The sequence below is a fragment of the Falco rusticolus genome, chromosome 1, assembly GCF_015220075.1.
Source record: "Falco rusticolus isolate bFalRus1 chromosome 1, bFalRus1.pri, whole genome shotgun sequence".
NCBI classification, from domain to species: domain Eukaryota; kingdom Metazoa; phylum Chordata; class Aves; order Falconiformes; family Falconidae; genus Falco; species Falco rusticolus.
The window spans coordinates 113,550,606-113,816,272 of NC_051187.1; the positions used below are offsets into that span (position 1 = coordinate 113,550,606).

Sequence of the window (265,667 nt, forward strand, 5' to 3'; positions counted from 1 at the left end):
ACCCTGTGGTCTTGCAAACTCAGAGCAACAGGGCAGCTTAATGTATATGATAACTTCATTTATCTCAGCTGCTGCAGGGCATTGGGCAACACCTTCCCCAGGTGTAAATGAAGGCTGGTGCCAGTCAGTCAGATGAGCATCACCTGACAGGAGAATCAGAACCTAAAGCAGCAGTGTGCAGAGTCAAGTGTCTGGTAGTCAAAGCTAACTTCAGAGAGTGGAAGTTTTAAAAAAGCACTGGCAAGTCTGTGAAAACGAGTGTCTGTTACCAGTTATAGAGGTAGGCAGCTTTTTTTTCTATAGGCTTAAATGATTTTAGTAAGTTTTTTTCTCAGCTTTTGTACACCTCTAAACTTGGGGAGGTTTGTTTTACTGATAACCTAACTGAATATATCTCAAATTAGTCTTAATTTTTTTCCCTTTGCTTAGCTTCTATTTCATCTTACAAATAGGTTTTGTTTGTCTTCTGGTGTGGGGTGGGTGTTTTCTTTATCTTTTTAAATTATGTGACGAGCTAAAGTGTTTGTGACTATTGAGAAATAAATACTAGGGGGCACAAATGATGTAATGCTATTTTTATTAAGGAAGAGAACAAGAAAAAGCTCTGTAGCATTCCATTTCTTAGATTATTTTCTGATAGAGAAGGCAAGTTTGTTTTAGTTGGAGCTTCTACTGTGCTGTTGTTGTGTTCCTAGCTAAAACCTGCCATGGTAATGGCACAGTGCAGAGTATTCTTTTGGCATGTGCTACAAACCAGCAACTTCCTAGGCACTGAACCCTTAGAGGACACCACGAGAGGTCTGATTTCTAACCCTGGGAAAAGCTCACTGCTTCTCTGCAACAGTTAGTTGTATTGTTTGTGGATGGGAGAGAAGCAGTCTCCTTCGTTGGTACCACTGAAGTTCTTTGTGTGCCCTAGGGCATGTGACATGAACAGGTGAATCTAAAGCAAATTTGGACATCGCACAGCATTTTAAAGTAGTGCAGTCATATTCTGACTCTATCACCAAATAAATCAGTATGGCTGTTAATTCTTACTGATTAAGCTATTATCAGGGTTAAGGCAGTGTTTGTGTTTTGTAGTCATAGTGACTAAATTTGTATATTACTTTTTTTAAAATTCCTACAACTATATGTGACCATTTAAAAAAAAAAATTAAAGCATCAGCTTTCAAAGACTTAAGCTGTAACTTTTTTTTTCCAAACTTTGTTTATTGTGTAAGTGGGGGAATTGCTTCTGATTGGCCATAGTGACTGTAGGATTATACAAATAAATACTGGTTGGTTGGGTCTGAGTGCCTGAAAATGTGTGAGGCTGGCTAAAGGAGAGAAACATTAAATTACAAGCAACTTAGAATATATTTTCATTTACAGTTTGGTGCAGTGACACTACTTTATACCTCCTGAGAGCCTCTTACCATTTGTGTTAACCTTGCTTATGTATCAGACACCTTGTGCTTGCTGCTGTACCTGTGCACAGCCAGAGTTCCGCTTAAGCCCCTGGTTGCTCATGTGTGTTTAAGCTGCCTGTGAGCCCCTGGGGTGTGTTGTGGACCTTGCAAGTTGCTATCAAGTATGGTCCATAAACTCCTTGTCCCTATCCAAAGAAGTGGTTTCTGAAGATGTAAGATGATTGTTTCAGTCTGACATTGTACTTAAACAATTTTTTACTGAGGTATGGAATCAATAAATGGAGACCTCAGTAGTATAGAATAAAGAGCACTAATAATGTCAAGAGCCAAATCTTATTAGATTATTCTAAATTCACTATGTTGTATTTGCTATGTTGGTATTTGTCTTTCTGTTTATACTGGCAATGTAAAGTATTGTATTGGTGAATGCTCTTAATCTTAAACTTCATAGCTCCTCCATTGAATTGTACCAGTTAGCCTTGAAAAAGTATTCCAGACTTAAAATAAGCTCTCCAGTTGGAACAGAAGTGTTCTTGTTGCTGCTGGAGCTCCTATGAACTTCCTGGTTATCAGATTACACCCTTTGCTGCTGCAAAGTGGTGTTAATGAGGATTTTAATATTAGCCTAGCAGACTTTCTGATCTTTTACTAAAGCTCAGAGAAGCACTTTGCTCTTAAACACCGTCTGCAGTTCCTACCGTGAAAACTTTCATGTGATATTTAGAGCTTTGTATTTCCTGATACTTACCAGCTTCAACACAGTGTGGCAGGATAATAGAATATGATCCTTTAACAGTTTATCTTGGACTTTTCTAATATTTTATAGTTTAAGTTGAATAATTACAACTCTACACTGAGTTCTGATAAGATATATAAAAATCTAGAGGTAGCTTTCAGTGCAGTTTTCCCCATGTATGTATTCAACATAAAGCACTTCTGTCAGCTTACAGACCATAAAATTATCAAACTTAAAAATAATCCCAAACATGAGATTTTCCAATATTAGGAAGAGGAGCAGTTGTTCAGAAAAAAGTGATTGCTACCTCTGCATGGCGTTGGACTCTGAACGTGTATTTGAGACTTATCTTGGAGAGACGAAATATGACACCATCCATGATAGTAAACCAAACTGCTAAATGCTAACCTCAAGAGTATTGCTGAAGTATATTAAAAGTCAATCAATCAGGAGCACTTGAAAAGAGTGTTATCTTTATGCTTTTATTTTTTTGGAGACCAAACTGGCAATCGGAGTTAGATTTAATGTAGTGCTGTGTAGATATATGCATTGTGGAGGGACTACCGGTAAATATAAGTTATTATTGCTCTATTGATGGTGTCTACTTTTGGACAGAGGACTTGAAAGAAAGTAGGACTGCTATGGGAGGCTCATACAATGCCTGTAGTGTCTAATTAATCTCCTGTTTTATTACTACACTTGCTATATATAGTCAATACATGTATATTGACTATATATATAGTCAATTACTTACATATTGACTACCTAACAATATAGTACTGGAGAGATAGGTTGATGGATTTGCTTCTACCTTAGCTGGAGACTTAGCTTTTTGCTTTCCATGCGTAGTTGCAGATCATGGGAGAATTCTGACAGTTTTGCGCATAGTGTCTTATATGTGATGCTTCGATCAATAAGTGGCGGTGCCCCCACCAAAGCAAAACTGCTTAAAAGAGGTTTCTTGCTTCAATAGGAGAGCGCTCTCCCTCTTTTCTCTCCCTTTTTTAAATTCCTTCCTTTCTAACCTTGTCTTTGTTTAATCTATTGTGAATAGTCTTCATTTTCACAAAGTTGCCTAGCCTTTACTTCTATTCTGTCAGTTCTTAATAGAAGAATGATTGTATAAAAGAAGCATGTGTGTGTGTGTGAACTTAGATGTACTCCTTAAAAGGTGAAGGTGGCCTTCTTGGGGAGGCAGTGTGGAAAAGCAAACAAAATAAGACATGGCACTAGTTATTTCTTCTGTGTGTGCTGTCACTGAGCAGAATTTTTCTAGTGATGTTTGCAAGACCTGTACTTCGTGTGCGCCTTGACATGTGCAACAGCTAATTAGACTGCATGAATATCCTACTGCGGACATTCATGTCAACAAATATGTATCCTGTATATGTTTTTTTGCAGACTTTATAGGTTTGGTCTTCTAAAAGGCTTAAGTCATAAACTATTTTCCTAAAGTTGGGGTATGGAAAAAGTGAATATTTTAAAATCTCTTGCTGTTTCTCTACAGCAATGTGGTGACCAGAGTAGGCAAGAAACTGCATGCTGAGATGTCAGAAGGGGAAAAGCCTTAATAAGATGTGTTATGCTGTGCTAAGGGTAACCTGAGCAGGGTGGATTCACCTGATCTAGTCTAGCCCTAGATATTAATTCAGGCTGTGGGAGACTTGTGTTCGAGTACCCACTTTGCCTTTTGCCCCGGGCGGCCTGGGGGACATATGCCACAGATTTTCTTTTTGGCACTATCCTCCCATGTAGCTGTGCTGCCTGGAGCCCAGGCTTGAACCTGTCCCCTGAGTCCTGTCTGGAGTCAGTTGGTTCCACTGGCTGAGTGAGTGCTCTGCATCATAAGTATCCATTTCATACTGTGGAAGTAGCTGTCTGTGTTGAAAAGCTTTTTCTTTTTCTTTTTTTTTCCTGTCAAATCAGTGCTTTCCTTTGGAAAAGAACCTTTTTGTCAAAGAAGAAAACAAGCAAAACCTCCAGGTGAACCCTGGTCTACACTTACTTACACGACATGTAAACCCTGAAAAGTGGTTTTATTGCTTTCGTTCTCTGCTCCTCTGCGCTGTTTTGAGTAGCTTGATAATATTACAAGCACCTACTTTCAGTCTCTTTTGTCCTGTGAATCTGAATAACATTCTCATTTAGCATAAACAGAAACAATGCAGTAAGAAGAAGATTAATTCTAGAATCTTTTAAAGATTACATATGGGTCGAGGTATTTCGGGGGGGGGTGTGAAAAAGGGAATTATTTTTCAAATAGCATCAACAGTACTTTTATTTTTCTGCTTTACAAGGAAGCTAAATAAGTAGAAACAACTTCTCACTTCACAGAACAGGAATTTCAGAAAAGTACTGCTGTAATCTAGCAATGCACTTCTGCTCTAATTTTTTTAAGGGACACAAGGATCTTTGTCCCAGAGAAAGATATGGATCAGATCCCCTGAACATTGGAGTGTGCATATGACTCCCTAGAGCAGAATGGCATCACTGACTAGGAGCCAACTAAATCCTCTTTATATTTAACATACAACAGCTAGAATTTGAACTTAGATCCTCTGATAACTCTGTCAGAGCAGACGGTGCAGATAAGATGCTACCCGTCTTGTTCCATAGGTCCTAAGCAGGCATATCACTGTAGCAGCACATCACATGCCAAAAATCCCCAGTATGTTGTTGAAAAGAAACCTCTGGGAAAAAACTTTGATACAAATACAGGGCAACTTCAAGTCCATTCCTTGTAGAATATTGAAGTTTTGGTTTCCGTTTCTGTAAGCTGCTTCCATATTTCTTCACCAAAATAATTTGAATAGTTGCTATAGGGCTTGGGAATCTTCAGGGGCAGATTCATTTCAGATTCCTAAGTTCGGTTTCCGCTTAGGAAAAGAATAGCAGCACTAAAACATAACAGTACAAGGTGAAAATGGTGGCTCTTACAAACAAAATGGGGTTAACTTGATTTCAGTTTGCTAGGACTTCTGACCAATCCCGCTGCTTTTCCTATATGTTACGTTCTTGCGCTGGTTTTGGCTGGGGTAGAGTTAATTTTCTTCACAGTAGAGAGTACGGGGCTGTTTCACACTTGTGCTGAAAATAGTGTTGATAATACAGATACCTTCTCATTATTGCTGAGCAGCGCTTACACAGAGTCAAGGGCTTTTCTGCTCCTCGTCCCACCCCACCAGTGACCAGCGAGGAGGCTGGGGGGGCACAAGAAGCTGAGAGGGGACACAGCCGGAACAGCTGATGCCCACTGACCGAAGGGATATTCCATGCCATATGGCATGCTCAGCATATAACTAGGGGGAAAGCTGGCTGGGGCCAGTGCTGGGGAACTGTCTGGGAATCATCTGGTTGGTAGTGAGCAATCATTTTTCATTTGCATCACTTGTCTGTCTTGGGTTTTATTTCTCTCTTTTTTTTTTTTTTTTCTTTCATTACAATTTATTTAATTTCAATTGTTAAACTGTTCTTGTCTTAAACCATGGGTTTTCTCATTTTTACCCTTTCAATTCTATTCCCCCATCCTGCTGTGGGGGCAGAGTGAGTGAACGGCTGTGTGGTGCTTAGTTGCCAGCTGCGGTTAAACCACTAGACTTCTTTTAATCCATCAGCCATCAAATATTATAAAAAAAACCATGCGATTTTCTCACTTAAAATATGAGAAATGGCCAATTCTTGGAGCTGCCCAACTGCTTTTGGTTTTGTAAATGCAGGGAGCAAGTCTCCAGAGTGGCAGTAGCTTCTAACAATTGTCAGTGAAAAAAGTTACCAAATTTTATTATGCTAAATAGTGGATCTAAATAAAATTTTGCTGGCTTTGTAGTAAAGTTACTAGGTTGCAGATTTGATGAAAATAAAATCAGTTTATAAAATGGGCCAGATCACCACAGAAGACCAAATTTATGTAATCCATCCTGATTTAGAATGAATTAGAGCAATGATAACAGAGAAATTATTTGGCATGTCAGCCATTTTCATTTCATGTGGAATCGAATTTACAGTGACAAAATCCAAAAAGATGTATCAATACCTTATAACTTTTTTGTATGTGAATTAAAAAAAAATAATTATGTCCATAAATAACAGATGTAATTTACTGCCATGTTTCTGTATTGTGGTAAAATACATGGCATTTGCTTTAGCTTAAGGTTTCTTTAACTTCCCTTGACCTCATTTCTTGTCTAATTTTCATACCTACCAAGTTCCATAGGTGGTGAGATGCATTCTAAAATTGCATGGTTTCTCTTCTGCTAGGGCAGCAGCTAGAGGAACCCACACCTCTCAAATAAACCTCTTAAGATGAATACAAATGTGCTCCTGGTCTACTCTGCCTTTTTATTTTTTTTTAATCTGTTCCACACACAGGTGAACAGGAAACTCCTCTGTGTGTGAAAGAGTTAAAGCTTTCTAGCCATTTCTCTGGTCAGAGTGGTTTTGCCTGGAGCACTGTGGGCTGCTTGCTTGAAAGGCTGGCTAGTCTACCTGAGCATAGAGGGCAGCTATTGATTCTGTAATCCTCTCTGATGTTGGTAGTGCTCATGTGAACAACCTTGTTGACCTTTTCCTAGTTATTCTAGAAAGTATGAAGAGGTATTGAGAAGAGAAGAACTAGCCTATTCATTTCAAAGAACCCAATGCATCGTTTGGGATTTACTTATTTAAGATTGAAGGAAAATTATAGGCAGTAGACTATTAGATAAATTAGCAACCTGACCTACCTGGGCAAAATTTTGTCTGTGTATCTTCTACAGAATCAGGAAATGTCACAGGAGGAACACCTGCACCATGGCGTGAAGGAAACCTGTGCCATGCACTTGGTAAACATGCCTGGGTTGCTTCTTGGTCACCAGAAATCAAACACAAATGAAGTGTGTGTACGCTGAAATGTTTTTGAAACTTGAGTGATAAGAATAAAGGGCTACTTTCTGTTTCTATACTTCTTCAAAGGTGCACATAAGCATTGGGATCTCACTATGTTTGTATATAGATACAGTTTTAAAAGATGGACATTATAAACTTTTTAGAATATCACATTTATAGAAAACATATTTTTTATGAAATAGCCTTTGGTCATGGTCTTAACTACTTTCTCTTAATTGAGGTGTAAGGCAATACCTGTTTCTGCTCTGGACTATTATGTGAGGTTAAAGAATTTATCCCTGATCTTATTTTCATGGGTAGTCACTGGATAGGCTCATCTGGTTTTAATATTATGATAAATTGATTGGGAAATCCCATTGGCTCAAAACATGCCTCTCCCAATACTGCTGTCTAGTTCTGGCTTTGTGTTCTGGGGCAAGTATTGTTAGCTCTGTAAGATGTTAAATTTCTTGGAGAGAAGAGGAAGGGTCGGTTTTGTTGTTACATACCTGTACTAATTGGGCAGTCTGGGAATGCATTTAAAGGCAAATGCTGCTCCTGCTCGCTGTACAGGATAGAACAGTTATGTGTGCAGAAGCACATGATTTTGGATGACTGCCTTTCCCCTTTAGTCTGCGGAACCTGTCTCTGTGGCGGACAGGGTAGAACTGCCCAAGGGTGTACCTGGAGCCTGTAGACTTGTTGTTTTCCCCTCTCCTTGTGGTAGAATATACTGTTTTGGTGGGGCAGAACGCTTTGGATCTGATGCTACTCTTTATGCAAGTAAAAAAAAAAAAAAAAAAAAAAAAAAAGGTCTTTTCAAAATCTGTAACTGCAAGCCTTGTCTGTGTACCCCAGAACGCTACTGCAAATTAGCAAAGGGACAGCAAAGCCATGAGTTTGGGAGCCTTGTGCACAGGGGAGCTTCCTTGATGTTTGCATGTGTCACTGCCCAATTGCTTCACCTTGTCAATCAAACTCACTGTAGCCACTGGCTTTGTCATAGGGGAGAGTTATTGTATGAAATGTCTATTGGAGCATTCCACAGGGAGCTCCTGGGCTTCATTTGTGCTCTGCAGCTGCAAGATGGAGAGGGTCTAAAGAGGTCCTGAGGGTGGCAGCTGAATTGTTTTTCACCCTGTTTAAATGGAATAGACTTTTCTAAAAATTGATATTGAAAGTGACAGAATAGTATTCAAATTGCTACCTGGTTTCTTTTTTTAATTACATCTTACTAAGAACTAACCTGTCTATGAGGAAAGGAATATTATAGATGGACTACTTAGTGTTTATATTTTTTATGTTGGTATACAAGTGAAAACATGTATAAAGCTTTAGCTGGTCATACACTGCTTCGGAAACTTCATCATAATGTTTGTGACTGTTTTGTAATAATTACAAAGTTCTTTAGTAGTAGTGGTATTTTTACAATAATATACAAAATTTTCATATGAACATCATGAAGCCCTTGTATGATTTTGTACAAAGTTGGAAGATTCTCAGTTCTAAGTGATAATTGACCCCTCATAAATTTATTTAAATAAACTTCAGAGGGAGCTCTCTTAATCTACATGTGGATTTAAATATCTTATGTCCTCATAGTAACACTGTGATTTATCCCTAAAATAATTTTACATCAAAAGCTTCTAATTAGTGCATTTGTTAGCTTTCATTTATAATATCTGTTCATCAGAATGCAAGGAGCCCTGTGCTTTAACGTGAAGTAAGTCAGCACTTCAGCTGATGGGGGGGTTGCAGGTGTTGCATGAATGATCCTTTCTGATTCCATGACACCCTGCCTGTTTGAAATAAACTTGGGGAAGCCAGCCTTGGCAAATACCCTTGCATCTTGGCAGTATCAAGTTAAAAAAGTGTCTCATGGATATGGAGTCTTTAGTGTGAATGGCCTCCTTTGAAGATAAACGTACCTAAGGACTGTTATCTCAAGCATTATAGTAAACCCTTGTTGATTTATAGGGAGGGGAAAGAATGAACGAGTATGCAAGGTTCCAGTATCTCTCAATATAAGGCTGATTTTAACTTGAAAATGTTACTCTTAAGGCTATTGCTATTTAAAGAGCCTCTTGGGTACTTTTATTTTCTTCTAATTATTTAAAAAGTGAGATTTCATTACACTAGTACAACAAAACACACTTTAAGTATCTGCTGAATCACCAGTTGTGGAATTTTTATTTTTTTTCAAGTGAAAAATAAAACTATACAAATTAAACACTGTACAAATTAACTTGATCTTTGTTAGGGTTTTTGCAATAATTTTCCTTTCTCTGCTGTAAGTAGATTTTTACTTACTGAGGGTGTTCTTAGCATTCCACTTAGACGTGTAGTGTTAGCCCTGTGTGAAATTCAAAGGTAGTGTGCAGATGAATGCCGGTATGCATGCAGAAACCCTGGCTGTGCAGTGCCAGGGGTTGGTGCACTACTCACAGCCTCTGAAAATGGATGTTTAACACTTGGTGCATGGGCAGAAGAAAGGTAGATTACACAGCAAAAGCTCCCATAAGATATGGAGCAAGGTCTTGATACTTCCAAGCCAGGGCATCTCATCTGCATAAAGCAGAATTTTTTTTTAAAGGGAGCCCCTGCTGACTTTTCTTGTTATCAAAAGCTTGTTAAGTGAAATTAGCACTAGTATGCTCAGCCTTGCAAAGCAGTGTTTGTCTGACACTACTATGGAATTAAAATCTCATTTCTTCCAGGGTGGGGGACGGATATCCAATTTGATCGTTGCTGCATCTCATACTGCCATTCACAAATGAAATGTATTAAAAGAAAAAGCAGATGATGTTACGCACTAAGCAAAACAGTTATATTCATTAGGTTAAATAAATAAATCATTTATTTTTATGCTTTACTTTTTTTCAGATTCATTCATGTTTTCAGATTTGAATACCTTCTTTCCCTTCAACTAGTGTGTCCAAGATCAATCCAAGAAAACACGTCCTCTTACCTCACTTCAAGGTCAGATATACAAAAAGATGGACTAATGCTAGTAGCTGAGTATGCCCTTGATTTTTTTTTTTGAAAACTTGAAACCAAGCTAGATGAAAAGGACTGTTCTGAAGCACCGAAGGGTCCAGAGAGTAAGACCAGCGGCTTAAACTGGAATAAGCTGGAGCCATACAACTAATAGTGAATTCAGAGGCAACTAGGCAACAAACTCCAAGGTAAGCAAAAATATCAACCTATTGTTGTGTCTCTGTATATTTCCACACATTTAACTGATGCTTGTTCCGGCTTGCTTATCGTGCTCACTATTAAGCATGAGAAATAACCTAACCATCAGAAAAAGTTTTTGGAAGACATACTGTCTGTTTTTACAGTGCTCACACATCAGTTACGTAGCAAATATTCACTTAAACGTCTTTCTGGTTGCAATTTTAAACATATTTGTGTGGCTGTGAAAAAGGATCTTAGTTAGTCTAAGTCTAGTTCTGTGGAAAGTCTGTCTGCTGTTATGGGCTGCGGGTCATAATTTCCATGGTAATTGGTTCTGAGATCTTAACGCCCAACACAACACAGTTGCCACAGTGAACTGTCAGATTGGCTCAACTACTTGACTACTAGAGGTTAATGTGCATTAGTGCTTGTGCATCCAAAAGAAATTATAGTTGTGTGATTTTATGAAAAGTTTTGATTCAGAAGGGAACACTTGCAAGGATTTCCTTAACTTCACTTTTTTTTTTAAAAAAAAGCAGTTTGCCACTTAAACTAAGATATTTAATGGAACAGGTGGAGACTTTCTTTTCCAGCTTAATGAACCCTCTAAGCAACTATATATATATATTTTTATTATTTTTAAATGACACAACTTGAGGACCTAGTTGTGTATGTTGTGCTGCACCAAGGTTTGGACTGTCTTCTAGCTATGAATGCCTTATGCTCTTATGTGAATGTAGAGTAGAAATGTTCTTGAGTCTAATCTGGAATCAGGAGTATTAAAAAAAAGGTATGTAGGACATAGAGGAAAAACTGGCAACTTCCAGTTTTTAGTTGTAGTTATGCTACCATAACACTGGACTAACATGGTGATAAATCAAGATCTCTAGAATCTTTCACTGATATCAAGCATCTGTGTTTTATTGACTGCCTGATCTCTACCATTAGTCATAACTTGCTTTTAATATTGGAATATGGAGCTGGGGGGGGTTTCCACTGGAATATGACTTTAGGAAGGAAGCCACTTGGCTATGTTTGAGGCACAACGAAGCTACCTGAGCAAGTAAAACTTATGTTTAACAGTTGTTTGAACTTGATTCTAAATATCTTGTATAACTAACATTCATCCAAAGCTCATCAGCAACAACTGAAAGGGAATTGCAGGACTTAAGAGGGCTTGGAATTGAGTCCTAAGAGCTGGGAAAACAAGCTCCTTTTTTGCAAATATGTTTGAAAACATTTCCACCATTTTTAACATGTACTATGAGCACCTATGGCTACATGCTTATAGCACTGGGCTTCAGTGACATAAGAAAGATGCAACTATTTCGAAAGCTAACAAAACAGAAAAAAACCAATTCTTGTACTGTGCGTGGTCAAGAATAGGTATGACTAAGGCAGTCAGAACCATTGCATGTGGTTTGGATTTAGCTGGTCAACACTTTAATGTCAGGTTTCCATAACTTCATAATAAATCTACTTTTTTCTGGTGTACACTCATATTTATGGTAAATCATACTGCCTCATAACAAACTGAAAGATAGAAGCAGGTTGAACACAAGTACATGGGAAAACAATTTCTCAATTTTTCCTGCCCAACACATTCTTGAGATAAAAATTGTAATTGAACACATACCTCATGCCACTTATTTTAAAGGGAAATTTTCTTACCTGCCAGGAAACTTGATGGAAATGGCATACAGTCTTTGAGTTTCACACAGACCTTGTGTAGTGGCACTGTTCCTTATAGAATGCCTAGATTTGATTAAGGATTGCAAAAATGCAAATTGTGTGAACTTTGCATGCTTTTATATATATGTAGATGTACACACAGGTTTCAGTGGGTAACTTCAGTTATTGGTTACACAGTTCTACCAAAGAGCAGAACTTGGCATAATGACTTTGAACGTATCAAGAAAAAAAAATCCCTTTCCATCTGTAAGTTATTATTCAGCAGTGGTTTTGTTACTAATTAGTCCAATTCTATTTGCCCAGAAATGTCCTGTTGGCTTCAGGAACCACATTTAGGTTCCTGAAAGTCCCAGTAAAAGTTTGTTAGTGTCAACCACACCAGGGGTTCAGTCGTCATCCAGACAGCACTTTCACAGAGTACAGAACTGCTTTCTAGTGTACGTGGAAACTTACATACCAGAAAGTCATCTTTTTGCTTAAAACAGCCATTGATAAACTAATAGCATATGATTGTATAAACCTTGTACCAAACCAGAGAAGTATATTTGGTTTCCCTATGCACTTTATTTTCAGATATGTGCTGATATTAATAAAGATACCAGAACACAAGCAAAACACATAAGAAAGAAAAGCCCAGTCCTATTTTATGGTAGTTGAGCAGGTAAGCAATTGATCTTCATGCACAGTGGAACTTGGTAAGGTGCTGATATTTTTCTGAAGAATTTGGAAGAAAACCATAAGCAGTAAATAACCAACTTGTTCCTTTAATGAAGTAGTAGGCTAAATATCCAAAAATACTAAAAAGGGCAGTAGTAATTCTAAGGGAAACCTTGGGTTTGTTTTTTTTTAAAATGCAGTAGCCTGAGCAAGGACTGAGCACCTGCAAGCGAAGCTAATAGGAAAGGTCCCAAGCAAAGTGGAAAGCGCATAGGCTGCTTTCCTTTCTGGAGCCGTGAGAAATTGCTTAGCAGTAAGTAAGCACCCTAAAGTCAGCACAGTTTTGCTGATTTCCTCCTCCCCCCCCCCCCCCCCCCCCCCCCCCCGCTGTCCGCACATCGCATGAGCTGTATGCCAGGTTTGGGGGTGAAGGGAGGAAACCTCCTGCGTCTGTAAGAAATGATGAAATATCACTAGCCCCTTGGAACACGGAGGGATGGTCGTGTTGGCTTTGAAATTGTGCATCTGCCCCTCTCCGCGCTGAGTTCGCCTCCCCTTTGAGAGAAAACTGGTATTTGTGGTTTTCAGCTGGAGAGCCGCTGGTGGGCAGGCACCGGCAGGGGCTCGGGGGGCTCCTCTGCCGCGGCAGCGAGGCGAGCCCCGTGGCTGCTGCTGGCCGCCTTCGGTGCCTGCTCCCCTCTGCCTCTGCTTGCGTCTCCTGACCTGCTCGCTCCCGCTCTCCTGCCGCACCTGCCGCTCCTTGTTTGCCGCCCTTAACCGCTCCGCACCCACTCGCCGTCGCAGCGACCGAGGGAGCGGGGCTGCGGCCGTGCCCGCGCCGCAAGGGGTCCGGGGGCGGGCGCACCAATCTGGGTGCGCGGGTCGCTCGGGCTTTCCGCCGCCCCAGCGCGCAGCTCGCCTAGGGGCGCCCGCACCCCCGCCGCAGCGCCGGGGGAGGGCCCTTCTCCGCCCCCCAGCCCTCGGGCGGCGCCCCCGCCCCGGCCCTTCAGTAGCCACGGCGGGGCGGGGGCCGGCGCAGAGCGCAGGGCGCTCCGCAGCAGCCGGGCCATGGCCGGGGCGCCCCGGGGGGGTCCTGCCGCGGCGCTGCTGCTGCTCGGGCTCCTGAGCGCGCAGGGGGCGGGGGAGCCCCCGCCGGAGCACGAAGCCTCTGGTATCCTGGTCTCCCAGCGGGGGCTGCGCGTCCCCCTCGGCCGCTCCGTGTCGCTGGACCCGGCGGCGGAGCTGGTGCTGCGGGTGCGGCCGGGGGACAGGTGTGCCGTGGCGGTGCTGGGGAGCGGGCCGGGCCCGCAGCCTGCCGGCGCCCTGCATCCCCCGCGCTTCCCCTGCGCCTTCGCCCGCGGGCAGGTCACGTACACCCACTTCGGGGCCCGCAGCCCCAGCCGGTATCGCCTGCGCCTCCAGCTCCGTTACGACTCGCCCCGCCGGACCCTTGTCGTGCCCTTCACGCTGGAGGTGGAGGTGCTCTTCCAGCAGCTGCGCCTGCTCAGCCGCAACCTGCCCCTGCCCGTGGAGAAGCTGCGGGGGCTCAGCGCTCCCCTGGATGACAAGGTGCTGGGCTTCCCTGAGGGCGAGCCCGGCCGGCGCTGCCGCCTCACCCTGCTGCCCCCCGAGGTCGCCGGCGCCGCCCCCCTTCCCGCCTACGGGCGGCTGCTGGACGCCGAGGGGCGGCCCCTGCCCCCTGGCTACAGCGGCGGCTGCTCCGCCGTGCTGCGAGCGGGGATGCGCTACCAGCACACGGCGGCCACCGCCTCCCCCGGCCGGGACTGCATCCCGGCGCGGGTGTCCGTGCAGCCTGCTGCCGGCCCGGAGCAGCGGGAATACTTCCAGGTGCTGGTGCGGATCCTCGAAGGGGCCGACAACAAGCCGCCCAAGCCCAGCTTCCTGGCGCTGCTTATGATGGAGGTGGACCAGTTTGCGCTCACAGCCCTCACCCTGGACATGTTGGCTGCTGAGGACCTGGAGACGCCCCCGGACTTCCTTATCTTCAGCCTCACCTCTGTCTGGCCCAGTGACCCACGGCAGCAAGGCTTCCTGCTCAGCACCGATGACCCCCGACACCCCCTCGTTTCCTTCTCGCAGCAGGAGGTGAGGGAGTTGAAGATTGCCTACCAGCCCCCTACCCTGGACTCAGACCAGGAGAGGCTTTTCCAGGTGGAAATAGAAGTGCTGGACTCTGATGGTGCCTCCTCAGATCCTTTTGCTTTCTTGATCCTGGTGAAGCCCATGAACACATTGGCCCCTGTGGCCACTTTCAGTCGCGTGGCTGGCCCGCAGTTAATGCTGTTTGAGGGCCAGTCACGACCCCTGTCTGGTAACTTGGAGATCAGTGATGAGGACAACCTGAAAGAGGTGAAGGTCTGGGTCATACGGGGCTTACAGTATGGGAAGCTCAAGGTACTGGGTGTACCGCCCGGTCGCAAGTACTTCACTGCTGCAGAGCTAGCAGCAGGGCAGGTGATTTACCAGCACGATGGCAGCGAGCACAGCTACAGTGATAACATTGTTTTCCACATGGCAGATGGGCAGCACCAGGTTGAGTTTCTGTACCCCATCACCATTGCTCCTGATGATGATCAGCCACCGCTGCTGAATGCAAATACAGGGCTGGTGCTGAGTGAGCACCAGACTGTCCAGATCTCACCTTTTGTCCTCAGTGCCACAGATGTTGACTCTGATGATACTGCTATCCGATTTGTCCTAGCTGGGGACTCTGCAGTGTCCCTGCTACACTCCTACCACTTTGGTGAGCTGCTGCTGCGTCAGGCAGAGCAACCAGCATCTTATGAGAGCAAAGGAAGTGAACCAGGGTTGGAGAATGATTCCTCTTCCTCCCCCTGGCACTTTGTGGAGGATGAACACGTGTACGAGAGGGTGGTGAACGAGTGGCTGCAGCAGGACATCCTGGATGGGAGGCTGTTCTTCAGACACACAGGAGCTCACAGCACCAGCCCAGTGATAGGCCACATTGTATTCCAGCTGCAGGATGACAACAACCCCCCTAACACATCAGGGGAACACGTATTCACTGTCAAAGTCCAACCAGTAGATAACTTGCCACCTGCACTGTACCCAGGTACTAGCCTGCAGATGACTGTGCAGGAATACCAGCTGACTGTCTTTAAGAAGCACTATTTACGGTACACTGACCTGGATACAGATGATAGGGAGCTGAAGTACACTTTACTGACACCTCCAACCGACACAGATGAGAACCACTCTGTGGTCACTGGAGAGATTGTGTTGGCTGACAGTCCCGAGATATCGATTACGTGTTTCACCCAAGCTCAGGTCAACCACCACAAGGTGGCGTATCGACCTCCGGCTCAGGACTTGGGAATCACACCACGGGTGGTTCAGTTCACGTTCCGTGTAGAGGACTCAGCTGGCAATTCTCTACAAGGTACCTTTACTCTCTTCCTGCGGCCAGTGGACAACCAGCCACCTCAGATCACCAATACAGGCTTCACCGTGCTTGAGGGAAACAGCTTCCTTCTCACCAGAAATCAACTGGATGCTACAGATGAGGACACATCTGCAGACCGGATTGTCTTCACTGTAACTCAAGCTCCAGACCATGGCCATCTCCGTTATCGGGAGGAGGGCTTGATGGTGCAAGGGGAATCTTTCCTGCTAGATGATATTGCTGGTGGGCACATCTCCTACAAGCACAGTGGTGATGAGTTTGGCAGTGATTCTTATCAGTTGGAAGTGAGTGATGGTGTCCACCATGTGCCAATCACAGTCAAGATTACTGTGCAGCCTGTGGATGATGAAAACCCAAGTATCACTCTCCCTGGTGGTCACAGGCAAGTGGGAGCAGCCATTGATGTCCTGGAAAATGGTGCTACTGAAATTACTATGTCGCTTATCCAGGGTACAGATGAGGATACAGATGATTTGGTGCTGACCTTCATTGTGCAGGATCCACCCAAGCTGGGTGACATCCTCGTGGATGGAGTACGATCAGGAAAGTTTACCCAGCATGACCTCATCAGTGGAGTAGTAGTCTATGCTCACACCAGTGGAGAGATTGGCTTGAAAAAGAGGTACGATTCCTTCAATCTCGCCATTTCTGACCTCTCCAGTGAATGGGTGGTGGGAGGCAGTGCTCTACAAAGGGTGCGTGTGGCTGTAACTATATTGCCGGTGGACAGCATTGCACCTGAAGTGATGGTTGCAGCAGAGCCGCTCAGCGTCCTCGAGGGAGGGAAGAGTACTCTAACTCTGGAACAGCTGGATGTGGAGGACATAGATACTCCCAGAGATGACATCTTGTGCATTGTCACAGTTCAGCCCACTTCAGGATATTTGGAGAACGTCTCTCCAGCCCCAGGGTCTGAGAAGTCTAGAGCCGGTACTGCCATCAGTGCTTTTTCCATCAAAGATGTTCGTCTGGGCCATGTCAACTACGTGCAGAGCATCCACAAGGGCGTGGAGCCTGTGGAGGATAGGTTCACTTTCCAGTGCTCTGACGGTGTTAACTTCTCACCTCACCAGTTCTTTCCCATTGTTGTCATCCCCACCAATGATGAAAAGCCGCAGCTGCTTGTGCGTGAATTCATGGTGCTTGAAGGGATGAGCCTGGTGATTGACACCCCCATCCTCAACGGAGCCGATGCAGATGTGCCTCCAGATGACCTGCATTTTGTTATTGCTGTCCCTCCTAAGCACGGGCAGATTGTGCAGCAGCTATCCACAGGCAGTGTGCCTGTTCACAGCTTCACCCTGGAGGAGATCCAGGAGACTTCCAGCATTGTGTATGAACATGACGACTCAGAGATGAAAGAAGACAGTTTCCAAATTCAGCTGACTGATGGACACCACACAGTGGAGCAGAATGTACCAATTATGGTGATCTTGGTAGATGATGAGACCCCCAGGATGGCAATCAACAGTGGTCTGGAAGTAGAGATTGGCAAGTCAAAGGTCATCTCTAGTCAAAACCTTAAAGCCACAGATACTGATTCAGAGGACAAGAGTCTTGTCTATATCATCCGTTTGGCACCTGTGCAGGGTTTCTTACAGCATCTGAACAGACAAGAGGAAGTGCTGTTCAACATTACACAAGGCACAAACTTCACCCAACATGATTTAGACCAGGGTTTTATCCGCTATGTTCATACTGGCCTACATGGAGTGCGTGATCTGATTAAATTCGATGTTACTGATGGTATTAATGCCTTGATAGACAGGTACTTCTATATTACCATCGGCAGCACTGATACGGTCTTCCCTGAGGTGATCAACAAGGGTGTAACTCTGAAAGAAGGTGGAAAAGTGACACTCACAACTGATCTGCTTAGCACAAGTGATGTTAACAGTCCTGATGAAAATTTGTGTTTCAGTGTCACCCGGTCGCCAACCTGGGGCCACCTAGAGAATTCAGACAGTCCTGGAGTACCAGTTGTTTCCTTTACTCAACTCCAACTTGCTGGCAACAAGATTTACTACATTCACACTGCACAGGATGAGGTGAAGATGGACAGTTTTGAGTTTGAAGTGACAGATGGATATAACCCGGTCTTCCGTACTTTCAGGGTCTTCATCACAGACGTGGACAATAAAAAACCAATTTTAACCATTGGTGACCTGGTTGTTGAGGAAGGGGGGACCAGGCTGATCACCCCTTTTGAGCTGACTGTGGAAGATGGGGATACACCTGACCATTTACTCCTATTCAGGGTCACTCAGGTTCCAGTGCATGGCCAGATTTTGTACAACAGCAGCTACCCAGTTACCAGCTTCACCAAACAAGACTTGAATGAGAATCTTATCAGCTACAGACATGATGGTACAGAAACCAGCCAGGATAGTTTCTCCTTCTCTGTGACCGATGGGACCCACACAAACTTCTATGTTTTCCCTGACACTAGCAAGGAGATCCATCAATCCCAGATGATGAGGATTCAGATCACTTCACTGGACAACAGAGTGCCACAGTTAGTGGTGAACAAGGGCGCCCCTACTCTGAGAAGACTTCCAGCTGGGCATCTAGGCTTCCTCATCACTAGTAAAGCACTAAAGGCAGAGGATCGAGACAGCCCACACAAGCTGTTGAAATACAAAATAACAGATGGGCCGGAGCATGGCTTCCTCATTAATACTGCCCTTGGAAATGAGAGCATTAGAACATTTATACAAGGTTGGTGCTAATCGTTGTATTTGCTTATAAATATTGGGCTCAAAGAGCTGTTATTTTGTGTTATATTATTTGAATCTTTGTTTCAAGGATTTAGAAAGTAATGGCTTCTAAACTATGAAGTGTGTGCAAATGATCAGAATTATATTATATGCATTTTAGAAATGAAGATTTGTTTTACTTATGAAGACACGATAGAAAATTTCTGTGTTGTATGTGCATGCATTAATGTGTTTTCTACTGCATGTTAAATGTACATCTTACTGTGTACGTAGCATGGTACTGCTCCTAAAGAGATGGGATAAAACCTGAAATGGTGATTTGCAAATCCCACATGTTTCTTTTTGAAGACTGTTATACCTGTTTGCCTGCCTGGAAATTAATCCTAGGCTCAAAAATCACGGTTGTCTTCAGAGAAAATCATTTAGAAAGGTGCTTAACGTTTCTGCATATCACTAGATTAAAAAAACCCCAAACCTACTGGGGCTATACTGGGAACACTCAGTATAGCCTCAGTAGCTTGGGTGACATTTTGTGTGATTCTGTTCCACAGAGAAAGCTCAGCAGGTAGGGAGGCCTCCTTCAGGTCAGCTCCGCTCCACCAAACCTGTGCAGAGGGAAGAACCTCAGAGAATGGTGCGACAGTGACAGCACCCAGCGTCTCTATAAATATGCCCCTGTGCTCCAGCCAATCTTACGGACTTTGCTGGATTTAGGACTGTCATTCATCTGTCCTGGATGGAATAGAATGTTGAAAGCTTTCACAAAGAAACTTTCAGCCTAGGCTTTGCCTACCTCCAGTGTGCTTTGACTATCAGGAGGGGGGAAACCATTTACCAAAATTCTCGTTAGATACTGTAATAGGATTAGAGGTCTCCATTATTTTTATGTGCCTATTTACTTTTCTTTTGCCTGATGGTTTACCCCTATTCACTAGGAATATCAAACCCAAATTTTATTGGCTTTTAGGCCTATTTGTGATTTGTTTAATACATTCTCATATTCATTCTTAATGTATATGCAACAGTTTTGTGTGTCATAGAAAAGCTTAAAAAATTGATTGAAGTAAATTGATCTTCAAAAAATTGGCAGACCTTTACTCCCAATAGATTCAATTTAGTTATAGCAAAGTAATTCATCCTTATGTGCCGAAACAAGGATTTGATTTAGTATTTAAAAATAAATATTTATGGTAAAACTGCATCTCGCTGTCTTTTTGCCATTGTTCTTTGAGCTAATAACTAAATTTATGTTGTGTTGCTCAGTATAGACCAGCATAAGAAGCCATGCCACATTATACAAGTTTGGTAGCTGAAATACTTTATCCACAAATTAGCCAACTTACTAGTACGTAATCAAATAGTAAAGGTATAATGAAATGTCCTATATTCTGTAGTAAAATCCTATGATGATTTATTTAGTATACTCTTTCCTTAGCTGATATTGATGAAATGAAGATCAGCTACATCCTGAAGGAAGGTGATAATGCTACCAGTGACATCTTCTATTTCTCTATTGAAGACAATGGTAAGATTAAGATGCTTAATTATACATATCATAGAATTACACCATCTGGAAGATTGTTCACATTAAATAAACATGTCATCTATTATTTCTTTATAAGTAATATGCTAAAGTGCCATGAACACACAGGAACACAAATCAGGTTATTTTATTCATTTTAACGTGTAAGTCACAATTAATGCAAACTGCGTGGTAAGATGTGAACTCTTAGTGAGATATACTGTTGTCTCAATACTGGAACATGGATGGGTTTGGAATCATGGCCAACTACCGATTCGAAAGAGAAAATTAATGCTAACCTTTGGTAAATATGGGAAGTTCAGTTGAGCCTGTGAAATGATAAGATAGGCTGGTTCAGTCCATTTTGCTCTTACTTATACAGACACACATCCTTGTTTTGCATAGATTGTTTCAAAGGCTTCAGTGGACCGGTGATTATTTATATCAACTGATGTGTGTATGTTGCATTTTTTTGCATATTCCTTTGATGACACTTGTTTTAAAATCTGTTTTGTTCTGTTTGTGTATTGTCTTTTTCCTGTAGGTTGCAATATTTTTCCCTAATCGTCCACATTAATTCAGTTCACTGAGAATTCATCAAAATTTTACACAAGTTCCTCTTTAATTAAAGACAGAGAGGAAGACTCGTAAAATAAGTATGCAATTTAGTTAAATTACTTCTGTGTAAGGATCTGCCTTCACAATAATATCTGTAAACTTCCTGACTAGGCTGGTGTACTCCTGAGTGCATAGAACGTGTCAGAATAGCATTATAATACAGCATTTGATAGAAAATTTGTGAGTATTTCCTAATGGGCCTCAAAATAAGTCTGAAACACTATTATAATATTTTGTCCAGAATTGGCAGACTCAATAAAAAGAAATCCACATTAATAGTTATGAGGAAGTCACTGTAAAACAGTAGCTGCTTTGGGTTCACTAGGGCTTCCTGTTCTAATTATTGCAAACCAGAAAACATATATCTTGGTCTCTTGAAAAGCAGTTATTACTTTCTATCTATAATCAGTCTGGGTTTGTTCTTGTAGTGGTATAAATCATTGTAGTTTTATGCCCACCATTTGCTATAAACCAATCTACCCACTAATTAGTATGTGTCTGAGAAATAAGCGTTCTGTTTTGGATTAAGAACTGTCTCATACTGTGGTTCATTGAGACATTTTGATGAGCTGAGATGAACTTATTCGTTTTATGACTTTAAGATGAATGTGAGCACCTTGGATATGACTTCCAGTGTTTTCTTTATCACATCTGTAGGGCAACACTTACTGTTTTGAGGCAGTGCACTGAGGGTGTCGGTTAGCAAAACGAAGAAATAGAAATGTTACTTGTTTATTTTCAGTTGTCCACAAAGTAATTGAATGTTTGGAACTGGTGATTTGGTATTGTCACTTTGCTCATATATGAAAGATTATGTAGCTTAAGGGACATGAAAAACATTTTTAATACTAGATCAACCACACTTCTGGTTCATTGGGATCCTGTCAGGGGCAAGTTTCTTACGTTTACAAGTTAAGGTGGAATAGTAGGCAGCTGAGAATGTGCATAGTATTCATAGCTTGAAGGAAATTATTTCCTTTCTAGTTAAGGTTTAGGTACGTAAATCATTTCATTCAGCTGTTGTGACACAGGGCTTCAGGTAACTGGAAGACCTGTTTCATAAGCAAAAATGCACCAACCCGTTCCCCATGGCTGGCACTTTGTATTCTTGGCAGCTTTACAGCTGGAAAGATCTTCTCTTTTAGGAGCCTGTAGAGTAACTGGGAGACAAAGCTATGACAGTCTGAAAATGGCTTTAGGTTTGTGCTTCCTCTGGTTATGCTGAAAGAAAAAGGTTGAACATTGGCCAGCTCAGGAGGTTGGAAAAGAGCAGCTAGATTTCACAAGCCAATTGTTTTCCAGCTCTTTTTGAAGTAATGTGCAACTGATGCAGTTGAAGTCAAATGGGGCTATTAATTTAAGAAAGGTTGGAGGTGCTTGCTTTGTCTATTTTTGCTTATGTTTCGCTTAGCACAGAGGAGGAGGTGTCATGAACTGCTGCCAGTGTTTCTTATGTGTTATTTTGCTGTCACTTGATCAATATACAAATCTTTGTGGCATGACTAAGTGGGCTAATCTAATAATGATGAGAAATAATGGGTAAAAAGGAATTGTGTGACTAAGCAGATGGTAATTCTTATTCCTTATATGCCCAGGGATTTAAAAAGAGTCAGTTACTAGATGTTTTCATTAACAGTGCTTTTAGACTCTGCTAAATGGAGTGATTCTTTCAGCTAGATTACTTCATCATTATTGCATATATCATACATATTGCAGATATCAACAGAGTAAGAAAAGCTGTGGCAATAAACGTGTGCAGCTATCCCTATAATGAAAGTATGTACTGGCTGCGGGATTGTTGTATACTTATGTGACTGGCACAACTACAGGAAGAGTACATGGCTACAGGAAGGTTTGCTAGGCAAGTAGCACCTGGAAATTCACTTAGAACTTGTTTGGTGTGGGAAAGAAGGTTGAAAAGTCAATGCTGTCATTACTACGATAGCACAAAGAAATACTTCTAAAAGAAATTCTATCTGGATTAGTCTTTCGATGGCTTTGGTGCTTAGAAATACATTAAATATATTCTCTCAGGGGCATTTACGTCCCAAGGGAGTGCCTGAAGGAAGGCACAACTGTAATAGCTCTTGTACAACTGGGAAAAAAATACCCAAAGGCCTAGCAGGGGAAGAGAATGTATGCTGCTTTAGTACAGTTTGCAACTGTTTCAGCAACACTTAGGAAAATGCCTATTTTCCACGGGTTTATGTTCTAGCTTCTAAAGTCCTCTTGAAAGCATTTAATTTGCATCAGTACAAAGGAAACTGAGCGATGAAACGTGTGTGGGTATCGAATGTGAGGACAAAATGCATGTATTTTTCTGTCTCTTCACTTCCCTTGCACAAACACAATCGGGTTTCTCCAGACAGAAGTTTCAACCTTTAACGGGAGAGTATATCTTTTGAATAACAGTATTTTGTCTAACCTGAGGGTAGGAAAGATACCTTTAGTTCTTTTATATGGATAAGTACCTGTTTTGTTATTTAAGAGAGCTGCTGGGAAGCCTTTATCAGTGAAATGTGTAAGAAAGAATGGCTGGCAGCTTTCAGAAAAGTCGATCCCTTTAACTTGAGGAAACTGTTCCCATTCCTGCCATTAAACTGGACGTTTGGGCAGAAGTACTAGAATTTTAACCTACTAATTTGTGGTGCTCTCTGGCAGCTCTGGTTTGTGAGTATTCGGTGTTGAGCCTGCAGTTCATTTCACAGGACAAATGTTGGTACAAGTTGAATACGAAGTAGGTAGGGTTTGGCTGGTTTTAATGATTTATTCCTGGAGTGAGCATACAGGTAGTGTAATGTTAAGTTTGTTCAAAAATATGTAATGGAGCAATGACATGTGGTAAACCTAGAGTAGTTACTTTTGACTTCACCATATTTGATTGTGGAAGCATTTGTTATTTTTCCTTGGTGATTTTTATGTAAAGATCAGCTTAGTTAGACTTGGTTAGTCCAATGCCTCTCCCTCTGGTTTATGTTCAGTGATATTTTGTGTGAGTAAGTAACTCTTTATTTACCTGTAGAGTGCAAGTTTTTATTTTGTAGTTTTTTAGTACACTTAACCTTTTGACACTCCTGTCATTGGCTGCCCTTTGGACCTTGTTTTCAATTGCTACTGCCAAAAGAGTAATGAGAACTTGCTGATACTGCAAGCTACAATGTTTTGCTCGTGTGAACTTTGTGGGACTACTTCAGGCTTCTTTCAAACCTTGAGTGGAATGTAATTTTAAAATTTAGAATTCCCTATGGATAAAGGAATCCTACCAAAATGCACTAAAGAGTGTTTGCAATCCACAAAATGTTAAAGAAAAGCCGCTAAAAAATAGCTCTGTAGAAATGAAAGGTTAGAATATTATCTGAAGCGTGAATTTGTTCTGTGCATTTTGTTCAACGTGCTCCCAGGTCTGCAGGGTGAATATTTGACCCTATAAAGTTAGCGGGTGTTTTGCTATTAATTCTAGTTGGCCTGGGACTTCACTCAGAGGCTTTCTCACCCATATTTGGTTGGTGCTACTGCAAATAAATTGCATGAGGGAGGTGTGGTTGGGTGAAAACCCTAAGGAAAATCTAACAGTTTACTGGTAGTATGCGATGTTTCCACCCCTTTTCTTGGCTTTTGCTTTCCGAAGACTTAGACTGTTCAGCCAGGGAGTCGATCCAGGGGCTGATCCAGGCTTCCCTGAGGCTGGTATAAGGAGCCTTTTATCTTTAAGCTTGTTAATGTTTTCTAGGCAAGGAGTATAGCTTTTTAATTCTGAATAGCCTTTCAGGGTTTTGATTGAAGCTGGCACCTGAGAAGGTACAAGAAAGCAGTCTTTTGTAATTCTGTGGGCTACACAGTTCTTGCAGATTCTAATACAATATTCTAGCAAGTCATGTATTTTCTTCTAAAATCTAGAAATGTAATGATACCTACTTGCTTAAGAGTAGGTATCTTTGCTAATGCACAACGTGGAAGTGAAAAATTAATCTCTGCAGAATTAAATGGTGGTGTTTCCATGTATAACACAAACTGAAACATGGCAGTTCCGGCAGCTTGTTAGCAATCCTTGGTTTGAATTTGATCACCTAAACTGGCAGAATGTAGTTACTGGTCCAACTTAAAAACTGGTGAGGTTTGTGCATGTTAGTGACAATATTTATCTAGCACAATTATCTAGACTATATTTATCTACTCTTATATGTAGGTAATATTTCCTCTAATTTTACTAATGATTTTACAAATCAACTTTGTGTTACTATACATAAGTCAGAGTACCATCCTCTTGATAAGTAATCCTCCTTTTTAGTAGGCAGGTTTTGTTCATCTCTCTTCACATCCACAAAACTGAAAATAGTTTGCAGACCTGGCAAAAGACATTGCAGTGGTATGATTTCACCACTTTCAGACACCAAGGTGCATCATTCAGGAGGCAAAGAACTTCCAACCAATAAGTCATTTTCAAGCAGCCTTAAAACAAACCCAAAGCTACACTTCTTCAAAGTTAAGTAGATCTTTGATGGGTTTACAAAAACTTTTGACTTTAATAAAGTTTGAAAACATTTGTCAGCAAAGATATATGAATTCTTATGCCACGAAGCTTGTCAAATAACTTGCACTGCAGGAATCTTTTGAATTCAGTGGGAAAATGCCTTCCATGTTTAATGTACTTTCAGGGTGCTTTAATTTGCTGTCATGCTTGACAGCACTGAATGATGCTTTTTGCCTGTGTTGACCTCAAGAATGAAAAGCCAGAAGGTGGGGAGGCTTTTTTTTGATACAATTGTTTGCAAAGGCATTATGTTTCTGCTGAAAGGAGAGAACCTGAGTAATTGTGGAATGAAAACGTTGAAGTGGTTCATCCCTTCATCTATTGCTGTTTCAAGGTATGCACTCTACAGTGTTTTCAATTCTAAAGCCAGATTTTCCAAATTATTAAAGTTGCACACCTGAATACAAGGTTTTGTTTTATTTTATTTTAATCCTCCCCTCCAACGGGAGGTGTTGGATACCATTTCTGCTGATGCAAGATACTAGGTTTTTTTACTGTGTAGTAAAGGACAATCATACTAGAACAGAGGAAGTGGATAACAGTATTGTTTTTAAGATGCAAGAAATTATTTTTTCACTGGGTGCTAGTGAGTCCCATACTACACTTCTTATATAAAGATTGTCTGCATTTGTGAAGATGTAGAAAAACTGGAGAATCTGTCTTGGGGGAAGAAATGAGAATCAGCAGAGATCTGTAAATCTTGACCAGTAAGAACAGATTAAAGGATTTGATTCTGTTCAGTCTGGAGTAGAGGAGATGGAGATGGATACGTATGACATTTGTTAATACAGGTAAGAGGAAGAGAATGAATTGTTCTTTACCACTATGGGTAGCAAAGTTTACTTTTAGCAGCCTGTATAATGCGACATGCCTGTCCTGGATGACAATAGTTAAATTGCAGAGCAGAAGAACATCTTAATTCACAAATTTGTCTATTTTGCCTTCACACTATGTATATGAACATTATTGGCATCTTTAGGTGCTTGATGGGCCCAAGTGAGAGTAAAAAAGTTGTGGAGGCTAATGGTCATCCCTCTTTGAACATTTTTTGTTTCATTTTCCCTTCTGTGCCCTGACGCTACTAGGATCATGAATCCTTACCATTTTGAACTACCACTGCAAGAAGGTTTTATGTCCCCTCCTTCCCAAACCATATTTCTTTCAGTCTCATTTCCATTCTTGACTTTCTAAAGCTGCTTGACTGCTTTCTTCTTCTCTCACCAATCCAACTTTGCAGCCTTCTGTTAGTTCCCTGCTATGATGTGTTCCATGGTGTTTAAGAAAACAAAACAAACCCAAAACAACAAAAAACCAAAACAAAACTTTGAAACCAGACATTTCTCATGTAAATTCTTCAAGCCAGGTGTTTTCAGCTGAAGGGAGACTACTAGGTCATTTGTTCTTTTGTGCTGTGTACCCCAGGTAATTTCTCTCGATTATTTTACTGAGCCCAGAAGCCTCTTCTTTGAACGAACATATTTTATAGACTATCTAGGCTCGAGTTTTAGATTAAAAGCAGAAATAAGTAAAAGGAAAAGCCATAACTTTCCATGCTAATATGTTCTAGTAATTAATCATCCTCACTGAGGAAAAGTTGTGTGTTTACAAAAGCTTGTAAAAGTCTAGCTTCACCTTTGGGCTACAAATTCTTCTCATGACAGTGCTAGATTGAAAAGTTATTTATCACTCTTGAGTTTTTCCTAGAAATAGTATTTCTGCTCTGCAGTCGAAGTACGTTTTGGTTTTCTTTTGACTGAGCTTTTGAAGTCCAGTTGGAATCCAAACCTGGATCTCTGCATGTGGTGCTGCTTTGTTATTGTTGACCTATTTGCCAGCTAGAGCTGTCAGGTTTCTTGCTACAGCATTATTTTGCACAATGTAGATATCTATAGGTACTTAATTTCTAATATGAAATACTTTTTCAATAAGGCATTAATTATTTTTGTGTCCCTTTTGCTGTGACTACCCCACTTTCTCAAGGGCCGTTTTTAACTGCAGAAAGCAGAACTGTGCTGCTGAGTTCCAATTCTTGGTAATGTAGGGAAGTAAAATAACCTTAAAGCTCATGATTGCTATTCCTCCCTTTGTAAAACAAAGGATTCTCTACCTCCAGTATTGCAGTAGAAGATTATTTATTATTGATTTTTTTTCTGCTTTGCATAATAGTTTCTTTTCAGAAACACAGGTTTCCAGGACAAGGTGCCTTATTCCATGCATACTGTCTATTTCATATGTTGATAAGATCTACAACAATCTCTGTAAAACTTCACAGCTGGATGTTTTGAAACACGAGATATGTTTTAAAGGACTGCCTACTGAGCAGCTTACTCAATTCAGCAAGTTTTTCCCTGTTCTTGCTTCTCTTTTTTAAAGTTTTTTAACAATGTTATCATCAAGTATTACCGCAGAAGATGATGTGTTCCTAGATCACAAAAGCAACAGATTAGCATCCCACAGAGTCCTAATTTTTGTTACTCCCATTTAGAAACAGTGCTTTCTGAAAGGAGGAAGATCTGCCAGCTGTTTTGTTATTGGCACCTACTACCTGTATTTGAAGAGTACATGGGTTAATTGTTTTTCAAAAATATGGTGTTCAATCTTTTCTAGTAGCAGTTTAGAAACTGGCTTGTGCTGCTTTAGAAAGTGGTTCCTTCTTCTCATATAGTACAAGGCCATTGGTCTGATTCTATCAATAAAAAAGAGATCTCTGCTGAACTTCTCTGTCCTTCCTGCATCATTAATCATTTAAGCATCTCTTTGTAAAAAATATGTTGTCATTTAGGTTTTGAGTTTTTGGGGATAGAAAGAATGATTCTTTGATTTAAAAGTGTTAACTTTGTTTTCCTCGTATTGCTGTTCCTTATCAATACCCTGTGTCAGGAAAGGCCCAAAACATGAGACAAGATGGGATGCAAAGGCTTTAACAGGCAATAGCTCAAAGAGTCTTATCTCTGCCTGCTGGCCTCTTCTGTTCTGACAACAGCAGCAGCAATGGCTACCAAAGACGTAATACTTAAGACTATCATCTCCTTTGAACAGATACAAGCATAACCCCAACCTCGGCACTTGATAATTTCTATTTTGCACTGATTGCACTCTGTTTTTCGTTAGCTCACATGTTGCTGTTTTCCGAGTTGCTGCCTTCATGTCTTCACTCAGACGTACTGGGTATTAGCAGAGTTGCCATCTCTTGACTGTGCCTTTTTGGTACTTAAGAACTTTGGTTCTTAGGAGCTAGAAGGTCATATTTGTAAAAGCCTTGTTATTTTCTGCTATGTTCAAGTGCTGTCCTTGCAGAGTAAAATTCTTGTCTAGCCAGTAGCCTTTGGGTTCAAATCTGTATCCTTTATGTGTGTTAGCAAATAGAATTCATATCTGAAGTGGGAGCAGACACCCTGAGTAGTACTACCTACACCGTAAGCTGACTGTATGGAAGCAGCCCTGTATGCCAAGCAAGTATTGTGAGGGTGCTGCCTTCTGGTTTGCCTTTATGTTTGAACTCTGGGGTTTTTTGTCTGGGGTCTCACAAGGCCTGGATGAAGCAACAAAGATGCTTTGGCAGTTCTGAAGCTAAACTAGCTTCAAGAGCTACTCACTCAGTTGCCATGCATCTAATAAGAAATTTGTATGTTTTGTTTGGGTTTGAGGACTTCCTCAACTAAAAGAAAAAAGTCCCAAGTCTCATCTCATGTTGATACTACTCCACTGACTATTGTTTCTTCTAATAATCATAGCATATGAGGCCTAGGATTTAGATGAGATTTGGCTGTGACTGAACTATTAATTTCAAGGATTTTAAGAAATTAAAGGTGGGTGCTAAAAAAGTAATTGTAATAGTGTGCTAGTGGGAATGAAATCAAAACCAGGGCACTCTAAATCCTGAAAATTCTCTCACACAGAACCTCTTCATTGTCAATGTCACAACAAGACCCACTTTAGAAGATTTCAGCTGGGAGAGAGTTTTGACCAATATTATGGCTTTTTAGAAATTACTTTTCAGTCCCGTAAGTTTGCTATATTCAAACAGTAATACAGACTTTTAGGAAAAAGTACTTGATTCTTCTTTCCTGGCTTTTCTTGAAAGTCCTATGTACTTTAGCTGGAGATCCACACAGGTGAGTTATATCTGAGTTCAGATTAATTTTGGAGTATGATCTTTGATAGTCCACTAAATGTTTTTTAGTCATGAGAGCTAAACTGTCAAAAAAAAATATTACTATTAATTATGTTAATATTTATTTGAGCATATTGAAGGACTTTAAAAGGAGGGAAAGGGATTTTTGCAGCTTAGAAACTTTTTCGCACTATTTTCTTGTTAGTGCAGTGGTTGTCCTAATGTTAAATACCAGATTTCAAATAAAACTAAAATTCCCCCAGAGCGTTTGCACTGAACATAGCGAATAGTCTTAAATCTTGAATTTAAGTAGCTGGGATCTGCTGCACAGCTCCATTCTCATAGTGCTTGAGGTAATTGTTGGGGCAAGCAGGGCAACTATGTTTTTGCCATCACTGGTCATCTGACCAGCCTATTATACGTGTTTAAAAGCACACACTGAGAACTGTTTCTGAACACTACTGTTTCATTTGTCAAAAAATGTTTTCATGCTTATTTAAAGTTAAATACCACATTTTAACATTAATGCCAGCATATGCACCTCTAAAGAGACATGTTGATAGGGAAGGAAACCGTAGTCATTTAAAAATGTCTTAAAAGTACTGTATAGAAAAACTAAACAACATGCACAGGTAATTGGCAATGTTCAAGGTACATTTCTTTGTACATACAGAATTTTATGGCTGAGTACTTCATTTTAATCGTGCAAAACAGGGTACAGAGAAGTCTATATTAACTTTTCAGAATCGTGTATTAAATAATCCGTTGCTGCTATCTTTTCACTGGGGTAAAGCTTAGGATAAAATGAATTCTTTAAAAAAAAAAAAGCTATCTTCTTGTTTTTATAGTAATTACACTGAAACCTAAATCTTGCCCTTCAAAAGCCACAGTAATCTCTCTTGTACTTTCTGTAAGCAGACTATAAAAAAAATTAAAAAGTAGGTTTTCCTTTAGCAAAGAACATTTACTGCATATGGTAGCCCAATGGCCCTTACAGTCAACTCTGCATAAATTTGACTGCTGCCTTTGAACAACCCACAAGTCTGCTTTTCATTTAACCTAGTGATAAAGAACCCAATGAATGGTATGTGCATAAATTTTTAGGTATACTTTAAAAAAAGATGGTTTTGCTGTATGATTTACAATTTTATTTCAATCATTCACTTTTTTCTATCTCTGGCTTCATGCCCCTTCTCACTAGGAGCCTGACAAAAACTTTCTGAAGTCAATGGAAAACTTAAAAAAATTTAAAAATCCATTGAGCTTTTATTAGGCCTCACAGACTGTTATCTTCTCTAAAGAGGAGCAACAGATCCTCAGTAAGCTGCTTCCATCTACATAAAGCTGCTCAGATGGTGCAAAGCAACTGAGGTCACTTGGCTGGTGAACCTAAGGCACCACCTACCGTAGTGGCATGTTCCTGGATAAGGCATGTAAAAAAAGAGCACCAAACTACATATATTAAGAACGTGATTAAATAGTAGTAGCAGCGAAAGACTTATTATCATTGAGTTGTGTGGTTTGATTTTTCTTGATGGGCTTGACTAGTTTGGCAATTCCTACAGAAAATTCAGCTGGTCTGTTTTATTCTTTTCCTTGGTTGGTTAGTTCAGTGGTTGCAATAGACTGGTTCACCAAGAATGATAAAAGCCTTAAAGGAAAATCTTCCTGTTCTTCTAATTTATCCAATCCAGAATACCTTGCCTGCATCAAAACATTTTCCTTAGTTCTCTTATTTTTGCTACAAAATTTTTTCTCCGTCCTTTTAGCTGTAAGACAAAATTTAAAAGAACATGAGAGTGTGCAAGAGTGAGAAAGAAGGAAAATTTTATGAAAGGAGTCGTCTATGGGATGGATGTCTCTTGCAATTTGTCTATGGACACTGATTAGAATTTCTTCATATCTCAATCTATTTACATCTTCATTTGACAATTTTAGCCTGAGAGATTTAAAAGATAACCTTAATAGACATTTAGGAGCTTTTATGACTTGCTGTTGAAATTAACCTATCTTTAGACCATTAAAACAAAAATAATGTGCATATGCCTTCCGTTCCCATTGCCAATGAGTTAATGTGTTCCATAGATGTTTTATTGTAACTGTAACATGAGACAGTACAATTCTTTGGGTTATGCTTGAATGTATACGGGTAAGCAGACATGCTTGTGTTTTAGTCTCTGATGTACTCAACCTGTTATTGTGAGATGTAAAACATATCCGGAAGGTTTTTGTATATCAGGCACTTGACATATTTGTCACTGCATCAAAATGGTAACAGAAGTTGAATGGAAACTAAAGTAAAACACAGTTACCCCAGTCAACTGATGTTTTATTGTGAACGTGTGGCAGCAGATAAGTTCTTACTGAATGGCATGGTAAGGTTTTTATTTTGAGGAGAGCTAATGTAGGTCAAGTCCTTGGACAGTAGATAAAGTTAGTTTCTTTCTGTCTGCTTACCTGACATCTTTGGTAATACTGGATTCCAGTTCTCCCCAACGGAGGGAGTATTTCTTATAGCTATCGCTTAAGGAGGATTGTTTTCTGGAACAGGACATACTTAATTAAAGGATGTAATTTTCAAGTGCTGCTAAAACTGGTGACTTGATGGACCATCATGTTCTTCCTGAAGACCTGACATGCCTTGGGTAGTCTTCTGTCCTCCTCTGGTTCTTTCAAATCTCAGCTTTTTTTCTTCTACATGTCTTTTAGCAATTCCTCTGCCTCATTTCCCACCCAACCCCCTCCCTTATGTTATGTATCAGTAAGCTCTGCAAAAATAAATTCAACTACTGTCTCTGTGTTCAGGGTTCACTTGGACCTGTGATTTGTCTTTCTAATGTCTTTGACAACATAAGTAGGTATTTTTCTTTAACATATTAGGAAAAGGAAAATATTTCTGTTCCATAAGTGTTGTCAGTGATGGGAATTTTAAGCATGAGGATTAAGTGTGCATTCAGAATGGTATGAAATGTCTTCTAGTTAACCTCTTGTAACTAATAGGGCAGAGAGTCCCCTGTAATTCCCTTAACATCTGGTAAATCATCTGAATACTTAGATGACTGATTAGGAATTGAAGTATAGTTTCAAAGTATAAAACCTGAATCCAGAAGGTATTTATAAATAACATAGAGCTAATGAACTTAAAAATTTATCTGCTTTTCTGTTGCATATTGATCGTGCCATTTACAGATGTGATACATTCAGGAAAGTGTGGTTATTCCTTTCCCTGTCACTATCCTGAAGTTAGGGGAAGAAAAAAGGACATAGAAACCTGTTCCATATAATATGCCTGTCTCAAACAGAATATAAACGTATTTGTCATGTTCAACATGCATCTTGTATCGTACTCAGAACGTTTTTGTGATACCATGGGATTGAGTTTCAGATGTTTGGAACTCAAGCTGGGTTAGCAAAATGGAAACTGAAGCAGTGACAAGTTGCAAACTTGTTACCTGGTTTCACCTAAATTTCCTTGAAGTTCATTAGCAATATCAGCATGGGGCTTCTCGGCATTAACCTCTTTGATATCCAAGTCTAATATTTTCTATTTGTTTCAGCCTGTTATCAGTTCTTAGAAGTCAGCTGTTCTGAAACACTAGAAAACGCATCTCATTATTGTTACTCACCTGTAAAAGAATAAGTGACGGTACTTTAATGGGCAGAATATGCAGACCAGATGTTGCTCCAAAGCAGTATCTTCCAAAGGAGTTTATAAGGGGGTTGTGTCCCAGCAACCAAGTCTCTGAGTCTCCAGGACTCATGAGCAGCACAGCCACTGCATTGATAGCACTCATCTTGGTGAAGGTTCTACCTTGTTACCTTCATCTTCCATGTAGGCAATGGGAAGAACCATTGTGCTCCTTCTAAGGCACAGCCTGCACTGCTTTGCCCTGACTGACTGAGCATTGCTGGGTTGGGGAGGCAGGGTGCAGGATTTTCTACTTCCAATGCCATGACCAGGAAAATACTTATTAAGGTATTTGACTTCTCACATGTCATTAGAACTTAACTGTCATCAGTGATGAGACTCTCTTTCCAAGGCCAGCCATGTTCCTGTCCATTACTCTGGCTTGCAGATTCAAACTACAGATCAGTCAGCTGCTTCTTGCTGGGACACTTTAAAAGTCAAACTATAACGTGAATCTCCTGCACTGATTCTTGATTTACAGCATCTCCAAGGTCTCAGGATGAAGCCTCAGCTTCTTCAGGGATGTGAAATGCCAAGTGTACTTTGCAAGAGAGCATTGATTCAAGGGAGGAACTTTTGCATTATATATCTCATGCTAACACATGTGGAAAGTTACCTTTTAGAAAATGTAGAAGCTTTCTGTTTATAATGGAAGCTCTGCACTTCTGAGTTACGATTAGCATAATCGTAAAGATAATTGCATCCTTTGTGCACTGAACATATGTTTTGTCAGTCACATTATTTTTTGCACAGAGAATGAGAAACTTGGTAATATATCTTTTCTCTCTACTTAATCTGACAGTTATGAAATATAATGCATTTTGGCACTGACCATGTAACAGCATTATATTTTGTTCAGGATGGAGTGTGCAGGAGTATCGGATAGAATGAATGCATCCATTGATCTTTCCTCCTGCTTTCTCCTAAAGGAGCCAGAGAGGTTCAAAGAGCTGTTGTTCTCTGAGACAGAGATTACATTTGTAACTGTGTGATGAGTACCGTTTGAAGAACACACACATGAAGGAACAGCCTTTTTTAAGATTGTCGTGTATACCCACTCAGCTGTATATATCTATCTACATCACTTTGATCTTGTCCCAGCATAGTGAACCAATTAATCTTCATGTAAATCAGGCAGTTCAAACAAGAATAGTCTATCTCAAAATCAGGCACATGGTCCACTTGAAAGAATTGTAGTTTTCTTCTAATCCAGGTGCTAAATCTTTCATTTTTATTTTCTGTAAGATTACAACGCATAGTTAATTCATCATAGTTATCCTGACTGGAACGCGTCATTATGCCTTTTATTACATTTGGTTAATGTGAGGCATCAGATAACTTTGTAGTTGCTGTTATATGCTAGCATAGCCATAGACAGCAACTGAGCTGTTGGGAAGGAGACTGCAAGTTCAGCTGACAGTTAAAGAGATTCCTTTTGGATTCAGTTCATCTTAGCAAAAGGACCAGGGGATAATTTAAGACCAGATCCAAAGATTTCCTCTGCTGAACAATGTAGTTTCTAGGACAGAAGTTTAAAGAATATTTTAAAAAAACAAATGTGCACCAGTTAATCTGTCTGTAGTTACTTAATTATGTTGTGATCTTCTCTGCAGATTCAAGGATTAGCATAAAGGAAGTACTTGCCAAATCAGTACATCCATAGGTAAAGATACCTTTGTTTGTGTACCACATTCAATAACTCAGTCACCAATTTTTCTTCAGGGGCGATTATTTATTTGTGTGGTTTCAGCAGGATTTCAACCAGCTCCATGACTAAATGGCATTGCCATCACTTTTTTGCCATGTCATGAAATTTCTACCAAGCTTGCTTTATTGTGATATGGTGTGTAAGAGATGATGAAGCTCTTACCAAGACAGCTGACCTGCTTCATGAGCTCTGTGAGTAGAAGTGAGTAAGGTTGTATTCAGAAGCTTTCATTTCCGTTTTGGGTACCTGCTTTATCTTTCTTTGTACAGGCTTGCCTAGAGAATGTCCTGGCCAAGTGTGCTAACGTGAGCACCTTTCACAGTGCTCTAGCACTTCTCTTTATTGTCTGAAAAATGTAATTCTCTTGAAACATGACAAGCACACTTCTTTGGGCAGTCTAGATGGCACTCTATTTTGAGGATATCAAAGGGCAGGTTGTATGGTCAAGCAGCATTCATGTGTGAAGAAATCAAGGCTGTCACAGAATTACAGTGGCAGAAAATTAAGAGAAAGAGAGGGAGAGGCAGTCATCGCTTCTTGTAATGCTGATCCTTGTTAGACAAATCCTGATTCTGTGAGGGGTCCTGGAGAGGCTTGAGGTCATTACCCAGTTGTGGAACCTCAGCCAGTATCAAGTGGCTGGAGGATTCAGGAAACCTTTTTGTCATCATCTGTCCTCATGTACTGGTCTGACTATGTCTCTGCAAATAGCTGTGTGGCAATCGGCTCTAAGGCTGAGCAGGCATTTCACCAGGGAGTAAAAGGTCTCTGAAGCATGAAAGAAACATTATCTAATGTTTCTGTGGTACCTCTCGGCACCTCTCCAGAATTTAGACAGGTGTCTGTGGCGCCTGGGGATTAGCCTTTCTCTTTCATTTATGGTTTGTTACTTCCTGTGTTCGTTTCCCTTGGCTGCACTGTACTACCATCCATAAAGCATGTTTATCATACTGCCCTTTCAAAAGCCTAAAGTAGAGCCCTTAAGGCACTTACCTTCTCATAATAAAAGGATCATTGTTAAAAGTCATATTCTATATGGTTCTCATGGTATTTTAGTGATTTGGCAAATCATTTGTATAGGTAATCAGACATGACAGCTTGCAAATGGATTGATAGCTGTTTGAAACAACTGATACTGAGGAAGCCTAAATTAGATCAGATGTGTTCGGTTGGATTAGGACCAAAGCCCAGACAGACCATAAGTATGTGCAAGATGATGACTGGATAAAGAAATTTCTAATGAAGAACTTACCACATAAGTTTTGCTGGTTTTATCAGTTCAAATGGCTTTCAGGATTCTTGAAAGTGATTGTTATTTTGAAGCTCTGGTAGAATTCTCTGGTAAAACAGTGTTTAGTGTATGGATAGCTTGTAAACTGAATACTGCACAATTTAGACTGTCTGATTAAATAAATTGGTTGGTGTTGCTGCTTCTACAGTGTCAGGTAGTTTCTGTAATTAACCTGAACATGGAATAAAGGAGATTCCTTGGAATATAGTTTTAAATGTAATCAATACAAAAAAAGATGGTGGTGGAAGAAAAAATCCCCACAGGTACCGTGACTTCTTTCAGGTCAAATACAGTCCAGAAAAGCAGTGACTTTAGTATTAGGTTTACCTACAATGATTTTTCAAGGAACTCTCATCACTTTCTGCAGACAGTGTACTTCCTTAAGTCTTCTGCATGATAAAAATCCAAGAACCGTGTAGAGCAAACAAGTGGCAAAGAAGTTTTTCAGTTCCTTTGTTTGATAAAGACCTTTTTTCTGGAACAGGACTGGTTAGCCAAAATTTCATTTTTCTGCTTGTTAAAATTGATACTCTTAGCTTCCCTCAGGAGCATGTCCCAGATTTTAAACTTTTTTTTTATGACTTCACTGTTCTGATGTTCCTCTATTCTGCTGTATTTTTCTCTCCTTTCTCTTTTTTTTTTTTTTCCTCTGAGTCTTTCCAAACAAACAGACTTTTGTGAAATAATAGCTAGCAAACTCCTGTTTCCCATCTGTTTTACATATATCTTTGTTGGACAGTAGGTCTGATATCAGCGTAGTTTATTGTTGTTTGTGCTGGCTGGTTACATGAAGAGGATTAATTTGTTCTTAAATAAGGAGTAGGAGTTAGGCTTAATTTATAACAAGCAGAGTATGCAAGACCATGTATGTGGATGACCTCTAATAAATTTCATTGTATCTCTGTAATGCTATAAAGTTGCTCTCAGGAGCAACTGGAAATTCCTTGAATGATGGTAAAGAGTGTCCTTGTGCCTTTGTAGCAGCACATGCTTCTACAGTAGCTCTGTCTCAGTCCCTGCCCCATCTCTTCTTGAACCCTCCACTTTTAAATTTTTCACCTCTTTCTATAAAGGGGAATTTTCTAAATATCACGTGTCATGGATAGACTGCGGATATCTACAACTGAGGCTGTTAGAAAAGCAGACAAAAATTAGACAAGCTTGTGATACAAAACTTAATTTCTCCTTATTTTTCTCCTAGTTGTACTATTAAATGCAACTCCCCTCTACCAACAAAACTGGTTTATTTAAAAGTGCAAGATAACGGTTTGTTGCAAATACCAAGCTTCGTTTTGCTAGAACAAAAATTCTTGGGCTTCTCATGAACTCATACTTGAAAACATTTACAGCCTCTGGAGCAGCAGTAAGTTTGTCTGAGAGCTGCTTTTACCACCTGATCTCTTGCAGTGTGTTCATATATTGGAAAAACTCCAAGAATTGGGAAGGCCTGGTTGGTGGAAAATGCCTTCCCAGCCACGCAGGCTAAACCATGTTCTTCCTTGCTAATATTTAAAGCAAATTGGGGCATGGCTTTTGTGTTCCAGTGAGCTACACTGGCATGGATGAACAGTGTGTTATGATGACTTCCAGTGCGTAAGTAGTTCTAGTACAGCTTCACATAGTGCAGCAAACCATGTTATTGTGAGGGGCTTTTCTTGAGTTAATTGGTTCCAGAAAGGGAAAGACTATAAAGATAATAGTGCAAATGACAAATTTTAACAGAAGGATACAATACTTGCTTTAGGTGGAGAATGACTGGGTCTAGGTAAAGATTACTAACTCATGATAAAAACAAGACAAAGCAAAGCAACTAAGGCAAAGAACATGAGTAAGAACAGTGGAACCACAAATGAAGTAACACTCTTTCTTGATCAAGAATATGGCAGCAGAACAGTTTGGTGGGTTTTTTTTCATAAAATTCATGTATTTCTTGTTATATCAACAACACACTGCAACTGTCCGATTCTGGAGTGGGAGTGGGGAGGGGGTGGGCATGTGAAGGCAAAGATGGGATATGACTTTTGCTCTCCTAATGCACAGGCTCACTTCATGTTTCACTGCAGGCACTGGCTCATCATTCTCAAATTACAGATCTTTTAGTCAACTTCCAGGTCTCTCTTTTGGAACTCAGGAGGATGAAAAGATGAAATCCTCATAATGGGGTTAGATTTAAAAGCAGAAGACAAGGTAATTCAGCCTGTGCCCACCAGCCCTCCACCACAAGCTGCAATAATGAAAGAAGCTCCAGTGAAAAATGGACGATGTGTCTGTTCCTTTAACCCCCCCATGTCCAACCACATCAAACAGCAGGAAAAATCAAGTATAAGCAGCTTTATGTATATTCATTAAGGCCTCAAAATTTCTTGATGATAACTGAAATCAGGCATGAATTGTAAAAGACCTATTAAATACTGATTTAAAGACCATGTAGCAGTCTTGACTATGGCACATTGTCACTGTTTTAGATTTGTGCATCAAAATGGTCAGGTATACTTTTTTGTCAGCTGATTTTTGCTCTTTCGATAATTAGTGCTCTTTTCCAACATGAACAATTTTTTTCTATTTTTTGACTTGTATATGCTTAAAACGCGATACTACACAACAGCCACCTTTGACATGTATTTTGTTCTTCACGGTTAGATTATTTTTTTTTTTAAAGAAGTGATTTTATAACTCGCTTACTCTTTTTTAATTTGTTTGTTCTTAAAAATCAAGTCTAAGGTGTTTTGAAGTGCTGGCATGTCCTTAAAATGGAATTTTGCATTATACTCAGACTTACAGTATGTTGGAGACCAGAGTGATCAATTTCTTTAGAAAGCCATTTCACCAATAATTTGATGTTTCTCTAGATATCCTTTAGCTCAGATAAAAACAGCTGCTTAGAGTAGGCCAAGGAGGATGACTTTTTCCTGAAAAAGGTGGTTTTTTCCTAGGTTGATAGCTTATGCTGTTACCTCAGCTCTTGCGACACTGGAGAGGAAAATCTACTAATTATATCAAAAGAAAAAGACCCACTCTTTTTTTACATCTCCTAATTTTGAAATTTGTGCTTACAGTATTCATTTTATAGAAACACTTTCTAGATTATTTTTTTTTTGAAAGAAGAAATATTTTTTTAGGAACAGTAAATCCATTTCTGAATTTTCAGTCAGAGGTTATTACTGGGTGTTTATTTATTTATTTATAGTTTATTGGAAAATATTTTTGCGAGAACAAATTCTTCTTAAGTCTCCTGGTATGCTTGCCTGCTATAATTCTGAGCAGCCTGTTACATGTTCTGCGTATGCTAGCAAAGAAGAAAGGTAAAAGAAGGTTAGGGATTAATGGCAGCTGTTGTAGCTGGTCTGCTCAGAACAGCCACTTGTTCCTTCTGAGCCAGAATGTTTGCTCATTACAAACAGGAGGCTAAGAATATTCACTTGTTATAATACAGCCTGATATTGTGGTACACAAAAATTAAAAAAACACACACACAAAAAAAAAATAGTAGTAATGACCAAAGCCCTTTCTAAATGCATCTATATAAATGCAGGGAGAAATGAGGTTTCTAGGGCAGGTGAGATGTTTTGTTTGTTGTGGGATGTTTTTTTAGTTTCATGGAGCATGACTTCTCTGAAAAAATAACTCCTTGAGCCATAGTACAAGACTCATTTTGTTCAAAAGAAAAACAAAAAAAAACCCTGCCTAGTTCCCAACAAACTGTATTTCCTGAGCTGCTGTCTGTCCCTTTCCCAATATTTTTTGAAGATTTTTGGGTGGCAGGGGAATAAGTACCCATTTGTGATTTTGCCACCTCTTAACTATTTTTAGCTAAAGTTACAAATTAATTTAGATTTCCCCCTCCCTCTCATCTCCCTTTTCAATTTTTCCAGCATTTGGAACAATTTCCCTTTCATACATACGTATATTTACTTTCTTTTTCTGAGCTAGTGGGTTTTGTTCTTTCTTCTGTCTGTGCTTCTCCAACCTTTCATTCCTTTTATTTCCTTCACTGTTTATTCACGTCAACTGCTTTCTATCTTCCCGATCCCTTTCAGTAAATTTTAGCTATCCAGCAAATCAAAGCCAACTGCAAACATGCTTGCATCCACAGAGCAGCTGTTGTAAAGAAACGTAATTTCACTTGATGGAGTTGATAGAAACACTGCCAACCACCCAAGCTAAACCAAGTCTGAGATGGTGGTCAGATGGACATTTCACTAGAGCAAAAAAGACAGAGTGTCTTGGTATTTGGGTTATTAATGTACCATTCTTTACTGATTTAGAACTCCTGAATATATATTTATGTTGTCTGTGAGGGTTACAGCACTAAAATCTATGTTTCATAGCATGCAGGACCCACGTGTCAAGCACAAGGCTCAATTTTACCTCCTTGTATTAATCTAGTCTCTTTCCCCAAGATCTGGTAACATTTGGCATGACATCAACCCTTGCTTAGGGGTAATAAAACCAAGAAAGCAGAAACTCTAGGACAGCATTTTTAGGAAAACACTGCAAATGGAGGCCTGTCTCTTATGAAATTTGGGAGATTTTAAAGAAATGTTCTTTGACAAGAAAAGAACAGTTCTGGCTTTGTTAGATTTATGAAGCTGATGGTATGAGACAACCCTTGAAGGCTTCCCTCTTTGGCCACGAACAGGCTGATGGGCTGTGTAGTGAACCTTATGTAGAGGCCTTATTAATTACAGTATCTTGTTGGAGTACCTCCATTTATCGTAACTGTAGAACTGGCAAATACCTAATTTCATACTGGCCTGTTTTTAAACATGGTCTGTTGTAATTTTCAGTTTCTCTCTTTCTGTGAGAAATGCAAATGTAAAATATGTAATATGCTTAATTTTTCCAGCAATTGCCCCTTAAAAATTGCTTCTAAAAATGGCAAAATGGGAAGTTACAAGATTTTACAGCTTCTGTTGCATATGTAAGTAATCTAATGAATTGGTGGTTTAGTTAGAAAACAGAGGTGTTTAAGCATATATTTGGAACACACTTGACAGAACGAAGTTCTCTGTTGTTTTTGAAGTACTAAATTCTCAACATAAAGAATGGAACCCTTAGATAACACTTCATTATCTCTTAAAAACTACAGAAAATGTATTATCTTAAAAATTTAACCACCTCCTGCTCTAGCTTTTTTCCAGTTCTGAAACAAGGCATGGGTGAAGATGATGTGAGGTGGTAAACAAGTGTTGAACCTTGCCTTAGTATTGTGCAAACTGTACAAGTTCCTCAGCTATCCTCATTTTTACTGAACAGCAGCCCACGGTTGGGAAGATGCTGTTGGAAGTGCACCTACCAAATGAGATGACTTATTGAAAAGAGGGAAAAATTGTCTAGGAGTACGAATGGAGCCGAAGGGTGTTCCAGACATTTATCTTCTAGGATGCTGAGTTCTGTGATATTCCCAGAAATAGGTAATTTATATGAGTCTACTTTGAGCCTACTTTTAAGCCTACGGAGTGTTTGCGGTCTACTTTTGGGATCATTTTGTTTAATGCAGGAGTTTACAAAAAGCCAGGTACTGAGTTCAGTTGAATGTCATATACATACCACTGAGAAGTGAAGTGTATCTTTAGCTGTCTTGCTCTTTGATCTTTCCTAGTGATGATGAAAGCAAAAGGCATTTTCTAACAATTCGTGGCGGCTGCTTTGTATCATCAGCTCCAGCAGTCAGTCATCAGATCCTGTCATACACACTGTGCTAAGATTGCCAATGATATAGGTGAACATATGCCATACAATTCCCTGCCCCCACCACCTGGCCCCACTGTTTCCCAAGAGTATGTTTTTTGGGATGTACTGCATGCTAAGGGTAACAGTTTTGGGGGAAAATTTTACTTTAGTTTTCCAGCAACATTTCATTGTGATTTAATAGTCTGGGGATAGTTATATTGCAGATTAACCTTCCTAAATCCCTTCCCACTCTGGCAGTAGGAGCAGACATTTCCAAAAGAAAATATCTGTAGAATACCTGAAGAGTGATGAATGTGTCTTTGCTAAACAGCCATATATAATAGTGTATTTACCTACACATAAAAGTATATTTTGTATGTGTGGAGGAGGAGGCTGTATGTGTTTTCTATGTATGTAAGAGGGTTTTGCAGTACAAATGGTTGCCAGAGATGTTGGTGCTTGTGACTGGAAACAAGTCTGCAAGTGGTCCCATCACATCTGGAATTTAGCTCAGTGTGTGTGTGTGTATATATATATATATATGTATATATATGTAGCAGTTCATCAGTAGTTTCACACCTGAGAACTTTTCACTGCAGTTGTTGACTGGTAGGAAGTTGGGTAGTTTATCATTAATTTATTAGTGAATTAAAGTTTTTTTTTCTTTTTGTGTGAGTCTTTTGATGGATTTGGTTTTAATCTAGCCTTAAGTCAGAATTTTCTTTTGTTTCCTTTGTTTCTAAGCTGGTAAGCCTTAGTTCATTTGGAGTACACTGTGTTTGATTGTCTTTGTAAAAAATGGGAAAAAAACCCAACTAAAAGACTGAAGTCTATCAAGAGATGAAGGCTGTAAAATAAACAGTGGCCAGGAAAGATGTCTAACAAAAATATAATGATCATGCTGAAAACTTTTATTTTCAGCAGAAATAATGTCATTTGGTGGGATGTTTCTAGGATAAAAAGAAGCCTTTCTGTTTTCTATAAGGGAGAAGTCACCAAGAAACACATGTGTATTATGCTTTCAGAGGTCTTTTTCCAGCCTATGTGCAGCCATGGGCAGCAGCTGAACAGCTAAAGAGAGTTTTTTGAGGATATTCCAGATGGTAAATAGGTTTAGGTTTCAGCTTGCAACTAAGGTGATTTTTTTGGAAATATGTTATCTTCAATGCTTTTTTTTCACAATGCTGCTGAATGACTTGCATATTTTGTTCAAAGGCACAATTAGTTCCAAGTTGTAACTGCTTAAAACATCTTAAAATTCATCCGACTGACTGGTTTTGCACAGGTGTAACCTCACCAATTACTGAAATGACTCGCAATGTATAATCTAGAGTTGCTTCCAATTAGCAGGAGAATTCCAAGCTGGACTTTGCCCTATGCTTTCTAAGAGCCTGAGGCAATGCCCACAGAGATAACGTTAGTATAAGACTTTGCAATGTTAAAGCAAATGAGGATTATGTGGTGATTTTGATTAGATGTCAACCGGGCACTAGTAGAGAATTAGATCTTTTAATCCAAAAGTGTCAGTGTTTATTTTATCCAGTGCTAAATTAGTCAGTCGATTTCAAGTTGTCCCCTTCTGTAAGAGAAGTACATAATTATAGAGAAAAATGTAATTTTTATTTTAAAAGAAAAACGTTAACCAACATAATTTTTAACCAAAAAAGCCCCCAAAATGCTAGCAGGATACAATTTTCTATTTTATGAAATTGTCTGTTTCAGTAAGTAGACGCTTCTTAAATATCTGAAGTACTCTTTTTTTTGGCAAGTTTCTGTTCATTATGTGAAAAATCATCAGACAAGTGGAGGACAGAGTGGTACCAGTTCTTGATGTGAGCAATTTTTTTCTTGTCTATTCTTTCTTTAGCTGTACCTTGTCAATTATCTGTAAGCAATGAAAATTTTATGAAATTAGATGTTATAATCTTGTACTATAAAGCATACCATATGCAGCCTAAGGCCTAATTTTGCTACCTAAAAAATAATTAATGAGCTGGCTTCAAGATCAGTTGTTATTTGATTGCCTTTGTTGTATGGAAACAGGATTTTCCAGATGACATAAGAATTTTACAGAATGCTTCTAAAGAGATAATTTTCCAAAACAGAAGAAAAGTACAACATAAATTTTGTTGAATTTGTATATTTTAAATAGCATTACATTCATAATTTGATTTTTTCAGTTTTATTTGTATAATACAGAATAGCTACTGTTCTTAACAAATTAATTTCCTGAAAGCAAAGAATAGAAGCTTAGTCACAATTTCCAAATATTTTTGCACAACCAATCAATATGTAATTCGTTATATATCTTCCTTACATGATACTACATGTTGCCTAAATTTACTAGGAGGTGCTGAATTCAGCTTGTGCTCATGTTTGATGTTGATAGGCACATACTGGCATTGTTTAAAAAGAGTCAGTAATGCAAGACTACAATCTGTCCCACCTAAAACCTCCCAAAGAGTTATTTTCACAGCTTAATCCCACTCCTGACAGAAATAATCTCTGCCAAAGTAATCTTTGAGGGTGAATAGGTAGCTTAATTAGGGAGCTGGTGCGCTAAGACACAGGCTGTGACCCCTGCACTAGCCTCCAGCCTTTTGGAAGACGTGCAGGTCAACGTGGAAGGTCTAGGAAAGTGAACCGTTGTGGTTCATGAGATGCACCTCTGTCCCTCATACCTGCAGGTGAAAAAGCAGGCTAGCTTTGTCCTGAGGCGATATAATTATACTTAAGCAATGACCTTAGGGAATTCCAGTTGTGTTTTGTGAACTATACATAGTATTTCAGGATGCTTTTTCTGTGACACAGGGGGGAACATGTTAAAGAGCCAGCCATTTCGATTGAACTGGGCTTGGATTTCACTAGAGCAGGAAAACTACGTTGTAGATGAAAACTCCAAATTTCTAAAGGTGGCCATCAGACGCAGAGGATATCTGGGAGAAACCTCTTTTATCAGTAAGTAAATCTTTCACGTTTGCAGCTTCTTGCACTAGAAAAGGCAGCTGTTAAGGAGCTGTTCCACAGTCGCTTGTTCCTCTGTTAACAAGATAAATGCCAAATGATGAGAATATCAATGGTATAGATCTTCATTGCTTAGACATGGCTATGTGTTTCATTTTCCACTGCTGCCACCCAGAAATTGAAGTGAATATGTCTATTAGTAGATGTAAGAACAAATCAATAAAATCAGCTTCTGCTGTTTGCCCACTGTCTTTTTCCTGGTCACTTGCCAGACAACAAAATAGAAATTGGGATACTCCTTTATATTGGCAGGATACGTTTCATAATAAACTTTAGCTATAAGTAAACAATTAAGTTCTTGAAGTAGCCTGTCTCTGCTTGCAGAACCAAGTTGTGGAGATTTTAGTTACAGCTCCTCACTTTACAAGGGCAGTGTTATTCTGGCCTTTTTGCTACAAGAAAAACCAAAACCTACTAGAAATTCTCAAAGGGTCATTTGCTAGCAGAGGTGGCTGCCGTAGAGCACGCTGATGTTAAGAGTGTGTTATCATGGGGTAGCAGAGTACCCAATCGTGACAGCTCTGCAAAGTAAATAGGAATCATCTTTGCACCAATGGAGCGACTCAGGGAGCACTGAGCAGAAAGGTCTTTTTCTCCTTGATTTAAAAACAAACAAAAAGATAAAAGGTTAAAAGTTTTAAATTTTTCATCATTTGAATTCATGCATGACAAGATTTACTTTGCACAACATAAATGTATCAGGCTATTATCTGATATTAATGATATTAATGAAATCATTTTAGGCATTTAAAACCTAAGCAGTTTTAGAATAGAAAAACTGTAAGAATTTAGGACTGATTTAGGAATTAAATCATTTAGGAATCTTTTCATACTCTGCAGCCTTCAGGAGCTCTTCACTAGCTATCAGATCCTCCCACAAGCACATAGGCCATTGCCTTGAGAGGGATTAATCATTCTCAGCTGGGGAGGTAAAGTGACTTGTAATTGCTGGTGTTGAACCTTAATAAAAAGATGTCCATGTATTTGAACTAATGCTGTATTGAAACCCAAAGGCAGAAATGAATTTCAAAGCCCCATGGTGAGTTACCTATCATCTATTCATTACAAGCCACAGTTGGATTCTGCTGGTGTGTGTGCACCTATGATGAAAACAAACAAGAAACCTAGCTGTAAAAATATGCAGGCTTAAAAATGTGTAGCAAGTCTTTGTTTGTATTTTTTGGTTTTTGTATTGAAAAAAATCTTTTCTTGAGTGCCTTTCTATGATACATTTTTATGTATGGTACAGTCTCACAAAAAAAGATAATAAAAAAATTGAGTGCTCCTGCTGCATTAAGTAGTAAAAGCTGAATGAATCCTTATGTCAGCTGTAGCACCCTGCATGTGAGTTTCCAATAAAGCATGTTCACGTTTCTGGATATTGGTTTTGCTCTTTAAAAACATTCATGGTTTATCATCCTTTCCTCATGCTGCAGCAAAACCCATCTAATCTGAATAGCAAACAAAACCGGCTTTGAGTTAAATCCTGATTTGCTGCTTTACTTTGAACTAAATGGATTCATCTCTAGCCCTAGATTCTTTGTGTAACTACCCTCTCTGTTTTTTGTTAAGATGGGAATGTGTAGTGAAAAGATTTTGCTTGGAAAATACCCTAGCAGAGAGGATGAATATCTAAGTATTGCAGTTTAGAGTTACATGAGGAAGGAAAAATAGGGGTGGGAGAGAAGCAAATTTGTATTGCATGGTGGACCCAGTAAATCCTGAGGATGTTGTTCTGTCGCACTGAGCTGCAATTCCATGTCAAATGCCCAGGTATTTACTTACCTAGCTAGGAGAGCACCTGCAGACTCGGACAGAGGCAAAAATCTTTAGGGGTTATTTAGTATACAGAAATAGAAAGTGGTGGAAGTACTTCACAGATCTTAAATGTGGGTAGAGTACAGCTCCTGTACATAGCAGTAACAGAAACGGTAAGCACAAAGTGTTAAACATACAATGATTAATTTATTTTTGAAAGAGATGAGCAGTGGGGTTGTTTCCTGGTTTGGTTGGTTGGTTTGTTTTTATGTGGGTGACTAAATTATACCTTCAATGAAGCCTTGAACACCTTAATTGACATAAATAAATTTCATAACAGACTGATACATCTTTTCCGAAGGCATAACTGGAAAACTTGCTCCACAAATTTTTATATAGATGGAAAAACTGGCCCTGTTAAATAGTTCTGTTTGGTCATATTTGATAAATAACCTCATCTCTCAGTAACTTTGTTTAAGTGTCCAGCAGGTGAACTCAATTAAATTTTCTATGCAAACTGAATTGTTTATACACACAAATGTTGGCAGGACCCTGCCCTAATTACCTATTTTTTCTATGAGCTATGCAACAGTATTAGAGAAAGTGTGATATACCATCCTTATTTTTTTCTAAAGGTCAGTAACTGCCAGATTAGCATTTTAAAAATCTTCTTTGTGATTTTTGTTTTAGTTGTGTTAACATATTAAAATGCATGGAGAATTTCCTCCAAATTTTTATGCAGGTATTGGAACCAAAAATGGTACAGCAGTAAAGGATAAAGACTTCAAAGGAAAACCTCAGAAACAGGTCCAGTTCAATCCAGGACAGGCTTCAGCTACCTGGCGAGTGAAGATACTTGCAGACAATGAATATGAGGCATCTGAAACATTCCAGATTGTTCTCTCTGATCCAGTTATGGCTGCCCTTGAGTTTCCAGCAATAGCAACAGTTGAAATCGTGGATCCTGGTGATGGCATGTATTACTTCTTGTTGTGATTAGGTGCAGTTTTGTTCACTTGCAGGTCCTGTGAGTACCTGCATACCTCATCTGCCTTTGCTCTGTTGTGGCTCAGCCTTGTCTTAAACCTTCGTATAACCGAACAAAGCATTTGTATTTGTTATTAAATCTCTTCCCTGGCTAAATTCATACTCTAATGTCAAACAGGTGTTCAGCCTTGATTTCCCCCTTCTCTCATCATGTTTTCTTCAGTATCTACAGTGTATATTCCTCAGCTGGAATATAGAGTAGAGGAAGATATAGGTGAACTGCTGGTTCCTGTTAGAAGATCTGGAGATGTCAGTCGGGAACTGATGGTCATTTGTTCTACACACCACGGTATGTTATTTAGCTAGGTAACAGATTATTCAGTGTGATATTCATGTTTAGGTAAGTAAGAGAGCAAATGCAGTTATTGATAGCCAGCAAGTATTGCCAGTAACTTCAGTAGCTGGAATAAGTGATTTTTGCAGACAACTTATATGTGCCTAGTTCTCTGCTTAGAGTGTTGTAAAGCCCAAAGTGTAAGAATATGGGTGTGTGTATGCATACATGCACACATATATGTGTATATATGTATACCTTTTTTCAAAGAGGCACTGTTGTTTTTTCCTGCAGCTCTTCCTGCTGAAGAGGAAATGCCTGTCCCTACAGTGAATGTTTAGAGGAAAAAAAGGATTTTTTGAGTACTAAGCCCTGTACCTCTCCTGTTGTTGAGGGTCTGACTGATCGTTGCACATTTGTATAGACCCTGAATAAGAACTGAGGTCCCCAGTGGAGGGGGGTGGGGTGATTCCTGTTGGCAGTGGTTTGCTTTTTGAATGCGTAGCTGGAAGAAGCCAAGTCAGGACTTCAGCTGGCTCACCAGGAAGTAGTATTTCAAAATTGACAGACTACAGGCATCGAGTATCACTTTTTGTTTAAGCCTGATGCAGAAGGATGTATAAAGCAATGATGATCTGCCTTAATAATGCTTTTTATCTCATTTGGCAATCTGTGTTGTGAAAGAAGGCAATGTATGGAGTTGGTCATGAACCACAGAGAAGAGATGTAGATTTAGAACTAAACCATTTCTAAAATCAAATGAGGTTTTGGGGTTTTGATTAGGTTAGAGGCCAGCTATAAAGTTCAGATCACAACCCTTTCTTCACTAGTTATTCACAGACATGTGAATGTAAATTTGTGGTGGTGTGCTGATTTTCAGCATGGTGATAGTCACTCAAATGCTATAGTTAATACAGGCAGGTAATTGATAATGTAATTCTTGCTTCAACTCATTTGAATCTGAAGTTTTCCAAATACAGCTTTTGATTACACAGCAAGCCTGCTATAAACTGAAAAAGCAAGGTGGCAGAGGAGAGAAAATACTCGAGACTTTAAAAATACTAGGTATTATGAAATACATCAGATAACTTAATCAAAACTAAAGTTTGCATTCAAAAATAGATTTAATAAAGATAAGGTAATGGGCATTTATAAATGAAACCAGGTTTAAGATAGAGGTCAGCAATTATCTTAAGCAGTGAAATATGAAATACTGATTGAAAAAAATGTTTTCTATATAGAAGTCTCCTATTAGTTAGTCATAGCTTGAGATACCAGCATTCTGTATGTTTCATGAGCAGGGAAAATGGGGGATCATGCTCAGTTCTGTCACTTTATTTAAACTTCTGGTTCAGAAAATCCTTTTAACATCTTTTGTTTCTATTTTGCCCTTACCTGTAAGAGTCAGCCTGAGTAGTTGGCAGGAATCTTCAGTGTCAGGCATTCAGAGGTCATTTGTTCCTTCATCAGTGTCTTTTAAGGGCTTAAGAGAATTCTCCCCTCTTTGTGTACTGAGGCACAGAAAATCTTACTGAGTTACTTAGGACTTTTTTGTCTTTGTAGGCTGTCAACCTGTCTGGCCTTAATAAGCCAGCCATTTACCCACACACGCAATTGCTGTAATTGTTGTCATGATCTGTGTGTTTCATAAACATGCTGCAGTAAAATAATTTTCCCACAAAAAATTGCTTTTTATCGTGACTGTTAACTGCTGATGGGGCTGTGCTCTACACTTTGATACAAATTATGTGTTTTTGAAAGGTTTTTTTGTTGTTGTTTTTTTAATTAGTTGACTCACTTCTCTCACCTGGTTGAAGTGCAGGCCCACAAAAAAAGTTGAGTCAGGATAAGTGGAGATAACAGTGAACTGGGAGCAGGAATAGTTTCATGAGGGTACTGGGCAATAATAAAATCCCCATCTTTGCTACTGGAGAAGTTGTAATTATAAATAGGAAGGATTTCCTGTGTGTAACTTGTTACTAAAACACATTTAGTAGTCAGTTCCAGCATAAATCTGGTTTTGTATGTTTGTTTCATTTAAAGGGCTGTTGTTCTTCCACTTCTTTAAACCTGAGTCCCTGTAATTGATTTTTCTTACCCTCTCTCCTCATAGGTTCTGCTACTGGCACGGTACCATCCACTGTCTTGTCTTACTCTGACTACATCTCACGTCCTGAAGATCATAGCAGCATTGTTCATTTTAATAAGGATGAGACTGAGAAAACCTGTCGTATTATAATTATTGATGACTCTCTCTATGAGGAAGATGAGACCTTCAATATTTCTCTGAGCATGCCAGTGGGTGGCCAAATTGGCACTGAATTCCCAAGCACTAAAGTGATAATCTTGGCTGACACAGATGATGGTGAGTACAAAGAAGCACTTTTGTTTTGCTGCAGCTTTCCTCTTCGGAAGTTTTACTGATTAAATAATCTCTTCCACTGTGTTTTTGTTTCTTAAAAAGCTGAAAATATGAGTCTAAGATTTGCTTACTCAGTAGAAAATTTGATGGAACAGACATGAACTATGTTTAAGATTAAGTGTAAATATGTGTCATGCACTTTGGCTTATACTGTTGTGTTATTACAGTAGAGGTTGAGGATTAGGTTTCATTTCTTTACTGGCATAGGACTAATTGGCTGGTTTATTACTCTGAAGTAGATCTGTTATTAGATTTACTGTTACTGCAGCAGAGTCTGTGATTACAGTAGTTTACACAGGTATAGGATTAGTTTTGTGATAATATTATAGATGAAAAAGTTTGTGTATCATCAGATAAAGCTAAAGAGTAGAAATAGTTAATAGACCTGATTTGTCATACACAGTAATTCCTGCCCTGTCAAGGGACTTCAAAGTGTGCACTTTTAAGGTAGAAATTCAAGTCTTCCCCTTTTATTATGCAGTTGGAGAGACAGAATTCAAGAATTGATACTATTAGACAGAAGCAGAAGAAAAGCCATATACTTCGTTGTCATTCTGTTTGTTGCTTTAGCCTAAATCTTTCTCTCTAATATAATCTTGTGAATATAATTAAGCTAAATAAGGCAGGAGTTTTGTACTGTGGTTAGACAAATCCATAATATACTGTAGTTTGATCAAGTTCAGTATTTAAGCTATATTGAGCTGATTCTTTGGAAATTTTGGTTAACTTCAAAAATAATGAGAATTTGGGGGCTGATTTCTGTGTCCTGTAACAAAAAAGTAATTTTCACTCTGTTACATGAATAAAAGGAAGAAGCTAAAGATCCAGAAAGATACTTCTGTTAGCTACTGTTTATTTCTACCATTTTGTATGTCCTGCAGAAGTCAACCAGTCAACACAGACACAGTCAAACTGATGAGGGAAAAATGTTGTTTTCTCAAATGAAACGTGAATGGGCCAAAATAATCACTGGTGTAATTTCTCTGAGGCCAGAGGATTTACATTAGAAGTGAAGTTGCCAAAAACTGAAGTTAGTAGGAGTATCATATAAATGATTCTATGATTCTGTGATTAGATTTGTTGAAAGGCTTATTTATCTTTTTGAGAGAACACAAAGGGAAAATAATGCAGAATTAAGCCAATGTGGCAGGACAGTTGTTTTCTTTACCAGACTCAATGACCAAATTTTTATTTTCATAGGAAACAAGATTATTTATTATCAGCAGATCAAAACAGCTTTCTATGCAGCTTTAATAGATTGAAAATTATTTATATATATAAAGTTAAATTACTGTATAGATAATTATTTCATATTAATTGACAGAAAATTATCATGCTTCTACTTTTCAATACAACATTGATAGTTTATCATATATTCACTTTCTTTCTTTCTTTGTTACAAAGCTTTCTTTCTAAGAGTACCATCCAGCAAAACACTTGCCAACCTATCATCAGATAAATTCAGAGTAATTCTGAACTCAGCCTATGTCACGTGGAAAGACAGCCAGGGCATAAGCTCAATTTGTGAAAGAGTGTTCTCTGAAATGAGAAGTCTCTTAAGAATACATCACTCTGTGAGACTATTTCCATTTTGAGTAAACGGACAGGAAACAGGCTGTCACTCTTTTTGATCTGACCTGGGAGAAGACTGCTAGCGTTTGATTGATGGGAAACTGGACAACCTTCTTTCTCAAATGTGTAAAATTTGAGTTTCAAAGAGTAAATTTCACCAGTTCATTTTTTCTACAGAATGATACTTTGGTCCACCAGTTCATTTTGAATACTTACCCGTTACTGTTAGTGTATATACAATGGCTAAGTATATATACTTACCACCCCTGCAATGGATGGTCCTACAGTCCATTAAAGTAAAAAACAAGGTTTCATAGCTGTAGACCTGATTGTGCCTGAAGGATGAACACTTTGGGGTTTTTGTTAATACTGGGAAAAACTGGTTGTTTAAACAGACAAAATTTCCCATTATAAACTGCAATATGGCAACTGCTGAAGTATGCAGACTAAACTTGGAACGTTTGTTAGACGAAGCAAAGGAATAAGGCAATAATAAACCTGAAAGTGCCTCTTTCCACATGGAAGAAGGCTGAGTACGACTTTGTTATGTGGGGCGTGACTGCATTCACACAATCCTTTGGTCAAGTTAGTCATGATGGAGTGCTGTGATACCTCTAATAGTAAAGACCAGCAAACCCTGTGAGGAAGAAAAGGAAGAAATTGAGAGAGTAAGACTTTAATATACGTATTAATAGAATTATTTACAGCATTAAGGGATAATAGTAATCCTGTGTTACCAAGCTCTAAAAAAAGGAAAATGCAAAATTCTATTATTAAGATATGACAGTGTTCCAAAACTGCTTGTATGGATAAATAACCAGACACACAGACACAGCATAAATAAAAGTTTATTCAGGCTGTGATTAGCTTTAATATAAATGAACCTGGAACACAATACATATTTTTTGCATTTGTAGGCTTTTGTTGTATCACAAATTTTTACAGAAATATCCATAATAGTGGCACCACTTCCAGCATTTTACAGTGTTATGAGCAGCTTAACAGTTCAAATAAAAAGTAGGTAACCTTGCAGCAAAGTACTATGCATAGTCCTTCATGTGTAATGGCAAGCTGTGAGGTCTGAACCCATTTTTTTCTAAATACAGATGGTAAAAATGTAACCGGGATTGAGTAAAAGCCAATATAACAGATAAGCTTGAACAATTACATCATAAGCATTTACGTACAGAGGTGTTAGACTACATCAGTGCAGTCAGTGGAGTTTTTGTTGACAGCAAGATAAGGGCTTTTAGAGAAGTGTGCATTTATGACCGCATACAGATGTATGCAGTATGAATGTGCTCCTTGCTGTAGCAAGAACACAGGAAATATTCCTCACACTTCACCTAAATAAAAATATTTTGGACATGATTACTTTGCTCTTTTGTTCACCCATGATGAGATTCTGTCAACACTCCCTGTCATACATATCAAAGCAAATAGCTTGTGCTACTTTTATTCACAGCGTTACTCATCTCACAATGACCAAATACAAAGAAAGCAGGTTATTACTTGGTATTAGCACTGGTATTGCTTAACATTCCTAAGATTTGAAGTAAAAAATATATTTCTTGTCAACTAGCTGAAATAAAAGAAATTTTGGAGACAAAAACTTGAGTTTCTTAGGCTAGAGAAAGCTGTAGGGTAAATGCCATAACTTTAATGTCAATCATTTCAGTGGTGCCGCATGTCAGTGAAAGTTGAAGAATTAGTTATATTAAGTGATCTGAAATGCTTTTACTCAAATTAAACTTTACAGTAAGAAGGAAAGCCACTTAGCATCATCAAGGAAAGCAGTCAGGTATGTTAACAAAGTTTCTGTTAGTGAGGTTACTGCTGTTTAAATATTTATGCAGAGTGCTTCACAAATTATATAACATATTTAAAAAAAACCAAACAAACATTCTGTCAGTAAAGAAAACGTCACCATAAGGTGAGATAAATACCAGGCATTCAAACATTATTAAATTATCGCAGTCACTGTTCCCATTTTGAAAGTCTGATACCAGAGCACAGGCAGGAATGGAAATTATTTTTGTCTTGCTGGCTGTTCTGTTGAGAGGTCTCATGAAAGCTTCATAAAAGTGTGAGACCACTGGTATCCATGGTGCTGTGTGTGTGTCAAAATGAGAAGAAAGCAGTTTCTTGGTTTTATTGTTTCAGGGTTTGAGGTTTCTTACATGTTTCTTAGGTATATTCTGCTTAGGTCTCCCTCTCTAAAGAGCTCCATCTTGCTGCATTTTTGAATAAATGGCTCTTTATAATGGCCTTATACTGGAAAATGAAACACATGTTACAGTGACGTTTTTTCTGTGAAATGCATGAAAATTTTCTGTATTAGTTCTGTACACAGGTCTGTTTTAATCTCTCAGATTACAACTCTAGAAATTTATCCCTATTTAGCATCTGAGGGATTCAAATTTTCACCATCTCAATTTAGGTGGGATATAGTTTGTGCATTATATGGGGGAGGGCATCAATCAAAGCTTGAAGTGTGGTTCTGAGAGAGGCATATGCCCAGGGATTCCTTAAAGTGAAAACAAGACTATAAGGAAAAGTGTCCTAAAAATTTTATTGTCAGTGTCATAAGGAGAGGCCTCCCACAGGCTGCCTCAAGTGAAGATCCCTAGCTCCTCACAGAGCCATGTCGCATGCACGTAAACCCAGCAATAACTCGTTATTAGGTTTCAAGAGTCTTCAGTCACCAGTTCAATATATCTTAGTGCATGAAAAGGTTTAAAACTTAAATATCTCTAATTACTGCTCCACAGTCTCATAGCATCATAGTAACATATAAATAAAGGAAGTGTTCAAAAGTTAAAAAAAAAAAGATACAGCAAGTTAATAGTCAAGACATAATGTCTATTCTTTGATCTCCAAGCCAAAGAACAATGCAGGTTTTGTAGCAGACTCTTGATCCCAAACCAGTAAGTCTGAGTTGTGTATTATTTTCCTGTAATGTGGGTGCCTGGGAGCGCTGTCCATGTCTAGCAGAACAAAGGGTCTGGTTGTTCAGTAAGTGGCTTTGAAGAAATAGGTGCAAAGAGCTTGTGGTTTTCTAAGCAAGTGGAAATTCACATTAGCTCTTTGCTTGTGTGTTTAAGTGCAATCACAGGTAGAACAGGTTTCAGGACCACAGCCTTAAAAAAAAAAAAAAAAAAAAAAAAAAAAAAAAAAAAAAGAGAGAGAGAGAAAATTGACTGGCTTTCCAGGCCAAAGTAACACATAGAGCTATTATTTTATAAATGAAAGTTGATTTTAAATTAATAGTTAATGGCATTTCATGATTGAAATCAATATTGTTTACTAAAGATTACCAGTTAGCTCAGATGCTGTTCTGCTTTCTTGGTTAAATGTTTGGTAATGTAAGGATTTCTTCACTGACCATCCCAAAAGGGAAAGAAAAGAAGAGTATAAATACGTGAATGACCTGCACTTGTAAAACTGCTTTCCCCCCACCCCTATTCTTTTTTCTGGGTTTTTTTTCTACTTTTTTCCTTTTTTTCTCCTTTTTTTTTTTTTTTTTTTTTTCCTGACTTGGCGATCAGCTGTTGAATCCTAAATAAGGTTTGCATCTTTAAAGTATATTGCCCTGGTAGAATTTACAGGATGCTGTTGTTACCTTTGGGCTCCATAATAAGAGCAGATTGTGTATGAGAGACAAGTGATTAATTTGCTGTAATAACTGAGTCACAAGTGCCATCTTCCTTGAGGTCTGGACCTGTATGTTTAGTAGCCCATTGCCTGATGTTTCCTATCCCTGCTGTTCTGGGGAGAGTAGGTATATCTAGATCGGATCTTCAGAAACTCTGAAGGCACAGAAAATTCTGTTGAATAGTTGACTGGTCACATTATCCAAAGAATAATTCTGTCTCATTGTACTATATTTATATGTGAAACATGTTCATCTGGAAGATTTTGAAAAATAGTTATAGAAAGACTTATTCTTTTATCTATTTTCATCTGCTTGTGTTGGAAATGAACAAAAGTATTTGCTTACTCAGTATTTTTAATTGATAATGCAATAAGATTGAGAAACTTCAGATCATTGCAGCAAGCATTTCAAGTTTGGCAGGAGAATTAGAAAAAGCTCAGCACAATTTAAGATGACAAATTACAGTGGGTATAGTAGAAATGGGGAAAATAACTCTAATAAGAATAATATAACTGATTATTGCATTTCCTAAGGCCATATTTCAAAACAAAAACCTTTTTATCAAAAGGAGCAGCACTGACATCTGAAGCTATAATGTTACATACAGTCTGTATAGTTATAGACAAGGTATGCACATTCAAGGGGGGAAAAAAGTTACTCTCCCAATTAAGGAGACTGGTATTTAAAGGCCAGTTCAAGACAGTCATCATGGACTGTAACAAGCTGAACTGCCTGATCTCTTAAAACTGCAAAAGAATTAAAAACCTGGACTTGAAAATCCATTAAGCTGTGCCTCGGGGAAAATGAATAGACTTCTGATATTTGAAAGCAGATTCCTATGTAGAGAAAATTAACCAGTCTAATTTTTAAACAAAATCTAGAATCTTGGAGAGTTCTTTCAGAGGGGAAGAAGGAATGGGAAAGAGTAGATTATATTGTATTACAAATATTTTTTTTAATTTAAAAAATATAAATAACAATTTTCTTTTAATTACCAAGATTCTTGATTACCCTTGCAGTGTCCATCTTCATGAAATGTGGCCAAATTTGTAACAGTTTTTGTTAATTTGTATTTTTCCAAATTACTTTTTCACTTTTGGTGAGGGACTCCAATAATTTTTCTGCCCACTCTGTTGAAGTAGGATCTTGGTCCCAGTGACCTGGAGTGTTGCCATTGCCTTGTGCAGAATTACTTTACACAAGTTGGTTAAACAGAACTGTAACAACTTATAGGGCATCGGTAGTCACTTGATAATCCATTAGCTGTGACAAAAAGTCATGCGGGTTTGGATCTGTAGACTCTACTCTTCTCCCCACCACGTGGGGAAGACCTTGATAGTAAAACATGCATAGCCAGTGGGAAGGGAATATGACCATCTTCAAACTCTTACCTATCGTGGCAGGGGTAAAAATGCCAAAAATGGCAAATAACTGATCATTAAAAATGTTGATTGAAGGGGTGGGAGGAAGGTGGGGAGAAAAATTTGTGCTGAGGTGCTGCTTTAGGCAAAGTAAAATTTTATTTGAAAACAGCTTGAGGTATTTAATTGACATAAAATGAGACATTCAGTTTGACTTTCAGTCACGATACCCTTTTTCTTCAAACACAAATATACTTCAAGAATTGAAAAAGAATTGTATCAAGAAGAAAGCCAACACCTTCAATCCCCCAAATGTTGCGAGCTTCAGCTAGAAGTCCTGCAGTCCTGATGACTAGATCTGTCCCTCAAAATCCCACGTTTTCAAAGAGCTTTGTGTTTTGTTAAATTATTTAAACCATCACCAAATGTCTGGTTTCATTCTCTAACCTTTTGCTTGTATGCAAAAGCTTTGTTTTGTCAGACATCCTGCTGGGCTGACTAAGGAAGGAATTGTTTCAGCCTGTTTAAAGGTGATCTATCAAAAGGCTGAAAATAAATATTAATACAGTCCTGCTTGGAACATTTGTACCCGCCTTAATACTGTGTGCTAAAGACTTCATCTGTTTCTGCAGCAAATCTTCGTGATTGTCAGGGTTTGCTCTGATGGTAAACTATTGCGAAGGTTCACAGTTCAGTGGCTCAAGAAAGTTACAGTAAGCGTCCAAAGGTGCCTGCAAGCTGGAGTGGCAAAGTTTATATAGATATGGGCCAGATGGGGTTCTGATGTTTTTATATATACATGGAAGAAACAGATAGTCCTCTAGGCAAATATAAAATTCTCAGTTAGCTGAGTAGCGCTGTCTGTCCCTGTCGAGAAAAGAACTTTGCTAGATATTCTTCCCCATTCACGAAAGAACATTTATTTAGGTTTGGGAAGGTGAGATGCAGAATGTAAAACAATTATTGCTAGGATGGACAACTCTTATTATTGAGTTGCTTCACATTATATAGAAAAGTTTGTATTTTTCTGTGCTCTATTTGGCACGTTGAGCCACTGGAAGCTGTCCCTTCTGAAAAACTGGCTTTGAGCTCAGTAATAAACTGAGCTCTGGAAAACACCAGGTAGCCAAAAACTAAAAAAACTTTATGGACCATGCTGGTTTACTCGAAGCTTCCATTTCACCAGCTCTAGGAGACAACAATCACGACTTCTAAAGCTTTTCAGAGTTCTTTTAATTTCCCCAAGAGGTACAATAGAAATGCAGCGTATTGGATGAATGCCAGGCTTTTGTGCAACTGTGGGGGTTCTACTAAAGAAGATACAGGCTATTGTGCTAAAATAGTGTTGCTGTGGTATTGGAGAGATTCTTTACATTGTGTTAATATAGATTAGTAATAACATGCAACACAGACAAAATGTGTCAGGCTTTATTAACACTGATAGCAAGATAAAGCCTACTATTGTTTAGGTGACAAAAGTAAAGGAGGCCATGTGTTGAATTTAGCAATCTCTATCCATTACTTAGTAAAAGCAGCAGGTATAAGGTCTCCAGTGTATGCCTCATCATTCTTCTTGATGGGTATTCAGAAAGGCAGCTAAATTGGCGCTACTTTGAGACGGTCTTGTGATGTTTGATCTCTTACTCTAAACAACCGAGTCTCTGCTTAAACCCAATTTAATATTGACCTTTTCCATGACCTGGATTGTGCAACGTTTTGTATTCTCTATGAATAAATAAAGGCACTTTAACACACTGAAGATAAAACCAGCTTGTAGTGCTTTAATCGGCCACATCCATGTCAAATGTATGCTTTGGAAACAATTAAAAAAAAAGAGAAGGCTAAACTCTTTAAACTTGCAAACTACCTTTATCTTTTAGGGAGGTGAGAAGGTATATTTAGGTATATATTTCCTTTAATAGTAAACTTAAAATTCTGCCTTGGTTTACTTAACAAGAAAATAATACAAGAAGTATCCCATGTCTTATGTCTGTTATGTTACATAGTCACAATTTTTGAAATGGCTGTTTCAAAACAGCCAGTAAGGTGAACAGTAAGGTTAAACAGCTGCCTGTGGAAGATCTCTCTCAGCTGCCGATAAGACGAAAAATATATAGATATGACACTACTTACTTAATTCAAGAGGTATTTATTTTGTTTTTTAAAAGAAAAAAAACCACCAACCTTTCATTAAGTGGTAGGCAGGTGCATAATATTATTTATGTAATTGGACAGTAGATATTACCGGGATTTGCAGTGGAAATTGGTAATGACTTTTTTTTTTTCCCAGCTGCTAACATTAAAAGTCAAATTGCAGAGATTGAGCCCTAAGTCAGACTAGAGAGTTTAAGTACTAAGTATACATGTCCACAAGAGCAGGCCAAAAGAGGCGATTTCAAAAATATATGCATTTCTCTCTGTATTTAGAACCTACTTTGTACTTCGGTAACACTGAGTATCAAGTGGATGAAAGCGCCGGTTACGTGGAGATTCGTGTCTGGAGGACTGGAACAGATCTGTCCAAAGCAGCTTCTGTCACGGTGCGTTCCAGAAAAACAGAACCAGTGTCAGCAGAGGGTGAGTTACTCATAAAAATATCACTCGGGTTGCTTTAGAGTATGTGAGCATGAAAATGTGATAGCTGGCATTCACTCTTATTTACCTTCAGTGTATATATGGGGTGGAAAGGTGAAGTAAAAGACGTCAGATGTGGATTTATCAGGTAGAAAACATAACATTTGTGTACCAGTTGTGTGTGGCAAGGAAGACTCTGCTAAGCTCACTGACTTTCTGATGGAGACTGCAGAATGGATGTGGATAAAACGGTCGTTAATTTACTTGCACCTTAACTGATGGCAAACATTGGGGGAACAGCTGGAGTGAAAGGGAGAGTATTGTCTTATAGCACTGTGTTTCGTGGGATAAAACTGAATTTACAGCATAAATCTGCAGTTGCCCTGAAATGATGTTATCACTGCATTAGCTGAGGAAGTTTTATTTATCTATGAGGGCTGGTGTATCTGTGGAGAGAAATTCTGGAAGGCACCGGCAGTGTGACCTCCAAGGATTTTCTCTGTCCAACACTGACCCAAAATACCCAAGATATGGTGACTGTCTTTGTAAAAACCCTTTTTTTGCTTCTCAGTCCCAACAAAAAATAATTTTCCCTATCAGATTTTGGGAATACTGGCCAAAATTTTGGCTGTCCAATATTTTGCAGTTGCTTAAATACATTGCTTGACTTACTAGGTTAAATTACTTAAGTTACTAGGCTAAATTAATTTTAAGGAGAAGTTATAGCTGCTTGGTGTCAAGAAAATCAGTTGCATTAACAAGAATTTCTATGTTCAGCCCAACAGATTGATGACACACTGGCAAGGGATAGATAAGGCTTCAGAAATTTTCATATTAATCAAGCTGAAAGCAAAACTCTCTTTTTTTTAATGTGTGTGATATATGATAAAATTTACTACCAAAATAAAAGAATTACAGCAACTAGTAATGCAGCATGTGTGATTGAAGGGACAGTTAATGAACTTATAACGTACATATATGAAAATAGGATTTGACTACAGTTACTGAAGAACAGGCAAGTGGTTAGCAAAATAGACAGTGTACGTGATGATTACATGGAGACTCACTCTACAGGTAAAGAAATTCGACTGGGTCCTACAGGATCTTCTGTGTTGTGTACAAAGTAGCAAACTAAAATGTTGCATTTCTAATTTTGTATTTATAGTTTTTTTAAAAATAATTTCTTTTAAAGCCTAGTTATGATTTTTTGACAAAATATGATTTTCACTAAATCTTTTCCTAATTTCAAGTATTTATAGATTTTTGCACACACTAAAAGATGGTTGCATGTGAAATGCTTGTGCACACAATATTTGATTAAGGAAAGAACAAAACCTGTGCAAGAATTGTGGCTATTCATAATGCACAGAGCCCACCAGGGAGGTCAGCTTTTATGCAGAGAAGCCAGAGGCTACAAAATGATGTGGAACAGAAAAAGGCACAGTTACTTTTAGGTAAATTTCAACATACTGTGACTAAGAAGGGAAAGAATTGCTGTCATTACAAGCAACAAGTAGAACATTTAAGAGGGGATAGGGAGGAACACTGGTTAAAAAGAGTGCAAAATGATGGAGACAGAATCTCAGTGAAACAATGGGACATAAGCAAAGGAAGAAGTCATTATACATCTTTCAGTTTAGATTTAAAAGTCTCCTACACAAACAAAAAAAGCCATTGTAGGTGTTTTCACCTGCATTCAAGCTGCCTGCTCCTTTCCATTGATGAGATCATGGTAACAGCACTATTTGCAAGCTCAGTGAGCTAGCCTAGTAGCGCAAGATGCTTTTCCTTAAGGTACAGCTGGAACTAATCTTAGACACACATCTGCTCCTTTAAAGGTAAATAGCTAAGTAAAATCTTATGTATGCAGTCCAGAGTTGAGCAAAAGGATTTTATTGCTGTGGACAGCAGGTCTGTTGGATGTTGTTGAGGCTGTAGCCTGTTACTCTGCAGTTTAAGGGTTCTTAAACAAGTTTTAATTGTGCTGATGGCATAAAGAGCAAAATGATGATCTGGATATGTATTGGTGTGTGTTGCACTGTATGTTCACTGTTCCCAAATTTATTTGCACATGACAAAAATCTAAATTAAATTTTCTCCAGGACAGCAGTAGAAACTGCTGCAAACACACCTCACAAATGTACACATAGTAGCAACTGACCATACAAGTTTTGTTGTTTCCCAAACAGCTGGAGTTGATTACGTGGGCATCAGCCGTAACCTGGATTTTACACCTGGAGTCAACATGCAAGTGTTACGAGTGATCATCCTTGATGATTTGGGCCAGCCTATTCTGGAAGGTCTGGAGAAGTTTGAGCTAGTTCTATGCATGCCAACAAATGCAGTGCTCGGAGACCCTAGCAGAACTACTGTCTTTATCAATGACACCGTCACTGACTGTAAGTGTAAAGGGGGTGGGGGAGAGTTTTTTCAAGGGTTTTTCCTTTTAGTGTTTTAAGTGCACTTAGAAGGTGGAAGAGCTCTCTTGGCAGTAGCATAAATTGCTGTGTGTGTAAGTGCTGTGATGTATCGTTTACCCCAGCTACACTATAAAGATTAACAGCTGTGTGCTACACCTGAAGTTGGAACATAGGGCTATAGTGCAGCTTCTTTGGCGTGTCTTCCTTCTCATGATGTACTTGAAGATACTGTTTTGGACAACTAAACGTAATAGTGGGACTGTGCCATGAGCTGAAAGTGCATTTGTTTATGCCTGGTGCATTAAGGCTACAAAATATTCATTTTGAAGGTAGATAAGCCAAAGGAATTAAACCTTCTTTCCCCTAGTAATATCTGAACACCAAAAATCATAGAGAGCGAAGTTTTTCAAGTAATTATGCAAGTATTGATGCTCATGCTATTGCATGAAGCTGTAATTGTACTGTCGCTTCTAGAGCAGCTTTAAGCGGGGGAAAAAACAAGGTAGGTGTAAAACTTCTAAAAAAGTAAACAGCAGTCAACACAGCGCCGTTTAGAGGTTCTCCAGCACTTGGTAAATAAACCAAGCTGACTCTCAGCAGCCTCAGGTTTCTGCAGATTTGTTGCACTTCAAAGACTTAAAGAAGCTATATTGTTTTAGAAAGCTCATTCTCAAATAGAACTCTGAAGTGCAGTTACAGTTTCACTGTGAAATACTCATTGAAGTCAGCAAGAAGGATGATACTGACTTCAGTGGAGGAGGAATTGTGGTTGTCACCGCTTTCTGCCCTTGTGGTATCATGCACCTACTTCCTCCCTGCATTAAAGGTAAAAGAGACTGCTTTATAGAAAATAATTCCACAGCTCAGAGATTGCTTAAATGCTGGTTTTTTTTAAAAAAAACACAAAGTCCTAGCTACTGTAAGAAGACTGGTGACAGAATTAGTACTAAGTTTGCAATTAGTTGCTGTAGACCAGGAAAGTGTTTGAATTCATATACATTCAAAATCTATGTTTAAAAAGCATGTGTAAATCTGAACCTTCTTCAGTTTATTGTAAAAGGTTAGCAAATAAAATGCTAAATTAAAGAAAAAGGCTACTTTTTTGTTCTGTTTTGTTTTGAAATTGAATGTGGTTAATATTTTCTGCCCGTGTATGAGGGTCCTTTTCAACTTGCGATACATGTTCTGTTGTCAGTACCTAAAGTCCAGTTCAAAGAACCAATGTACATGGTAAATGAAAAAGATGAAGAGCTGGTGGCCCTCATTTATCGAAGCGGTGACGTTAACCATAAATCCACAGTGCGTTGCTATACTCGTCAGGGTTCTGCCCAGGTTACGATGGACTACAAGGAGAGGCCAAATACAGATGATTCTGTAGTGGTGTTTCTCCCAGGTAATTTTCCCATTGGAGTTTGAAAATAATGTGTTACTTTTGTCTAATGAGTAATCTGATAATAAAATAAGAGCTAGACTTCCGGGACATGCTGGGAGTTGCTATGCTAGTTGAGCTTCTGTGGATGAAGAAGGCAGCACAGGACTAGTTACAAATAGTTTTATAACTGCGACAGCCACACTTTCAAAGGTTTATATGGCCAAATTTAAACAATAAAGAATTATTAATAAAGAATATTGAACATCCTCTCCTATACTTTTGAGCCTAGCACTTTTTCATGAGAATATGCAGGAATAATACTGATACAGTGCCTTCAGCAGAAGCCAATTGGAGCAGCAGATTCTTCCCCATACAACACCCTGCTGAATGCTGCGCAAGGTGCTGCTTAGTTCCCATCACAATGGGAGTGTCATGGGATTTTTCCTTAGCAGAGATTGACTCAAATACAACAACAAAAAAAATGAAGTGTGCCAGTCCACGCTAGTCTCTGCTTCCATGTCCTTGAGACTTTTCTATGGCAAGCCTGAAAAAGTTTGGGATGTGGGTTTTGTTTCGTTTTTATCCTGGTCTTTTGTGTTCCGATGATGATAAGGTCTTGTTTTCGCTTGATACCTTTCTGCAGGAGAAACTGAGAAGCCCTGTGTGGTAACTCTGGAGGATGATGTAATTTATGAGGAGGAGGAGGAATTCAGATTGGTGCTTGGAACACCAAAAAATAATTCTACTTTTGGTGCTTCCATTGGGGATCAGAAAGAGACAATGATCAAGATTCAAGATGAAGATGACAGTGAGTTTTTTGTTAATTGTTGATTACATATGTAGCTGCAAATGGGAAAATGGGACTAATTCCATTCAGTGTTTGGGCCAACAGTTTTCAAAGTACCCAACCAAGTTTTTAAAAATCCTGTCAAGTATTTTATTTTTATGTTTTGAATTTGCACCTTTTTATTCTATTCTGAATGCATCACTGGCTCTGCCTTTTGTGAGATAATGGGGAGAGAAATTGAGAAATTCACTTGTTTCTTTCCATTCCATTTATTGCTGTATATGTGTTGCTTTGATAAGAGTATCAGAAATTTGACTAAGTTGAAAGAACCATAGATGCCTTGGGTCAAATTCACAAAACCTTCAGGAATGTAATAGGGACTTTTATGTACAGATTGTACAGGTTATGCATCTGAAGATGTCAAATGACATGTAAAAACAAAAGAAAAAGCCCACAACAAACAAAAAAACCGTAACATAATTGATAGTGCTGTAAAATGGACTCCTTGTAAGTTGTAGAGTCATTTAAGAAAATCAAATTTATCCCATACCTTTCCCAATGCATTAGAATAAATAACTTGGAAAAGTCACTGCTTTCTTCAAAAGCTAAACATGTTTTATGTCTAAATATTCCATTCAGACTCTACTAAAGCAAATACCAGGGGATCAGGTGTTCTTCTTTTAATAATAGCTACAAAATTCTATCTGAATTCCAGTTTCCAAAGTATTTCACTTTGATCATTCCATGTAGCAATCAATAAATCAAATATATTAATAACCAGACAATCACTTTGAATTTTCAGGTTTGTTAGTTATGACATTCTCATTCCTTTTGGATTACCCACTCTCAGAGAAGTTATTTGCACTTGGTCTAGTTGATATTAGAAAATTATTATTTATTTTTTTTAACGTTGAGGTTCTTTTCTCATCTAGAACCAGTTATTACATTCTCTGAAATAAAATACAGCATTCAGGAGCCTGAGGAACCTGGAGAAATTGCACTAGTAAGAATCCATGTTCTACGCCTCGGTGATAGCTCCAAAGTATCTGTTGTCAGAGTGCACACAAAGGATGGCTCAGCCACCTCAGGAGAAGACTACAATCCAATGTCAGAAGGTAAGGGCTTCACTGGGTGTGGGGATGGGAAAGATTAGTTTGGAAAGTGCCTTCCCGCAAATGAATACTGGGCAGGAAGCTGTATTCTTGCTTTGATATCCAAATGGCAAATACCGTACTTTAGACTAAGAGTTCCTGCTTTATTTTGTGTGTTTTGGAATAGGAGATTTGAGTATTGCCTATCTCCAAGCTAACTGTGGGACCTGTAAGGGATTGAACTGGATGCAAGATCCTGTTTGGTCTGGGCTACTTTGAATTTCCTAACCTGGAGTGCAAACTCAGGATTTCTTTGTAAGAATCAGAGTTCACACATAGCTGAGGTTGTCACCTACCCATCATGTGTTTGAGAAGAATTTGGTTCTTGAGCTTTGCCCTCAGGTCCCCTGAGGTGGCAAGAGGGTTGGGATATTCTTATGATAGACAGCTTAAGATGATACAGGAATATACTCTGATTCCTGGTTCTGCTATTTTAAGGCAATTATCTAGATTTATTCTGCGTTCATCATCCAGCAGTATGGAAGAGAGATCTGCTTAAGCACTTACAGTAAGGAGCTGCCAGTGGTGGGATGCTTTTCATAGAAAACCCCACCCCTAGGAGCTGGCACCCAGGTCCCCTGTCTCCCAGGAAAGAGTTCAAACCTCAGGCTTACAGACCCATCTTCTCTTCCTGTGACCTATTGCGTTTCAATTTGTTTTCATGGTAGTGACGTGGTTTGGATGGAGTGTCACCCTCACAGGAACAATGTATAAGCCTGGTGCTTACACAGGCTCCCTTGGGGAGTAACTTTTCTACAGTGTCTTCTGCAGGGGGGGAGGTATGACCTTGAATACAATTAAAATAAACAAACAAACAAGGTCTCTCATTTCTTGAGTATTCTTGCTATTGACTGGGCTGGTGTCAGAAAAATGGGTACCACTTCCTCCTGGCTTTTAGCAAGAAATAACAATAGCCAGTTGATTTCTGGAGGAAGGACCACGGATGCCTGTTTCTAATAGACCATTCTTGTCTTGGGATTTCATATAGATGAACATGTCTCCTAAAGACCTAGCGCCAAGAATGTTGACTTTTCAGCTCAAAGTGCAGGTGTTTTGGATGCTGCTTAAATATGCACTGCAAATGGAGCCTGAGGCAGTATCAGTACTGGTATAATAATATATCTGGGACCATTCCTTGGCATGCAGACCCATTCTGCTGAACTTTCTTTGTCACTGAAAGCAGGACCTCTGCGTGCAAACTGCGTCCCTGGTCCACACTAATTCAGAAACTTGTCCAGCAATTGTTTGGAAGAAAACTAGTTGGCCAGGCACAAAATTGTGTCAGGATGTTATGTTTTGATGTTATTTTAAGTCTTCCATCAAGTTATCAATATCAACTTGTATTCATTTTTTCTGTCCAGCAAAAGTGGGTTACTTTTACTTCATCATTGTGCTGAGGAACAGATACTAACACCTCAGTTCACTACTCCGTTTTACTTAGGGCAAAACCACATTATTGCAACAGAGTATGTTACTTGATCACAACTGAAAAAGAAAACAATGTTTGGGTCTTGATTTTGCATTAATTTGTTGTTTGTTTTTTTTTTTAATCAGATCTTGAATTCAAAGAAGGAGAAACTGAACATTTTGTTGAAGTGGAGATTCTGTATGATGGCATACGAGAAATGAGAGAAGCATTTACTGTCCACCTGAAAGCTGATGAGAACATGGTAGCAGAGACACAGGTAACCACTGCTGGCAACAAAATTTGCCATTTGCAATGATTTTTTTTTTTTGTTTGCATAAACATTAAAAACCCACGTACTCAGAGCATGCATGACAGCCTGTTGGTGACACGCTCCTGTGGTCAATTTGGTGCATACCTGTCTAAATCCTGGTATAAATTAGCTGTAAATCCACACACTTTGAACAAAGTTTAGAAGTCTCGAATTACAGCTTTTATGTGTGACCCACTACCTGCTTCACAGAGAGTTTGGCAGTGGGGAGCTCTCTTGTTCTTCCCAAGTTATTGGTGTACCTCTTAGGAAAGTATAGTGCACTGACTGGCTTGTAGAAACCTGTTCTGTCTTTTGCTATTATAGATGGTGAAAAGTATCAAAACATTTAAAAATATAGAAAAAGAAAGCAAGCAGCTGTGACTGACAGTTTTTATTTGTGTTAATTGTGTCTCCAGCTGCTACCCAACCCAGTACAATAGAGAGACTGCGTCAGTCCCTCTCTAAAACATGTGTGGAGAGATGCAGCAGCTGCAGCCATGCTGTGATGCTCTGACGGGCGCTCTGCATGACTTCATGGGCTCACGTACAGCTCAGTGAGGCCTTCTCGCCCGTTCCTGTGGTAGGAGGTCTGTGGGCAGGGAGGCAGGCATGAGTGGGGACAGATGGGCATAGGTTCCTTTCCCATTTCTTCTATATTTTGGTAAGGCAGAGGAGAGCGCAGCAAGTGTTAGAGCTGCTACAGTTCTGAAAGGCACCGCCTGCCATTCTGGGCTGTATTTAACATCTGATTTGACTTAAACACTAGCAGCTTCTTACTTCAATACTATATACAGTAAATCACTACCTGCAGAGAAACTACGGCCCTGGGATCCATTACATCATGTATATTATACCTTGATAAATTTGTTGGCCCCTATTTTAAAAACAGAAGCTCCAAAGTTAACGCACAGTCTTCATACTTAAGTTGGTAAAAGCCTGAACTGGCTGTCAAGTGAGATCAGATCGTTGTGTAGGCTGAAGCTAGTACAGTACATGGTCTCTGGAATTAATTTAGGAGCGTTTGAAGGTTTGGGTTTGTATTTTATGTTTGTGGCAAGGTTTTGGGGGAGGTAGGTGAGTCAGGAGTGAAGTTGAGCATGGGAAAATCAAAAGGAAACATGGTGATTTAATGTTTGTCTTCTGTTTCTTGCTACCCAAATCTACTTTATTTGGCAAAAAATTAAATTAATTTTCCCTGAGTTGAGTGTGTTTTGTCCATCAGAGTAATTGGTAAACCATCTCCCTGTCTTTAGCTGGACCCATGAGCTTTCTCATCCTATTTTCTCCTCCTGCCATGCTGAATATTGGGGAGTGAGTGAGCAACTGGGTGTGTGTTGGACTGTTTGCCAAGACTAACTTCTTTGGTGTTTAAGGAAAAATTGGAATATTTTAATTTCCCTTTTTGTAGTGTTTGGGGAAATAATTCTTCCTTAATGTTCAGCTAGTTGCTGGTGAACAGGTTTTAAGTGGAAAACCTGTAAAACCCATAGAAGTAAATCTTCCTTGATACAAGCCACCATTTTATCAGAGAACCCTGGGTAAAACCAGAATGAGCTTGGTGGCAGAAATTAAGTTGCAGGCACTACTTCTCCTTCTCCCTCCATTCCTCATTTTCAGCAGTATACATAAAGTTTTCTTTCTCTCAACTCAGATGAGTAAAGCCATTGTGTACATTGAAGAAATGGACAGCATTGCAGATGTGACATTTCCAGCTGTGCCTCAGGTTGTCTCACTTCTGATGTATGACAATACTGCTAAAAGCAAAGAGAATCCACACCCTCCAACTGGCTATCCTGTTGTTTGTGTAACGGTAAGGCTTGCCTCAGCATGCTTTTGTCCAGCTTACTCATTCCATGCTCCGGAGCATGTAAGAAAATTGAAAAAGTATTCAATTCTGGAAAATGACAACTAAAAGCAGCAGGCTGTTGTCTTTATGCTGTCTTAACTCAGGAGGAGAGCTTCTAAGAGAGGGTTACTAATGCCCCTAACCTGTGACAGCTGTTTCTGCAGTGAGTGTTTCTTGCTGAGTTAAATAGGTCTCTTGTACTGGCTGTGCTGTCAAACTAATTAACCAGTTCCAGGGGATGACTTGGACACATAGAAGTAAGGCCAGAAACCCAGAGATTTCTAAACCCAAAGCTGAGCATGCAGGAAGGCACAGAGGAGCGAAGTGCTGCCCAAACAAGGGCAGTGGCTGGGCCATACGGAGCTTTCCAGAAGCGGTTTGCATTCTGACTTTGTGAGCAGAGCTGTGCCATGAGCAGCTGAGCAGCAGATTTTACCAAAGTTGACTGAACAGCCTTTGGGATCAGCCATCTGTCCCATCTGCAGGAGGCTGCTCTCCCAGACAGAGCTGGCAGAGGGACATGGACTTGTGTGCCTGCTGCTTCTGTGTGAAGTCAGGTGTTTTAAACTGTTGATCAAGGGCGATTTTTTATTTTTTTTTTTGGGGGAGGCGGGGGGAAGATGAATGTTGCAGTTGCAAAAGGCACACATGCATCTTCATTCCTGCTTGATTCCATTGTGAGGAAGCAGCAACAGACTGCTGGGAAGGGTGCAGTTGTAATTTGGCAGCTCTTCGCCAGGGATGTATGAATTCAGGCCACTTATTTCATGTTTCTAACAGTTTCTAATTTATTAAGAGTGGTCACAGACTGGGATTTTTCAAGCTAGCATGTCTAAATTTGGGAGAACTTACTTTGATGTTGTCAAATAATAGTTCAGGTTTTTGAGTTAGTACTAGCAGTTTCCAGGTTTGTGGGGTTAGAGGTGACACGTGAATCATAACAGCAACTCACAGCTGTCTGAGGTTTGGTTTTATGTTTGTTTGTTCTTGTTTTCAATTTTAAAAGCCCCATGGCATTCATTCATATCCCCTCAATTAATAGGAATCATGCAGTGTGCCTGCATGAAGGTCTTACTTTGCTGATGCAGCGTTAGTAATAAGCACAATACTGCTAGAATAATGCTTAATAGTTTGCTTGCCTGGAGCAGGTGTAAGTAAGAATAGATAACCTCCTTTATTTTGTCTAAATGCCAACCCACAGGCATGCAATCCCAAGTATTCAGACTACTACAAAACCGGATCCATCTGCACCACAGAAAACATCAATGACACTCTGACCATGTACCGCTGGCTTGTCAGTGCTCCAAGTGGGAGTGATGGTGTCACCAGCCCGATGAGGGAAGTGGACTCCAACACCTTTTTTACCAGCACCAAATCCATCTCCCTGGACTCTATATACTTCCAAGCAGGCTCCAGGCTTCAGTGTGCAGCTCGAGCTGTGAACGTCAATGGCAATGCAGGTCTGGAGCTGCTAAGTGCAATTTATACAGTAAACAGAGAGGAAGGTAAGTTTTTCGTGATGGGAATTAGGTAGCCTTTCTTGGAAAAGTGTTTGCAGCTGATGGGGGTCTGCTATGGAGTGTTTTGGTTTAGGGCATTAGTGCTTGTACTTTAGTTAGTTCTTTTTCATACCAGTACGGGACTGTTGCTAGTGAAAAGCAAAAACATCTTGTAACTTATCTCATCAGGTCTGGTATTTCGTGACTTTGCTTCCATCGTAGGTCATATGTGCGTGATTGGTGGGTGTATGGGTGATAATGATTTCTTACACCTAATTTGTCTAGTCACTAGAGCAGAATATGACTTCCCCAGTCTTGGGTCCTTTGCTTGTCTCGATATGCATATCTGGGATACGCCTCTATTTCCATGTGGTTTTAGTTTAAACAACACAGCTACTGATGCTGAGGGTGTATTGTAGGTATACTGAATCTGATATTGTCTAAAGACTGCATAATTCAGACAGTTAAAATAGAGGTGCTGGAAAAGTGTAGGGGCGTGAAACCCTTGAGGAAATTCAGATATTGCAGCACTGCATGCGTGATTCTGCTGAGAACTTACACTCTGCCTCAGAAGGCAGGGAGACATCCTAATTCTGGGTTTAGCCCACATCCCTCAGGTTTCTTAACTGTGATCCATACCTGGATGTGTACATCTAATCTATTGCTTTTCCCCAGAAATTCATTTGAGGAAAATGCATCTTTTTGCTCAGTCAGTGACTAGAACAGTTACTTGGAAGTTACTTTAAAGTCCTATTCTGCCCAAATTAAAGCAGGAGCCTGACTCCACTGCATTTTGGGATTCACAGGGCCAAAATATTGGGTGCTAGGGGGTGACTCTTCTCTGTCTCTTTAGACTAAAATGTTTTCATTGTAGTCAGCTTAGTGACTATGCAAGTGGGTCATGCTGTGCTGCTTCAGCGCTGGTTTGTGCAGTTCATTCCTTCTGCTACATCTCTGCAACGCAGAGCCCTTTACCTCCATCTCTTCCAGCCACAGTGCAAACCCCCTGAGTAGGATTGAACTGTGTGGGAAGAATTGAAAAGGTTTTGTGTTGCCAGGGTATTAGTGACGGTCCTGTTGTAGTGGCAGTGGCCTGTCCTCAAGAGAAGACAAGGCTTGTGCAGAGAGGAAGTATTTTTTGTTAAGATCACAAGCTGGGGAAGGAAGGGAAACTTTTGGGCATGTAATCTGGTCTGAAATCCATCAAGGTGTTAGGCAGTTGAGTTCATGCTCAGTGGCTGAAAAGTAGCTCCCTTGAGGCTTTCCATTGTTAGCAAGTTAGGCAGTGGCTTGTGAAGTTTTCAAGGTTCCCTGAGGCTCCTAAGTGTTAGATTTATAGGTCTAAAGTGTCCATTATGCACCATAGCTCCTCTGCGGATTTACTGTGATGCTCCCAAAGTGCCAGATTTTTGTCTAATTTAATCAGAAATGATCTTTGCCTCAGTCACACACAGAAAAAGAAGCTGAAATACCTTTCCAGTGTAAGTGATGGACCCTGCAGAACAGCACAAGCTGCCCCTATGTAGTTTAGTCTGCAAGATGTTGGCTCCCCTCAGGCAGCCTGCTTTTTGTGGCAAGAGCTCAGGTGTGATTGTGAAGGCTGCCCTTCACTGCAGTAAGCGATGGCTGCCAAGGTGAAGGCTGATATAAAATTGCCATGTCCCAGTTTCTAGGGAGGAAGAACAAATCCTTATTATGAAGAGTTCGGGTTCCTCAGCCACTGCTGGGCATCGAAGTGTTTCCATACCACTGCCCTCGCTTGTCTGGAGAAGGACCTCTTTTCCCTAGGGATTAGACCAGGCAGCCTGAGCAGAGCTGTGAGGAGCTCCCTAATGAGCATCTCGGTATTTCTGCATTTTTCTGACCTAGCTCTATAGACAGACATCTCCAAGCTGCTTAACACAGATACAACATCTTACAAACCTTTCTCCTTTGCTCAGGTCTTTGCCAGCCTCGCATCCCAGGAACGGTAGGAGCAGAACCTTTCTCAGCTAAAATTCGCTACATGGGTCCAGACGATCCTGACTATCCCAATCTGATCCGACTAACAGTCACAATGCCCCATACAGATGGTAAGCATCAAGTGGTGAGGGTTAATTGGACTGCTGCTTTGGACTTTTCTTCTCCCACAGGTTTGTCTCCACAGTTTGCTGCGTTGTGGCAGAACCACGAATAATCCGTGTTTAATGAACAACTTGCCAATTGTAAGGTTAATGTATGGATGAAACATTGGGTGCCCCTAGCTCCTCTGTTTCCAGACTCCAAGTCTAAAAATATGCTCACAGGCGGTTAATGAATACTTCATTTGCTCTTTTTCATTCAGGATGTTAATGGGTCATGTGACATTTATGTTTTAGGAATGCTGCCAGTTATCTCCACGCGCCCTTTATCCAACTTTGAGCTAACACTTAGCCCAGACGGCACTCGTGTGGGACACCACAAGTGCTCCAACCTACTGGACTATAATGAGATCCAGACCAAACATGGGTTTATTACAGAGGAAATTAAGATCCCCAAAGTGATTGGAGAAACATCACCTTACCAGTACAGCAGTGCACTGCGGTCTGCCAAAACCTTGCGTTTCTACCAGAACCTCAACCTTGAGGCTTGCCTTTGGGAGTTCAACAGTTACTATGACATGTCTGAGCTGCTGACGGACTGCAGTGGCTCCGTTGGCACAGATGGGCAGGTATGTGGCACTGAAGTGCCTTCCTCTCTCAACACGAGGCTTTGGAAGCACAAGTCCAACGGAAAGTTACTAAGGATTGCATGAGAAAGGTTTTAGTCACTATGCAAGCAGTTTGACACGGGTTCCCTTCGCACAAACATTTTTAGAAGTACAGATTTGTTCCTTTGTACTGTATTTCTGTGTGCAACCATGGTTCATCTTCCTGTTAACTGAGCACAGCTTACTGCATTGCTGTTGCTCCTAGTCTGGATTTTAGAAACTGCAGTTTTGACTCAGAAGAGCTTTTCCGAACTGTGTACATGCTTGTGCTGTCACCCAAAGCCCATGTAGCAGCATAGTCAAAGAAGAGGCTACAACTCCATTGCCTTGTAGAAATAAACCATATGCATGTGGTATGTTATTGACCCTGGAAGTATTTTCTAAGGCTACAGAAAAAAATGCTTTTACCAAACAAAACCCAACCAAACCCAAACCACGCTTCTAATTAGAAGCTCTAATGTAGGCTGACAGTGTTCAGGCTTTAGACAGAGCTGCCAAGTAGGTGAGTTTTTCTAAAGAGAAGCTTGGTTGATAAGGAACAAACAAAAGTTTACCCAAAATATGATTTTTCCATATAATTTGCCTGAGTAAACCAGGCTATTGTTCCAGGTCTTTGATACATATTACATCAACATCAGTCACAGAGCAGGCATGGTGGCTCCCGTGTGCAGTGTCCGACAGCACATTGTGTTTCCTTGGAAAATAACCCAACACACAAGTGCCCTTACAGCAATTTCACTTAAATTAGAGGACATTCCAGGGGGCTGTAGACCCTGTGTGCTGGCTCTGCCTTGAATCAGCCTTGGTTCAGCAGCTTGATGCTTTCCCATTCCATAGGTGCTCAGTGGCCAAAGAAGATTTGTTTACTAATTATTTGCTTAGCCACCCATTCTGGTTGCTTGTTGCTTGCTTGGTAGAGAGAGACTTCCATAACTCAGAATTGTAAATTGCAGTGTTTCAGGGTGCCATAATCTATAGAGTTCAATCTGTTTTAAAGGGAGGTGTTACTTACAGAACTTATTTCTAAATTTGTGGGTTTTTTTCTGAATGCCTAAGGAATCTGTGGTTCTGATCTGAAACTTCCATTTAGACCTCCTTCAGTTTCTGTGGAGTTTGTTTTGAAGGGTTGTTTTCGTTATTTTTATTCCAAAGTAAAACAAAATCTTAGATGGTCCTTTTTTTTTGAAGCGGTATGAACCCTGTAATGTTAAATTGGCAAAAATTTGGGGACATTATGAAGTGAGGTGTTTGCAGCACCTGAAATAATAGTGATGCCAGTAACAGATAAAAAAATGTTCCTGTGCAGATGGTTTTGCTCCGGTTTAAAGAGTGCAATTCATGAGAATGCAAGGTTGGCAAAGTAATTTTTTTCAGGTTGCATACAGTAACCTGGTACCGCAATATTTTTCAGGTCTTAAATCTGGTGCAGTCGTATGTGACTCTGCGGGTTCCTCTCTCTGTCTCCTACGTCTTCCACTCCCCTGCTGCCGTTGGTGGCTGGCAACATTTTGATCTGCAGTCTGAACTGAGACTCACCTTCGTGTACGACACAGCTATCCTGTGGAAAGATGGGATAGGCAGCCCTCCTGAATCAGAGCTCCAAGGTGAGCTGTTTCAGATGACACCATTTCTAAACTCCATCCTGTTCTGATGATGGGAGATGTGGTTGGTAACTTGATGCTTTTTAGTGCAGAGAATCTCAAAAGCAGTAACAGCATGCTGACTCCCTCGGTTATAACACCCACCCAAAGGACAATTAGGTTTGGTGTTTAGTGCTGTATGTTATTAAACTAGATGTTTTGAATCTTCCCTCAATTGCATGCTGGTTTTAATCTATAAAAAATGAGATGAATTAATGCACGGACCAACCCTAAAGCAGATGTTCTTATGGAGAGATAAGACTCCAGTGCTGAATTGGTGCACAGTTACAGGGCAACGGAAGCACTTACATATCCCTGTGCTGGAGAAGTGCCTGCAAAAGGGACCTTACGGGAGTGAGCAGCCTTGGTGTCTGTGTGACAAAAAGTCCCAGACCCTTTCTCCTGCCTGCACTCTGTTTTATCATCATATGTGGATAGACTTCAGGTGAGTCTTGGTCTTATGTAAGCAAAAGGGAGAAACAAAACCTGCCTCAATGGATCGAACCATTAGCAGGTATAAATGTGTACATTTCTTCTGGAGTTGGTGGGTTTGGAGGTCTCTCTCAGAACAATAAATGTGACAGGGTTTAGTATCTGTGAGGAAGCAGATCCCCAGATGCAAACAAATACATGAAGAACCTTCCTTTAAAAACACGCTTGGGCAATGTCGGTGGGTAAAATCATTGGCATTTTCCTCCCTAGGCTCCCTCTATCCCACAAGTATGCGGATCAATGACGAAGGGCGACTAGTGGTGAACTTCCAAACAGAGATTCGTTTCCGGGGCCAGCTGGTGATGTCCCACCCAGGTGCGTAGCCAGCCTGTCCATCTGTGCTAGCCAGAGTACCTGTAGTGCTGTCTACTTGGCAGAGAAGGACACCCCAGAAAAGGGTCTGCCTCGGTGTAGAAGGGTAACTGAGGCATTTCCTTTTCTGGGGGGTAAGTTAATTTCTTTCTGTTCTCTTGCTGCTTTGCTTTTGTGTGCTAATTTTATACTGTACCAGGCATTGTTAGTTATGGCAAATTATAATTCACCTTCTATTCTTTCAGGAACATCTCTGGCATCAATGGTGATGTCTGCTGACCACCCTGGCCTCACGTTTACACTCAGTCTGTTACGAAGCGAGCCAACATTCCACCAGCCTGTGCAGCACTGGAGTTTTATCTCTGACTTTGCTGTGAGTCTGCATTCAGACTTGAATTTAAGGAAGCAAAGGAAATGTCAGTTTTTAACATACTTCCTGTGCGGTTGTCAGCACTGTAAGATCAGTAGGCGTCAGCTCATTTGGATGCAGTCATGTATTTTCATTACATAACGGACAGCCAGCAATCCCTGGAGCTTGAGTCCAGAGGCCTGAACCAGTGCTCCCGCTAGCACTAGCTGGTACCATTGTTGCGCAGGTCAGTGCTGGAGCTGTGGCATCTCTTGAAGAATCTGCCTTAATGTTATCTTCTTCCAGCATTGCTGGGAAACTGTGAGCCAGGAGTTGCGGCTGCCATTAAGAGAAGCTGGATTTTTAGGCGTGTGACAAAGCTGCTTAGCTCTTGTGGAGCTCAGGAGCCAGTGGGAGCTACTGTGGTGACAAAGTCTGCGCTTCAAATATGGCAGAAGAGGCTTGCTTAGGAGTGTCTTGCTTCTGTGAGAGGGACACAGCCCAGTTACTCAGCTCTTGCTGAGCTGGCAGCAGAGGAGCCGTTTGCATTCACTAAAAGTATGAGCAAAATCAACTTCTAGTCAGATTTAGTAGGTTAGGTCTGGACATGGGCATGGTTGATTCCCACCACCACGGGAAGGTCAGCTCTTCAGAGGCCTGATAGCAGGTGTGCTGTATTACCCTTTGACAGAGAAGTAGAGGAGAGACAGCATGTGTCAGCGCCGTGCCTGTGCTGCTGAGGAGTGCCGACAGTGCTGCTGCCCATGCTGCGTGCGTGAGGTAAAGCACCACGGTCATAAACAGCAACGTCCACGTTTGCAAAAGTGTTTAGGATGCTGCTGGGAATTCAGCTTCACCGCGGGGGCAATGTGAGCTGAAAAAGTGATTGTTCGTAGGCTGTGGAGAAACGCTCATTTCTCTAATCTTCTCACAGGTACGAGATTACTCAGGTACTTACACTGTGAAATTCATCCCCTGCACTGCTGCACCCGGCCAGCAATATGCCCTCCCTGTCATCTGCAACCCACGGGACCCAATTGCGTTTGATATGGACATCAGGTTCCAACAGGTACACCGTTTTACATGGGACTTGCATGTTTTTCCATAAAGCCTCATGGCCAAGACCAGCTAAAAGCCAATTTAAGCTCAAAAGAAGGTGTTTTGTAACCAGCAAGAGATGTTCTGGCATAGGCTATCCAGTACCAGGTGTCAAGAGAACATCACGGAGTTATTTCAGATGGCTTCAGGAGTTTTACAGGGCTTGTAGGTTGCTCTAGATCTCATCTTTTCAGGTGAGATAAAATCAAACTAAACTGATTTTTTTCCAGTAATTAGAATCTTGGTTTTCCATTTATTATTTATTTACCTCTTAGTCCAGCCTATTCCTCAGTTCTAAGTGAGATTATTTTCAGAGTTAACTGAGGCTGCTTTGTAAAACTGAGATTCAATGCAATAGAATTGTTTCAGTTTTCTCAAGCAGTGCGAAACACTTCATTTGGAGTTAGTGTGGCTTTGTGACAATTTTCCTGTACCTATTAAAGGAAAAAAAAAAAAAAAAAAAAAAGAAAAAAGGCAGTGTGCTAAGTAGCAGTAACTTACTGTTGTGGACTGTCACAAGGGCCAGATTTTTTGTTGCGGTGAGCTTGAGGAATGACTTAGCATTTGGAGACCAAGGATCTGAGACTTAACTTCTAGTGAACATTCCAAACTTTAAAACCTCTAAATGTGACATTGCATCCTTCAGTCAATACATGAAAAATGACCTTCTAAGTACTGGATACCTCAAAGGCCTTGTCAGTGCCAGTCAGAGCCGTTCAGCCCTTTTGACCATTGGAGATGTTCTTTAACTTTCTGCTTCGTTACCCAGTTGTGTGGCATTTCTGGCAAGTGTGCAGACACCTGTATCACTTACATGCATGTCTCAGTCGTGTTTGCTAAATCAATCGGTGTTGAGCTGAAATGTTACTTTAAAGATACTGCTTCAGCAATAGACTTCATGCTGCAACTCAGGACGTGAGTTACACAGGAAAAGGAAAATGATGAGGAAGAAAATAACCAGAGTTGTAGTAGCATTTGCGTATGAAGTAAATTTTGTACCTCTGTCCATATAAGCACACATATATATCCCTTAGGACTGTTGCCCCTGGATGCTGGGTTTATTGTGGTTAACAAGATTAAACACTGGTGTAAGACAGTTTAGTTCTTTACCTTATTTCTGTGTTGGAGAGCTGTTCCCCTCCTGTTCCCCACTGTCTCTCCTGGGCATTACACCTGTCTCCCAGCACTCTGGAGTGTCAGATGCACAGGGCAGGCACAGATCAGCAGGCTGGTGCCAGCTTCCTCTGTCGATACGTGCTGGGCTCTCTTGGGCTTCTGCAGCCACGAGGTGTTTGCAGCGGGGAAGGCAGAAAGGGGATGCCTGGGAGCAACTTCTCCTTGCACTACAGGACTGGACTTACTTGCAGGGCAATCCTGGGCTGGCCTTCAGGCACGGCCCACGGTACTTTTCTGGGCGAATTGCAGGCAGCTTCTAGTGTAACACGTACAGTGTAGCCAGGGCCCAGGAGGGGCAGACGAGGGTTCCCATCCTGTGCTTGTTGAATACGCGCGTTGTTTAGAGTAGGGGAAATGAGCGGGTGTCGAGCTAGGTTCCGGTCCCGATCTATTTTATCGGCCCCTTGCCCACAGCCCTGTTCTCCCAGTAACTTTTGCAAGTGCCACTGGAAAGATACGTTGCTGTCCTGTATCTCTTTCCTCAGGTACCTTTTGCCAGTTTACTTACCAACGCTGAAACAAAGCGCTACGTTTGTGTACTTTAATGGGTTGTGACAGAAAAGCACAAGGAGAGGTTTATGTATGTACGTGTATAGGAGGGATTCTTATAAATGCTGTGTACTGCTGAAAGGTTTGATCCACGCATCACTGCTGTGGCAGTGGTGTACAACGATCATTGTAAAGCTACAACCAAGGCATTTTTTTATCATTTCCTATCACTTTTCCCTACAGGTCAGTGACCCAGTGGCAGCAGAGTTCAGTCTAAATACTCAAATGTTTCTGCTGTCCAAAAAGGAGCTTTGGATATCTGACGGTTCAATGGGATTTGGAGAAGGAGCTGACGTAGCCTTTACCAAAGGTAAAATGTCAATTGTACATTCAGCATATGGGGAAAGCTAGAACAGGACTGCTTCTAACAAGAGCTGAATATGTATTTTACTAGTTTTATAACCCTTATGTGGTCTACATACTTCCACTGCAGAAAAGTAAAATACAGAGGCACTAAAATATGATGTAATTTAGTGTAATTGAAACATGCTTCGGTTCCATTTATGGGCTCCGAGAGGAAAAGCCTTCCAAAGGTAGGTGCAGAATTTAAGTGTGTGTATCTGCAACTGCAGCTCTGGAAACTCTTGCTCAGTTACTGCATAATCACATATTCCCCTCACTCCGCTTGTTTTGCTTTGAAGCCGCCCACACTGTAACATTTTGCCCCATTTTGAGGAGGCCAAGTAATTTCAGTTCTTAGGTTATTCTAGTCAGAAATGCAGGAATTGAATACTTGTACACCTGAGGCTCCTTGACTTGGTCACGCAGCTGTTCTCAATTGCAGACTGGATGCACAATAACTGCACCTGGCACCTTCTTTTGGTTGTTCTTTTTGTGTGTTCAGGCTCAGGGCAGGTGCTCTCACACCACTGTATTCACTCACTGACTGGAGCTGTTACCAGGTTCCAGGGAAACTCCTGGTAATGGCGGTGCTGGACCAGAAATAATTTTGTTTCTAATCCATCCCTTATTTGAGTTACCAGTCTAAATCCCAAATGCCCTGTTAAGAACTTTCTTTTGCTTGAGATAATGCTATCAGGTTGGGGAGTTTCTTATATGTGAATATGGGTTGCCCTCTAGTGAAAAGAAGGGAAAAGCTTGCTTAAAAAAAGAGCTGCACTGCAGGAACTGAACGTCAGTACAAATCATAACCGAAAATAAAGACTAAAGTCCATGCTAAATTAGTAGTAACAGTCATGGAACCTACTGTCTTCTCGTGCAAAGGGAAATACATTTAAAGCTAGATAATTCCTGTCCTGAGAATTTTTAATAACAACGGTTTGGTAATAACTTGATTTAATAATTTTAAATTGACTGTTATAATGTAAAATGCATTTATCTGCTTTACCAGGATCTGAAATCTATGGCCGAGTGATGGTGGATCCAGTTCAGAATCTCGGTGACTCCTTCAGCTGCAGCATCGAGAAGGTGTTCCTCTGCACTGGTGCCGACGGGTACGTGCCCAAGTACAGCCCAGACACTCAGGAATACGGATGTCTGGCTGACTCACCCTCCCTCTTGTACAGATTCAAGATCTTGGTATGTAAACAATGAGTTATGGTAGCATGTATTTTTAGATTGCTGATTTCCATGTGAATCTGGAAATACCAAACTTACTTCCTTTAGGATAAAGCTCAACCTGAGACACAAGCAAGAGCCTTTGGAAACCTGGAGTTTCATGCTACATTAGCAGCTGATCATGCAGATGCTTTTCCTCTAGTCAAACAGCCTGGTTCGGATGGTTTCAGCCTGTCATCTGCTCCACTCTTCCAGGTAAGTTGTCTGGTAAGTGTATCCCAGAAATTCTTTCACACGGAAAAGGTGACGGGTGGAGAACAGAGCGTGCAGGTAATCATGGGGACTATGTTGGCAGTGACAGGCTTCAGCAACAGCTTTGCTTTGTTCGCTCTCCCTAACAGTACAGAAACAATGAGAGCGTTGCTCTGTAACACGGAGCTACCCTTCTGCAGCCCTGCTGTTACTGCAGACACGTACGCCTGGGGCTGGGAGCAGAAGTCGCTGGTTTAGCTTACCACAGAGGCCTTTTTATGCAGAAGAAAACTAAGAAATTAGACTTGATTTTCTTGCAACTGAAAAAAAAAAAAAAAAAGGTTTGTATATGATAGGAAAATAAAAAAAGAGAAAAAAGACAACTGCGCATCCTGCTTTAAGTCAGATTAATTCAAATTCCTCAAGTCTTTTTTTGGTCTCCTAAAGTGGGGTTCTTCCTGCCTAAATTAAGACTAGTGTTCGTCAGGTAAATGCAGTAGCTTTTATGCATTAACTCCAGAAAGAAACAGGCTCTCTTAGAACAATGTTCTATCTGACCTACTTCAGCAGGCTGCATTAAGGAAAGATTAATCCTATCTCCAAGTGCCTATTTCTGCCATTGACTTTAATTAGCCATATTTGGCAGCAAACTGGGGACATCTGTCTGGATGAATCTGATGCTTGGTGTTTTTCAGTTTATAGTGCATGAGGGGGCTGTTCTGGTGCGTTTGTGGTTTGGTTTTTTTTAAGGTGGCAGCTGGCCGAGAATGGTACATCCATACGATTTACACAGTTCAATCGAAAGAAAATGCACAGAGGCACAATGGCAAAAGAAGCCTGGACTATCGCCATGTGCCGTCCGCTGCTAAAGGAAGAATTAGCGCTGCAGCCTTTAAACGCAGCAGAAGAGCCAACCCTGACTACCCAGTCTTCATGCAAGAAACTGGAGCAGATAAAAACAGGGGCACGAATATCCAGCATGTCGCACTTGACCGTTCTGACAAAGCTGTCATCATCCACAAAGATGTGGTCGCAGCAGGCACGCCGCATCACAGGCCTGTACTGGAAATTGCAAGTGGGGACTCTGGCAACGGTATTGTACCCATTACTGGAGGCCTGACAGGACTGCTGCTTCTGGTCTGCACGGTGGTTGTAACTCTTTTTTTCTTGAAGCAGAGGCAGCAGCCCTCTGCTGGGAAAAGCAAAACGCCCGTCAGCCACTCCAGTGGCAGTGACACGATGACCGTACAACACAGCAGCGGTGACAGTTCAGAAGTCTAGCCAAGTTGTGGGGTGCCTGTCTTTTAACATGTCGTGTCACCAAAACGCAGGCTCTCAGATCTAGCTCTTGGCTGACTCCTTTGCACAGATGATTGGCTGCTCCAGTTCTAATGCTCGCTCAATTATTTGTAATGAGCAGCTATTTCTGACAGGGCAGGTGTACTAGGGTCACAGATGAGTGGCATTTATGGAATTCAAACTCCATGAATGACAGTTGGTGCTTTTCTCTCTCTTTTTTTTTTTTTTTTTTTAAACCTAGTTTTTCTTTAATGTTTCGAATATGCAGCTGTAAATGTGCCTTATATCCACCACGGAAGGTTGGTGCTTAGAAGACGGTGGTTTTGATGACATGTACAGTATCTAGTTTTTGTGTAACGGGTTTTGGTTTTTTGTTTGTTGTTAGGGTTTTTTTAATTAATTAATGCTGAGGAAGGAAGAAGGTAGTAGTATTAGAATGGAAGCTAAGTAGCAGATGACAGTATTCTTTTAAATGAATGGTACCAACAGTTCTGTCTCAAATTTTATGAGGACCTCGGACATGGACAGGAGCCTCACACAGGTAAGGCTGTAATTGCAATTATCTGTAAGGAGAGCATTACATGCGATCAGTAAGACCTATATTGTAAAGCTACACTAGAAAAACAGTATGTTAATGCTTAAATGCTTTCAAACACCTTTAAACACAATCTAATACTTCAGAACAACTTTCCCATATTTATACAATATTTGCCTCTCTTCCTCTGCTTGATTATAACATCAAAATATAGGCAAATACTTGTAAAAGGTAGCTTATTTTGCCAGATGGCACTGGGGGAATGCACTTGTATCACCTAGAGCAAATAGTTTGCTTTTTTTTTTTACTTCTGCTTGAAAAAAAACGGATTTTGTGTAACTAAGAGGATGTCATTTGGGAGATTACAGTTTGGTTGCTTTGGCTTTCCTCATATTGGCACTTGAAAACTGCGAGCACAAAGGCAATGCTGCTTAACTATTTAACAAATCTTTTCCTCCTGCTTCCTCTAAAGGTTTTTAATTAAGGCTGGTTATAAAGTTTTGGTGGCATTCAGGTTTTTTGTGTGAATAGGGATGCTTTTAAAGGAAGGCTGCAGCATTTTTGTTTAGGGTACACCATGCCTAAGCAGTTCGGCTGATTTCTTCTAGGGCTGCCATGCCAATTGAGCCTGTGAAGTGCTGCGGAGTGGCTGTTGACTCTGCTGTACGTGCAGAGTTCTTCTGACTTTCAAAAAGTACAGTTACTCCACCTGCTTCCAGCTGGTGTCTGCAAATGAGGAAACCTGCAAACAGGAACTCATTTAATGTACTAGCAAGAACTGTACTGCTGTGCATGAAATCTACATGTGTGAGGTCTCAGCTTTTTCTTAAGTGCTTAAGCTCCAAAAAGCTGATTTTTCTAGGGCTGCATTTCTCTGCTTACACAGCAATGGTGCCTTTTGATATGCCTTCTTAATTAGGCCAAAACCAAGCATTTGTTCTGTGGGTTTTTCCTAATCAATTCCAAAATCATGCTACATTAGATGATGGCATTGGGAAACACAACTTCACCTCAGTCATTACATGCCAGATACACGAAAAAGGACACACAGTATAGGAAACGTGGCCATGGTACCGTCTGACTGGTCCAGGGAACAGCGGGGATTGCCAGACAGCTCCTGCCTTGCACACCTTCAGCTGGCAGCAGCTCTTCTCACAGGAATCGAGACTGTCTCTGCATTTACCGCAGCTGTTTGAGAGAAGCGAGTTGTTTTACATATTAAGTTTTCTGTTCTGACTTGTTGTTGCTATTTGCAATAAAAATTCTACCATTGTTAGGCCATTCTAATTAAATACAAACTTCAGCATGACTGACTGACTTACCTTTCTTCTGGTTCATTTTCTTCTGGTTAAGCAGAAAAAATCTTATCATTTTGTTCCAGTCTGGATGTACGCTGATCATTTCGTTCTTGAGGTAAATACCTGGCCTTTCCACTAACGCCAAAGAATAAAGTATATTTATGCAGTAAAATTAAGTTCAATAAAGGCAATGTCAGTGCCACAGAATTTCCAGAAATGGGGTATGATGGGTAGTGGTTTGTAACAAGAAAACACAACTAAATAGTTCTATCGATCATATTGGAAAAAGTGTTCACAACGCTCTAAGAGGAAAAAAAATTGGGGGATGACTAAAAAGGTATTGAAGTGGAAACATTAATGAAAAATAGTCACGCGAGGCCTTATTAATAAATGAAGCCTATTTATTACTTCAAGTGTTAATGGTAAAAAAAATTCAGCACAGCTGTTGCATTTAAAAAAGTGAAACTACGTTAAGTACTATGTTCCTAGTTCAGTAAACAGATGAACCCGATGTCCTTTAATGACATAATAGTTGAGCATTATACAGTACATCTTATGAAGACCCGTAAATTAAAGAACTACTTTTTAAATTTATTGATTAAAAAACTTCTGCATTCACAGCTTTAGCTTCTTTTTTCTTCCACGACCATCAGGAGTACCATCCATTTTGCGCTTCTGTGCCTGTAAGGTAAGTTTTTTACTAAGTTACTGTGATACGAAAAGATTGTAAGTAAGCAACATGTTTACACCCTGGCAGCTTTAGAATACAGTAACTTGCAAATGTTGTAATATGGCAAATACACACATCTTCCTCAGGATAGTCATCGTTTTGTATTCTTCCATATCGGGAAGAGTACGATTATGCAGAGGTAAAAAGAGTATAGAAGCAAAGAAGGATGTTCCAATGCTTCCCATTTATGAAATGGTATTTCTAAATACTTGTTTAAATATTCTGTGAACAGTTCTAAGAAACTTTTTAATCCACCACTCTCAACTTTTCTTTGCAGATATGCAGAAAGACCAAAATAGATCTGTGGTTTATTTTACCAGGGTAAACTTACACAGCATACCATATCTCAGTGATCCGAAACTAAGTCGTTCATCTGCTCCAAAGCACGTGAGCTACAATTTAGAACCTACACTTACTTTCCTTTATTTGGCATCCACAACTGCGCTACCTGAATGACAGCGTGAACTTTAACCAGCTCTGAACGTGGCCCTCTAAGCGTTGTTGTTTTCAAGTAACTTTAGATATCAGTCGTCAATTAGAAAAGTATCCTGTCTTCAAATGAGCTTTCCCATAGAAACGCCTTTTTAAATCTTACCGAAGATGGTTTTGGTCCACGTTTCTTCTTTTCTGCCTTTTCCTTTTCTTCCAGCTCCATGTTTTCTCTTTCAATCAGGGTGATTAAAGTATTGCATCTCCTTTGCAGCTCCTAAATGGCACAAGATAGTAACTTACTACATCAGGCAGCCACTTAATGTAAAAATCATGATGGAATGTTAGAAATGCCTCTGAACAGGCGAGTTTGATGGTTACTGGCTGACTTCGCAGGAATGGATCTGATCACAGATATTTGCTTTTAAAAACATGCTTGTATTTAACTCAAACTCATATTGATTTTGAAAAACAGTACCTTGGAATTTTCATTTCCTCTTCCCCCAAGACTTCTTAGTTTACTGCTTTTGCCATCCACATCAACACTCCACAGTTACTAGAAAGTCTACGAGAATCTAATCCAATGTAATGTACACATACGCATACCTCGGTATTTCAGAAGCTATTTAATTAGCCTGGTGTGTAACTGTGCTGTCACAGGCATTCACGAACAAAAAAGCAAACCAGACTAACACATACCATTGCAGTTCTGGACTTGAGAAACCAGTCAAATCTGAATTGCGGGGAGTTTCGGATACACTGTCTTAATTCATCATAGACATTTTCTTTATCGAATCCTAGTTTGTGAAGCATACAGATCAGAAAGCGATCCTCCTCTTCAGTGTAATTCTTCCCTTTATTAGTACCATATGATATTCTCAGCTGGTGGAAAGGGGCTTTATATCTGCCAATCTAAATAAAACAAATAAGATCATATAAAACTAAGAAATAGTTCAAAATTAGCATGGAACTGTTTTATATGAAAGCAATACATCCACATGAAGACAGGCAGATGAACAATGCCAAGTTAGAAAACTAAATATTTTTAATGATCCCTGGTGCTAAGTCACACACGTAAGGCACTGTGGGTTCTAGGCAGTACATTTACCAACACCATCTAAATTAGTAAATTCTGGTTTAGACAACAGACAGCTTTGTCAGTCATCTTTTGATTAACAGCTAACTTCATGCCTGTTGCCACATACGACAATAGTCAAGATCTGCCAGGCTTCAAATGGCAAGCATCCTTTTCAACACACAAATCCTCAGGAATGGTCAAAATCAGCGTAAGAGTACAAAGGTACATGAGACTGTAGCACATGGTTCAGCTGTGTTCTGGTTGAGTCAGCCACCGTTCTTCCCCTGACTGCCCTAGAAGAGAGAACTAACTAGTCAAACCTGAAGCAGGGGGAGGGAATTTGATTCCACTGCCTTAATTTACCCCAAATCTGTTCACTACCAAACCTGGACTGGTGACGCACACAGCAGAATGAAAGCTGCCCCTGCTTGGTAAGTCTTCCCTTTTTAAGTGCTCTAAATGTATATATAGCATTTTCAGTTATATGGGTCCAAATGAAATTCCGCTTCTTCCAAAAGCACGTAGTTATGGGCAGTTTGTTATATGGCACTATGAACTGTTTGTCGTATGACAAAAGATAATAGTTACTAACAACAGGTTAGGACACACCAAGTTTTCATCATAGCCATCAGCCAGGACAGCATTTCTATAGAATGGAAAAGCTATAGGAAGCAACTGCTGAGGAATATGCAACGGAGGCAAACACTATGCCCACCATGTGTTCACACATTAGTAACGCTGGCTAGGCACAGTGTCCTTCGCCTCACCTCGCTGGCACAGGGAAATAAAGGAAGCAAGAAACCCAGCTAAGGTACCTTTGTATCAAGTGCTTTTTTGATGCTGATTCGTCTCTGAATTCTGGCTTCTCCTCTTTCTATCTGAGCCATGATCTTCTCTATGTCTTGGAGTTCATTGCATCTTTCCCAGAACACAGCTAAGAAAAGAACAATTGGTTAGTTTCTTAGCATGCATCTTTAAAAGTTAGGTTTTTACCTTAAAAAAAGACATTAGTTGTTACTTCCTTTTACCAGAACCTACTGCTGTTCTAACAAGAGGCGTGCTTTTACCCGATAAGGAACCTTCGCTTCCTGGTATCACATGTCGCAGTATTACAGATGCTATTTTGAAGGGGGTAGATACAGGAGTCTTCAGTTTAAACAAGGTGCAACACGTGCCAGAAAAGTTTTTGTTAGTCAATTTCCTTCTCAGGAAAAAACATTCCTTAACATGGAAATCAATACAATGACAATACGTTTTTACAACAGGAAGCAGGAGGGCAACTGGGTGGCCAAATACAAGAGCAAATCTCTAGAAGACAATTGGGTGTTTCAATAAAAGTTGTTTTGTTTTTTTTTTTAAAGAGTTTTTCACATCTGTAAGCTGCTATATACTTTTAGAAATGTAGCCCCAGGAATTTGCAGCTGCACTACAGCAGAAAACAGTTCTGAGACATCAGAGGTAAGTAGCCAATTGGACTTAGGTTATAAAACCCAATAGTTACATATTCCATCACAATATGTTTACTGTATCCCACTCTTGATGAGGATGAGGTAATAAAGGTGCAAAGATTCAAGAAAACTAATCAATAGTTTTCTAGTGAAAACTACTAAGGAAAAGTGAAATCTCCCCAGCCAAGCATTGTTTCTGAGCATTTCCTTTTGCAAAAAACTAACAAGTATTGAAGACAGCACTATCCAGTTAAGAGCAGATTCAGGATATATTAAGGTGGGTCAGTAATAGTTTACATTCACATTTTAGTACAGCTTTAATTAGGCAGGGGCTAAATATGAAAATCCAGACCAGCAGATCCCAAATCCATCAGTACAATTCCACCCTGAAAGTCTTAAAGAGCCCTGTAAAAAATCCTCCGAAGTAAGCTGTTTCCAGGTTCACAGGCGGCTCAAACTAGGAAAGCAGCACTAGACACGGACTGAGAGCACCGACTACTTAAAAAGTAAGTTACCTGAATACTCAATGACTTCCTCTGGGCTTTTTCCTTCTACTTCTCGTGCTATATTTTCAATGTCATCACGGCCCCACTTCTCATTAGCTTTGATGAACTGGTTAAAATCCCTCTTATTCCAGTTAGTGAATCCCTTTATAGCAATCAAAAGGAAACATTGCACAGAAGTTCAGGATTTGTCTGTCTCCAGATCTGTTTTAACAGATTTTTTTAAAGCACCTGTAACACTTCCATTACTCCAACAGTATTTAAGCTCTGCTTTCTCTGCAGTTTAATGATGTTAGAAAAACTGGTTTTATACTGCTGTCACTGTAGTCTCTCCTTCTAAACACAGTGTCATGATTAGCGCGGCTTCTCTAACTGCCCTACTAGTTTTGGATAAAAGTCTTCAGCTCGTAAATTAACCCCTCCTACCAGTATTCTCTGAAAGAGAACAAGAGATCACATTTTAAGAAGAAAAATCCCTCAAGTGAGGCAGCTAGTGTCTAAAATGCTTTTGTTTTGTCGAAAAGGCCCAGCAAGTGCCTCACAGACCCCATCAGCCATTTTCCCTGGTCCCCCCTCCCTCAGAAAGTCTAAAGCTTTCTTGTGGTGATATTCAGTAGGGACAGAAATAGTATTGCTGAAGTTATCAGCTGCCAAAATAAGCCAATTTCATCTTAGAAATAATTTCTACAAACAGTCGGCAGTAAAACATTCTGACTGTACTGGTTTTATAGTGAACTGCTCCAGTGCACTACTACTCCAGCAAGATCCTGTCCCATCCCCCCCCAAAATACAATGTGAAAATATAATACCCTAATAAGGCATAATAGGCATTAACCTGTTTTACATCACTTAAATGTACGTGCTGCCTAATTATATACCTATGTAGCTCACACCCTCTTTAAGAGAGGGACACTATCCACTACCAGCCATAGGTTAGGAAAACGGACCATTCGTCCTGCAGGATTCGCTTCCACATGGCAGTGACACTTTGGCAGAACATATGTGTTAAATAACGCGGAAAGCGGCACCTTCGGCTCTGCAGCCAGTCTGCAGGGTCCCACAGCTGAGGGAACATATCACAGCCTACGGTCAGCGCAAACGCGGGAGGCCAGGCTGACACTGGGGTAGCTCTTACTCTTCAGGCTTAAGACACACAGAACATAGGTCAGACGCAGTAGATTCCCAGTGCGCTAATTTGGTGCACGTTCTTCAAAGGCACCCAGGCCCACAACAAACCTACTGCTAAACCTCTTTTCAGCCAGAACAAAATCTGTAGCTGTGTGTGCATCAACCACCAAGAAATGTTCCTGTAATACTGTAACAGCTGTAACACAAAGCAAGCTTCAGCCGGCTTTGATCTCGCTGAAGACCCAACTATACCTGGGTTAGAAGCTTCTCTTTTTCTTCTAGTTCTTCATCGTTAAGAGGTTCAGCCTCATCAATCTTAAGCTGTTCTTCCTTTTGTGCTTGGGCTGCATTTGGCAGATCGGGATTACGAGGTACCTGAAAGGTTTTGCATTTTATAACATTTAATGTTTCACAGATAATTGCTAATTGTCACTTTTCTGTTTATATATCCTAATGATCTGTTCAGCCCAACATTATTTTACTACTTTTAAAACAGGGTGAAAGGCAGGACAAGTGCATACTCTCCTACTATTGCACAACCTTTTGCAATGCCTGAATTCTTTAATTACCTTGTACCCAATTGTTTTCCTGTAGTAGAGAATCTCTTTTTCCAATAGTTCAAACAGGCGTGGAGGAAAGAACTGGAAGTCCTGTACATTTGGCTGTTTTGGAGGCCGTGGTGCCTGAAACACATACAATGTTTGTATATGACTTCCTTTCACATCCAGAATCTGTTTGCTTGTAATAACTGATTTCAGTTTTTGAGAAGAAAAAAAAAAGCTTTATTGTTACAAAAATGCACTGTCTTAACTAAAAAAAAAAAAAAAAAAAAAAAAAAAAAAGGCCTCACCATGCAAGAGACAAAGAGACAACTACAGCCATGAAGAATTCTAAAAGTAAAAGACCCAAGAGGAAACGGGAGAGGGTCTTTTGGGAGGAAGAGAAGGCTGGGGAAAGAGCCACACATGCATCCCACCAAAAAAAGTTCCCATGTTCTAAGCAGCAATAAGTAAATCTTCCACAGGTAAGGAAAATTCACAGCTGCTTGAATAAAAATAAAGAAACACACACATTGGTGCTACCCTCCTAACATCTTACAAGTTTCATCCTGCTCTTACTGTTTTGTTACAGAAGTTTCTCCCAAATCCTTTGGATTTTTCCAAATTTTAATTGCTTCCCCAGTTTATATTCATAAAAACTGCACTATTCATTTTTAAAGTCCAATCTCTTGCTTTCAGCTTTAACCATTTATCCTGCATATATGAACAATTATTTTTTTTTTAAGTCAGTCAACTCACCTTGGGTGCTTTTGGCTCACTGACTCGAAGGGCCTCTCTGAAGTAAGCATCCACAGCATAATTGGCTTTTCTTTCTCGTTTAGGTGGTTCAATCCACTCTGTAAATGCCATCTATAAACACAAGTCCCGCCACCCCAAAGAATATTAATACTAAGCCTTGCAAAACATTCAGTCCAGCTCCAAGTTTTATATAAAACTAGGTGTGCATCTACTTCATTAAATAAGTCTTAAAACTTAGGTTTTATAGATTTACATTTTATCTTAACCAACACTTCTTAAATAAATATAGCTCCTTCATACAACTTAGTGCTTTCCTCCAGAAGAAATTTAAGCGTTTACCTTCTGTTTTTCTCTGTAGTCTTCCCCTTCAAAATTATACACGCTGGACTCTGTATCCATTGTGAAATTCCTGAGTGAGCTTTCACCCATCTTTGAAAGCTTTTCATTCATTTCCGCAGTCTTGGATGGGGTAAAAAAAAAAAAACAAAACAACACCCAAAAACAAAACAGTAGCAATTTTGAAAGGTACTTCTTTATAAAACATCTGATTTACAACAGTAGAAAAAAAACCCCAAACATCCTTGACCGACTTGAAAACCCTCAACAGCCATCCCCTATTCTCTCCAGCTTACAATCATCTAGGGATTTTGCCATCAAATTTAAGTCTACAGGTGGGCTTCCATTTTTTTTCTTAAAATTCCATCTCACCTTCTTTGCACCTCGTTCCAAAATGTGGTCAATATCTTCATCTGTAATCTCGCTCTCCTTTGAGGCAAACACATGTGTCGCTCCATGTCTAATCATTTGCAGCATTTCATCCTTCCCAAGTTTATTCAGGTTTTGATCCACCAGTCTTCCTGAAGATCAAAGCATTGGAGGATAGCAATTAACTAAAAAGGTTGCATTACAGAAGGAGCAATATAGTATTTTTCTTTCCTCTTGCACTTCCACGTTAAAGCTATATCCTTTTCTCTTGGTAAAGGAAATTCCAAGGCGGGGGAGGGGAGGCCAGCAAAAGCTACCCAGGGATCACATACATTTGCTTTATTATACATGAATTGTGTTCAAGAAACATAATTTTGGATGTGAGGTCTTCCATATAAGCTTTGTTATGGTGCATGTTTTCACAATTTCCAGACTAAAGCTTACTGAATCCTTTTTTCAGGAATAAAGGTACCAATTCCAAGACACCAAGGAGGTTACATTGCTATGACTTCTCCCCATCTATTAAAAAAGGCATTAATTTCTCCACTTCACAGGAGAAGTTGAGTACTTTAAAAAAAAAAAAAAGATATTTGATTATACACACTTGTACGTATGTATCACTAGGGAGATAAGGAAAAGCCTACTATGCCTGCACAGTAAAATAAATTTTTTGAAGTGGCTCAGGCCTTTGCACCCTACCTTTGGAGTTCAGCTGAGGCAAAAGCAGCATTCCCAGGCGTTTGGACTAGCTGATTCTGCCATAGTTTACAAGCTGGGGCCGGGGGAGAAGAGAATCACATCATATAGACAAACAAACTGTCCTCATATACTTGCCTTGCTGAATGACTATGGAATCTAGCCGGAGCTTCATTTCTGCACGTTCCACTATTCTTTCTTCCACTGTATTGTCTGTGATAAACCTGAACACTCGAACAGTCTTTGTTTGGCCAATTCTGTGTGCTCGATCCTAGGCAAAAAAAAAAAAAAAAAGAGAATTACCATACAATTACTCTTCAATTTTCATTAGTTTCAACATCCTAGTTTAAAAAAATGGAATAGCATAGGTTACTTAAATCTTTATAAACATTGTTAACATGACTACCCAAGTAGCACATTCTTATCCGCACTGCAAGTTTTGGGGTGGTTTTGTTCAATAACATCAGCAATGAGTATATGTCTCTAGATGTCGTGTCTAAAAATAGTGTGGGGTTTTTTGTTGAATCACACTGGGGAGAAGCCTGGATGGCTCCTGACCTTATGTAACCTTCTATAAACCCAACGTATTTAGGAAGTTATCTCTGTACTGACCAAAATCTATTGTTCAGTTGTGCCATGAATATTTCAAGAAAAATACAATCCACCACCTCACCCGACTGGCAAGTAGTACCCACTGTGAGAATCAGCATTCTGAACAGACACCTTCAGCTGGAACTATCTTGCTTTAGCTTCCAAACGCCAGTTACATCATTCTTCTGAAGTAATTTTTTTGCTAGAATACTTGAGAACCTACCTACAGCTTAACTGAATAATTATGAAGAAATATCCAATATTTGTCACTGAAAGGCCTCCTTTCTCAAAAAACACTGGTAGTTTCTAAACAGCTTTACTTTCTTATGTGATAAGTAGCGCTCCTGACATGTTCCAAGGTTGGAGATGCATGCAAATCAGCCTAAAAAAAATATAAAAGATGTCTACTAAATGGAGCTTGCTCACTTATCACCCCTGTAAAAGCAGTTTTTGAGAAGTTTAATTCAGCTGCTCTTTGTCTCTTTTCCAGGGTCTCAGAGAAGACAGTGTAAACACAGTCACCTCCACTCGCCACAGGAGTAAAGCTTTACAGATTGGGAATTAACATGCTAGGGTTTTGGGGGGATTTGTTTTTGTGAAAACCAAAGCAGGGTCTTTTTATTAAATACTGCTAAGGATACTGTAACACGCACCCAGCATTTCCTCCTGCATAACACATTGTACCCCAATGTGACTAAGGGTTCCACACCCTGGAAGCTGCACCGGAACCAAGAAGCAGTCTTACAAATCTTACTTCTAAGCTAAACCAGGAAAAATACCAATTTATTTTGGAAATACTACATCATGCCACACATTTCTAGGAAGTTCCATGAGAAAGAGAAGAAACAAGAATGTAATTTCCATCTGGATTCTTACCATAGCTTGAAGATCTACTTGAGGATTCCAGTCTGAATCATACAGAATGACAACATCAGCAGTAGCCAAATTGATTCCGAGACCTCCTGCCCGCGTACTCAACATGAACACAAATTTTGAGCTACCGGGTTCATTATATGCATTAATAGATGCCTAAATAAATAAAAGGCACATATCAGTTGAACCAAATATTTTACAAGTACTATTTTTACTTAAAGAAACACTTGAAATTTTAAATACCTGTCTCTCGTCATGTGGTGTCTGTCCATCCAGTCTACAATATTCATAATTTCGCCACATACAGTAATCTTCCAAGATATCTAGGACTCTGGTCATCTGACTGAAGATTAAGACTCTTGAACCTGTTTGGGTTAAAAGCTTTCTTACGTCTCAGTAAAACTTAAAATTTACCAAACTCTGCAAGTCTGTGTCACCAGAAAGGGCAAGCGGACAGTTCCATGTACTACAAAGAAAAGCCACCGGGATTTCAGAACCCAGTACGTAACGCAGGGCTGCAGCTGCTGCTGTCACAGCGGCTGTGTGGGGCTTTAAAACGTGCCCAGCCTGGGCCAGAAGGGTTCCAGGTAGCCACAGACATGACTGCAGGCGCTGCAGCCCGCCAGACTCAATCCGTGGCTGTTTAGCCACTAACTGGCGGGCTTCTGCGCTGCCGCCAGGCTCGCCTGCCTTACTGTGTATTAGTCTAGTTAGTGGCTGCCTTTTGGCTTTTTTTTTTTTTTCCTGTTGTACCTCTTATCAGAACGTTCCCAGACACAGCACAGCAAGATGGTAACACAAATATAAAAACGTCAAGGAGTATAAACAATGAAATTTTGAAGTATGTGTTTTGTATTTCAGACACCTAGAAAGAAAGTTCTTCTTTAAGACTTGTCAGTTCATTTACCTGCCAAGAACAACCTCCAAAGAACATAAATGTACAGTAATTTATGCACATACACACAACCATCTCCAACCTATTTGAGAGATGTAGGTAAAACAAAATATTACAAAGCTTCCACTTCCCCCTATATTCTCCTAGTATGATTTTTATTTTTTGTCCTTTGGGACTCAAGGTCTAATAACGAACTCTTTGTGTAAAATGATAATTTGATTTAAGACCAGGCCAATTTTAATTGCCACATCTCAACAAGAAGCCTCATAGCAGAAAGAAACCATGATCAAAAAAAGCACAGTAACCACTGAATTATTTTTTTTCAGTCTTGCAATGATGCATCTCGCCACAGTTGCATGAGTGATACCTGGACACAAAGTACAGATTACTTTTATATTACCTAAGGCTGGGGTTTGGACTTGGTTTTACTTTTCTGCAATGTCTCCCCAGTCACAAACTTTCCTCCACTCCTTTAGCCAAGTTACTTCAGTAAGCATTCTCATTAAAATAATGAGTTAAAAATGTATTCCAGAGTCAAAAATTCTGTGACGACTGAGTTTTACAGTAATCTATTCCAGAGCTTTGTCCCTACTACCAAATAACTTTAAAATAACTGAGTGGTCCCCCCATGTCTGCATGCCTTAAAAAAATTCACTGAAAAAACCTCAGGTGCTGCTCAAAACTACATCCAGCAAGAAAGACCAACATTTCACAAAGGATTTGAGTTTAACCCTACATGAAGACTTTGAATCTGAAATGGTAGTTCATGGCAAATCAAAGGAGTGACTAAAATGCAAACATGATTATGTTTCAAACAGCTAATAACGCTAAGAAAGAAAGCCTAAAGCCCAGATGAACTGATGTTTCTGTGGTCTCAATTTAGCTGGGACAAAAGAAAAGAAAGGAAAAAAATCAGAACACTTTACCATTACAAAAAGCCATAATTGACCCAATTATTTATGAAGGCACTTCACAAATTGTTTTTAAGATACTGTGCTTGACAAGCTGGTATCATGCTAGAAAACAACAATAATCCTGGCTAAAGTGTGCTGGTTTTTGCTCAGGATGCATGAAAACATTAAGAAGCATCAACTTTCATTTCTATTGTTGAACCAAACAACCCTCAAACAACAACAAGATGCATACCTTGTTCTTTCAACTTAGGTAGCAATTTGTCCAATACTACCATTTTGCCACTGTTGGTGACCAGATGCATATCTGTTGTGTAAGGTGGACCAGGTTCTGCTCCATCAAAAAGATACGGATGATTGCAACACTTCCGCAGCTGCATGAGGATATTCAACAGTCTCATTTTGTCCAGCTTCCCAGCCGAATTCAAGATATCTATATCCTTCATTAGGATCCGTGTATACCTACATCAAAGAAAGAAAAAACTTTTTTAACTAAAATGAAGTTGGCCTTTCTTTAAATGGTTAAGTCTAGTCAACAGCTCCCCCTCCTGCTCCTTTCACCAGGTAACTCTCCTTGATATGCATGGTTTTGTCATCACAAAAGTGTCACAAGGAAATATGTACGAGTTGGGAGTACACCAGAAGGAGTTAGATCAAGTTCCACACAATAATCTAGTCACAAGCAGCACATTCCTTCTAAACTTTAACCACAGCACAGTCAAGCACATGAATTACCATTCTCGTTGCATTTTGCTGAGACCCACATAAATTTTAACTTCCTTCTTTGGAGGCAAGCTTTTCTCTACATCAGCCTTAATGCGACGTAGAAGGAATGGTCGTAGCACCTGAAAGAGATACACCATTAAACAGGTTTTGGAAATGAAACACTGAGCGGATCCACAGACCAAAGCAGTGCTGACAGACTGTCATAAATGCTCAAACACCAGAGCCGTTACCAGATCGTCTGAAAAAGCAGTCTATATGGAGAGTTATCATACATGGCAATATACACGTGCTTTCTTTGGAAGACTCCAAGATTAGGCCAGAATCATCTTTCAGATGGTTCTATGCCCCTTGGTTCTTTTTTTAATTTTGCTTGACTGAAATATAGTCTCTTCATAGCCAGTATTTTTTATGTAAGCATTTCAGAATGCTGAAAGGCAGAACTATCGACCCTTCTTCTCCCCTCCAAAACCATTTCCTTTTCAACAAATGGATCACGTTCTAAGCTTGATAAACCTATTTTGAAAGTCTACCACAGTTTCTGGAATAAGCTATCCTACCCTAATATTCTGTCACAAGAAGCGTTGGAAGAATTATTTAGAACTTAACTTAGGTAAGCGTAACACATACAAAAAGCAGAAAGACTCACCATGTGAAGACGTTCCACCAACTTTTGATCCCCTAGACAATTGTTTGTATCAAACCATGAATCAAAGTCCTGTATCAACAAAATCATTGGTATGTGTGAGGTTTCCTTTCAAGGTGCAATGCCATTACAATGGTAAATAAATACAAGTGTGATTCTCTTACACAGGCAGTAAGCAAAAGAACAAAATTACCCTCTTTGGTCTATTTTTATGGAAAGCTTTATAATATGTCTTCAAAAAAACCGAAACCCAAACAAACTAGAAAACCTCTGTACTATCACAAGTAAAAAAAAAAAAAACAACCCTCAAGAACCAATACATGAGTCCTTTTCTATTCTAAAAGGATTCACTCATATCACTCCATTGGACAAATTCCATCTGGAAGAAACATACTACTGCAGCATTTGATGAAAGATCAAAAGGAAAAAGTACAATTTTGGTGTAATGCACCACAAGGCTTCCCCTCTGTTTCTACAGCTGTTACCCTCCAAATTCATCAAAACAGTTAAGCACATGCTTCACTTTGTGAAGTCTGTTGCTCCTTACATACTATCTCTGAACTCACAGGAAAGAACTTTTAGATAAATAATGTAACTTACAGTTAAATAAATAAAAGAACAAAGTTGGTTTAGCCCTTAAAGTTGTTTTGAAATGCAGCAGAGATCATCACATGATTTTAAAAACATCTTGTTTCTGCTAACTCACAACAGCCCTTAAAAATGGCCAAGCTGAGAAAAATAGTCTACCCTACTACACTTCGCAATTCTGGAAAAATTTCTAACTGCCAATCTATCATTATCAGTAGTAACTGACACACACACACACACACAGGTGTACGTATTCAGGTCTATTTTCCAATGTGGAAAACCAAGCAAGTTCATTTAATTTGATTAGCAGAAATGAAAACTTACTTCAGATGAGTTAAAGACATCTGGCAAAAGGAAGTTAAGAAGTGCCCAGAGTTCATGTAAGTTGTTCTGAAGTGGAGTTCCAGTTAATAGCAGCCGATTTGTAGTCTTGAATTCCCTCACAATTTCTGATAACTGAAGGACATGAAAACATGAGCAAATATAAAAATATTACTAGTCCCCACACCGCCACCTAATAACCCACACAAATGTCTCCTTCAGTGAAAATATAAATTACCTTTGACTTTTCATTTTTAATCCTGTGGGCTTCATCTATAACTAGGTATCTCCAGTTAAACTTTTTGAATACCGATTTCTCTTTGATAAGCATTTCATATGATGTTACACAGACATCCCATTCTCCAGGCAGCAACACATCTCTGACAAAGGCAGCCTAGAAATCAAGGTTACAGTTAGTTTCTGAGGCTTTGACAAATCTGAAATAAAAAGAACACACCAGCACTGTTAAATGTTACCACTAAATTTAAATGAAAAGATGAAATTATTTAGAGAGGCAATATAACATACAACCAAGGCAAATCCTGACAATTCTGTCAGTGCTGAAGCTGCTAAAGCCCCTGGGGCAGAGCACGGAAGGGCTTTCAGCTCTAACATCTGGCTTGAAAACTGCGAATGACTACCTACACGCATAAGGCTTTCAATAGCTGAACTCTAAGATCAGAACTCAAAATTAATCTTCTGTACGTTTGCTTTGTTTTGTTTTCTCTTTTAGTTTAGAAAACAGTAGGGTTTGAATATAAAAAATAATCCCAAGCACAGCTTTATTTGGCTAACTGAACAATTTCTAGAATGCTGACATCCAAGGTTGAAAGCGGACAGAGTAATTAGCCAGAATTCAAAACAGAGATGTATAAATGTCAAGAACTTAACTCAAACAAGCAAGAAATATATTGAAGAAAGAATAAAAAATACTGAATTCAGAAAAGATGCACTAAAAAAACCCCACGAGATATGAGACCTGGACCAATGACCTCCACAACTATTTAAAGTTCCATCAATAGTTTTGCAATTTCTAACCCAACAAACTGAAAATAGAGCCAGATGCCCTTAGAATAAAAAAAGTCTGCTGACAAAAGTGGAATTTCAATGGCACCGGTAATAACTCTTCCTTCCATAAACACACAGGTATCTCTAGTTGCCAAATCTACAGATGCACCATCACATTCCATGTTTTTTTGTTTTCTTTGCTAGGCTAAAAAAAAAAAAAAAAAAAAAAAAAAAAAGGTAGCAAAGAATTGATACTGAACTAACAAAAAGAGAATGACTGAAACAGTACAGACATAAGAAACTGAACAACTGAACAATATTTTCTCTGACAACACTGAAGCTGAATAAGATCCATTCATGTACCACTTTTACTGACCAAGCCACCATGTCCCCTCCAACATCAAGCTGACGCCTGTTTTCAGAAAACAGCTCCTTAGTGAGACTCCATAATCCTCTTAAGAGTAGCTCTTACAGCCAATACAATGTGCTGTACCGTATAGAGAGAAAGCAAATTTCCTTTTTTATAGATTTATATATTCATACAAATGACAGCACTTTACATCAAATACTTCATTTTCCTATTTTAAGACTTGTTGGGTTTTGTTGGTCTACATAGTGTACTGCCTTCGCAAAAGGAGAGAGAAAATCTTTGGCCAAGAAATGAGGAGCGTACAGTGACGAAGCAATACCTGGGCAACATACGTGTGATTTCTAAGCTGGTTATATTTTAAATAGGCAGCATTTGTAGGCCTGACTGTTTAACCACTACAAATCCAAGTTAATATCCTTCCCTGTGAACAAAAGGTAAAGGACAGCAAGATCACATGCTAGATTTACACAGCAGAAACAATCACATCAAAACTTACTCGCTGGTCTTTGTCACCTATCAAACAAACTGCTCGAAGCGTAGGTACCCATCTCTTGAATTCATTCATCCAGTTATGTAGAGTGGACTTAGGAACTAACACCATGTGAGGACCAGGAATATTTCTGTAGTGTTTCATGTATCCGAGGAGAGAAATTGTTTGCAGTGTCTTCCCAAGACCCTGTAAGAGACATTGTGTCAGAAAAAACCACACATCTCTCAGGAAACACCTTTAAAAAAACCCAAGAGCAAGCTCCCCAGTACAACATGGAAGACACAGCAGCCTGAACAAATGAGTGAGATCTATTAAATACACTGCTGCTCACAAAAGGCATCAAAATCTTGGTTAGGAAAAGCTTGTATAGCTTCCCACGTTTAATAAAAAAAGTAGAGAGAGTGACATTATGAAGTCAGAATTTTGCCTTATGTTTCATATAAGACACATGCTTTGAAGTGCAAGAAAACGTTATTTCATAAAATTTCGATTTTGTTTATTACTTATTTAGATGTCAACGAACTTTAGAAACTGGACATATGCATTCTCTTAAACTTGAAATAAAGTGAATAAATCAAGAACCCTGCAAAGAGGCTTTTACAGGCCACTACGTGATGTCAGTTCTTGTGAGAAGAAAGCCAAACATAAATGTGAACAGCTGCATATGTCAAAGAATAAAACAAATACTGAGCTTCTTTAGATGTTTTTTTTCTTTTAAGTGCTCTGTATTTAACAGACAGATTAAAAACTTGTATTTTCAGCATAGAATTTTAATTAAAACAACACTGAGGAAGACACGCAAAAACCAGATCATTGAAATAATTCAAAAAGATTATGACTCAAGCACATGAGATTTAAAAAAACCAAAAACCATCAGCACAAGTTATGTCTGCTTCCAAAATTCAAGTCTTTGTCTTCAAAATAACCACGTTCCACCTGGTGTAAGATGTGGAAAAGTGTTTACAAGCTGTGTGAAAGGCATAAATTCAAAAGGATTAATATTTAAGAATAAAGCTAAAAATATGTAATAGTAAATATTTAAACTCCTCAACGCAAGATGGATTTTGGAGTACCACAAACCCAAGGACTTAAAAAGTTTCCCAGTTGTTTTTGTTAAAACAAGCCTGCTCCACTTAGAACTGTACTCAGCAAAAAAAAGAAAAAAAATTACTCTATTCCTAAGCACGTATGCTGAAGAAAATCCTTGATTTACTACAAAAGTAAAACATGTTACTGAACAATAATTTAAATTCATTTGTCTGTAATTTATGTTGAAGAAGCTTTATTACTCAGTAATTACCAGAAGGTATAAGAAATACAGCATACTGAAATGTAATTAGATTTTTGTTTTTCCTTACCTGCTCCTTATGAAAACCAGATACAACTAAGATCACTTAGAGGACAAAAACGTATCTGCCCGTCAAAATACTGCAATTTATTCTGCATTCAACCCTTGTCTTTCAGAGAAAAATAATAAAAACAGAAGCAAAAGCTACTACAGCCAGTGCTGACTGAAATGTTATGTGGTCACGGTGTGAAATTTTTAATGCAGCTCTCCAGCTGTATCTATCTTTGCATCATTTTTCCCAGAAAATTTCCCACTGGCGTAGCTCTTGCTGCTGAGATCAGTCCACACAGGACACTTGTGTCCTGCTCTCGGCATTTCACCCTAACAACAACAGGAAGCATTTCCGCATTTGTTGCTCTTCTCATATGTGACGCTCTCTTCTCAAGGACAGCTTGAGAATACCATAACAAAATAGTTACAATTTAGAGAGAAAAAACTGAGGATACTTCATTCTATAGAACAGCTACTCTCCACTGAATCCTTTTTTTCTAATGGTTGACAGATTCCCTTGTCATACGCCTATTTCTAAAACTGCCTACACCGTTAATTAAGATGTGTGTGACAGTTGTAATGTCAGTGACTTAAAACGTAGTAGAAAAGATCTGGCAAATTATTACCGCATTTTGTGCTATTAAACGTGTATATATATATATATAAACTAAAATTGTATTGTATCGCATGTGTTCACAAGTCCCCCGAAAGACGGACTACATGCATACCATTTCATCTGCCAGGATACCATTGATGCCATTTTCATACAAAGAGATGAGCCAGTTCAGTCCACGGACCTGATAATCACGCAGCTTTCCCCACTTAACATCTAAAAGACACGAAAGAACAGATGAAAAGACCTGTAAAAACTTAAAAGAATTTCACCACCCCTTGCCGGCTAATTGACATCAATTATCTAAGCTACAGAACAAAATCAAGTAGCAAAGTTCATGCAGTAAATTCCCAGCACGAGGCAGACTGGAGACAGCGACATGTTAACTGTTTCTGCAAGCTGCTCCGACAGCTCTGTTTTCTGCAAGAACCCAAAGCACATAAAAGTTCTAACTCTATCACCGCCGCCCAGATCAGAACACAGTCAAAGGTTAAAACAACAGAATACTGAATTCTGTTCAATGAACAGAAAGCTGTTAGGAACTTCAAATTGTATCAGAAGACACATTACATATATAAAAATTATTAAGATGCATACTGAAAAACACTCTCTCTCACCTAGTAACCAAAATATAGCAACTGGATTTCTAAAGGGCAAGACTCACTGGATGATCTATGTAGCCTCACTGAAAATAAACAGTCCCTCCCTCATACATTTGGTCCTATTAGACCAGTGCTGGATTTTCTTTCCCCTCCATCTCCTGTCCCCCAAAAATGATTCATTGGGGGAACTGGGAAAGACCAAAATAAACTTCATTTTAGACATCTTGAAGGAAAAGAACAGAGAGGGGGGGGGAAAAAAAAAAAAAAAAAAAAAAAAAAAAAAAGGGAAACACACATGATGGAGATTCTTCAAATCGAGTGCAGACATTAGTTGCCTTGGAGCTTTCTGTTAGCAGCTCCTCGTCTTCCTCCTGCTCTGTTCTACGATGGCGGTAGCTGAAAAAGTGCAAGAAAGAAGTAAGTTTCTGGCTAAACTAAAAAGATGTGAAGCTGTTCTGAAATGAAATCTAATGTCACTGCAGTACAGACCACCAACACCCAAAGAAGCTTCTAGCAAGATTCTTCAAAAGAACTCACGTTTAGCTATCAACTGAAATGCTGCTTTTTAACTCTTACAGCCACTAGCGTCTTAATAACATAAGATGACCACGCTGTTAGCAGACTCAAATATCAGAGCAAAGTGACCGGAAAGGGATAAATTCTGTGCATCATTACTGGCCTTTAACTACAAGACTGGCAACAAGACTTATTTAAGAGTTCTGGAACATCTGCCAAACGCTAGACGCGCCGTTAGCTATACAAGCTGCAATGAAGGCAATCCAAATTTCTAGACTTCTGCTGTTCAAGCTGCCTGCAAGGTGCTGTACACTGATGCTCTCCACAAACTCCTACAGCTCACAGACACAAGTGCGCTACTTCTCCCACTTTTCCTCATGCTGGAATGCTTTTAATCACGATAGTGCCTTACCACCAATACAAAATTCTTGTAACTCCTAGATTTCTTAAACAACCCTCAACTTCCAGGTGGGCAGTTGAAAAAAAACTCGCAATTATATAGCATAAAATACACACCAAAATAAGACAAAAGACTAGCAAGTTTAACTTACGCTTCTAAAGTACAACAAAATCCATAATTACAGTACAAGCTGGCCTACATGTCATCACTCACTCGCCAACTGACAGTAAATTCTGTTTTTCATCCTTCTTTATTCGTGGTCGTCCAGGCTTCATTTTCAAAGGTGAAGTTGGAGTTTTCTGAGCAGCAGGCTGAATGAAATGAGCAAACAGCTCTGTCTGCTTCAGCAGATATTCAAATCTGTTTGCTCTGTCTGTTTGCTGTTGACAAGGAAAATCAAGTGGAACAAGTGTGAGACATTACAGTATCTATTCATTCAGAAGAAAAAGCTAACAAATGCTTTTTAAACAATACAGATTCACATTTCTTTACATACATAGCTACAATAACAAAGAAGAGATGATCAACATCAACAACGTAACCGTTGCTGACAGACTCAATGTTCATTTCTCTTGGGTCAAGGTTAGCCTTTGCTACACAGTAAGATCAAAGTCGCGCGACAGACCTGCGCCAAAACTGAAATCTGACTTTGGCAAAAAGATCGCATGAGTGTCACTAGACAAGGCCAGACTACCCTTAACAACCTTATCCTATCAAAGATGACACTCCCACTCCCAGGAATTTACCCCTGCCCAGCAGGCAAGGATCCTTCAGTGACCTCGCTCATCTCGCCAACCCACCAAGAACTATTTCTTACTGCACTAGTTTCCTGCCTGCTCAGTGAGATACACCACCTCGCTGTGGTGCCAGATAAGCTGAAGAGCTGGCATGAGAGGGAGCAGAGGGGGCAGAAGAGCCCATAGCTACAAGCCAGAACACCCATTTCAGCACCAGCCACCTCTCAGATACGCTCAGCCGACCTAACTTGTCAGCCTGTCCACTTTGATATGAGTCGCCCTATCTGCTGTGCAAAAAAGATTACAGGAGACAATATGAGTGTTTAAAGGGTCCAGTTCCTTTGAGACAGGTTCCACTGGGAATCAACACACCTTCCCCAGGCCACATCAAAACCTTAGAACAGACAATCAAGACAGAAAACAGCTCCAAGCTTAACAACCACCACCCTGACATTCTGCCAGCTGCCACAGCGTAACCTGGTATTTAGCAACTTGCACAGCTACAGGAAGTGAGTTTTCTTAGTAAAAAGGACCACATGTTCCAGGCTTCTGCAAGAGCAATGCCAGCTCTGTGAGCATTCTCCTCTTTAAAGCAAGCCGATCCTGAACTACGTAAAAGACAGGAAAACAGAGTTAGAGAAGAAAGAGACCAAGAAAGAGATCCCGTATGTACCACAGAAGAGTCAGACTTGCTCTAACTACAGTTCAAGCTTGACTGAGGCAGCTACAATCCACATCCACTGAATTAAGCTTCCCTGTCTATTCTTCATAGGTTGTGAGTTTTTTTGTTTACTTCTCAACAGTTTCTGAAGTTTAAACTAGGTAAGATCTTACTGATATTCAAATTGCTGAACCTTATTTTTAAGTACTTGTTTCACTGGCTGTGCAAAAGAGAAGAGACACAGACTGCTAAGCAAAAGTTGCCTCATTCTAAAATTTTAGTGAGGAATCTTCTGCAAGTTTCGGCGCTGTACACACATCCCCACAACTTGTTTTCATTGCACTTAAGGCTACTCCTTCAAAGGACTAACAAACATGATCAGTATTTTTTACATAGGGGACAGACAAGAACAGGCTGTACTCTGCAACCTCAAGCTCTCCTCCTGTCAACAGAGAAACTTTTCCTGTTTTGCCATCTTCTGACTATCGCGACAGTAAAATACAATCCTCCCCGTAGTCGTGTCTGTCTAGAGACTAGAAAAGACACTTCCTTCAGTTTGCCAGGAAGCAGCACAAAGAAATGAGCAGAAGACTGGCTTATTTTCAGTGGCAAGAAGAAGCAACACTGGAAGCAGCAAATTAGAAGAATCAAGTTTCATTTTCCTATGGAGAAATTCTACATGAAGTCACAAACACTGGAATTATATATGAACAGGAAGAAAGGAAAATGGGGAGGGGAACAGAGAAAGAAAATGCACGAAGATGGTGAGGAGCAGACAGCTCCATCTCTTACATTCAAGACATTACAAAAACTAAAAAATAATAAAAATAGTAAGTTTTCTCCTACCTAACCCATGAAGCACAGAATCACCCATCTTCAAAAGACTCACAAGGAGCCCAACTAGAATTTCACAAAGAACAAATTAAATTCCAGAAAATTCTAACAAAATCCCTTTCAGTCTAGACAAAGTAAGAGGGCTGAACAGCTGGCCAAGGCTTACAATCAGCACTTCCAAACAGCAAACCTTTCCTCAGCCTCCTGTGAATTTTGAAAGCTAACTTTCATTTACTTTGACCCCTAAACTGTTTGAAAGAACCTCTGCTTATTCTGTAGTCCTCCTACGAAAGCATATTTCCACTGAAAATTAAAGCAGTGCCTACTCAAAGCCTTATGCCAAACCATTCTTTTTACTGCTCACCTCCCCAGCTACAAATTAATGTACTCTTCCTACAAAGGACTGCTACTCCTGTGGTCTAAAAATAAGTTTGATATTATTTCCCTGTATTCAACCATGATCTAAAAAAGGTTCTAGACTTCAACTGATTCCATATGTTGAGAAAGTAAGGTACCAGCCATTTAAATACTTATGGGCGCTTTCCTAGAGAATCTTTCCATTTCTGACAGAGAAATTGAACACTCAACTCTTCATAATCCCCCTTGCCTACAGGAAGGACAACTCTCCAGACAACTTCAAAAGCAACTTGACAGCTTTTCATGATTTTTTTTTTCCTCTGAGACATTTAAATATTTCCCATTATATCATTCTTCTAAATCTAGAGCACCTCACAGCTGCTAGTACTATACTTCCTGGAAACAACAAAACACATTAACAATTATTGCCACAAACGACTGCAATGGAAACGGAGAAAGAGCAGAGGACCAGTGAACAAAACGCTAAAAAGGAGAAGGGTCTGAAGGGTTTTTTTCTTGATATTTTTTGGTTTCAAGTTACTTTAGTATTTTTTAATAACTAGAAAAAAATTTATAAACCCAGTTCAGAGATATTAAACAAGCAGAAAACTCAATTCTATTTTAAGCGGCTGCACAAGTACTGGACAGCTACACTTAGTCCCAAATATTACATACCATTTTCTCTTCATATGTAGGATCTGCTTCCTGCATTTCTTTTTGTTTTCCTGGTGATGCATCATCAAAAGATTCCTGAGATGAAAAAGAATTAGAAAAAAAATTACTTTCTGAACAAGGGAAGATACCTACGTAAAGAACAACAAGCTTGTTTCAAATTATCATCTATCTACATCAGATGGCACAGCCATCTTTTGCTGCTTTGATATAGTCAGCTTTCTATTACTTACTGTAAAATTACCTGGAGATGGATCAAAGATCCCTACCACAGGGTGAGGGACAGAGCTAGATCTCTGTAATCCGATTTAGCTACATCATTAAAGCATCACATCAATGTGAATGAGAGAGACAGCTGTGGTCCAGGAGCTTGGCATGGCGATTCTAGGGTGCTGAGCCAAAACGGTCCTAAAGCTGGCTCTGGAGAGTACTGTGAAAGAACTAGCTCTGGTCCCCAGGCAAGTGTAGTTTCAAAGTTGGGGTGGTTTTTTTTCCTTTTTGCAGGTTACCCCAATCCCTCATCCTTTTGTAGCAAAGGAACAAGTCTAAGTAAGAATCTGGACTGCAGTTTTGTCCTGGAAGCAGAGGAATTTAGACACACTGCATTTGTTCCCTATTTAGTTTATTAAATCAAATAATTGTTGTTATCACCAATGGAATCAGTACTAATAGGCAAACAAACAAGCTGGTTGGGAGGGGGCAGTCCTCCCTCATCCCCTTCCTGCCAAATCCTTTACATACTGCCTTCAATTATTCTTTCAGGTCAGGGTTTATTTATCCTTGCCTTGTTAATAGGTTAACCCTTTCCCCATCATCTCCCATGTTTAATTTCATCTTCTGTTCTTAAAACCAAAAAAAATGGGATAATCCTTCCCTGGTAAAACATGCTAAGGCAGCATATTACAAAATAATTTTGAAAAGGTGAGAAAAGGAGACAAATAAGATGCCTTCAAAATCATTAATAACCATCTGTTTAACTGAGCCAAGAACTGAGCTAAATTCAATCTTCACTGGCTGACACAGAACAAAGGAACAGGAAAGTAAGAAACAACATGAAACAAAGGCAGGCAAGCAGAGCATGGGATGCTTGTGGGCGGTTGTTTCCTCACAGAACTCTGGCAGGTAAGGCACACGGAAAGAGAAAAATCCTAGCAGAAGTGTTGCCTTTGCCCTTCAAAATATCAAGAACCGAGCATAAAAAGTTGCACCACAAGATCTTCTGAACTCGTACTCAAATCTTCTTACTTAATCTCCTACTGGATTTAACCAACACCCACCTATCAGTGACCGTTCGAACCTCTGTACGAAACTCCCGTTTCTCCTGGAACGCCCAACAGGCGAACCACAGCCAGCAGCGCACCGTCTGACCTCACCACGCACAACACAGATGACAAAACCCCGCGATTTAGCCGACGATCAGGAAAAGCCGTCTCTCAGGGGACCAAAAGGCTATTTCACCCGGGGCTTGGCTCGGTGCAAGGCAACCTCTTCCCAAGGCGAAGCGCCAACTCGCCTCCGCGAGCAGAGCAGCCCTGGCGCCTCGGTGCGCCCGGCCCGGCCCGGCCCGCAGCTGCCCCGTTTCGGCAGGTTCCAGCAGGACCCATTACCCACAGTGCTCTGGCGACCTGCTCCTCCGGAAAACATGGCATTTGCAAATTTATTTAGATCGAGTAGGCTGGACCGCACAGCGTGACTCAGAGCACACAACACCCAGCGCCGCAAGCAGGACCAACCAGTTTCCTCATCGCGTTAAAGACACAATGCTCCGGCAAAATCGGCATCTGCAGGCAGTCGCTCAAACCCCCTGAAATTTCTGGAAGAAGCACCTGTTGCCGAAACAACGGTTGCTCAGACAACGGCCTGTACCCTCCTCGCCCCAATTAAAAAAAAAGAAAAGAAAGTTTTGTACCACCTCAGAGGACAGAAGACCCTACTGCTCGCCAGACTACGGGCCGGCGGGGCGCTGAGGAAGCTCTGACGCCGGGAGGGCTTTTCATGGAGGCAGGGGAGGAAGGCCCGGCAGGCTGCCTGCACCAAGCGGGTACCGAGGGAGGGGGGCGAACCCCGAACCCCGCAGCCAAGCGAGAGGCCGGGGGCCATGACCCCGCTCCACAGAACATAAATAACGAATCGACCAGGCGGCGAGGCCTCCCCCCCCAACCCCCGCGGCCGCAGCCGGCGGAGGAACACGACGTCAGGGGGATCCGCGCGGCGGTGGGCGCTGAGGGGAGCGGAGGGACGGGCCCCCACCCCGGGCGCTGAGGGGACCGCAGGGACCCCCCAGCCGCCGCCCTCCCGCCCTCTCTCCCGCCGGAGCCCGGCAGCGCCCCGGAGGCGCCGCGGCGCACGGCCCGGCCCGCCCCCGCCCGCCCCTCCATTGTCTCCCGCGGCCCCACGCGGCCCGGGGACGCCCCGCCGGCGCCGTCCTCATGGCGGACACCTGCCGCCGAGCAGCCGGGCGCCCCCCCACCGCCGCGGCCCCCGTGCCCGCCGCCGAGCCCCGCGGAACCGGGAAAGGGGGTGTGAGGGTGGGGGGCCCGCCGGGGAGAAGCGCCTGACCTCCATCTCGACGTCGGCTCCGGGCGGGGCGGCGGAGGAAGCCGTCCCCGCGGCCTCGCTGCCGTTCGCGCCTGGCGGCGGCGCGGGCATCTCGTCCGGCTGCGGCGGCGGCTGCCCGGCGGACATGATCCGCGCCGCGGACAACGCTCCGCCGGAACCCAGGGCCCGCGCCCGGCGGGCTGCGCGCTGCGGGCGGCCGCCCGGCGGGAGCTGGGAGAAGCGGCGCGCCGAGCGCGGTGCGCGGCCGCCGGCCGAGGCCCGTCCCCGCTGCCGCCCCGGCTTTCCCGGCGGGCGCCCACCAACCAGGAACCGAGCCGGCTCCCCGCTCTCGCGAGAGCGCCGCCGCCGCGCCGGCAGTCACTGCGCGGGCGCCAGCCGCCGCCTCGCCCCTCACTGGAGGCGGCCTCGCAACGCCGCCGCCGCCGCCGGGGGGGGGTCTGTGACGTCAGCGCCACCGCTCGCCCAGGGGAGCGCGCGGCCGCCCAACGGCCGGCGGGGCGGGGCCGCGCGCCTGGCGCAGCGATGGTGCCGCCGTGCGCCGCGTGCGCCGCCGGGGAAGGGTCCCCGGCCGAGGGGGCGGGGCGGGGCGGGGCCTGCGGCTCGTGCCCCGCCCCCCGGCCGAAGCCGGCGGCGGCTTCGCTGCGCCGGGAACCTGCGCCCCGGTGTGCGGGCGGCAGCGCGTGGCAAGGAGGCGGGGGAGCAGAACCGGTGCGCCGGTAACGCTGCCGGTAAGACACCCGCCCCGTTTGCAGCAGGGCTCGCGCCGCGCGTTCCTGATCGCGGCCTGGGGCTGTTAAAAGCAAGAGAGAGGCCAGAGCCGACCGCCATCCCTCACGGTGCACGCTGCAATGTAAAATGCGAGGAGGACGCCGCTGCGGTGGAACAGCAGGTCCCCCGGAGAACGTGTGCCAGTGCAACAGAACAGCCCTCCAGGAGGGGGGGAGTTCTGAGCAGGGCGTGAGCCAGCTGCGCGAGTCACCCTCCCTGCCTTTGGCTGAAGGGGCCAGGCCGAGGCTGAAGGAGAGGAACAGTTCTACAGACCAACTGACAAGCGGCTGCTGGGTTACATTGCCCAGGTCTACTAGTACTGCTATACTATACTACCAGCATCTACACTCCTAGCGTCTACATGGCGTCTGCTCCGGGCTTGAAGCCCCCCCAGCTTTAGGATGTGACCGAGCAGGTCTGCACTTGCACTGCCCCCCACCTTGCCTCAGGCCAGCAGTGCTCCTCACTGACCGCCCCCCCCTACCCTGCCCCGTGCTACCTACCCAAGCGTGCGTCCCAGATGAACCCTGGGACACACAAAATGGACGATACCGAACAGGAAAGTAAGTCGAAGACACCGCTACTACACTCCAGCTGGCCAAGTCCAAAGGGCCAGACCTGAGCTCCTCCGAAGCAAAAGTCCCCTGAATGGCACGCAGTGGGGGCAGCCGGGTACTCCACGCCAGCTGCGCTGCTCTGCAGATCTGCTCCTGCAGACCGTTACATTTGTAGGCATGTCCGTGTTCACAAGTAGTGTTAATGTAGACGCAGCCATGAGTCTGCTCCACAGGTTTGTGGAGCTGCTTCTGCCATATCCTGAGAAACTGCTGTAACCATGCAGGTAGCAGCTAAATGGAGCCCATCTCTGCGGTGATTATTGCAACTCTTCATTCCAGTGTTTTTTATTACAGACATACTTCAAAATTTTTTTGAAGTTAAAATGATTAGGTTTGACATCTCCAAAAGGTTGTGTCAGTTCATTTGTGCCAAAACAGCTCAGAAGAAAAACTTCCCAGAAAGTCTCAATTTTCCTAGAATAGGATTTCTCAACTAATAACACATTTACTGGCATGTTTTCCCACTGCTCGTTGTCATCTCTGATCACAGATGGAAACCCAGTCCTTGAGCTTCGCTAAAGGCTTTTCTCTGCATTCAGGGAGACGGCTTTAACTTTTAAATACATGCAGCAGCAAATTATACTAAATTGTAGTAATTAGCCACCTATATTATTCCAGCATAGTCTTGAGTCCAGTTTTAATCTGCTCTGCCTCAGCTTCTGTCTCCTCTCCACTTCTAGAGTTGCTTCAGATGATGCAGTGCTGCCTGTGTGGTGTGTAGCATAGGTAAGGGTGGGAAGCAAGCTACACTCCCCCATTTCTTCACACCCCCAGTGGTAAAAAAAAGTGGGGTAGAAGATCCCTTGGAAGGACTCAGGTATTTGGGAAGAGAGCTGAGGATGTTTCAGCATCTTTGAAAGCATTTCTTTATAATCAGACTTAAATCGCCAGGTAAGATCTGGTTTGGTGGAGAGGGGAGAAAAGCATCACCTCCATCCAGATCTCATTGATCCTCAGCCATCCAGCAAAATAAAACAGTACCATGTCCATGGGTGGTGTTGAGATATTTGTATGCCTGTCACCAGAAAAGATTTACACCATATCGTTCATCTCTACTTCAAAATTGGTTTTATCTTCGTGGCTATGGCTTTAGCTTCTCTGTTTCCCTTAATCCTAAGAAACTGCCTTTACCATAGAGATAGAATAGTTTTTACCAAAATGTCAAAGTTAATATGCAAGAAAATACCAGCCCCAAACAAATGGTGAAACATTATATAGATATATTAGAAAATATTCCTAGCCTAAACCTGAATTCCACAATAGAAACAGCATTTTCTTTTTCTGCCACGTCAGGGGCTGGGGGTGTAAAACATTAGCCTTGCGGTTGCATACAACTTGCAATACCATATGAGTACTTTTGGATAACCATAACAGGATACTAATCAAACCAAATGCTTTTGAATGGATGACTCACTTCTCAACAAACTCCTAGTTCTAGCTCTAATCCATCCATTATTTCATTATTCAGTATTACTCACTTGAAGTTGCCACGGACCCTATATCACTGCAAGAGAGCAACCTCACTAGGAGTCAACTCCCGCCTCAGAATTTTGGACAAGCTATTTCCAAGCGAAGAGACCCATGCTGTGGAACAGCAGAGTTACTGAAATCTCTGCCATGCTCAGAGGAAAAGGCTCAACTAGAGGCAAAAATAAAGCAAACTGTTAGATTTCTAATAAGTACAGAGGGTAGGCATAATACTTTTTTAAAAAATCTCTTTGTCCAAAGTGGAAAGTCAGACTAAAGGTTCTACATTTCCTCTGCTTTCAGGACTTCAAGAAATTTAGCAGATGACTATGCAAAAAACCCCACAAACCCCAAAACAAACAAAACACAAAAAAACCCAACCCCAAACCAACCAAACAATAAAACCCCAACCAACCACCCCAAAAAAACCACCCTCCCCCACCCCAAAACCCCAGCCAGAACAGGAAAGAGGACTTTCTAAGTTAACATAAAGATGCTCATGAACACACAAAATTGTAACAGACCATATACAGCCTGAATATGGAGAACTTCAATTAAAAGCATAAAGAAGCTCATGACAGGGGTTACAGATGTGCTAAACACGAACACATGGTCAAATACACAATAATGCAAAAAATCCTCCCTCAGCCAGTACTAATTGCAGAGACAACTAGTTATTAACATGCCTATGAAGTTAGTGAAGAGTAGTTTAATTACAGATTTTTGTCAAATCTCTCAGGCAACATGTCTTTCAGTTTTGTTGTGCAGTTGTGTAATCATAACTTCAATAATCTTTAGATGACTTCTTGTTAAACAAGAAACTGAAACATCACAAGTAAGGCCAACTCTAAATGATACTATTAGCTTTGCAGCAATTATGCTAATAGGCATCGCTGCACATGTATCAACACTGTAAATCTTCCCAAAGTCTGGGAAATGAAAGGAATGAAATAGAGTTGTTTGCGGTCACAGGTCACACCATCAGATGTATGGTAGTCATTTGGATTCAAGAAGGTACAAGAAGAGAGTGCCTCATTTGCATTCAGATCTTAGGGGGTTTTGTTGTTTTTTGAAGTTTAGTTTAAAATGCGAAAGTAAAATATTACGCAAGTGAGATTAGGTACTGCCAGTTTTTCTAGCCCCTCACAACACTAACGTTGAGCTGGACTGTCCCATTCAAAGGTAGGTATAATCAGGCCTACTTCAATGCCATCGCTTCTCTGTCACCATCATTGTTCCAGTCTCAGATTAATGGTGCTGCAGGCAACAGGTCACACACAGACAGACACACACAGACACAGACAGACACAGACACACAGAGACACACACAGACACACACACACAGAGAGACACACACACAGAGACACACACACACACACACAGAGACACACACACACACACACACAGACACACACAGACACAGAGACACAGACACACACACAGACAGACACACACACAGACACACACAGACACACACACACACAGACACACACAGACACACAGACACACAGACACACACACACACACACCCCGCCCACCCCCCAACCAAGCAGCCAAACGAGCCATCAAAGTCATGCTATGCCTGTTAAAAAAACCCATCAAGTCCAAAAGTAAACCAAAGCCAAGAACTCTGTACATCAGCACAGGTACAGCTTCGTCATCACTGTTAATACATTGATTTTCACTGTAAGAAGAAGAAAAAAAAATCGACACTTGCAAAATATATTAGACATTAATTTCAGAAATTCCTTAATGCAACAGAAACAATGTTTTAGCTCACCACATGTGCCCACTGTTTATTCCAGAGCCAGTTTTGTGATAATGCCTTTTCTCACAGTTCAAGACCAGACCTGACCGTAAATCAGCACCGAATTCAGCTTCTTGCTGAAGTCTTCCAAGGGGACGACATCCCAGGGCAGCTTGGATGGCTGGCTCAAGAAAAAGCGTAAGCCAACATCTTCTGATCCTTAGCCCCATGCCTTAAAAAACAGCCCTCCTCCTCGTGCACCAAATGCAAGGATACTCTACAAAAAGACCCCAGACCACAGATACCACTACAAAAAAACGGGTGAACAATTAAATTCATAGCAAGGTGCAACACAGCCTGCAAAGGCTAGCAGCAAGCGTGCTTGCATCCTAATCCTAAATTTTACCCTATTCCTTTTATGAGGAAACAAACCCACCACCCACCAACCCTCTCCATAACTAAATTTTTGCTTCAACTCTTTATATAGTTTTCCACTGCACCGCTTTTCCAGAGCTTGTTGGTGCCACTCTGGCACTGGCCACAGAATTCCTGTCCCCACTTGTTAGCTGAGTGCTGAAACCAGGGGTAGCTGCACTCCACAGCGTACAAGGGGAAGGAAGCTCACTGCAAGGCAGATCAAAGGCTAAATCCTGCTCCTGGTTGGCTCCTTTACTTTTTTTTCCTTCTTTTAAAAACAGCTCTTTAAGGGCTAAGCCTAACCTGTGCTCCTTCATATTGAGCTGCCAGCGAGCTGAGCTAATGGTTAAAATGTCTTCAAGATCATCACTCCTTTCATTTATGCAGGGAAAAAAACAACCACAAACAGCATTTTTTAATCTTTAGTTCCTAAACTTATATTTACATACCTAAGTAGAAATGGGACTATTTTGAAAAAAAATTTGGAAATTTCACTTAAACGGGATACACCAGTTCATTGAACATTGAAGTCTGCTCCTCAGAAGATCATACACTGCGTTTGTGTGCCCAGGGAACTTGCAGCCCTGCTATGCTTAATGCCCTTTGAAAGTGCTACCCCATGCCTAACTGAACACCATTTGTTTTGATGTTTTGGTCTCAAGTATGATGATTTTTTTTAAAAAACAACACCACGATTTACATGTATTACTTATGAAGATAACCTCAGCAGAAGGCTGAATCACGATTTTGTTGCAATTATCTCCAGACTCACATTGATGTACTCAAGCAGGCCAGTGTGAGGCATCTCCAAAACTTCCAGGCCAGCAACCTTCACCACTAACAGGTAAGGAAAAAAATTAATCCTGAACAAACATTTCAATTAGTCTGTATAACTTTTAACTGTGTAAATCCACAGCACAAATGCACAGAAACAAGTAGTGATTCCTTCCTCCAAAGTATATTCCCTGAAAGTAGCATAAAAATTTGAATTCTTACATAATTTAAAGTCTGGTAGGAGTTCAGGAAAAATAAGGCATAATTATACTTTCCTCCTATTCTAGCTATCTGATTAAAAAAATAATGTAGTAAAGGCAACTTTCAGCTGCCCAGTTGTATTTGGTCGCATTCAGTACCAATGATCAGCTTCCAGATGCCAACATAGTTTCTGTAAAAAGGGGTTTAGAATAGAAATCTCTAAGTTACCTGTAGCTTTAAGTGTTGTTCCTTGGGCATCTAGTGGCACTGTTGGATTACACAGCTAGTCGCTAGCTAGTTACAGCTAGTTCAAGAACAGCTCAACACACCTGCAAAGTCTACCACTAAATTTGAAAAAAACACTGAGATGCCCTACTGTGAGCCTTTTATTTTTTCAAATCAAAAGCATTTTATTTCATACTTAACAGTCCTCAGCCAATTCTACAAGTAATACTAAGCCTGGTTCTACTTTGTATTTCACCTATTAAATATCTTCAAAAGACTGGATTCCCACACCCTCTCCCGAACTGCAATCAAGTCACCTGGGTACCCTCTGCAAGCCACACACACACACACTAGCACCCAGCACCAGCCAAAAAAACCCTCAAACAGCACTTAACATAATCTTATTATAATAGAAGGACTGGCCTTTTTCAAAATTTACAAAATCTTAATTGTTTCACTGCAGGTAGAACTTACCAGTAGAAGGCTTGGCGACAACGATGGACCCTGTAAGAATCTTCCAGAGCAAATCGCTATGATACTACAAATGCCGATTTTACAACTGCAAAAAAATGTTAAAGCGTCTCCGTTTTAGCAACTCTGTATTTTACGTTCTAATGGTATAGGATTTTTTTCTATTCCATTTTAACATAGTAAATATTTCAAAATTACTGTTTTTTTAATGTTCTACTTTTTGTTATTATACACAGAAGCAAAAGGCATTGACCCATGCCTTCTGGTTTAGAAACTGAAAAATAGTTCTACTGGCTTACTAAATTTGGCACCACAGTGAGATAGTTATTTTGCAAGACGGTATTACCAAAATGTTTAGTATTTCTTAAGTATGTACACTGCAGATTACACAACTGTACACTTCAGTTAACTTGATTCTCATAAAAAAGATGAAGCAAACATAGATTGTCCCTTTCAAATAAAACATGGGAATTTTCTTGTACAGACCATCTAATAAGAAAACCACTGGCATCAGAACAGTCTAGCTCTGTTTATCTAATGAGGAGATGGCAAAAGCCTTTCAGCTAGTCACGCATCTGATACCTGCTGTTCTGCTTCTGTTACTGAGAAGTAACATCAAGGATGCTGAATCATAAACATATAATGGGAAACTTTTAATGTAAAAGACACTGTTCATAACCACCTCAAGCACCTTCTTTTTGTCCTGCTTTGCACTTTATCAGGTTGAGACCCGTACTCAAACTGGCTTTTTGTTTTAACTGAACAAGCAAACAAAAACCTCACACCTTGGTATTTGGTTCATCTACACCCAATCAAACACAGTAATTTTGTGGAATATTTATTATACTAATTGCTGGACAAACCAGTTTTTTGTCGTCATGGACCACATTAGTATTCCCATGTAGTAAGACAGACAACAAGAAACTAACTTTAAGAAACAGCATTTGGTGCAATACAGAGAGACCAAGAGCAGATGCAAGAAATACGGAGGATTATCTCCAAATGTAAGTTCACTTGTGGGTAGTGCTCAGCTTCTTAAGAGCTACAGGTGTAAAATATCCAAACAGATTGAGTGATACTGCTTTCTAAAATTACACACTGATACTGTATGGCAATATCTTTTTCTGGAGCAAATAAACATCCTTTGGCTTTGGATGGCACAAACCTCTATAGTAAAGGAAGGAATGGAAGGTTTGCCCAGGGCTGCCAAGTCTCCAAATTAGTTTTGAAAGGCTATTATATATACATACACAAACACACACCAATTGAATGCTGCAGTCAGTAACAGCTAAGCTTAAATTTCACTGTGATAAAAATCTTGCTTAGCTCATACTGCCACGTGAAAGCTATAGAGCTGCCCATCACCCCCTGTTTAGGCTTCATGGAGCAATGAATCCTGTTACTTAATTAAACCAGCACGTTGTAATTCATCTGTACACCCTATGTGTGGCACTATGTCACAACTACCATACGTGAAGGGATTGTTAATATTTCTTTTTTTACATAAATACAAATCTCGGTAAAGTAAAAAAAGCTAATGATCACATTTTTACCTTTTAATCTTTTTCAATGTCACTCTACAAATCTTTAGCAAAACAGAACAGCTGTGTTTCCACCTGCAGTTCACAAGGTAATAGTGATTATGTCACAGTGTGTAAAAGTGTGGCGATTGGTACTTACCAGATAACAAGTTGTTCAGATTATAGCATGAAATGATACCAAACCATCTTTAGAGTTAATCTTAGTGCACAAGGCACTGAGCTCTTCTTTTGATTTTTGTGAGCAAGATTCTATATATTTGTAAAAAGACCTATTACACGTGTACGTATATTTGCAGTTTTAAAAGATTTGTTTATGACATACACCAATGAAAACTATATCCACAACTGGTTTTAGTGAAAATAGAACAAACTCACCTGTTTGAAAAAGAACACTTGACAACCACCACTCTCAAATTACTTCTGCACTGCTATCTGCTGGAGTTTCCACCAGCACCCAACTCTCTTAACTAGAATGTCCTCACAAAGCTAGTAACTGAAAGTTACACAAGGCTAACATCAATCTAGCTTGCCTTCCACCACCTACAATTTTAGGATTCACATTTTCAATTTAATACTCACATCCTTAGACTATCCAAGAGCTCAGACCTGCAGCATGAAGCCCCACTTTAGCTTTATAGGTGAAAATGAGATGTATCATCCAGAGTGAGTATCATGGCTCTGATTCTGAACACACTTTGGACAACATGTAAGTAGAGAAAATGTATTACTGGAATTAGGGTGAGAAAACTGCTTAGAAATCCAATTAAAGAGAAGTTTTAGCCTGTTACTTAGAAAACATTGTATTGTCCACACCTGCTGCAAACCGCTGTTTTCCTTAACAAAAAAAAGGGAAAAGTTCTAGAAATTAAGAGTGGATTCTCAATCATAATAACAATTAACACTGTGAATGCTGCCAAACTTAAAGTGAAGAAAGAGTAAGTGTAATCTGTAAACCAAGGACTGATATCAGCAAACTTAGAGCAAAGCCACCTGGTTATCACTAGCTCAACAAGAGAGGCCAGTCTAGGAAACAGATTCTTTTAGGCATTTACAGTTCACTATCAGAGGTGCTCACAACACCTGAAAAAATAGTACAGATAACTAAATTTAAGTATCGCTGCTCAATTACAAAAGTTTTAAAAATAATACATAGTTGCGTAGTTGGTAAGCATTTCAAGGACAGATGGGTTAGGGGTAGTGAGAAGATGAGCAGCCCTTCCAGAACTTCTCCTTCAATTTCTCCCATTTACTGAGAGAATAAAGAAACACAAGTTTGAAATATTCCAAGATCACCTTGCTCCTTGGGTGCATGCATGAGTGTAGGTGTCCACAGTATGGATTCTTCTCCCCAGTGGCAAGCACCAAAACAATTATGTAGGAGTAAACAGCAAAGTGATTATCGAACCACATGTGTTAATGAATTACAGGCATCTCAGCAGTGGAGATGAACTGCGCAGTATCATTGCACTAATGAAATGCTTAAAGCCAGCATCCTAAAACTAAACTATCATTATATCAGTTACAAGTACTTGCCATGCCTACGGGTGCTTCGACTCTAGCATCTGCAAAGAAAAGTTTATTATTTGATAGGAGGACCATCAAAGCAGAGTTGAGCTGTAGCTCCAGAATCTTTATGGATCTGAGCTACTTCTGATTGCACCATCAATGTCCCCTGGCTCACATAACATCTTCTGGCTCACAGAAGACAGAGTGCAGATTATTTAGCTGCTTGGTATTATTTAGCTGCTTGGTTTTAAATCAGAGATTCATTTTGAAAATTCTTTTAGCTGTACTTTCTTTTTCTTTTTCTTTTTCTTTTTTTTTTTGAGAGAGGTACTAAGAGGTAATCTACAATTTCGAAGAAGTGTAGTTGGTATCTAGGCACCTTCAAAGATGCATTGACATTGGTTTGCTGTTTCACAGGACAGAGTTTACACATCAAAACCGAACAACTTGATTTATTTAAAATTCACCTCAAAATGCACTGTGTTTAGTTTCTTTTTTCAAAATGAACATTCAAAGCATCAAAATATTACTAATTTAAAAAGAACCTTTGTTAAGAATAAGATAATTCACATACCGTAGATTGTGGCTGTGAGGGGAAAGAAACAACCAATGGTAGATTAGGCACAGTACTAAGGCCAACATGCCAGAAAACAACACAGCTCGATGCTCAACTTTTACATGACCTGGACAAACCAAAACAATTGGGCAGGAAAATAAAACCAACTGCTTACTTGAGGGTAAGGGGGGTTTTTTTGTAAAAAAAAAAAGTGTTAGTAAGTTTTCTATCTAGACCTAACTCGTTCACGTATTTAAAGAAATCTATCTTCTTCCAAATAACAAAAAATGTTTCTAAACCAAGGCAGATTATTATTTGGAACTGGCATAGTAAAATAAAGGATCACAGTATACAGAGCTTAAAATCCTGTACCAGGAAGGAGCAACAAGTGGTTTACAAGGGGATCATTTAAGTATATTATCTAATTTTTAAAAACAGAGATATAAAATATCAGTTGCATAGGGATTTAAATATAAGGCCAAGCAGGAGATTAAAGTAAAATAGAGATCATAAGAAGGGCACAATGGTGTCAAAACATAGTATTTCCATTTGAATTAATGTCTAATTCAAAATCACAGTATTTTGCTAGTACTACAAACAGTGAATGTCACACTGTCCCATTAATCTTGAACTGAAAACTGACATTAGAACTTCTAATAGTACAAAACTAAAGCTCATTGTCTAAACCTGATCAGTGTATTAGCACAATAGTGCTTGGTACGTACCTGATTTATATACTCTACCTTCTGTAAATAATATAAAGGTTATTTCTTGTTAATAAGTGTGAGATCACAATATTACTGCATGCCATCAGTGGTTTGCAGGCTTACTTGACATTTAATTATTCAGTCTTTAAAAGTGTAAGATCCCACCCTGCAGAATCTTCACCCATTGAACACAAAACACTGTCATCAATAAAATACAATAGAAGTTCCACCCCTAAAAACTAACATATAAGCCAGGATTGTAGGTCTAAAACCCAGTACAGTTCATTATTATTAACTCACAGCAATTTTTGTTAGGAAGGTAACCTGTAGACTTCCAAATAATCCTGCGTGTATTAAATATAAACAAGTATGTAACTAACTGTCATCTCTTGGCATTTCAAGTAGATTATTCAATTGTGAAAGTATTTCTGCAAAATCAATTTTAAGTTGTTAAAATGAAGTTCAAATATTAATTTCCGTATCTACATGTAGCTTAATTACCCTAAAATTGTAAGGAATAGTAGTGTAAGGGGAAAAAAAAATTCTCCAGATGAATCAGGCATTACGGTACACTAACTGGGAATACCTGAACCAACATTGTAACTGAAAAAGTGCATAAACATGGTAATACTACAAATGTGTTAACTACAGAACAAAAAGGTTTTCTGAAAGCTAAGTGATACTTTACATGCTATTTACAGGTTGCAATTTTTCCAGAGACCACAGAGCCAATTTACGATCTTAAAAATCCTTTGACAGATTCAAAGCGTCCTTTGGCTTCCATCCTATTCGGTCAAGAACCTATTCACACACCAGTAAATCAGGTACTGTACAGTCGAACAGCACTGCCATTGTGGTTCTGTAATGCTTCAAAATTCATTCCTTTCTGTTCTTTGAAGAAAAAGCAGTATTTTCATTTCACACTTTTCGTAGGTGTTTCGGATTCTGTAGACTGTCTCCCATCAGTCCATGCCTCTCGTGTACTCTTCAGCGCTAGTGTTTTCTGCTGGTCAACCACAACGTAGTCAACTCTTTCATCTGCCACGCTGCTGCCTGAACCACTGCTCTTTTTCTGGGAAAGGCAAGGGACAATTAACGTAAGTTTTCCACTAACAACAAAAAGTAAGTAGATGTCCCAAACAAATATAGAACAAGCACATGTTTCTCTGAAAGGTCCAACATAGGCTCTCCGATTGACCATTTGACAAATTAGTTAAGACGATCTTGCTGGAGGTTCTCTTTCCCCGCAACTGCTTGTGAAGAAATGTTAAACTCTTGATTGCAGAAATGCAAGTGTTGAAGAACTGCTTACCTTACGAGGTGGGGTAGATTTTCCCGAATCCAGGTCCAGATCTAAATATTCTACTTGCTTATCTCCTTTAGGTTTTACCATAGGGCTGCTTCCTCCGTCAAGACTGTTGCTTCCGAACAAATTCTGAAATTATAACACAAATAACTTCAGCTACAAAGGTATGTGTTAATGGTCCACACTATCAAATAAGCTTATTATAAACTGCCAAAATACTAAAGGTTAAAGAACTGGCTGACAGCTCTTGCAATCAGTTAACCCACGCAAATTGTACTGACATTGTCTAACAAGGTGATATATGCTAAGTCAAAACCGGGACAGAGTCAAAATCCAACAGTGGGGAAAAAACCCAAAACCACCCCCACCCCCCCAAATTTAAGGTTGCCACCAAACCAATCTGTACCTTCCACCTAATGTCCCTTTCACATAATGAGAAAAGAATGGAGTGTGGTTTGTTCTTTTTAAGTGAAGTTGTTACACCTTAAATTTAACATTACATAACAACAAATTTTTTTATTTCTTTGAATTGCTCTTAAATACCTTACAAGTATTCCAGCCTTACAATAGTGGCAAAACTTCAAATGAAACTTTACATTTCATTCAAAAGCCATTGTGGTTAAGCTGAAAATCAAGAAGTACTATTCAACTGATAAGACCAAAAGATTAAAAGTTCAGAAGATTGTGTAGGGCTGCCTAAACTGAAGTTGCATTGTATATACCTAAATTTCAATTAGCCCAGACTTTTACAACCTCACCTCCTCTCTCCTCTCCCAGCCTGATCCCTCCCTCTTAACAGGTGTTATAGGAACAGTACAATAGAAGGACTCTTCTCTAAAAGATAAAGAAAAAAAAAAAAGGAAGACAGAGGGCAGCAGTCAGCAAAAAATGAAGAAGAAGGCAGAAGGAAAGACAGAAGGGTAAGGCTGACAGCAACTTGAAAGAAAAACCAGAATATTACTGATTTTATTAAATAAAACAGAAGTATGACATGTCCAAACAAGGTACTTCGAAGCCGATGACAGAAAAGGATGGAAAAGCATGGTCTCCTTTCTAAGACGCAGTTGGAACAATTTGCAAAACAGCTGTAATTGGCACATTTTAAAACAAAGGGCTTGAGATATCTGGGAACATTCAGGTTCTCTAGGAAACAAAATGCTTTATGGGTTAAAGCTTAATGGGCTGGGCTTTTTAAATTGAAGTTAGCCATTATATCTGTATTGTCAAACTCATTTAATATTAAGTGGAAACAAGGACAAACACAAACAACCAAGACAAAGTTAATTTCTGTTGTCCAAATTCTCCAAACAAATTTCTGCATATTTAACATACAAAAATCAGGTTCTGTATCAATGTTTCCAGCACAAAATAAAAAAGCTATTGCTCTTTGAACAAAAAAAAATATCTGTTATTTCAAACCAAACAGAGAGGCAGAACATACGCATTAGGAAACAGAAACTTTAAAGATACATAAATGAAAATTAAAGGAAATCTGTAACACAACCTTAAAGAATGAACAGTGCAAGCAAACAGAAGATTTTAATGACAGGCCATATGAGCTGTAATATTAATTAAGACTGTCTTGGCACAGAAGTTAAACCCCTGAAATGGCATTGTAAGAATCAACAGAAATCCCCAATTTGAACTGCGATTCTGCTGCAGGGAGAAGCCTGGGCAGAGGCGATTCTAAACCTTTGTGTAAAATGGGATGTTTCTTGCATCTGTAAAATGGGACATTACCGATTACTTACCAATGCCTCTTGCAAGAGAGGGTCTAAGTTTTTACATCACCAGCTCCCCCCTGCTGAAGCCCACTTCCCCTGGGAAGCATGCCTGCACTGCGGGCAGGTCAGACATCGGACAAGGCACAGGCCAAGGTGCTCTGCAGGCTCGTGAGCTTGCACCCAGCCAGAGCTGCCGCAGCAGAGAAGTAGCAGGAGGGCCTCGCTCGGGGAAACCGAGGCAGCATCCAGAGGCAGCAATAGTGAGCTGGAGGGGAGGGAGACTGGAGGAGATCAGGGAGGGCATCCAGAGCAACAGGAGATGAGGAAGCAAGCAGCACTGCGAGAGGAGAGTCCAGGGTGTAGTGAAATGGGCTAGCACATGCCGCATAAGAAGGCAGACAAACAAACAGAACAATAAAGGTGCTATAAAGGCCCTCTCCAAAGAAGGTCTTTCATAATGCTTTAAAGATGAAAAATGCTGCTGTATTACCTACTGAGAACCCAAGCTGTGAAAATGGGGTGAATAAATTAAACTATACTGAACAAAAAGCTGAGCTCAAGATACAGGTTTTCCTCTAGTGCCTTATGGGTACTCTGGACCACGTTTTAGTCTCGGCCTAGGTCTACTGCTGCTCTCTTACTTTAAAATATTATTATGGCTTCTTCTTCTTCCCTCTCGCCTTCCAGCCCAACCAAACAAAAACCACAGCACACATCATTAACTTTTCCTAACTAGCTCTTCACTTACTGAACTGCAAGCTGAATATCTGAAACTTTATCATTTGAGAAAATTCTCTGCTAAATGAGAAAAAAATACATATATTCAGGACATAAAGATTCCTTCTAACCTCTTTTTTTGAAAGAAGCCTAGTAAAAATACACATAGCTCAGTCTATATAGAATGTGAACAACAAATATCAATCCTTCTGGCCTCACATCCTCCCTGTTCCTTCCACATTTCTTGGAAGACGTCCTTTTAATAAAGGCTTTTAAGCACGGCTCAGAGGTCCTAAGACGGTTTGTTTCCCTTGATGGCACAATACTGAACTGGTGCATAGCCCAAGCAATTACAAAAAGGAGACAGTTCCTAGGTAAGAGGGTGGGAAAAAAAAAGGTCATGTATTGAACTGTTTTGTACAATATGTATACTAACCATTCTCTTTATATATGGTTATGCTCTTAACTTCTTCAGTGAAATCTTACCAAAATTACAATTTTTCTATGGAGATTTTTTTATTACTATATTGATCTAGAAGTATAAAGGGAGTGATGTTGAGTGGAAGGATCTGTGTTTGCATGATTTAAAAGTAAGGACTGCACAGGAAGACAGTAGTTAAGACGTAGATTTTACATACTGGGTCTTCAGTGGACTGATTTGGATTCATGGATACATAATTCTCTTCACTGTCGTGCGAATCACTGCTGGAAGTTGTGCTATGAACTGAATCCGGTCTGGGAGACATGGGAAACCTGGAGGAGCTAATTACCAGGAATTATTTTACAAACAATGCATCTCTAATATCTTAAACCTCCTGGTAAACAACAAAAATAAGCATATTAGAGCTGAAATTTTCATTCATGTTTACTAGAGTGTCACATTTTTTGATTATACACAGTCCTTTATATTTAATATTACAAAATAAAGAGTCATATGGACACATTTTGTTTCAATTCAATTCCATGAGCATACACACACACACACTTCCAAAGGAACCTTAATTTGTATTACACAGGGTAAAAATATAATACAGACGTACACACATTTATTAACACTCAACAAAAACAATTAATCCAAATGAGGAAAAGCTAAGAAACTTACTCTCGTGCAAAGCTTCTGGTGATAGGAGATCTAACTGGGGCTTGTAATTCTTCCCATTCAGGCAGAGGTTTTATTTCTAGTGGAGCTGGTTTTGCTATGTGAGAAACAGATAATCTTAAAGCACAGAACATACTTCAACAAACTTAAATGTAATAGCTTTTCAAAGCCTAAGTAAAAAAAATAAATACTATTTTTAAATAGTAAATACTAGTTAGGAAAAGGAGACACTGTTCAGTTCTCAGAAAACCAAGATATATTAACTTATATTTTTAATCTTTCCAGGTACTGAAAAAGCAACATAAATTAGAAAAACGCTGCACAATTTAAGAATTTTGCAAGATATATTTGTACGTAGTAATTCTGTTTTGAAAAGAGACTCTGAAAATGGCAGCATCATATTCTGTCTTTACTCTGCCACAGTGACTTGTTGAACTGACAAGCCCAGGACAGGGTTGATGGCCTGTTTCAGCACCACCTCTGGGTACTTTTCTTGCTCACGGACAATTATTATTATTATGTAGACTCTGCCCTCACTGCATACATGTGCCTTTACCAATTTCACAGCTCAAAGTGTGGGCAGAATCTGCAGCTAAGACTAAGTTTGCAAAAGAGAAAGAGATGAGCCAACACCCAGATTCAATTCCAAGAGGTGTCTGCCTGGCTTCAGTGCTTACCAATAGACAGGCAGAGTAGCAATGTGCCCTTAATGATGGCTAACATTGTTCTAGAAAAGGTGCCATTTTTAAATTCAATTTTCAGAACAGAACCACAAATAAGAGTATTAGTGCCAAACACATTGTCCCTTCCTCCAGCTTGTATGTTTCACCCCTCCTAAATGTTAGAAAAAAACCCCAAAGAATAAAAGGAGTTGGGGGGAGGGGGGAATTAAAAATTAAAAAAAAAATAAAAAATATCACACCATCAAACTGCTGTCACAGTTTGAATCTCAACTTCATCCTCCCCAAAACTGTTTTTAGAAAATGAAATGCAATGCCATTATAACAACACCCTTTCCTCTCCTCTCCTCCCCCCTACACACCTCCCCCATCAGTTTGCTGCCCGTTAGCAGATTTACCATGACCAAATGTCAGGCATGTAGCACTAGAGTTCACGAAGAGCAAGAGCTCTCGTAAGTGACCACATGAGGAACTGACAGAAATCAGCTGCTTAATCAGTGTGGTTGTCTCACAAGGAAAAAGCAGAACTGTAGTCATCATACTTTCATTATATTCACACTTCAGATTGAGTTTATAGAAAAGTCAGCTATCATATATTGAACTTAAGGACTCCCAATCCAAATTTTCTGGGTAAGTATCAGTCTTTAGTATCCCAAACAGTTTTCTCCTTTTCTCTGTTAAGAAGTCATAAATTACACACTCAAGGCATATCAAGCCTACTCCAGTAATTCTGCCGCTTTAACTCACTTGCTCATAAAAAGCTGTCACCACAGACTCAGAAGAGGAACTACAACTCATCTATCTCAAGATATAAAGTATCATATGAGATAGGACTGGCAGAACCGAAGTTGACGTAGGCAAGATGATACTAAAGCATGAGTGACACAACAGTGATCAGCTTGGCTCAGGTCCTCTAGAAAGTCCTCAGACTACCTGGCAAGTACGAACGGTGGGCAAGGTACTGCTCCAGCAGAAATTGTCAGGACTTTGTCAGAAATTTGTCCAAAGCCCACTGAGGATAGCAGGGATATTTCATCCAGTTGCAATGGGCTTTAACAACCAAAAGTAATGATCAGTGACATTTCTGTGAGATTTTTAACGTTAATCGTAATCTCCTCTATTTCTTGCGACTATGTAAGGCACCAACTTGGCACCTTCAGTAAAGCCCACCAGACTAATTGCAATGCTCTTTAAGATGGATAAATAAATCTCTGTACTAGTAAATGGTCAGAAGATAAATATTTTGCTTTATTTCAGTGTTTAGCCAACAGTAGGAGACCCAAGTAAACTGTGATTTCAGGTTATTGACTAACAAAAGTTATTTCAAGCAACTTACAGGTAAGTCATATATACTTGCTTCTAAATAAACAGACAAAAAGTAAATCCAAAATAAGAACAGCTACAACTTAAGAGATCAGAACCCATGTTAATGTCAAGGAAATGTTTCCATGCGCTGTTCAAGCCTTCAAGACTTTAATTCCTTATACAGGAAACTTTTTACTTGGCAAGGAAAATGCACCCATGATCTTAGATTATAACAGAAGTAAAAAGACTGTACAAGAGTTAAAGTTATTCTAGAGTAACAGTTTTCTTAATTTTTGTTTTACTTATTTTTATAAAGCTCCATATACATACAGTGCTAAAGTACATACCCTTTCTTCTTGTAGTAAAGTCACCTATGGTTTGTGAATCAGTTCGCTCTAAACCATGTGGTTTAGGTCTTAAAATTTTAGGACTTTGACCTAATTGGTAAAAAGAAGACTCTCTTAATAATATTCTATTTGTAACTGGAAAATGGAATTTTGTAAATAAACAGCATGACCCCCTGCGGAAAGGTTAGCGCCACAAGCATAAGCAAGCTGCTGAAGGAGTTTCACAGTCTAGCTAAGTCTCACACTAAGGGCTTAAGCACCAAACCAGAAACAAAGAAAACACTGCATGCGAGTAATTTGTCGGAGGCAAGCATAAAAGGTGTACAAAAAGGCTAAGAAGTGCATCAACAAGTACTGTAACAGTTAACTGGTTTCAAGTTGAATTACACAAAAAAAAATACATACTTGAGGACTATCTAGCATGACAGGAGAATAGTCATGTTTCAGATGCAAGCTGAGGTACCCTCAAAGAAATTAAATCCTCTTTAGTCACAATATTACTTTGGAAATAGTGATACTCTTGGGAGGTCTCCTATCCAGTGCGCATCTCCCACTCAAGAAGCCCCAAGAATCTTTTTGTATTTGTTAATCTTGTTCCCTAGAGGTCTACATCTGTCTGTACCAAAACCACCTCTCCAATCTTGCAGACACAGAGGGACTTTCTTTCCAAGCTCCCAGCCTGCACACTGTCCCCTCACCATGGCACAACCCAAACTCCACCGGAAACGACCCTGTCATAACATTACATTCTCTAAACGTTTTTTATTATTGCATATTCCCATATACAAGTGCAGTAGATCATTCCCCGATCTATTATGCTATCATATGCTATCATGTTATTAGGATAACATTCCCCTATATTATTCTATCACGCAATGCAACACTTTAAATTAATCTGGTAACAAGGTGAAGAGTACAAACTAAGAGAACATTAGAGTCACTAAGCTCCCTACAGGCAGTAACGTAACCCCTCTCCCAGCAAGGAAGTTCTCAGCCAACTTGACCAAACTCTGTGTTTCATCACACTGTCTATTTTAAATAAGTATGATCAATAACACTTAACAATTCTAACCTTCCGTGAAAGTCTATCTGACAAAGTGTTAATATTAGAAAAGGCGAGTGCCTTCAAGTGTTACACCAAGAAGCCGTATGAAAAGTAAACCTTTACAATAAACCAAATTAAAAAAGTTTAAGCCTGATTACGTTAGAAAGTTGCCCTACAGCACAAAGTGGAAAAGGACTGGTACAGACTCAGCTGTGGGCTGGTACAACCGGCAATGAGTGAGAATGCTATGTAAAAAATAAACTTGGCAACAAACACCAGAAGTCTGCAAATCTCTGCCCCAAGGGTTTTGCATATGAAGTGCTCTATTACTGTTATCGCTGAAGTATTGGGAATAATCAAGTAAGAACAAGAAAGGTAAACAGGAAGGTTTTATACTGTATCTTAACTTCTACACAGTGCTTCTGAGAGGCCATGCAGTTAAGACAAAATTTATTTATTTACTAGTAGTGCTACTTTCACACAGATGGTTCTTTTCCAATTTCAAAATCAGATGCTCCCTTAAATGGCTGAAGTGCCAATGAAAAGGCCAAGCAGTTGGGCAATGCTGACCAAAGACCCAGATTGCGAAGCACTACACAAAACATTTCTGTAAACTATGCTGTTGACTGGAGCCAAGTCAAAAGCATGACCCAAGATGCTGGCATAGCTCACTCTGAGATGATTTGATATTCTTAAGTACCTTGCCTACAACTCTATAATAAAAGCTTGCCTATATAAAAAGACCAAGATCTTAAAATCAATTGAACAACTGTAGAAGTTCAAATTCAAACACCTTTTATTAAGAACAATTTGATACTGAATATTACTATCTAATGATATTAACTTTTTACGATCTGATTTAAAAGAAATTTGGCTCAATACAACTAAATTTAAAATGCCAATCAATGCACTGACATATGAGCAAGATTCTAAGTACAGTGAGAAATCTGGTAGAGGTAACAGGGTTAGTGACGTTATTTAACTAGCGTGTGCTTTATAACCTCTCTGCTCTTATAGCCAAACATAGGCTGAAGTGCCTAAAACCCATCATACAGAAGACAAGTGCAAGGAACTCAGGGCTGTGACTCATTATTTCTACTCTGTTAACGATGCTACGTGGTCTTGTGCAGCTAACCTTCCTAAGCTGTGATTATCCCCATTTGTAAAAAGTGGCTATTATGTAACTGTGTGCCTCATACTTCATTTAGCACTTATAAACCATTCTGAGACTTTCAGAAGAGCTATATAAATAAGTACAGGTCCCTATAATATTTCTCTTCTGCATCAGCCAAGAACATACAAAATGTTCCAGCATAAAATAAACTCTGTGAGCTTTCATCTCTTGCTGCTGAAAAACTGTTCAACCTAAATAAATCTGGTGGCAAAACAGCTTGCTGCTACCAACTGGCCAGGATAATGCAATTCCTCTAGTTTAATACGTCACAGAGAATTAAAATGTTTGTGCAGGTTTGTTTTTCCCCACTCCCTACAAAACAAAACCTACAAGGCCTAATCTCTGCTGAGGAGCTTATACTGCGCACCAGAAAAGACCTGACACCAGGCAAAGGAAAGGGGGAGGAGGGAGCGCCATCACAAAGCTGAGGTTACTTGTTTGTGTCCGCAGTGCAAAATTCCTCCACCCTATTTTTGCCCATTTAAGAAGATAAAGTAATATGAGCTAGGGCACAGAAAGCCCTTAATGATGTCCGTTACTCCCTCAAAAGACATATTTTTAATAAATCCATTAGAAATTTTTAAAATGCCATTCTTCATATAAAAATCAACAGTTCTGTCACTATCTTAAGCCAGATCTGTGAACAGAAATATATATATATATATATATATATATGGTTTTAGAACTTTGTATCTCTAAGAATTGTGACTGAAATTTCTGGCGCTGCTCCCAGGTAACTTCACTAAATTTCACGGAGGGCACGTCCTAGCACCTCCGAGAAGCCATGAGCTGAATATAATATGGAGGAGAACACGCCTTACACCTGTACAGCAGACTGGTTTCCAAGATCTTTTCTATTCAGAAATAATCACTAAAGGTGAAGTGTCATAGGGCTGTTCTTCAGATCAGCTTAGTGAAGGTGGAAGGACAGTAGGTCTCTGGAAAGCCTGGCTCCACACAGTGTTCCAGTGCCAGCAATACTGAGGAACACATTTCCTGTGGTTTAGGCTCACAAGCCCAAATTTACCTCAGTTTAGGCACTCACATAAGACAATACTTTAAATTTACACACCTGTTCTGGGAAAGAGAAATCTGGGTAAAAAAAATAATATTTTTTCAGATGTATTTCTCCTCCCTCCCACCCCCCTGAAAAGGAAGTAAGTTGTATTGCAACACTACTGGATGTAAACCTACCAAGGGGAAAAAAACCCCCAAATAAGTTACGGCAAGTGAAACCAACCAAACAAGAAGTGAAAATTAGATGTTTTCACTGTTCAGTCAAGTCACCACCTGTGAAATGCAAAGCGCTACAGCCAGGAAAGGGAGAAGCTCAGCTTCTGCACGTTCTATCAGACAAATACTGTACAAGGGCACTCTGAGCTGAAAAAATCACTAATGAAGTCTATTTTTCTAACAAATGGCTGCTTGTAAAAACTGCCAAGCAGAAAAAGCAATTATGGATCTAGCATTAGAGTGCACTCAGACAGCATGAATTCTGCTCCTGGCATTTCAGTGTGTGTCAATGCTGCCTTTGTCTGAGAAGTCATCAGGAGAAGAGTCCATTTCACATGTTTGATTTTGTTTCAAATAACGGTTTAAACTGAAAAACCTTTTGATTTTTCCACTGGCTAATGCATTCTCTCTTTTTGTTTTTCATAAAACACTTGGAATATAATGCTAGGGGGGAAAAAAGGGGTCCCCACTGGAGCAAATTCCTGCATCAGAGTAAGTGGGTCTTAAACATTTTTGGTTTTGAGGACGTAAACCACTCACTGTAGAGCCTCATTTGTTTTCAGGCTATTGCCTTGAAGGAGTAGTACTAGACAAGATTTCTAAGAACGCTTCTTTTCCAACTGGCTGCTTGTTCCATGGCTTGCTGGTAAAGGATTTTACATCAGGAAACTGCAAATATCCTCATGAAAGAGGGCAATGCTCTACTTAAATACCAGCTTAAGTTTTCTAAGGTAAATCTACTACCGTGACATAAAATTTAAGAAATGCATGACCTGTTAATGCTGTTTCCTGGCCAACAGGACTAATCCTCATGGGACAAGAAGATCAGACGCAGGAATGCTAGAGCAGTGCTTTTACTTGGAATAGGAGGGGGAGAGTAAAAGGCAAAAACAGCCACGTAAGTGCCCCACATCCATGAAAGTACTTTGAGAGACATAACCAACAGCAGTTTTTGTTTCCTTTAAAAAATACGCACCTTTCCCCATTTTCTCTGTAATTAGAGGAAACTGAAATTTGCACTGAGGTCCAAGAATTCCAGTTCTCAGAAACATGGTAGGCTTTTCCTTTAAAAAACAAGCCTGAAGCTCATGGCCTTACTCCCACAGGGTTTATTATTTGGTTTTCAATTCTGCAGAATAAACTCCCCCTTTCCTTCTCTTCCTCACCCCAATGAACTCTGATTCCCAAGTACACGGTCTTCAGCACAGAGCTCTACAGATATCCTGCATTTGCTTTTTCATCTCTGTTTTTATTAAGACTATTTCCTGCCAAGGTACTTCTAATTAAAAACATGTATTTAGTTATAAAACATTCGTATCTATTTCCATACCGGTATCCAGCAACAAACAGGAATATCAATAATGTGCTTAGTTTGGGTCAGTGATACCACATGGATGGTGATAAATAGTCTCTTTAGGACAGTAAAACCAAACTGAAATCAACTTATTCTTTCAATATTATGAAATATAAAAAGCACCTAAAGAGAGGCTCTCCAGTTTTCTTAGGTGTCTTTATCTTCTCAAAAGCACTTTTCTCAGAGCACTGGTACTTTGAACACTCAAGAAATTAAGAGTGAATTGGAAAAAATATCTGATTATAGAGAAGTCCAACTGCATCTGACAGCTAAGGTTCACTGGTATTCATAAAATATTTGCCAAATGCCATAAAAACTATTCAGAGAATACCAAAGCTATTAATCATTCAAATACTATTTGATTGCTCTAATTTGTGAGTAACTCCACATGTCTGTATTTTAAAAGCCCCTGAAGCATGATGAACTAAAAGCATTCAATAGCAAAGTGTTCTAAGACAGTGTTCTGGAGTGTTTATTGATTAGTAGTTTAAAGTGGCACTAAGATTCATGAAAGGCCAAGGGATCGCTCCTCACCTCACCTTTAAAAAACAACCACCCCCCCCAAAAAAAAACCCCAAACACTCACCACCCCCCGCCCCCCCCCCCCCCCAAACCAAAAAACTTTCTCACTGGAAAAAAACCCAACCCTAACATTAAGTCTATTTTAAAAAGCCAAGGGAATAGCATGACAATATGTATATCAAAACCTGTGTTTCCTTAAAAAGGCATTAAGCACATGGAGAAGAAAAGAAAAATTGTATGTAAGGAAGAAAAAAAATAGGGTTTTATTATCCATGTTCTTTTGTTCCTGCTCTACCTAGCATCTCTGGAATTCAACACCACCATCTCTACCGTTAGTGTCAGAGCAAGTCTTGCAGTTTTGTCTTCGGAAAGCTCCTATGTTTACATTTTTTTAGAACAATAAACCATACCTTCCTTTGCACCTGCAATGCAGCCATCCAAATGGATTCTTTACCTGAAATTACCTGTTGTTTCAAGGTTTTATAAGACAAGTCACAGCTGCAAGTTAAGAACTGATTTATCATATCAAGGAGCTGCATAAAATTCATTTAAAGCTATTAAGTAAAAACTAACCTTGTAGAAGTGATTTAGTACAGCTATGGAGGAAACACAGTTTTCAGCTAAACTGAGTCTTTGGAGCTTGTGGGGGAAAAAAAACCAGAAAAAAATAAAATCAATAAATTTGTATTCAGTCTGCCTTAAGAACTCTGAGGAAGCACCACAACACCCCCAAAAATTTTATTTTTTTAAATTCCAAAATGGAATGAACAGGAGGTATAGCTTCCAAGAGTAAATGGAAGGATTAAACACATGGATTTCTTAAAAGCAAAATAAACAGTACTTCTGTTCAGAAAAGTTGTTGTGAAACCAGATCTTCAGTTCAGTTCTTGCTGCTGATTAAAATCACCATTCAAAATTTTTCAATGCCTACTTGTCCTAAAGCCTGAGAAAATGAGTGATCCTTTATTTAAGAATACCCAAGACAACCATGATAGCGTAGAACACTGCAGTGCTGCCAGCTTCTAATTACTATTATTTTTAAAGAATTGTCAGCTCCTGTTGTCACAAATGCCTTAACTGTTTTCCTGAAGTTTTATTTCAGGATGGTGCGGTGCTCCTGCTGTATCAGGACATGCAGTATGTTCACACTGACCAACTCAGACACTCAAACATGTAAATATTTAACAAGGGAACTGTTTACTAGGAACTTCACGATTAATTAGAGTTCTTAAATTCCCTAACTACCGCCTACTTTGCTTGGGATTTTTACAGCATCATACTACACTACAACAACAGGTGATTATGTCAGTCATCTAGCAGCATCACAGGGAGTCCTACAGGGGCCAGAACGTGGCAAATGCTTTACTGCCACATGAAAGCCCTGTACACAAGTACCTCTTCAAAGTGGTCCTGTGCTCTTAAAGAAAGAAAATTGGAATTTTCTATCAAGTTAATCTGTTTGGGAGATGCTCATGAGTAGTCGTGGCAAAGATACAGCCACATTTTTTTATAAACGGTCCACGCATTTGTGGTATAACCACATAAATTATGTCTTGTAACACCTTAAATGAGACAAATCTACAAGAAAAACAACTAGATAAAATTTTTAACGTTTTTAAAACAATCACAACTCCTGACTCAGTGAGAATATCTTTCCTCTACCTTGGTTTCCTTTTGTTTATTGTCTTTTGTTTTTCAAGGTGCAATGAGGTATTTTGCTGGCATGAAAAGAAATGTGTGCATCACTCACTGTCTCTAATCCTAATTTACCACTTGCTGGGCTGAAAATTACCAGGGCCAAGCAGCAGCCTCTTTTAAAAGCAATTGTATGGACTCAGGTTGCAGGAAGCATGTAATACTAAATGTTGATATATTTTTGTTGAAAGATAAATTTTTCGTAAAAAATACAAAGATGAAGATGCACTACGCTACCTATTGGTTATTTTTACTATCAGCAAAATAATCTGTCTAAACCAACCCAAAACTAGGGCTGAAAATTTGTTTAAATAATCTTGAATGCAATTAAACTCTGACAATATTTGGGCAAATACAATCAGGACAAATGGAGCAAAGTCCAGTACCATGTTGTAAGCTGTGAATCCCAAGATCTTTACACTCTCTGTCAGCAATCTGCTTAGTGATCTCGAATGCATTGTTCTATCACAGCTCCCCATGACCCTGAACTTGGATCTGTGCTAAACTGAACTCTCTTGTAAATTGTTTTTAAGTGCTATGAATCAAAAACATTCTAAAAATGGCAGTGTTACACTACAGCCAAGTGAATGAGATTTAACTTTTTATTTTCATTCCATCATGGTCATGAATTCTTAATTCAGCCACATGCCTACGGTTCATATATTTCTTTCCAGAACCTTTTTAAGGTTCCAGAACCCATTTTGGGACAGAGACATGCTGCCCCTCAGAAAAGAGAAGTTACCAAGTTACAGTACGTAGGACATCAAACTCCAAATTCTGCCATCACCAATTCCATCACTGAACGACCTGTTTGATTCAGATATTGAAACAATAAGTTTTGTCAGTCAAGATGGGAAGCACTTATTTCTTAAGACCTCTGAACATCACAGATGAGATATATACACACATACTAAAAGTAACGTAGCTATAAGGAGTCCTTCTGGACAGCTCCTAAACAAGTATTTCTACATTATTATTATTTTCTAGTTTTTAGTCTTAAAGTCTTGCTTTAAGATCATGAACTCCACCCTCCTATTCATGGAAAGAAATCACAGGGCAGGAGGCTCAAAGACAAGCACCCCCATCTCAAATGCTGCATCACTCAAATGCTTCCTCCTGATCCATAAAAAACAATTCACATCCTATCCCCTTTTATTTTTGACCATGCACTTTCCTTGATCTCTGGCTTATGTCACATTTGTACTGAAGACTGAGGTCACTTAGACTCACAGACCTCTGTCAGGCCTTAAAAACTTCTTGTGGGCTGACAGCACAGCCACCTGGGACCTGTCTTGCTAGACAGTGGTCCCTGTGGAGTGCCGAAACGTCCACTACAGTCCTGCAGGCTGTCAGCAGGATGGAGAACACAGGATCTACTGCCTCACATCACAACCCTATTCAGATACTCTGCAGAGCCCCAGCGAAAGTACAAGGTGGAGCAGAAGAAAACCTGGCTGTTTTTTCTGTCTTAGCTATCCGAGTCCTCACCTCACTGCATTTGGGCATCTTTAAATCTACCACTCCTTCTTGGATAAACACTATTTTGAAGAAGGAACATGTGACTGTAAAAACAAATGTCACATAACCACTCTGTGGCAGAACCAGTCAGTCTTTCACCGATTCAGAGAGTAAGACCCAACTGCACGGATGGATGCAATTATTTATTCCGCTTGAAGCCTTTTGCTAGCAATAATGCTTCCAATGTAGCGTCATGACTACATGCAACTGTGGCAAGCTAAAGCAGCGAAAAAGCAGAAATACAATATACACAATGGTTCTTTATAATAAAAGAAATAGCACCCCAGGGAAAAAAAATCAAACAACCACAAACAAATTAAAAGAGAGATTATTTTTGTCATTCAATTACAAGTGAATGCAGAAAAGCACCTGCCAAACAGTTTCCATTTTGTCCCAAGCAGTATATCACTTACCTTTTGGTATGCTTCTCTAAAGAAATAGTAAAGTGCTTTGATTCAAGGTATTGGGGCAAGAAGCCAACACCGTGTTTTGAAATTACTTTCAAGACTTCCAGAAAATACTGGAAGCTCCCCGCATTTACAGAAGCAGCTGTGAGCTAGAAAAATAAAACTACATGAAAATGTAGCGTAATCGCAATGCTATATATTTATTTAAAAAAAAAAATATTCTTTTTTAACCCATGGTCTAAACCAAAGTTCTTCTAGAAACTGGTGGAAAAAGACAGAGGGTATCCCATAGGTCACCATGGCTCCAGGCCCAGGCTGCTCCCACAGGTGGGCTGCGCAAGTACCCTCCCTCAGAATTTAGTTTACCCATGTTCTTGATTTTTCATGACTCAGTCCTCTGTCACAGTCACTACTTGTATGTAACTGTACCTGCTCTTACAAATCTGAAGAATTTTAACAACTTGATAAAGTATCCAGAATGTCATGTGCTTATATCAGATCTGTGGAGACATACACATAACAGTCACTACTGTCGATAGACAGACTGCCAGATCCTTGCTGCCTGATGCATTACTCTTCAAAGACAGCAGAATCAGAAGTAACAGAGTATCTGTTTCATCTCAGGTTTACAAAACAGAACAGCAGAGGGGAGAGCAGCAGTCTGTATGCAACAGCATGGCCACTGCCATCGCTGAGCCCTCCATTTTCTACCCTTGTCAAAGTATACTGTCTGCAAGCAGTAAACCCTTAAACCAGAAGAAAATAGAGATGCTAAGCATATACATGACAACAAAAAGCAGTGTGTTCTTTATGTGCTAGTTTTACTGCATTATTTTTCTGTCAAACGCATTTTTATCACTGACTTTTATTTTTATCATAAACTTCCCTGGCCCACAGAAACATTACTGAGCTAGAGCTAACGCTCACATGAAAGGTGATGGTGATACTTCTCAGTAACAGGGACAGCTACCAAAAAGGGATTGTTACTTGGATGCAGTGCAAACACTATTTTTTCAGGAATCTGTATCTAAGGGGGGGGGGGGGGGGGGGGGGGGGGGGGAGGGATGGGGAAAAAAAAAAAGATACAGCAGCTTCTTCAGACAGAACATGAGATGGGCCCTCATATACCTAGAGGCCTTATCACCGACACACTTGATCTCTGCAGTAATACCATCTTTTAGAGAAGCAGCAGTAGTCTTTCAACAGAAACTCTTGAACCAATTGCATATTTAAAAAAAAATATTAAAATTAAAGAAGCAATACCTAGGAGGTAGCTATTTTGTGTACCATTTACTCCCTTTTTATGTCTTGCTAAGTTTTACTGAGGATAACAGCCAACTTAATGCTTTCCGTGCACTTATTTGTAGCAGAAGATCATTATAGTACATTTATATAAGCAGAAACAACCTGATAATAGAAGTTGCTACAGGAACTTGAAAGCTGTGCTTTGTATTCTACTGTGCTGCTTTTCCATGCTCATTTTAGTTAGGTAATGATCCACAAAACCAGGAGTTTTATTGTATTTTAATACAAAAGGAACTGCAGTTTTATTTCCCCAAAGGTATCTCTGGAAGAAGTTATTTGCATGGAGAACTCAACTACTAAAATGGGAATATATTACCATCCTGATGTGTCGTATCTGCTTTTCACAACAATGGGAAACTCACAGTAACACACCTGATAAAATTTGAGTGAGCCTCTGTGCATGTGTATGTTGCCAAGATAAAAACCCTTAGTGATAAATCAGAATCATTACCATTCTTTGTAGCTCAAGATCTTCACAAATTTTTTTTTTCCAGCCCCTAAGCTTTTACTATACAATACTTACTTTTGGGGACAGTTTTACTGTAAAATTACTCTCTCTTCTAAATTATATTAAATAATCTCATTATTTCACAGCTATAACAGCTTCTAAAAGTCTACAGGCAAAAAAACCAGCCAGTCACTCTACACTCATTAAGAGGTATGTTAGTACATCTTAAAAAAGGAGGAAAAAAAATATCTTTTCCCTGAGGTTAGCTAAGTCCTTTCTAGCTGTAAAGCATTTGAGGATAGGAGCAAAGCAGGAGCCTTACATGCCACTTTTAGAATCTAAGACACTAATTCAGTTTCAAGACAAGAGATGCAAGAGCAGCAATGCTGCCCCAGCAGACATCTGTGTGACTGCTTTGCACTGCTAAAGTGAGCAGCTTTTCAACACAGAAATCTGTTACTTTTGAAGGTCAAACAGTTTATCAGTAAAATGCACAAACTGGCCAGTCAGGGAAAATATTTTAAAGCAGTTCAGTGTTTATTTTGAGAATATTTTCCAATATTGTCTTTCATCAATCTGTTACTAGCCAGTATTTCTTAAAAACTAAACAAAACTACTGTCTGGTAACATGGAAACAGTAAGACACAAGCAGAGAGCCAAGGTCTTGAAAAAGGCCATGCACTGTTTCCTGGAGATGGACAGCCAGAATGAGACATGGTACTTCCCACTTTACACCAAGATCATCTATACCATGATGGTATTGTCTACTTCACTTAATGACAGGCTGTTTTCACTTAGTGGTAAATATACTTAAAGGTTTAGTTAGTGAATATTTTGGATCATCTGAATATTTGCTGTCGAGTTTTCCCCAAAATGAAGCCATCCATTCTCAATGTAAATACCGATTTTTTTAAGGACTTAGTTTTAAAAATAGGGCTTACTCGAATACAAAGTAGTGCAGATATTTGACCTACTGTTCTTTAGTTCCCACTTCTACAAGAAAGTTATCTTGTCTGAAAAACTGTGTAGTATGGAAATAAGTTCCTCAAACGTTTACCTGTATTTCTGATATGCTGGCTGATAGAAACATCTTAGATTAACTGAAAAGTCTAAGCTATTTATTAGCGATTCTCTATACAAATATCTCTTACGGACAGAGCACAGTATCTTTGTTTCTTAAGAACACCAGTCACCCAAATAATCCTTATTTTAAGGAAAAGTAAATCCAGTACACACCAGATTCAAGACCTTTTTTTTTTTTTTTGGACAGCTTTGAAGGGGCCATCTAAAATTTGGAGATTTTTCAATTTTGTCATTGAAGTTGTTGCAGCTTCCTCAAACTCAACAGTAATCTTCCACACATTCAGCAGTTTAAAATATTTCCACATAAAGCTAGTTTTCCTTTTGCTTTATGACTTTGTTTAATCTACCACACTCTATGAAGGCAAGGAAATTTTCACCTACCACATTTTATACAAATTTCAATATAAGCATGGAACCCAGCTCCTGTGATAAAGCAAACATATCATAAGAGCTGGCTTGAATTAGAAGTTCCCTCCTCCCATTTGGATCCCAAGGAAAATACATATGGTAACCTCATAGCCCACATGCACATTAAACGTCTTTTGTGACTGCCACGTGTGGCCACTAACACTTAAGTATTAAGCAGTTTGGCCACTAACACTTAAGTATTAAGCAGTTCCAAGATCAAGTGATTTCCCTTGCTTTTACACACCGAAATGAGGACTTACGATTACCTATTTAATAGTAAACACTACTTCTTCAATCTAATTCTTTCTTCATTTGAACACATTTGTAAGAATTATTCTATGTAAAAATTTGTAACATCATTGCATACTTTGAGTAGGACTAAAAAGCAGCACAGTATACAACTCATTCTTGTTGTAACAACTGATTTCTTCTAACAATATTTACATCAAAACCAAACACCTAATAGTTATTTTTAACTTTCACTTCATAAAATGAAATGTGTACTGATCCTGTACCAAGCATTGTTACAGCCATAAATGTGTATTCTATCCAATGCCTCGTGTGCTCTCTCCATCACAAATCGGCTAACTGCCTTCTGTGTGTAAGGATCAAAACTCCTACTTCTGAGTGTTAGCAGTTCTGTGTCATTTTTTCATTAGTAACTAGAGCAATAAAATTTAAACCTATGCTTCTATTTGGCATTGTTATCGAATGATTTAATATGGTTAAAAAGGATTCCTTTATGTTATGGCTGTCTCATAGGATAAAAATAATTTCTAAAATTATTATCATTTTCCATAAATCAGAAGTTGGGAGAGCTGTGTTACTTTCTTAGATGATAAAAATCAACTTCTATTGGATATTTTCCTCACCTTTTCTGTCTGGTTTGAGGTTCCGATCCACTGGCGGTGGCTCACATTCTGCAACAGGTACTGACCGTCTGGGAGGGGTCTTTGGACTGGACCTGAAACCCATGTGAGCAGGAGGAGGGACTTGCTTTCCAAATAACGGAAAATCAAACGTGCCTGGTGTCATTGGTACATAGTTTGTTTCCTGGATGGGTTCAGTGAAGCTGCTGGAATGCTGTCGTGGAGGAGAGTTGGGATTCATTGGGACATAATTTTCATCTAGTTCTTCACTTGAAACACTTCCCACTGTCAACATGCTTCTGTTTTTCTAGAATTAACATATATTTCCTTTAACAAAATAAGTTATGCAATCAGCTGTGAATCATATGAGTTTTTTTAACCTAATCTACTCAGATTAATATATTCTACTGAAACTGAAAAACCACAAACACCGTACAGCTTGCCTTTTTTTTTTTTTTTTTTTACATGGGAACAAAGAGCATTCAAGCACTGTCACTGTCGCCTCTCATTAGATCAAGTCATACTTACAAAGTGGTTATGGAAGCCCTCCAATGAATTAGATCTGTCATTCGGAAACGTTCGTGGAATATCATAACAGTCTTGAGAACTAATTTCTAAAGAAACAAGAAGAGAAAGTTGCTATTTATCATTCCTGTTCCTGTCACTTGGCACCAGGCATCCAGAGTCTGTTGTTGTTTACTGTCTGCTTCTGAGAGCATACAAACACACCTCCTGAAGCTGTGGCCCATAGATTTTATCTGTATATGCAAAAGAACTGTATTCACAAACAAACATAGCACTCATCAGTCACAACTTGAAGCTCTTACAGTGGCATTTTTCCATGGCAAGAAAAGAAAAAGTAATTCTCCCTTTCAAAGCAGCAGCAGCCTTCCTGTCAAATAGGCAGGTGTAAAAATTTAGTGCAACAGTAGGTTTTGAGATACTGGGCCCTCATGAAAAACCTGTTCTAAAATAAACAAACAGCAGATGTAATTTAGGGTCTGGAGAAAAGTTTTCTGACTGAACCTTGATAAGTACTGATTCAAATCTGTTGCAGGAACAGGTGAATCTCTGCTCTCAACTCCCCAGTGTGGTCTCCACAGACTCTGTTTGAACAAACTGCTACAGAACCAAAGATCTCGCCATTTCCAGGATCCTGACTGTTGGCACTTCACATTAAGGAGGTCCTCAGCTTTGTGGCTGCTTCTCTGGTGGACAGGGGGTTTTGTGAGTCATCTGCCTCCCAGGTCGCACTCACCCATGGAGGCGACAGGCTGCCTTACCCTGCAACAGGCATGACCTCCCTCCTGATGCCAAGACAGAAAATGTGGGCAAACTCCAGGTTTTACCACCACCTTGCTCTGAAAAAACCTCTCAAGTTTTTTGGAGATTTCCACCTCAGGGGAAAAAATATACACTTCTGCTATTAAGTGCAAAATTAAAACATTATTTTCAGAAAGACTACCTGGTCAGCCTCAGGAGATCTCAGCTTTACTGTGAAAGTACTCACTTATAAACAGCAAAATGAGAGAAGATAAGTGAAGCAAAGAAAGGTCTTTCAGGGTGTTACTTTGTCATTTTAAAACACTAACAACTATCCATATTATTACGCTTAGCCTACAGTATGAATGATAGACAGGATAATACCATCCAAGTGCCTGTATGATCACTTCCACTCTGTGTACTGCCTCCTCCAGAAGACCCAGCCCCTTCCTCATTTCAGCCTCCCATTCTGCATCTAACACAACTTTAACCCCACCACCCCCCCGTAACATTAGCATCGATTCTAACCAGTTTGAAATTTCACTTCAAAAGTAACACTCTAATCCCCATCTGCCTTGGGAACCTGAAAAGAAAAATGAAACTCTTAGCCCAAGAGTGGTTAACAAGACTAGAACAACTGCTCTCTGTACCAATAAATACCAGCTTCCCAATCTCTACCTCTCCCTGTATTTCTTGAGTTTAAATCTGAGAGAATAAGAACTGGGGAAAAAAAAACCACAGGCAGAAAAAAAAACCCCAAACCACTTAACTAAAAGTAGCTCCACTAGATTTGCTAGGACCTGATACACAACCAGCTGCTAAAGGAAGAACAATTAAAAAATTGCACTAGCACATCTGTAACACCAACATCTAGGTGACTATAAGGAGCAACTGTAATTACACTTAAAAACTGCAGTAAGCATATCTATGCCAAGCAAATAAATAAAGGTTAGTGGCAACCATCAATAAATCAGGGTTGATATCAAAGTCTGAGTACACACCAAGTCCCAAAGACCCTCATGAAACACTTTCAGCTTCTGCAGATTTGGACCACTATATAGCTAATGTTTCTTCGGTCGTTCTGGAAGACTGATAACGGCAGTATTGAACTCACCTTATATGAGATTATTCACACACACACAAAAAAAATATTATTAGTTCTTCACTGCTTCACTCACTTCTAAAGAAGAGTGACACCATAAATATGTCCAGGTCTTCAAATATTTTTAGCTAAGACTGAATGCCACAGTGCCATATACATCCCTTATTAATGTCCTGTCCTTTGCTGTTTTGTCAGTTTCCTTTAATAATCATCTTTTTCCTCTTTCTGACATACTTTAAACATTGCAACTACAGACTGCTTTGTGAAGGGTTACACACTTGTTCCTAAAGGCTAGAAACGCCCCTCATTTCATTCAGCCCACTTGTATAATTCACATCATGTAACTCATCACAAGATCGCATCATTTAACACAAAAATTCTGGAAGAGCAGGATAAAATACGAAATACTTACCTTTACGAAAGATATTCAAATCTACAGTTGAAATGGTGTTACTGCGCGAGGGTGGCATTCCTGCTGTAGGGATGCAATAACTACTATCAGTGTCTGAAGCAGTGCGACTAATGCTACATGTTTCCACAGGAGATCGATCTGCAGCGTGGTGAGGTTTTGGTGGCCGAGGTGGAGGAATATCTGGAATAGTCTCCAGTTTTGAAGTCTGAGACAATGTTCCGTCTGGAAAAGTTCGTGGAATCTGGTAAGTACCTCCAGGTGTGGGGGGAATGTCATAGCTAATGGAGATGTGTCTCATCTGTGCGTCTAATGAAGATGTTGCTGATGGGGTACTGAAAACATGTTGCTCTCCTTCGGCATCAGTCCCAGATGGAGATGCTGCCTTCGGTAAAACATCTTGTGAGTAACTCCTGGGCAAGTTATAAAGGCTGCAGTCTGCCGGTGTCAGTCCAGTACGAGAAGGCGGAGAGTCATAGACACCTTGCTGCTGAAAAAAGCCATTCACAGCATGCTTGCTCGCTGATGGAGCAGGATTTTTGTGGGAGGGCACGTTATCATTGCAGTCTGTTTCAGAAGAGCTGGATTTTGCAGAGTCAGCATGAGATCTACACATAAGATTGTAAGATTAAAATGTTGATGAACATATAAAGAAAACAAACACTATAAATAATAAACACAACACTTAAAATACAAACAAAAAGTCTATCAGTCTCAATTGTGTGTTCTTTTTTTTAATGAAATGCAAGAACTCAATTATTAAACAAACAGTAGTACTTAAGAAGGATCCTGAGTAACTATATACATACAAATCCATGCATGTGAAACAGATAACACAAGTGTGGAGCTTTAGCAGCAGCTAAACAACAAGTTGATGTTTCATAAAGCAAGTGATTATCACAACGCCCGTTTGGAGCAGAGCTTGTTTGGGGGCTGGGAGATTTTAATTTTTTTTTTTAAACCCATGCTGCAAACTGCAGCACTTTAATGGCACTGTTAAAGGTAAAAATAATACACTCAATCCTTGGGTTTGCAGTACTTGCTAGTTTTAATCAGTATAAAAAAAATGTAAGAGGAAAAAATATGGCTGCTTGTAACGTGCTTAAGTGCATGCCTGAAGTTATCTACTGACCATATAAAACTAGTTTGAAATACATAAAGGAGCGAGACATAAGTGATAAGAACAGAAACAGGAGGAAGATAGCATGCTCTTTGGGAGGGAAAAAACAATCCATAGGATGTATGTTCAACAGAGTGCTTCTGTCTTGAATGCAAGTTAAGGCAGTGTCATTAGATAAAATTACACAGTAGTTTACCTTTGATTTTTTTAGAAATTCCATCTTTTATGAGAACAGCACTCATTAATAGTGGTACTAACCAGTACCAGTAAGCTTACATGGAAAGTAAACATATTGCAATCTTTTTTTTCTTTTCTTTTTTTGTAAACCTCCCCAGTTACCTTGCTCCAGGCAGAGAAATTCTGTTATCAGTCAGACTCCTTGCTTAAATAAAAGTCAAGAGAGTTGCAAAATACTAACACAGGTGGAGTTAATGCAGTCCATACACTTTCTGATCAATCATACCACAGTATTTTCATTACCACAGTACCATACCAGTATGTAAATATTTCAGCATGCCTGCGTATCAATGAATAGCTGCTACACTACTCTTACTAAGCTCTATTAAGCAACCAGACCACGCAGTTCGTAAAACTTCTGAGGAACACAAGAAACATTCTTTCCCCCTTATTTTAAGTTGCTCTCTACCTTAAAGTGATCACAACCATTATTTATTATTATTCAAATTTCAATTTCTGAGTAAGAAGGCACAAAACTTCCTTTCTTAAGGGGCAGCTGGATTCATCTCCCAGGATTCTGGTAACCTGAGGAGAAAGGAGTCCAGTTTAGCTATTCATTTACGGTTCCTCTGCCGTCATTGGAGAGACAGGGACTGTGTGAAACACAATCTGTTCTTCTTAGATATCATCTATACCCAATGAATCACTCCCAAAGTGCCTCCCTGCCAGTTATCAAGGGAACACACACGATTAGCTTCGACTGGACATCTGCAGTCAAGAAAAACATCTTTCACCTAACCAACTGGTTTTTGTTCTGTTTAATATCAGAGATACAGTCTTCCATCAGTTTGAACAGCTTATGAGAGTTCTTCTCAGGCTTTGATTATATCACCTTTTTCCATTAGCTTTTTTTTTTTTGGGGGGGGGGGGGGGGGGCATTAATTAGGAAAAGTACACTAATTTTGCTCTGGTTACTATTTTAAACATAGATTTAAATTCTGTCTCAGTGGTTGGAATTGCTTTCTAGGTGACTCTGAACTTTAATCTGCATTTAGCTTAACAGACCCCTGAAAAAGAAGAGAATGTTCTCATTAAATGTTTATCCTTGACACAACCAAGGAAGTGAAACTTCCCATGTCCTTTATGATGCTGACCATCAAAAACGTATTTCTTGTTTGCTGACATTTACTTCCTTTGCCTCAAACCTTTAAAAATTCACTGATGAACCACTGGAAATTTAACACACTTGGAATAAGACAGAGCACATAGGACTGAAGAAACTACCTAAGGCTACAGAGTATATAACAAATTGCGAACATACTGTGCAACTAGTAACACTCTGAGCTCAGCCCCTGCTGCAGCCCTTGCCCTTTACTTGAAGGATTCATTCAGGGGTTCCTCACTTTCTAGATGTACTCTTCTGTTTTCTGGTATTCATCCAGACCAAAGTCCCGCAAAACTGTATTTCACATGTGCAAGTAGGCAAGGATTATGATCTGTATTTTATAAGCTACAAAAATAAAGTGGGCAGTCTAGAGAAGCTGGACACTGACAATCAACTGTAGAACCAAAATTCTTAGTTCCAGACCCCTAGGATATACTTTAAAATGAAAATATTTCCAAAACTACAGAAATAAAATATAAACACTACATTTATCTTACAAAAGCATACAGAAGAATATAACTAAAGCTCAAAATGCAGTAACAGCACATGTACAAAGCCAGTGCTTAAGGATTACCCATCAGACGTAAGCAACAAATGCTATAATTTTTGTATTTAGGAGGTTTTCTGGATTTAAGTGAATACTGCTGCTTCTGTCTTGACCACAAGCACTTGTGAAAACAGAAGACTTTAAAAAATAATGACACATGAGGCAGCCAGGCCTGTCATTTGCTTCACTGATGGCAACAACTTAGATTTCTCATTATGAGAGGACATTTCTGAATTACTTCATGTTTTTAGAAGTAATCTTTTGGAATCAACTTCTGTGCCCACTGAAATAGTTTTCAAAATATGAACGGGTTGTAACCAATCTGATTTTGCAAGGCTAGAAGTTTGAAGACAGTCTGAAACACAGGCCACAAATGCAGTTTATGCCAAAATGAAGACAGGGAATTCAGCCTCTGAAGTTTAACTAGTTTTGAAAAGTCATAATTAACCACTCATCATGATAAGAACACCATGTAGAATTCTGAAAATCTACAATGCATAGTTGATTCATTCACATTACCTCAAGGAAATTTAGTTTAGGAGTAGACTTCAGAGACAGACTTTACTCCTGCTTTTTTTTTTTTTCTTCCCCCAAGTATTTCAGGTGCAGGATGCTTGCTGACTTCTACACTTTGGAAAGTTACCTGAAAATTTTAATTTTCCCCATTCACTCCAGAACAGCTCAAAGTAGTCAACTGGCTTGAATAACCCATTGTTAATGGAATGTTAAGATAAGTATTGGTGGCATTTTACCACTTCAGTTTAAAATAATATCTAAGTTGGATATAACACAAAACTCCTCACTATTTATAAGCAGAGGATGAATGTGACATGAATTCAGTGTTATCACACGTTGACCATCACACACCTGCAAATTATACTAAGTGGACAAACTATTCCATACTCACTGCTAGGACTGGACACCTCTTTCCACATATCAAGAAAAGGTAACTGTACAGCCTGCTATCTACAGGAGCTGGACTTTAAGATGCACAGAGAAGAGGCGGGATACTAAGACAGTGGATGCCCAATAAAAAGCTTGCCTCTACATGTTAAAAACTACTTGTTGACAAGAGACCCAGGAAAAAAGTTTTTAAAGTGTTTTAGTCTGAGGGGTAATCATCCCATTTTTGAATATGCTGTATTTGGGCTGGCTTGAGCACTCATCCTTTTGAGCTGATTCTTTTCCCATCTGCAGGAATCGATACGACCGATTACACAGAATACTATGAACAAAGTGGCAGCAAAACCGCTCTTGTGTGCCAGCAGTCTGGGACAGAAACAGCAAGCACAGTAAAAATGTGAATAGATAAATAATAAACCAGCTCTATTTCCAGAAAATGGAAGCGAAAGTTACATAGTTTTTTTCTGTTAAAACTCACAGAACACCATGCAAGACATCTCCAACAAACAGTATTTTCAGGCAAGTTAATGACGCTGTGATTAATTTCTCACACGCGTTCCAAGAATGGCTACTGTTCACTCACTGCAGTGGGATCTTTTTACTTTCAAAATCTTCTAATAGCAGGTATTCCTGCCCTTCTTCCGAGAGAAAGGGTGACCCTTGGCTGGTTCATAAACATAAGAAAGATGAGGAAGACAGTATTTAGTATTTCAATATACCTCTCAAATGAGCCAGAACAAAAGGGGTTTTAGAAACAGTCTTTGGCTGCATTTTCTTATTTAGGTTCCAAATACCAACCTTAAAAATCTCAGTAAATGCTACAGTCGAACAATGCTCTTTCAAGTCAATAGTGATCAGAGCATATAACTATTTTAGACAAAATACAGCATGATTATTGCAGCTGCAAACGTTGCATCCAAGATATTCTCACAACAGTATGTGGTGCATTGCATGATGCAGCAATGAAGCATTTCAAAATTATTTGTTACTTCTGAAACACTAAAATTCTTAAAAATTTCGAAGAGGCAGCTCAGATACTTCCTCTATGTTTCAGTTACCCGCCTCACCTGGAAAAGAATCCCAAAGTCTTGAAATAAAATTCAGTGGTTCCCAGATTATCTATAAAGTTAACATGCAAAGTTATAACAGAAAATGTTCCCTCTGTATAATCAGCAATTTCTAAGTCTAAAGGGAAAATGTCATAGAAATAAGCCATTCAAGTAACAATACCTGCACATTTAATTACATCTAATAAACTTTGCACTTTACACTAAGGAAAAAAGGTTGTATGAAATACACAGATAAATTGTTCCAAGCCTGGAAATCATTAGGAAAATAATGCAGCCATTTAATATTTTTTTTCACCTGTAAGGATGTGGATTAGAGTAGTGCACAGAGTGCCCTCTAACAGATACACAAAGCTGTAATTCTGCAGGAAAAGTTCTATAACCTCTATAGTTCAGCCCAAATCCAGCAGAATACCTACTATACCAGACATGAAATATAAGCAGTCCTTTTAAGGTGGAATTGCAACTTCAGCATAACTATTACTCTGCATTTTCATTATTACAGCCTCTTAATAAAAGGACACAGCCATGTAGTGAACTTAGTTAAATCTAATACACTAAGCCCATATAATTCTCAAGTAATCACAGTGCCAGTGTTTGACTGTCCTCAAATATTCCTATAAAAACATAATTTATTTAAACATTCTCCACACTCCCAAAGACTTTGTTCAGTTCTTTCTCAGTTCCCTCAGCATTTTATCTCCACTGGACCTTCTGCCTTCCCCAACACCTGAACATCTCTCCTGCGTCACCAGTGTCTTCCTCAAGAGATTTTTCAGACTGCTCATGGACTCTACACTTTGTTGTGTTCTGTACCCCTTTTTATGGTCTCCTCAATCTTCACTCCCTTCTACTTAACCTGCACATCACACAACTGTGGAATTCAGGTCAGAAAGTCAATTACACATCCCAACCTTCATCACTCCTAAAAACATGCTTCATCTGGTGTTATTAGAAATCCACTCTGTGCCTGCCCCCTGCAGAAGTAAACGAGCACTCAGATGCATTTCTGATGAGCCAGGGTGCTGAAATGAGAAATCAAGATTCCTTCGCCAAGCCATTCTAGAAATGATACTGAACTTTTTGATAGCTTTTGGCAGGAACAGCAACATACTTCTCTGGCACCATCAGCTTCTAAATATCACTAAACGCTGAAACCTTTAACACTGAGCAAGCAGACACTGGGTTTCCCCTTCTCTTGCAGGAGGCTTTGGGGCATGCCGTGCTCCCCATAACCTGCACATTCCATACTCTGAGGGAACTGTAGGCTCATGCCTCTGTTTTATAGGAAAGACTATAAAGGGTGGATACTTTTCTACCATGTAATCATCAGTAAACTGAGCAGGAAACTCCTCAGGCACAACAGAGCAAGATAAAAATGCCAAGGGAGCGGAGAGCACATGGCACAGGTAAAACTGGCAGAGCATCAAGGTGTTGATGAAGAAGGCACCGCCACTAAAAGGTATGGCCCTAAGGGAGTATGTGAAATACTCATGAAAACACTTTCAAAGGAAGCTTTCCTCAGCCTTCCATGTACTTGTCTGCATATGACGTTTTGTTTATTTTTCTGGAAATAATCCAGCAGATTTTATTTTAAATTACTGCAGAAAAAAAGCTTAGCAGAGAGATTTATACAATTCTCCCACAGAATACTCAAGGTTGGAAGGGACCTCTAGAGATTATCTGGTCCAGCTCTTCCAATCCTCTAAGCAAAGCCAACTTCAAAGTCAGGTGAGGCTCCTTTGGAGCTTGTCCAGACAAGTTCATATGTGGTTGTTGGTTTGTTTTTGTGGTGGGTTTTTTTGTTTTTTTTTTTTAAATCTCATAGGACAGAGTCCATTAAGTCCCTGGGCAGCCTGCTCTAGGGATAGCCACCATGATCCATTCTAAAAAACCACAGTGATATTTCCCAGGTAGCTACCATAAATACCATATCTTCTATGCAGGAGATGCTGTACATTTATTTGAGTTAAAAGTAGAAGTTAGATAAATACTTAAACATTTATTTCGGTATAAGTTCTCAATTGTTTCCTTAAAATTTCCTATTGAACACTTCTCTGGAGAACTGACTGTATGGGTACTCTTTATTCAGTAAGAAATAAAGCTTATTTGAGCTTGTTTTTAAATACCTGTTATTTGGAAAAAGTTAAAATTCAGGATACAGAAATTAAGTGGTTTAAGTCTCCTACATTCTTAGTTATCATAAAATAATCATCTTTTACTCTTGTTTGAGAGAGTCTGAACCGTGTTAGTAGTAGTCAAACACCATTTGAGGATTGCTATGTTCAGTGATGCGGTAACCTGGCAAGTGATAATAAATATGACCATGTTTTACTGAATCCCTTCCATGAAAGCTTTAACTGGCACAACTGCACCACCAAATACCAGAAGGGAGAAAGGCTGAATTTTTCAAGCATTTTCTTGCCATATACTGGACTAAAGAGACCAGACTGCAGCTAAAGAAAGGGTACTTCTCTGCTCTGTGCCAAGCTACAATGAAATGCTTGGATCACTGCATTTATCTGATACTTGATATTAGCAATTGCTGTCCACACTTTTGAAAAATGCAGTATGGGTCTACACTGATCAAACAACTTACTATTGCTGCAAAAAGTTCAAGTGTAGAAAGAAAAGCAAAAATTACAGACAGCTTCCTCCCCTGCAGATCACATACACAAATATTCAATGACTCAGCAGTAAAAAAAAGTGCTTTTAGCACATTCTTGGCCTGTAATACAAATGTTATTAAGAGAAAATGTCACTTACCTCATTGGTTCAGGTTTTTTACTTTGACAGTTTATTAGCAGTAGGTAGTCTTGAGGATCTTCTTGACCAGAGGAAGACTCCAGTGGGGGGATGTTAATAAGCTGATAAGGAGGAGGTAGGGAAGATTCTGCTTGCATGGAAGGCGGTGAAGTGTTGATGGGCAAGGGTAACTCTGCAGATGGTTGTAAAGAGCTGACCGGTGGCTTCACAGAATCTGCTAACATAGAAGCAAAGCATTCTTTCTATGATCGAGAAAGTCTTACAATACTACCAAAAATTTTCACTAACAGAGGATGAGAAAAGTCAAGGGGTTTAATTCAAAATTGTAACATCAGTGACATAAGAACATCTAGATATTACCATTTGTTTCAGAGTATTTACGTATGTCTTTATAATCTATATTTTTTCAAATGGTAATCAATTTCTTAAGTATTCCTTGGAAACAGAAGTTATGACTTATTTAATGCCTTATTTAACCTGTTTTCTGGTCACAGAAAGAGAAAAGATGCTGACAGCTGCAGTAAGACAGCTAAGAACACAAATCTGTTGTTTTAAAGGCCCATACGTTATTACTTGAATAGGGTAACCTGAGTCAGCACTTACACTCATGCATCCCTTTTTGACCAAGGTCACTTCAACATTTCACATCAATTACTACTCAAGAACGAGCCTCTCAGTAGCCGAGAAGCAACAGGAAAAACACTACTTTTGCAATGGAAGATCCCTCAACTATAAAAATAATGAAGAGGAACAAAAGGTACTATGTTTCTCTAAGCCCCTACATACCCCAGCTTTTTATTTTAGTGCAGTAAATGAAGTAGTTGTGGTTGTTTGGTTTGGGGGTTTCTTTGGGGGAAAGGGGAGGTGTTGTGTTTTTTGTAAAATAACCTTGTCTTTATAATTCTTATCCAATTCCTATTCATATATATTGTAGAGTAGCTTTTTTCCTTCCCAAATACGTGTATCCTGACTATTAAATTTTCTGTGCAACTGGAAAATATTGACACTGTCAAACATTAAACAATCATTTAACTTTTTCATTGTTTTAATGATACATTGACTAAGAGCAACATAATTAAGCAAATTGTTCCTCAATTATCAAGGCTCCCTTGTACTTGCAACTCATTGTACATTCCAATTTGCACATCCCACGAATGGACGCTGATTATTAGCATTGTTTAAAAGAACGTATTATTATCCAATGCAGACTGCTTCTGTTAAGACTTACAGGCCAGCCATGTACTACAGAGTAATTTCATCCAGCTTCTGCTTCCCAGCACTACCCTGGGAAGACCCAGATGAGCAGACCAGAACACAGGCCTCCTGCTTCCAGTTCTGTGTATGCTAGGTACAAGTGATTTAGACGTGGAAATAGGAACAGCAGTACTTGCTTTGAACTCCCATAGCACTTACACAGGCTCTGAAACTAATCCCACCACACCCATGTGGGTGGAAGAAGTCTAGGTATATGAAAATTCCTTAACTCAACCTACCTGAAAAGGTAGGATAACCTAAAAAAAAAAAAAAAAAAGTAACTTTTTTCTAAAACATTGTTTCTTAACAGAACAAAGGCAAAACCAGGCTGCACCCAGTGATCTCAGACACAAAAATAATTTTTTTTCTTTACTACATGCTAAAATATTAAAATATGATAAATTTTATATTATTTAGGAATTTCAGGAGCTTGACAGAGCCTATATGAGGCACCTACTCATGTTTCTTCATTCTCCTAACATTGGGGTTCAATAGCAGGAACAGAGAGGCACCTGAATTGGACCTACCAGGAAGGTATTTCTTGCTCCTGGAAAAGAGGTAGTGGGAGAAATTACAAGTAGTCTCTGTCCTGTTCCCCCCAGAACTGAGGAATGCAAGTAAGATTTTGCACAAGTCAGAGTGGAGAGGAAAGGTTTCTTGCCAGATAGACTGTCATTCTTCGGCCAGTTACAGACAAGATCCTCAAGGGCTTCAGTGTACTACAACCCCCACCCCTGTTCCTTGTCCCTGATTACACACGACCTTCACATCGTTATATCTTCTTGGTGCCGAGTTCACACAAGGGGAAAAAAAGAAATCAAACAGGACATCCTTGCAGCTTCCAGGGAAGATGGGTGTGTCAATTAGACCACAGGTAGTCAGGAGAACTTAACAGGTACATAGTAAGATGCATGCCTACGTGAGGCTGATGCATTTAAGCAAACCATGCACTGGCATTCGCAGAAAGAGTAACAAGACTCAAGGGTAACTTTCTAGGGAACAATAAGATCAAGAAGCTTGAAAGAGGACCAATGTATCTACCGTGTTTGTTTGAAGAAAGAAAGAGTTACTTTCTTGGGGGAGTAAGAAAAAAAAAAAAAAAGTGTGTGTGAGAGAAAGAAAAAGAACTTAAAGGCTGGCTGTAACTTGTAATTGGTGAAAGGAGGAAAGGTGGTGAAGGCTGTTAGGCTAAATATACTGGCTCAGATCTGTAGTCTCAGAAGCCCGTGACGCAGTCCCCAATGGGGGCCTGCTGCAGCCAGGCTGAGCAGGAGCAGCATGACAAGCTGCCGTACTGCCCCAGCTTCTGGGGCTCTGCAGCTTCAGGGCACCCCAGGGCAGAGGCTGCACTCACAGTCTGTGCTGACCAGCCACTGAAAAAACTTTTCTCCGAATTTGTCCTGCTGCCCCCTTAGAGTACACCCATTTATATTTCTGACCTCTACTACTACCCTGTGTCAGCGAGCTCCACACCCTACGATGCGTGGCATGAAAAAACACCTTTTATTTTAAACCCAATGCTTGATAGTTTAATTTGATATCCTTCAACTCCTGTCTTCAGAGAAACAGTGAACAATTGCCTGCTATTCATAATCCCCATTCCTGACTTTACAAAACTTTGTCACAGCTTTACTGAGTTGATGGCGCTTAATTTTTCTGGGTACAGAAGCCATGCCATTGAAGATCTGGTTTGCCTTCACCCTCACCTTTCCTAGCTCTACTAGTTCCCTCCTGAGAAGGGAAACTAACTATTGCATAAAACGCACAAAGAAAAGTTTGGGACACAGTTCTTGATTTACAAAGATACAACAATAATTCCTCCTGTTCCTACCGTAGCCATTTGCCTTTTCATTGTTCTTGAATATTAAAGGTGATGCTGTCCCACTGTCCAGAAGGTTCATGATCTCTTTTCCGTGCAAGGATTTGGAGCCCATTAATGTTAATGGATCATTAGGGATATTTTCTTTGTGATGAGCTGCCTCATTTACTTGGACACAGACACCACTTCACAAAATGCCCATGTCCTCCTACAGATCTGTTGTTGGGGTGGGGGGGGTGAGGGTGGCGGTGTTGTGTGTGGCTTGGTTGGGATTTTTTTGTTTGGATTTTTTTCTCAGTGGGTAAGCATAACTAGTAAAATACAAACTTCCTGATCTGAAAGTCATCTTCACACAAGCATTTTGTATGTGTCAAATGGTGTAGGCTAATTTCGAACTTAAAGAGCAACGAAACTCAGCCTAAAGCACTTCACTCCTGGGCTGCTACTTATTTGCTTTACGCAATCAAGCTACTTCAAATTTGACTATGAAGAAAACAGTAATGTTAACTACTTTCATCACTGAGCAAATGAACGCTGTTTGCCTATCTGCACCCTCTCAAATATTCTCTTTAGCTACGTACTTCAGAAGCTGATATGAAGGAAAGAGTTTCTCCCAGCAGCAGATTATGATTTCAAAGAGTACAATCACCAACTTGCTCCACTTTGGACTAGCAGATTTTTAGGGAAGGGGTCATCTGCACACCAAAGAGCACTGTAAAGTCATTTGGTTTGTTCCCAGAGCTCAGACAACACGCGGACTGCTTTGAAATAATTGGGAGCTGGAATAACATCCAGAATATTTAACATGCAAACGAGCATAACAAGAATCCTATTTTGTTTTTATAATTCCTGCATTCAGTACAGCTAGAACAAGCAGCTTTCTCAAACCAGGGCAAGAGTTTTCTCTTTTCTCAGCGGTTTGTTAACAGCAGTTACAGGCATAGTCTTTGCTAGAATCTATACTTTTTTCCTTGTAACCATTTTTGTATTTGCCTCACTAATAAAACAATCATAAAATTAATAGGGTAAACATCACATTTTCTGAACAAGAATAATGAAAGGCTACCATTTCTTCCTTCTTAACTGTATAAAGATTCTTTATTCCATATGTTCCTACATCTGTGCTTTAGGAACAGTCTAGGAGATTTGAGTGTGGGCGTTTGCATTTAGGGTTGGTTTTGTGTTTTGTGTTTTTTTAATGAGAGCAAAAATTAAATTGCTTTCTACATTATGATATATACTCTCTTAATATTCTAATTATGTGAAAACTTGAAATGTTCTCATAGTGAACAAAACACAGAAGCCTCATTACAGCAAGCATTTCTTTAAATGTCAAAATTGCAATCAAAGTAAGAAAATGCATTCTTTGCAGATCATAGGTAGAAGCTAAAATAGAAATGGGATTTTCCCATTGTAACAGTGAATCAGCAACAGATATGCAGTCACATGATTCTACTATTCTGAGCTACTTCATTCAATCCATCTACTATGATGCAGATATCATTAAAACTACCAACGGCCAATACAATATAAGAGTAATAACCTTGAACAAAAATTTACAGATACAAGTGGTAGCCATTAAAAAAAGAGGCAACTTCACTTTAGTCCTTAAAAGGACTTTTTTTTTTTTTATTACATCTGTTAAGTCATTATTTGTGCTGCTGATGTAACGAGGTCCTTAAATACACTGGATTCTCCTAGTGTCAGCTTCTACATCGTCTCAAGTGAAAGATCCTGGAATCAAAGGGCCACATGTCTGCATGTGCAAGCACAGAGCGCAAGCACGTGTATGCTGACGGGTAGAAACATGCACTTGCTCTGTTGGTGTACTTAACTCAATAGATATGAGCCAGACCCAGCTCGGAAGATGCATGGACACATTAATCAGGGTATGATTTCCAGTGTAAGTGATCAGTTTACAACTAATATGTAATCTATGCAGTGAGTCTTAGTTCTGAACCTTTGTGCTATACCCAGAGAAAGTAGTTATAAATAATCAATTGATCCTGTGCACTTCATAAATTTGTTTTCTTAGTTTAATATAAACTCCAGGTATCTTTTTTTCTGAAGATAAACACGATACTGTATCTACAGAACAGTAACAAAGAACGGAGCAGTTGCTTACTGTATAGTATGCTCAGGACAACCCTGCCTCCTGCACCTATACCAGAAACATGACTGACTGCTCCAGGCTCCTATCACATGCTGAAGTTTCTGGCTTTTGGAGTTCACATCTAAAATTTAGTATTTACTACCTGAAGTTCATATGTGATTTTAAACTTCACTTCTGGGTACCCATTTAAAATTTGAAAATACCAAAAGCATTTCCACTCAGAATTTCTTCCCCCTCCACACCTGCAATTTTCTTTTGAAGACTATTCATTCAAAAGGGGGAGGGGGGGGGAGGAAGAAACATCTGTAGCCTATTCTCTCCGTCTTCAGATGGTACACAGCCTGGGTGACGTAGGAAAAATAATCAAGGAATCCTGTTACAGACTAACTTCTGTAGGTGCTCGTGAAGAGAAACAGCGCAGCCCACCACATTAAAACATCTGAGGTTTTTTCTTCCCTAAAAAGGCCCAGAGCTCTCCCCGGCGCAGCAGGCTGCTCTAGCCACATGGTGAGTTGACCCAGCTGGGGCTGCAGCATGTTGTCTGGAACCACAGGCACCTCTGCGCTTCAGAGAGGTTTTTCATACTGCCTCACAGCACCTCACGACTTGAGAACTAGCAATCTGCAGAACAGTTTGCCAACCCACCCTCTTGCAATCCTCTTCTATCAACTCATCAGGTGATGTTAATGCCAAAAAAGGTGCCCAGCAGGAACCGGGGAAAAATAAGTTAATCACCTCGGCATATTAGATTTGGTTTATTTTTCCTCAGGGAAAAGCAGCATCACCTATCACATGAGTTTGTCACACACAGCTGGCAGCTTAAGATAATAACCCTAAACACTCAAGATTAAGACTATGACAGCATTCCTGATAGTATTTTTTTTTTAATACACATTTTTTCTTCACATACTTGTAAGGGAAGACCTACTGTCGCAGATTTTACGCTTTATTCATCATTATCTGACTTAGTCACACTCTCCTTTAACCACATCCTCTGAAGTCAAAGACATCTTAGTCTTCTCTGCAGTCTTCTTTTTCTCCTTGGGTAACAGGCAACAATTATCTCAGCTCTGTCTCCCTATACTCAGCTCTTTAGCCACCACCTACCACCTCTGCCAAACCTGCTATACCAAATCTCAAGTCCTTCTCTGGTCCTGCTTCTTCTAATTTTATTATTCCTCTGCAATTTTGCCAGATGAAGTCTTGCAACTCTGACATCCTCCTTCACAGTCTATGCTCACCTCCCTCTCAGCAATTCCACCCTCAAAAAAAAAAGTCTGTACATCTCAGTGGCTATTATCCCCCACCTTTACTTCCTCAAAGCAACCAACCAAAACAGCCTCCACAGAAAGAGATTCCTTTGTGCCACTGTTCCCTCTAAACCTACTGCCTCAGTTCTAAGACAACAGACCCACAGTCCTTGTCTGGAAGGTCTCTCCCCTAATGCTTAACTTTGTCTTTTTGTATTATTCTTCACTGCACCCGAGGTCACCACCTACTCATCCTCCTGACAGGTCATCTCCGAGCTGACTTTCTAGTTAATCGTACCCAAGAGATTAAAAGAAAAATAAATATCAGCTCTTCATTAAGGTCATCATCTCTGTGGTGCAACTTCGTTGCAAAGACTTCGTTTAAGCATATTACTCTGTCGTTACGCTTTTATCTATGTTCTTCCAGAGCCTCCCTTCCTTCACCTGAAAGCTCATGCTATTTCTCCTCACTTTTGAGCTCTTTCATGACCAAGGTCTCTTAAATCCATCACATGTTATTAAGATGGTGGTTTTGATCCATCCACTTGTTAGGGCTGTCAGAAGAGAATTTTTGTATTTCTTATAGGCAGACCTAAACACAGGTCACCCTAAACACCTCCAATGTCCGCTATTTATCAAAGAAAATGTCTTCTCAAAAATCCCGGGGTTCAACAATAGTCTAACAGACAAAGCACTAAGACCACTTTCTGTCACAATGGTCAAACCCTTACTTGCTTTCACTTTTTCCCATGCCTCTGCTCCTATGTTGATGTCTCTTACTGCAGATAGGAAGTTCTTAGTGGCAGAACCTGTTTTCTGTTCCACACTTGTGTAACAGGCAGCACAGGGGTATCCTGATCTGATTGATACAGCGATCTCCAACACAGCATAACAGCAGTGATACCTGACCATGCAGCATTAAAGAGAATACAAGGAGTCAGGATCGGACAGTGGAGTTACGTTCAACCCGACAGTCACTGCTATTGCACCCAAGCTATGATAAACCTGCAGTGAATATATTATCAGAACATGATTTTTTTTAAAAAAAATAAATTTAAAAAAAGGTTTTCTGAAAAATCACAGAATGGTCAGGGTTGAAAGGAACCTCTGGAAATCATCTAGTCCAACCCCCTGCTAAAGCAGGTTCACCTAGAGCAGGCTGCACAGAGCCTCATACAGGAGGGTTTTCAGTATATCCAGAGAAGGAGACTCCACAACCTCTATTACTGTGCAAAATGCAGAAGGCATGAGAGGCATATACCAGACAGCAGCTGCCTGAACAGAAACACTGCAGACTTTGAAAGTGTTGCATGTGAAGCAAGCTGTTGCATTTTCAAAGTACAGTTCTTATGACGACAAATTTTCTTTGCTGTGTGTAATTATTTGTATAAATGTAATTGTAGATTTCAACGTCTTGTTCTGTCCTTTTCTTTTTTTCTTCTGGCTTACTTTGTTATTTCTTCTGGTTTACTTTGTTATTGCTATCTTTATTCAAATGAATACACGCAAGTAAGATGTTTGCATATAGCAAGATTATTTCCTCCTTCCCCTGCCCTGCCAAACACACAATTCACTGAATTACAGAAACATGGAGCTGGATCATGTATAAAACATTCATCACAGATGTCTACTGAATTCTAGGGAAGGGCTTTCACAGCCTGTGCTTAAATATCCTTGGAAGGTTTTTCTGTATCATTACATCACTCAATGAAAGAGAAACAAATTACTTCTCTCTTCAGGTAACAACTGATCTATGTCCTGCTTATCACAGCTTTTTATACTCTGAAAGTCAGCTCTTCCATCAGTGTTTTCTTCCTGGGAAAAACAAATCCTTCAACTTTTCTCCCCATTGATGGCTTTTAAAAATCCATTTCCTTTATCTCTACCATTCTTTAAACATTTATCCTTATCCTTCCGGAAGCTCAGGCCATGGTATTTCAGCTGAGGTCTCCACAGCACCAGGCAGAGAATAGTCATTTCCCATGTCCATTTAGCCTCTCCATCTCAGAACACCTCTCATGGAAGTTCAAAGCACACAAAACACTGGCAACACATTTTTACTCACAGTTACATTTTAACCTCTAAATGACCTATTATATTATGACCTTACAGAAAAAATGTAAGTGCTAAAAGTGCAGTACGTAACTTGGTGGAAAATCTAAAACCATTGCTCATGTGTAGCTCCCCCCACTTTTGCATGTGCATTTAAAAAGACAGACGCCACAGAACCAGGCATTTTGCAGCTTCAGTGTGAAAACAAGAAGCATTAACTGGAGAAAAACATAAAAAGTACCCAACAATTTCTTTACAAAAGTAGATATGGCTTATTAAAAAAAAATAGCATTTCCTTCATGCTCGTGTCCCATAAGTTTAAAAGACCTAAATCACTGTAAGCCCTTCCTTAAAAGAAAGCTCCTAGAAAAAGTCATATAACGTCATTGTAACGTAATCATTACAGATTACACTACACTATGATGCAATCACAAAGCTGGAGACTCCACGGCTTGTAAATATGACTAAAGAACATAAATTTGTATCTCCTCAGTCCAAATACAAATGTAACATTGCAGATCTCCACAACAAACAGATTTCATGTGCGTAAACCAGTTTCTAGCTGGAAGGTCACATCAAAGCGTTATATAGTTTAGAAATTACCGTGAGTATTCATTTTTAAGAAAACGAATAAAAGAAAACAAACTTTGCATCATAAGAATTTCTCAGTCTTCACTAAGTATGGAAGGAGCTGTTCAGAGCTAGTCTGAAGTGATCTTTATTTTTTTGGTCTCTCCACAGTTATGATTAACTTCCTTCCTCGTTCTGCCCAACACCAAAACAACTCTATATTCATTTTCTAACAGCACTAACCACCACAGTCTCAATCTTTTTCTTTGTAAATCCAAGGAGACAATTGAACTGGGTTTCCAAATGAACAGCAGCAAGAGCGATAGACCAGTGGTGCCCCTAGTTCTCGATTGAGCAAAGGATGGCAATGACAGTCCCCCTCATAACAAGACTCTTAACCAGTCTGGCAAGACATTTTGTCCAGCTTCAAAGGAAACAACCTTCTGCTTCCATAGACTAAAGGGAAGGTTGGTTACGCCCCATACATTCTCTTTGTGTTTAGTTCCATACTAAGAGTGCTTTTTTGTGGTCTGCAGTGAACTTCACCTATTCTTTAGCTTTCAGAATAAACTGTATGTTAAAACAGACTTTATTGAGAATATTTATGATTTGCTCTTCCATTAGTAAGAAGATTTATGTTGTAAAAAGAAGAACTTGGTAATAAACAGACACTTAGCGTTGCAAGACATTACTAAACCCATAAAGCAGCAGTATTGTCAACTCTGTTATGCAAAGTAAAGATGTCAGGATAATTCACACAAAGGTAAAATGCCAAAGATTAAACATGCAATGAGAGTATGTCACTCAACAAGGATGTAACATCAACAGAAAATTAGTGTACACCAGCTCTCAGCAAGGAAAGGCCTCATGACTTTGAGGGGACCCCACCTCTGTGTTCCACACAATGAGCATGTCCCTCCTTTGAGCTGCCAGGTAAACACATTTCCTCCTTACTTTCCAGATTCATAGTTTGTCCCCAGAACCAATAATTTCTGAGTGCCTCCTGCCCACAGCTGCGCAGGTGCACCAGTGTATTATCCCCTGAAAAGCAGCCACCTGCCTACCTCTCCCATACGTGACAGATGCCTGGCAGACTCAATACTGAATCACAAGACAATCGCTTTTAGAAACGTGCTGTGGGTGGTCTCGGTTATGTTCAGGATGTCATAAAAACATGCTGGAACTGTCAAAACAACTACCCTTCACTGAATTTGCTATTAGAATGGTAATTCACAGACTAAGTTTTCCTGACAAGTTTTAGTTAAAAACTGCAATAAGGAGAAAGAAAAGCACCCCTCTTTATAAAGTGACAATATTGTCCAGTCATTTTTTAAGATCTGTCTGGAGTAGAAGAGATGCAAGCTCTTTCTTCCCCCCACCTCCCTCAATCTGCAAGCCTACTAAACCCAGGGATTTAATTCTAGCCCCTTCAATCAGGCATGCTTTATTTCTAACCTTCTTACCACTCCTATTTAATCTTTCCTTGGGACTGTGCACAGAGCTACAGCAAGTCATGCAACCCACTGATCTCCACAAGGAATGCAGGAATAGTAAGTTAATAAATAAGGATGGATTCCAGGACAAGCAATGGCCACAAGGTATTTGTAGGAATTAAGCACACTATCCTGTTTCCTACAAGCTGTTTTCACACAATGTCTATGTTGGGCAAATTAGAGCTGGATGGTACAGAACTGCAAGTTATTTTTTGTTTCGGCTGGTGGGGGGCGGATATATTATGTTTTTTCAAGTTGCAAAGCAGACTGAGAAATGGTAATATTAGAAACCTGACATTTTGCACTCATTCTTGCTTGCATAACCATACGTTTTTATACCAAATGGGATTCCTCTGATGATTGTAATGATCTTCTGTTTTGCATGATGTTACTTAAAAGATTTTTGCTATAGTCTCAAGACCTAACATCATGCAAAACAGAAGAGCATCATCCAAGTTCTATGACACACTTAATTTATAACAAATACTTAATACCTCCCTCTGCTCAGCTTGCTTTTTTTCAAGAGTAACAAGGAAGTTTCATAGCGAATACAGTCAAGTTTTAAAACACGCCAGCTGATGATAGTCATCTGATCTTTGAAACATTCTCCTTATGAAGGCATCACACTTTCTCAGAAAAACCAACAGCACTTACCCTCATCTGTAGGGTTGAACCCACAGATATCACAGATACATCGAACCCACTTATTCATCTCCTCCTCGCTGTCTGCTACCAAATAGAAAACTCTGTCTATGGTGTTGATATCGAAAATATAACTGTTTTCAAACTCTTTTTTGTTGAATGTTAATCCAGCATCCACTTGTTGACACAAATTTAAGTCAATAATACGGATAGGCTTCTTGGCATGGTCATTTTTGTAGTACTCCAGCACATCCGGATCCCCCGTTAAACGGCCGCTGCGAAGGACAAACCATCTCCTCTTCCATGCCTGAAAATTGGAGAGAGGAAAAAAGAAGAAAAATTAGAAGGAAGAAATCATACTTCAAGACTGTTACCTTTTACGTATAGTTTCAGCCTGGGTTGAACTGAGTAATAATACACAGTTCAATTATAGTTCTAAGAGATTATATACCAGTTACCTACATTTAACAGAATCTATTTATGTATTTTTACAACAGAGGACTAAAGGATTAGTGCATTTGTATTTTAAAGTTTATTTTAGCTTTGCTTGTAACAAGGGGATATAAAATTACTGTTTACAAAATGAGGAAGGATGAATCCAATAAAGAAAAAAAGGGGGGAAGGGACCAGGAGGGGAAAAAAGCACACACAAAAAGCTTCTGAAGGAAGCTGATGTAGGCATAAAATGTATCTTTAAGTGGTGCATAATGTCTTGTTTCCAATATTTGCATTTTAACTCTGAATTTTTCACTGATACTCAAGGATAGTGACCTGCATTTAAAGAACAGACAATGCTCACATCGTATGCTTGTCTCAATGCTAGGGGAACTCTGCACTCAGAGCTTCATAATATTTCTACAACACTACATTATTATTTTGAAAACCATAAGAGAGATGGGGATGGAGAGAATGACCAAATGTTATAGCTTTACCACATAAAACCAGCCTCTGTGGAAGGCATGTCTACAGAAAAAAAATACATGTCACTATCTGACACCATGCTTGTTATACCAGCGTTCCTGCCGCTGCAGAAATAAGCTGGTCTGGGAGAAAGCACAACTAAGATGCCTCATCTTCCAACTAATCCACCACTGCCTTTCATTCCAGTGGGCCTCTGTCACCTGGCGTAATTCTCACCATGGATGCTAACTCAAACCAAGAAAACAAGGTTTGCATACAACTGTCCTGGCTGTTACCAACAGTATCTTTACTACCTTGCGTTGCTGCGTTTTGGTTCCTCAACTCTACCAGCAATACAGCATTCTATCTTAAAAGCTTCTTCATATACACAGATGCCAGGATAATGTGCACAGTAGAAAAAACCAGATTTACTGCCATTGCCAACTAGAAGAGCTACACTGCATTCACAGATCAAAATCTGAAAGCAGTCCGGACAGTGGGGAGCCATCACTGTTTTGCCCATTTGTTTTTATGCTTTTCAACAAAGTTGGAGACCTAGGCAAGTCAGCGCAGTAGCCAAGCCATTGCACATTCACTGCAGACTCACATCATTCCCCAAGGCACCCCATTTAAAACTTCCTTAGGATATTCAGACAAGGTCACCAGCAAGTCCTTTGGAAGGACAAAAACCAACAGAAGACATAAGAAAATAAAACAGGTGAGTAAGTACTCCTTTTGGCCCAGCCTGGCTCCATGTTAACCAAGGATAGGAATGAAATCAACAAGGATGGTCCCAGAAGAGGTCAAGACACACCATGTCCTTTACACACTGGGACACAGCTTTGAAAAAGTTTCTTAGTTAGTATTACAAAAAGATACAGACCCATCATCCTGAGGCACAAGAGTGTTGCCATTTCATTTTTATGTAGCTGTCACTTTCAAACAAACTAGTGGAGGGAGGACGTAAAAGAAAGTGAGAACTGCGCTGCCATCATCCAGCTCCAAACTAGCGCAGTCGGCTTTGCACTAGAGACTCACAAACCCCTCATTGTCAAGTGGGCATGCCTTTTAGCAGGGACAGGCCTAGGAAGGTATTAAGGAAAGATAGTACAGTGAACAGGAAAAAGGGGAAAACGCCAGACAGCTTAATTAAGGCCTGTGATCCATACTCTGACTACCAAGCCTCTAAAAGTTACTTAATTTTAAGGTAACTTTTATACCTTATAAAACAAGTATATTCACTGTAGTTGTGAATATAGCATCTGCCTTTCAATGTTGAACTGTGTGAATCAAGTCAAGGTCTCAAGCAACTATTTTCCCAGCAGCAGTAAGTTCAACTGGGCGAAGAGCAAGACACAGAAACATGTAACAGATGAAACACCCTCAACTTAGATTGTAACATGTGTAACAAACATGTAACAGATGAAATGCCCTCAACTTAGATTTCAAATGTGAGCATCTTCTAGTAGCACAGATGATAAGCACGGTTTAACAGCAACCCAAAACCACTAGCAGAGCCTTGTTTTCTGTTTCTAAATCAAGTGACAACTTCGATGCAGGAAACTTCAGTATTGAAGGCTCTCTCTCCAGACAAGGTTGATAACAGGTAACTGTTACACACCAAACTGCAGAACTGTTGCTTCAGAAACTAGCCTTATCTTTAACTTCTTTAGTCATTCAGTCATTTTCAAAGCATAAATCAGGAGGAAAGAGATTAGAAATAGGAGAGGAACAAGAGCAACTGAGAAGCACGATGCATTGTCTCACGATTTGTGTTAAAAAAATATGCAATGCTGTATTAACCAAGCAAGCCTCTTCTAGAAGTTTATTTCTAGTACTGTGTTAAGGACAAAGTTTCTGAACAATCCTGGCAATCTCTGTTGAGCATTAATGACTAAATAGGACTCTTAAAAATTCAGAAATTCGACCAACTAAATGGAATTTGCTTTCAGCCCTTCGGGCTACAAAATAGCAACTAAAAAATACTTAAAACGTTGCATTTAGCCTACCAGCACCTGCCACTATTTTTGAAGAGTTTTCACATAGTGCATATGTGAACGTTTATTTCAGTCATATAATGAGTCACACTCACTGAAACTGGCACAGATTACATTCAAAAACAAAAGCAATTCCATAAACTACACACTAACAAGGCAGATACAAAGGTTCTCTGGATTACAGTACAAAGCACAATTTAGCAGCAGAATAAAGCTTAAGGCTAGACAAGCGAACTGACATCAGCACCCTTGCTAATCATAGTACAAAAGCTCCTCTATATTTTGTCAAAGTGCAAAATGAGCCCACATAAATCACCCTTTGTTATTTGAAAATATCTGGGATTCTTAAAGCTTGATCTATTTTTAACATTTCAGCATTTGTTGTAACAAAAGCTGTACACTGCCTCACTGAAGTACAGACTACTGTGCTATATGTGTAAGGAAGAGAGCTTCTTCAGTAATGGCTTTCCAAAAAGAAATCCCTAAAAGAGCATGCACATGTGCAAATACATATTTATGTAAATTTAATTTTTTTTTTTTAACCCCTTTGGTCATTCTTGTTTGAAAATTTAGCATTTTCTTTTACAGAACATGTTACAGACTATTTCTCAATCATCAAAAAAGATGCAATTAGTTTTTAGTTCACAGGCAAATTACAGGTGCTAATTATCTGTCACACTACTGATTCAGCCATACAATATCAAACACTGGTTTTCTGTGCTAAAAGTCAACTGCATAAAGTTTGAGAAGTCAAAAAACAGGTAGTATGAGATTCAACATTTTGTCCCAATACAAGTATCATTTAATTCTGGAAAAATATTTAAGCACATAAAGGTGGTCTTTTATAGTGAAAGCCTTTTTCATATATATAAATGTGTGTTATTAATATAAACAGGGTTTTAGTTTAGTTACAAAACACTGCATGCAGACCAAATACCTAATTCAGAAGTAAAGTCCTTCTAAAAGTGTAATATGGCAAATGTCTTGAGAATGAAGTTCACCAAAAGCCTGTGTAAGCTTTGTAAATTATTACAAAACAAGGTTTAACGAGGTTTGCTGCTTTTGTTTCTGACTAAGAAAGGCCTTGTGTGCCCCTCAGCTTGTTTTCTCCTTTGAGCTGCAAAGCATATCAGCTGGCTTAACATAGGACATCACCATTCCTGCCAAACATTGTCCTGTTTGTATCATGAGACCATTGTATCATGAGACCATCATAACTACAGAAACAAGCTTGTTTGCTTGTTTTTGAGGTAGTCTAAAATGTGACAAGCTGCTCACCCACAGAGCATCAAATGATCAAAGGAACAGTGGAATCCTTTATTTTTCACACAGCATTTTGAGTAGGTTAAAACGCAAAAACAAGACATTCCTATGATTGTTTTTTCCACTCAGATACATGCAAACTGCTGACTTAAAAGCAAGTGAATCAGCTAAGAAATTGGCAGAAAGCATCATTTAGCAGTGTTGGGGGGTTGGGTTTTTTGTTTTGGGTTTTGTTTTTTTGGGGGGTGGGAGAGCAGGTTTAAAGACCGTAGTGGAACCCGTATGCAGTATACAGGTTTTACAATATAATCCCCTTAAGAAAGGTCTATCTGTTAAGAGAGATACAGCTACAACTTCCTCAATTTTTACATTCATGGATTAATTTTTTTCCCCATCATATGTATTCCAGATGTACCTCATTCAGCTGTTGGCTGTAGTTCAAAGATGTCGGACATAGGGGATGTATGTGTAAATGGAGAGGGAAAATAAGGAGGAAGGGGCAGGAAAGAGTAGATAATTTACATTTATATTTTAAAATACATTTAACCTTCCATTTGGACCCCCTCAAGCTGACGCTCAAGAGGCTAAAATAATTACATTAAATTTTTAAATAAAAGTTTAGAAATGTTATATCAAAGGCAACTTTTTTTTCTGGTCTATTTTTTACAGCATTTTCTGTTATGTGGTCAAGTACCTGCTCACTGATAAACTGGTCAATCGTCCTTCCTTGGTTTGCCAAGTATTATTACCCATGATACTCACTTCATTTAAAGCTGATTCTTCTCTTCTAGCATAGTTACCACCTTTTTTCTCTTGGGTAACGTCCAGTCAAAAATACACCTACAAACTGTTGAGCACTGGCTAAGCCCAAGAGGATATCGCTTACATCCTGCTCCAGCAGTACCACTAATAAATCTTTTCCCCATGTATGACCAGCAGACCTGGGAATAAAATTACAAATCTCAGACTTTCCTTCTCATCTCTCAAGTGTGCAGACATTTGTGCTTAGTTTTCATCTCTTTACTCCACAGAAAGTACTTAAAAAGGGCAGCATTTGGTGTCCTCCTTTCCCAGAGAAGTCAACTAAGACTTGGAACTAAGAAGCAACTTATCCAGGGGCACAAGGAAAGATCAAAAAAAAACCCCTGATGTTCTACAAACACATGAAAAAAAACATTTTCTTGCTCAGAACGAACTCATAAAGTAGAAGACATAAGAAGCATCAACCAGAGAGAAGGATGGGGGGTGGGGCGGGGGGCAAGGTCACTTCAAGAATACTCTCCTGGACATTTGATGAAGTCCGGAATGTATAGTTGAGCTCCTTTCATGTGTTTGCTAGATTTAAGCTTTTTGCACCCATCTATTTCATCTATCCCTCCTCCTTTTTTTCCCAGTGCAAAGGCTAAACAATATTGAAATTGCTGTATGTCTTTGACAAACAACAGGAAGAAGGATCACAAACAGAAGTTGAGTATTTCTTCTCCTTTTTGCCTCTACATTTCTAGTGTCCAGGTGTTCTGTTCATCACAGGAGATAAACACCTCTGACACAGCTTCACGGACTTGTACATTTGAACTGTGCTCTGCATCCCAACAGAAGCTCAAAAAAAAAAAGAGTGTTCCTTCACAATATGCTTCTTTTTAAATCCTGTCTGTGGTAGGCATAGACAACTGTCACTGATCAGCTTCATCCCACAAGGCACATATTTGGGAGGACTGCCGGGAAGTAGCCAAAAGAGGTCACATTAGGTAACAGTACTTCAATTACAGAACTTTACTTTTTCCACTTGCCACTCTTCCAGTTTGCAGAACTAACTCCAACAGGGTGAAATTTCAAAATTTCAGCTCACGTTTTCCCTGAGGAATTAACACTTGTGTATTTCTATCTGAAAATAAATTAAGGGGTATTTTTCAGAAAGCATTTTCTGAAAGTCTTTTAAAACTTTTTTTTTTAGCAAGGCCATATAATGACCACCAAAACTGAAGAATATGCAATTACTAGCTAATTCTGAAACCCATTGTCATAGCACCTACTGGCAACTGCCATTCTCTTCCCTAAAAGTGATGCCCTTATTCTTTTTTTGAACCGTAAGACAGAAAAACTAAATTGAGCACAAAAAAGCATGTTTAGTCTCTAATTTAATAGCAGAAAATGCACTTCCAAAGTTTGACAACACTCCAAATATTCTACTTTTAGTAGCATTAAGGACTACGAAGTGTAAACAGATTGCTGCAAAATAAACAAATGTGATACAAGGAAAACAGTGAACACATTATGACTTTCTTTAAATACTTAAGACTTGTTTTCCAGGAAGCACCATCTTTTCTCACTGAGCAAAATAAGGAAAAAACAGTCTCAGTGGAAGTTTCCACTCTCCTGGCCATCATCCTGATCATCTGTTCCGAATACACACAAGGCCAAAATTTCCTGTTTTCAAACTATTGTCACCATTTTCTAGTCTTGTGCTGTCGATTCTAACTTTAGCTTGTTAAATAAACAAAAGAAAACACTGAAAATACAGCAGAACAATACTTCCACACAGATTTACTGTGAGCACTGTTCCATAACTGACGTTTCAGCATGTGAATTAGTCTCCCAGCATTACACCACTACTTAAAGCACCAAAAAAGGTGCAATATACAATTCAGACAATGGAAGATTAAGTGCTGCTTTATTTTGTGAATTTAAAACTAACTCATAGTCCTTTCCATATTTCATGTGGTTCTTGTTTTGGGGGGTGTTGGGGTTTTTTGCATTTATTTTTTTAAAGCCTTATGCCTCTTCCCAGTATAATACTGCAGCCAGGTCTGTATCATCTAATTCACATTAAACTGATCCTTATTATGACTAGTATCATCAATGACTTCAATAAATACTTATCTGCAATGTCAGAAATTTTCTAATGACAAACACAATTTCTTTCCACCATACTGCTGCACACCAGAGAATTACCATCGTCATCATCTCTTCACCAAAGGAGAACCAATTCAGAGAGCTACACAGAGCAATTGCTGCAGATCTGCTTTGAGCCAGGACCTGAGCCTTCATTTCACTGTCTCCAAGCTAGGACCAGCGACCAGATCATCCCTCTATCTTTCTACATCACCTTATCCACTTCTTGTGCCTATAAATATTCTGTCATTTCTGATCACTTGCAAACTTACCTTTTCACTTCTACTTGTTCTGCTTCACACCACCCACCCTATGTGGCTAAGGCATAACTCCCTAACAGTCCTGCCAGCAACATATTCCCCATCTCAGACATTAGCTGTGCCACCTCCTCTCACTGCTTTGTCAGCAATGAAAACATAACGCTTGTCATGGCATGACGCTTGTTATGGCCCAAGGAGAAGTCTCTCTGTTGCAGGTCCCTTACCCACACGTCTATATGGCCTTGGGTTTCCTGCCCTGTTTCTCAGAAAGTCTCCAGAATTTGGTCTTTTCCTCTCTGATCATGAGCACATTCTGATCATCTCCCTTAGCCTTTCCCATATTCATCCTATTTAATATAATACTGCCAGGACAATCTCTCTTCTTTCACACTGATCACATCTTCCACTTTAAAAAATTCTCCATTTATTGACTTTTTTCCAGTTTTAACCCTCTCTTCCTATTTTTAGGCCTTTTCTTCTTAGGAAAGTCAATGCACTCACTGGAGTCCGTCTTGCAAGTCACCTCCTATCACTTTGTTCTACCATCGATACCAGATCTGGTTTATTTTTCCTTCTCTCCCGCATCCCTCAACTTTCTTCAACTTCTGAAGGCTCCCCGAACCAATAAGCAAGGGCATGACATCTCCTCCCTTCAGATTCCTCCTAAAGATCAGCCTCTTCGATAGTACTTACAATCACCCAACCAAATCACAATTTGGCTTTGCGTCAGATGGATTTATTTAAAAAGTAATGGTTCTGTGTATTCAGACAAAGGTTTGTTGGTGGTTTTTTTTTAAGTTGCTTCATTCTTTTCATCAGCTCTTAATTAGAAGTCACTTCCCCCCACAAGTCTTAATCTTAGAAAGCAAAACATTCAGGGTAGGTTCTGCCTTTTTTTTTTTTTTTTTAAAGTGTCTGTACATTACTTATCACAAGGATTAATACAGCGCTGACAAGACCCTCTTAACAAGACAAGCCAAAGAAGACACCAGCCGTGCTGCTTGACTCGAGTTCCACTGTTGTGAGCTCACGGGTGTACACTGTGACAAGCCACATGAGAGCAATGCACAGAAAAATAAAAAGTTTAGGATTTATAAAGACACAATAAAACCAAAGCTGAAAGGTCAAGCCATTGGTATCAATAATTGCTTTCCCACTAATGGTTTGCGATGAAATATTTCACCATATATTTTTATCTATTAATTTCTCATTTCCTAGGGCAACAGCCATTTTGAAGTGTTTATAACAAGGTGTGAAAAATCTCCATTCTTCCAGATGACAAGCCCGGTGCTTTTTGTAATATATTGTACAGATACACAGTTTTCCTGTTTTTTTTCTCGTTACTTGCCTGCATAGACACCTATCTTCATCACCTGTGAAAGGCTAACATACAAGGAAAAGTAAAACACTAGAACTATTTAAAAACATGCCATTACAACACTATTTTAGATCCTTTAAAGAACACTGCAGTTTCAACAAACATAGAATACATGCTTCACTGCTTCACGTTTGGATTACTCAAGCATGCTCATGCTGCATACAAAATAGAAATTTCTACAGATAACAGAGGCCAGACATTCTGCACATCGTCTTTTCCATAAAATATGCATAAGCTTAAAATACTGTAATTTGTACTCCCCATAACAAAAAGGGGATCTGAGCTACAGAAGCAGCAGATTCTCCAACTTCAATAGGGAATAATGAATTAAGGGGGGTTTAGCAATGAATTAAGAAGGACGGTCCAAAGATACCCTGTAATCTCTACAAATTGCCTCCCAACTAACAAGCCTGGTTTAACCTACTAGTTGTATGTATAATGAAAGAAGCTCCTATACATTCATTAACACACATGGAAAAGCCCCCAAAGGAAATTCCAGACAATATTTTACATAATCCCTATAAATTAAATTTAGGACATGTTGACACTCCATCCTTGTCCATTCCTCGTGAGAGCAAGGCTGTACACTAGCTGACATTTTTGCAAATGAAGTATCTGTAGACCAAAGCAGGAGCCTCTTTTGTGAGTCAGCCGCTATTACAGCAATGGAAGGGCTGATAATTATGCAAGTCACTTTACTCAGCCACAGTGAAGGGAAAGCTAAAGGAAATTTATTGTTCTGCTAAGGTATTACAGGGAGAATCAACACAGTCTATACCATGAGGCATTGCAAGGAATTTCTTATTCTAGGAAAGAAGAAGAACTAGGAAGGGCATGCTCGGCGCTTACTTTTTAGGACCAAAATTACTAGCTTTTCCATTACAAATCATCAGATCTGCAATGTGCATGAGCCAAGTGCACAGATATCGCAGGAACAGCTGCTAATAAAAGTAAAAGATAAGGTAAAGTACAAGTCAGCATGGTGTCTGACACATACCTTCTCACCTTACATCACTGAGAATATTTACCAACTAGGCTCAGCAGTTTTTTCTGAACAGAACTGGCCTGAAGAACTCCAGAGGAAAATCAATTTCAAAATAAACAAGCACTAAGTCAAAATTCTTTGCAAGACATTATGATATATAAATTGCTTTTACTATGCTAATTAAACTGAGTTTCTATTATAACAAAAAAGTTGGGTTTTCCAACACTGAAAAAACCATTCTTTTAGATTCCAGTCAGCTACATCACATACCAATAGCAAATTTAACTACATACCAGCGTACTTGAAAATTAAGATGCTTCAGTAAAATTACTTTGATTAGTTTACAGAATGCTCCTCTTACTCTCATCAACTCAGTTTTCTACTGTTTCCTAGACTGTAACAGTACCCTCATGACACGTATTAAGATCAACAGATTTGTAGAGTTAACCACTAAAATGAATTAATTTATCTTTTGTCCCTCCACCCCAAAGCAACCTTCTGAATCAACATTCACTCTGAAACCAAACCCTTCAAACAGCATTGCCACAATTGCTTACCACAAAGGCTGCACTGCCCCACTGGAGGAACCTGAGTGCCAGGACCCTGCCTCCGCCAGCCAGTGTCTGCTCAGGGCAGCTCCCTGCAAGGCTCCCTGTTGACAAAACTGAAGTACTCACACTAGTGTTTTAACAGCCAAGAAGTTACAGATGGTTCTTGAATAACAATACAAATATTAAGATAAACTAAGTGTTTTAGAGGGCTGTATTAACACATCTAAGCATGCCCACATATGCCTGTGACACACTGAAGCAATTCATCACAGAGCTTCTACTTGCACTTTGTGGCATAACAGCTTTTTCTCAAATTATTTTTTTTTTTTTTTTTTTTTTTTTTTTTAGTGATACAAGTGAACGAACAGGTAGAGGTTTAGGCTCATGCTTCAGAACCAGAATTCACTGAGTCAACTTGTAAATCAACACAAAAAACCACAGCTCATTTTGAATAAAAAACATTTTTCAAGCAAAAAGATAACATTCTTTAAAGGAAGCCCCTGTTTACTTAGACCAACTCATTCTCCATATACCTAAGTTACAAAGCAGGAAAGCAAACAACATCAAGAACAGGGTATTTTTTTCTAGTTTACCTCGTCAAGTCTTCAGAAAATTTAAGCAATGTCCTGGCCATTTCTGTAGTTGTGTCTACCCCAAAATAAGCAAAGCTTTCTTTTTCCTGCCGGCTTCCCACCTCGCTCTACACCACCCTATCCTCATAACCTTTGACCAACAGGAAGCAGACACAATGGACTGAAAATAACAGCAATTGTAAGATTTCAAATGATTTAATGCATGAGGGGTGGGCTTAAGATTTGAAAAACTTCCCTTGCTTTGTTTTTCAACAGTTGCTTAAAACATGTTATCTACATAGACTTACAACATTTGTTAGAGATCATAGGCTGAACATGGCTAGAACTGTGAAACACTATTCAGAGCACAGAGGTACAGATTCTTGCATATGTTGAGATTCTGCATTTAAGTCATAGTCATTAGGCTGTTAAATACAATGAACTTTTCCAACAGTGTAAACTATAGCAGTGAGAGTTTCTTACAGCACTGTATCTTTTTTAACTATTTTTATCTGAGCTTTTCAGATCAGTAATAGGTATAACTATATGTCACATAAAATGCAACATTTTGGTAAGAAATTTATTTTATTACTGCAGTTAAAGCAGTAATAAATTATTACTGAATTTACGTAAATTATTTATGGAAAAAAAAATGTGGTGATGGTAAGTCACAGATCTATTTGCCAATACAAAAAGGACCTCTGCTAATTCTAAGTAGCTGAGGTGCACCGGTGGTGCAGAAAAGGATCTTTACCTTCTTGTCACACAGAGGTCCGAGCAATGACCCCATAGATATCTTCATTACCCGTAAAAAAATTCATGTGCTTTAAATTGCACCAACATTTGGCATGAACACTTGAGGGTTACTAAGTCCAGATAGTCAATTACAGAATTTCTTTTCATTAGTTTTAATGTTTTTTTGTCTTGCACCCCAAGTACCAGCTGATTACTATTTCGCATACCCACAATCACATCCTGTCTCTCTCATCCCTCCCCAAAACCCTCAGGTTCCTCCTTCGCGGTTACACCACAACACACACAGGTCACAACGATGAAAGCAGAACAAACTAACTGAGAGAAGGACTCACGTCTTGTATGTAAGAGCTGTACTGTTTTCAGGAGAAGGTAATGGGGCAGGGGTTAAAAAGTCAGCATCATTTTTACACAGACTCCTTGTCCTGAACACAAGGTGACTAAATCAAAGGATCTCCCACAGTCACAATACCTGGTAACGTCCTCTGTCTTGTAAACACCAAGTAAAATTTCAGGCTAGGGTATTACAGTGGAATAGTTACAAGCATGTCAAAATGCAAGGTCATAATAATGTTCCAACATAATTTTAAGTATGTTTGCTACCCCATGCACACACTTAATCAAGCATTCACTGCAGCTCTAACACACATTGGGTTTAGAGACATTTTAATCATGGAATTACACTAGAAATACCCTTTTCTTGGCAGGGGAAGCTCAGGCACTGCATTTCTGCAGGATAAGACTGGATCTAGCTTGTCAATGCAGTACCTCATTAAGGTCTGCAAGTGCTGAAAATAACTACAGAGAAGCCCCTCATGATATATTTCAGCATGGTATCCACAACAGCTTCCAAATATAAAACATTCATATTGCACATGAGCAAGCTTCTGAGCATAGCAGCAGAAGCCACCATCAACATATTGTAATAGTAGCTTGAAGCACAAATGGTTCAACAAGGAGAGTAAATACAAGGTTCTCTGCAAGCCTGCAGTTTAAGAGTCCCTTGAAACCACTTTGTCTGCTAATAGGATCCTCCTTTTCCCTTCCCCCATTTTAAGACACAACCCGATGCCACCACATCAAGGAATAACAGGGAAAGGATATCCTGCCTAGGTTTTCCATTATACAGATCAAATCATCAATCCAGAGAAGTCTTTGCTTACACATAGGATAAAAAGAAGATGCTTCCAACTGATAAACCCTGGGAGGAAGCAAGGTTGGCTCCATGACTATTTTTAAGTAGTTAGCATTCACACAATGGCCTAAAATTAATGGCCAACCCCCAGGGTCTATGAAGGCTTCGTTTAAAAGAAAAAAAATAATAATTAAGGAGTTGGCATATTTGAGAGGGAGAAAAAAAGAAGAAAAAAACCCTAGAAGGTGGCAGATATAACTCTTCTTCCCAGACTCACCGTGAATTAAGTTGGTATGCTTAGTTTAAGTGAAAAGATAAGAAGCTTTATGTCATTTTCTCTAAATGAAGCATTTCCTTCAACAATTGCTGGGAGAAATTTTACTTCACAGCTCTTGTAATTTTGACTAACGCTTTTGCTGTAAGTATCATATGACAAAAAGTAAGCAGACAGACAAATAAAAATATCTTTATGTAGCTCTAGTATGAAAGAAGGAACTTGTTTCTCAGCCCTAATTTCCAAGGCCAGCTACCACAGCTGTGCTGCAGCTCCCAGCTGAACAGCTCCCTACATCTCACCACCTAACAGACAAAGGGCATTTAGTTTACCAAATGGCCAGTGTTTCACATTTAGCTCAGTTAAAAGCACCCCACATCTAAGGCTTCATCTAAGCATGATAAGAAGAGTCATACTTTGTGCATCTGTACAGATGATGAATACAAACATCTTTGGTATCATCTAAGGGTAAATAATTTAATGTCACCATTTCAACATTAAATGCACTGACAATGCAATTCTCATGTGAGGTATTTCTTTGGATAAAAAACAAGATGAGGCAAAAGGCCCTGTAAGACCACCTTTGTAGTCTAGGAAATGTCCAGAAACTTGAGACACCTAAAATATCACCATTCATCTTCATCTTTTAGTGCCAAGAAGGATTTCTTCTTATAAGCATTTATCCTTTTCGAGAGGTTTTTGTTGTTGTTGTTCTTTTTAACAGCAGCATCCTTCTGATGAGTAGAAGAATCATGGAAAATAAAAACTGCCTAGAATTTCTGATCTCATCACAAACTATTCCCCTCCTCTTCTGTGCATTTGACAAAAAGTGAACAATTAGCCTGCTGTTTCCTCAGTACAGTGAGATTGTTCATTTCTTCCTTTGTATTAGATCACATCACAGAATAGAGAAAAACATTAAAAATAGATTAAACAAAAAAAATTGTCATTAAACCACCAACACTGCTATGTGAATTTAAACCCCATCAGATTTTTATTATTTATTTTGTAGTTTTGAGCAGATTCAAGTGTTGCAGTCTATTTGCCTTATCTGGTTTGCAAAGTACTTCACATTTTTAAGCTTTGCTCTTCGACATAAAAAGCAAGCACTGCATTATCCAACTGCTTTTTACACCTTTTTGTAAGAGTTTCACAACTAGTTTCACTTCCTATAAAAATGTTTAATTTTTAACTTACAGGCAGCACAGGAACTCTAAAACTGGATGCCTTGTTACTTTATTTATTGGCTCTCTATACATCTAAACTACATCTACTTTGTTTTCTGACTGGAAGCTCTTACTACTGCCAGCACTTCAGGAACAATATAACTGTGAAAAGGGGAAAACATGTTTTTCTACATTTTGTTTGCCATCTAACAAAATTATAAGGTACACATGAACCAGTTTGAAAATATTTTTAATAGCCAGTAACCTCAAATGGACAAAACAACCTACCTCAGGAGGTACTTTATCTGCACTCGTAACTTAACCCTTTTCATTCTGGAGCTATTTATGAGTAATGACAACTGCCAGATTTGCTATAACGTTGTTTTTCAATATCTGTGTCACAATGATACTGAAAAAGTATACTTATTTCTAAAGATGACCATTTTCTAATCCTTAAAATGGTAAGAGCCTTAGGCCAACAGCAAGAGGCATGACATCAGAAACAAGATTTAATACCTTGTACAAAATTTTCCAACTCTTAGAAATAAATATCACAACACCATTTATATGAACCCAGTAAAATACACAACTGATTTCACTTTATTTAAATACAGATTAAAAAAAAAGACATATGACACTACAACAACATATCAAACTTCAAGCAAAAAAATGAAGCTTCTCATTTTCTCCACCACCTACAGTGGCACCCAAAGCCTTTCCTAGGGAAATCTGGTGCCACCTGTATTAGGTTGTGTGAGAAGGATCCACTTGTCTGTGGGGTACAGTGAGGCAAGAGAGATGCTGCTAGCCAGGCCAGGTTCTGCTTGGCAGGTCCTCTGGACATGCCTCCCTCCTGCTCACCAGCACTGCCAGGGATCCCAACATGAGAGAGGCCACAGTGTTCTGTTTGAAATAGATGAGATGTGATGGAGCAGTACATTTTTACATCCGACATCAGACCTTACACAGGTTTCCTAAGCTGTCCTTTATCCTGAGTGCTAAACAGATCTAAGACACATATTGAGGCCTCCAAGTAGATGGCTCCCCTACTTCCACAGGTCATCATCTACCCTCCCTCCCACACCTGAAAGGCAAACAAAAACACAGAAAAAAAATTAAATAGCTGCTCTAAGCAATATTCAGCTGACCTTCACATTTGAACGTTCTCATTTCACCTCTGCTACAAAAGCCTCCTCCTCCTAGAAAACTGCAGTGCTAAAGCTGCTTATTCACAACATGAATCGTGACAAACTGGTAAGACCAATAACAACAATGTCAAACCACAGTTTTAGAAACTGTTGATGTAGAATGATTATATCTTCGCTGTCACCAACTGCAAACACAAGACACCTACTAACATCATGTTATTTGTATTGCTGCCGTCAGCTCCCTATCAGGCAGGTGCCACTTCACTGGAGCTACTACGTGATTTGAGAACACTCATTCTCAATAGACAGGGAGGCCAAAGACTAAGCAATATGGAAACAAATACATTTTCCCTTTTGATAACAAGCTGGTTGCCAGAGTGGCAGGAACACCCGTTCTTACTCTCCGTTATAAAATTACACAGAGAAAATAAAACAGATTTCAGCAGATCAGGCAAGTCCACTTAGACTTTACTAAAACAGAAGTCCTATCACAGCACAGCCAGGATCAGAAGATTTTTGAGGATGAGATGATAAAACCAGAGTGCTTAAATTTTAGTATCATTTATTTTTGGTTCAAAAACATGTATTGCTCCTCCCACCCCTAGAAACTGTGAGATTTACAACATGAGGCACCTTGGAATGTTAAGTCTAAATACTGCTAGGACTGCTCACATCACCTACCAATGGATACTGTCCAAATTGTTTCAATCAAGAAAAAAATTATTTTGGTGATCAATGTTACTGAATCAAAGTAACAATAAAGCATACTTATTCCAAAACCTTGGCACCTTAACCAAAATATGCTGATCAATTTGTTAGTCACAAAGTGACTAATAAATAAGCATAGCCAGCGTTGTGTGCTTTCCACCTCACAGCTCTGCTCAAATACTGCAACAAAAGCATAGGCAGTTTAGAAGTTCACTATACTATGAATATCCTCCCCACAGTGGCAGGGATTGATGATTTTCTGCAATAATATGTGCTTGAACTAGACATACAAATTAAACAGCTTCTGTTTGAGCAAGGTGATGACAGCATGTGATGCTGCTTGGAGAAAAAGCTATAGCTGAACTTCTCTGAGCATTTAAAAGAGGTATCACATCATACCGACAGAATTAATAAAATTCCCACAGAACGTAAGAGAAGTTTCAGTGATTTTAATCAGACACAACAGAAATGAGCTGGCAGGGTAGAGAATGACTGCTTTCCCTTTGATTCACAGTATTTAGATTGTTATTTCCAGCCCAGGTTAAACAAATTGGTGTTATGATACTATTGTTAGGCCAGATGTATAAACACACTCATGCACTTTTGGAGACAGGCCAGCCAGCTCAACAAACAGATTACAAAGAAACAGCAAAGAGGTAGAACACGAGCTGCTGCTCAGGTTCACCCGCTGGGCTGTTATGGAGAGGGAGAAAGGGGTGGGAAGGAACAAAACAGCACAGAACAACAGTGGAGAAAAATATGTTGTGAACAGGCTATTTTAAGAAGTCTGGAAGATTTCTTAAAAACAACCACCAAAAAAGCCCACACCAAAAACCCCCAAATCCTAGGGCTCAAGAGTTGGTTCACACTCCACAAAATAACTCCTGGACATTTCATACTGACACATCAAGCAGTTTCAATCAGCACACCTAATTCAAGGCAAAATAAACAAAGAAACACTGGATATAGATTTCTTGCAATGAAAGGAAAATTAGTGCTTGAAACACAAATCACCATCAGCAAAATTTTACTCTGTAGAAAAAACTATTTCTTTTCTTTAAGAACAAATGAGGACAAAGTATACTTCACGGGTAGTACACATCTCCCACTCAGTTTCTAACGAGAAGGGTTACCCCCTCTCTTTTGCAATAGCTCAGGCACTTGACCCCGAATCTACATTCTACCCAAAATTTCTCTAATAACATTAAAAAGAAATACTTTTTTTTCTTCATGTCAATCAAAAAAGAGGTGTTTTGAAACAGCTTATTTACAGTTGTTTACCAGGTCACTCAGTTTACAGACAGAGTTGAAAGCAATTATATATGGCCCAACAGAGATTATAGATTTTTCAGGTATTACAACCAGCCTATGTAAACAGAAGAGTTACAACTTTTAAATAAGAAAGGCAGAGTAACAAATACAATCATGGATTAATCTCCCTAGCTCACACTCTGTCTTGGTGAACCTGAAGTCACTTACCTATTACAACAGCCACCAGGGCTGAGATACCATCCCTATGAGTTCATTTTCTAAGTGGACCCAACATGCAGAAAGAAGAAAACTGAATGAAGTAGTAAAGCCAGTAACTGATTCCCTTTGAAAAGGGCCTTGTGAGATTTGTCGTTTACGATTTGCTCTCCTCTGTTCACAGCAGACACTCTGGAAAGAGTAGCTGGGTTGCAGTCATACCAACAAAGGAGGTTTCTAGCTTCACAATCAAAACACTTGTCTTGTTTCCCTGGAAATACTCCATAATTTTAAATTCTCTTCAGAGGAACAGGTCCTTGGCCGGCAAAATACAGCTGTGTACTAAGGCTTTGCTTTGCCCATAAAGTAAAAACTAACTACAAAGTAGTGCCATTAACTGTGTACCCTCAAACAACTCAGGCAACGTCAAGACTTGACCAAGGTCTCAGAACAAGAGACCTTGAGATACTTCAACTCAGCCAGCACACTCAAAGAGCAACTTAAAGTTGAAATGGAAAACATTTCCATACCTATACATAGCAGATATTTTAATAGTCGAGTAACTGACTTCAGTCTACTACTCAGGAAGATATACTTAACTACACAAAAATAACACTTTATGAACAGTTTATAAGGAGAAAAAATGCTATAAGCAAACTTGTAATGCTTGCCAGTTCATTTATTTTCTCAACCATATAGTATTTCATGAAACTCAACTTGATTTTGCGTATCAATTATTGGCCTGCTTCCTACTTGTATACCGCTGATGTCCAGTATAACCTTGAATTTTAAAACCAATCACACAAGATGACGTCTCCTATCATCAAGTTATGCCATTTTCAATAAACTAGGAAAATTAAACCTGAAAACTTGTTGTGTACTTGCTCTGCTGACCACATTTCACAGAGTATTATTGTCTATAACCTATCAGTAACTTGTGCAAGTTTATATTTTTATTTTTTGCCACATACACATGAAAGCATATTCTGCTTGCAGTGTGCGTGTTTCCCTACTTCTTCACATGCTCGAACAAGTTGTTGGGGGTTTTGGTTTAGAACAAGTTGTTGGGGGTTTTGGTTTTTGGTGATTTTTTTTTTGTTTGGGTGGTGGGGTTTTTTTGACACCAGATCCTAAATAGTTCTCAGACAAAGATCACTTCCTTGCAGAGCTGCTGAATAAGTAGACCATATTTGACAGAGTTCAGAAGATCCTACATTGCTGGGGTTCCCTTAACAAAACAATAGGGTATCCGTGCTTTTGTCTCATTGGATGTGCATATGTGCTCATTTGTCATATAGTACTTTAAGCAACAGAAATGGATCAACTGCTCACAACATGCAATGGAAGTCAGAACTGTTTCTTCTGTTTGCCGCCCACCCCACCCTCCAACAGATTAACTGGGCTATTCTTTAATAGAGAAAAATCTGACTATACAGCAACAGCAGTTACTGCCAGTCTCAGAATAGTAGCCTTGACCTTCCAAAATTCTGTTCTAGTAACCCTTGCATTATAGATCCTGTAACACTGGAGTCCCAGAATTAGAAACATTTGTTTTTCATTTCAGTTTGCTAGCAAAAACAAAGCCCAAGTATGCAACTAGTTAAGTACACCATTTTTCATTTCAAATTCAATGGTTTTCAATTAGTTCCTTAAAACAAGTAGCATATGACCAAGTCTGATAGGATTTCTGTATACCACCAGTTCTAGCATAAGCCTGTGCTGCCTGCCATGCTATTGGTAAACAGGACAGACAAGAGGACAAGAAGTGCCACTTACGTTACACCTCATCCTAGGTCAAGACAAAGCTGACCTTCAGAAAAAAACACGGTTACTTTATAAAAACAGAACTCTGATACTCCCCTTTGCTGTAGGGACATAGTTACACAAATCAGAAACATATCCTTTTAACACTAGTACTACAGAATTTCACAAAGAACAGCAATGCACAATAAAACTAAACTAGCACAAGTTTGACACTGACTTCAAAAGAAAATGACACCACCATCTAGAATCTTACTTGAAAACACAGAAAGACGGAACATTCTTCCTCAGCCTCCAGCTGCTTCAACTTTTATCCAAGAGAAAAACCCAGCAAGATCTCCATTTCAGCATCACTCCAAGGAGAGCACTACACTTATTTAGCATCAGTTCCCAACAGCAATACAACTGAAAGCCCTGCAGTCTGGTAGACTCATTGAAGGTTTTAATCATCTAATGAGATTACCTCATCCGTGTGTGGTTTCACAATGCAGTCTCAATGGTAGCCCATTATGCCAGTCCCCTGACATCAGTATCAATCATGCTAATCGGCTTATTCTGCTATCATTCCTACAGCTAGATGACTGCCATGCACAGAAACCAAAACCGTAAAGAGTTTCTACCTCACAGGATAAAAAGAAATTGTGAACAAAGTACTGCCGCAACCGTAGAAAATATTGCTAGCTCCAATCCTAAAATTGTTACTTCTATCCAATAGGTTATGAGCCACATTCCATTTTTAAATTTTACATGTGTTCTATGCTCAATCACAGCAAAATACAAAAGCTCCCTTATGGAGAACATTAAGTTTACATGCAACAATTTACATGTTTACAGTTAATAAATTTCACATTGGAAAACCATAAGGCTTCATAGAACATCAGTCACTGCCTTTTCCAAAACACAAACTTCCCCAGTTATCACCAAACGGAGCTCACCAAGCACTGCACACTGGCTGTTTTACTGTTACCAATATAAAACTGTTCATTTACCAAACCAAGCATCATTCAACCTCAAAGTAACATAACACATACAAATAAAACTTGTTCTATTTGACAGATTAGGCTAATGAGAAAATCTAAATATTAAAACTAAACCTAACCTATATTTTGTTCTTTGGTTGCAAGGGGAAAAAAAACAGCCCTTTGTTCTGATGTCTACCTAGGTAACAGAAGGATCCAGTTATTGTACACACAGTTAAAAAAAATAGCTACACCACACAGCTCGAAAGACAGAACAAGCCCCTCTAGTATCAGCATTTTAAATGAGTGATTAAGCAGCTTTCCCAAAGCAGCGCAAGAATCATGGGCAAAAATCTAAGACATACCTGTTAAATTAGCACTACCTTATCACACTGGCTTTACCTCTTACACTTTCCCCAAAGCACTTGAAAATACTTGTGCTACCAGAATTTCAACACATCTTCATTCAGTGCAGGGAAAAACACACAAGTATAAAGATAGGTATTAACACATAGTTAACAATATGATTTTTTTTTTTTAAAGGCTATGCATATCTAGACTTGACTGGGGGCTCCAAAACAGGTCTCCATAACCCAAAACACATTCTCTGGTTTATCCTTTTACTATTAGCTGCTTTCAATAACATGAAAGAAAGGGAAAGATAATTAAATAAAGGAGACCAGATGAGTACATATGGCTATAATCTTGTCATGTTTAGGTTGGAAATACACAGAACCACATAAAGCTTGGCACAATCTGTAAAAAGCAAGAATCCTGAAATTAAAAAATCCAACCAAAAAGACAGAAGAAAGAGGAAACAGACACACACAACTCATATGAAGCAGCTTCTTCCATTTGCAAACCTGTTGCTGATCACCAGCCCGTTATGCTGAACCAAGCATCCCTGAACTCTTCTGAAAGCATCTCAATCCACTACCAGGATACTCATTTAAAATGGGAATGTAAAAAGGGAAAAACAGCATGGCAGTCTTGGGGAAAACAGTCTTTTGATCTTCTTCTCCAAAGTTAACTGCCTCACAAGCCACTTACTCAAGCCAGGCGAAGCCTGGACCTGACTTGGGACTCTTGCCTTGCTAAGCAATCCTTTTTTAGCAAGCAGATACCAAAAAGTAGTCTTGTGGCTTTTAACAGCCCTGATAAAAAATATTTTTAAAGGAATCTACATTTTCTTCCCTGCTTTTCCACAAGCATACTCAACCCAAGCAGTTCAGTAACTTTACATTTTTACAGGATATCATCTTCACACATCCAAGGCGAAGGCACATAGCTCTATTTCAAATAAGAAAATAGAGACTTACAAGTAAGTTACCCCTGCTACCCACCCAAATGCACACTAACCCCTCCAGAATAGAATATAAAACTGGGTCATGCCAATTCTCTCACCCAGGCTTGGCTACTTTTATACTGAGTTAATACTTTTGATTTCTCAAGCTTCCAAACAAATGAAGGACAAGACTATGATCAAGAGTAGCGAGCACGGATTTCTGAAAGGAATATCATGCCTGATCAACTTGACGGAATTACTGGCTTGAGGAAGTATGGGCAAGCAGTGAATTTTAATTATCTTGACTTAAGGAAAGCTTTCAGTACTGTGTCCCATGACATCCTCATAGACAAACCCACTGAAATACAGGCTAGATAACCAGACAGAAAGGCAGACTGAAGAGTGATTGAACTTCCAGGCTTAGAGGCTTGCCATCTGCAGCATGAAATCCAGGTGGAAGTCAGTTACTGGTGGCATATCCCAGGCATCAATACTGGAGCCAATATTGTTGAGTATCTTCTCTGACTACGAGACAGAGCGCACCCTCAACAAGTTTGCAGAAGCTACAAAACGGAGAAGAGCAAGTTATACACCAGATGGCCAGCTGGCACTCAAAGGGACCTCAACAGGCTGGAAGAATGGGCCAATGAGAACTTAAAAGTTCAACAAAAGGAAATAGAGAGTCCTACACCTGGGAGGAATAACATCAGACATCAGTGCAGGCTGGAAGACAGCCAGCTGGACAGCAAGCAGCTTTGTAGGGAAGGCCATGGTAGACAAATTGACAATAAGCCAGCAACATGCCCTCACAGCCAAGGTGGCAAACAGTTTCCTGGGTTGAATTAAGCAGAGCATTGCCAGCATATCAAGAGAGGTGATCCTTCCTCTCTACTCAGTCTGGCAGCTCTCTGTCCAGTTCTGGGCTCTGCAAGAAGAAACATGGACATGCTGGAGAAGGTCCAGGGAAAGGCTTGAGAGATAATCAGGGGCTGGAGCACCTTTCATATGAGGAGAGGCTGAAAAAGCTGTGACTGTTTAGCCTAGAGAGGAGAAGGATCTTACCCATGCATATAAATACCTGGTGGGTGGAAGTAAATACAGTGGAGCGTGACTCTTCTCAGTTGTGCCCAGTAAGAGGACAAGAGGCAACAGGCACATACTGAAATAAAAAAACCCCATTTAAACCTAAGAAAAGCCTTTTTATTATGACGATGACTGAACACTGGGGCAGGCTGTCCAGAGAGGTCTCCATCCTTGGAGATGCTCAAAACCCAACTGGACATGGTCCTGAGCAACTTGCCATTGCACTGAGCAAGGGAGTTTGAGTACATCTCCAGAGATCCCTTTCAATCTCAGGAATTCTGTGAATACATAAATAATCAAGCAACTGTCACTCTATTTGTTGACTTTTTTATTATTATTTTTGCCACAGACACACAAGACAAAGGACAGTTTGCATAAGCAAAATCCTTTCCCATTTGAAACACCATCTACTGAGCAAGAGCTTTCTGGTAACAGTAAAATCACTTACTGTTTATGAAGCAATTTTAAATCGTCTGTGAGACACCTCAAACAGGGAACACAACTGAAACAGCTAGACAGGCTACTACACAAACTGGTCTCTCTCCACTTAGAGATTAAACTGTTAATACAGTTTAAAAAAATGCACAAAATCAAAACTCCAGATACAAGTCAGCATTACTTTTTCCACTATTCCGTCAAAATAACTGTGCTGATACAAAGGAGACAGGACAAAGGAGAGGAGGAAAAATACATTTGACTTAGCTTCAAAAAGAAGTAAGAGTAGAAACAGTGAGTCTAATAATGTTTACTCTATCTACAGTATCAAGTATTAACATTAAAAGCAGCATTAGTACTCTGCCACTAGCATAGCACTGGAATCTACCTAGAAAGAGCAATGTAGTCTCTGTAAGCATGGAACACTGGCAATGCACAAGTGTCTGTTTTTAAACTTCTGTACCTTTAATAGACCTAAGTATTTGGTCCTGTTAATTCTGTCTCATCCAGAAATTAATGCTGTTTCCAAAATTGTACAATATTCCAAAAGTCTGCTAACAGCCTTTTGAAACCAAGATGTTCCTTCCCACCCTGCACAAAAAGATCCTGTTGAAAAATACTGAAATGCTTCTCAGGGTCTCTCAGCCTTGCTACTGAAAAAATTTAACAGGAGAAAGGACAGGGAAGGACATCTTCCTTAAACCAGTAATTATCTCATTTTCACTTCTTTTTCTCACACACAGTCAGCTTATGACAGATATCCAGGACAAAAAGTCATTAGCACAACCAGTTAAAACATGATTTAACTAAGACAATACTATAATGGCAGATGTTAGGCAACCTAAAACTTTGAAATTCATTGGTTGGTCTATCTATAATAAGATTCCTGATGTTATTATGCTAGTTTCTGTAGGGATCCAAAATGCTAATTAAATGGAAAGTCTAAGAAGTATGAGTTGCATTCTCAGTGTGAAAAAAATACCAAAAAGATCAACTTCATATGAGGTTTGTTTCACCATGCATCCCAAGTTTGCTTAATGGTTCCATTCGATGTTTTATAAAATTGTCATTTAGATTAGATTAATTCTAAGCCCAGGTAGGAGAGTCACATAAAGCCTAGAAAAGCTGCATTAAGATGTAACAATTCATTTCTAATAGTAGAGTGCAGACTTTATTGGGTTTCCGTCACTCATTTATCAGTGGTACCATTATTTTCCCACAATCATTTTTGTTATTCACAGCAGAAAGGCACGCTCTTGAACAAGCACATTATATTGCTGACTAAACCCAGTCTGAGCATCATAGAGATATCCAAGTACTTGTTTCATAAGAGACTAGTGAATCACCAGGAGTGCTCAGATGATAAAAAAGAAAAAAGTTGCCCTGGAAAAAAAAAAAAAAGTAGCATATTGAGCGTATCAATTCATTATTCACCCTTCTGCTCATTTTTCTTGAGGATTTAGAATGGGGCGAGGTATATGGTGGAAGAGCAGCAGGTAAGAATTCACTCACGCAGGTGACCTATCGTTCAGAATAGACCAAGACTTAACTAAGAAAGAGTCTTTTTTCTTTTTTGAAAGCAGCAAAGTAACAGATTCATGCAGTTCCTGCATTTGCTTATTTTTATTGATGTTATAGTTCCTAAAATACTTTTCCTAGTGCAAGGTACTCTACAAGCATACTAAAATTGCACAAACACATAAGCAACCAGTGGGAAAAAAAAAAAAAAGGGGGGGGGGGGGGTGAAAGACAGGAAGAAACTGATTTGCAGCATAGGACAAGCAGGAAATAGGGATTTGTAAACTGCAGTTTTAAAAATAATTAAGAAGAGTTTTCCAATTACTGCCATATATCAAGACATTATTACCTCAAACGTAGTATATAAGACCATAATAATGTTTGATGTTCAAGAAGTCATTTTGGGTCAAAAACCCCATGCCATTTCTGACACATTTCTTGGTTAGAACCTACAGATTGCTCCACACTTCTAACGAAGGCATTGCAATAGGCACAAATGTTGAAAGAAGGTTTTAAGAAATATCTTCCCACCTGACAGTAATTTCTTTCTGACTCCACTATGATGAAGCACAGTGTGAAGCTGTGCTGGAACTTACACCCACAGAAAACTTTAAAGATGAGAAAATGCTTCTGGAGATGGACATTTGACCACATTACGTATGGGATTGGGGTTGTTTGGGTGTTTTTGTAATTTTGCATATTTAAAAGTCTGTCCTGGGAAAGTGCAGGTGCTCCTTAGGCCAGCATGCTTTCAAACCTCACCTACAGGATTTACAATGGATATAGTTCAGAACCACAAACCTCAACATATATGCTATATGGCACCGCCAAGACCACGTCTGTAAAAAGGCATATCTCAGCCTGCCCTTGCAGTTCCTGTCTAGTATACTGAAAAACTTAAATTAACAGCACTAGACAAGACACACACACGCACACATATATATAAGCTGATAAACACACTATTCGAACAGCTCTGAGCAAGGAAGCCTGATCACTTCTACTGATACTATTCACCCACCACCTCTCAGACAGGCAAGAAGTGAACAACCATTATCAGGGGACAGACCATCTGAAGAGTAACAAGCTCCAGGGCGTTGTCTTACTAATAGTCAAAATAAAAAGCTGGCCTAGACAAGTCTTCAGAGGCAGCAGAGCTCTAGCAGAATAAACCCTAGACCTAAGATGTTGCTAATAAGCAACCTGTGATATCTTCTAATCTCTGTAGTGCAGAATCAGGTCTGAAAATAAAGGATAACATCTTTTTTTGGACTCTGTCTCCTGCCCCTAATTTCTGTTACACATTATTACATACAGAGATATGGTATGCATACATCAGAAACAACATGATTTTACAATTATAGATTACCGACATTTGGTAAGACAGCAATTTCAACCACTGTTCCAAGACTACCAAGTAGCCATTTGTTAACACATGAATTGGAACTACATAAAATTTGACTTTAAATTTATAGTCAAAAAGCAAAACAGAACAGTCTCACTAATTTAACTTAATTAAAAGCACACTTGAAATATTCCACGAAGTACAGCAGGTTTTGTGGAAGAGGGGTAAGTACTGAAGTGCATGTATGAAACAAGAGACAGGACATATGTATTGCTAAGCTATTCCAGGTGCAAAGTACCATGGCAGAAACAGACCTGCAAGAAAGGTAAAAACTGATTAATCAGTCCCAAGACAGACCTGATGAAATAACTTCGCATTAGCAAGCAGTCATACACCATGTGTATTCGTGCAAAGCCCTGCCTACACAGGACCAGATTTGTGCCCTCTCCTGCTCTGGAGGGAGATGTGCTACAGCACACACCTTAACAGCTACTGCAGGGCTGCAGTATTCAGAGGCCATCTATAGGAAAGCTCTCTGTATAGACTGCAGGCAGCTGAATCTTTATGCCGTCTTCATGATTCTGTCACAAAAAGGAAAGCCAGTTGTATTTATTTATATTTGATCAGAGGCACCTCTTAAGATCATAAAGAAAATAACCCTTGCTCACCCTTCAAGAATCTCCCAACAGCTGTGCATGAATGCACACATGCTTGCAGACATGTATTTTGAAAGGAGAGGGAGAACAATTGATTTCCTGCAAGTGTAATGTCCTGTTGTTTTTCCGAGGCGATCTAGAAAATTATCACAATCCCAGATGTTTACAAGGCAAAAGAGAAACTGTAGTAACTTTGCACAGGATGAGACAGCTGACTGCTTAAGCACATTATTCTAAACACAAATTCAGAGTTTCACTACTATTTTTTTAATAGCGGCTCTCTGTTCCAAATCCTGCAATTGCAAGCTGTAGGACATTAACAAGCGTACATTTGATTTTTCCAGCCACTTCAAGTGTATATGAAGCAACATATTTTTAGACTTCCTGCAATCAACTGTCCTCCCAGCATTGCTCAATATGACGCACAGTTGTCTGAATTATGCAGTTGTGCTAACATACGCTCTAATTTTAAAGTTTCATTTCTGTGTTTTCCATAAAATAAGTACTGTCAAATTTTCTCATGCAAGAAGTTGAATCACAAGTGATTAAGGGTCATCTAAGCTAAACCATATTGTGTAAATGCTTATTAAATTATACTTATAAAAACTAATTCATTTTATCTACATAAGATAATTGTGTAAACTGAACAAAACATTTCTAATGATTGGGCGTGTGTAGAAAAAGAGGTGGCTAAATTCTGCACAGTAAGTTTTGCCATTACAGAGTCACACAAGCCTAAGGTTAGTCTTGCTTGGAGATAACACATCTTCTGTAAAGGAAGACAAAGAAGAAAATGTAAAACAGCTGTACTCCTTAAGAATTGTCCTACTTCTAGCCATGGTTCAGAAGATACTCAACAGTTAGTTGAATTGTTTTGACCAGGAAGAGCCGGGAAGCAGGGTGACAGTTTCTATCATCTAGGTATCTCCCGAGTCCAAGAAAGAATCGGGTTACAGCTATATCAGTGCATGTACAAGCCAGACAGTAGTCGTCCAATACAAGATGTTTTTGCAAGAAATTAACCATGGACAGGGCGATTACTGGAACAACCTAATTATTCAACAGAATTGAGTAACAAATCACTATTTGATGCAGCTCCAGACTATACACTATTATAATAAATACTGTCATTAACCATGATTATGCATTATCTCTAATGAAGAAGCTTCAAATGAAGAAGCTTGCAAATTAGCTGTGTCCTACATCTGAGAGCCAACAAAGGAATCTTAGAAGTCTTCTGCTACTTATTTGTAAAAGTGGGTGAATAAGATTGGTCCAATAAGATGCTGATGACACTTCTTCCATTAAAAAAAACAAAAGATGCCTTCAAGATGTGGTGCTGTGATTCTAAACCGTCACTGATGTGTTCCTTTTGGACTATGAGTGCTCTTAGTGTGCTTTAGCACTGTGACTGTCATTTACAGAAGAAACTGATTGCTACTTTTGACAACTGCCTCAATTCATCATCCCCTCATTACCACCATCATTATTAGAATACCAGGTCCCAGAAAAATTGATCACACTGTCCCAACTATTCAGAACAAAATGAGACTAAACTTCACAGACCAAAGCTGATGTAGACTTAACTAAACTGCCTTTGATGCAAGGCCCAGCTGAAACTACAACGTAAAAGAAGTATTTGGCTTCGAAGAGTAAGTTTTCACAGTAGTTTCCTGTTAGAAAGACATTCAAATTCTTCCTGAAGAATGAAATTAAAATTATCTCAGTTTCATGTTAATAAGGATAACTGTTTTCCCTGAGACTAAATGTTAACATACAAACAATGTAAATGAAGGAAACAGTTTCAGGGAGGTGGGGGAGGGATCCTCTAAAAATGGGGAGGAACTAATCAAAACAATCAGAATTACATTAACTGATTCAATGCTGCTGAGGTTTACTACAGCGTGAGCTAGTGACACAGAGCATTGTATTTCTTTTCTCCAGTTACGATCTTGGTCTAGATAAAACCAAGGACAGTTCAAGGAGTAAAAATTAAGCCACGTACAAAGTTAAAGATTCTCTTTTTAGTAAGCACAGAAAATGTTTCTTGTTATGATGAAAAGGGGTTAGATAACTGCATAAGTGGGGAAAAAAAAAGCCATTTGAGTTTTTGGAACCCCTCTCCCCTCCTGTGCCCAACTGGTAGCACAACTACCAGCTCCACAAATGGATTGTCCAACAAGCAGCTTTACTAATTTGAACAGGTTTTGTACATTTGGTAAAGTGTGGATGGCTCTTCATTGGACAACACATATGCAAGAATGGTCAAGCAACTGTTACATACACTGCTCTTTCCCTTTTGCGTAATGTGCAAAGAATTTTCCTGAAATATCCTCTGAATGCAAGATGATTCTTGCCATCACCTGCAGGTCCAAAAGTACCATGGCAATTTCAAAGAGATCTTGCCCACACGTGTGAATTCCAAAATTTTGGTTATAGGCTACTGCTTTTACCACAAACCCGGTCCCTTTTTAGACATTCAGAAACCCAGCACAAACAGCCGTTGCTCCAGGAACAAACTTAGGTCTGAGCATTTCAAAAGGAAAAAAAAAAAATTAGAAAAAAATCACCAAGTAAATCTCCAGCTGCCATATTGACTTTAGGTTTGTACATTTGGAGTATCAATAGTGACAACAAAAGGTGACACCAAGTCCAAACGATAACAACTCTTGCATCTGGATAGATACTTCTCAGCTGTGATGCTATTAGCCAACTGACTCACTTCAATCACTAGGTAACACACATCTATCTTATTTACTAGGGATACATTAGGAAAGACAGGACCCTTCTTGTCACTGTAATGCTGTTAATGTGGAATGAAGCCAAGTCTTTAGATCAAACAACACGAAGAGACAGCATCAGTTACTGAAGAGAAAGCATCAATTCTTGCCTTATGTTTCCTTTGTCTTTAGATCATGAAAGAACGAGAAGTAGTACTTCAACAGGAATGATGTACATGTTTTAACAAGAAATTACAGACGGAGAGCTACAAATAATTAATCTAAGAACTATGGATAAGAGCAGAACATAAACAGAGGTTTTTGTTGACGACATCCATATTGGGGTGAAGCAATGAGGTTGGTATTTATGCCAAGAGTACATAGACCACTTGTAATAAAGCACAAGGGACGCTCCTGATACTCCTAACGACTATTATTTTAAAAGAAGATGCATGCACACAGAAAATATTTAAAATCACAAGAGAGTTCAAACACTGTTTTATGCTATCTGGTCTGACAGACTGAGAAAGTGAAATGCCTTGCCACCTACCCAGTCCCCTCTGCTTTGTTGTTCAATATTCTGTATTTCTTTTTATCAAGCATACAGGAAGACTAAGTCACATTGAAATAAGTGACTGGAAACTATTTCACTTCTTCCTACAAATATTCCCATTTTATATTACTATGAGATCCTGACACGTGAATAAGAAAACCTAGTTTTATTTCATATGGGCTGTTCTAAAGACCTCCTACTCAGAACATACTTTTCAAGTTATTCTTATATGCTTTTAACTGGATAGCTAAATGGAGCCAGAGGAAAGTGTTTGTTCAAGCCTTATAGGAAAAAAGGCAGTTACAGGTAAAAGCTGCATGTGTAAGATACAGAAAATTAAACAAATCAAGTATTATCTCAGATCCCAGTCTCACAAGCACATATCAAAAGTCTACAGTTAAAAACAACAACGACAAAAAAAAAAAAACAACCAAAGAGAGACACACAACAAAACCCCACACGACCTTCTGCGTAAGTGTTATGCTATGTAATTTGTCGGGTGAATTTGAAGACAGTCAGAGAAAAGTTCCCCCTTAAAAGCAAAGCCAGTACAATTACTCCTACAAGCACAAACAGTGCAATAGTTAAGTTTATTTTCAGTATGAGAATACCAGTACCTGGAATGTGACAGTAAGCAAGGTTAGTTTACCCTCCCTCACTCAAGGGGTGAACACCAGAGATCTCTGGGAGAATACATTATCTCCCAGAAGTTTTTTTTAACACAGGTGCTGTATAAGAGGAAAAAAAGTCTGTTCTTCACAGAGAGAAAGACAAAGTGTATAGGACATCTCCAAAACATACTTCCCTTCCTCTTTTCTGTTTGCCTCTGACAGGGTTTTTCTTAAAAGCACAGAATGAGTCACTTGCCAGATAAATCTATCTAATGCACTAGGAAGAAAAAATGTTTTGCAACAGCCTTGGTAAACTAGTAGTCATAGATATAAACACAAACACAAATCAATGCAGTATCACAGAAGTTTAAAGTTTTTTTAATAGCAAAGGCTGCATTTCAATTGTTTATTAGGCTTTTCCAGATAGTTATGAGAATCTAAGATTAGGTTACCAACCCCCCAATAGGATTTTTTTCATCTCCATGCTAAATGTTATAGGGAAGCATGACCCACTGGAGTTTTTTCGTTAACTTTCTGTGGTATGTTTTCAAACATTCTCCCTTTTATTATTACTGCTCTTGAGGAAAGCTCATAAAAAGATCATGAGGAACTTTCTCTAAAAATTGACCAACACTGTTTCAAGGAGAAGCATGTTAAACACTGCAGTAAATCCAGTTAAGTGTTTCACTGCATATTTAAAAGTCTCTTTACATCCAAGTAAAAAGTCACTGTGATTACAAGCAAAGAGAAATATCAAGTTCTAGGCTTGTGAAATGGGTTTATCGAATTATGATGCAAATCTCCTGTCAAGATCACTTTCACATTATTTTTGCACCAATCTAGTAATCTCTACAATATTTTAGACAAAAAGCTTGACTGCAGAAATTTGACTTTTTCCAATAGAAAAGGTAAATACAGAAATTTTCCAAGATGAACTCAGTTGCTACTTTATTTATTGTACCAGTAGCTGTGATGTGCAAAGAACCCCTGCTACGATTTTTTTAAAAATTGGCTTGAATGATATGCTTCTAGGTGCACACCTGCCCTTCTGTTACACAGAGATAATCCACTGACCTTAAACACCAAGTCTGTTGAACAAAGACTTTCATCAATGAAACACGGTTGCTTAACAACTTAATGGAGACCGACCATTAGCTTACAAAACAGTGTCGGTTTGTCTAACCGGAAAAAAAGTAAAATTATCCCAGTGGGATAGAAAGGAAGGCTAGCAAGAAGAAGAAAGGAAATGTCAAATGCATGAGCAGGATTTGGATACACTGAAGATGACACACAGTTTTGACAGAAAGACAAGACATACCTTTCCCTCCGTGCTGCCCCTCTATCTCAGACTCTCATCACCAGTCTGCGCATTAGAGTGGTCTTCGCAGAAGCTGCACATACAGCACAGGATGGCTCACAGCCAACTGAGTGACTTCAACTGCTCCATATTAATACAGTCACAGAAGCAACAGGCAGGGACAGCAAGAGAAAATGGAGAGGGCTGCACCCTTTGCTCACCCCCCCACACCACCACTGCCACGAGGCAGCTGAGCAAGAAACCTGCGCACTCACATGGGACCAGCAACAGAGTGTTACCGACTCCAGCACCTGCTGTGCCACCTAACACAGGCCACAATTTGGTTCATAACAGCAAGAAACCCCCAAAGACAGACTGACATCTCCCTCCCTGCTGGGTAGCTGTTCAAACACCAAGGTATTTGCAACGCAACGGGACCCAGCCTCCTCAGCCTCACCACAGTAGGCACATCAAGGTGTACCAGCCACATGATTGAGCACTTCACACAGATGCTTGACAAGCAGAACTTCTTCATGGTAAAGGGTAAGATTAAAGAGATGGATTTTTAAAAGGCCTTGAAAGTTTCAAGGAGTGATAAAATGCACTAAATTCCTGCAATAAATTATCTTGCACATTCTGAGCTATTTCCTGATACACGAGCTGTTCAGTCAAAAACTTAAAGGTCAAATTTGCATCGATGGCCTCGCCAAGAAGTTTTCTACAGAGAAAAGAGGGAAGGAGGAAAGACCAGAGGAAGCAGACATGACCATAAGAAACCAATATCTGTATTTTACACAAGATAAAATCACATGTAATGCAGAATCAGTCTGATGAGGCGAGTTATTAGTCTTGTGTTATTCAGGAGCCTTCCTCTTACCTTTAAGTCTTTCTGATTAGTGATATTTATTCTTTTCTCCTGTGTTACTTGGAAAACCTTTTTTCTTTAAAAAGAGGGGAGGGGGATTACTGACTGTCTCAGTTTTAATCCTTCCTCACACTCCCACACAGATAACTTCTTTTCCTTAAGGACACTTCATAAGTACTTATGTAATTTATTTTTTTTGTCTAGAATATATATAACAGCTACTTGCCATTTTTCACTCATTCAAGCTGCAGCAAAGCATCTTGCCACAGAAGTTTAAAACTATGCACACTGCTGTTATGAGAAAGATCTCTGAATGCTTACGTTATAATAGTATGCTTAAGCAAACACATGAAAATGCCAAATGTAATTTCTTACCTATGTCACTTGCAGATTTCCAATCAGCCTACACGGCGGTTTGGCTTTTTGTTCAAGTTTGATTTTTTTTGTTGGTTTCTTTTTTTTTGTTTTGGGTTGTTTTGGGGGTTTTTTTTTTGGTTTTACACTTCCTTTTAATGAAGAAGAAATAGAAGAAGCACCTGTATCTTCTAGGACCAGCACATACCAATAAGTGAACTAAAAACCTTAATTACTCAAACCTTTCTAGCTCACAATTAATCGAGAATGCATAATATTAAAAGCTCCCACATTCAACCATTTTATTTTAGTGAGATCATAGTCCTATTAAAGCTGATACACTACCACACTCAGATGGGGAAGAAGAAAAAGAAAAAAACCCACAGCCACTTGCGTGCCTTATTTTCACACCTCATACTGTCAATAAAGCCTTTCAAGAGCAAAACACTCAAAAAGGAAAACCCTATCTCTTAATGCAACCTGGCCCTGTGATTTGCAAAGTAAACAGAACAGCACTGAAAGCTGTTACAGCTTTGTACTAGTTTTCAAGTGATCAAACTATAATGAGCCATGCCCAACTAATACTCAAAAAGGAAGACTTTACAGCAGCACAGCTTCTATGCTGCCACTCCACCCCCATCAGCTTCTCCACCTGAGAAAATCTACAAAGGTACCCAGCATGACTTAATGCCTGTCATACACCCGTGCAGCTGTGCTGCCTGGTACACAAGGCACAGAAAGCCTTAACTCCATTCAGCCCTTCCCTCCCCACTGCAAAAGCAGGGGAAGACCAAGAACCCAGCACCTTTTCCACAACATGCTTTAGCTGTCCCCTACAAGGTCACCATTTACCCCAGGACACAGATTTAGCGCTGGGGAAAAAAAACCACCTGTTTAACACATCAGGTGCTGTGATCCACCAGAAAGTATTTCTGAAATTCCCCAAGAGAACAGATTCAGTCCAGCTGACAGAAACTGTAGGTCTGAATGACATATTAAAAAAGCAATCAAGCTGATTACATTATGCATCAAAACATGGTTAAGTGGTACAGTTTTGCTGCAATGTTAAAAGAACATCTGATCTTCCTCTGAAGAAATACGGTTTAGCTGTCAAGATACAGGCAAGAAAGAAGAAAAAAACCTGCAATGGAAGTTTTTCTTCAGTAGTTTCTGGATTATAAGGCTAAGGCTTCCCACACCAAGTGAAAGCTTTATGGAAGTGAAGGGTGAGCTTAGTGACCTTGCCTTAGGCAGATGCAAGAGCCTGTAACATTACAAAGTTCTCCTATTCCTTTTGGGGGTTTTTTGTTTGTTTTCTTAGGTGCAAGTTATTCCCGCCACTCCCTTCTCACCAGGTGTAGGTTCACTTCTAAAGCTCCCTGTAAACCACCTCTCCTCTTACACACAGCCTTTTTGCTCTTGCAGGCCAGCTACTCTCCAAGTTTCTATACTCAGAGCCCAAAATAAGAACAAAAGCTTCTGTCTAAAGGAGAAACATTCATCAAGTCAAGAGACGAGGAACCCAGCAGCAATAAGCAAAGGCAGAGAAAGAAGTCCATCTGTATATCTTGTTCTACAACATCATTTTTTCTTAAAATGTCATTCAACAAGACAGCAAAGAGCTCCACTGTGGATGTGCCACATTTCTGCTGCAGACAAAAAAACCAACCAACCATACACACACACACACACACTCCCCCTTAGCAACTACAAACTCTGGGTGGTGACAGGCTTGCAGAAGGACCACTTTTCTCCAGAAAAGGTGAGGAGAAGCTTATGGATAAAGGACACTGTCAGAACTTTACCTGTCTTTCAGAATGCAAAGGCTGCACTAGACCCCAACAAATTTTTGATGCTGGTAAGTTCAACCTAATAAAGAAGCATCCGCTGGAGATACCAGCCAGCCACCAGCAAGGTATCCTGAGTTCCTCAACACCAGTGACAATACCCACACAGTATGCTGTGGAAGACCTTAGATAGCTCTTGCTTATCCAATTTGACAATATAGCGTAGTGATTTCAGACGGGAGCTCTCCTGCTATTTTGAATAGATGACTTTCCACTTCAACTTTCCTCCAAGTTTTGGACGCTTGACTAAGGGAGACAGTATTAGTTTAAGTCAAAACAGCTGCAGAGAGACACACACACATTACAAGTTTGTATACACTTCTGCATACCTTTGCGTTAGTACTTTTAACTTGGTATGGCTTTTTCTTTCAAGGCCTAGAGAAATCTATGAGAGTCATACTGTGAATGTCAGATTTATGCTTGGATTCAATGCAGGGTAAAGATTAAACAGGAATATAAAAGTATGCTTGGCTGGACTGCCACCAACTCTATCTGGGAACCTCATGAAGCTCCAGAACCATACTTCTGAGGCTCCACTATTGTAGCCCAAGGAATAAGTGAAGTGCTCCTCAGGTGGTCTGCAGTCACACATTAAACAGCACATCTCACTCACACAGCATTTGGACCAGGTGACCATTCACCAGTCCAGTCTACTTTTAGAAAGACTTTTGGTTTTTTGGTGTTTGGGGGTTTTTTTGGTCTGTTTTTAACCCAAAAGGATTTTGCTGATTCCTCTTATGAAGAGTGATGCCACAAGGCAACTCCCAAGACGGAGGCACTCTCTCATAAGCACTGCAATTCTAAAATGCAGAATTTCACAGGCAGCCAAGAAGATACAATTGGAGCAAGGCAAATGGAACAATTAATGCAAGACTTTTTCTCCCAATATAAAAAGCAAAATTAATGTTCCAAGGAAGGAAAGGTTACATCCCACAAAGCTCTCCACAGACAGCAGAGGAGTGGATGTCTACTCTTCCTACACAGTGAGAAAGAGACTACCAAAGTGGTTAAGTCAGCCAGCATGCCAACAGGAAAGGTTTCACATTTCACCATTAAAAAAAAAAACAAAAAACCAAAACCAAACAAACACAACAAAAAAGGAAATTCTGCTTCCATGCATCAGGCCTGAGCAGCAATATTCACTAATGAAGGCTTCTGAGTCAAGTAATAACTTCAACAGAAAAGTTCTTCCAAGTTAGTTTTTGAGTTACTCACTTTAAAGTCTTTGCACTTTATATCACGATCCAACTAATGAAATTCCTTCCAAAACCCCACCCTTCCCTCCATGCCAAAAGTTCACAAATTTGAAATTCTAGCCCCATCCTGGATTAACAATTCACTGCTCTGTCACCAAGCTGTATTTCGCAACCAGTCTTTAATATGCTTGTAGCAAGAACCATCTCTAAGATCCTAAGCTGCCAAGACCTGCTCTGATACTCCCACTCTACTTGCTCCCACTCTCATTCAAGACTCCATTGCAGCCTGAAGGCAGACACACAGGAAAGGGCATCTCTGCCAGGAGTCCAGGTATTTTTCTGCTATGGCTACTGAGGTAGCTATCGATTTAAACTGAAAGATTCACAACATGTCAGTAAGTCTGAAGTGGAATCAATAAACTTATTTGTCTCATTTCATTCTTCCCTCATGAATTAAGGAAAAGGAACAACTATTAATCAGGGATCAGTCCACCAGTACGCTAGTGCAAGATGGTGCAGATCATGTAACTCCTGCTGTATACTGTGATGACAATAAATGAAGAAATCCTCCAAGGCTAGTACTTGTGATTATAAAAAACATAGTTTCTCTACTCTAAGAGTGTGCTAGTGTCTGTATGTTCTGTTCTTCAATACTTATAATATTTCATTCTTATAGATAGTTCTGAGAAGGCTTGTAATGGCAAAATTGATTTCTGAACACAAGCCGAGAAAACTGTAGACAATCTAAAATTTAAAAGTTAATAAAGAGCATTTGGTTTTGGATTTCTAATTTTTTACATGATAGAAAGAAATTCAAAGAAGAAAAATTTTAAATAGCAAAGCTATCTGGAGGCAAAGCTCTTGGGAAACAACATGACAAAGGAAGTGTATTTATAGGTCTGCAAACGGGGGGAAAAAATATCACTGAAGCAGCTGCATGGTTCTTGCACGGCGGACAAAAAAAAATTAAAAAAGGAGGAAAAGGCAGACAGGGAATAAAGTAGTTTAAAACAAAGGCTCCAGTACTTAACTTATTCCTGTCTCAGGTTATCATGAAAGCGTGTGGTTTTGGTTTTTTGTTTTCCTTTCTTTACTTTAATTCTAGTGCTTTTTTGTTTTCCTACCTGATCCAGTTTTCATAAGTGCCTTTCCCAGTTTTCATAATTAAACCTATTAAATAAATAATTATATGGCTATGACGCATGTTGCTATGGCAAGGATTGCGATAGCAAAGACTCAAGTTTTTATGACTTCACTACAAGGTCACACAGAAGCCTGTGAACAAGAAAAATGTGAAGCAGAAAAGGTTCCTTCCGTTAACATCAGCTGCGAGGAAAGATACTAAGACAAAGTACATGTCCGCGCTCTGGAGACCGGTCTGAAGCACGAGCGTTTCATTTTTCACTCCAGTCTCTGCAACAAGTCACAGAAGGAAGAGAAATGTGACTGCCAAGTGTCACATCCTTCTGGTTTTGTCTGACAGGTACCTCAGCACAACCCTCAAGCGGCGCACAAGGCTCCAGGGCCACATACATTTGTTTGCCCACTAACCCAGCTGAACGTTCATCTGCCTTTCAAAGTATGCATAAAAATACTACAATACTGATCTTTAGAGTGGATGCTTCACCGGGTACCTTTAAAGCGGCATTCAAGGAAGATAATCACCACAGCCGGCCTTCCCACAGGAACGCAGACATCTTACTTGCCCACCAGCAAAGCGCAAGTCCGGCCCAGGCGGCAGAGGCATGGCAAGGGGCATCAGCAGGTCGACGGTGCCAGGCCGGAGCGGGTGGGCAGGCAGACCCCGGAGCCAGCAGGCAGGCAGAGCCAGGGGGCTCCAGGCAGCCGGCCCCACGCTGTACCCGTGCGGCCATCTCCTCAGAGCGCAACAACCAGGGTGAGAGATGGCCCCACAGAGGCCTTCGCTGCGGAGGGAGGAGCAGGGAACAGCCTTCAAGCTGCTCAGGGTTGAGGGAGAAGAAAACCTTCCCTCAGATTGCCAGCCGAAACGCTGCGGAACCCCTTGCGCTTCACCATCGCTGAAGGCCATGACTTACCTTACAAGAAAGCAGCTGCCCGCTGGCCGGCGGCTACTGAGGGCAGGGTGCTGCTGGCCTGGCACTGGCCCCTCAGGTGGCACCCGCCGCCGCGCCTCAGGGGCACGCCAACACCAGCTTCCCTGGGAAAGCCTCACTCTGCTACAGCGAGGTGCCTCTTACCTTGATACTATTTTTACCAGTAAATCTTGCCCTAAAAATATTTGCGTGGGGAGAGGAAGAAAAAAAAAAAGGAGGATTCAGTGGGGTGTCAACTAAAAATTTATAACCAAATACATATGCATATTTGAAGGCAAATAAACCGCTTTGATGCTGCTCCATGGTGAAGTCTACAACTTAGCACAGAGGACGAGGCAAACAGACTTTCACATTAAGAGAAGAGGTGGGAGATTTAAAATTAGAGATGAAGAAAGCACACACTTGTACTGAACTTTCAAAACAAGTTATTCCAGTTTAACATTTTTCTTCCTGAACTGACGTAGCATAAATAAGAACCAATGAACTAATGAAATGCAAAGCTTATCCTGAAGCATGAAAGTATTATAATTGTGCTGTGCTTTGCTAATTTTAGAAGACGAAGAATGATGACTATACTATAATAAGTCAAATGTAAATATACAAGGCCATCTGATCACCCATAGTGCATTCAGCCCACATTATTCAATTCTTCCCCACACCGTCTCAATTTAAGGCAATAACAGCAGGAAGGAATTCCTCTACAATCTCCACTTTGGTACATAAACAAATCTATTCAACTCAAGAAAAGTTCACCAGCCACAAACCCCTTTACTTCAAGGCTGAGCTTCTGCCTGTAGCTTTCTCCACCCAAAACACACAGAAATGTCAGACAGTGCAAGAAAGAAGTGTGAAGCTTCACAGTGCTCTGTGCTCCTCGCTGGCTCCACCATCACCTCTGGATCCCAGCAGAAAGCCAGATTTTCATCATTACGGTACCCACACTGAGCCGACACCAGCATAGTCTGAAGACTGCAGTTTCTTATATGACATTCAAAACAAGTGGACTAAAAATGGAAATAACAAGGAAAAAAAATCCACTACTGGAGAGTTTCAAACAAAGGAACATCTTCCCTTCTATCCACTGCTGCCAGATAAAAATCACCATGGGTCATGGCCTCTCCTGTTATAAAAGGGTTTTACACAAACCTTCTTCCAGTAACACAGATTAAGACTGTCAGATAACTACACAAAAAAACTGAGATACAAGCCACAAGGTAAACTATACATGAGTATACGCTTACTATCTCTGCTTGAAGTTACCCTGAAAAATTCTGGACAACCTAAGCCAAGCAAAGTGTGACATGCACATTAGGAAGCCTATCAAAATAGGAAAATAAAAAATTATCAGGAAACCTCACGATTATGAAACTGCATTTCCTTCCAACCTTTTGGGAAAGTGAAGAGAGCAGAAGGGAAAAAATAATCTGGAAGCATGTTGTTCCAGTAGAGCTGTATTTTTAGTCTTATGAAGAAACTGTATTACTGTTTTCATATTAGAATTAAAAGATATAGTTTTTTACTATGACAAAAATAACAGTTATCAAGATAGTTTTCTACAAAGGTCATTAAATCAATGGGTTACAACGATATACTTAAATTCATCTAGATCAGCTTTTTGATAGGACTCTCTTGTTGGAAACTTGAGCCTTCCTGTTTGAGAAACTTCAGGTTCTTAGAGACGCACAAGTGTTATATGTTGAAGTTCAAAAGGGGCAACAAAAAGTAGTTCCAAGCATAAAAAAAAAACCAAACCAACTTTTACTACAGACCCGATTCTATAGCTGAAGCAATTCCCATGAACAAAACTGGCAAAAAAAAAATAATACACACTAACTGCAGAATTTGGTTCAAAACCAGACTTTTTTTTCATGGTTTTTCTGTTTAACAGGATACCAATCAACTTACAGTAGCTCTGCTTAACTGACTTACTTGAAAATTCTTTACAAAGTTTTACTTAATATATACTCATTAAGCTTAATCCAAGAGGAAACAAACTAACAAAAAAAGTAGTGGGAACAATTTTCCTTAGCATTGAAAGTGTTATACTGAATGACTATTACATTCTTTTCACACTAGATCTTCTCAGTGAAACAAGTTGTTCATAGTAGCTATATTATATGAAATACTAAAAATATTCCTATGATGAATTCCAAAAGCTCACCAAAAGGAACAAGGCGGCAGTGAGCTTTTTGGTGGGTATATTTAAAAAAAACCACCTCACTTGACACAAGCAGTCCATCAAAACAAACATTTTCAATTCATTTCAGAACATACCCAAAGACCACCGATAAAAAAAAACCCAACCTATCTTCAACTTCCATTTCCCTTCCATAGAAACTCTAGTCTCTGCCATACATTCCCTCCTCCCCCCCCTTTTATTTATTTTTTAAATATTTAAGGATGGTTACGGTATTTTTTTTAGTATCCCACAATCTGCAAAAAAGTGTTATCAACATTATGAGGTGTGTCTCAAAAGCATATAGATTTCATATGCCATTAATGTGTCATACCACAGGGGCATATTTTGTTAATGCTATGTAAGATATTACAGTACATTCACTTAGCTCTGCAGACTTAAACCACACTCACCTAACAAGACAGGCAAGTTTGGCTTATACAATACGTAAACAAGCCTTAGAGCAAACATGCAGTGGAACAAGTTGAAACATTGGTTACATTAGTAAACCTCATTACACCTGAGTAGCCTCTTCACTTCCAGTTATTCCCATTAAGAACACTGCAGGTTAACAAGATCAGAAAATAACAAGTCATCTTCTCCATCCCTCAGTTCCAGGAACACCTTGCACAGAGATGCACCTGAACAATTGTAAGAGCGTACAAACAACTCTGGACCACTTCCAGGCTACTTCCACATCTATATGAAGACAACTCTATCTTTTCCCCCCCAAGCACATCATTGTAAAGCTCAAACATACAGGCTGCTCGGTTTTAACTTGAGTTTTAACCAACAAACAGCTGTTGGTACCCTGAACTACATCGGCAAGTGCAGGGCCCAGGTGAGGTGGCTCACACAAGTACTTCCTCTTGGACAGCAACAAGCTTAGATTACATTATGGCATTTGGGATACAGAAATTCCCTTCCGTGCAGAGTAATTAACTCTACTTTGTCACATTATAATTTTTAGAGTATTTTTAGAGACATGCAAAAACAGGAAGCAGTAGCCCCAGTGGTCATTTCACCAACATAAAGGTATGCCCCAGCTCCAAATCACTTCAAACTTGGCTGACAAGTTGGGAGAAGACAACCTGACTGAGGCTCAGCCCAGGAAAGAGAAGACCAATGCTGTAGGAAGCACTCAAAGACTCCAAAGCTTTTTACCCCATTCAGATGAGAGAATGCATGTGGTAGATTCTGCTGGCTTCAGGTTCTTGGGTCTTTGTTTATATATATTTATTTTATTATTAGAGTAGTGAGATCATAAAATGAAAGAAAATTTGGCTTTATAGTTAAAATTGCATTCTTTCAGGGGTCAGCTTTCATATTTGTGCTTGCTTTTATATCTCAATGGAATTTGAACCATGTACGCTATTTGGGGCTTTACTGAAGGATGACCACAAAAACTTTACAGCTGATATAGAAGACAGCAGCTTATCTTGGCAGTGCTCCTAACAGAGCACAGATAATTCCCATGCTTTCCAGTCTGTATTCTCTCAATTGTTCCTATGCACAAATTCAAGCCCTTTTGGCCTTAATGAACCTCCATACAGTCAAAATCCTAGCTACAAAGCAATCTCTCACTACCCAGTCTTTTTCTGTCCACTCCATTTTCATTCTACTCCACTCCACTCTACTCCAGCCTTTTCTGGCTGAACAGAGCAGTTAAATGCAAAGCCTGCTACATGCTTTCCAAGCAGAGAGAGAGGGGACCATTTATTCAGCATGAACTCTCCTGAAAAGATTGCCCACAGTTCCTTCCTTCGGTAATGCACAAACTCAGAAAGATGGAAAACAGAAGAAAAATGGCAAAAATAGTTGCCTTGGTTATTTTGCTCTGTAAGGCATTCATGTCCATTTAGCATGTTTTGGGGGAGTGAAAATAATAATTGTAATTTTTAAACACAACAGACAATAACATGTCACAAAATAACAAGCCCAGAGTAACAAGTATATTCAATGCTAACATTCTCCTTGTCCAAACCCAAACCTTACCCTTCTAGACATAGGAGCATTTCACAAAAACACACAAGTCAATAGAACAACCTTACAAATCCTTTGCATGTGTAATAGAAGAAATTAGCTTTAATTAAAAACTGAATAAAAAACACACAAGTTCTCATAGTTCAAAAAAAGCGTTTAATCAGTTCACCCCAGACTTAGCACACAGCTTAAAACCAAAGAGATACATCTGTTAGATCAGACACAGGAAAAATAATGAGATATAAGTCTTTACAGAGATATAGCGCAGTTTATGAAAGGCTTTAAATACAGTCTTCACAGTCCAAATTCCCTGAATTTATGAATAAAATAGTTGTTGCATTTAAAGACACCCAATATGGTTAGCAGGCCTGACAAAAAAAAACCCAACCAACCAAACAAACAAAAAAAACCCAAACAAAACACAAAAATGTGACACCAAGTTATAGCTGGTTCTGTCTGGAAAAAGTCTACATGCCCACCCAATGTCAAACATGGGCCATGTCACCTACATGTTCCTGAAATAGGCAATTCTAGCAGTCAAGTGACTTAATTGTTAGTAAAACGTGGGTGTATTTTAAAGGAACAGAGAACTGAAAAGGCAACTTCCAAACGAAATTTATCTTCTGTTTTCTTGGTAGTAAGACAGTAACAATTGCAGTATACAGAAGATAAGTCAGAGTAGAAGAGACAGCATTTAGGAAGAGGGAGACTGAAGCATGCCCCATTGATGTAAAGATTACAGAAAATGAACATGGGAAGTCATCCACAGACAGGTCAATAACCAAAAAAAGCAAAAGGTGAAAAGATACAAGTTAACACAAAAGCTGCAGATCCCCAAAGGAAAGGGAGAGGAAAGGGGGGGGGGGGGGAGGAAAAAAAAAAAAAAAAAAAAAAAAAAAAAAAAGAGAACTACTACTTTTTACTGGAGACATGAATCAAGTTACCAGAGTAGCAGGGTATAGCATCACAAGGCTAAATACAAGAGCTCTTGGAGCTCAAGCAAGGAGTTATTGATTGTTTCTAAAGTGAATAAAGATTAAAGGGGGGGGGGGAAATATAAAGAATGAACTATTGACACAAGAATCAGCTTGGAAAAGGTCATCTGTAGACCTCTGCAGACAGCTGTATAAGTCATGAGGAAAGACTGAAGCAGGCAGAAGCCAAGGGCCTCCCAAACATGGAGGTGTACCAGTAGACAGTTTTCTGGGAAGGTTGGTTCTGAATTTTGCTCCCACCTCCCCCTGAAAGATAACCTTCTGGGCATACTGCAAGGCTTATTTACCCAGGGTTTTGCCTGAAAGATACAGGGACGGCTGTGAAGGTTTTCCTGCTATGAAAGCAAAGAGATACCATTTGTTGGCACATCACTGATTTTTAAACTGTTTAAGTTGTTTTAATTACTACAGACACACCAAGAGGTTATGGTAAAAGCTGAAAAATATACATTGTCCTTTATATTACCTAGAATACATACTTATTTGGACACTGAAGTAAGTTTTACCACACTCAATGGAAGTTCAGCATGTTCTTTCAAATAATTTTGTTAACAATACTCTATTTTTAAACCAGAACTGTTACAAATTTAGAGGACCCCCTCAATTTGTCTTTTTACTTTAAGATAATATATTGGCTAATGGAGCTAGGGTTCAAACAGTACATCCTTTTTATCACATACAATAATTATCCAAAACAAAGTTTCTGAATTATGCTACCGAAGCCTTAAAAGATTAGCTGGATTCTGCTGAATCTTCACAATATGCCCTTGGGAAATTATCCTTGTAAGTCAAAAGCTACAATCCTGCATTTGCATCTGGGGAGCTTTTTCCACAGATGAATAAGAAGGTGTTTGAAAGCTACTAGGGAACAACTGCAGTTCAGAGGAACTACATTTAATGGCCTCAATGAACTTTCTTCACATCAGTCTCATTACCTACATAGCCAGTACTTTATGAACCCGTTAAAAAAACCCAAACAAAACATTAATCAGTGTGGGACGCTGCACTTCTTCATGAAAAGCCAAGATTAACACATTGAGTCAACAACTTCTATTTTGAAATAGTTTAATTCTCTAAGGAGATGACTGCTCTCCCCAAATGATGCAGACGTGTCTGCTGTTGTCTGGGCCAATTCAGAGGCTTGTTATTCGCTACTCTGTTGATTTCAAAATCAGACTACCCCTTCAAAAAGTTGCAGAGACTATGACATCATATTTATGATAATTTATTGCACAATTATGGTGGCTACATCCCTGGAATTTATTTCATGGGAAAGCATGTTTCTATTACAGTCTCAACCATTTTCTTGGCTTACGCCTGCTTGCAGAGTTACAAGTTATGGTATAAAGCTTAGCGCATATTTTTTTTCATAACACTATGAATGTGTTTTATAGCAACTTCAGCCTGTACAGTTCAATTGCCTAGAGAAATACCTGAACTTTAAATTGAGACTTACTGGAATTTCACAAGCGACTCACAGAAGCACTGTTTAACTATTTCCTAAAAACAATACAACCCTCCACCAGATTTGACTTTAATACTATTTACGTCTTCTTAAAGAAACAATAAAGCCCAACATCCTTTAAGGAGACAAGGCTGTCATTGCCTTAGACAAATGACAATAATGCAATCACTGAAATTCAATGCAAGTGTATAATTTAATAACCACAAGTTCAAATGAAAAGATTTGCACACCAGTGTGACATTAATTGACTAGAACTGATAAAATAGTACTGTAGAACATTACAAGACAACCTAAAGTAATGCAAATGATTGAAAAATTGGGTTTCATTATTGGTCAATGTTATCTTCATTCTAACCAGAAATACTTTATATTACAAGCTTAAATTAAAAGGCAATAGTAGACAGGTCCTGTAATACTATAATTACAGGACCCAACTCTCACATTTTTGCTTCTGATTCAGCAAAACTTTCACCACACAGCATACAAAGGACACAGAAATATTTTCTATGTTATTTAACATGGCATTTATTTGATCGTGTACTATTTAGTTTCAAGAATTCCAAAATGCATATATCAAACAGATAAAGATATTTTCATATAGTTGTTTTCACATCCAGTTCCCACGTGGTATAGTGCTATTAAGAAATAGGTTGCCATCATTTTAGACAAGAATATACTATAAGCAGGACACTGTCTTCCATCACACTTCTTTCTTCCCAATACTCTAGCGTTGTTCATTACCCAAGCTGGACTCCCAAGAAAAAGGCTTTCAGACTCCAAACACGTAAAATTCATTTCAACCCCAATTGCAGGAATCAGTAACTCCTCCCACTAATATGGAAAGAAATGTGAATTCTTTCACTAAACATCGGCAAATAGTGTATGTAGGCAATGGTGACAGAAAGGGTATCCAACCCACTCACGACTCTGAAGATTAGCAACCAGGTCTAAAGTCGCTCGGGCTTCTCTTTCTAAGGAACTCCATCCTCTACTTTACCAGCCAGATGAGAACAAATGGCAGAAGGGAAAACCCCATGTCCCTGTGCATATGCAGCCTCAGCCAGGAGAAACTAGAACATGAGGCATTCCTGCGGCATGTAACAGCAGGGTTCTTTCGCTTCAACTGTCTTTTCTGAAACTGGTATTAAACTAGGCTAGATTAATATTCTGTTGCTTTGTTCTACTGGCACAATCTGCCAATTTTTTTTTTTTTTTTTTAAATCATGTACACTGAGAATGCTTCCCATGCAACAGTAAAAAAATCTAGCTAGGTTGTAACTGTTGAAGGCGCTCGCTCACTCTTTTACAAGAAAGCACAATTAAGAAGTCAGTATAACATTCAGGGTGTTCTTACTGCATCTAGTCTGCCCTAAATATATCTGACTTATTCTCACATCTTCTTTCCATCTTAGCAGGAGCAGTAAGAGAGGGAAATGAGAACGCAGAGAAGGATGGGAAGGTACCAATGTGAGGTTGCCAAAACAAGGACTGGATCTTTCCTCTGCCGTCTCCATTTACCAAGTTAAGTCCACTTAACTGTTCCACACATAGCTCCAGCGTATGAGCTGTAGCGTTCAGCACACCATGAGGCTGGTCTGTCACGATTCAAGACCATTTTTCCCTATAAAGGACAGAAACCAGCAAAGAGAGTACGAATGCATCAGGAGAGGTGAGGAGTCCCCATGGCTGTTAGCTGTGTCTTCTATGCATCATTCTGGAGGCACCATCAATCCAAAAATAAAAATAAGGATTTTCAAAGCTTAGAAATAAGAGTAATAATAGGAAAAGTGAGGATGACACACTCATACTTTGCAGCCTTTACAAATATGGCCCAAGATGTCCAGCAGGCTGATGGAGGCAGATCACGTGTCCCCAAGTGCCCCGTGTTATCATCTTGCATTGCAGTGAAAGAATCCAAAAAATGAGCAAAGCCCTAATGTTAGACCAGCCAGCACTTATCACAAGTGACTGGTTAAATGGCAGACACCGTGATTCTCAGCAATGTATGTACATGGCAAGGTATGAGAGAGAGGAGAGAAGCAGCAACACCAACAGCAGGAAGACTTGAGGCTGCCTAGTTGCTACTGTCATTAACTTGAGGAGCTCGAAACACACTGTTTATACTCTGGTTTTATCATCCGCTACCATTCACCTGCTTGTCCTGATCAGCCAAGCAGCTACATCACTTAGAAGATTGGAAAGACAAGGAAATCAGTTGGCCACAGAAGTGTGTAGTAAGCAGCTTATCCAACCTGTACGCAAGTGAATTAGCTTCCCAAGCACACTGCCAGAGGGACCCCCCACCTTCATAAATACAATTTCAATGTTTGGAAAGGTGCCAGGAGTAAAATGTTTGTTTACTGCAGGCAGGCAGAGCTACCTATGATTCAGACATTAGGAAGTGACAGGATGGACTAAATTATGCAATTTAAAAGTAGGAAAATAAACACAAAATAGTTGCAATGAGAGGAAAGAGGAGGAGGAAAGGACAGGAGAGGCAGAAGTTTTGGATCTTCCCTCTGACTTGTGCAGGGCTGAAGCAATTGTAGCAGCAGGAGGCCCCCATAGGATTTCTTCACCTTTTAACCCTCATCCTACAGCCCCTAGCCAGGGACTTTCCTCCTTAGCACTGAGTAAGAAACATCTGTCCAGCTCAGTCTCCCAGTTGGAAAGGGCAGATCATGGTCTTTCTTATTCCCTATTTTGTTTAAGCAGAGTGATTTCAGAGGGAAGCATTCCATCTGCCCTCCCTTTAAACAACAGCTACCAGAAGCAAAGTATCGAAAGATGGACAGAAAGAAAGCTCATTTTCCAGCCAGCTAAGGGAGGCAGGAACATATTTCACCTCTGTCAGATGCTGGTTGCAGAGATTGATAGGAAAACCTCTTTCCATAAGCAGAAAGCAGGAGAAGCACCCCAATGGGAATAGCACTGCCTTCCCAGCAGTTGCTGGAAGCAATCGAGCATCTCAGCAGTGCTGCTTACGACTTTGCACCTCTCTTCCGCAGTTAGATTGACTCTCAGCACTACATATCTAGAGAAAAGTTTTAAGTTTGTTAAATAGCAGTAATACTCGGTGTAATTAACATGCCCATTGCAAGGCTAAAACAGCAGACAAGACTGGAGTCAGTTATGCCCGCACTGTAAGAAAGCGCCAAAGAATGCTATCAAATTTATGTAATCGTGTTGGTGCCTCCCTTACGTAATCAGTAAAGATCTTCCTGCCACTCTCTTTGTAAATCAGAACAGATATTTCCTCTTATTTTATTCCTGGAGCTGCAGAGGTTCATAGGTAAACAGAGCCATCAGGTCAAGGAAAAATGCAAAGGGGCATGAATTAACTTCTCACTCAAGTACACACCATAGCAGAAAACTCTGTCCTGGGACAAAATTACCCTGGGATGAAACCAAGGTTAAATTTCCCAGTTTACCCTAACAAATCATCTGAATGCTACTCTTCACCTTGTATCTTCCCCCTGCCCCATTTCTCCCTTTCCTTCCTCAAAACTTCAGAAAGGAAAAAAAATATGTCTGTAATGGCAGACTCCTGAGTGCATGTAAGTGTGTTCTGTCTGCCGACAGACCTTCAGTAGTGAAGAGTAACTTATTTTTCATAGTGCTGACAAGCTTATGCAATTTAACTTCATTTGCGCACACAGAAAACTGCATTAGATAGGTCATAACTAAGGGCATGACATGACCCCAGCTTTGAGCTTTAAGGGTATTATTTCACACTGAGTAACAAGTCATTGGACTGCAAAACTTATCCACATAGCACGAGGCAAATAATTGCTGAAATTATTGTGTAGAAACAGTAAATGGGAACGCATTAGAACATGTAAGATTCAGGAAGATACACTTACTGTTATACCTTATACTTACTCTTGCACTTGAAGTTATGTCCCTTAGCAACCAGAAAGGATTTCGTAAACAAGAAGTTTATCTAATCCCACCATGAGAACATCACCCCACATAACATGTAATTGAAAGAAAAACATTTCTTTAATGAAGCGCATCACAAAAAATCATGGAATTATATAAAAAGGAATATACTCAAAAGGGATGTTTTTGTCAGTTTGTGACAGTGGCCTAAATCTCAAATCAAGTTCATATTCATCACTACTTTCTAGGAAAGCAGAATTGCCAAATGGGATCATGCCCACAGCCTACCTCTGACATTTTCAGCAATCTGCAGAACTAGGAAAAGACTGGATCACATAGGTGAACCAAAGGAACTGGTTACAACATGACATTTTAGAAGTCTCCTCTTATCACACGTTATACCTTCAAGCACTCACGCTTACAGCTGAGGGATTCTCTCCAAGGCCCCTGGAATCACCTATATTCCTGACATGGATACCACGTGGCAAAGTATTCCACCACTTCATCTGCTCTGGGAAACACCAGCCTCTTCCGTTTCTAATGGCACTCCATACTCTTCCCTTCTCCCCATCCCTTTTCTTTTTATTGATCTACACAAGGACAAGTTGCCAATTCACCTCAAGCCCATGCATTACTTAGAAATCCTCTCTATAGTGTTCTCTTTGTCAAGAAACAACCGATACCAATCCTTACAATAACCACTAGAGGCATCAGATAAATCACCCCCACCATCTCTTTCCTAATACGCTCCTTACTCTGCAGTGTTTGCTGGGAAGGGGTAGACTGGCTATCAGCATTTCACCACGTTTAAGGGTCACAAATATTTATATGCTTTGTTAAAAAATCATAACAGTTTGCTAGATTCTGTATATAGACTTTGGAATTCATCAAGACTAACAATTGCTCACATGCTCTATACTGACTAGTTTCAAAAAGCAGTCCTTCTGCAGTATCAATCCTCCCCTGTGCACCATCCCCAAACCAGGCACAGCTTTTCTACTACATGTGATCCTGCTTAAGAATCTACATACAAACACAAATGTCAGAATTGTAAAAGAAACATGCATTATGTGTGACTGGGGACATTTGTCTAGCACGTTACATGACTCAGTGCTGTTATTCTTCATACAAAGGGAAAAATGACAACTGACACATTTTCAGAACTTTTTTTGCAATCAGATATCATTCCATTTTGAAACTTAAAATCCATTTTTCATCTGATACCATGTGTGTATTTATTCTTTTAATAACTCTTCCAAATGGACTGTAATTCCTGTGTGTTGATTGCATCAAAGGTCTATTTGAAGGCAGGAGTATTAACTGTGTTTGAATAGCTTCCTGTATTCTTATTCCATAACCCAAATCTAATCCTGTGAACTCCTACTGTCAGCAATAAACACCTACAGAAGTTTTATTTTGTTTTTCAACCCCAAGCCCCAGAAAACAGGAAGACAAACCAAAGTCTGCCTATTTTTGTGGGGTTTTTCTTTTTTTCCTTCCTTTTCTTTTGAGGCAGAAATACTGAAAAGCCTGGCAGTAGCTGTAACCCCAGAGAGGCACATGCTGGCCTGCACCACTGAAACCCATCACATTCCTCCTGGGGTGGAGACAGGCTTACCCTGGAGGAAGGCAAGCAGCAGATCTGCCATCACCCTGCCCCAAGGCTGGCTGTGCTGGAAAGTGGGTGGGGAAGCAGATTTAGTTTGTCACAGCCACAATCTCCACTGCCACGGAGGGTTTATCTGGCATTTGTTTTCACTTATAAAGCAGCAGGACAACTCACACATGACCAGCTCGCTGGCTGGAAAACTTGTGCAGGGCAAGAGGCAAAGAGACAAGGTTGCTGTTCTCCTGATAGGCAAGGTCATCCTTGCTGCCATCCCCAGCCACCAGGTACAGCCACTGGCCTTGCCTGCATGTAGCACCACAGCAAGATTCTTCACCCAAGCTAGCCAGCACGTGGCAGAAGACAAAAATTACCTCCTTTTTAGAAGTAGAGAAGGCAAAGTCTTCTTCTGGCTTCCTAGAAATTCTCAGAGAAAAGAACAAGCACAGCTCCTGAAAAAGCTTTTTTTAAAAAAAATAAAATAAAAAATCACTCCATCAATAAATCGCTGCATAAAATAAAAAACAATCAATATTTTTTCCTCAAATTCAGTTCTTTATGTGGGGCCTAAACTCAGCTGTCCAGAAGTGAAAAGCTGGTATACTAACTTGACACCACCTCCTAGCAGAAGTATCACCTATTTTTCATGGTATGTTTTTACACAGAATTATTTGTATTATGTACAGATGTTATGTATCACAACATACAAACTATATGGACATAACTGCCTGACTTTTTTTAGTAACATGTTGTTATACCACCAGTTCCAAGATAGACAACTATCATACTGTCATTTACCTGGAATAAAAAAAAAGAAAAAAAAAAAGAAGAAAAATGTGTCACTAACCTCAGGGAATTTAATCCTGAAGTTGTAATTTTGATGCATAAAACAATTATATTCCTTCCGCACAGTAAAAAAAAGATAGATCATTAGAGACTTCAACAGTAATGCAGCCTCCTTCAACTCACAGAGTTACCTCAAACATTTCCCTACTGAATACTGCTAAGGAGGCAGTCAGATACTATATAAGATTAGTTTTTTACAACTAATAGCTGTGTGGCACAGGAGCCTCAAAATTTAATCATGAGAAACAAAACTTTGTCAATAGCTGGAAGCAAGACCAAACACAAGCACAAAAAACAGACTGTAACCTTTTACTGGAAGCCAGGTTTGGCTGGTTTTTTATTTTAAAAAGCTCAGAATTACAACTAGCATATTGCACTGAGCAATATGTACAAAGCTAACGCTATCAATACAACTATGTACACTTTTCCTAAACAAGCCACAGAATTCCTAAGAGACAAACCACGATAGCCTAATCAAGAACTGATAAAAGGGGAATGGAGAGCAAACAATATTTATTTTTGGTCTGGAGATGGCAGAATCTACCCACCTCCCTGCAAAAAAAAAAAAAAAAACACCAAAAAATCAAGTAAATAAAAACATAGTACTGCCTTAGATATACTTGTTTGTATATATGAGGAGCTGAATTCATATTAGAGTCCCTAACCAGCAGCAAATTACAGTGGACTAGCAATATTCACCTGTACACAACGCATACCTGCCTTGACAAGATGATCCCTTTCTGTCTGATCTTTCTGCCTGCCTTGCTCAAGTAATTTGCATGACATAAGGTCTGTCCCTCCTAATGAAATACTGCAATTAAATTGCAACAGTTGAAATTGCTTCTATTGGCAATAAAATGATTACTCATTGAAACAGAAAATTTTAAAGTAACTTTGAAAAAGTCTCAAGAAGTCTGTCATTGCAACACTACAAAATGAGTTGGGCTGAAGAAAATAAGGAGGTGGTATCTTTGCTTTATGTTTTTGTTCTACATCGACACAAAACTTATACCTCACCAGTCGTACTCCCCTTCTTGATTTATGAAAATACTTCACCCAGTTTAGTTTGGTGACATATTTTCAGACTAGAAAAAGTAACGGCTAGACTAAGTAGTACACAACATCCAAGCCAGAGCCATCTACAGTACACAAAATTACTCTCTCCCTTAAAATTGCTACATTTTGAATCACTGATAATCCTTTAACTTTTTGCCAGGACTTCTGTCAAAGCCATGAGTGAAATTTAATGGGAAATAAATGTGTTCTAAATGTCTGTAAGAGATTACATTTGATTCAAATCAATCTGATCCAAAAGTCATGTCAAAAAAAAAAAAAAAGACCAAAAAACCATGCCTCAGAAGTGTTCAAACCACCATTCCAAGGTGGTGGGTTTTTTTTAAAGAGAGAAAAAAAAAAAAAAGAACACTGGAAACAGTTTTATGTCTGTCACTTTCCTCTCTCTAAATAAGGGGCCTGAATACCAAAAAAAAGGAGGAATGAAAATGGAAAGATTCTCTCTCATCTGAAAGACTGACCTGGTCAACCAAAGGCCTCCTGAATTACTGCCCATTTAGACAGTCCAGGCCTCTAAGTTAGGGGTTTTTTTAGCTAAACTGCCCAATAAAGTATTATTTTCTCAATATATCCAATTCCCATTTCATACAGCTGCTTTGGGCTTACAATTGACTAAGAGGCAAGGTCACTGGCATATAACTAGAAGTTAAAATCATGTTATTTTATTATTTTTTCTGGTTGGTACATACGTTGCTTATACCGAATTTTTAACGCTGCAAGACTGTGCATACATGGAGGAGCAGCCACTATGCAGCATCAAGAAAGCTGGAGACATTAAATAGTTTTTCCACTTCCTCCCCCTGTTCCCAGTTAGTTCTTCATTGGATTGCAGTCCCCTACCAAAAGGCTGAAGCATACTGAAAGGATAAGCTGCCATACATCCAACTGAGAATGGTCTTCAACATCACAAAGTCAGAATTTCAGCATTTCCTCATCTCAGCTATTACAGTCTCAAATTAAGGGTTAATATTTAACACCCGTTAAGAAAAATTGTTCACATCAAGGAACATCTTTAGATTATCGGGCTTGTTTCAGCAGTTCACCTGCACTTCCAAGGGTAATGGGGCAATTCCTGTTACTTGAGTCTCCAACTTCCCTACCTACACCAAGAAAAAAAGTCATTCAAGCAGTTCAGGTACTGTCTTGACCGTCCAAGCTCAGAAATAGTTAAATTAACAGTATGCTATATGAAAAATAGAATAACTAGCAGAAGATACTTATCTTTCTTACTACTGTATATTAGACTTCTTAATCTGTTTTATATACTGTCACCTGCTCATACCCTCTGAAACTGTCCACTGGCAGTTAATTCAAGAGCACACACCATAGGTCAAGAACAAACAGTGCTGTAGTTTTGGCAGCAAAGTCAACACCAGCTGCTAATGTTCCATCAAAGATGATAAATACTTGTACGATGAGCTCCATGCTCCTCATGTGAGACTTACACCTACACAGCAAGTTTAGGATGTAGGTATACCCCCAAAGTCATACCCAAGATCATTTCAGCATCTTCAGTTGGCACACAAAACACCACAACTTCCATCTATAATCAACAAAAACATTATGTTAGTCGTGCTCCTGAATTCATGGGTTAAGGTTTACTAACGCGGGTTTAAAAATATCAAAAGTCAAAATACTGGTTCTTGAACAGTGCGTAGCAGAAGGGAAGGAACAGGCTTCCTACTAGAAGGAAACGTTTCTGCACAAACACCAATGCCTACAAGGTCTTCAGCAACTCCTGGATGAGCACAAGCACAGTCAAGATCAGAATATGAAAATGTCACATAACATTACTTGATTACACTCATTGGTCTTGAGTTAGCTTGACCCAGCTCTACAGGGACAGCACTGAATGATGTCAAAGAAGTTTATCGTGGCTTCTTTCCTTTTCTGTAAACCAAATGTCTTCTTAAATTTGCTCACTATGCTGATGCAGGATCACACAAAAAGCTTTAACCCAAACAGGTGCCTTCCAGAAAAAGGGCTTTTGTTAGGCACTCCAGCTTTTCCCAGATGACAACTATTCTACTGAATAAAACATTTCTTAACACAATTACATATCTTAGCACATTTAAGTATTACTCAAGATAGAAGAAGCACCTATGTGATTAGTGCCAAATTGCAACTGCCAAACCCCAGTAAAATGTTCGACTTCTATTACTTTTGTACCTATACCATCTGAGCCTGTAGTTCAAACAACAATAACTAGCTTAGTAGTCTGACACTTTTTTAGTTGCTGTCTACAACTGAGAACATCAGAATAAGTAAGAGGATGCTGTATGTAGCCTTGTCTGAATTATATCAGTGCCCTTTACGACCTGGGAAGATCAAGCCTATTTTAATTTTTAAACTCTTTGGTTTTAGATTAATACACGCACAATGAATAGTAGCAGTCAAATAACCAAGGATTTTTAGTAATAGTTACATCAAAATTAAGGTTTCCTAATTTACTTTCAAAATACTCTTATGAAGTCCCACAAGTACAGGGAAGCCTATCAGATACAGCAAAATCTGAACCAACTTACCCCCAAAAGCATCTTCTCCTTTCCCAACACAGTTTATACATGATGTTTTTGATAAAGTTTTACCTTTCATCAAATAAAACATATTTCACTAAGCGGAACATGTTAGAATACTGAGAATTATTATATTACAGCAGCAGACTTTCTACAAACCAGTTCCATAAACTAACCATCAACACTAAAATCCTGATTTCAAGCCCATCCAGTTGTCGTACTGAGCCCTAGCCACACCACAGATGAGCGCCTAGGAGTTCTAGGAGAGAAGTTAGAAGACTTACTCCCATTCCCTCAAGCTTTTCTCCCTTGCTTTACCAAGGACAGCTGTATTTAAGTAGCTGGTAGTTTCTCAGCATAATGGCAGTAAAAAAAATCCTCTATGCAGCTACCACAAAGAATCAGCTATTTTAACTGGCACGTGCACACCAGAACTGTAGCTTAGCAGAAAACCACGAAGCCAAGGCTTACTATCACTTTTTAAGGGACAGATGGGGAGAAAGGGTCTTTCCAATGACATTTTTAAAAATAAGGGGACCAGAGCAGAAAAAGTACAGTAGGTTAAGGTCAGGGCATAAAGTTTTGAGAAACTGACAGCAAAAGAACAAGCGAGGAAATAGAACACAGAGTAACAGAAGCTGTCAAATTTAGCAGTCCTCCATCCCTATGCACAAACAAGTTCTTTCATGTACTCACACAACCACAGCACAGGCTGTAGAGACCTGTGCTGGACTTAGCCCCAGCTCCCTTCCCCTTCTCCTCTACTAAATAGTCTTGGACCTCCAGCTGACATCAAAAGTTACTTGTATTTTCCCCAGAGATCCGCTGCTGGAAACGACCGGTCTATTCCAGCAAACAAACTGTTCTGAATACCAGCTGCAGGGAACCAACAACAGGTGCCAATGGTTACCAGAAAGTTACTTCCATACCAAAACCACACGAACAAAACATGAAAATAGAACTCCTTTTAAAGTGGGGGAAAAAAGACATAGATGACAATAAGGCATATATTCAAGGAAATCTGATTTTTCCACCTGCAGGACAGGGTTTGTTGGCTTTTTTTCTTTTTTTAGCCTCAAACTGACTGTAAGCTAGCTTTAATACCGTGTCCAACTGTTTCAAACTAAAAATTTAAGTCCCTGTGAAACATATGTCTATGTACTAGCTTCAAAGTGCTCCTTTTCACCCTTCCTAAGAACTGAAACCATATTTAACTGCAATTTCAGACTTTTTATCTCCCTTCCCAGATGGTAACCTGGGTCTGCCCCAACACTTGCATGCAAAAACTAATAGAGCATGAAGTTACAATTTTCCATATATATATATGTGAAAAGCATGTGTTGCAGAAAAGCAGTTTCCTATTGAAATCACTTTCCGATCTTTTTGTCTAGTGCAGCCTCTTGAAATATCACCAGTATAAAATATGGCTTTGAAAAACACAGCTCTTCTGTGCCTTCACCTCAGCATAAAATTACACAGGACATAAGCCAACACTTCAATAAGTGCAGTCGGTTAAAGGTCATCATCTTAAGTACATCAGCTTTCCGTTTGCTTGAAGATGGCAATCGTGATGTCAAAGTCACTTTTAGGTCTTCGAAGTCAACGTGAATCTTCAGCCTACAACTGATCAGGCACTACAGACAAGCGGGACGAATTTTACTTTTATGTCCTATAAACTGTGCCTTTCTTTTATACAAGCAGAAAACAGCCTGAAAGTGCACGAGATTTAGGCTTCCAACCTTGTGGCCTCCAGTGTATGAAGATGCTAAACCAAGCCATCCTCCTATAAGTTTGCTGTACTATCATTCCGATACGTGCCTCCTCAGCAAGCAGATGCCCCTTCGAAATGAAAATTAAGGAATTACTTCTTTAGGACAGGGAACAACTTGACCAACACTGTAGTCAGGTTTTTCCTCGCACAGGTTCTGACACTATCGCAACATGGAAATGGAGCTATAAATATACCGAAAGGGCAGCATATTTAGGGGCTGATTTATGGTATCGATTTAGGAGGGAAAACTTGCGTACAACTCTGTGCAGTAACAGCGTAACTACACTTGATTTAGACTGGAGCAGGAAATTTATTTAAACTTTAAAAACACTGATACTGCTCTTAATTCCTACACATTGGTAAAGCGTCATCCTGTGACTATACATATACACGTGGAGGATTGGCCAAAAATACAGTCTGTGTCCAATTTGGCAGGGAAGCACAGCCCTGCTATGACCCATCAGGACGTTCTCTTTGCAAGTCTGATCCTGTGCCCTTTGCACGAACAGGATTTTTGCCATTGGGAACCAGAGCATGGGCTATCCCAAATATTATTTTTTAATTTCAAAAGTGTCTCATTTCACCAATTTCCTGGCATTTTTTTTTTAAAAAAGTCATCCGTAACAGCAACAGTTCTTCAAGAAGCAGTCGTTAATTGCTAACAGATGAAAATAACACGGTCACATTAAGATCCACATTCAGATTCTAAGATGAATCTGAAGGTGTAGCTGCTTAAAAAAAACCCAACAGACAAACAAAACACATTGATAACTGGAAAGGCCGTTTCTATTTAAATACCACTTCACTGGCTAAACGAAGGGTAAAAAAAAAAAAAGGGGGGGGGGGGGAAAGCAGGCCCAACATTTTGTACCAATTACCCAGATGCCGCGAAGCGAGCCGGGTGCCAACGGGAAAGGGCTCGGCACGGACGACTCCTGGCATCACCCACTCCCCCTACGTGACTTGACAGCGTCCCCGGGCGCCCCGGGAGCGCGGCCGCGCACGGCACCGCGGCTGCCCTCTTACGGAATCTGCCCCCTCAGCAAACGCGCTCCATTTTCCTGCGAGCTCAGTGTCAGCTCCGCTACAGCCTCTGCTGAACGTATTTACTTCTCAGCAACAGTAGGCTGAACTCCCAAGTCAGAAAAAGAGGCACTTTTTCCTCACAACTCCCTCCTCCACCCCGCCACCCCCCCCTCTTCCCCGATGCCGAGGGCTCCGGTCCCAAGGGCAAAGCCCCCCCGGCCCCCGCAGGGAGGGCTCCCGGGGCATCCCCGGCTCCCGCCGGCTCCGCGCCAGCGGCCCCCGCCGCTCTCCCGCCGGCAGCGGCTTTCGGCCCGCTGCACCCAGCCGAGCGGCGCCCCCCCGCCCTCCCCTCCGACCAGGGAGCAGCACCGGGGCAGCAAGTGTTTACGTTTAAAAATACATATATACCGAGCCCGGATCCAAAGGGAAGACGGAAAAACTCCGCCCCCCTCCCTCTCCCGACTACCTCGGAAAGGCGATAAAAGCAGGGGAGAAGCGTCTGACCGCTCCGCGCCCCTTTTGTAAGGGGAGGGAGGGGGGAGAAACAAGGAAAACACAGGGTGGGGAAGCCCCGCGGGACGCAGCGGGCGGCGGTCCCGGCCGACGCAGGCAGGCGGCCGGGGGGAGCTGCTCGTCCGCGGCGGGGCCCGGCCGGGAGGGACCGCGCGGGGAGGCCGGGCCGGGCGGCAGCGGGGAGCCCCGCCGGGGGAAGAGGCGGGGAAGGGAAGGGGAGCGCGGGTGGGAGAGGGCACTCACGTAGCGTTTCAACTTCTTCTCCGGTGGGGACTTTCGGAGCCAGCCCGAGCAGACCACCTCCCCGCCGCTCATGGCTGGGCCGCCTGCCCGCCGGGGCAGTCCTCCTCCTCCTCCGGCAACAGCGGCGCCCGGGCCGGGCCGAGGGAGCCCCGAGACGAGGCGGCAGCACCGCGCCCGCTCCGGCCTCCCGGGTCTGCGGGGCGAGGGGAGGGACGGGGGAGCGGTGTGTGTGTGTCTGTCTCTCACGCACAACAACCAGCCGGAGCGCAGCGGCGAGCGGGACTGAGGCGAGAGGGTCCCCCCGTCCTCCTCCTCGCCGCCGCCGAGTCACACGAACATCGGGAGAGACGACAGGGGCGGCCGCCGCCCCGCCGCAACTTCGGCTCCGGCGTCCCAGGGCAGGATCCAGCCACCGCCCCGCGTCGGTGGCACCGCCCCCCGCGCCGCCGGGACCCTCCCGCCGGGGAAGGGCCGCGGGGGGCTTCCCCTCCCCTCGCCCCGCCGCCGGGCCGAGCTCAGCGCCGGCCGCCGCGGCTCCCCCGGGCTCTCGCTCCTTCCCCTTCCCCTTCTTCCTCCTCCCCCTGCGCCGGGAGGAGGGGATCGGGCAGCGCTCCTGCCTCCTTCGCCTCCAGGGGGGAGCGGCGGGGCGGGGGGCGGCCGCAGCTGGGTCTAGCCCCGGGGCTGGGGCCGGGTCCTCTCCCTCCCGGCGAGCGTGGGAGGGGTTTACCCCAGCATTCACGGCGTCGTGTCCGCGCCCCCAGCCCACTTCTCCCCCGAGCGCCGGCCGCCGCGGAGCAGCCCAACGGCGGCACCTCGCCTGGCCCAGCGCCGGCCCCCGCGCCAGCCCGAGCGGAGCAGCCACGGCGCGGCAGCGGGTCCCCCCGAAACTCCGCCGGAGCCTTTTCAAACAACAAGGGCCGGGAGGGAGAGGGGAGGGGGCGGCGCCTGGCGGAGGGATCCTGGGAGCTGTAGTCGGCGGGCGGCAGCGGCCGGCGGGCACTGCGGCGGCGCGGGGGGGCCGGGGCCGGGGCCGGGGCCGGCGGGCGGAAGGGAAGGGGCCGAGGGACGGACCCCGGCCCGCCGCCCCAGGGGCGCGGGGGGGGGAGGGGCGCTTCGCTTCGCTTCGGTGCCGTAGGACGGCAGGGCTGCGAGGCGGGGGGACCGAGGTAATGACCAGTATGAAATTCGCGGCTGAAATAGTGATTCTTCGAAACCCACCGCCAAGCCTTCGGTAGAAGTGGGGGGCACCAAAAAACAACCCGGAAAGACCTACAAGAGCTGCATTAAAAACAACTCGGCAAAAGTAAACTCCTCTTAGGAAAAAAAAAAAAAAAAAAAAAAGAAGTTCCAGCGCTGGGGCGTGAGCGCGGCGAGGCGCAGGGCGGCCGCGGCCCTGCCCGCGGGCGGGGGGCGGGGGGCGCCGGCGCTGCTGCCCTGGGCGCGGAGCCGCGGCGAGGGGCCGGCCTGTGGCAGCCGGGGTGGATTCGGTAGGGTGACCTCCCTGCAACAGCGAGCGCCCACCCGCATGGGTGCACCCCACGCTGCAGATCCCCCCCCCCCGCAAAAAAAAAAAAAAGTTTCGACTGCTTGTGCCTGCTCACCGACCTGCGGCATTGGCGACAGCAGGGAGTGTGGTGCTGCCAGGCTGCCCCCGGCAAACAGCCGCACACCCGGGGCCGGGCGGCGGGCACACACCGAGCGGGCCCCACCGGCTGCACCTCCCGGGGCCCCCCCGCCGCCGTTCCCCGGGGCTGGACGCGGGGCCGGTGCCTTTGCTCCCCCCCCCCTTCCCCCATGTTCCCTCCTGGCTGAGGGCCGGGCGCTGAGCTCCGCGGCAGGGCTTGCTGCTCCGTCCGCGTACAGATAGATAAATACCCCCAAAAATAAACAAAACAAGAACGGCGACAGGGCCACCCTAAACACTATTCAATTAAAAGGGAAAGACCAAAGTCATGCAGCATCTCTGCTGCTGGTGCTTTCTGTCTCTTCCACTCTGCCAGAAAAGATCCCCATATATATATATAAATATATATATATATATATACACACACACACATATACATATATACAGATTATTTAACTGCAGCCTTTTGGCATGGGACCGCTGTGGTGGTTGTTAGCCCTCTTGCTCTTCCACCGCAGCGAAATAGTCCCCCTAGTGTGCCGTTGAAGGGAGCACTGCGATGCTGCCGTTCCTCAAGGTGTGTGGCATTTAAAGAGTTACCAAGCAGCAGCCGTAGCGGTTGAACAGGGGCACTTGCAGAAAAAAAAGGAAAAATAAAGGGGAAAGCCTAGACACATGGAAGTCAGGGCATCAATTTCACCATAAATCACAATAATGATGACAGGTGAAGCACTAAAGGATCATCAAAGAAGAACATATTTTGCCAAAAACACTTGAGAAAAGATAAATGGTTAATGTTGGCCTTTGTCAATATTAAAAGTGCACAAATCCAAGCCTCCAAACCATCCCCATGTACGTTTCTGCATGATATCCTCAAAGGTCCCTCAGTGGGGCTACTGGAAAGAGTGAAAACGCGATTTGATGCGTGCAGTTGCTGAGCATGAGCTCAAATAGTACTGCTAGGTTTAGAGTTCAAGCTGGGTTTCAGTAGAGCTTTTCTGTTTAAACCACTAATGCTGTTGTTTAAGAATCTCAACATTTGAGATTATCCATCTGTCAGATAAGACCACAGTATTTTCCATTTTCCTTTAGAAACCTGGAGACAACTCACTATCGTCAGAGCAAGAACATGTAGAATCAGTGTGAACTTACTGAAAATGCCATTGGCACTGTAGCATGATCCAATGGTTCATTTAAAACCCATTAATTAACCCCTGTCTTGAGCGCTAACCTAAGAAAGCCAGCGTCTTCTAGCTGAAGCAGACTTTTTGGAGGCAATGACCAAACAAGCTATCTGGTCCAAAGACACAGAACTGTCCCTGAGGTCAAATTTCAAAACATTACATTTGTATTTTAAAACATGCTGAAACCGGTGTTAGCCTGGAGTCCAGCATTAATTTTCATATACTTGTCATATATTCATTTCTCAATTCATTTTCTAGGAAATAGCTATCCAGAGACAAATTGTGTGTGTGGGTTTCATCGCTGCCACATAACAATAAATCATAGGTTAGGGGAAAGGAGTTAACGTCAAGGATAGTGCTAAATATAAAGAAATAAAAACTGCCTGTTAGACCATACGATGTTGTTGAGCCTAATCACAAGCCCCAATACTGGACATAAAAATGATTTATTGGATTGCTGAATTAAAGAAAATATAATACAGCCAAGAAACATTTCCAGATGACTGGTTAAGATTTGATGTCTGGTGGGCTGCTCCCTTTCTAGTCATGGCGGTGGATCTCCCCTGCTGTTCTCCACCATCTGAGCTACCCATTCACAGTTCCACTGGTCATGAAATGCATAAACAGCGCGATATTTAGGTCTGACCCTTAATGACTGCATATTTACAGCTGTGAAACTATCTGTGAAGAGAGGTTAGTGGGCACAAATAAAATCTCCATGTAGAAAAATCCTTACACTCAGCTAAACGAGGCTAGGGCATCATTTCCTGAAATGAGGAGGAGAGTCACTAAGACCCCTGTCAAGAACAAATGTTTCAACCAGCTCGCCTGCTAATGTTTGGTTCTGAAAGTTTTTAAACATCATTAAGCGTGCTCCATTTTGAAATTCTGCAATGTGGCTTGTGCTTGGAAGTGCCAAACACCCCCCAGGGGGTAGTCACTGCTTGCGGGATTGCTGTAACCCCGCATCAGGACATGGCCACCCTCTCCCCTCACTTTGTCCCGACAGGTTATTTCTGTACAAGCATGCTGTTACTCAGGAAGCCCGGAGGATAAAGGTCCTTTGAGCTCGATTAATTGCACTATGGAGGTCTTTTGTGTTTGTGTACAAGGCCAGTCCTGGAGGAAAGAGGATTTCCTTTGCCTTGCCAGTGTATCAGTGGTGGCCTGAAAAGCTGCAGAGGTCTCTTTGTGCCCGCTGGGATCAACCTTGCGCATTCGCTTTGCAAACAGTCCCTGTCCGTGAGGAATTGACACCTTATTTTTCAAACCAGGTTCTCTTGATTCAGACCCTCTTTGTTTCTTTACTAGCAGCAAGAAAACAATCAAAGACTCTCAGCTCTTTTGCAGTGGGTTGAGTTACTGAGGGGGTCGTGTGCCCCCCCTCATTTTTGAAAAGGAGCTTGCCATTGACAGCTGCCGGGGGCCAAGACGAGGATGTGCCCAGCGGAGCGGCTAGAGCAGGGAGCTCAGAAGGGATCCCCCCTCGTTGCCCGCAGCACCAAAACCCTGCAGACCCAGCTACCGCACCACTGCACGTGTTGCTATTTCCAAATCCCGCACAGCCATTGCCATTCAGAGCAGTACCAGTTTTGTGATCGGATACCGTGACCGGCTATCCAGTACACAAAACACTGCCTAAAATGCACTTTGACCAGCGAGGTGACGCCATGCCCTGATATGTGACGACTACAGGCACGGTCACGGTCCTTGTGCCACCTTCCAGCTTTCTGCGCCGGAGTTCAGGCTCCTGTGACGGTTGGTTGGTCTCAGCTACTACCTCCCTTCCACCAGCACGTGCAAGACACCTTAATTCCTCCATTGACTTTCTGTTCTTTTGCAGGTGTGTTCCAGAGTGTTCTAAATGGGTTCTCCAAAATTTTGGAGGAGACTGTTTATATATCTCACCAGATAAAGTAGGTCATGTGGAAATCCATTTGCCTCTGGTTTGTTTGCCAAGCCACCTCGACAAAGGGAACAGGAGCTGATAGAAGAGGAGATTAGATTCATATGGGTTTGTTTTTAAAAATACAAATGATGCTAATTTCTCATGCAAATAGCTTAGAAATCCTGGACTCACATAATAAGACGGTGCTCGCTACAGCTCCCAACTTTGTTTTATACTTCCAGTATGAAAACGTGTGCATTCCTCTGTAGTTTAACGTTGCAGACACAGCCAGTTGTAGTTCCTGATAGTGATCCCTAAACTATTCTATGCTCTTTGCTTACACTTGAAAACAAAATTTGTCCTTCATTATGGGACAAGAGACTTAGCACTCCAATAAAAAATTAATTTCATAATTTTGCATATCAAACTATATCCCAAAACATCTTTAGGTATTTATGCCACAAGGAATCAGTGCAAAAGGACAGATACTTTAAAGCTTGAAAAACCCTCCATTTAGACATTTGTTTTCATCTCAGATATTTCCCTCTTGATTTCAAAATTATTCCCAGGTAAATTTAATCTCCAGAGTTAATTTGGTCAGTTCATGGATGATGTTATCTACTGTTTCTTTCAGACTGTAGTTATTTAGATTATTTGGCAAAGAGACTGAGGAAGGTAATACAAACCAGACATAATTAAATGGGATGACTGTAGGTCCACACGCCTCAGGGTTGTTTACTGGTTGTTAAGCTACCTCTTGTCACTTCTCTATTATTCCTTTTAATATCGATGTAGACAAATAAAGGCAAGCATATACTACAGAACCCTTACAAAAAAAAGGACCAGTTTTCAGTTCTGCATTGGTGTAATACATTGAGCTTTTCTTTGTGATTTTTGTAGAAAACTCTCTGTCCCACCTCTGGAATGGAAATTCACTGGTAAATGTTTGTCCTCTGTGGTTTTTTGCCAGGGGATCAGTTGACTACCTGACTTCATGCAAGGGAATTTCCCTTCTCTTTCTAGACTCAGCAAGGAAGAAGGAGCAGGCTGGCTGGCTGGCCAGCCATGCAGAAACCTCGTCAGGTCTGTGCTGTTCAAAAATTAATCAGCAAGATTTTTCCCTCCGTAAGGACAATACCTTTGTACCTACCCTTGTGTACTGAAAATGTGTGGACTTTTTCTATCATAGGAAGCATTTTACAAGTTCAGCACAGTGGAAACTTAATAGCTCAGGCACGATCGGTTTGGTCTTGTAATAGAAATAAGAATTACTCTAGAGAAAATCATGTTTTCAGGAAAAAAAATTAATGCATGGTCATATAAGAGACCAATACTACAAGACTATGCATAGTCAAGAAAGCACCACCCAAGCTGTTTGGGTGAGCATGGTTTGTCCTCCAAAAAAGCAAAGTGGAAGGTGTATTAAAGATGTCCCAAAAGATAAATTTATTGCAGTGTAGAATACCAAGGAGCAAGGAAAGGCTAAGAGGCAGCAAATACGAGGACATTGCAGGCTGGTGGTTTCTGTTACAGTATAGAATAGCAAGCTCATGCCAGGGAATATTTTGGTTAGAGAACTTTTTCATACAATACAGCAATTTCAATAATTTACCTTACAATGTGAGTATAATAATAAGTTATGTTAACTAGATTTTCTGCTTTTTTCTTACTCTTCTGTGTTTGAATCTGCATTGCTTAAGCAATCCATTGCAACTGGCATTTGAAAATAAAGTAGGGAAATCAAAAGTTTACCTACAAGTATCTGAAGAAAAAAGGAAAAAAGTCTGGATGCGAGGCAGGATTAAGATGTGTTTAGCTGAAGCTCCTGTCCCCCTAACAGATTAATCCAAGAACTATGCTGCAGTGCTCCCAAATTTAAATTATTAAAATAATTTATACAAAAAATTAAAGTCACCACATGTCTTGGAATATTTTTGATACCCAGTGGGAACATACAGTTAGAAGCAGGGAAATTAGGCAGTACAAAAAAAAAAAAAAGTTGCTTTTGAGGAGAGGTCCGTCTAATGAATGCAGAAACATTGCAAAAAAAGAACCCACCATCACAAGACAGAGATGACAGCAAGACGGTGCCTTTCTAACATGCTTTCGGACTACAGGATGACACATTAGGGCCCAAACCCACATTGTTTAGGACATGGCACTTTGCAGAGAAATTGGCACCACTACAAATTGTCTTCTCTTCAGGACGCCTCCGTCAGAAACGCCTAGCCCTCATGCTTTTCTGACAGCTACATTTACTTATCTTTTATCTTACTGGAAGAATAAGGAATGCAAGCCTTTCACAACACCAATACTTTCTGCTGGAGTAAGGGCAGTTCCAGGGATAGTCCTGACACTTGCCTTCAGCCTCAGCCAAGGGGGGCTCCTACTTTGTTAAGCCAGCTAGCACTGCACATCATCCAGGCTGGGATCCATCTCACTGCGGTCACCTACGGTGGTGTGGTTTGCACATGCACTACTCATCCGCACCTTCTTAATAGTCAGTGGCGAGAGATACAGGCAACTAAGACACATTTAATTTCTCCCAAAGGCAGATGTCTGAACTGATTGGGTGAACTGTCTTCTTGAAGTGCTTGTTTATCTTCATTGACTTTAAAAAAAAGTCTAGACAACTAGCTCAGTAGTAGACAGCTGTGCGTGTGGCATGTGAAGTTAGGTAAGATGGAACCTTAGCATGTCAGGAAAGCAACCATGTTCTTGGATGTGAGTGCCGTTCCTGAGTGGGGATCTCATTTATTTATTTCAGTTGAGTGTTTTTGAGAATTTTGAAAATCCTCAGCCTATATTGCTAGCAGGGATAGGAGCTCTAATGAATTTACAAATTGGATTAAAAGATCTGAGAGCCAAACACTTTGCACTCATCCAGGCCGAGCACACAAGAGGGACGTAGTCTTTCTGTAGTTATTTCTAAAACCTGTAGTGCGTTGGCTTGAGACTTCCAGAGCCTGAAGCTAAGGAGACATAAATGTGTTTCTACTATTATTTTATCAATCTCTACCATAATATCTGAGATCACTATAGCATTTTAAATCCCCCAAATACGAAAGAAGGTGTACTTTTCTGCCCTTCCAAACAGGGAAAAAGGGATATTTTTTTTTTCTTTGCAAGATTTTAATTATTTTATTTTGTTTTATTTTAAGAGTTTTCACACTCGGCTCTGGCTCCACCAGAACAATCTTTTTCATAGATCTGAATTCTTTCAGGCTCAACCTCATCTTTTCTGGCAAGAATTATTATCTTGTCAGGAGTGCACCGTAGTGGAGCAAAGCAGACTGTCTCACCTAAGCGAGTGGAACATACCATATTGCCTGAGCTTCAGTTACATCTTCCAAATGTTTCTGTACTCCCCAAACCAGAAATAAAAAATCACATTGGAGCCAGCAGGTTAGAGAATGCATGGTGTTACTGTCAGGGGAAGCAAAATGCCTGGCCCTGAGGTCACACGGCACCCATGACAACGCAGACACAGGTTAAGAGAAACAGGACAGTGGGAGGACAGAGGAGTCATGGCTGCTTTTTCAGGGTGTCTCAGGCCAAGTCCATAAAAAAGGGGAGGAAGGGACAATTACATGTAATTTTGCAAGTAGCATCAGTGATCAGGTTCACAATTTAGGAGGACTGTTGCTTTTCTCTCGCATTACTTGCAGTACTTCTGGAGGACAGTCAGAGCTGTCGGTAATACACAAGGAGTCGAATCTGAGGGATAACAGAGAGACAAGTTTTGAGACAGGTGTGGACTCATTCTTGCCAACACTGCAAAATTCAGATGAAATCTGAATAGCTCAATAAAAGTCACTAAGGCAAAAACTCCTTCCTTTTTCTCCTTGCCACAAAATGATGCCTCTTTGGCATTTTTCAGTGGAGCTGGAGTGTCAAGAGGCTTTGTCCCTTCTGCAGCTCCTCAGCCATGCTACAGAAATGCCACACTCCCTTTGCTTCTTCCAGGCACAAACAAATATTTTAATTTAAAAAAGATAAATCAAAGGATGGGGAAAATTATTTCTAAATTAGAGGTGAAGAGAATAGAATGTTCTACTTGTATCTAAAAGCAAACTTTTAAGTTTCCTAAAAATCACCATATATTCTCTCCAATCTCTATCCTTCCACTGCTACTGTCTCCTTGATGGTAACGATATCCCAGTTCACCGATTAGGCCATCACCTTGTCGGCCAGGTCATCCACGGTGGTAAGAAATAAAACTGTTACTTGATCAGACACACAACACCAATACTGATATGTGAATAGTCACCATGAACAGTTCACTAGCAAGCCACAGTCTGCAAGAAACACAAATTAAACTGTTCACAGGAAACTTACAATCAGGCAAAAGAGCTACATTTGACCCCCAAATAAATATTTTCTGCTAATTGATCTGTCTACCTCTACTGGAGACTATTACATCATGTTTTAAAGGATTTAATGTCACCATTTTTTCCAGAGTGTAAGTCTTGTGCTCATCTGTAAGCTGTCCGTATTTCCTGTGGGCTGTCACAGACAGATAGCTCTTTGTGCGTTTTGAGATGTAAGCCTTTAGTAAAGGATTTGGTGTTTCAGGAACGAAAAAATTACTTTAATATATTTTTACGACATCGCTATTATGGCATAATCTTGAATCGGTCACTTCATTTGCTGCGTGCTGAAATCTGTTCCAGAACGGTAGCTGTTGCAGGCAGGCACGAGGCACAGGCGTTCCTGCCGTTCAGCTTCCATCACACAAACACTGTAGGAAAAAGGCGCTCGGCTGGGGTTCATCCCAGGGACCTCGCTGTAGGCCTCAGGTGTCACTGAGGTCTTTCATCACATGCACCGAATATTTCACAAAGTGTTCCTCCAGTGGTTTTTTTCCTGAGGAAAAAAAGAAAACTTCTGGAGTTTGGGTGTTAAAAAAGCAATTGAAATCATGATTGTGTGAAGTAGCGATTAAAAGTGTTTTTTTAAAGGATAGCACCTACCAGAATTCTCTTTAAAAATGTTAATGGTAATTTTTTTAATGCTGCTACTTCTTCTTCTTCTTCCCAGTGTTTTTGGATTGCTTGAAAGCTTCCTCTGGGTATCCCTGTTCCTCTGGAAGCTGGATGTGTCAGCAGCGTTTCCTTTATATGTGGAAGAAGTCAGTGATCCAAACAAAATCCTCATGGAAAGCAACAAGAAGGATGCAAACAGGTCAACATGGGGTAAACTGTGGTTAACTCAGAATGTGGGAAGACGGAGGAAGACCTGGTCGAAACGGTGCAAACCAGCAGCTCAGGACTGGTCTGTCGCTAGCCAGTGTTTCAGCCAGACCCTCAGCAAGTCAACCCTTCCCGTGCCAGGTTCTGCACCGCTAGCAGAGACTGCCAGGAAATAAACAGCTAAGGTGGCCAGACATCACTGAGTTACTTCTCCAGTTTCCTCCAATGTGCCACTGCTCGACGCTTTAGGCAGGAGGAGGGAAGGAGGAAATAACTCTTTTCAACTCCTCAGAAAGGGAGAATCTTACCCATAAAGGACGATGGCTCACCCACAACCCCATATGCAGTATGTTGTACTGAACTTTTTTTTTCTTAAAAAAAAGATTTCTTATATCTTTTTTAAAGATTTAAGACCAGTGTCACACTCTGCCCAGTGGGTAGCTTCACAGACAGTGCTGGCTTGGCGAAGCGCTGACTTTTTTTTCTTCAGAAAGTGCATTACTGAAGAAAACTCACTGTTATGTTTGCTGCTTATTATTCCTGACGTGTTAATTTTCTAATTTCCTTCTTAATATTTCTAATGTGTAGATTTTCTATATGGAGGCAGCACAAGACTTTGCAGTAATGTGGACAAACTGCAGTTTTGCCTTTCCACGGATAAGGACAAAAATGACTTAGGCTGCCTCCATCCTCGGCAGCGGCAGCAGCCTCCAGTTCAGCAGGAGAGGCAGACTGCGCGCCCAGAACAGGGATGGGTGGCTGGGAAGGCTCAGCGGGACGCTTCAGGAGGCTGGGAAACATTGCTGTGGGTGCGAAGGGGGCTCTGTCCCTCTCCCCTGGCAAAGACCTTTTCCCATCTCATTGACGGGACTGAAACCCAAAGCAGAGGCCAAGGGAAAGGAAACCCCAGTTCGCTGGTCAGGCTGTCACCTCGTCCACAAAGTCCAGGTCACCCAGCACGGTAAGAAGTGAAACTGTTGCTCACGTACTTGACCAGCCACACGATTCCAGCAGCAAGTGGAGAGGGCGTGTGACAGGGTGCTCACGACCCCGTCAAGAGCCCGTGCCTTGCCCGGGGTGCGAAATGAGTGCGGCACCTCAGCTCGCTCCCCTCCGGAGAGGAGGAGAGAGGTTTCCCTCCTTTGCTGTGAGAGAGGGGTGTTGTGAGCTGTGGGAGGACAGCGGGAGGGCGGAGGGGCTGGGCACATCGCAGGGTTGGCGTCAGGCGTGCAAAAGATGGAGGGCGATGACCCCTCTAGCACCATCCTCTTGTCCCAGTGAGCCTTCCCGTGAGAAGAACGGGGCTGTTGCTCCGTGTATGTAATGCCGCAGTCGTCAAGTACGTCATACCGCAGTCACATAGCAGGAAGATCTGAGTTTGCAACACTAAATTCTGTGCTAATCCTTGGCCTCCCACAGACAGCAAATTAGAAATAATCAAGTGTTGTGATCAAAGAGGTGAAAAGTCAGAGGCTGCTTTCTGCAGACAGCTTGGGTAGAGGGAGGGAACCGGTAACACAAAATAATCCCCCAAGTTTTCCAACTTTTGGACAGCTACAGACTTCAAGAGAACACAAAAATTCTCCTTGTTTTTTTTTCCTTCGTTTTTGGCAGCGAGCCCACAACTTTTGCTGCACAGTACCAAGACCCTTCCAGGAAACGAGCAGCTTTGGTGTGCCTTCCTCAACACTCGCAGCGTCCCTTCCTGGTGTCCTGCGGGGTGAAGGCATCTTGTCACATGCAGTGGTACCTTTTTTCTCTTCCTGGCCCAGCTGTTCGTGAGTTTATGGCAGTAAAAAATGAGGTGCTTAATCCCATTTGAGAAGTACTCAACACACCTAATTGAGCAAAGCCAGATAGAGCAATAGTGATAATAAAGTCTAATTGGTTACATGCATGTGCAGGCTTGATAAAGACCTATCTATGACCTAACTAAAGGTTAAAAGTTACTTGAAATCACTTCACCTGATAAGGTGAGGAGAAGTAGCACAACCCAGCTGTATGTAATGACCTTGATCACTTCTGGGTCTGTCAGGGATTACACATCTCCATCTGTGTGGAGGAATTGGGCTTTGTCCTGCAAAAGGGCAAAATTTGCACCACCACATTTTGTTCGGTTTTGTTCGCTTGCAAGAGGAGGTTATTCTGTTCTGGGTATACAGTTAATGTCTTTCAGTGTAACACAGTGTCTTGGTTCAAAATAGCACATTCTTCCCTTTGAAAATGATCTAGATTCTATGCTAAAATTTTCTGGCTGAAAATTGAAAAATGTACAAACTATGTATAGTTCGTATTTTCTTATGAATGTAGAATTACAGGCTCCCATAAAACAGGTTTCTGAAATGTGAGCTGTTCCTGCTAGTAATGTCAAAGTTGTTGCAATGGCTTATTTCCATTAGTTGCAACATCCTGTAATCTTAATAAGAACACAGTGACTTCAAAATCTAATAAAAACAGAGCATGAAAGCATGAAAGCAACTGCTTTAAGAGTCTATCGATATTAATGGGCAACAGCAATTTTGCTTTAATTTTATACTGTAGCAATCTAGATACACCATTTGCAAAACCATATTGCATGCAAATAAGGAGGAGGACAAGTGGATGATGTTATTAGTCAAACAAAGGTAAAAGCCAAAAATGAAAAGTAAGGATGGGGAAAAATAAATAGAGCTGTAAGCTGAAGGTGAGTGCAGTGCCTGTATTGCCCTGGCATTTTTTTGTCCTAGATTATACTTTTTTTGAGGCAGGGAGTGTCTTCCTCTGTTGAGATCTAACTCCAAGATTTCCCAGGCGTTAAAGCCAGTTTCATTCCTCCCAGGGGGACGTCAGGGGCATAAGGATAAAGAGCCATGGGGCAGAAACCTGGGGGCTCACACTCACTACGCCTCCTGGCAGATGCAGGACTGCGGACCACGTCAGAGGCTCTTCTGCTTCAGCCCCTTTCTAGCTCCACCGCAGGAACTGAATACGACAGCAGTGCTCATTATGGTGTTACAGGGATGTGGTAGAAAGAAAATACGCTGTAAAACCATGTCTGTTCTGCATCCAGACCAGCCTCTTGCCATAAGCAACTGCCAAGTTTTCCCGTGCCTGCCTCACACTGCCTGTGTTTGTCCAGCTCAGCAGAGAGTTGGTCCTGGTTGCTACAGGCACGCAAACAATAATCAATAACGTGGCCACTGATTTTGAAATGCTTAGAATAGCAGTGTTTGGGGAAAAACCTCAGCCAACATGTAAAAATAAGACCTAGTGCTATAGGCTGGCTTTGCTGACTTTAAAGATGTTGAATCTCGTATTTGACCTTTCCAAACCTAACAAAACTTTTCCTCTAGCACATAGATACACACTGCTCCATCACTCTTCTCACGTAGGCAGACTTCAGTGAGCATAAGGTGAGCTGCTTTGGGGAAGCACGCTGTGCCTTGCAGGACCGGGGCACTGAACATGTGCAACAAGCAGCGTGCACATGGGCCTGGTTCTACCAGCGGCAGATGCCATCTTCTGCCAGCTTCATATTTGCAAAACCAACCAAAAGAGGTGTGCTTTCATACACATATTTATTCCACTGAACACACTGTGGAAGTAAAAACAGGAAAAAGTTTGTGTGCAACTATAAATCTGCTCTTACATGACCATGCAGCTGCACTGCTGTTTCTGCAAAGCCCCTGCCAAAATCTCAGCATAAAAAAAGAAATGCCCTGCAAGTTGCTGAAGCTAGTGGGAACTAAAGTAATTTTGCACTGTACTAAACTGAGGGAGGAAAGTGCATGACATTCTTCACAGCTGCATAAAAAGAACATGTAAATGTAAATAAGAGACCCTATCATGGTGCACAGTTCATATTTGGTCTCAAGAAGCTGTAACTCAGCATTTAAAAAGTGCACTTTCCTGAGCTTCTCTGAGGGAAAAGAGCAAAACGAGAAACATGCTGTGTTTGCTGTTTCCTAGTCAAAGTGCCTAGACAGCACCAGAGATGGGGAAGTGAAATTGCTTGGGGTAGATGGATCATACATTAAAAAAAATTACAGAACACGGTTAAAACGCCTTGGCTCGCAGTCATCCACTTGGACTCCTAGCTGTTGCGTGGTGTACCTGAGTCTATTTTGAGGATTTAGACAGACTGTGTGGTGGCACAGGCCTCATCCTAGTGCTTTTTATGGGGATGCATTTCATCCCAGTTGCATAACTGTCAACAGCTGCAGTCTGTAATAAATGTCGTATATGACAGTTGTTAAATGGACCTTTCTCGCTTGCTGCGACGTAACCGGCACGGAAAAGGTGGAAAGTGCAGTAACTGGGAAGCAGTGAGTTACCATTTAATGCTTCGGTCACTGCGTATATCTTTTCTATGTGAAGTGAGAATGTTTTTCACTTCAAGGCAGTATACATATGCTGACAGGAATTCAGTTTAAACAGGAGATGCCATTGGTAACAGGCCACAGACACAAACACAGGCTCGCACCACGTCGTGATCTAGCTTTTTGGAATTTGTGACCTTCAGCTCCAGAAACATGGGCTTGGTAAGATAAGAAGCGCAGCTCTCCTAGCTCACCCATAGACAGGGAACTGATAAACACCAAGTAGTCTGGCATGCCTTTCTGCAGAGTGCAGGGCTATGCACACATATGATACAATTACAGCGCGACTTCTTACGCTGGTAGTTTTCATAAACCATCACCAGCCAAGGCAGACGTCCCACAGCAGGAAAGCCTGAATGGCATGGGAATCAGCAACATAACTTTGGCAAAAGGACACAATTTAGAACGTCAGCAGCTTTCTAAGAGATCCACTAAAGTGAATATCACTTTGATTTACAAGTCATCGCAATGGTATGGAACACCAGCAAGGTACATGTGTGAGTATATCCATAACTGTATTCCTGTAATCTTCCAGAGCATTACAGAAGGAGCTTTGCCCTGCATGATCTCTTGGGTTTAAAAGCATTTTCAGTATCCGCAGATATAATGAGCTTAGAAGGCTGAAATAATCAATACTCTTTATTTATGTTTTTCTCATACGCTGAAACAATTAATAAAGGTTTGCAAAGCTTTTGTGGGCAGATTGTTACAGGCATCAAGACCTGCCACTGCTGATGCAACTTGTGGGGGTGGAGGTATATACCCCTGTATGACATTTCCTCGATGATGGGGAAGATACCATAGGGTAATCGAAATTTTAAGTGTGCATGGTACCAAACGCTCCTGAAACACTTAAATGCTAGTACTGTTGCAGCACGGCAGTACTGACAGTAGCAGCTTTATGCATTGCTCTGCATTGCTTTTTATCATTTATAGATCCTTCAGTACAGAAGTAAGGCAGTGGTAAAAACATAGCTTCCTTGCTCGGGCAGGGGGAATTGAGGTCATTCTGCTTTTGCACCCAAATGTCAGGACCCCTTCCTCTGTCCCACTGAACACCCTGCACCCTGGGGTCTACTGTGGCATACAGGACCTAGGGAGGACGTTGATGAAAGCAGAGGCTGGCCTGCAACACAGAGGCTGTGGGGAGCTGGAGGTGCTCTAGGGCGGGTTTGTGCCACTGCTTTCACCGTAAGGTGAAGATTCCCAGGATGGATCCATCAAACCCAGTGAGAACAAGAAGCAAAGGCAGACAGACCCTCACATGGCCTTTGAATCCCACCGATCCCATGCATCCTAGCTGTACCATGAGCCGTAACGATACCATAACAGCTTTTGATTTAGTATCATGACAGACTGTCATCACCAATCTTCCCAAAGAGTAAGCCAAGTCTGAAGTGCTGCTCCAGATGATATCATTAGCTATAATCTTTCTCTAAAGCTAGCAGTAAGCTGTGTCACATGCCATGTAAGAAGCCGTTCTACCACAGTATGTTATAGAGTGCTTACGGACTGAGGCTTGTACCAACTTCAAGTTGCACCAACTCTTCTTTTTCTTTCCAAGAAAGAATATCTTTGCTTTTGGAGGAATGAATTACATATTGGCAGAGTGGATGATAACACTCTCTAGCTCTCACCATATAAAAAATTAACACTGTATCAGACACAGTTTCACCAGCAGAAGGCTTAGAAATTAATACCCGTATAACCACTGATTGCAGAGCCTTCGGTGCGCACACTGGCAATGCATTTACACACAGTGCAAACCCTGGCTGGTGGAGAGCCTCACAAGCGAAGGCGCAAATTTGGGGAAAATGCCAGAGGAGAAACCTTTTTTTTTGAGGAATTAGACAGCTCTGGAGTGAACAAAACATGCTGGAAACCTGGGAACATCCAGTGGCCGAGATTTCTAGGGCAAAAGGAGGATTCGGTTGCACCTTCCGTCAGCTCTAGCTACTCTTTCCGCTTGCAATGCAGAAGGAGCAGGGCTAGGAACAGCCACCTGACCAAGCTTCCACTGAAGGAGCTAACTCCACTTGCAGGCAGAATTTTACCTTGTGTTACACTGATGCAGTGGCGCTGAGTCAATTTGGACTCGCTATCCAGACTCACTATTTAGACCACTGCGATTATCGTCATTTGAACTGCAGGCAGCTCAGTGATGCCCTAGTTAGGGATGTGACAAGGCTTCTAGGCACAGGAATAAAGTGAACTGCAATAACACCCGCTGGACTAAAGTAGCATTTGGTTCTTGCTGTGCAAATTACATGTATTTCATCTTTTAGCCCCACCACGTTTAGCAATACACAGTACATCAAGATCCAAGCTATGCTGGCCAGATGTGTCCTCTCTTGATATTTGTACCAGTCTTAACACTGGAACCGATGAAGCCTCAATAACAGACAGCAATATTATATACTATTATAGAATTGTGTATATGTGCATGTATATATTGTGTATATATAATGTAATAAAAAATACTATGTAATTGCATTTGCCTTGCTAACAGGTCGCCTGTGCATGCAGCAGTTTCCACCATTTGGCTCCTGTTGCGCAGCTTGATCTCATCCCAAATCTGTGTGAGGACCAGGCTGTGTTGTGCACTCAGGGCTGCACAGGAGCCTCGTCCCACGCTCCGACCAGTCCCCTGGCAGGGAGACCAGAGCGATGGGACATACCTGTCAGCGCACCTGCCCCGAACACAGATAAAGCACCAAGTGCTGTATCCATGAAATGGATGCATTGCTCTGTGCTAAGATGAATTGGCTCTTTTTTTCTCAGTCAAGTCGCTGGTTCTTTTATGTGAAAGAAATCAGGATTGGGCTTTTTGGAATTGACTTAAAATAGCAATAATCCAACCTAATACAAATTTTCCAATGATAATCACTTCACATCATTAATGAATAAGCACTTCTATACCATTTTGGAGAATTGCCACCATTAGGAAGTCTGCTTTCTTCAGAAGGCTATTCACTAGGAAAGGAAAGGTCAAAGGCAATTATTTTGTCTAAACGATCATGACTATTTCTTTTGACAAGCACTATAACAATTTCTGGCATGGTCCTTGAGCTGAATGAAAACCTAGCTTGAATAGCCTTATCATTGAGTGTTTGGAGTGCAATTTTCTATCCTGAGTTTTTATTTTAGGCCAGTATTGGAGATGAAGAAATAACGTAGTCTTGTTTCTTCCCAAAATGGACTAGCCAGTATCTCTGGGCTTCCCAGTTTCTTTCTTCTCCTACTGCTGCCTGGAGAAGCTTTGGAAGAGCTTATTTACTGGTAGGGGAGTCTTTCAGGCCCTTCTAACAAAGAAATTCCTGCTTAGTACAACAATGCAAAGTAATTAGCAAGTGTTCCTGATGGAAGATCATTTGGGACTATCTCAGACCATCTGTACTAGAGACCTTGCTAGCAGCAATACATTTGGGAATTTCATTAACTACATAAATTGAAGAAGCAGCAATCCCTTCTAAAGCCCTGCCTGACATTTCTGTTACTAACATCACCTGCTTCTCACTTCAAAAATTGCATAGTGGTAAGCTTTGCATAAGCTTTTTAGGTATATTCTCCCCATGAGAATTTACCAAATGGACTGTCTCCCCATGTAAGCCAGGGAAGAGGAGCAGATCAGCCTGCCTCCTACCCCAAGATCACCTGAAGCCCAGCTGCATTTATGCGGAGCAGCCCCAGGCCAGCCCCGTGCATTGCCACACTCTTGCATGTCCCAATGAGCAAAAAAGGGTGTTAGGAGATCCCAGAGGAACGCACTGTGTCAGGCTCTTGACTCTTTTGTGCACAAGAGTGATGGCAGCGACAAGTAGTATTGTTGCAAAGAAAATCTCAGCAGAAAATGCAATAATAATAATGATGATGATGATTATAATGATAATAATAGTTTTTTACAGTCAAACAACCTGAGATTCTGCAGAGTGATTGTAAAACTGTCAGCTGCAGTTTTCTTTTCCCAAAGTTTTTCCATTTCTCATGTCAGCTGTTCACACATGAATGCTTTGCTATAAGAAGCCATGGGAGGAAGGTAATGCTCAGTGACTTGTATATTAGAGGAAACTCAGAGCAGTAGCTCGCAACGGTGTGTCTCGTGAGACATCTCCTGTGGGGCACGATAAACTTTTTGACTCCTTTTTCTTGGGAAGAGGTGGGAAGAGGCAGTACAGATTCTGCTGTAGGAAGAGTTTGCAAAGCAGCCAACTGCTTTGCCATTTGCCTCCCACCCCCCTCCTTCTGCTCAGCATCCCCGATCCCTGTGAAGGTGTAGCTAACAACAATGTTAATAATAAAAACAACAATAAATAGAAACTCCTTCACACACAGCCCTGTGAAATTATATAAAGCAAGCCAAAGCTTTAGAGGACAGGAAAAAAACCAAGGATGGAATAAAAAGCAGATGGGAATGTGGTTAATGGAGAGGAATATGTTTTTGATATGGGAAGGCAGTCGTGCTAAATTTTTTATCAAACGTATCTGCACTTTCAAGAGAAACCCAAGTTAGGGTGTGAACACTAAGGCAGTGTGTTCATATGAAAACTTCCTTTGCTTAGGTAATTCCCAAAGGCTAAATATGCTGACCACTGATAATCCTTTGAAGTTGCTTCTGCACCACTAATGTTGTTGCCTGTAAGAAATGTTTGTAATAATGTATTTGATAGTTTTAATTTCCATTAAGGAAACAATAAATCATGTCATAGGTTTCTGAATTCACAGGCACAGAGAAGGAATGGCTTTTCCGGTACAGGATATTTGCTGTTTCTTTCCTTGCACATGCAAGTCTGGCCGGTTCCAGTAATGAGCGTGGAGCTGAAAAACAGCGTTTGTTGCCTAATCTCATACTTGTGCATTCTTACAGAGCCCGTGCTTACAGAGACACGTCAGCATGGGGACATCTGAGAGCCCCAGCTTCCACTCTTCTCTAAAAAGGCCTGAGATTTCCTGACTGCAGACAAAAGTTTGCAAAGATGAATGCTAAGTCCCATATGGATTTACAAGTTATCGTTCCATCAGTCTTGTGATTTGGGAATACTTCAGGTCAGCAAAACTGTTTTCCCACCTGTTTCTTTGCCTCCTTTTTCATAATAGGGAGGAAAGGAGGAAAGGGAGGAAGGCACAGGTTGAAATTTTATTTTACTTCTCTGCGAGCTGTGTGAGGGGAAAGGCTGGCAGCTTAGACTCCTTCCTCATTGCCCTCACATACATAAGGGCCAGGCTCAGCCTGGCTCCTAAGGCAGCACCAATCATGGTAAAAATTTGCTGAAAAACACGATGAAATAAGATCCTTAAAGCTGACAGTCCCTGGTGTTCGGAATTAATTAAAATATATTTTAGTTCATGCAATAGCATGAACTAGACCACTCTCCCTACCTCAAAAATACAAAAATAATAGGAGGCAGCTTCCCGTCAGCCGGAGCACAAGACACTTTATGCCTTTGGACCTCAGTTCCAGGCACCAGCATATTCCAGATTCTGCTGGGTTTTGGCCCACGTTACATGGACTCTTTATTGCTTGAGTTAATCTACTGGCTGGATCAAATTCTTGTTTTTAAATCTGAGAGCAAAATGGACAAGGAGAAATCCAAGAAGAAATTGAGCAAAACATGACAGGGAGGTGATATCTTGTTTTCCACATATAGGGCCAAATGTGAAGTCAGTGGAGTAACTTTGAATGTACAGTGGTGGAGCTGAAGGCAGGATTTGGCCCTTGAAGCCATGGATTACTAGGTTTGGAAGAGAACGCCGGTCGCTCCATTGCAGCTTGGCTCTGACAAAATATGACTCCTGGACATAGTCCCAACAAGACGGGAATTATTTCAAATAATAATTGTTTTGTTTGCATAGCATAGGATTTCACTCAGTTATAAATACATCTTTTAAATTAAATTTCCCTTGAAAAACAATGATCTAAGGAACACAGTTAAACTCAGGGTGTTCTCAGTGAAACCTGGAACCTGGGGTAGGGTCTATTGGAAGCCCAAACTGCCGCTTAGTTTTTGCCATGACCACAAGAATAGGATGTTCAATCTCAAGCAGAGAGTAAACTGGCCTCGTGGTTTCCTTCGCCTTTCCTGTAACAAGACAAAAAGTTCACAGGCAGCAATGGCACAGGTTCGTGTTTGTTTTTTTTTTCTCTCTCTCCCCGCGCAGTGAGGACAGGCAAACCATGGCTTTCAAAACACTTCATCTGTGGACCACACACAGCCTGAGGTTAACACTATTATTGCTCCTTTGTCAGGCCTTTTTAATCTGCTCTGCCAAACGAATTGCTTGTTTCTTTATTAAATAGGATTTGTTTCTAGTAGCTGTCTCCCTTAACCTCAAAATAATCCCCTTCCCTAGAAAAGCAAGATCAGCTGTGTCCTCTTGTCCTTTTGGTGGAATGGCAGAGGCGACATTTCACCAAGGGAAGTTATGGAGTGTTCCCTGAACCTTTTACAGAAAAGGCAAAGCAAACAAAAACTAAACACATTTTTGCCTCTCACTTTGGGGCCAAACAGTAAGTATATGGCACTCAGGTTGAACGCGGGTCACCCCAACTTCTTTAACTCATTTCAAAGACAACTGACGCTTCAGAAAGTAAAACACAACTTAAAAGGCTTTTTTTTTTTTTAACAGAACATTAATTTCCTCTTAAATTAATAACTATCTATAAGATATAAGAAACTCTATCTGGAAAGCCTTTCTGCTTTCCGGGATTTTTCAAGGAATGAGCAAGATGGTTTTTGCCTATGTGTTCGTAGTAGCTATCGCTTCATGTATCTTTGGTCATTGTCACCATTTCAAAGGCTTCAGAAGGTTCCCTGAAATATCTACAGGACTATTATTATCTTCCCTTGTTCGCTTTTCAGTTCACTGCTCTTGTATTCATGTTGACTCTTCTCATTTTCCTAGGGCTATAAAAAGAAGTTCTGGATCCAGGGGTCCAACTTTCTCTTTTTATTCTCTTTACAGAAAATTTCCTTCTGGGGCAGTCCTTTTTTACCTTCTGCTTTGCCTTCCGCTTTTTTTCTCACCAGTTTTGCTTTCCTAATTGCGTATTAACCCCTCGCTTGTTCATCGCTTCGGGAGTGCTGTTTGCTCTCATGCCAGGCATGCTCCTGAACACTTGGAACAGTGCAGTGTGGCTCGGTGGGAGCCACGGGGCTAATGGACCCCAGGTATCACCCCCTCTTTGTCCCTATGCTTAGTAGCCCTGTCCAGAAGGACGGGGGCTAATAAATGCACAGTCGTGATCCAGTCAGATCAAGGTCTGATTTCTTCTCTTGTTGACTGGCAGGTGACAGTTAAATCTTTCCTTTCAGACTGAGACTGACTCAAGGATGTGGGAAATATTTTGCTTACATTCATCTGGGATTTGTACTATATGAAAAAGATAACTTCCTATTTTTCAGAGGGCATGCCAGCTGGAAGTGTGGTATATTTCCAAGAACGGCTATCTTTGCAGGGGTTTTTCCCCGGAAGGGACAACCAACATGCCAATTTTGGTTGGAAAGACTCCGATCTAGTCCAAACCAAGTCAATTTATTTACTTATTCTGGTTAATTATGCTGTGCTTTGAAGCCCGCTCTGTTCAGGGAAGAGAGGAAGCAAGGGCAGCTGTGAAGTGAACCTACTGGTTCTGCAGCCACAAGAAGGGCCACCCTCTTCTTACTCCTCTACCACTTGTGCTGTCTGTGTCCCTTGTGGAACGGGATTGTTTCTTGGCGGCACTGGCTTGGGGGGCAGAGAGAGACACTCAGCTCCTCGCTCCACGGGATGGAGATGGGCAATTTAGCACCTCTGCCCTTGCATCGGGGCGAAGACGGCTTCCTAGGCTGACCAGCGAGGGAATGGCAGGGGAATTTCACATCTCTGCTTCTCCTCTGGAGCAAGTAGACACACATGGGGCCTACAGAGACAGAGAAATGTTTCTTGGCACACCTTAAACTGAGGTCACTCAGCACCTTCTGCTAGAAACCCCATGAAACTAGCCAGAGAGACAGATCGCTGATACCTTTGAGTGACAGTCAGTATTTCAAACACAGACGATTTAAAGTATACATCGTTCCAGAAGAGATCTGAGTTTAAATAGTAAACCTCAGTACCGTGCATATGCAATAAAACTGTTAGAAACTGGCATCTGTGTTTTGTACTAGTGTGTGGCAGCACACTCTTCTTAAGTCAATTTTTCAGAGAAAAAATGAACAGGAAAATGTGGGTTTGTACTGTTAAAGTTTCCCAAGAGTGTGGTCAAATCAGCTGGCTATCACTTGGAGAGGATGAGAGTAGCCCAAGGAGCATCCAGCAGAAGAATGCCTAAAAGAATCGTCCCTTCTCTCCGTTGATGGAGTACACGCTGCTGAAGCAAAAGTGACTTACACAGTGGCATCCACAAAGTGAATTTTTCCCCCTTGAGACAAAAGAAACCAAAGCAAACTCCCAACAACAAAATGACCCGTGTGTGTCACTGGGTGCTACAGCTTCCACCCCCAGCCCCCACCCCCCACCCCACCCCCACCCCCAGAAAGACAAATGCAGGGCAAATTATACGGTGGAAGGCTGTGCTGAGATGGTGGCTGAACCGAACGTGGGGAAGGAAAACGTAGTGACATCTGCACCGAAATATGGACTGTTCTGAACTTGTGCAAACAAATTATTATGCAATACGAAGTTTCTGTGTGAGGTAAGCTTATATTTATAGACGTTTTATGTATAGATGTAGAACAGAAGAGTTGTGTGGAATAGTGGGAGTTTCTTCTTTTCAATGATTAGATATGCAGAGGACCACCACAAGAACAACAGGAAGAAGAAGAAAAAAAGTTTGGTTTTATCACACCCAATTGAAAATCACGGCATATTTCTGATAAGAACCCAGAGGGTGTTAATATCCTATTGGTGATCTGGCAATACTGCAGGGATGTCATTTTGAGCACCCCAGCAGAACTGCTGGTCGGACAGGAGGTCAGAAGGGAAAGCACGTGTCCGGAGGCCAGGCACCTGTTCCTTGCAGGGGGAAGGCAGCCCAGGGACTGCGAGCCTGCCACGAGCGCTGCCTGATGCAAACCCCACGCTGCGGCTCACGTGGGTGGCACGTAGCTGCTCGGTCTCCATCAGGAGCACAGCTGGACCCAGCCCTGGGAGCCACCAAAGGGACAGGGGGAAGCGGTGTCTTCTGAAGAGGGAGCCTGGGAAAGCACCAGGCAGAGGGAGTATGCCAAAGCTTGTTGTGAAAAGCAATTGGCAAACAAAATATTGATGTCTCCTGGTCCTGCGTAGCTGGCTGTGTAGGTGTCTGGGAACTGGCTAACCGGCTGGATGAAAGGAGTCGCTCTCCCTGAGGAGACAGAAGCAGAGGTGTTGTAATAACTGTATGATTTCCCTGATACTGCACGCAAATAAATCCTGTTCAGCAGAGCCAGCTGCACCCAGCATATAGCGGAGTGAACAACAGAACCCAAACCAGCATGCCCAGGTACAACCGGGTGCCTGCTACCGAACCACAGACGTGTCACCCAACAGGGCAGGGAGCCCCTCCGAGGGGAGGCTGCCCTGACAGGTCCGAGGTAAGCTGTGCTCTGTACTGTCCATGGAAAACACGGGCAGGCACGACCCCCGCGTGTCTCGCTGAGCTCACCACAAGCCTCCACTCTCCGCAGCTGTCGAGGGGGCAAGTTCCAATGGCATGCTATCCTCTCTGCCAGTCACCGGCACAATGCAGCAAACACTTGAGTCAATAAAATCAGCAAGAAGCCATTAAGAACAAAATTCAAATGAGTTATTTTAAATAAAAGTGGAAGGCAAGCAAAAAGTCACTATGAATAGCAGATTCAGCTAGCTTGGAATCGTGTATGGCCAGCCAAGGAGGATGTTCCAAAAAAACTGGGGGAAAACTGAGAACAGCATGTTCAGCTAGCTTCCCTTAGAAAAATTAAAGTTAAAAAACCCCCATGACATCTCAACATCTCTGACAAAAGGCTTGCTTCTCCCACAGGGCCTCATGAATGTGAATAACAAGAAGTTAATGTTGTTGAAAGGAAGAAAATGGGATAATCTGAAATGTGGTGCTAGCACATACCCTTGTGTGCCTTCTGGTTAGAAGAAAAGTACTAATGTTAGCAACACTGCCAGAAAAAGGCAGGGGCTCTTTCCAGACCTGAGCAGCCACAGACATATGCTTCAATTGCATCAGACATAGCAATGGAAATAACTATAAAAAGCTTATCATAGCAAGGTGGGAGGGGACAGCCAGTAGAGAATTTAAAGCAATTAATTTGATAAAGTTTATCAGAAATCTTTGTGCAGCTTGCATAGCAAAGTACTACAGAAAAAGCATAAAGAAGTTCTGAGGGATAGAAAAGGAAAATCAATCCCTTATGAAAAATATATTTGAATGGGGACGTAGAGAATACAATGAATTTCCAGTTATTAGAAAGGAAGACATTATATTATCACTATATTTTATCACCAAACTCATCTCAGGTTGACAAGTAAGCAAGGGTCATGCCGTAAAGAGAAGTACATCAGAGTAAGGGCTGTCAAATGTACATCAAGTGTGTTAAATTAATTTTTATAATTTTAGAAAGATTTATAAAAAAAATCCCCCCCCTCCCTCCTTCAGTAGCCAGTTAATCTAACAAAGTTTGCTTAAAGATATGTTAGCTTCCATTTATATGGATGGTCTTGGAAGATCTGAGGGATCAGCTTAGTAGTGTTTTGTATAGCAGTCGTTCTGCAGTCCATCTCTGCTGGCAATCTCAGAACGCATAGATCTGTGCAGGTGAACTGAATATAGGTAAGTGTATATTCTGAGTGGATAAAAGCTCGTGGCAACCATCAAGTACAGGAAAACTTACTGGGTCTAAAAATGGATGAGGCTAGCATTTTTCAATTTCCCACTTCTTAGAAAACTTTTCCAAAGGACTAAGTACATCTTTTCCAGGCAATGGAGTGCAGCTTAAAACGCACTGTTGCAATAAGTGTCTATCTAATCCAGGAAAACAGGTTATGTTTTTAGACATATTAGCAAAAACTGTATCAATTAATCCATTTTTAAATATCATTTAGCCTCCTGCAAGAATAACGGGAGGAACAAATTTAAAATATTAGGCCTATGAATAGCTAGCGTATTTTCTAAAGCCCTGACTGTAAGGGGAGCTGAATTTTGCCTTAATACACATTAAAGCAGGTGCTGATGCATTGAAAAATATTTTTCTTTCTGTCTCCGGATAAAGTCATCATAGCTGGCATTGTTCCATCAGTGCTGAATTACAATTCTTGTGACAGTACTGCGACACAAATCCTAAAATGTGGACATTTCTGTATCCTATGGATTTTTTAATCTGGAAGGCAAAACAGATAAGCCAGGATACAACGAAGGATTAGTTTGGAGAATTCCAAGTTTACTTGTGCTTCTCCCTCCTCCTTTTCTTTGGCTTGATGGTGGTCTGCAATCCTCTCAAGCACTACCTCCTACTGATGCTCACGCAGTGCTGATTGACTCCTCCTCTACTGGCAGGGAATTGACCTCAAAGGTCTTCCGGTTGCCACCTTGTCGAACTGGCTTTGTCACTGTGAAAAGATGAGTTTATTGGAAGGCGAAATCCCAAGTTAAATAAAAACTAATGCTTGTGATTAATAATTCTTGATACAGCTTTTGCAGTGCAGAAGTATAAGCAGTGTATCAACCACATCTGGAGTGTGCTTGGGTTTATTCAGGAGGAGACACTGGAATGTGAATGTGGATTAGGTTGGGCCGTTATGAACTTGAAGAATTTAGGTCAGGCACATTGCAAATCTGTTATCGCATATTTTTTTCCAGGATGGAGATGAGAACATTTAAAAAATAAAAGCCAAACAAATCCTTAGGGTCAATTATTGATCTTACACCATGGTTGAATTTGATTCAAAGATCGAAGTCCATCATTTACAGTAAACAATCTTTTATTTATGTAGTTAGGTGTTGATCTGTATTTCAGTTCTCATGTCTTTATCAGCAGTTTCTTATTTTCCTTAATCCTCTCCCTTCTGCGCTGCATATCACCAGAAGAAATTATCTTCTAAAAAACTCTGTTTTCTCTGAATGTAACAAAGGTTGGAAGATGGAGAAGTGGTGGGCAATCCTGACTGCTGATGCTGTGGCAGTGTCTAGAAATGGAGGCTCTTAGGTAGAAACTCATAATGGTATTTCTATAGATAACTGATGTTTTTCATGAGCGGCCTCGGTGATCCCTTGAGCAGGACCCTTCTCTCCGGCCCTTCCCGCAGGCAGGCACACTTTCAGCAGACGGGGAATAGAAGCTCTTTCTTGCCCAGGGCACAGATGGTGATTCTCCTCCCAGACCTCATCTCTGAAATTGTTAGGCAGGTGGGTAATGGACCATTTAGATAACTTTTGATAACTCTATCATTCTGTTTTCTGCTTTCAGTGGATATGCCAAGGAGTTAGGAAGCCAAAGTCCCCAACAGACTCGTGAGGCAGAGGGGTATCTCTCTGACCCTTCCACTCACAGTTCACGGTGCTGCTTCTCGGCTCTCTCATCCCAGCCCTGTCAGTGTTACCCCTTTCAGAGCAGAAGTCCTAAGGATGACAGGACTGGTTCTTGTTCAGCATCTGAGTGGTGTGAGTGACAACAGCCACTGAGAGATGTCAGTTCTCCAGAACAATTATTTGCAGATTTGTGAGGCTGAAATCACCAGGGCATTGTGCAGATTCAAAGAACCGGTTTCTCCTAAAGCCCCAGCCACTAACACCAAGCCTTCTGAACTAAGATATTATGTACCCCCAAATTTCTGCAGGTTCCAGAATCACAGGAATTACAGGTGTGCAAGCCCGATTCCTCTGGTTCCCTGTCACAAGCTTGACTTTCTTGTGCAGAAATGGATAATGAGGTGTAGTTTTAGTTTAGGGAAAATCGTGTGTGCTGATAGCTTTTGTGCTGTATTTTTCCTTTTCCCCAGATGGTAAACATTGCAGTAATAATTACAGCAGTAGAGTGGATATTACTCTCGTCTGCAAAGTCTTTAAGTACTGAAAAATGTACCTGAGACATTAGGAAGTAAAAGAGGGTGTAGTCTATTTTAAAAGGCAGTTATCCAGTTCCAGGTGGTTGGAGGGCAAGATCAGAGCTTTCATTCATGATGTGGGTGGTCTGGACGGAAAGCTGAACTCTGTGCAAGGGAGTGGACTGCACAGTGGGAGAAAGAAAGGCTGAATTTATTACTTTTTTACTTTATTCTGTTAAGTAGAAGTTATCCATGGAATATCTGTAAAGGCAAAGTTGTTGGTAGAACTGGCAATACTTAGTTTTAATTTACTAAAGATATTTAAGAAGATTTTAGCAGAAAAAAAAAAAAGAAGAGGAAATTCATTTTCAAATTAAAAGTGGCTGTGGGGTAAGTGCTCAGCTCTAAAACATTCTGAATTTTGGAAAATCTGGATCCAAATCTATTGGGCCATGGCAAGCTCTATTTCTTGTTAAAAATCTTTATTTTATATCCCCAGGGGTCTCCCTGTGCTTGTGTCATTTATAGACCTTAAGGGCTTTTTTAGGAGGGGCAGGGTAGGTTTCTTCCCCTGGTGATGGCATAACAGGACCCACACCATAAAGGGAGGTTTGGAAGTGCTACAGTGGTATAAATTATCAAGATCAACTTTCTGGCCAACACATATGGATTCCAATCCATTACTCATAGGCAAAATACTCCATAATCATATTGCCAGTTTTACAAGCAAAGCTTTTTCAACCACATTTTAATCTGCTAAGTATTTTTCTGTCAAAGAAAGGAAATGCCAAAGAGAGGAAATGCCTTTTTTGTTTTAATTTAAAAAAAAATAATTGTACTTCTGCACTCCATGGGACATTTACACCTGAGTTTGTGATACAATGAAGATGGGAGCAGGTGCATGACTTCTGCAGCACTGCTGGGAAACACTGGACCAAAGCCTCTGTCAAGATCACTGAAAAAAGACCTGTTACTAGTGGCACAAATCCCATGTATGACAGCACAGACTCTGGCCCAACATACTTTAAAGATCACTAAAGCAAGGTCACTAAAGACAGCAAATAGAGAAAATGGAGAAAAAATTATTCTAGAGCAGCTCAACTGGAGCAAGTGAATAAGGAAGCAGCTTTACCACTCATTCTGCATGTTATTTACCTTTTCAAAGTCAGCTATAACTGGTCTAAAAAGTTTAACATATTTGAAGCAAGTTTAAGGTTGGAATTTTGTTTAGAAAAATAGAAATCATTGTTTCCTAGATTTCTGGGAAAACACTATGTTCAACTGTGTTTGATTAGTTCTTGTTATGAGCTATTCCCAAACAAATTTGTGGTAGGACCAGAGAGGATATGGAATACCTGGAAACATCAAAACCCATGGGCATGGACCTGGGCAACCTGCCCTGATCCAGCTTGCTTTGAGCAGGGGGCTGGAGAAGACCAACTCCCGAGGTGACTGCCAGCCTTAGCGGTTCTGTGATCTTGGGACTGTATCCCACCCTGTTTTAAACATTATCTGGAGAACATTGCTTCCTGGGACTCGAGTTGTTTAGAATAGCACGCAGCCAGGACTTGAATTCTGTTATCCTTTTGTTGGGGTTAACCTCAGCAGGCAGCTGAGCCCCATGGCCCTCCTCCGGCGGGACAAGGTGGGGAGAATCGGAAGGGCGAAAGTGAGAAAACTCGTGGGTTGAGAGAAAGACAGTTTCATGGTAAAGCAAAAGCCGCACATGCAAGTGAAACAAAATAAGGAATTAGTTCACCACTTCCCATGGGCAGGCAGGTGCTCAGCCATCTCCAGGAAAGCAGGGCTTTCCTGTAACAGTGACCTGGGGAGACAAACACCTCATCCCCAGAGTCCACCCTCCCTCCTCCTTTCCCTCAGGTTTTATTGCTGGGCACAACATCATATGGCCCAGCTATGCCCCCTCCCAACTCCCAGTGTTCCCCCAGTCTACTATGCTGCTACTGGTGGGGCAGCATGAGAACTGAAAGCCCCAATGCTGTGCAAGCACTGCTCAGCAATAGCTAAAGCACAGGCATGTTATCGACACTGTTCTGGTCGCAAATGCAAAACACAGCATCACACAAGCTACCACAAAGAAAATTAACTCTATCCCAGCCAAAACCAGTATACCAGTTCTTTTTATTATCATTGTGCTTATTTTCCTCAACTGTCTCCTTCGGTCACTTTACATTCAGTAAGCAAACCCACTATTTTATAGTTGTTCCAGCATTTTCAGTTCATTTAAACAGCAGTTCCAACAAGCTAGCTCTGTAATTTGTTTTAAAAATAATGTATTTCAGTGCATTGGATGTATTCAGCAACTTTGCAGTTGTAAAAGTCTTTGCCAAAAGAAACCCCGTAGCGGACTGGCGTCAAATGTAACAGCTCAAGCAAGAGGAGCTCTTAGCTACTGGCTCATTTCCATTCTCCTTTGCAACCCTACAAATCCGGAATCAGTTATTTCAGATTCAAAGGGTGTAAGCAGGAACTGAAACTGGAATTAGATGTCCCTACTCTGCACTGGTATCACGCTTTTGTGCTGCAGACAGCCATGAGCTACCAGATGTCCTAAAGCCACGCTGCCTGCAGCTTTCTAAAGCTGTCATAGCTTACAAACTCACAGTGGTCACCTGGAGGGAAGAGAGCTGCATCGCACACATTTTTTACTCATTATGCTGACTAGAAGAGGAATTGATTACCAAAAAAAAAAAAAAAAAAAAAGACACCTAGAAGACACTCAATGGAGAACAGAGAAAAGGCAATTGGGACAGACTCAGCAGTGAACTGAAAGTGAAAAACAAACTAACACAAGGGACTATCCGCTATTGCATGTCACAGTGAAAGGCTCTTGGATGGCTGAAGGCAACCAGAATGCCCCAAAGCGAGCAATCTGGCGATTACCAGCCTCCTCCTGTGGTTTATTGCCTGGTGTATCATGTCCTGAATACATTAGATACTACAGCCTCATTCATCACAAATGCACTGTGCTGGAATCAAAGGTCAGGGGCAAAATTAATGCTGGGGAGAAGGAATGGCCTAAGTGTGTGTGGGAGGGGGGAGATGGTTATTTCTATTTTAGCTTAAGTTGAAAGATTGCTGTGTATTTTTGTATGCAAAGCTTTTCACTAACAGCCACTGAAAGGCCACAAAAACAAGCAAAGAGTACAGAATTGCTGGGCTTACGAGCATATGGATGATGGTTATTATAAAGGTCAATTAAAAAATCCTAGATATACCAGGTAAACATTAAAAGTTGGTTTCAAACTAACAAAAGCAAAACCTAAGGATGCTAAAAGGCACAGCCTATCCCTGTTGTGAGAATGCCGTAATCCTTAGTCACAAAAAAGGGTTCTTAAGCACACAATAGGAGCTTTATCGCAAGCTGTTTCATTTTGCTTTGCCAATTTAATTCAGGTTTCTAATGTACCTTTCTGAGAATCTTGAGAAAATTGTACGTAGAAGAGATAGCAAGAGACTCTCTTGCAATTGGGACTTTATGAGATGTCAGAGAAATAAATGTGGCAAAGACTTCAGAGTTCGCTAGGGTCTCCAGCTGAGTCACTGGAGAAACCATAAGCAAATACTATGGGAACCAGTGAGTCCCATTAGAGGCTGTATGCGCATTTCTAACTTGCTCTGCATGCAAAAGCAGCTCAGAAAAAAATTCCATATTTATGAAATCTGAATTCACTTCAGAATATTTTAATAACAATAATAGCTTGATTAAGATCTAAGTGAAACTATGAAGCTCTAAAATGAGTTATTTTAATAGTACATAATTTTCCCTTTTGAAGCTTTGCCTAGAAAGGAGTTAATCCTCATGGACTGGAGAACACAATACACATAGGAAAGACCTTTTGAATGGTTATTCATTTCTGTAATGTTAATGCCACACAAGCAATTGTGCAGGCCCCACCCACACAATTAAGATGGCAAAATTAAGCTCTCTTAAGCCCAGGTATTGCCAAAACTTAGATTGCCTATACAATTGCTGTTCAGCCCCCTTCCATGCGAGCTTTGCGATAACATCGCTAGTTTTATGGGTAAAAACTATTTTTTTACACCGCTGGAGTCTGCCTTTAAGTACAGAATTGACTGTTCAAAGAGCTCGATAGCTGTAAGCTATTTAGACTTCACAATTCAGCTACTGACCTCCTTATTACCCACCATCTGAAGCCTACACAGAATCTTTAATTCCTGCATGTGAAGCGAAGCTGCAGGAAAGATGATGATGAGAACATGCCACAGAAGAAGGTACCATAATGCACACAACACAAGAGGACTAAATTAGGGATGCTCATGACAACGTCAAGAGTTGTGTTTTCAAGTGCTTCAGCACTTGCTAAATACATTTTATCTAATGATCTGATTTCTTAATGTTATTTCCTGGAATTTTTTTATGTCTGAAGATCCAGTAATAAACCACCATCAAGAACAGGGCTGAATTCTGGTATGTACAGCTGTCATATAATTGAACAAGTATAATTAATAACAGAAGAGTTATGATAGGGGTTATTCATTCCCCAACATACATCCTGTGTCAAAGGGATGTAATAGAAGAAATTGCCAATGATACCCAGCCCAAATCACTCTACCCACGTCCCTCAGGAAGATGGGTATTGTTTAGGTCTGGCCTGGGAGCACAACTTCCCAAAAGGCTAAGCCGAAACAAAGACTCACAGCCACTGAACAGGAGAATTTGCTCTCCCCCCATCCACCATCCCTTCTCCTCCATCCTCCTGCCTGCATAATGCTACTTCTTTCCTTGCACTGGTTGTCCCACTTGCTGGATCTTCCCTGGAACCGAATCGGCTCGCTCACCGTTGGGCATGCTTGTAGCTGCAGTTTTCTGCCAAATCAGCAAACACAGGCAAAGTGTGCACCAAAGTGCGATGGTGCGGTGTTGGCACAAACTGAACTGACAGAGGAGTACAGCTGGGAGCAGAAAGAAGGGGACAGGCAGCGGGAGACCTTCCTCTTTCTCAGCTGTGAGCCGTTTGGTCAGGTCATCCTCACTGTTTAACTGGGAGCCTCTGATTCTGCTACTTTGCCAAGGGCACGAGCGGCAAAATTTTGACTTCAAACCAGCACGTGCCTCAGCCGCAGCCCAGCAGAATGGTGTGAGGGGCCGACGAGACGCTCCTCTGGCTCCACAGTGCTCTCTCTGCCCCAGTGTCAGCAGCTTCCTGCACACAAAGGAAGAACTACAGCTTTCCCAGACACGTCAAAAGGCCTTTTCACGGTGGGAAGCATCTGGCAATCCAAATGCAGGGTTGCTCCCTGCTAGTCCTACACTGACTTGCCCAAAGGGCCGTGTTTTGTTCAGCCCCCTACGGCACAAAGCTGAGCTTCGTGAAGCCTTAAGTGTTCCATTTCCACAAGTCTATGGCACCTAACTCAAGGGATGTGACACTGCGTTGACATCACAAACTCAGTCAACACTGCCTGGGACATCAGTGTACCATGTCACCTCAGGAAGTACTCTCTTCTAAAATAAAAAGTTGCAGCTCATTGTTTCCAGATTTCTACGTCCTCAACTCCGAGTGTGACAAGGATCAATAGGCTTTTCATTTCTATCACACAGGTGTCTCAACACCCAGCCTCTGATGGGCACCTCACAGTCAGAACAGGGCCTGGCGTAAAGCTGCGCTGGGTTCTGTTTTGGTTGTCCCCCCGACAGACACCGGCGGAAAATTATTTCACCTCCCTCTGCCTCATGTGCCAGTCTGCTGCTGAAGGTGGTGTCGCAAAGCGCTGTTCATTCCTATCTGTGATGGGACTTTGTATTTCTGTGCATCTACCTCTTTGGATTTCAGGCAATGACTTGTGCAAGACATGATATTATCTCATCACTGGTGTCACATGAGCTCGTACTTATAGGGATTTATTTCTTGGCCATCTGAAAAGGAAATGATCGAATTACAGACTAACATCGTAGGATCATTATTATGTTAGCTGCCCAAGCCTTCAGACTGAGACCCCTTTTTGCATTGTCTGTAGTTTTGCAGTTTTAGCTCTTTGACCTGATTTCTTTCATCTCATGAGGCTTCCTCAGCCTCTTTTTTAAATAAAATTTTCTGCCATAAACCACACTAATTTCTAAGAACGCAGCTGAAAAGAGAGATGCTGTTTTCCTGATGCCAAATCTTCCATATGAAAACTCTAGCCTACATGTAGCTTTGAGCAGGGACTAGTAATTCAGGGTACAGGGGGTGTTTAGGGATTGTTGTTCGAAAAACCAATGAAATTTAGTGATGTAGCAAACGTCTGGAAAAACTGCAGTTTGCATATGTTCAGCAGAGATGTGCCAGAACTTCCTAATGTAACTCTTCAGAGATGCTGTCCGCAACGAGTACACTAGACTTCATGGGCTCTTCTGCAGCAGGAAGGTTTATAACCTAATACCACTGATAATTGCTCCTTCAGATCAAGTTGCAGGTCTGTGCAGCAGATTCAAGGTTTCTCGCCTGCTGATAAATCCTGTTATTGTCAGTACAATTAGACAGTTGATTTTTTCTTGTTTGCATCCTTCACAAGCTTAAGAAATCTGGCATAAACCCTCTCCTTTAAAAAAAACACAACACCAACAGTACAAAAACCATGCAAAGTGAGTATTATTATCCCCATTAAACAGATTTCCATCTGAGAAATGTGAAGTTTACAGCCAAATGTATCCATCGCTTTTTGGGTATCCAGCCAAGAAGTAAAATTTGCCGTTTTATTAGTATTATTATTATTTTGCCGAGTACATGGCTTGACACCTCTGTAGCTGTGTGTTCTTGGCCTCCTGCAGATCAGATTCAGGTCTCAGAGTTAGGCAGTGGAAAAATAGGGAATGCACAAGATAAAGACTACGTGCAAAAAACATGGGGGGGGAAGTGACCTCCCCCCCCCCCCCTATCTGAACTTGCATTACATGGTGGAGTACAGCTAAGATGGGAAAGGGACTTCCTGACTGAGGACTGACTGACAGTAATACCCCTTCAACACATTTCTGTGAAGTTACGCACCAATATTAAAGTTCGTTATTAAAGTTCGTATCATGTAAATAGGCATATACACTTCCCCAAAAGTATTTGGTCAGACCTATTTCACTGTCAGGTTAGTCTTTCTGTGGGTTTTCTCTCATTTGTTTATATGAACAAAAATAGCATGAATTTATTAGTACATTTTATTTAGAATAAGTATAACCACTGTTTGCACAATAATTATGGCAAATATTTGTATAGCAAAGATGTTACATAGATACAAAGATAATAATTATAATTATAAGATTAAACTTTTCATTGTGATGTATTATACAATTAATAACTTTTATTTCAGGAAAACTCAAGTCTAGCTATAGTAGTCACTATTACACTGTGAACTCGGGCACGGGAAAAAGTTGATGACAACTAGATGTAATGTTAGTCACACAGTATTAAAAAACAAGTGGAGGAAATAAAATACATAATATTTTCTTTGAAACTGTTGAGCCATTCTAACAAACACACAGAACCACTTGTAATTAAGATAAACACAACATCCTCTTTGCACTGCTGTGCTTACAGCTCTTTCAAATAGCACATATGGTTTGTACTTTTATCGAGTGTGCTTAGACCCTTTTCTCCTAACGAACGATTGTATGTGTTGTAGTTGGGAAGCAAAACAAGAGTAAGTTAAATACACTCTGGCTGCCTTAACTCAGAATTTCCTTGCATTTATGGATTTATATTAAATCCCTGAGGTTATTTTAAAATTGTTTTCAGTGTTATTTTATCATTAATCTTATTACCATCCAAAAAAACTGGCTGAAAATGATTGCTTTGAGGATTGGCAAACACATTTGTACAGCTTGAAACAATTTATTGAAAACATGTTGCTTACATAAGAGAACATGCTGTCTTTAAATGCTGTTGGTAAGAAATGTTCATTTCTTGAATTTCCTTTCTATTTATGGGCTCTGAAGACAGGAGAAATACTATTTAAAGTGCATCTACAGGTTGCATACCTTTTACAATCACCTTATTTTAACTTCAAGAAAAGTGATCCCCATCGTCTAGCTGTGACTTTGCAGTGGGCTCCTTCAGCGGTGGCATACAGCAGCACACAAGCCCACGTAATATGCCTTTGAAAAATATTTGATCTTTTCTCCAAAGGAGAAACCTGTAACCAGTCATGCTGTAAACCAGTGAACATTGGTTTAATAATGATAAGGGTTTTAGTTTCAGTTCAACAAAACAATCATTTTTAGCCAAATATACTTCTGTGGGCACAGTAGGTACAAGAAAGTGATTTATGGTAATGCATTTCCTTAATTTTTTCCCCATGTATTTGCCATCTCTATAATACTTCAGCCATTTACACATTTACATAACTCCCTAAGATGAAATACAAATATCTTCACTATTTATACCTAGTGAAAATAAGGTACAGCCAGAGTTACACAGAGCATACCTAGAAGGGCAACAGTATGAACCTCCCCAATAGTGAGTCCCAGTTCAAACAAGACAAAATTTCCTCCGTCACGAGTGTGATGTTAGCTCTAGGGGCCAGGTCTAGTCACTGACAATATTAGCATGCAAGCCCCACACTTTCCCCCCACCCCAGCAAGCTGGGCACCCATCTCCCTTCTCTGGGGCACACGGTGGGTGCCCTGCCTGGGGAACGGTCTAGGACATTCCCCAATCGCCAGATAAGGCAGCAAAACAAACCACTCCATCCATTCCAGATTTTTAAAAAAATAAATATTCACCTTCCAGAAAACATATTATTTCAGATGCCACTTTTAACTGATACCTGATTCTTAAATATTTATATTGCCCTTTATTAAGATTTTGAGACAGTTATGTGATTTTCTTCTGCAGTTTTAAGTCCTGCTACTTCTGCTGTCTGTGTAAGCAGCAAGTACAGAGGATTTTTCCCTCTCTGCTTTCCTGGTCTTCCACTGATCAAGTACCTAGTCATCTGTTTTGCCTTAGAACACAGAAGCCCAGAGCTTTTCACCACAAATGGCTTCTTAGGCTTTCATTAACTTGGGAAGGGGCTGAAAAAAATAAAAGGAAACTCTGAAGTCTGCAATATGTGCAAGTACCGTAAATCCCAAAGCTTTTAACAAAAGTTCAGCCCTCAGAGCATCTCCCAGGGGGACAAAAGAAGTCTATTAACTTTCAATGGCAAAATTTTGCTACCACACTTCTAGGTCAAGGTTTTAAAAAAATGTAATCTCAGTTTCTGAATTTCTGTAAATCCATCTATCTGGTTAGATACGAAGTTCTGCCTGTGTATCTGTCTGCACTTAAATTTCATACAGGAACAAATGCAAATCCTTTCTCTAGTCTGAAGAGAAGGAGAAAGAGCTGGCTCACTGAGGAACTCAGCTAGAATCTCGCATTTTTAGCTTTCTTCCCCATGCAATCACTTGTTTCAAGTTCACAAAGGCTGGACCGCAGTCCAGCAGTCCAACTTCACCCTCCTATATTAATTTACTCACTTTTTTTAATATCCAATTTTGAATGAGGAGATGACATATGTACTTAGGCATTCAGCACAGCTTCCTTTTAAAATTAAATATAGCTGTCTTTTAAAAAATTGAACTTTGGAAACATGCTAGATAGAAAGATTCCGCCAACCACAAGTATGCATAACTTATAATCACAGCTAGACTTCAAAGATCCTGCCTTTACACCCACACCAGTGTCTTTTTTACTGCAATTCTTTTCTAAATAACTAATTGCCTGCTAAGTGTTAAATAAGCAATTTACACTTTCCCCTTTATTGTTCATGGGGCAGTTGACATGACATTGAGAGCACAGCTACCAGCTTAACTGACAGCAACACAATTTTGGTTGAGCCACTCCATCCCAGTTTCCCAGGGGTATCAGGTGTGTGTAAGGACTGTTCTCCTTCATTGTGCTGGGAAAGTTAGTTAAGTAAGTTTTACCATGTTCTACTCGAGGTCTAATTCAGCATCTCCTGCCAAGTAACACTATTCCTTGCTTAGACCGATCACAGAGGGTTTAGTTTAGCTCTATTTTTTGGCTGTTCTCCGACTCCAGAAAGCTGAGATTTTGCATAGAAAGTGCACAGCCACCAGCAAACATTCTGCAGCTCGCCTTGCACATAGGCTGATGCGTCACTTCTGGTTCCCCAGTAAGACACAAGTTCCTGTATGTTTGTTTGCCCGAGTGCCTTAAAATGAAAGTCAGCTTTTTGGAGTTGTATTTGTACTCCGCTGGCGTCCCCTTCCCTCCCACCCCAAGCAGCACGTCTCTTTCCAGAGCTGCTGCCAAGAGAGGGGGCTGCGCCGTCCCAGCCACCTCCTGTCACCATGCTCTGAAACCATGCCAAGTTAAATGCTATGGGTGCCACAGCTCAGCGTACGGATTGATCCAGGCAGGTAAGAGTTTTCTGAAAGACAACACTAGGTTTGTGTTTCTGGTGCTTCCCCCACCACACCTAGTCTCTTCTGTTGAGCTTCTCACTAAAAAAGAATCCAAAAAACTATAATGGAAACCTAAGAAAACCTTCAGCTATTTGCTAGTAAGTTCCTCGACTCCAAACAGTTAAGAGACAGATTATGATAATAAGATCCTAAAAAAGTGTCCTAAAAAAGTGAATGTTTACTGTCGCTGTCAGTAGATCACGCTTGTCTTGAGATAAGCCAAGAGATTTTCTCATATATTGAGAAACTTCTAAAGATCAGTAGTCAGGTTTTCACAAACTATAAGATACTATCAATGGGGATCAATGGCCTGCTTTTTATTTAGACACAATTTATTTTGCAGTTTATTTCTGTCTGGCAATGCACGGACTAGTCACACAAAACCAACTAATCTGAATTACTACCAAGTAAGTAGAATTTACTTTCTAATCACCTAGTTAGGTCAGCACTATTCACTGACATACAATTACATAAAAATAGTTCACCTATTTTCTTCTTTAAAGGTCAAGCCTGGACACTTACGGTAGCTGTTTCCGTTTCTATGAGCTTTAGATCTTCCCAGAAAGCCACCAACCTCTCCCTCCTTCCACAACCAGCTGTGTAGGAAGCCTGGGGAATCTGACCTTCTCTGTCCGTGGTCAGAATTAGGCTAACCGAGTACTTTTACTCTGTTCACATTCCCAATTTCTGTTTCATGGTTACGGTAACTTAAAGCTCCTGTACGAAGCCTACCTGTCCATATAAATGCTCAAAATAAGAAGGAGCAGAGCCAGTTATGTCCGGTTGACCAAAGGTTATTTTAATCTGCATTAAGCACTCGAAGTTATTTTAGAATGTGTTTTAAAACAAGCATATTTTGCAAGTTGTATAAATTTAGCTTGTTTTTGTAAGACATTACCATTTTGTTGTTTATTTTTAATTCTTCTTGACTTCCATTTGTATATACAGGGGCACACAATTACCACAGGCAACTTTCCCAAAGTGTTATGCAAGGTGGTTTGGGATTCTGCTCCAAGAGCTTCATCCATGTATTTATCTTCCTTCTCAACAGTTAATTCCTTCCTTCCCTTATCTGATCCATGCCAAGTTCTTTCTCCTTTCCCTGGGAGCCTGTGTTAACTCACGCCCCACACCAACTTTGCAATATAAGGATCCACTGCTGTTAGCTACATTCCTCTCATGGTTATAGTTGCCTTGCTTTGATTTTATACTTTGTATACATTTTATGCATATAAATCTTATACATCATACTGAGAAGCTTATTCTCACCTTCTCCCACAGCAGTCCAACAAAAGGAAATGACAAATCCAGGTGAGATATCACACTCAGCACACTGTTTCTAGGAATGCTGTTAGGAGCTCGGATGAGGGCAAGGGTGCACGCCTAGAGTAAAAGCCCACCAGGCTGAAGGGTGCACCAGTCCTCCTAGTAGATCCTAGGGAGGGACTGAGCACCAAAACAAAATGGCTAGGCCTTCCTCGTCTGAACATAGTAAAGCATTTCAATCCAACCTCGAGCAAGCAGTCCAAGCATTTCCACCACCTAGACAGCTGACAGGCAGGCAGACTGAAGCATCCAAGGAAAAGAAACACCTTAAATAGACTGAAATGCTCAAGTATTTTTGCTGAATAACAAGTACTGCCTGGAGGACACTGTCCTTACCAGCAGCTCTCGCTTGGTTTTGGTTACCACATAAAGAATCCCCCAGGGCTCAGTATGGTTTCAGGAACTCGCATGTTATACAAATGTGCAGTCTTCTTCCCTGAAGCCACGTCACCAGGCACTAGAGATTAGCAGCCCAAAAATAATATTTTGAAAGAGCACTGCCAATCCACCCTTCATGTGAACCATTTTCTCACTGGCTCGCCTTGAGGTATTAAAAGTTATGATATGAAAGCCCTCCAGGCAATCTTTCCCTCCTGGTATTGTTAACTTGTAGTTTTACTAATTTTAGTCTGCTGTGACAACCTCTTATCACTTATCAGACAGAGTTTTGGTTTCAATTAGTGCATTTAGCCATCTTATTCCCAGGCTATGGCTTTTTCCTCCATCTGCGGTTTTCTTCTTGCACCCATTCAGAACAGGCTATTCTCTTTCTTCTACTCTCTTTTCTCTCCCCAAAATATATTGGGCAAATACATTTTGGCCAAAAAACTTTTCTTTTCCCCATGTCAATCATTTCTAACTGGGTGCTTTCTCTTCTTTTTGTTGTTTCCATACGGCATGGTCCAGAGAAGAAATGCTGCTTCCTGTTCGCAGAAAAAAAACAACCAAAAACCAGCAAGACCCAAAGCCACTGTCCCTCCTAGCCACCAGACCATGAGGCCATTTTCCATCTGTCTGCCAACAACCATGAAAAATGCCTCCGTGTGCATTTGGTAGTAGGCAGCACCCATGGCTCCTACTCCTGACGCAAACAAATCCTGCACCAGCTGTGGGGACCCTCCTGTAGCAGCTACTGCACACTCTTGGAGGAAAGCTGGGAGGCTGAGGGCACTAGTTGAGGTTGTATAGTAATTTGCAATGGAGAAGTAAAGCCATCATAATCTCTATGCTTTTAACAGAGCATGCCCTGAGAAACACATTACACATTAGACCTGGCTAGGTAGGTAAGAGTACTTCAGATCAGAGTCGAAGATCAAGGCTGTGGCTCCAGGCAGGTGTACTGGAACAGGTATGTGGAGGAAATGTGTGTGTTATCTGTGAGTAGGTGAGCTAAAATAACCCTCAGCTCCACTGGTGGCGAGTGGGAAGAGGACTGCTGAACTCTGTACTGGGAAAAACATAACTGCTGGGACACCAAGTACAAAGCAAGACAACAGAGTAACTAATTAGACAGAAGTTTTCAAAATGGCAGAATTCCCTTATTCTGGTATCACCCAGAAAAACCTTAATCCACCACCATTTGGAACAGTAAGACCCAAGTGACCCAGGATGCCAACCTTTCCCAGAGCACCTCAGCCTGCCCACGTGCAGCCTATTAATAATGCTGTATGAGTATCACAAACTCATTCCCTTTCAAACTAATACTGCTGGCGGTACAAGTCTGGTATATCCTTCATCTTAAACAAAAATAATAACCAAAATACTGTAAGAGGAGGAGGGAGAAAGAGCCTTATTACACATGAACACAGATCAAACCAATTTTCTATGCCTATAGGGGTTTGAGAAAAAATACAACAAAACATAACTTTCAATGAGATGTAAATGATGGATGATTTATGGGCTATTTGTATAGAAGTACTAAGCATCATAAAGTCTCATCTTGATAAATCAGCTCAAATTCCACTAGTGCCATTAATAAATCAAGAGCAGGTCAGCTCCATTCTTAGTGTTATTATTATGGTGCCTTCTGTCTGCTAATGCAAGTTTTAACATCTCCACAGATGAGTATGAGACAAAGATATAATATCTCCTTAGTGAATGAATTAGATAGCAGGATTTTGCATCCTTCATTTAACAGGCAGGACATCTTTCCTCTTTCTTCCTTGCGCTCCTTTAGCTTTCTGAAGGGGACGTCTATAATACATGGAAGGACAAATATGTAACACTATGATAAAAACTGAGCCAAATTAACAAGCCGGCCCTTCTAGAAATAAGGCTGCTTGCCTCTTCCCTTCTGCAATACCCTCTTCCCAAACCATTCCCTTCACTCCCCAGCTGCGCAGGTCACCCCCCTCCCTTGTGCTGACACCAGCACTTGTCCTATTGCAAAGTAGGTTGATGCAATTTACTATCCCAGCAGAACTTAAGAAACCCCAACAACAACAAAACAACACCCCACGCCACACTGTTTTGAAAGCAAGCTAGAATATCTGTGGGAACACTCAGCAGGACAGAAAGGCATTTTAGTGCTTTAAAATGGATTTCAATGCAGTCACAAACACCAAAGCCAGTTCAAGGTAAGAGGAGAGGACAGAATGATCTCTCTCGCTTCTGGTAGCTGCCAGTTGCTTATTTGGCTCACCCACCCATGAAACTTTATCTTAGGACTGTAGGACACATTTGTGGGCTTAAGAGTCATTAAAACTATCAGTTAGTCTGACTTCTAATTAGAGTTAGTCTAATTAGTTCCTACACACAAGTAATTTTCCACATGTCTTCACTGCGCTGGTCAATGCCTATATACAGAAAGAGTAGGGCATTGTGTTGGTTACTGAAAGATTTAGTAACTAAAAGATTTAGTATCTCTTACGCATCCTAAAAACATTAGACTTCTACTTGTAATAGGAAGTATCTTTAAGATAACACAAGAATTTAATTTTCATAATGTGTGGACGAGCTTATGTCTTCTGAAACAGAAGTGGGTTCTGGTCGGCATGCAAACCCCACTCCTTACGGCTTACTCCTAAGGATATGTGACAGGAAGAGACTGAGTACAGATAAAGACTGAAGAGAAATAGCTTCTAAAGACTCAGAGATCATTTGGAAAAGAAGGGGGACTGACAAACATACCAGAAGACGCACTGTGGAATTTAAAAATCTTAACGCAAGTACTGGCATGCTAGTCTGAGTGGCTTTTTCTGCTTAAAAAAAAAAAGCCAGCACAGTAGCTTCAACAAAAAAACCCCAACAATTTCTACAAAGCTATGAACTACTATTTAGTACTAATTTTGCCCATAACATGATTTTATGCACAGAAAATCAAGATCTAAAAAACTATGCATAAAGCTGTATTACCCAGACACTGCCATACACATGGGCCCTGCTCTGCCGAGTCTACAAAGAGCTCACGAGGCACTCCCCGCCCCCCCCAACCAAACAACTTTCCATGTAAGCTGCATATTTCGGCCTCAAATTTAAAAGTGCTTATTAAACTGCACGTTCACCAACTTCCTATCTCTGCATTAATCAAATATTAAGTAGACTCAGGAATGAGATGATGTAGTACGAAGCTTTATTCCTGTGTGTTTAATCTTCCCAGAGAATTCACAAATGGTTGAGGCATGACCAAGATCTGCAGGTGTTTATAGGCTTAGGTTCTCACTTGGCAGTCACCGCCACAGCCTCCGAGCACCTTGCAAAAGCTAAAAACAACACCATCAATCACCTCTCCTTCCTTCCTTCCAGTAGGTAGGCGTAAATTACCTGACTTGGATGACTGGGCTGGAGGGGAGGGAAACAGAAGCAGGGCAACCGAGGAAAGCTCACTGGAGGAGCTGGAACACTTCTTGCCAAACGTTCAGAGCCCGTGGTCATTCTTGTACCTCTTTTGACACAAAGCTCCAAGGCCAAGGTCCAACTCACAGAAATTCTGGCTCCCATATGCAAATTTTCTATACTTACTGTGGCCACAGTGAAACACAACTGCTGCAGAAAGCCGTAACGCAGAAGGACAACCATCTCGGACTGCTGGGGCTAACCCCGCAGAGGGCTCGGAACAGCAGGACAGTCAACGTATGGGAAGAGAGAACCTCGTCAGCATATGGGACATCAGTGTGCTGATCTTATACTGACCTGCATTGCTCAGCAGGCAATCTACAGCAGGTTTGGGCCAGATGGGGCCTTTCTGGGTGTGATCTTGGTTCTTGCTAATGGAAATAATCACGCCTGGCTGTCTCAAGTGCATGGATCACTGTGGAGGATAGGATGAGACGCAAACTCCTAAGCAGAAGCAGATGGAAACTTTTATTATTGTGGCTCTTCTGCACTCATGGAGCAGTGGGGGTCTAAAGGGTCTGAATGCCAGAGGCTGACAAAATCCCTCTGCGGTGGGGAATGTCACAGAGCAGGCAACTTATCTCAAGCACACTCTTCTGCAAGAAATTGAGCTCAGCTTTTGTACACTGCTGTTGTATCACAAGATCCCAGTTAAACTGCAATAATTTTAAACAGTTTTTGTCAGATACTAGTCTTCCTTGGGAAGACACAAGAAAAAAGGGATATGATCTTACTCTTACCGCTTTATTTTCTTACTATCATCGCTCATAAAAGTTTGCTCTCTGTTTTGCAACACAACCCTGTACAGCTTAGTCTTTTGACTATATATTTATATATGAGCTGGGCATTTCAGTAATTATCTCTGGCAGCCTCCCTCCCTCATTTACTGCTCCTCCCCAAAAGCGATTCAAAACAGGAAAGATCTTATTTTATATCTGAACATGGGATAAAATGCTCACCAACTGTTTTCAGGACAGAACAAAGACAAAAATCACGAGATTGCTTTATCATATAGGCTACACATTCTTCAGTGGCTGTGGAAATCACTTAACACTTCTTTAATCAATTATAAAGAGTGTTAATCTCTTTCACCCTTGCAAAGATTTCTGTTATTATTGAATGGAAGCTATCAGTAAAAACAATGCAATGGGAAAATACCAGGCTCAGTAGGAGTTGGCGAGCACCAGACATAACTGTGGGAGTGACTCCCACAGTGGGTTCTGGCAAAGATATGCCAGTTATGTGTTCTTATTTTATCTTCATTGTAAACTGGGTTTTTGACAAACACCCTCCCCCCCATACAAGGTTATTGAACTAATGAAGTGCACAAGGTGTTTTGCAACTAAAAAAAAGACTGGCAAGGGAGGTTTTTCTTACTGTTCTTTCAAGTGAATCAGCAAGGGCTGATCTTATTTCATATCTTTAGACCAGTGCTTATCCTGGCAAATGGGATCTCAAGTGCTTTATACATATAAAGACACCCTCCCCCGCCACAGGTGCCTAGGTGGTGACCCCACTTGAGGGAGAGGTGATGAATTGGAGAAGAAAGAGCACCACATCAGTGGCTGAACTGGAAGCCCAGCACCGCCGCCTGGCCCCCACTCTCTTTTAGCTGTGCCTCCACTCACCCCCTCCTCAGCCACTAGCATAGCAGCCATGTTGGCCTGGTCAGCTTGCTGGCAACAGCAGAAGTCATAAATCCTTGTTTAGTTTATAGCTGCTTTTTAAAAATCCAGCACTATGTTTCTGACTCATCAGAAACTGTAATTGCTATAAAAAGCCCAAGTGAATAAAATCACACCTGAGACCGATCTGGCCTCACTTTTCACTTGCTATAGGAGAGATGGATTAAAACGAACAAGTTTAGCTCCCTAACATCTGCTCAACAAATGCTCACATAAATCAGGATGCAAAATATAGTATATTTGCCACACCCTGAATAGCAATAGTCATGCAAGATGAAGAGCAGAGTGAAATCCTGGACTTGCTGAAGTCCATGGCAAGACTCCCATTAATTTCAGGCAGACCAGTATTTTAATGCAGATTGTTACCAGATGGTAGATTTTAGGACCAATTGACAAATGCAATTAAAAGCAAAGAATTAACTGATGTGATAGCTGCATTAACTAACTGCATTCATATTATCAAAAGCCAATATGTAAAATTCATATATCTCCTAGTAACAACTACGACTGTCCTCTATACTTTCAGAATACTCTGAAAGTATTCATTTTCACTTTGAAAAACCTGAAATTCTTCTAATAAACATTCTCCCCCAAGCAGATTTTCCATACCAATTAGACTGTTAAACTTAGAACAATGCTACTTCTTTTAAATCAGTCACATAGTGTATTTATATAAAATACACTATCTTACCCATGCTTAGATTTTTTCCCCATGTGTTGAATTGTATCTTTCCTATTAAAAGTCAAGTTGCAAGGATAAAAACTGGGAGTTGTTTCCAAGATAATACTGGGGTCTCCCAAACTGAATTAAAATCAAACATCAGCTAATACAATAAGCCTAAAGGTAATTCTACAAGTTCATGCTCAGCTTCATAGTGTGGCTGTTGCTTTTTTTCTTTAAGTCCTTACAAATAATGTAATAAAGATATTGCCTCCAGACAGCTATTCTTAAATTCATCTGAGACTGAGATGAATTACTATAACTCATGCTTCTCTCACTGTGATTGTTTTAGATTGCCTGTATATTTAAGAAGATTAATTTACACTGTTCGCATTATTAAAATTCTTCTATAACCCTAAGGGAGAATTAAAACACCTTTTCTCCTACAGGCAGCACCTTCATGCTCCAGAAGTAAGGTTAACAGTTCACTGAGCTATTATGAGCAACCGCTGGGCAGCATGGCGAGAGGCGTTTTACCCAGTACACAAATTTGAAATACTCTCCCAAAGTTATTTTGAAACATTTTTATGGGTCTGTTTATATTTTCTCACAAAGTGAGTAAAGGGATTGTTATTTTTAAACTGCTGGCCACAAACTCCATTTGACATCTCAAAGACAAGTTAGTCTTTCTCACTCAAGCTACATCATCCATGAGGACTCTAGAATTTCAGCTTCAGTAAACTCCCATATCCAGCTTAGCTGTCTTGGCTCTTAAGCAGAGGCAGACACTAGAAGACCATTAATGAAAATGCCTTTTTAGCCACTGCTGGTAAGATTTTGCCTACATGCAAAGAGGCAGGAACCACCGTGACTACACCATTGACTTCCCTGAGACCTTTAAGATACCTGTAGCACCGGCAGTCAGCCACTTATGCTGACAGTCATGGCACCAGCTGCTCAGAGATGATGATCAGCTTCCACATTAAAGGCCTTCATTTCGCTATTCAATGCAAAGGAGAGACTGGAGCATCGCTGCAGCTCCAAACTGTGGGTAAATGTTAGTTTAGCACTTCCTGTGGACTCCTGCTTCCCCCCTCAAGCTATTTATAGTAGTGCTTCAGCCATGCACCGATTTAGAGAGAAATCCCAGTCCCAATC

The 265,667-nt window shown here is 40.5% G+C and overlaps 3 protein-coding genes across 8 annotated transcripts; 1 reads left to right on the forward strand and 2 right to left on the reverse strand.

The window, feature by feature from the left end:
• Positions 1-13,605: 13,605 nt before the first annotated feature.
• FREM3 (FRAS1 related extracellular matrix 3) lies at positions 13,606-83,862 on the forward strand. Its single transcript, XM_037399735.1, has 24 exons — positions 13,606-18,700; positions 20,135-20,224; positions 44,656-44,802; positions 47,369-47,599; positions 47,837-47,962; positions 50,061-50,312; positions 59,385-59,534; positions 61,721-61,930; positions 63,147-63,344; positions 63,967-64,131; positions 65,043-65,225; positions 66,816-66,946; positions 68,631-68,789; positions 70,027-70,330; positions 72,265-72,396; positions 72,682-73,013; positions 74,464-74,656; positions 75,395-75,499; positions 75,742-75,869; positions 76,780-76,914; positions 78,852-78,978; positions 80,020-80,207; positions 80,295-80,441; positions 81,189-83,862. Exons 1-24 carry the CDS (start codon positions 13,606-13,608, stop codon positions 81,717-81,719), a joined length of 9,459 nt encoding a protein of 3,152 aa, XP_037255632.1. The 3' UTR covers positions 81,720-83,862.
• A 91-nt stretch (positions 83,863-83,953) lies between these two features.
• On the reverse strand, positions 83,954-108,535 carry SMARCA5 (SWI/SNF related, matrix associated, actin dependent regulator of chromatin, subfamily a, member 5). 2 transcript variants are annotated; one of them, XM_037396908.1, is made up of 24 exons: positions 108,292-108,535; positions 105,736-105,810; positions 102,685-102,851; positions 101,851-101,951; positions 101,069-101,169; positions 99,008-99,187; positions 97,372-97,527; positions 97,137-97,268; positions 96,228-96,296; positions 95,591-95,700; positions 95,091-95,317; positions 93,293-93,414; positions 93,053-93,205; positions 91,724-91,856; positions 90,893-91,041; positions 90,524-90,643; positions 90,185-90,295; positions 89,456-89,569; positions 89,139-89,261; positions 87,771-87,903; positions 86,623-86,741; positions 85,429-85,641; positions 84,896-85,006; positions 83,954-84,251 (listed from the first exon to the last, which is right to left on the reverse strand). In XM_037396908.1, the coding sequence occupies exons 1-24, from the start codon at positions 108,415-108,417 to the stop codon at positions 84,186-84,188; spliced, it is 3,111 nt and encodes a 1,036-aa protein (XP_037252805.1). In that variant the 5' UTR covers positions 108,418-108,535; the 3' UTR covers positions 83,954-84,185. The 2 variants fall into 2 exon arrangements, with proteins under 2 accessions (XP_037252805.1, XP_037252814.1); XM_037396917.1 differs by lacking the exon at positions 108,292-108,535 and adding an exon at positions 107,010-107,146.
• A 9,823-nt stretch (positions 108,536-118,358) lies between these two features.
• Positions 118,359-219,852, reverse strand: GAB1 (GRB2 associated binding protein 1). 5 transcript variants are annotated; one of them, XM_037396940.1, is made up of 11 exons: positions 219,342-219,852; positions 161,252-161,546; positions 150,047-150,260; positions 142,305-142,909; positions 140,056-140,141; positions 139,531-139,834; positions 126,467-126,556; positions 124,138-124,231; positions 123,674-123,797; positions 120,601-120,723; positions 118,359-120,360 (listed from the first exon to the last, which is right to left on the reverse strand). In XM_037396940.1, exons 1-11 carry the CDS (start codon positions 219,411-219,413, stop codon positions 120,202-120,204), a joined length of 2,166 nt encoding a protein of 721 aa, XP_037252837.1. In that variant the 5' UTR covers positions 219,414-219,852; the 3' UTR covers positions 118,359-120,201. The 5 variants fall into 5 exon arrangements, with proteins under 5 accessions (XP_037252837.1, XP_037252862.1, XP_037252826.1 ...); XM_037396965.1 differs by having other exon boundaries at positions 139,531-139,741; positions 150,047-150,263; XM_037396929.1 differs by having other exon boundaries at positions 150,047-150,263.
• Between the last annotated feature and the right edge of the window lie 45,815 nt (positions 219,853-265,667).

Coding starts and splice junctions, on each gene's coding strand:
- FREM3 (XM_037399735.1), top strand. CDS start 13,606: ATGGCCGGGGCGCCCCGGGGGGGTCCTGCCGCGGCGCTGCTGCTGCTC. Junction 72,397..72,681: donor CACAATGCCCCATACAGATG/GTAAGCATCAAG, acceptor TTTATGTTTTAG/GAATGCTGCCAGTTATCTCC. Junction 75,870..76,779: donor GTTTTATCTCTGACTTTGCT/GTGAGTCTGCAT, acceptor ATCTTCTCACAG/GTACGAGATTACTCAGGTAC.
- SMARCA5 (XM_037396908.1), bottom strand. CDS start 108,417: ATGTCCGCCGGGCAGCCGCCGCCGCAGCCGGACGAGATGCCCGCGCCG. Junction 91,857..93,052: donor AAGTAGATCTTCAAGCTATG/GTAAGAATCCAG, acceptor TTTTTTGCCTAG/GATCGAGCACACAGAATTGG. Junction 89,570..90,184: donor GTGAGCCAAAAGCACCCAAG/GTGAGTTGACTG, acceptor TATGTGTTTCAG/GCACCACGGCCTCCAAAACA.
- GAB1 (XM_037396929.1), bottom strand. CDS start 219,413: ATGAGCGGCGGGGAGGTGGTCTGCTCGGGCTGGCTCCGAAAGTCCCCA. Junction 140,142..142,304: donor TTTGAATATCTTTCGTAAAG/GTAAGTATTTCG, acceptor TTGTTTCTTTAG/AAATTAGTTCTCAAGACTGT. Junction 123,798..124,137: donor ACCAGAAGCTTTGCACGAGA/GTAAGTTTCTTA, acceptor CCTGGTAATTAG/CTCCTCCAGGTTTCCCATGT.